This window comes from Canis aureus, chromosome 16 (assembly GCF_053574225.1).
Source record: "Canis aureus isolate CA01 chromosome 16, VMU_Caureus_v.1.0, whole genome shotgun sequence".
Taxonomy (NCBI): domain Eukaryota; kingdom Metazoa; phylum Chordata; class Mammalia; order Carnivora; family Canidae; genus Canis; species Canis aureus.
The window spans coordinates 14,378,845-14,667,202 of NC_135626.1; the positions used below are offsets into that span (position 1 = coordinate 14,378,845).

The window sequence follows — 288,358 nt, forward strand, 5'->3', positions numbered from 1 at the left end:
GTGAGAGGTCCGGGGCGGCTTCACTGCCAACTAGCACAGAATAAGTTTCCTGACCCCGGGTCAGCTCTCCCCGCAACCCTTCCCTGGGCGGGTGCGGGCACGGCTCTGGTTGCTACGCCAGTGGGTGGGCGGAGGGGCGGAGCAGATCGCGGCCTGTCGGCCCGGGCTCTGTCCGCGGTGCTGATCCGCCCGCCGCGCCCTTGCTCGCCAAGTAGCTGGCGGGTTCCGCGGGTTTCCCTTCCAGCTCCCAGGCAAAGCCAGCTCCCCGAGCTGGGCTGCCCGCCGGGGTCCTCAGGCCTGGCTCCCTGGGCTTCTGGGGTTCCCCTTCCCCCGACTGCGCGCCGCCGGCCTCCCCTCCCCCCGCCCCGCCCACGGCCCCTCCCCGCCAGTCCCAGGTCCCTCCCCTCCCCCCTTATCTCTCCCGCCCCCCCCCCACCGCTCCCCCTACGGCTCGTTCGCCAGTTCCGGTCACGTTGCTGGGTGTTTACGCCTGGAGCCCGCCCCGGACCCCCCTCGGCGCCCCGGAGCCCCCCGGAGCCCCGGCCCGACGCTCCGCATCCTCGCAGCAGCTGATGGCGCCGCAGCCGGAGCGGGTGCTGCGGAACCCCGGGCGCAGCTAGCGCGGGGAAGAAGAGCGCCTTCCCCCACCCAGCCTGGCCCGGACCCAGGGCCCCGCTGGCCCGTCGCTCCCTCAGGTCCCGAAGGTGAGGAGGCCGGTGGGCGTGGGGGTGAGCAGCCGGGTGGCCCTGGGCGGGGAGCAGCGAGGCCCGAGCTCCCGCTCCCCGGGGAGGGAGGCGGACAGGACCCGCGGGCTGCTGGCAGAAGTTGTCCTCCGCCGCCCGGACTTAGATCCTTACCGGCCCTGGCGAAGAGTCCAGAGCGGCCTGAGGTCGAGCCACCGCCACCTCCGGCCACCTCCCATCACACACATCTTTCTGCCTTCTTTCCCTGGCCTCCCTCCCTGGTACCCCTCTTCCCCATCGTCCTTAGTCTCCATCTCCCCATCGGCTTTCTCTGGGAGTCATATTGGAGGCATAATCAAGCAGTACACCAGACTGAAGGGAATGGGTGCTCCAGTTTCTTCATACATCCCACTCCCGTGTCTCTGGATCCTCAGCTTTGCTGAGGTTGGCTGTCCTGAGATCTTCAATGGAGAGGAGAAGCCATAGCCTAGGGGTAACAGGGGGAGAGGGGTTATGGAGTGGGGAGGATCACAAGACCCTTCTAGAAGGTGGCTCCACCACTGGCCAGGTGAGCCCACCTTGCAGAGTCCCGAACATTTGTCAAAAGCTGACTTCTTGTTCCCAAGACAAGTCTCCAGGAGAGCCAAGGACTTGGGTGTGGGGGCGGGGGGTGGTGGTGGTGGGGGGCATTACTTTCTAGTATACGCACTTACTTGCTCTGGTGATTCCCAGTAACACTCAACTCATTCTCCCAATTTCACCAAGATTCATTGTACATCTGTTCCATAAAAAGACAAGATCTTCCCCTCAGGTAGCTTATAGCTTAGAGCAGAAGCCAGGTCTCACAAACACACACACACACACACACACACAGGTTGGGGGAGATTGAAGTGTGATACATAGCATAACGACACCTGGGAAACACAGAGATGAAAGAAAGTCATCCCAACTTGGTGAGGGTCAGGGAAAGCTTGGTAATAAAGGTAGCCTTTCAGAAGTGCTTTGAAGGATGGGTCAGGTTTCAGGAAGCAGAGATAGGGTATTGGGATGTCCATCCATGTTTATGAGGAGAGTTTGTTGTGAGAGCAGTGTAAAGGAGAATCCCAAAGAGGAGGACATCAGACTGCAAATGTGGACCATGCTTAGATTTGAAGGCCTTAATGCAGGTGGGCACCCAGTGTGGAGCTCTTAGTTGCCAGCCACTATAGTTGTGGATATTAGGGAAGGTACTTAACCTGTTTGAGCCTCTGTTTCCTCATATACAGAGTGGACATACTAATAGAACCTTCAGTGTAGGGTTGTTATAAAGATAAATGAGTTAATATGTATAAAATGCTAAGAAGTGCCAGCCATTCATTGTTGTTATATAAGTAGTATTATCTGTGCATTGATGATTATCCTAAATATTATTGCCTGTGCCTCCATATCTGAGAAAGATATCTTTTTTTTTTTTTTTTTTTTTTGTTTTAGATTTAGATGGTTTTGAGAAAGATATCTTGAGTTCTACCTCTAACCCCAGGCCTAGAGTCAGGTAGTAAAGAGGAATAATGACTAAATATAAATAAATAAATAACGTAACATAACATAATTCACTTATTCATGTATTACCATTGCCTGTCCTATCTATACCTGCCCTGGCTATAAAAATGATAAAAAATGAGTTTAACCTTCTCCCTGAAACAAGAAGGCGTATTTAAAATTTTTTAACAAAATGTGGATATTGAATGTTCAGAACAGTGCAAGGATATTTGTTGACTCAATAAATACTTCCAGTCCCAAAGAGAAAAGAAACACTAAGAATGAAATTGAAACTGGGACAAGAGAAGCAGTCAGGGAGTGAGGGGTGGTGGAAAATGCAAACTCCACACAAGCGGAAAGCTCTGCTTCCTCTCCCAGCCACTTTGTCTGCCTGAGGGTGAGATGGGGCAGCAGAGGCCAGGAGACACTAGGCAGAGTAAGGGAAGGGGAGTGGTTGGCCACCCAAGGAAAGACTGAGCTATAAAAGTGGTTTTCAGACTTTTGATTAGCAGAAGCCTTCTCTCCAATGAATTTGTATGTACAAGCCCATCAAAATAAAGAGAGGTAAAAATAGCAAAGCCCCTGTCTTGTGCCTCCAACCATTTTTGGCAACTTCTGAGACCCCTCTGCAGAATTTTGGGCTCTATAAAGCAAGATTTGCAAACCACTAATTAGGATGATCCCAAAGACCCCTCTGAGCCTGAGTGCTATGTGAGTCTTCATTTTCTGTGGTTTTTCCAACCCAAAGAACCATAATAAGGGGAAAGGGGAAAGAACTACAACTTCCCATTTGCCATATCTGTCGGAATCAGATAGCTGGAAAGAAAAGTGGGTACTCAGACGCTCCAAAAAGATAGGCAAGAGGTGAGGCCGTTTCCAGAGACCAGGAGCCCAAGCCTTAGAGTGCCAGAATTTTATGTTTCAGACAGATAAGAGGTATGTCAGAAGTACTGGAATTAACTCTATAAATTTGAACCTTGTGTTACAGGTCCTTTTTAAATTTTTTTATTTTTTTAAAGATTTTATTTATTTATTCATGAGAGACACACACACAGAGGCAGAGACACAGGCAGAAGGAGAAGCAGGCTCCCCACAGGGAGCCTGATGTGGGACTCCATCCCGGACCCGGGGATCATGACCTGAGCCAAAGGCAGACACTCAACCACTGAGCCACCCAGGTGCCCTCCTTTTTTTATTTTTAAATAAACAATTTTTTAATGAGCATTTTTCATCAAACTAGAAAATTAAAACAAAGTAAAACTAGGAGCACCAGGAGAAGATGGGCAGCAGAAATGATACAAACTCTGAGGTGGTCAGGACAGTACACAAAGGCAAGGGACCCTTCTCACTGTTTTTTTTTGTTTTGTTTTGTTTTGTTTTTTAAGATTGTATTTATTCATTCATGAGAAACACACACAGAGAGAGAGAGGAAGGCAGAGACACAGGCAGAGGGAGAAGCAGGCCCCATGCAGGGAGCCTGATGTGGGACTCCGGGGTCTCCAGGATCACACCCTGGGCCGAAGGTGGCGCTAAACCACTGAGTCACCTGGACTGCCCGGACCCTTCTCACTGTAACCTGTGAAGCTGGGCATCTATGAGCTGGATGTGGGCAGAAGACAAAGGTGATAACCCTACCTTTCAACTGCTCCCACGGATCTGGACCAAATCCTTGTGAGAAGGCACAAGCTTCTTCTCAAGCCAGAGAGTTGTAGGACTGCGTTGTTATGCGAACATCTATGGCATTTCTAGGACATTTTCCTGGCTTGGGCCTTCTGAAGTGTGTGTGACAGCCACACGTGAGAGCACTGTGTTGTAGTTCCCCGTCCCAATCCATCTCCCATCCTCCCCCAAACAAACAACACAATCATGTGTAAGAAAAAATATCTGCCAGGACCGTTTGTGACCCAAATTTCTGCCCTGAGAAGAGCAGCCTGCCTAGTTGGAAGCAAATCCTCAAGTCCTTCTGGGAAGGCTCAGAAACAGCTGGTTGGCTCAGCCTCTCACCGTGGCCAAGGTCCAGTCTCCAGGGCTGTGTGGAAAGAGCTTTTTCTCTTCAGAACACTTGCATTTCAGAGGCTGGGAACAGACATTTTCTCTCTTCATCATAAGCAGAGGCCCACATGCTTTCGCCCTCTAGGTGCACACAGAACAGACACATAGACACAAACAAAGCAGGACACCCCCCACACACACATGCATGTATACGTAGATGCACTCCTCGAGAACACACACAGTCTCAGGTACATGTGCAGACACACAGGCACACACATCCCAATACAGTTACACAATAGCACAGACATAGCTCATCTATTTCTCCTAAGTTATGCACCAGGATATTTGACTTCCCACTTGAGATCCATGTTTCCTTGTTTATGGAAATGTTTTCCTTGAGTATGGCGAATCTAACAACGTTTCCTTGAGTATGGTGAATCTAACATGTCTCAGGCTTGATCTTACCTTCTCTGTAAATCTGCTCCTCCTTCATCTGCCCCAGCTCCACGAACTCACTTGTGCACTCCACTGAGTAGTTACTGAGTATATCCTATTTGTCAGATGCTGTGCTAGGCACTAGGGAACGGGAGGAAACAAAACAGAGTCCTTCATCTTGTGTTGCCATGCTCTGGCAGAGGAAATAAACAAGAAGCAAAATAGGGACGCCTGGGTGGCTCAGTGGTTGAGCATCTGCCTTTGGCTCAGGGTGTGATCCCGGGATCCCAGGATCGAGTCCCACATTGGGCTCCCTGCGTGGAGCCTGCTTCTCCCTCTGCCTGTGTTTCTGTGTCTCTCATGAATAAATAAATAAAATATTTTAAAAAAAGCAAGAAGCAAAATATAATATATTCATGCAATGCAGATTAAGGGAATAGAGGATGAGAGAGGGTTCTATATTAAATCAGGTAATCAGAGAAGGGCCCTGAGGAAGTGACATTTGAACAGAATCCTGAATGAAGGGGAAGAATGGGCCATGAGGGTATCTGGGTAAAGGGTGTTCCTGGAAGAGGGGATGGCAAATACCAAGTCCCTGAGGTAAGAATGTGTTTGGCATATTCAGGAAATAGTAAGGAGGCCAGAGTGGCTGGGAGGGAGTCAGCAGTGGGAGAACAGTAGTAGATGAAGGCAAACAGAGCCAGAGGCAATTTTAAAGAGTCTGGTAAGAATTTTGGATTCAGTATTAAGTGTAATGGGAAGCTGTTTTGAGTGGGGGGCAGGGAGACATGATCAGACTTGTTAAAGGAGCCCCAGTTGCTGTATGGCAGACAAGGAGCAGGTTACTGCAGGGCATACCAGAGGGCTGGTGGTAGCTGGGACAAGGGTGACAGCAATGGAAATAGTGAGAACTGATTGGATAGAGCATACACATTTTCAAAGGTAGAGACAACTGGATTTGCAGATGGATTGGCTGTGGCATATGAAGAAACAGAGGAATCAAAGATAACTCTTAAGTTCTTGGCCTGAGCAACTGAGTGAATAGGCAAAAACTGGTGCCACTTATCAAGATGGTGAACAGTGGGCAAGAGCAGGTTTATAGGATGGATCGCAAGAGCTCAGCATTGGGACTTGTAAATTTGAGAGACCCATTAGACATCCAAACAGAGGTGTTACATAGTCAGTCTAGCATGCAGGAGTCAGCATATAAATAGTATTTACAGCCATAGGATTGGACAAGATCACTTAGGGAGTGATTATAGATTAGAGAAGAGGTCCACTGTGAAAGAGGTCTAATGTGAAAGATGAAGAAATGTAGAAAGAGCCAACAAATGTGCCTACATATTTGAGTTGCCCAGACAGGAAAACTGGGAGACATCCTGAACATTCACCCTCCCCGTCATCATGACTTAATCCACTCGCACATGCTAACAATTCTACCCCAAAATACACCTGGAATTTCTGTCTGTCTTCACCTCCATCATTGATCCAGGCCTCTATCATCGCACCAAGATCACTGCTCCACTCTCCCAGCTCACCTCCCACATCCACTCTGCCCCCTCTAATCTGCCCTCCCCACACCACACCAGCCAGAGTGATCTTTTAGAAATGCAAATCCTATCTTGTCCCTCCTCTGCTTAAAATTCTTAAATAATTTACCAATTCATTTAGTATTAATCCAAAATTCTTAGCATAGTTTACAAGACTCTATGGAATTCTTCTCTTGTTAACCTCACTTCCTGCAACCCCCCTCCCCCCACCTCAATAACTGACACTTCAATCCTCACCAGCAGTGACAATGTTTCAGTTCCCCCAAAACACCATGTGAAGCACTTAGCACAAGGCTTGGCACACAGTAGGCGCCGAATAAATGTAAGCTAGTACTAGTACACTACCCCAGAGTATTATTCCCTATTTAGCATGCTCTTCCCTTTATTATTCTAATTCCTACTCCTCCTTCAAGTCTGTGTTAGTTTTCTATTGCTGCATAACAAATTTCCACAAACTACGTGGCTTAAAAGAACATAAACTTGTTATCTCATAGTTTCTGAGGATGTGGAGTCTGCCACATTCTAGCTAGGTCTTCTGCTAAGGCCCTCAAATGGCTGAAATTAAGGCTGGCTGCATTCTCATCTGAAGGGTCAACTAGAGAAAAGACCCACTTCCAAGATCCCTTAGAGAGTTCATAGAATTGACTTCTGTAAAACAGCAGTCCTCATTGCTTGCGAGCTGTCTGCCAAGAACCATCCTTAGCTACCTGCAGCCTCTCTCAGGTCTCATGGCCTCCTCCCATGAGCCTCTCCTGGGCTCCTCACAGCATGGTGGTTTACTCCTTCAAGGCCAGAAGCATCATTTCTCTCAGGCTTCAGATCTTTTCCTTCAGTACGGGCCCTATGAACCAGCTGCCCAGGATAATCTCCCTTTCGATTAACTCAGAGTCAATTGACTGGAGACCTTTATTATGTTGCAAAATCCCTTCACTTTTGTCATATGTTCTAATCACGGAAGAGAAATCCATCATATTCAGAGTCCCATCCACACTCAAAGAAAGGGGAGAGTGGGGCAGCCCAGGTGGCTCAGTGGTTTAGCACCGCCTTCAGCCCAGGGCCTGATCCTGGAAATCTGGGATCGAGTCCCACATTGGGCTCCCTGCATGGAGCCTGCTTCTCCCTCTGCCTGTGTCTCTTCCTCTCTCTGTGTCTCTGTGTGTCTCTCATGAATAAATAAATAAATAAAATAAGAAGAAAGAAAGAAAGAAAGAAAGAAAGAAAGAAAGAAAGAAAGAAGAAAGAAAAGAGAGAAAGGAAAGAAGGAAGGAAGGAAGGAAGGAAGGAAGGAAGGAAGGAAGGAAGGAAGGAAGGAAGAAGGAAGGAAGGAAGGAAGGAAAGAAAGAGAAAGAAAGAAAGAAGAAAGAAAGAAGAAAGAAAGAAAGAAAGAAAGAAAGAAAGAAAGAAAGAAAGAAAGAAAGAAAGAAAGAGAAGAGAGTGTATCTATACCAGGAGCTAGAAATCTTGGGGGCCATCTTCGAATTCTGCCTGCCACAGAGTTCTGGCTTAAAATCAGCTCCTTTTGGACACATGGGTGGCTCAGCAGTTGAGCATCTACCTTCGGCTCAGGGCATGATCACAGAGTCTCAGGATCAAGTCCCACATGGGGCTCCCCACAGGGAGCCTGCTTCTCCCTCTGCCTGTGTCTCTGCCCCTCTCTCTCTGTGTCTCATGAATAAATAAATAAAATCTTTTTTAAAAGATCACTTCCTTCAAGAGACCTTCTCTGACCCCAAATCTAAAACAGGTCCCACATTATAGTTTTCCACATCACCCTGTATGTTTCTTTCATCGTGCTTTTCACAGATTATAATTGTATACTTATGTGTATTATTATTTGTTTGATGCATTTATTTATTTGTTTGATTCTCTTCATCCTGCAAGCTCCACAAGAGCAGGAATTTTGTTTTGCTCATCACTGTGCCTCCCACACCCCCACAGTTGGCAATATATAGATCGTTGAATGTATGAATGAATAAATGAACAAATCAAGCTAAGGATTAACCTACTTGCACACTAGGCAGACAAGAGAAGAAGTGCTCTGCACTTTTTAATTTCATTTAATTCTCACAATTATCCTTAGACTGTCACTATTAGCCCCATTTTACAGAGAAGGGAAAAAAGTTGAGAGAGGTCAACTTCCTTATCCAAAGTCACACAGCAGGTAACTGAAAGACTCAGGATTCAAACCCAGTTCTCATTATGAATATTGGGAACCTACTTTGGATTCAGAAGATGCAGTTAGAGAATTGGGTCTACCACCACTTACTGACCACATGACCTAGCACAAGTCACTTCAGCTCTGAGTCTCAGTTTCTTTACTTGTGAAATGAGGGTGGTAATATCTACTGAAAAGTAGTTAGTGGGCAGCCCCGGTGGCTCAGCGGTTTAGCGCCGTCTTCAGCCCAGGGTGTGATCCTGGAGACCCAGGATCGAGTCCCGCATCGGGCTCCCGGCATGGAGCCTGCTTCTCCCTCTGCCTGTGTCTCTGCCTCTCTCTCTCCGTGTGTCTCTCATGAATAAATAAATAAAATCTTAGAAAAAAAAGAAAGAAAAGTAGTTAGCAAAAGTAAGATAATATGTATAAATTTCTTAAACATAGCAGATGGTCAGTAAATGTAGCCAACGGTTCCCACAGGCCAAAGGGCCACCCCCTGCTGAAATGAAAGACCTCTTTGGTTGAGTTAGGGAGTATAGGAAATGCACCCCAAGAAGGCAACCTATGAATCTCAGGTGCATATGCTTAATGTGATCCTACATATAGGTTTTCAGGTGCACATGCTTGATGTGATCCTACATATAAAAATCTGGATTTGCAGAGATTTACATCGAAGTCAACCTGGAGGGGAACATTTGCCAAAAAGAGCTGTCCGTCACCTGGCCTCTCTCTCCACTGCCCAGGGAATTCCTTGGGCAGATAGAAACAGTTCCTTCAAAAGCTTAGGGAGAGAGGTGCCTGGGTGGCTCAATCAGTTGGCGTCAGACTCTTGGTTTCGGCTCAGGTCATGGTCTCAGTGTCATGGGATTCAAGCCCTATGTTGGGCTTGTACTCAGCGGGGAGTTGGCTTGAAGATTTTCTCTCTCCCTGCTCCGCCCCCGCTTATGTGTGTGCATGAGCATGCACTCTTTCTCAAATAAATTTAAAAATTTTTTTTAAAATAAAAACAAAAAAACCTCAGGGAGTCCATGGCAAAAAAGGCATGAACTCTACCTCCTATTTCTGCCCTCTGCTTATGCTTCTCCAGGACAGTGATCATCACAGTAGGGACTTCCTGGGAAAGGGATCGGATCAAGGGGCGGGGGGTGAGGTGGTGGGGGGACTGCAAAGCCATTCAGGGGTACAGAGGCACCTGGGTGGTTCAGTTGGTTAAGTGTATGCCTTCAGCTCAGGTCATGATCCCAGAGTCCTGGAATGGAGCCCTGCATCACATCGGGCTCCCTGCTCAGCAGAGAGTCTGCCTCTCCCTCTCTCTCTCCCTCTCCTCCCTCTGTATGCTACGTCCCCCTGCTTGTGCTCCCCCTCTGTGTGTCAAATAAATGGGTAAAAATATTTTTTAAAAAAAGACTCAGGGGTACAGAGCTGCCCTCCCTTCACAGTGTCTTATGTGTCCACCATGGATTCACTGCATGGGTCTCCCTATCACCCTTTCCCACTCCTATTTTTTCCAACTTTTTTTTTTAAGATTTTATTTTTTTTTTTAAGATTTTATTTATTTATTCATAGAGACACAGAGAGAGAGAGAGAGGCAGAGACACAGGCAGAGGGAGAAGCAGGCTCCATGCAGGGAGCCTGATGTGGGACTTGATCCTGGGTCTCCAGGATCACATCCCGGGCTGCAGACGGCGCTAAACCGCTGCGCCACGGGGGTTACCCTAAGATTTTATTTTTAAGTAACCTCCGCACGCAACATGGCTTGAACTCGTAACCCCAAGATCAAGAATTGCATGCTCTATGAGCTGAGCCAGCCAGGCATGCCACCCCACTCCCCTTTTATTTTTATTTTTTAAAAGATTTTATTTATTCATGAGAGACAGAGAGAGAGAGAGAGAGAGAAAGAGAGAGAGAGAGAGAGAGAGAGAGAGAGAGGCAGACACACAAGCAGAGAGAGAAGCAGGCCCCATGCAGGGAGCCCGATGTGGGTCTCAATCCCGGGACTCAATCCTAGGACTCTGAGATCACGCCCTGAGCGGAAAGCAGATGCTCAGCCACTGAACCACCCAGGCGCTCCCCCACACTCCCCTTTTAAAAAGGGACTCTGCTACCTGCCTTCAGCCCATAGAGTTGGTGTTGGTAAAATACTCATCAGATCTTCCTCCTCTGTGACCTAGAGCCCAGAGTCCTGGGTTAAGGTTAAGTCAGAGAAATAGAGTTGAACTGGGGGAGGGTGTGCTCTAACTATCATCCTGATCTATCAGCTGGTGGGCACCCTTGGACTGGGATGCTGGTAGGATGCTGGCAAGATGCTCCACAACATCTTCATGTTAGCCATGAGGAAACCAAGAGCCCAGAGAGGGAGAAAGCTGGCCCAAAGCTGGTTAAGGAGCAGGCTACCACCTGCCTCTATTTTTCTTCACTGACTTTGCTGCTCCATTTGCGTTCCTCTCTGAGAAGCAGAAAGGCTAAAGTTACATGCAGGCAAGGGAGTACAACCATTTCCCTCCAGGCCTCTGGTTCTTCATCTGTTAAATGGGAATAATTATACTTCCCTGACAACACACTCGTGACCCTTAAGGGGAAATGAGTGCAGTGCGAATAGGAGCCCAGATTGCGGGGGAACTCTGAGGGCAGATGGGCCCACGAGATGTGGATTTACCTTATCATCTTCCCCCCAGGTGAGGCCCAGGCCTCGGTTGCCATGGATACCATGTCCCTGGAGCATCAGATCCAGAGTGTGCAACGCCACATCAGCTTCCTGAAAAAGGAGCAGATGGCCCTGCTGCGAGACCTGCACCTGGAAATCCTGAGGCTGCAGAAACGCTGTTCAGGTGAGGCCTGGAGGATGGGAGGTGGGAGAGGGGGACAGGAGGAGGGGTGGGCAGGGGGAGGCAGATCATGGAAGACCTCCACAAATATCAAGACAGCTAACAAGTTTGTCCTGCCCTCCCGGGTAGTGGGGAGCCATTGAAAGTTTCTGAATAGCATCATGCTATATTATGAAACTCGGCAGCTGTATGAAAGATGAATTAGAGGGGAAGGGAGGCAAGGAGACTAGTGATGGGCTGATGAAACGGTCCAGTGAGAGATGATAGGGGTAGAAAGGGGAAGACCAATGGGAGACAGGATGAAAGGGAGGACTTGGCAACTGATTGGATTTGTGAACAAGACAGAAAGAGGCACCAAGAATGAAGCCAAATCCCAGGCCTGACCTCTGCTCTTGGACCTCAGGCTTCAGCCGCCTGGCCGTCTCAGAGGCTGGGCTCTGGCCCAAGTGCTCACCCAGGCTGAGTCTCCAAGTGCAGCCTTTAGATTCAATGACTCATAGAATGTGTCAGTTGGAAGAGCTCAAAGTCTTCATTATACAAGGTAAACTAAGACCCGGAGAGAGAGAGAGAGAGAGAACCACTCAGTACCCTAGTGACAGAGCCAAGATTAGCACCCAGGGCTCCAGACTCTCAGCTGTGCATGCCTCTGCAGCTTTCTGCACATTCTCTCCCAAGATGCTCAGACTTCTACCTACCTTCCAGCCTCTGCTCATGGGAGGCTCCCCATTCTTCAGAAGGAAACTGAGTGACCTGCCTGGCTTCTCACTCTGTGGCATGAGAAGCTGGTCCTCCTGACTCTCAGCCACCACACCCTCCTCTGGCTCCATATATAGATTCAGCTTCTACATTCCTAGGCCAGGCTCCCTGCCATCTCCCTGAAGCCCGGATGGCAGTAGAGGCCAGCCCAGGGGGTAGGGACAGCCCATACCGACTCACCTCTGCCTGATGCCATTTTTTCATTCTAATGACAACATTAAAGGAAAATCAGAATGAGTGTGCCCTAAACCCTACAGCTCTTGCCCTAATTTCTTTTTGCTTTGCCCTAATTCTGAAGACCTGGGTCCTTCCACTCAGGACATAGGCCAGGATCCCAAGAAGGTGTAATAGGCAGCAACAGCCCCCACCACCTTGCCCAGCTGGGTATGGAACTGCAGTCTCTTGGTTATTGATTAAGGAGATAAAAATAACTCTAGGCTGGCCTGGAGCATCCACTCTTGGGGCTGAAATAACTGAATAAAGCCCTTATTCCAAGAGATGGAGGAGTGAAGAGGGGAAAGGAACAAAGAAGATTTTTTTCAAGGAGATTAAACAGACTCAGAGGGGCGCCTGCTTCACTCAGGCCATAGAGCACAGAACTCTGAATCTCAGGGTCATGAGTTCCAGCCCCTTGTTGGGCATGGAGCCTACTTTAAAAAGTAAAATAAATTTTAAAAAATGTAGGGATGCCTGGGTGGCTCAGTAGGTTAAGCGACTGCCTCGGGATCTCAGGGTCCTGGGATCAAGCCTCACATCGGTGTCCCTGCTCCTCCCTCTTCCTCCACCCCTCCCCTGGCTTGTGCTCTCTCTCTCTCTGTCTCTCTCGCTCACTCACTCACACACTCTCTCTCAAATAAATAAAATATTTTAATAAATAAATATATATAATATATATTTAAATATATATATATATATGTACCTGGGTGGCTCAATTGGTTGAGTTGAGCATCCAACTCTCTCTTTTTTTTTTTTAAGATTTTATTTATTTATTCATGAGAAACATAGAGAGAGAGGCAGAGACACAGAAGCAGGCTCCATGCAGGGAACCTGATGTGGGACTTGATCCCAAGACCCCAGGATCACGCCCTGGGCCAAAGGCAGATGCTCAACCACTGAGCCACCCCGGCGACTCAGCATCCAACTCTTGATTTTGGCTCAGATCATGATCTCCGGGTCTTGAGATTGAGCCCCATGTGGGCTCTCCCTTGGCCCCTCCTCCCTGCTTGAGCTCTCTCTCCCTCTCTCAAATAAATAAAATATTTAAATATATATATGTGTGTGTGTGTGTGTGTGTGTGTAAAATAAACAGGGACTCAGAAGCTGGGAAGGGGATGGGAGAGAGGATGAACTAGTGTAGGAATCAAGTGGGCAGGGCTTCAGAAAGAGCCTGCCAAAAAGGGGTGCCACTCAGACTGAAGGGGTTTAAGAGATGGGAGTGTTCTGGGTGGTAGGGCAGCCTGGATGATGACAAGAACTGCCCATGTATTCAGCACTGACTTAGTCCTGGTTTGGACCCTCCGTTTATTTTCTCTAATTTAATCCTAGCAACAGCCCCTTAAGAGGCAGGTGTGATTTTTGTTCCCATTTCACAGAGGAGAATACTGAGGCTCAGAGAGTTATTGTTACTGACCCAAGGTCACACAGGGTATCTGACCTCACTGCATGGTCTTCTAAAGGTAGGGATTCTTGCCAGAAGATGGGCAGGGAGATTTGATGGATGGGGGAGTGGAGTTCAACTAGGAGTCTATCTCCCCTCCCCCAACTTCCCTGGTTAAAGGTGAAACCAGCCCACTGGGAATTAGTGGCAGAGCCAAATCCTTTGGGGTACTCCGGGGCCTTGCAGGAGGGGCCAAGTTGGCTCCAGGTAGCCCTGGAGAGTAGAGGCATCAGGGTCCTCCCTGGGACTCCAGGAAGGAGGTTCAGACTCAGGTCACAACAAAAGGCCCAGGTACCCTGGCTCTTGGTCTCCTAACAACAGTTGGCCTCCCAAGGGAAGAGCCAGCGAGGAGAGGCAGACAGAGGGGCCGCAAGGCTAGACTCTGTAGGTGTTGTCGGGCATTGATCCCAGAGATTTGCTACCTTATCCCACTCCCAGGTTCACATGTCCTCCCTTTAGGCACCAGATTGCATCCCTGCAGGTACACACACTTGCTCCTGAGGAGGTGCCCTCTGCTGCCAGCGGCTGCCGGGCTCCCTCCCAGTCCTTTCCCAGCTCTCAAGCGGTGGTGGAGTTGGGGGAGCTGGGGTGAGGCTGAAAAGATGATTAGACTCAGCTGGCTGAGGGAATGGGGCATTCTGGGCTGTAAGGAATGGGTACTGGGAAGACAGGCAGGCGCAGGGGTGGTGGCTGGGCTGCGGCTCCCAGGAGGAAACCTCTAGCACCCGCACCCTCAGCGAGCGGACCCCGCCCCTCAGCGCCAGCCAAGCATCCTGTGGGCCTTCCGCCACCAGGGGGCGTTGTCCCCCGTGAGGCCCCTCTCCCTGCCTCGTGGAATATAGCAGGAAACAGGGCTTGGAAAGGAGCAGGGCTGATGCTCAGAAAATAACACAGGCACAGCAGCGCTGGCTGTGAAAATAGTGAAATGCACGTACCCTACTGGTAAATATCCACTTCCCTCCAGTGTCCCCAAGCAGCCGTCTCACATTCACCAACTAAAACCCTGAAGGGGCTGTGGGACCCACACCACAGGGGTCCCTCCAGAATGGCTCTGGCTGGTTGTCATGTTAGACATTTGTACATCACCGCGGGGAAGGAGCAAATACCCCCCGAGCCCCCAAAGCAAGCCGGGCTCCTCAGTCCCACAAGGGTTGAACTAACTTCCACATGAACGCATGGTGCTTGCACTGGAAAAATCTCTGGGCTTACAATCAGGCCAGTCAGGCTTAGGCGGTGCCTTGCACCTCTCTTCATCTCTTCCCCTCACTGGACTGCAGTAAAATAGGTATGGAAGGTGGTTTAGATGGTTTCTAAGGATGCTATTATTGCCACTTGTTCCGTGATTCCCTGATCTCCCTCCCTCTCTTTCTCTCTCTGTCTCTGTCTCTTTGTTTCTCTCTCTCACACACACACACACATACAACTGCCTTTTATTTTCTCCCTCTAGAACTGACTCGTGACCTGGAGATGAGAGAGGCCCAGTCTCATCAGCAAGGTAAGAGAAGGATGACTGGTGGGGAGATGCCATAGGGGCCCAACAGGTCACCTTTTTCCCACCACTTAGTAGGACCCAAGCCTTCTCTGCCCCCAGGCCAGACTTGGGGGATAGCCACTCCTCAGCTTTTTGAGCAGAGTGCAGGATGTCAGCTCCATTTGCCTATTCATCTGGGTGGCTTTATGCAATGAACAACCGGCACTGGCACCACCATACCCTGTATCCATGTCTCTGTCCAAGTAGGAAAATGAAAGCTGGAGGATTTGGTATACAGGAAGTCCACCTGGTCTATGACTCATTTCCCAAATCTTTCCTTTAAAAAAAAATTTATTTATTTATTTATTTATTTATTCATGAGGGACACAGAGAGAGAAGCAGAGACATAGGCAGAGGGAGAAGCAGGCTCCCTGCAGGAAGCCAGATGTGGGACTCAGATCCCACAACTCCGGGATCACGCCCTGAGCTAAATGCAGACGCTCAAGCTCAACCACAGAGCCACGCGGGTGTCCCTCTCCCTAATCTTTCCCATCCTTGCTCAACTGATTTCCATGATCAGTCCACACCTTCCAAGATGCCGAATGTTGAGATCAACACCATGGCAATATGGAGTGCATGACTTCAAGGAAACTTATCTAGGTGAGGAGAAAAAAGAAACACATGCACATCAGCAAATCCTTCATCTGACAAAAGCATAACTTCTTGCCATTGTAGCAATTCCACTAAAATATTTATTTACTGATTATTACTTCACCCATAACATGGAGAGGGGGAGATGGTTGTTCAGTGGGCATAGAGTTTCAGTTTTGCAAAACAGAAAAGTTCTAAAGACCTGTTACACAACAATGTGACTTTACTTAGAACTACTAAACTGTACACTTGAAAACACTTAAGATGGTAAACTTTGTTATTTGTTTTTTGGTACAATTAAACAATTTTTTTAAAGGAGGGGTTCCATTGTTAAGATCTTAATCACCAAAATTAGGTGATCTTTGAGAACTGGGACTGGGTGTTATCCATTGTCTCAAGGTGCAAGACATGGAAAAGGACTCAGTAAAATGCTTAATTTCAAATGAATCACCATGTAGTCTTCCTTAGCCAGGAGGGATTTAGCAGAGAGTGGACTCCCTGCCATATTGACGTGCAGATTGTAGATCAAGAGCTACATACATGATCAAAACTTAGGCATGGACAAAGCTGGGAGTTTAAGGTAAAATGTTGAGATTGCTTTGAATATTTGCATATTCGTGTGTAAAGATCAAAGCATTTATAGATTTGAATGAATTCTGCCCACTGCCTAAAGTGGGCAACCTCTTTATGCCTCAGTGCTGGGAGGAAGGGGGGTTACATCCCAAATACCAGATCTGTAACAAGAGCAACCTTCAACCCACCTACTATCCTTCCTTTGAAAGAGTTTCTGGGGTCATCTGACATTAAGGTATAGCCCAATGGGGGATCCCTGGGTGGCTCAGCAGTTTAGCTCCTGCCTTCAGCCCAGGGCATGATCCTGGAGTTCCAGGATCGAGTCCCACATCCGGCTCCCTGCATGGAGCCTGCTTCTCCCTCTGCCTGTGTCTCTGACTCTCTCTCTCTCTCTCTCTGTCTCTCATGAATAAATAAGTAAAATCTTAAAAAAAAAAAAAGATATAGCCCAACGTCCTGGTTTTTATCTTCTCAGTGGGTTTGAGAGCTCCATTTCTTTGTCCCCCTGACACTGATTTCCATGTCCTTGCCTAAGTCACCTTTTGCCTACCTTTTGTCACCTTTCAGCTATCTGTCTCTACAGTCACTTACTTATGTGAATCCCAGGATTTGTTCCCTGCTGAAATGGAGCTCATGATCCAAGAGGCAGGGATCCTCAACACTGTGGGTACATTAGAATCATCTGGGAACTTTGAAGAAGCGCCAGTTCCCAGGTCCAATCCCAGAGATCCTGATTCATCTGGTCTTTGTTAGGGCGCAGGAAACTATATTCTAAAGCTCTCTGGGTGGTCAGTATGTACCCAGTGTTGAAACTCAACTGCAGCAGGCAAAGGCAAACAATAAATAACATACATAAATTACGAGAGGTAACAACTGCTCTAGGAAAGAAACTGCAAGGTGCTGACCTACTTGATTCCCCTTTCCTGCCCACCTTCCCTAGTGGTAGGTCTGCCAGCCCCGCCCTCTTGCATGTCTCTCCTACCCACAGGCTTTTGCACAAACTGTTCCTCTGTGCAAAGCACCCTTGCCTCCCTCTTCACTGCTTAACTCCAACTCATTCTTCCAACTGCTGCTAGCCTAAGTGGCTCCTCTGCCGAGAAGACTGATTAGGTCACAGTATCCTGTTAGTCATTAGTCATGGCGTTGGCACATGTCACAGATGCAACCTCACATGCATTTGTGATTCCGGACGCTGCCTCTCCCGCTTACGCTTGCTGTAAGCTTCACGAGGAATGTTTCGTTATCCACGACGTCCCCCAATGCCTAACACAGTGCATACAGTAAGGGTCCCACAAACAATTGTGGGTGGGATGAACGGGCAGGGAGGGTTTTTACGTTCAGGCTGAAACCTGAAGAATTAGAGAGGCCAGATCGGCGCAGGGGCCCCGCGGACGAGAGAGGAAGGGCGGCGTAGCCGACGGGTCGGGAGCGAGGGAGAGCGAGGGAGAACGGATAACCAGGGGGCTGCGGGGCTCGGTAACGTGGACCGGCGAGCGGTGCGGCGTCGGCCAGGCGGGGGCCGTCACCTGTCTTCTCTCCTCCCCCCTCCAGAGGCGGCGAACCGGGAGCTAGAGAGCAAGTGCCGCGCGCTCGAGTCGCAGCTGGCCGCGCGGACGGCCGCCAACGCCGAGCTGCGGCGGGAGGTGGCGCAGCGCGAGGCGCTGGTGTCGGCGCTTCGCTGCAGCCTGCGCGCGGAGGAGCGCCGCTTCCTGGAGGAGCTGCGGCGCCGCAGCCACCGCGCCACCGTGCTGGGCACCGAGCTGCAGAAGCACACCGAGGCGGCCGCCTACCTCTCCTGCCAGCTGCACGCGGCGCGCCAGAGACTGCAGGCGCCGCGCCCGGGCCCCGCCGCCGCCGCCGCGGCCCCCGAGCCCCGGCCCCGCCGCCGCGCACAGCGGGCCCGCCGCCCGCCCGCCGCCGAGGCCGCCGCCAAGGGCCCGGGCCGGGACTGGGCCGCCTGGGACCGCGCGGCCCGCGCCCTGGACGACGCCGATCCCATGCCCGACCCCGCGCTCTTCCTCCACGCCCGGAGGCCCCCGCGGCCCAGCGGCCGCAGCCCGCGCCAGCCACCGCCCCGGGAGCCCCCCGACCAGGCCGGCCCGCCCAGCCCGCCCAGCGCTCCCGGGGAGCCGGAGTAGGCGCGCGGCCGCGGGGGGGGGGGGGGGGGGGGCGGGGGGCGCGAAGGCCGGCCCGGCGTCCCGCCAGGAGCGCTGCTGGGGGGCCCGAGCGGAGGCGGCCGCAGCCCCCCCAGCCCTCCCGCGCGCCCCAGCCGGGCCGCGTCGCCTCCCCCGAGGGAGCTCTGCCGCGGGGCCCGGAGAGAGCGCGGTACGGAGGAGAGGAGAGGAGAGGAGAGGAGGACTCGCGCGGTACCGACGCTCCTCTCGTCCCCGCCCCGCTGCAGGGTCGCGCCCTGTCCCGGGAAAGCTGACAATCGTGGGACGCGAGGGGGAAGGCTGGGCGGGCCTACGAGAGGAACGCAGCGGCACTCAGCACCCCTGGGCCTTCCAGCTCCCCTCCCGCCCCGCCCCGCCCCGCACGGCCGCCCTTCCTGCCGAGCCTTCCTGTAAGGAGAGGCTCGGGCTGGGGGGCTAGCGGCTAGCGGCTGGACCCCTTTTCTTCTGAAGCCGCTTCTCCGACCCCTACCCAGCTGATAGGTCCTTACCGGTGAGCACCCAACACTTTAAAGGCATTTCCTGCCAGAGCCCCTGGTAGGGAAAGTATGAAGCTTGAACTTCTGGAAGGTAGCACCCACGGACCCTTGCAGAGGAGGACAGAATGGGTTTTCTGGCAGAACCTGCTCTAAAGCTGTCTCCAGTTTAGTTCTTCCCCAGGATGCCCACCCAAGTATTCAGACTGAGTGAGAGCTGTGCTAGGGAAGCAAGGGGGCACCCTGGAATCAGCCACTCTGTCAGGCTGGTGGAAGGGCAGAACCTGCCTACCTCTCCTGGAGGTAGCTGGGAACCTGAAGGCTGCCTTGGGAGCTTTCCTAGTCCTGTTTAATGGTGCTAATTTCGCCCAGCTGCATCCAGAGGTGGGAAGAAGGGCCAGGTTCCTGGAAGTGGCAGTGGTTGGTCCAGGTTCGAGTTTGCTGGGGGCCGGCAGGGGTGTGTGTGGGGGTGTGTGTGTGCAGGGGGCAAGGGTAGGGCACAAGTTAGTTTCCCGGCTGGTCCCTCCCGGGGTGCCCCCAATCCTACCAGAACTGACAGTGGCTGGTGCTCCAGGTCCTCAACCCTCCTGTTGAGGATGGAGTGTGGTAAAATGGAAAGTGGGATACCCCACCTCCTAACTACCTTCTCCCCAGCTCCCCCCTCCTGACCAAAAGCAGGAAGTGCAGTTCTAGTCCAGCACACAGCCCCCCAGGCCCTAGACCCAGCCCAGCCCCAAGAAAGCAAGCCCTAGAGCCCTTCCCCCATGCCATGGCTCCTCTGTTGGTCCTGCATTGAGTCCTAAGTGCCTGTGAGGTCTTAAAGGGGCTGCTGAGGGAGTGTGGGGGGCAGGGAGAGGCCTTTACCTCACTCACAAATAACGCATCATGGCAGGTCCTGCCCTTGGCTGAGGCCAAGCATTCCGTGTGTCACCCAGGGTCTGGGAGGTGAGCAGAGTCAATCTCTAGGGATGGTGAACGCTTCTCCCATCATGCTCCCTGTAATGAACAGGAGGAACCCGCAACCATGTTCTCTTTCACTCTATGTGTTAGAGAGAGTGGGATCAACCAGAGGCAAAACCAGTGAGCACACTCCCAGCTCCCGCAAATATGCTGTCCTCCCCCAGCTGACTGCACCCAGGACTGCTGAGACCACTGAGCAATAAGCAGGCCTCATCCGGGTGTCCAACCACTGGGATGCCAGAGCCCAAGGTGTGGATACCCTTGGCACAGACCATGCTCTCTCCCTCTCAGAGTTGGGCCACAGTGGTGGCCTGGGGTCATTGCTCTGCCTGCCCTGGCCTCTTACCCTCCTCTCCTTGCCCCATTTTTGTGCCTCTGCCCTCCGTGTCTCCCCTCAAGGGTGTGTGACTCACTGTCCCCCCGTCCTGTTGCCTCCCTTTCAGAGGTGTCTATATGAGGATGCCCTTCTCCTCTCTTGACTGCACTCTCTTGAAGGGGCCCAAAGGACTGTGGGAAGGAGGGAAAGGGTGTCTTTCTGGAGCAGCCCACCCGGACCCTGAGCTTCCACAACCACACTTTTGGGGCATACAGGGTGACTTTGTTTTGTTGATTCTTGTACAAAGATGGTAAAATACTTTATCCACCCACCCACCTACTAAAAGCCATAGCTATGCCCGCCTGGCCTCCTCCCAGCTCTATAGCAATAGCCCTTACTCCCCCTTCCTTCTTGGGGACCCAGAGTGTCTAGCTGGGGCCCTCTACCACACCCCACCCCAGGGAGCCTCCAGGGGCCTGCTGGCCTCTCCCTAAGTGACCCCATCAGCACCGCTGAACTCCTATCCCTCTTCTAAGTGACCAGATATAATGACCCTTAATTATTTGTAGGGTGCTTGGAGATCCCCCAGATGAAAGGTTCTGAGAGTGCTGGGGTGGCTGACTTGCCGACTCTCACCTGAGGTGTTGAGGGTCTGGGAAAGGAAATAAGCCAACCTTCCTCCTCCATTCAACAAGCTGGAGGAGGGGCTGAAGCAGATGGAGGTTTTCCAATTTTAACAAATTCTTCTTCCCTGTTCTTTTCCTGGAAATAATGGACTGAAGACTTCCCTCTATCCATCTGCCCCGGGGGGTTTGGAACAAAACCCTCAGTGCAGTAGAATGAGATTGGGAGTCAGCAGCCTGCCCTTGGCCTCAGGAGTCCCAAATTCCTCAGCCTCCAGCTCTCTTGGAGCCTGGAGGACCCACCCTGCCAAAGGAAAGAACCACTCCCATAAGCCCCTGGAATGTCTGGGTGACTAGAAGAGAAAAGATTGTGTCTCTTCCCCTCTCCTCCACTCTTCTCTGCAGCACAAATCCCCATTGGAGGAGGGGCATGTTGACAAGAACACTCTGCCTTTGGTAGGGCTCCAGCCACACCCCAAGTGTGGATAGATCCAGGAAGGAGAGCTACAGGTGGGGACTGTTCTGGAAGTCAGCCAGGGACCAGTGGGCAATGCAGCATGAGACTCTGTGCCCCTGCCCCCCAAATCCCACCCACAGTGGCCTGCAGTTTGAGGGAGCACTCCAGGGCTGAAATGGGGTAGCTCTTCCCCAAACCAGCAGTAGAATAGAGGTCTCCTAATGGGGAGGAAGGAGACCAGGAAGGTATGGAACAGCATCTCTTTAGTGCAGGGAGCTGGGGGCCCCTAAGCACCCTCTCCTTGAGGTGCCAGCCTTGAACGGGGGACATACAGGGCTTCCAAACCACCTGGCAGGAGCCCCATGGGTGGGGCAGAGGGATCCTGCTCCAAATTCTCTGTTGGCTGCGCTTTTTAATCCAATGCTTTTCAGAGTGTATACACTCACCCACAGAAATAGAGCCCTATGCTTTAGGGATGACTGTCATATGCCTTATTCTTAATAAAATATCTTAAAAACATAAGCCAGACCTCTTCTCTGTGGGCACTCTGCCCTACTCCACCTTTGTTCTTGCAGGTGTGGGAAAGAATGCGGATGGAGGACATGGAGAGTAGTTTGGGAGTCAGCTGGTGGATTGTTGAGACTGGGAGCTGAGACTCTGGAGGCTTCTCTGGATATTCCTCACAAGGCACATCTGAGGTGTCCCAATGCTCAGGCTGGCCCTGACTCTTTCCCTGTACCACCCCAATCCAAATGAACAAATGAGACCTTAGCTCTGAGGCTCCTGGCTACAGCTGAGAGAGATAGACTGGGAGGTCTCCAGGCCTGGAATTGCCCACAGTTCAGGCTGGAAAGGAATCCTGGGGTTCTGGCATCTTTGGCCATGCTGGTTCCCCTTCCTTGACATCCAAGCCCATCTGATCCAGCTACAAGAAGCCCAGCCTCCCAGAAATTAGCCCTATTCTTACATTCCATTAATGAGGGTTACCCTGAGACTGCAATTAAGGTGCTTGGCACACCCAGCACCCACAAGAATTTAAACCTGTACATTTTCAGTGTAGGTCTATGTTGTGGACCACTCTGGAAAAAAAAAGCAGCAGCCCTGTCTTCTAAGGATTTGGGGGACATAATGGTTTGCCTGAAACCCTTCTGATATAGGATCCATTGTTTCCTTTTGGGGAACTGCCCTTCTTTTTTTTTTTTTTTTTTAAGATTGTATGTATTTATTCAAGAGAGATATAGAAAGGAGAGAGAAGCAGAGACACAGGCAGAGGGAGAAGCAGGCTCCATGCAGGGAACCTAATGCGGGACTCGATCCCAGGACTCCAGGATCACGCCTGGGCTGAAGGTGGCACTAAACCACTGAGCCACCCAGGGGTCCTGGGAACTGCCCTTCTATTTCAGTTGAGGGGTGGGGGTGCTGCCTCTACTCATGTGACCCAGGTAAAGTAAGTCACCCTGATTGGGCTGGAAGTAGGCACATGATTCAGTCTGAGCCAATGAGAGTCAGTCTCAGGACTTTTGCTGGAGCCATTCATTGAACATACCAAGTTAGATGCCAGGGATACAACGGTGAATAAAACAACTATTGAGAAATACAAACTCTCGGGTGGCTAAAATAGCAGAATGTCAGTCTGGAGGTCTGGCAGGCTGTTTGCCACCACAAGAGATACTGAATATGAAGCTATCACACCAGAAGCAAAAGCAGAGGAGATGGAGACAATTCCTGGTAATTAAGCTGCTGGATCCAGCTATCCTGCATCACATATACCCCTGCCCCTTTCAGGTATGTGGACTAATACACCACCCTCTTTTAAGTGGTCTACATTTTTTGTTTTTTTGTTTGTTTGTTTTGTTATTTTTTTTTACATTTTTTGTTTTTAAGTGGTCTGCATTAATTTGTGCATTAAAAAACGATTTTATTTATTTATATATTCATGAGAGACACACACAGAGAGGCAGAGACATAGTCAAAGGGAGAAGCAGGCTCCCTGCAGAGAGCCATCCCAGGACCCCAGGATCAGGAACTGAGCCAAAGGCAGACGCTCAACTTGAGCCCCCCAGGTGCCCCAATTTGTGCATTTTTTAACTTTATTTTTTTGAACGAATTTTAGACTTAGAGAAAAGTTGCAAAAGTAATAGAGAGTCCCTGTATATCCTTTACCCAGCTTCCCCTAATATAAACATCTTACTTTATCGTAGTACAATTAAAACCAAGAAATTGACCTTCGTGGATGACTATTCACCAAGCCATAGACCTTATTTGAATTATCAGTGTTTCCACTCATGCCCTGTTTCTGTTCCAGGTGTTCTAACCAGGATCCCATTGCATTTAGTTATCTTTCCTTAGTCTCCTCAGTCTGTGACATACTTTTTAAAGCCATTTTGAGTTGAATTTTCCTGGCTTGCTAATCCCAAGAGTCATAATGATGTCCAAGAACAATCAATCAGTGGGGGGAAAACAAGTGGACCCCAAACAATAAATTGCATTGAATAAAGTATTTGCAGATCTTTAGGGAGGGGATAACCCCTTCCAGTCAAGACTAAAAAGGAGTTTAACAAAACAGTGATATCTGAGCTTGACCGTAGACCTGGGATGGCTTCCACACCTGGCCTGTGACACTCCTCCCAGGGAAGTCGGCATCAAGAAAAGATAAGTGACTTAACTTGAGGTAAGTAAGGAAGTTGTAGTGAAGGAGTCAGGGATGGATGGAGCTGGAGTTGAAGTCACATGTATTGACTCCAGGTAAAACAGGCAGGCAGGCCTGGGCTGCCCCATCCAGCTCCTTGCTCCAGCCTCTGAGGATCAGATTTGAGCCCAGGATGGGCTAGGACCAAACTGGTAGCAATTCCCATTCTAAGAAGTATGGCCCAGGCTTCTGTTTGCCCATCACCTTTTATCTCCTGGGTCAGCAGGGAGAGGGAAGGCCCAGCTCTAGATAAACATCTGCTCAGGACTCTGGAGTCCTGTGTTCAATTCAAGAAACAAGAGAGAGGGATGCCTGGGTGGCTCAACCGTTGAGCGTCTGCCTTTGGCTCAGGGCGTGATCCCTGGGTCTGGGATAGAGTCCCTCATTGGGCTCCTGATGAGGAGCCTGCTTCTCCCTCTGCCTATGTCTCTGCCTCTCTCTCTGTCTCTCATGAATAAGTAAATAAAATCTTAAAAAAAAAGAAAGAAAGAAAGAAAGAAAGAAAGAAAGAAAGAAAGAAAGAAAGAAAGAAAAAGAAAGAAAGAAGAGAAAAGGGGAGGAGAGAGGAGGAATTGGCTTTAGGATCCCTCACAAACCTCTAGGGTGCTTGGCTAAACCCAGCCCAGAGATAGTATAGGTGGAGGTGTGCAACATCAGCACCAGATAACTCTGAGATCACGTATGCAACCCCCTCAGCTTACAGATGGGGAGACCGAAGCCTGGGGCATCTCTGTGACTGTCAGCTCTTCCCTCCTGATAGTTCTGCTCACATAGGTTTGGGGTTGAAGGAGATAGAGCAGCCCCTCTTTTATGGGTCCCTGGAGTCAAGCCAGTGAGGTAGGGGACTCCCTCCTACAATCTAGGAGTCTGGGTTCCTGCTCACCCCTCCAACCCCTTGGGAACTCTGAAAAGGAGGGGGGAATATGAATGTCCAGCTGAGTGGGTGTATTCATCATAACACTAATTAGGGAGGTGGGAGGCTTTAAGCAGCTAATTATGTAGGCTAGGTCTCAGCCTTGAAAAACCTCCCTTCATACTTAGTTAACATCTTTACCCAGGAGCCCTAAAGATGGGGAAACTGAAATGCTAAGGAGTGTCACCCAGGCAGCCCCAAGGATGGGAACTATATAACAGGAGCCTGCTAGGGAAAGGGGAAGGGATTCATGGAAGCTAAGTTGCAGGTTTTAAGGCTGCTGGGACTGGTTAATCACTAGACCCATGGACAGATTGGTCACTAGTACCCATGCTGGCCAGTGGGCACTCAGCTCCTGACCATGAAGAAGATAGGAAAGCAAGGCCAGGGTATAGTACAGGCTGGTACCTCTCGAAGGCTCAGCATGGGTCTCAACCAAGCATTGTGGAAATGATCTGCAGCTCTGGATACAGTTCATAAAAGCATGCAGTTCATAAAAGGATATCTGCAAAGAAAGCCCACATATTATAAATAATGATGGGGATCAAAGGTGAAACCCTGAGTTGCTCACAACACTCCCTCCTCAGCATCCTGTGGAGCCCTCAAAAGGACTGCTTGGTAGTCTCGACATCTGACTCATCCATTCAACCAGCAAATGTGCATTAAGCACCTTCTATGCTTCAGACTCTGCGAAGACACTGGGGATGCCCAGATAAATAAGGTACAGTTCTTGTTTCTAAGAAGTCTCCCAGTCTAGCAACCGGATGCCTTACCTGAGAACCAGATGTGCCAGCATGGCCAAGACAGTCTCAGTTTATGCCTGCTATCCCAACGCCATTGTTAATGGAGTCCACTTTCACTCTCAAAAGTGTCCTGGTTTGGAGAATAAGTTATACAGTCACCTTAACCATGGCATAATGTACAGGCACTGGTGGAAATAGTTGTGGAAAGTGGTAGGAGTAGTTGCTGTTGAGACCATGATGAAGAGAAACTGGTGGAGGCAACTTGAAACCCAAAAACCGTCTGCTTAACTTAATATGTTATTGGAGGTCATGGGACACCTGGGTGCCTCAGTGGTTGAGCGTCCCACATTGGGTTCCCCGAGGGGAGCCTGCTTCTCCCTCTGCCTATGTCTCTGCCTCTCTCTCTGTATCTCTCATAAATAAATAAATAAAATCTCTAAAAATATATATATTATCGGAGGTCAGACCACCAGACTACAGAGAAAGTGGCCAGAGGATGATACTTTCTCTGTGGACCTGTTTTGCTATCACCAGGCTTGCTGCTCCCAGTGTTAAAACTGAGCTAATGTTTCTGGTTATGAGTAACTTTACCAGCATGGAGGGGGCTTCTACCTTCAGCTACAATGGACTGGGTACAATTCTCCACATTCCTTGAGTTTCATAGATATAAAGTATCCCGCAGTTGGGAGGCTGGTTAAAAGAATTATGGTACCACCACACAGTGAAATTTTGTTTTAAAGATTTTATTTATTCATGAGAGACACACAGAGAGAGGCAGAGACACAGGCAGAGAGAGAAGCAGGCCCCCTGCAGGGAGCCCGATGTGGGACTCGATCCCAGGACCCTGGGATCACACTCTGAGCCAAAGGCAGACGCTCAACTGCTGAGCCACCCAGGTGTCCCCACACAGTGGAATTTAATCCAGCCATGAAACAGAACGAGGAAGCTCTTCATGTATTGATATGGAACAACCTCCAGAATGTACTGTTAAGTAAGACAATCAGGGTAGGTAGGGGCGCCTGGGTGGCTCAGTCAAGTTAAGCATCTGTCTTCTCCCTCTTCCTCTGCCTGTCACTCCCCCTGCTTGTGCTCTCTCTCAAAAAAATAAATGAAATCTTTTTTTAAAAATGAGGGTGGAGAATAGCAGGTACAGTGTGTTAACATTTGTGTAATGAAAGGGGGAAAATATATATACACACTCTTATATGCAGCCTATAAAAGAGCTAGTAATCTTGGTGGTCTAGGGAGGGAACCTAGGTGGTTGGGGGCAGGTGACAGATTTCACCATTTTCACCCTTTTGTACTTATTTGAAGTTTGAACCATGTGAACGTGTTACCTATTTAAAATTCTAAGTAGGGGCAGCCCGGGTTGCTCAGCGGTTTAGCGCCGCCTTCAGTCCAGGGCCTGATCCTGGAGACCTGGGATCTAGTCCCCAGTCGGGCTCCCTGCATGGAGCCTGCTTCTCCCTCTGCCTGTGTCTCTGCCTCTCTCTCTGTCTCTCTCTGTGTCTCTCATGATTGAATAAATAAAAATCTTAAAAAAAATAAAATTCTAAGTAAAATTGGGATCCCTGGGTGGCTCAGCAGTTTAGCACCTGCCTTCCACCCAGGATGTGATCTTGGAGTCCCAAGATTGGGTCCCGTATCCAGCTCCCTGCATGGAGGCTACTTCTCCCTCCACCTGTGTCTCTGCCTCTCTCTCTCTCAGCTCAGTTCAGAGCTGCCTCTTTCCAGAAGCCTTCCCGGACTCTCTCCCCTGCACACTTAAAACAGCCATCTTTAAAGGTTTTTATTCTGTAGCCTTGGACATGAAGTTGTTGTGTGCATTTCATTTCATCCACCGGATTGAAACTTACCCTGGCAGGGCCTGGGTCTGATCATCTCTGATCTTCCTGGAGTACTGAGCTTTTTGCAAGCTGTGCTAGAAAGACTGAGTGAATCACCCAGCATTTCACAATATCTAAATACTTTGATGACCACTATCTCTTCACAACAGGTAGGTGAGAGGTTAGACAGATGGGTGTCTTTATTTGACAGATGAAGCTCCAGAAATTTAGTGGAGTGAAAGTCAAGTGACTTGCTCAAGGTTATAAAGAGAGACAAGGTGGAGGTTGCAGGATGCAGATTGCCAATCTTTTTTTTAAATTTTATTTATTTTATTTTTATTTTATTTATTTATTTATGATAGTCACACAGAGAGAGAGAGAGAGAGAGAGAGAGAGAGAGAGGCAGAGACACAGGTTGAGGGAGAAGCAGGCTCCATGCACTGGGAGCCCGACATGGGATTCGATCCCGGGTCTCCAGGATCACGCCCTGGGCCAAAGGTAGGCGCTAAACCCCTGCGCCACCCAGGGATCCCCCAGATTGCCAATCTAATCATCAGGTTTATGCACCTTCCTGACTGCCCGCCTTCCTCGTATACCCAGTAGTCAGGTCTTGCTTTTATTTCCAGGCTTCTTGTGCAATGTTCCAAACTCATCTGCCTCTAGTCTAGTTCAGCATCCCCTTATCCTCCCCTACAGCAGTCAGAGCATTTCTCAGCTCCCTTCCTCCCGCTTGAGTGCTTAAAGATTTTCACTAGTTCCTCTTTCCAGGACCTGTCCTCCAGGACAAAGTCTGCTTTTCTCTGCAATTTTTATGAGGCCTTAGGGCCCGCCCCAGCCCACCTCTGCAGCTTCAGCTTCCCAATTCCCATCAGATCCTGGCAAATGTCAGGAATATGCCTTAAATGATTCCCAGGCCTGTGCACGAAAGACCCTCTGTAGGGACACCTGGGTGGCTCAGCACTTGAGCGTCTGCCTTCAGCTGGGGTCATGATCATTGGCCGCATCCTGGAATCAAGTCCTGCATCAGGCTCCTGGGAGGGAGCCTGCTTCTCCCTCTGTCTATGTGTCTGCTTCTCTCTCTGTGTCTCTCATGAATTCGTAAATAAAATCTTAAAAAAAAAAAAAAAGACCCTCTCTACTCTCTCCACCTGGAGAATGTCAGCTCACTGGCAAGACCTGGTAAAATGTCACCTGGGCAGCGTTCTCTGACCTCACTTCTCAGTCCCCACCAAAACCCAAACTCCTAAAATAATGAATGACTGTGAAGTGTCCAGGCTGTGGATTTAGCCTGACTCAGCTCTACTTCTTGCGCTCTGTGCAACCTTGGTCTCAGCTTCCTTCGCAGAAAAATGGGGATAACGTGCCAGCCTGGAAATAAGGACCCATCTGGTGGAGGTTGTTGAGGCCGCTGGTAGGGGGGAGCACGTTGTAGCTCGGGGCAAAGTTTGGTGGCTCCATTTCTGTCACTGAATCCTTTAGCTGCCCTGCACCCCTTCCTCGAAAAGCTAGATGCACCCCAGCTCCACCCTCTCAAGCCTGGTGAGGAGGGCGCTGTTGGGTCACACTGACACCGCAGATTAGAGACCGCGCGGTCGCTTGGCAGATTTGCAATAGGAAGCAGAGGGCCATTGGGGGAGGGGACGGTGAGCAATGGCAGTCCTAGAAGAGTCTCCACCCAAGGTCAGGGCGCCCGCGGGACAGGACGTCTCCCGGCAGCCCCGCCCCTCGAGGGGGCCAGAAGCCTCTCCGTACCCAGAGTCACAGCGCGTTCCCTTTAAGGCGTTCGGGAAAGTCCCCGCCTTGGTGGACGGCCAACGAGCGCGGTGCGTTTTGTCCCTCGCAGGCTCCCGTGGGCCGGGCCGGGCGTGTGGGCGGGGCAGGGGAAGCGGCGGCGGGGTCAAAGGTTACAGCGCGCACCACGTGGGCCGGTGACTCCGTCCTTCCCGCAGCGGCCGCGGCGCGCAGGGCACTTGGGTTAGTGGCGCGGCGGGCGGCGCGGACAGCCGAGCCGGACGCCCGCTCCCGCCGCCATGGTCATCAAAACGGATGAGTTGCCGGCGGCCGCCCCTGCCGACGGCGCCCGGGAGCCCAGTTCGCAGGCCGGTGGCAAGGGGCGGCCGGGCGCGGCCGGTGAGCAGGGCCGGGGCCAGTGGTCAGCCGGGCGGGGAGACTGGACCGGGCCGAGCGGGCGGGTGGGTTCGGGGTTTGCGGGGACCGCCGCCTTCCCTCCGCGCCGGTCCAGGTTGCATCACACCGGGCCGCCCCCGCCCTGAAGGTCACCTTCACTGTCGCCCCCCGCTGCGGCCTGGGGTTCGCACGTGAGGTCCCGGGGAGGACAGCGGCAGGGGGTGCACGTGTGCGCACACGCGGTTTCGGGGTGCGCCGCCGCCGCAGACTGCTGGAATCCGTGGCCCCACCCCCTCCGCGCGCGGGCAGGGGGGACCCTCTGCGCTGTGGGCACTGACACTTGCTCGGGTCTGGCACCCTTCGCGTCAGGACCTCAGGCATTGCCGGTGTACAGGGCTGCAGCCCTGCGAGTGAGGCTCAACCTGGGACTTGCGAGGCATAGTCCGTGGGAACAGTGCGAGCTGGGGGGGCGGGGGGGGCTTGTATTGTGAGGGGGCTTCTCTGGGTCGTTCCCAGAGGCAGTGCTTTAACCCGAGGTGTTCAGGTTCTCATCTCCTCCTTGTTAGGTATTGGCCTGATCTGCAGACCCGGGGTCTGCCTGCGTGTGGGGGCAAAGCCAAACTCCTTGGCAGAAGTAGGTGTTTGTGCCAGAACTTGATCATTAACCCGCCTTATTGCGAAAAGTGGATCAGCCCAGGGTTGCTGTTTTTGAGGCAAAGGTCACCAGTGTGGAGTGGAGCTCCCAGCTCTCCCCCATGGGGGCTTTGTGGGAGTGGCTGCAGCTTTTCTCTGGTGGGGCCTGCTTCATCGGTTTCTCCTGGGCTGCCTGTGCTCCTTCCATCATGTCTTAGGTTCCGGCCTCGAGGCTGGAAGCCCTTTCCCAGCACCTCAGTTGTCATCTCCAGATTATCCTCAGGGCCCCAGGCCTGGGCTGTGGTCCCTCTCTGCCCTGGTTGGTGGTGGGAATGCTGAACTACCTCTGTCTTCCACTGTTCCCCCTTGCTCCTCTCAGGAAGGACTTGTCTTCATCTCTCTTGCCAGCTTTAGTGAGTCAGAATGGGAACAGTGTTTAGGAGGCTCTCTGACCCTGTCACAGCAGAGTTACCTTGTGTTGGGGTTGGGTACTGGGGCAGCTTTGCTGATTGCCTGGATAAGGCCAAGGTTTGGGCAGAACAACAGATGCTGATGACTCCCAACCTGCCAGGCTTTACCCTGATGTGTTTCTGAATCAGTGGGGCGGGCTAGATAAGAGGAGGTCCGCGCTGGCTGATTTCCCTTCTAGCAAAGAGACCTGAAGAGATAAAGTGACTTGCCCAAGGTCACACAGTGCTTTAGCTGCAGGGGCATTTGGATTTCTAGCTTGTGGCTAGCATGCCAAGGCTTCCCCTACCTGTCCCAGAGGAAGGTGGGAGAGGCGTGTTGGTCAGGATTTATATTGAGAACATGGGGACTGAGGAGGGGAGGGTCTGTTGGAGTGTTTCACCGCGGGCTTGGGTAAAGCCCTGCCTCCGCTGTGTGCTGAGAGGTTCTTTCCGTGGCACCCTGGGTCAGGGGAAGGGCACAGTTGTTCATTTTTAGGAAACTGGGAGCATGCTAGCGGGTGGGACATTGGCTCCTTATGTCCCTGGAGTGCTAGTATAGACAGCTAGGCTTTATTATAGCCAGCCTGAAGCTATTCAGAGGAGGGTGGCCTTAATGGAGACCCCTGAATAGGCTCCTGATCCTTAGGAGCTCTGGAAGGCTCTCTACTCTTTGAGGAGGTAATCAAGGCCTTTTAGGGTGGGGGGCAAGGGTCAGTTACCTTCTTGGGAATAAAGCTGCTTTCAGGGGTTAAGAGAACGGGCAGGTTTTTCAAGTCCACAGTGGTGTGTCAAGTTCCTTCTGCCTAGGGGAGGGCTCCTTGGAGTTGAGGCCCAGAGCAGGAAAGGGGGCTGGCAGGTTGGGGAGGAGCTCGAGGGCTTAGGGGAGCTCCCTCACAGAATCCTAAAGGTCTTAATATGAGGAGGTCTGAGTATACCAGCCTGAGGAACACTGGACTATCTCCAGACCTTGCAGACCTGCCTCTGGCCTGGGGGGACAGGAAGGAGACAGATGCCTATATCTGTAGGGTCTCCCATAGGCTCTCATAGGCTGCCCGCCTCTACCCCTTTCCCTTGAAGCCCTGCGTTCCTGGGAGGAGTGATGTGTCTTTTGGGACCTTACTTCCTGCTGGAGCCTCACCTGCTGAGGCCTTGATTGGGGCGGGGCCTGGCCCTGGCACAGTCTACTGAATGAGGCCATGCCAGGCTGGGGAAGACACAGAGGCCACTTGGGATATCCTAAGTTTCTTTTCTGACTCCTCCTTTCTGCTGCCCGTGGGTTCTCTGTGCTCCCAGGCCAGGGCGGATACACTTTATCTGCTCATTCTGATCCAGCCAGTGAAGACTGGAGGTGTGTGTATGAGTGTGCAGTTTGGGCAACCCCTCCCCAGTCCTGCAGAGGACTACTTTTTTCCCCTTCACTAAAGCCCAGATCCTTAGGAGTGCCCCCTGGTGTAGAGGGTTGGGAGGCTGCTATAATTGGAGATAGATCTGCCTCCTGGCCTGAGGCCTGGAGGAGGAAGAGGTACTGTGTACCTGGTGGGTCCTGCAGCCTGGGGCAGTGGCACTCAGAGGCATGGGTTTGGACACCTGACAGACCTGGGTTTTTTTCTTGACCTGGCTTGGCCGCCTGTTGCCTCTGGATCTGGGGCCTCAGTTTCCCAGAGGAAAGTGAGATGGGCCAGTTGAGCAGACTGAGGGACGTGCCGTGGGGTGGGCCTAGAGCGGGCACAGGCTTTCTGAGAACCGGAATGGAGGTGGTGGGTGCTGCTGCTCTGCCCACCCCACCCCCTTTTCCAGGGGGTAAGGCCGTGTGGATTAAAGGGCAGAATAAGAGAAGTGCTACCTGGGTCTAGCCCTTACCTTCCCGTCACGTGTGTAGACTGGAACCCTGGGGGGGCTGTGGAGAGGCCGAGGGCCGCCTGGAGCAGGACTGGACTGGAGGGGAGGGGTCTTGGAGTGCGCTGCTCCCCGCCCCCACTCTGGTTTGTATGGATGCCGGAGCAGAGCTGGCTGAGCCCTGGCAACAAGTCAGAGGCCCTGGGAAGGCACCCTGGCGAGGCCGGGCATGTTCCTTCTCCACAGCCCAATGGCCTTCGGCCTCTTGCTGCCAGCTCTGTTTTCCCCGGGGGAGAGACTGGGTTTTCTCTTGGCAGCGCAGGGCCTGCTGGGAAGGGAAGACGGCCTGCCAGCTTCGTGGTGGAGCTGGAGGCCTGGGGCGGTTGTCCTCTGGGAGACTGAGGGCCCATCCCCCCTCCCACCAGAACCAGTGACTGTCAGGAGGAGGGGAGCCGCCAGGTCACCTGCAGGGGGCAGCACGAGCCGGAGGCCTCAGCCAGCCGCTTAACCCAGGAGGCAGGCAGGGTGCTCAGTGTCTGCAACTGGCCGCCTGGGGTGGCCAACTCATGGCTTGGGCCCGGGTCTGTGCCAGCTGTTGCTGGCAGCTGGCTGAAGCAGTCCTGCCCACCCCCACTGGGGTTGGGGCTGAGGAGAGGACTCCCTTACTGGGCCTTGTCCCTGCCAGCCAGTCCCCAGAGGCCTTGATCCTGAGAGGCCCAAGTACCCCAAATGCTGGGTTCTCCTGCCTCTCCAATGGCTTTGGCAGCAGTGACCCCCCTTTTGGTGGGCACAGGAAGGTGAGCCTGAGCGCTGGTAGCAGCTCCCCCAGAGGTCCTGGAGCCACTGGGGCCTCCTGGCCCACAGCTGTCCTTCTGGCCGACCTTGAGCAGGATGCAAGGCAGGGGGTGTGTGCCCTTCCCAGGGCTGCCCCAGCAGGCCTGGCCCCACTGAAACCCGAAGCCAGCTCCAGCCCTGGGCTGACCAGCTGCCTGGGGGCAAGGGTAGTGGCAGAGGCCGGAACAGGGGACTCAGGTGGCGCCGAGCCTGAGCCGGAGAGCTGGCTGCCTCACTGCCATGGCGGTCCCGAGACTCCAGAGTCCAGGAGAGCTCAGCCTCCAACTGCACCAGGTGGGCCGTGGGGGCAGGGAGCCAGGTGGCCAGCATCTTGTGGGGTGATCACTTGGCTTTAATCCAGTGGAAGGGAGACTTCAGGGTTCCTTAGAGGAAGGAGGAGGGGTAGAGCCACCATTCTGGGAGAGTGGAGGCCCCTGGGAACCAGGCACATTCCTTTGAAATCTGATAGGGGAGTGGGTACCCCCTGGGGCATAACCTGGTGCCTAGGTACCTTCTGGGCAGGCTCCCCAGCCTGGGGAGAAGGGGTGGGAGCGGTGGCTACCCTTACCTTGTCTTCCCTGCCCTCCTTCCCATCCTTCCTCACCCAGGCTCAGGGAGCACAGGCTGTCCTTCTGAGTCCAGGTTTCTGACTTCTCACCTTTGGGATTTTAGACCGCAAAGCTGCTACCTCAAAGCGGATGTGTGGGGGAGCTTCTTGCATACCCCCTCATCCCAGGGGCCTTCCAACAGCAAAGCCTTTCTCAAGGACCCAGTTAGGGGAAGTGCCTCCTCATATCTGCCATTCCTCTTGCTGCCTTCTGGAAGCTAACCAAGCACCACCCCTCTCCCCACCCTCCTGCCTGCTTTGTCATAAAGTCAGCCAAGTTTTCCCTTTGAGGTGGCTGCTTACTTTAGGGGCTTGGAGTCGGACTGCTGGGGCTGTGGGCTCACTAGAGAGAGGTCCCTGTGTGTCCTTATGGTTCTCAGGAGTTTCACCTCAGGTTTGGAGAAGTGTGCTGGGACAAAGATGGGGGTAATAACAGTCCTTGAAGACCCACAGTGGCCAAGATTGGGGGCAGTGTGTTGGCATGGTGGTATGGGCTCTTGATGGGGAATTTTGGGTCCACTCTTGACCTTGGACACGGTTTTGAATTTTTCTGGGTGTCACACATCCTTATTTGAGGAGGAGAGAGGGGAACTAACTATTTGAGCTCCTGACGGTCCTATTTATCACTAAGCTGAAGGGACATAGGGGAGAGGGAATGGCTTCTCTGCGCACCACCCCACCTCACATGCTCTTCTCTGCTGGGCTTATCTCCTTTCCTGAGGCCCCTGGCTCCACATTTCTGGTGGGTCTGGGTAAGGCCCACATAGGTCTGGGGAAAATGCATCTCACTCCTAACAGTAGGGAACAGGAGGTGGGGTGTGGAGCAGAGCTGGGTGAGCTGACCTGTCTGGAGCTCACAGACAAGCAAGAAGCCAGTTTGGCTGCCAGACAGACCCTGGGTAGAAAGGCCCGTGGGCCAAATGGATATCCAGGCAGGCCTGTGTTTTGCTGGAGTGGCTGTGAGGAGGTCCTTGCTCTCCAGGGCAGTGAGGGGGGCTCTCCTTTGTTTCCCGTTAGTGCCTGGGTAGCAAGGGAAAGTTTTGTCACCTGCTTTCTTCTCTTTCCCCAAAGCATCTAAAATGGGTCCTGTGTACAAATATTAGACTTAACTCCACATGTGCAGTAATTAATTCATTAATTCAGTGCCTTTCTGTTGAGTGCAGGACAGATAGAAGGAAGAAGATGGCTGGCTGCCCCAGCCCCCCAGAATGACGTAGAACAGTGCCCTGGGAGGTGGTCGCCATATTCCTGGGGGCAGTGAGGAGGCAATAATTCTGTTGGCAGGGGTCATTTGCGGAGGCTTTATTTATTATTTTTTTAAATTTTTATTTATTCATTCATGAGAGAGAGAGAGGCAGAGACACAGGCAGAGGGAGAAGCAGGCTCCATGCAGGGAGCCCGACGTGGGACTCAATCCCAGGTCTCCAGGATCACACCCTGGGCTGAAGGCAGCGCTAAACTGCTAAGCCACCCAGGCTGCCCTGGGGAGGCTTTAGAGTAGGAGGTTTAGGGGCACCTGGGTGGCTCAGTTAAGCATCCATTTCAGCTCAGGTCATGATCTCAGGGTCATGAGGTAGAGCCCCAAGTTGGGCTCCAAGCACTGAGATTCTCTCTTCCTCTCCCTCTCCCCCTCCCTTCCCTGCACCCGAAAGAGAGAAAAAGAGAGAGAAAGGGATTTGTGTCACTTGGGCCTTGACGGGTGAGTAGGAGTTTGCCTGCTATAGTGTATTGAAGGCAGCAAAAACTGCAAAAGCACAGAGGTGGAAGGGAAGATGTGGAGCCTGTCGTCAGCCTTCCTAGTAGTCTGGTGTATTTGAGACGTGGACAAGGAAACCTGGCAGGAGCTGAGATGTACTTCAGGCTGCTGCCTGAGAGAGTAGACCTATGAAGCTTGGATCTGTGAGCAGTGGGTTGTAAGTGATGCTCTTGAAGTAGGGAGAATGGCCTCCCCTTGGCCGTGGCTGCAGGGGCTGGGTCACTGGGTGGGGGGAGGGCATTTACACAGCAGAGGCCAGCTTGTGGAGGAAGGTGCATTCCATGTCAGGAAGATGAAACTTGGGTGATGCTTGAGGGATGGCCACATGGTGAAAAGTTTGAGCAAGGCCTGGATTTGCCAGGCAAGCTGCATGGCAGGAGGGCGCTTGTAGTCCTGGGAGATGAGGAGAGGCTGGGGCTGCCGGGACACCGCAGCCTGGGCTGCTGGAGGGGGCAGACCTGGAGAGCCAGGAACAAGGGAAGGGTGAAGAAAGGGAGCAGTGGCGGGTGCTCCTCAGAAGTCACACACCCTGAGGCCAGAGAAGGTGGTTAGGTTTGGCCCTTAGGGTGTCATTGGTGACTCGGGGGAGGGATTTGGGTGGTGTGCTCAGATGGAAGCCAGACTAGAAGACTGAGGAGCAGATGAGAGGGGAAGCCCGGGATATGGAGGGAGAAGGCAGTGGTCTGCCGGTGGCCAGGGTGGAGAGAGGTTGTGTGTCCAGTGTGAATGGGACTGTGAGGTCTACGGCAGGCCCGAATCTCGGGAGGAAACACAGATGCCATTCTCGGGCATGTGTCCACACAGGCTGGGGAGGCAGATGGCCCCACTTGCCTCAGCTGCTTTCTTGTTACCTGCAGAGCTGCCACCAGTCATGCTACTGAACGGGGACTGTGCAGAGAGCCTCAAGAAGGAGGAGAGGGCTGCCGACGTGCCCCGGGAAAACGGTCTGGATGAGGCCGAGCCAGGAGAGGAGACAACCGGACAGGAAGTCATTGTCATCCAGGACACAGGCTTTTCTGTGAAGATCCTGGCACCTGGAATTGAGCCCTTCTCCTTACAGGTGAGATGGAGGAGGGGTGCTGGGGACCAGAGCCTGAGCCCATTAGGGAGGACAAGGCTGGAAGGCCACGCTCGGCCATCACTTGTCCTAGCCTCATACTGTAGGGAAGGCAGTATGTCCTCACAGAGGTGGTTGGGGCCTTTCCCTGGTAGGTATCCCCCCAGGAGATGGTACAGGAGATCCACCAGGTCCTCATGGACCGTGAAGACACCTGTCACCGCACCTGCTTCTCATTGCACCTGGATGGCAACATGCTGGACCATTTCTCAGAGCTGCGCAGTGTCGAGGGGCTGCAGGAGGGCTCAGTGCTACGCGTGGTAGAAGGTTTGTCCGGAAGTTGGGCAGCCTGCCAAGGGAGAGCACGCAGAGGTGGGGCCACATGGCACTCCACCCATCCTGACTGGTATCTCCGTGTCACAGATGAGTGTGTGGAGGCTCAGAGTAGTACAGAACTTGTGAAGGCAGGATTGGAGCTCAGGCCTGCCCATGAATACCCTCCAACATTACAGGTTAAATATCAGAGTGGTGATTTTTTTTTTTTTTTTAAGATTTTATTTATTGAGAGTGACAGAGCGCGAGCGAATGTGTGAAGGGGGCAAGAGACAGAGGGAGAGGGAGGAGCAGACTCCCCACTGAGCAGGGAGCCTGATGTGGGGCTCAATCTCAGGACCCCAGGATCATGACCTGAACTGAAGGGAGATGCTTCACCAACTGAGCTACACAGGTACCTGAGTCATGATTAAAAATATGTATATATACCAACTGGGGTGCCTGGGTGTCTTAGTCGGTTAAGTATCTGACTCGATTTGAGCTCAGGTCATGATCTCAAGGTCGTGAGATTGAGCCCTGCGTCAGACTCCTCTGGATGGGGAGCCTGCTTAAGATTCTCTCTCCTTCCCTTCCGCCCTACTCGCATTCTCTCTCTAAAACAAAAACAAAAAACGGTACCAACTAAGGGCTTGAAATTAGCCCAATTTTATAGAGAGAAAAGTTAACTCTCATAAGGAAGCTAAAGTTTCACAGCTCTCAAATAGAGAAGTCAGGCTCAGTGTGGAGCAGTGGGCTGGTGTGGGAGACTGGTTTGGTTATGAAATGAAAGCTCCTGTGAATTTGGGTCCCCAGGGGAGAAAGAGCCCAGTGGTTCCAGGCAGTATGAGCTTGTTAAGAGCAAATATGGAAGGTGTGTAACCCAGGTGTGCCCAAACTTAATGATGAAATCTCTCTTCTCCCCCCAAAGAGCCCTCATTAAAACTGAATGAAGCATGTGTTGGGGGGCAGTGTTGTAGATAGGGGTACATCCTTGGGCCATCCCTGAGCGAAGGCTGCCCCAGGAGAACAGGACTGAGGTTATAGTGTGGGGACTTTGTGGCTCTGCAGGCCTGCCCGCCTGGGATACTTATGAATGAGAGTGGGAGCTTTTGTGGGCGCCCAGAGGCATTTTTTGTGCCCTTTGGCAGGAGGGTCTTTGCAAACAAGGATACTTGCCTAACAGAAGGTGGGGTGTGTGTGTTGAATCCAGAACTCTGGCTTCTGTGCTCAGGATGGAATTTGTAAGTGGAGGCCTGAAATGTGAAAATCGGGTTCACCATGGTAGCACCATGGCACACTTGTCCATGCTAGATAGGTTGTTGCAGCAGGGAGTGGGCCCTGCTAACACTCTGCCCCTCACCCTCCCGACAGAACCATACACAGTACGTGAGGCCCGCATCCACGTGCGCCACGTCCGAGACCTGCTCAAGAGCCTGGACCCATCTGATGCCTTCAACGGGGTTGATTGCAACTCTTTGTCCTTCTTGAGCGTCTTCACTGACGGCGACTTGGGAGGTGCGGGAGGCATTGGGACTGGAGCTTGGGCAGAGGGACCAGGGGCCAGGGAAGGGGCCAGGGACAAGGCCTTCCCACCATGAGGGGGCAGGGCTGGAGTCATCCACACTGGCATTGGTTTGCCCCGGGGTGGCCCTGTGCTGACCACCGGCCTCGGGTCCCTCAGACAGCGGGAAGCGGAAGAAGGGCTTGGAGATGGACCCCATTGACTGCACACCACCTGAGTACATCCTCCCTGGGAGCCGGGAGCGGCCGTTGTGTCCCCTGCAGCCCCAGAACCGTGACTGGAAGGTAGTACTCCGGAGCAGAGCCAGGGGGCAGGTCTCTGGCGGGGCAGGGGGCTCCCCCACCTAGAGGCCCGGCCCCCACTCACACTTGGCTATTCCTGCAGCCCCTGCAGTGCCTGAAAGTGCTCACCATGAGCGGCTGGAACCCACCCCCCGGGAACCGTAAGATGCATGGGGATCTCATGTACCTGTTTGTGATCACAGCTGAGGACCGGCAAGTCAGCATCACGGCATCCACGCGGGGCTTTTATCTGAACCAGTAAGTCCCTGTGTGAGCCCATTTCAGGTCTTTAGGCCGCTACTTGGGTGCCCTGTGCCGTGACCACCCTCTCCCCTCAGGTCCACAGCGTATCACTTCAATCCCAAGCCTGCCAGCCCTCGCTTCCTTAGCCATTCCCTGGTGGAGCTGCTCAACCAGATCAGCCCAACCTTCAAAAAAAACTTTGCTGTGCTACAGAAGAAAAGGTAGAGCCTTTGCAACATCTCCACCCCTTGTCTCACGTCCCACAAGAGGGTGGGTGAACGTGCCAGCCTGAACTTCTTCACGTCTGCCCTAAGAAGCCATGCCTTCAGCCCCCAGCACCCCAGAGCCTCCCTTTAGGGCAGTCCTAGAAGACGTGCCCATTTGCTTCTGCTCGCCTCTCCAGGGTCTCGGTGGGAAGACATGAGAGCTGGTTGGTGCTTTAGGGCAGGGGCCCAGGGCAGGGCTCTGAGCTTGGCAGTTTCTCCATCTCCCCCTCTCGCTGCCACAGGGTCCAGCGCCACCCATTCGAGAGGATTGCCACCCCGTTCCAGGTGTACAGCTGGACAGCCCCCCAGGCGGAGCATGCCATGGACTGTGTGCGTGCGGAGGATGCCTACACCTCGAGGCTGGGCTATGAGGAGCACATTCCTGGACAGGTGCCTGCAGCCTGGCCCTGCCCTCCCTGGCACCTCTCTCGCCCTCCCTTGCTGGGTGCCGGGCTGGGATCTGTGCGCCTCCCTGGAAGCTTATCTATTTATCTGTCTTGTTTACTTGGGAGCTTTGGAGGCTGTCCATAGGGAGGTAGAGGGAGGGATGGCCCAGAGCAGGTCTTGGGGCCATGGGCCAAGCTGGCATGCCCCTCCCTGGTCCCTTTGCAGACCCGGGACTGGAACGAGGAGCTGCAGACGACGAGGGAACTGCCCCGCAAGAACCTGCCTGAGAGGCTGCTTCGAGAAAGAGCTATATTCAAGGTGCCTATGGCTCTTTATGCCTGACTGGTAGCCCCAGGCATGCTTGCCTCCTGCCAACATTGCTGGCCACAGTACCCTGCGGGGCATCGGCACCTCTGGGCACACTATCTCAGCTCTGTTTTGTGACTCCTCTGAGACTTGGAGTCCTGGGGCTAGGTGGAGGGTGGGGGGACCTCCTCCATTGTGGACTGTGTGACAGGTTTCTTCCGGCTTCCCACCTACCACTGTCTGCCATTGGGACCTTGCCTGGGCACATGTGACGTTATTTAGAGAGATGAGGGGAAAAAAACGCTTTCAAAAAGCTGTTTTTAATCTCCTTAGTCCTACTGCATAGAGATGATAATGGTAAAAATAAGATCTCACTGTTTTGAGTACTGATTTTGCCAGGGGCTGTCAGGTGTTTTATAGGCATTATCTCCTGTAATCTTTTGGACACCTTGTAAAGGTCTATACTTTTATGGTCACTGTTTTATAGACAGGGCAAACAGGTCTGAGAAGTGACCTGGCCAAGTCCACCTGGCACATTACAGGTGGATCCAAGACCCGCTCTGGTCCTTCCCCGCCTTGTTCATCACTGAGTTCTGCTGTCTATCTGACCATAAGTTACATTTTTTCAAAACGTGGGTTTCTTGCCTTTTTCCAAGTGTGAGGAAGCTGAGGTCCGCCCCCTGTGGCCCGTGCTGTGTGTGGTTGAGCATGGCTGGGTGGGCCGAAAACTGGGGCTCTGGGGGACGGGGCCTCCCTCACTCTCCCCACCTTGGCTCCTCCCAGGTGCACAGCGACTTCACAGCTGCAGCCACACGGGGCGCCATGGCAGTCATCGATGGCAATGTGATGGCCATCAACCCCAGCGAGGAGACCAAGATGCAGATGTTCATCTGGAACAACATCTTCTTCAGCCTGGGCTTTGATGTTCGTGATCACTACAAGGACTTTGGTGGGGACGTGGCGGCATACGTGGCACCCACCAACGACCTGAATGGCGTGCGCACGTACAATGCGGTGGATGTGGAGGGGCTGTACACGCTGGGCACAGTGGTGGTGGATTACCGTGGCTACCGTGTCACGGCCCAGTCCATTATCCCGGGCATCCTGGAGCGGGACCAGGAGCAGAGTGTCATCTACGGCTCTATCGATTTTGGCAAGACAGTGATGTCACACCCTCGTTACCTGGAGCTGCTAGAACGCACCAGCCGGCCCCTCAAGATCCTGAGGCACCGGGTGCTCAATGACCGTGATGAGGAGGTGGAGCTCTGCTCCTCTGTGGAGTGCAAGGGCATCATCGGCAATGACGGGCGCCACTACATTCTCGACCTGCTGCGCACCTTCCCCCCTGATCTCAACTTCCTTCCAGTGCCTGGCGAGGGGCTGCCCGAGGAGTGCACCCGGGCTGGCTTCCCCCGCGCCCACCGGCACAAGCTCTGCTGTCTGCGCCAGGAGCTGGTGGATGCCTTTGTGGAGCACAGGTGAGGGTGAGGCTCTGGGGGGTGCCCAGCCAACAGGCGGCTCTGGGGCCTGATCCTCCATGGGGGAGGTTCTGGAAAGCAAGGAAGAATTGGTTTTGGCCACCGTTGTTACGGCCCCAGTCCACCAACCCCCACTGCAACATCAGGCTCTGCAGCGTGGTGGTCTGGAAGCTTTATGTGGGTGGAGAACTAGCAAGCAGCTAGACCAGTGGCCCTCAACGGAGGTGGGGTTATTCCTCCAAGGGGCATATGGAAATCTGCCAAAGTTTTGTTTTATTTTGTTTTGTTAAAAGGTATTTTATTCATTGGACAGAGACAGAGCAAGTGAGAGCATGGTGGCAGGGAGGGGCAGAGGGAGAAGGAGACTCCTTGCCAAGCAAGGAGCCTGACATGGGGCTCGATCCCAGGACCTTGAATCATGACCCGAACCAAAGGCAGACACCCAGTAACTGAGCCACCCAGGTGTCCTTGCTAAAGCGTTTTTCAGTGTTCCAGTGCCAGGGAGTGTTCCAGTGCTGGCATTTAGTGCATAGGAGTCAACCCCCTCGAATGTCCCACACCACAAACCAGTCTCCAGAGTGCTAGCAAGGTTCCTGTGGCTCTTGAGAGGCTGGCCTGGACGGAGCCCTGGCCTCTTCCCCACTAACACTGTAGGGGTCCTCTTGGTTGGAAAGAGCTCAGTTTTTGTGGTGACCTGCCACTGCCTGATGGAGTTGCTGGGGTGGGACTGTCCCCATGCTGGCACAGGCCAGGAGTCTGGGGCCTGTCTCTGGTCCCTGCTGCTGGCAGGAAGCCTCCAGGCCAGTAAGGCTTCCCAGACACTTCTTTCCTGTCTGCTGCATTTTAGGTACCTCCTCTTCATGAAGCTGGCTGCCCTACAGCTCATGCAGCAGAAGGCCAGCAGGATAGACAACCCCACCTCACTGGAAAATGGTGACTCCCCTTCTTCGGCATCTAAGCCTGAAGACTCTCCGGGACCCGAGGCAGGAAGTGAGGAGGAAGGTGGCAGTGCTAGTGGCCTGGCCAAGGTGAAGGAGCTAGCAGAGACCATCGCCTCTGACGACGGGACAGGTGGGGCTGCTGTGGATGTGGGGAGGGCGGAGCTCCAGTGCTGTCCCTGTAGCTGATGGCTTGACCTAGCCTGAGGGAGGCCGGCAGGTGTCCCCAAATGGAGCTGGGGAGGCTCAGGGTAGCGCAGCCCCACCCCCCTGATGGGGGAGGGGAGCTGCGTCCCAGCCGACCTTGTCTCCACAGCAGACCCTCGGAGCAGGGAGGTGATACGCAACGCATGCAAGGCAGTTGGCTCCATCAGCAGCACAGCCTTTGACGTTCGCTTCAACCCTGACATCTTCTCACCAGGCAAGTTTTGGGTTGGGGTGGACAGAAGACTGTGGGGGTCACCTTGGGGCCCTAGGTGCTGGCTGGTGCCCGCGTTGGTCTCACCCTGCCTCCTCTCCTCCTGCCTGGCTCAGGCCTCTGCTGTCCCTCCCACAGGGGTTCGCTTCCCAGAATCCTGCCAGGAGGAAGTTCGGGACCAGAAGCAGCTGCTAAAAGACGCAGCTGCCTTCCTGCTCTCCTGCCAGATCCCCGGCTTGGTGAGGGAGGTGCCACAGGGGTGGGGGGCTGCACAGGGTATGCTGTTAGAGGCCCTGGTCCCTCGTCTGATTCTGGAAGCTTGTGGAACCTTCCCAGGAGTAACTTGCTTAGACCTGCTGATCTGTGAGGCAGGCAGGGCAGAGTGCTTGCCACCATGGTGTAGATGGGGCTGCTGACCCAGACAGGCCAGGGAAGGCACCAGGCACAGAATCTGCTCTGCCCTGCCTTCCACACAGGCTGGCCGCTTTGGATCTGGTCCTCTGAGCCCCTGTGTGATGGGACAGCTGATGGCGGGGGAAGGGGGACAGGGAGGCATCTGGAAAAAAGGTGGGGAAAGTCCTGTCTCCTTCTCACAAGCTCTACATATAGACTCCTTGGAAGGTGGGGTGCTTGCTTCCCAGGCAGGTAGCCTTGTGATTGGGTGGCACACTTGTCTTGGATCTTTGAGCCAAGTATTCTGTGCCAGCTGCCCTGGCTTCCTGCCTGCCTGACCTCTCCAAGGCTTGGCACAAACCTCCAAGGCTTGGGCAAGCCGTGGCCCCCAAGTGGTCACCTCTGCTCTATCCTGCATAGTAGGGGGTAGCGTGTGCTACCTATCGGGCTCTGTCACTGGGGCTCTCTCATGCCTGCTTCCCTGTTGGGTGGGCCTGGCAGTCACAGGGTGACTGTAGTCCTTTTTCCTGTTGCTGGAGCAGAAGGGCTGGGGGACAGGTTCTCATGTCCTGCCTGTTGCTTTGTCTTATTCCTTCTTCCCAACTGGGAGCTGGGGTCTCAGTCCTTCTTTCCTCGGGGCCTCAAGATAGTATGAGCTTCCCGCGGGGAAGACCGGGTGGGAGGAGGCGGAGGGCCCAGGCTGGGGGGTGCCTGACCTGCTGCAGCCCACAGGTGAAGGACTGCATAGACCATGCGGTGCTGCCCATGGATGGGGCCACACTGGCTGAGGTGATGCGCCAGCGTGGCATCAACATGCGCTACCTGGGCAAGGTGCTGGACATGGTTCTCCGGAGCCCAGCCCGAGACCAGCTGGACCACATCTATGTGAGTGATGCTTAGGGGGCAGGGTATGAGATGGGGGCTGGATGAAGGCTTGGGGCCTGGCCAAGACTCCCTTCTCTGAACCCTTGCAGAAAATTGGCATTGGAGAGCTCATCACCCGCTCTGCCAAGCACATCTTCAAGACCTACTTACAGGTACTGCCGTTCCCACCATGGCGGTGACTGGGAGGGTGGGGTGGGGGGGTTGGGGAAGAGCCCCGGCTGGAGCCCGAGGGCCCTTGTGACGTGAGTCCAAACCTCCCTCACAGGGAGTGGAGCTCTCGGGCCTCTCGGCTGCCATCAGCCACTTTCTGAACTGCTTCTTGAGCTCCTACCCCAACCCCGTGGCCCACCTGCCCGCTGACGAGCTGATCTCCAAGAAGAGGAACAGGAGGAGGAGAAACCGGCCCCCAGGGGCAGCAGATAACACAGCCTGGGCCGTCATGACCCCCCAGGAGCTCTGGAAGAACATCTGCCAGGAGGCCAAGAACTATTTTGATTTCATCCTCGAGTGGTGCGTGAGCAGCCCGGCCGGGCCGAGGCAGTGCAGAGGCACCGGGCTTGCAGCACAAGGGCCCCTGGGGGACACAACCTGTGGGTGCAGGGTGCAGGCTAGGACAGGAGGGAGGTGAGGGAGTGAGATGGAGGCTCTCAGTGCGGGTCCTGGCTGGTGGGCACCCGGGCTTGGTACTCAGATGGGGAGGCAGCTGGGCTGCCCAGGCCCACATGCCGCTTCTCCCCCAGTGAGACTGTGGACCAGGCTGTGGAGACCTATGGCCTGCAGAAGATCACGCTACTGCGGGAAATCTCCCTGAAAACCGGAATCCAGGTGGGGATGACTCGGGGTCCCTCCTGTGCCCTTGCTCCTGCAGGGTTCGCAGCCACTGGTGTTGGGTGGGAGGGTGGCCATTTCTTGACACGCGGTGGTAGTTCGGGAGGCACTGGCCATTTGAGCCGGGGTTGAGGCCACCTATGGATGTTGGGCTGTGTCCCCCAGATCCTGCTAAAGGAGTACAGCTTCGACAGCCGCCACAAACCTGCATTCACTGAGGAGGATGTGCTCAATATTTTCCCCGTGGTCAAGCATGTCAACCCAAAGGCCTCGGACGCCTTCCACTTCTTCCAGAGTGGGCAGGCCAAAGTACAGCAGGGTGCGTGACCAGGTGTGGCTGGGGGGAGGGGTGTCCCCTGGCCCAGCCCTGACCTTGCCACCCTTGGGGGTGCCCTGCAGGCTTCCTGAAGGAGGGCTGTGAGCTCATCAATGAGGCCCTGAACCTGTTTAACAACGTGTACGGAGCCATGCACGTGGAGATCTGCGCCTGCTTGCGCCTCCTTGCTCGTCTCCACTACATTATGGGTGACTACGCCGAGGTGGGCCTTGAGCACCCTCCGGGCTGTGTCAGCAGAGGCCTTGGCGCCTGGCCTGGCACTGGGGGATGGCAAGTGAGGGAGCTGGGGCTGTGTTCTCACCCCATGCCGTAGGAAGCGGGAGTCCAGGCCTGGGGAGCTGAACCCCATCTGTGGGGCCGAGGGTGCTGCTCTCCTTGGGGCCCCCTGGGAGGTACAGCCAGAGACCAGGGAGACCCTGGGGAGCTGCTCATTCTGCCTGGCTTTTCTTCCCCTGCTCTGCAACTCTGTAGTTATATTCTTGGGAGAGCTGCCCTGCTGTGGACACAGTCGGAGTGATGGCAGGGCCTCCCTCGCAGGCACATTGGGAAGGATAGATTCTCAGAGTCGGAGCTGCATGAAGCTGTTGGCAGCATCTCTAAGTGCTCCTTGGCCTTCTGGTGTTCACCTGCCTCCCTGGCCTGGGCCTTTGCCCGTGCTTCACGGGGCAAGTGCAGCCTGTCTCTGCTCCTCAACCCTAGACTCTTATTTGCGTGTGCCCTTTTTAGATCTGTATATATCTTTGCACAGATTTTGTTAGGGGTAAAAGGCTCAAGACAAGCTATTTAAAAAGGCTCGGAGTAGGGCATGGCCTTCCGTGCTCACCGTAAGTGAGTTTTGAACACTCCTTTGCTGATGAGGCTGAGTTGCTCGGGGGCCAGGTGGACTCGATGTGGGGAGGCACCCACCCGGGATGACGCTTCCCCACCTCTCCCAGGCCCTGAGTAACCAACAGAAAGCAGTGCTGATGAGTGAGCGAGTGATGGGCATCGAGCACCCCAACACCATCCAGGAATATGTAAGTAGCCGTGGGGGGACTGGGCCTTGGGGCCTGGGCCGGGGCCGGGGCCCGGGCCTGAAGTGGCTCCCCCCGCCCCCCGCAGATGCACCTGGCCCTGTACTGCTTCGCCAGCAGCCAGCTGTCCACCGCACTGAGCCTGCTGTACCGCGCCCGCTACCTCACCCTCCTCGTGTTTGGGGAAGACCACCCCGAGATGGCCCTGCTGGACGTGAGTGCTGGGCAGGGGTGGCGGGGCAGCCTCATCCCGGGGAAGCGGGACTGACCCGGGGCCCTCCCGCTGCCCCCAGAACAACATTGGGCTGGTGCTGCATGGAGTGATGGAGTACGACCTGTCCCTGCGCTTCCTGGAGAATGCGCTGGCTGTCAGCACCAAGTACCATGGGCCCAGATCCCTCAAGGTGGCCCTCAGGTGAGGCCATGCCGGGCTAGGAGCAGGGGGTGCCCAGGGCCACAGCGACAAGGGCCTGGGAAGCACGGGGATTGAGGGTGGATGTGGGATCCAGCCTTCTGTCTTCCACCTGAGTCCTGAGGAATTTTCTCTCAACTTCTATCTTTTTCCAAGTCTTGGGTGGCTTGTTCCCCTTGGGTGGGTTCCAGAGCGGGATCTAGACCGTCTGTGCACACCCCCTCCCCCTCCCAGCCCCAGCCCATGCCTGTCCCTTCTGGGCCCCGCCCGCCTCCTTGCAGCCACCACCTTGTGGCCCGCGTGTATGAGAGCAAAGCCGAGTTCCGCTCAGCCCTGCAGCACGAGAAGGAAGGCTATACTGTCTACAAGACCCAGGTGGGCCTCGGCAGGGGCGGAGGCGGTGGCGCTGGGCCCGTGGGCCGTGGCCTCGCTGATCCTTCCTGCCTGTGCCGCCTCCCCCGTAGCTGGGCGAGGACCACGAGAAGACCAAGGAGAGCTCCGAGTACCTCAAGTGCCTGACCCAGCAGGCCGTGGCCCTGCAGCGCACCATGAACGAGATCTACCGCAACGGCTCCAGCGCCAACATCCCGCCCCTCAAGGTAGGTCCCCTCTCGCGTGGGCGCCGGCACCCCAGCCTCCCGGGAGGCCTGCTGGCTCATCTGCCCTGCCACTTCTCAGTTCACAGCTCCCAGCATGGCCAGTGTCCTGGAACAGCTCAACGTCATCAACGGCATCCTCTTCATTCCTCTCAGGTGAGGCCCACATGGAAATGGCCCTTAGTTTTTTGCTTTTTAAAATAAATAATTCACTGTCGTGGCTCAGAATTGAGCCAGTGGTAAGAAGTTCCCTGTGACTCCTACAGGAAATGCTCTGAATAGTTGAGCAAACACATGTCTGTAATCTTTTTAGATTTTTTATTTTTTTATTTTTTTATTCATTCATGAAAGAGAGAAAGAGAAAGAGGCAGGCAGAGACACAGGCAGAGAGAGAAGCAGGCCCCATGCCGGGAGCCCAACGTGGGACTTGATCGCAGGTCCCCAGGATCATGCCCCAGCCAAAGGCGCCAAACTGTTGAGCCAAACCTGGGATCCCCTGTAATCTTTTTTTTTTTCCCCTTTTATTAATTTGCACAAAATCGTAGCAGACCACGGACGTAGCTGTGTTTTTTCCCACACTCATTGAACCTCAGCCATCTTCCCCTATCAGTACATGAAGAGCAGTTTTACTTTTGCCCTGGTGTCCTGCTGCCTCAGTGGGGGCTGTGCCCCATGGCGGGACCCCGAGGGTTCTAGCATGGCTCTTGCAGACAGTGCCGCCTTCACTGGCTCTTTGGCCCTGCCTCCCTCCCAGCCATGGAAGGCGTGGGCTCTGTCCCCTGGGGCCCAGGGTGCTGCCGGGATCCCTGCTGTGTGTCATCTGCTGGAGGAGCGACCACGCGGTGCTATGGGTTGGAGCTGGAAGTGGAGGCTGAGTGGGAGCCGGGCCTCAACTGGAGGCTGTCGAGTGTGCAGAGCTCTTCCAGCTTCAGTGCTTGGGAGCCTCTTGGCTCCGGGGAGGGAAGCGCTGGTTCCACATGTATCTCTCACCAGACAAAGAACAGAGCCTGATTTTGCCCCAGGATTAAATTTAACTGAGGCCAGTAAGGCACCGGAGGGCCCGGGCTGACTCTGACACCTGCCCCTCACCCCTGTCCTTTCGCTCAGCCAAAAAGACCTGGAGAATCTGAAAGCCGAGGTGGCACGGCGGCACCAGCTCCAGGAGGCCAGCAGCAGGGAGAAGGCTGAGGAGCCCATGGCCACCGAGCCCGAGCCAGCAGGGGCCCCGGAGGACGTGGCCTCCCAGCCCCAAGCTGCCAAGGACCCTTCCTCCCCCAGCTCACAGGGGTAGAGGGAGAGGCTCACGGACAGTCAGCCAGCTGCCCCGTTACCCAGTGACCCAGACTCCAGGAGAAGGGGGGCCTGCCCTACAGAGCGGGAGAGGAAGCCAGTCCCTCTTCTTCCATGTTTCCAACCCCAGCCCTACCCTCAGCGCCCTCCTGGGACCCTGGCCTGCCTGCCCCTCAACCCCCCAAAGATGTTTTTGCACTGGTTCAATGAATATACGATGCAGAGGCCTAATTGAAGATACATGAATGGAGTGCGTGGGCGTGAGTCCCCAGCTGGGGGGCAGGTGTCCCCCTGGCCTCCCCATCTTCAAGCAGGTGTGTGCGAGTGTGTCCATGCCTGTGAGCGTCTCGATCCGTCCTTCCTGACTTGTACATAGCCCCACCTTGGTTCTGAGTGGATGACATGAAGAGATTTCTCAGGTCATTTGTATGTTTGACGTTATGGCTGCTGCTTTTGCTGCCACTGCCCCAGGGCCTGACTTGGCTTAAAGTCCAGGTTTGAAGCCAAAAAGAAGGGGAACTTTCCTGTGTCCTGGGATGGGGAGTCACAGCTTTGTGGCAGGGCTGGAGGGTGGGGGTGCACTTTAGCTTCGTGGCGAGGTGACGGGGCTGGGGGCAGGGTAGGCAGTGCTGGCTCCCCAGACAGACACCCCGGGCCCCAGCAGGAGGCAGTTACTCCCCACTCCCTGCACGTCAGCTGGGGAGAGCCCTAGGGGCCCTGCTCTGAATGTATTCCCCCTTAAACTCGAGCTGCCTGACGCACAGTGGGGCTGGGGTAGATGGGAGGGACAAGGGCAGCCAGGCCTGAATCAGGGATCCTGCAGGGCACGGACTAGACACAGGAGTGATGGTTGCTTGTTCATGGAGCCCAGCTCCCTACCTGGTCCTCATGGGGGCTGCCAGGGGAGGGGACCCGCGGCCGGTGGTGGCTCCCATGAGCCCCAGCTACTCCCTCCCGCCCGCCCGCGCTGCTTCTCTGTGCCTGCTGTTGGAGCCCCGATGGGTCGGTGGGTCAGGGAGCTCGCCACCCCAGTGAGCTGGGGAGCTGTCCCTGGGCCGGGGCCTCTGCCTGGGGCTTTGCGGGGAGCTGCTGATGGGTATAGTCTGTCCAGATACCTTGTTTCAAAGGCAGTGGGTGTGAGCTAGCAAGCGGAGCCTCCCCACCGCTGATCAAGAACTTTTTCTTGTTTTTAAACCATCACGTCTTCATTTCACATTGGAATAAAGTGAGTTTTTGAAACCTGCTGCCCCAGCCTCTCCTGTGCTCTGTACCAGTCTCCTCCATCTGGGGGGAGGGCTGTTGCCACACCTGGTACTAGTAGAAGAGTTTAAAACACACGAATGTGTACAAATTAGGTCAGATGGAAGACTCTCCTTAAAATATTGAAGGGGGTGGAGTCACAGGCGCCCAGCTAGAGTTTACCTGACTTCCAGTCACTAGACCTATGAGAATGGCTCCTTCGTAGAGCTTTGTGTGGTACAGGTTAGAGTGAAGGCGGATGGGAATGAGGGGTGGGGTAGGGTAGGGGCCCAGGGCCTGGACCTGCTGGCCCTGATAGGTGCCTGAACACCTGATTTTGAGCATCTGTGCTTGTCCCTTTGAGTCAGAACTGGGCAGCAACCCCTGGAAGACTAGGAGTGCTGAAATGGAGGGGTGTCAAGTTTGCTGTCCTAGGGTAAATTTTGGGTGAACTAGGGTCTCTGGAGACTCAGTGAGATGGAGGGAAGGGTAACCCCAGAGGGGGCTTGAGGGGCAGGGCCTGTGAGGTGGGAAAGGTTCTGAGGGGAGCTGTCTGAGAAGGGAAGTCCCATAACTGGCAGCTGCTACTTGGCCATCCTTGAGCAGGTAAGGCCTCAGCAACATACTTGAATACCTTTCTGGGTACTTGGGGAGAGTTTTTTTTTTTTGTCTTTAACAAATTCTCTGGAGAGAAAAAATATTCCAACTTGTTACTTTTCCTGAGCCAACTGGAAAGACATCCTTGACCTTGAAGTTGTTTTGTTTTTAAAGATTTATTTCTCCATGAGACACACAGAGAGGCAGAGACACAGGCAGAGGGAGAAGCAGGCTCCCTGTGGGATGGGACTCCATCCCAGGACTCCAGGATCACGCCCTGAGCTGCAGGCAGACGCTCAACAGCTGAGCCTCGAAGTTTTCTAAGCCATGCCGGTAGAATCCCCGTTGCTGCCTGATGCATGCACCCTGCCCCCACCACCACTTTCCTTGGCAGTTTCAAGGTTGTGTTCTGAACATGCCTTCCTATGGTCTTTGTCCTCTGAACACCAGCAATGTGCTTCACAGCACTTGCAGAAGGGGGGCATTATCTGGTAAGGCTGAGAAATGCTCAGGTTTAATTACCATTGTATCCACCAGTCACCTAGAAGGCCCGTTTTCATGGTTGATCCGTTAAGGATATTGGTGCTGTCAGATACCTTCCAACAAGCCAAATGATAAGGGACTGTTGTTTAAAGGGAACAAAAGGTTCTAAGTGTGAAATCCACTCTTTTCCTCTTAGTTGACAAAATGCCATTTTTAAAATAAGGTGACTAGTGGTATCCAGGAAGGGTTGGTGTGGGAGCCAGCATGTTAGGTTATGGTCTGTGTTGATGGGCACCTGTTGAAGACTAACATTAAGTCTAAATTGTGTGAGCCACACCCACCCGTTTCATGTACCCCATGCTAGTCTTTCCAAAACTTTTCTGTTTGGATTTAACATGCATGTTACTTTTATAAATACCTTTTTAAAAAGCTAGCATAGCCAAATTAGCTCTGAAGATTGTATCATCAAGGAAAAAAAGATTTTATGTCTCCACTCATGCCCTGCAAACTGCCTTTGTGAAATGGGTATTGAGAGCGCTCTAGTTAGACTGCACCCAGGAACCTGTATACCCTGAGGCAGAGAACAAGGTTATCACATTCCTCCTGCCAGGGTCTAAACTATCAAATCAAGCAAGGCATGTGTAATCAGGACGCCTACAGAGGACAGGTGGCCCTCAAATGTAAACTGAGAAAAACCCCATTAGGCAAATCCATTGATTAAAAAAAAAAAAGAGAGAGATGCAGACTAGGCAGGACCGAATTATCCTGAGAACAGTCATTTCACAAAGAATGATTTAGGAGCTTTCCAAAAGTTCAAGTGTAGGCAGCATAATCCTTGCTGACCCATTCCCAGGCTCCGCCCCATTCCTAATGGCCTTCTCACAGAGTTCCCAGTGTGGTGCAATGTGATAGAGGGCCTCCGGGATGGGACGAGGGTCATTCCTGCATGGCTAAAGGTTAAACTGAAAGAGGTCAGAAGGTCCTCCTTACACTTAGCTAACAAGATGCCTAACAGGCAGAACCAGGTAAGGGAAAGAGCCTGCGCATCTGGGTTGAGTCCCAGCTCCCCTTCTAGATTAGTATTAATACCCTTGGCCTAAGACCTTGCCTCAAGTGCACCTGTTTTCTTGTCCATAAAAATGTACTAATGTCCACCAATAGGGAACGTATTTGTGAGTGTGTTGGCACCTAACAAGCATTCAAAATGATAGGTCTTTTCCCTTCCCTATTCCCTCCACCTCCACTTCTATTTATTTTTAAATATACATATATATATATATATTTCTTATTAAGTAAACTACACCTAACGTGGGGCTCAAATGTATAACCCTAAGATTGAGTGGCTCGCTCCTCTGAGCCAATCGCCCTTCCACTTTTATTAAAAGAGGGCTGGTGACCAAATGGGAGTGATGACCATACAGAACACTCTCAAAGGAACAAATTCTATGTATCAAAGTGATAGTGATAAAGAGGGCTGAGATCTGAGCTCAAACCGCAGCTCTGGGGCCCAGGGACCAATGACTTTTGTCCAAATGTCTTCTTCAATGAAGTTAGCTGAATTAATTAGATCAGTGGTTTTCAAGCTTGAGCTGGCATCAGAGTCATCTGGATAGCTTGTTAAAATGGATTTTTCATATAGATGCTTCAGATGCAGTAGGTCTGAGCTGGAGCTCAAGAGCTTGCACTTCTGAGTTCCCGAATGTTGCTGCCACTGGCCAGCTGGGGAACACATGAGAATCATCTTCCTAGGAGATTCTGAGCAGTCAAAAATTATCTCTGCATGCATGTCGTTTCACCAAAGCCTGAACAGGGAGAGCTGCCACATTTAGAATGCAGTACCATTTCCCAAGTCTTCCATCTTCCTAGCCCTCATCCTGTCACAGACACATCCAATGAACCAAAGAAGCTTCAAAGTGATATACCAGTGAGTTTTGAATAGCTGACTGCATTTCGTGATCCTAATACTAAAGCTACAACTCTCTACCTCTAGGGAAAGTGGGTCAGGTTCATCATCTGCATCTCAAGCTAGGGGAAAAGTGCCCTGCAGGGATATGGAAAAGCTGCAACACTCAAGAAAACTGGAATTTCAAGCAAATTACTTTGGTGCTCTTGATCTCCATTTGGGGTGGGGCGTGGGGAAGAGGCTACCCCAATAGGAGGCAGGAAAACCACCAGGCTTTAAGTAAAGAGCCACCACATCATCAATCTTGTCCTTTATACATGAAAGGGTCTGGAGACTTCATGGGTGCCCTGGACACGAGTGCTAGCTGACCAGTAGCAGAGATGGAAAGGATGAAGGTAGGACATAGCCAGCATGTGTAAAGCAGAGGGAAAACCATGGGACTTCTGGGGCAAGAGTGAAGACAACTTTGGTACATTTCAAGCAAAATTTAAAACAGTATTAAGAATCTTTAAGAATCCAAGACCACTGGATAGAAAGGCTCATTCATTAATAGAACAAAAGGGGCATGATCCTTATCTGTGGACCCTGACCACCACAAAGGCGCCAAGTTTTTGTTGGTGTGTGTGTGTGTGTGTGTGTGTGTGTGTGTGTGTGTGTGTGTGGCGTAGGGGTTTACAATAGGTCATTCCTGGCATCAGCTCTCCAGGGCCTGAGCTCCTGGACTGAAGAGTCACTGTCCGGAAGGGCTGCAGGAGGGGAGGGCGGTGCCTTAGAGAAGTCGAGGCTCATTAAGCCCACCCACCATGGCAAGCGCCCCTGCAGCCCTGATTCCTAGCTCTTGACCTCCTTAATAAGGCGAAGGAAGCAGACAGCAAACACAGTACCAGCATCGCCCTCAAGAAAAGACTTCTATCAAAGCCCTGCTACCAACTTGCATCTCACTGTATGACTGGTGTTGAACATATTCCATCTCCAATTTGGACTCAATTATAAGGCTTTAAATCTCTGCACAAAGACACCAAAAAAAAAAAAAAAATCACATCTAGTTTTATAGGCATTTAATAGTTTACCAATTGGTACAATAGGATTTTTTAATATGCAGAAAACATGAATAAATTTTGTTTTACACAGTCTGAGAGCAACAAATCTTACTGTAAAACACAAGAGCAATATTATATACATTCCTTTACTGATTTTTTAAAATTGTGTCAATATCTTCAGTTAACTCTTACAATCTGGGAACTGTTTTCTCCAATCACCACCACCTCTGCAACATTCATATGAAATCAATGCTTGCCTTCATGTCAGTGTCAGGATCAACTTCTAACCCGAAGATTTTGTGTTTGTTTCTATCATCTTCAGAGTGAGCTCTAGGGATGCCTGAAGGATAGGCAGGACAAGAAAGCAGCTACTTACATGATAGAGTGGAAAGATAAAAAGGCCAGTTCAGTCCAGTTGTGACTTGTAAATCCAGCTTGCCCTCCCCCCAACCTACTGGAAAAAAAAAAAAAAAACAAAACCCCAAAACCTTTTTCACCGATTTTGTACATGTCGCTTCTCTACCAGGAGATTCTTCTTTGCATCATCTAGATTAATTAACACATTGGACTTATATACAGCTGGACAGAAAGAGTAACCATTTCAAGTGCCTTTTCCTTCAACAATTTTAACTTCAGTTGCTTAAGGATTATCAAGCCACCACTGTCAACAAAACAAAATATCCTTTAAATAGTTTTTCTTTAAATAATTTTAAAAGAAAACTATTTAATGAGTGATTTTAACTGGAAGTTCACACAGAAACAGAAAGAGGCAAACAGGAGAGCAGGGCACTGACAGTAAGGAGACTGGGCTTAGTGATCTAGAGCCGAAGCTTCCAAAGACTACAGCGAGCGCTCCACAGCCTGGACGACTTGCTAACACTAGTGATTTTAGAGCAGTGCTCTGGGCACACCATTGGTCACACCACACATAGACAAAACAGGACGGTCTTAGTCTCCTAAAGTGCAAGATGCCATGTCAAAAAAGCAACTATTCTCCAAGCAATGTCTAAACCACAGTCTCTGTGGCTTGCACTTTCAAGAGTGCAGCTAGGACTTCTTGGGCACATTATTTAGGGTGGCACTGGAATGTCTGTTTTCACACACACACAAAGTCAAATAATCATCTGAAGATGCAATTCTACCAGCTTTTTATTTCTTAATGGCCAATTTGAGAAAGTGACAAAGCAGCAGTGAACCTCTAAACCAATTCGTAACTTCCTCTACTTACAATCCAAACCAGTAACCTCATCATTGTACTTATCCCAGGCAAGGCACAGGGTTAGACAGCAGACAGAGAAAACGGAGGCAACAGGAAGAAAGGGCATCAACAGGGCAGTGTCAAACAACAGTGCAGGAAACCGCACACCTCTGACTCCAGATCGTGGATGGATCGCTCTCCCCCACCCCCCTTCATTATTCAAACAGGGCTCGTTACATTTGGATCCAGTTGAGGACCATCCCTGAGATTCAGTGTTTGCTGCTTCTTAAATGGAGGCTGTCTGGTAGCTCAACTAAGCAGCAGGCTGTGGCAATCTCCCAAGTAAGGATAACTTTGTTTACAGAGTAATATTGTTTCTCCTCCTTTGTCAACGAAAGTCACTGTATGCTGCAGGGGGGAAACCCAGCGGACAGCAGCTTTGTTTCCTCCTAAATCGGTACCATTTTTTTTCCTTTATTGTTCGTAGCTATGAGTGATTTCTAGATGTTGTGGCTTACCCTTAAACAATTCGTGTTGCTACATGCTAAAAATGAATTAAAATACAAGACATTTATACATGTACAAACAAATGTTAAGATGCACCATTTCTATGTATTTATATTTCTTAAAATAGGACAGGAAGTAGCAGCAAACGAGAACAAAGATATCTTCCATAGCTTTTGTAGAAAAATCCAGTCAGAACAGCTAAAGGGAAACAAAAAAAAGAGACTTCTCAATGTGAGCAGGGTTGTGAGGCAATATTGTCCCAAAAGTTATTCTACTGTATTTAGGGAATTAGCTTAAGTTGTAATTTTTGTCTTCAAAAATAGCCTTTAGTTCTCAAAACACTTTTCCTTCCAGAGACATCTCTCAGGAATTATTAAAAACAAAGCAAACGAACAAAAAGACACAAGTTAGACGTAAAGCTGCTTCTAGTAAACATAAGGCCTAGTCTCTGTGTATCTATAGGACACTAACTCTAACCCTTTGTCTTTTTCAGGAACCAAATTTCCATTAAATGCTAAAAGGGACATTTAAAAAAAATCACGTTACGCAAATGAATACAATGCAATTCAGAGAGTACATTTCTTTTGTTAAACTTTGTTATTTCTTTGTTCTGTTAACTTTTCAAATGACCTCAAAAAAAAGCTGTTGGTTAGCTAAGCAATGAAATTATGTATTTAATGATCTGCAATGAATTATTGTTTCCAAAGTCATAGATAAAAACTCTCTGAAACCTATTTGTAGTAACTTTGGATCACAATATACAATATATCAGGATGTGTAAAATGCTGAACATACGAACTGTGGAGGGGGAAGTGATCTTCCTTTTAGCTGGGAAAAATTCCCACAGAGTCAGACCTAGTTTTCAGAAGCATGAGGATCAAAATGGGCTTGTTCTAAAGTATGGTATTCCACAGCAAAATTTATTCTACTTGTATGTTTTAGCACTTCTGCAAAAACCCAGGACCCAAAGACATGGAGGTTGTATGTGTGTGATATACATATACAGACTTATCCACTTATAGATAGGCCCATATAAACATTTATATATAAACAAAAGGTGAAAACACAGTACATTTTTATGCATGCTCCATTAAACCCTGTCTTTTTTTTTAACGTGTAAGTTAAATACAGTTCAAATCAATATCAGATTCATGTTGAAAAGCAAACTGTTGTTATTTCTCCCACTTCTTTAAAATGGGCAAACATAACCTTTTCAGTATTTGTCATTATGTAATGCACATTGCACATCCCTAAAAAACATCAAAACAAATAGTGATTTGTACCATGACACACTCAATGGGAAGATTAAATTCTACTTGGAAATCACATCACTATACAGTCTAATAGTATGGAGAATACAACTAGAAGTGTGTCTAGTGTGAAAAATAGAAGCTTAGAGTATTACAGTGTTTTGTTAACCTGTTTACAAAGCATTAAGACCCAAATGAAATAAATGATTTGCTATTAGCTGCTGAGATTTTTCTTATTTGAGATTTAGTCATTTTCTTACATAAATATACCACTAGCCTCTGCATGAAAGGCTGCCAAAACAAATGTATCCTATTGATTTGGCAAATGTGTCATGACAAAAATTCCAATGTGTAATTCCCATTAATTATATAGATGGTTCAGAAGATTTTGAATTGTAGCCTTATCATCTAACATCCTTAAAGATTTATTAAGCACACTTAAGTGATGTTACATAGATACACATTTCAGAAAAAGCCCTAATAATCACCACTTTTCCCCAAATGAGGCCATCAAGTCAGGCACCAACAGCAGAAAGAAAAACAGGAATTAATAATCCAACATAAAATGACACTGTCAACTATTCAGTTTAGTGCCCTAGTTCAATTTATTCAACTTCTGCCTTCTTAGGCCTGGTGTGACCAATGCCAGCCCAGGTTTTTAAACCCTATGGTACTTCTAGACAACGTATGTAAATTTACAGTATACAATTTGGATTCACCATGCATGAATACTTTGTGTGTAACATTTAATAAGCTCAATCTACATCCAGAATAATTTACATGAAAGGACAATATTTATTTAAACAGAGCTCAATGGGGTAACCATGGTATCATCAGAGTGCATCCAGAGGAAAATGGGAGGAGGGGCCAAATGAGACTCAATCAACGGCACTCCCACACCTTTACTGTTTGATCTACACTGCCAGTAACCACATATGGTGCCGTCTTATGGAAATCTGAAAGAAAAAGAAAAGGCTTATTTTAAATTCATATAAAATTTTTAATAAGCCACAAAATAAGCAAGTCCAGGTATCAGGAATACTCATTTTTTTTCTGTACACACCCACCCCTAGGTTAGGGAAGCTGACATGTAATGATTAAATCCTGTATTAACACTTCAATAAAAATACCTACCCCTATTAACCCCCATCCCAACTAAAGCTGAATAAACACATCTAACAACAACAACAACAACAACAACAAAGGTAGCCTCAGCCTCAATGTATCTACTTACTTAACTTACTATGTTCCAGGCTTAGTACTAAAGCTTTAATAATCATGTTTAATTCTTGTAACAAATCCTACGAGGTAGGCATTAGCCCTATTCTACCCAGGCTTTACTTTCATCATTAGATCCATCATACTCTAGGTGTGTTATATTTTACTGTATTCAGTATCTTAAATTCTAGATTCAGGTCCAGATAATACGGAGGATATTTATTAAACATAACTACAATTCTGTGAGTTCTCAGTACATAATAGTATATACCTGCCACAGGAAAAAAGTCTGAGTAAGATTTAGTTTGAGAAACTTACAAACTAGTAGGGGAGGAAAATCACCCATCACAGTGGTTAGTAAGCATCCTCTTCACAATCCTAGTTTCCAAAACCAATGTTGTGCAATGGAGAAAGTAAATTTTTTATTATAAGGCTGATGATGGAGAGATATAGTTAAGGAAAGGAGAATTTAAAACAAAAGATAGGAATCCACAAAGTTTTAAAACTATCTTCTCTAGTCTGTCCTGAAAGCAAACAGTCATTTCTTACCTGGAAAATTCCACACAATTACATAAAACTGTTTATGCCTGGCACTCCAAAATCTAATTGCTTAGAAACCTCATTACTCATACATACCCAAGGAGGTAACAAAGTGTTCATGCGCATTGAGGGTCTTCATGCATCGCTTGTTCTTGTAATCCCACACACGTAGGGTCTTGTCATCAGCACAACTCAAAATAAACTTCCCCCCAGAATGGAACAGAACTCCACGTACCCAGTTATCATGACCCACCTTAAAAACAGAAAGGCATTTGACTTAAAAAGGAATAAAGTGTTTAAACAGCATCTAGGTAAATAGTCTTTACTCAAAGCGCTCTAAAAAAAAGGTCAATGCCAAAAATTAACCCCACACTCCAAAAGAAGTATAAGCAATTTTTCTAGATGAAAGGAAACTGGAAACTACTAAGACATGACCAGTAAATATCATGAGTGATGCTTGACTGCCTCCTGAGGAGTGGATAAAATAAAGTTATAAAAGACACTATTGGGATAATTGGAGAAACTGTGAATATGTAATATTTATGTCAAATTTCTTTTTTTAAAATCAACTTTTTAAAGTAATCTCTATGCCCAAAGTGGAGCTTGAACTTGTGGTCCTGAGATCAAGAGTCATAGGCTCTACTGAGTTAGCCAGGCACTCCAATGTTAAGTTTCTTGACATGAAACTTATAATCATTTTATTGTGGTTATACAGAATACCTTTATTCTTAGGAGACACGTGATAAAATTATTTTAGGCCAATTGTCATGGTATCTACAAGCAATGGTCAAACTGTTCAGCAAAATGTACACACATACACAGAAAGGAAAATGTTAGCAACTGGTGACTCTAGGTATTTACTGAATATCCATCCATCCAATTTATCTATTTATATCCCCTGTCCCAGCAGTTCCAGTTCTTGCTATTTACCCTAAGAAATAATGAAGAATGGCTCAGAGAATTAACAAAGATGCTCATCAAAGCACTGTATGTAATCAGTATAAAAGATCTAACACCACGAGCAAGTGTCATATATCTCCTAAATTAAAGGTTTGCTACAAAGCAGTATGTACAATATTATGGTTCTCATCATTTACATATATAAAAATCCCCCACCATATTCATATCACATAGAAATTAAAGAAAATAGCTTAGAATTGCACAGTCTACCTGGGTAGCCATTTAGTCACAAGTTGCTTTTTAAATATAAACCAATATTAATACTATCAGCAAATCAGTCATTCAGTGTCATTAGCCACGTTTCAGGAGCTTAATAGCTGCATGTGGCGAGTAGCCACAACTCTGGATAATATATATAGAACATCATCACGGGAAGTTCTACTAGACAGCCCTAGACTAGAAAAATATACTTGGTAGGTATTATTAAGTATGAGAGAGTGATGTAAGGGTGATTTTTTTTCTTTTAGCTTTCCTGTATATTTCTAATTTTTCTACAGTGTACATAACCAAGAAAGGGGAGTTAATTTTAAAAAGTGGGGGTGGGGGACACGCCTGAGTGGCTCAGTCGGTTAAGTGCCTGCCTTCAGTTGAGGTCATGATCCCAGGGTCCTGGATCAGCCCCATGTCGGGCTCCCTACTCAGCACAGAGTCTGCTTCTCCCTCCTGCCCACCCACTGACTCGTGTGTGTGCTCTTTCTCAAATAAATAAAAAAATTTTTAAAAAAATCTTGTCCTCTTATATAGTGACTTATAAAAGTCACCAATCACTAGAGGTAGAAGCCTCAACAAAAGTTAAATCACATTTCCAAGGCTACACCAAAATAAAGCAGTAAAAAGTACTCTCTCTTTAGCTGGAAAAAATAGGCGCCAGAAATCTCCAGGGAAATTAAGATAACCTGTGTTATTACAGGAGAGAAGAGCACATGCTTTCTTGCTTTCTTCTTTTTAAAAAAGATTTTATTTTCAGGGCACTTGAGCAGCTCAGGTCATGATCCCAGGGTCCTGAGATCCAGCCCCACATCTGGCTCCCTGCTCAGGGGGGTAGTCTGCTTCTCCCTCTGACCCTCCCCACCAACTGGTGCACACTCTCTCTCTGAAATAAGGAAGTAAAATCTTAAAAAAAAAAAAAGATTTTATTTTTAAGCAATTTCTATACCCAATGTGGGGCCCAAACTTTACAACCCCAAGATCAACAGCACCCATGCTCCACTGACTGAGCCAGCCAGGTACCCCATACATACTTTCTGATTTTAAATGTAGATCATCTTTTTAAATAGGGATATAGTATATCTGAAGTCAGCTCAGAATACTCCTAGAGAAGAGTTTAATTTTCTAATCAGTTTTTTTTTTTTCTAAGTAGGCTCCATGCCCCGTATGGAGCCCAACGCAGATCCTAAACTCACAACCCTGAAATCAAGATGTCACAAGCTTAACTGAATCAGCCACTCAAGCACCCCTCTAATCAATTCTTTTTTTTTTTTTTTTTAAAGATTTATTTATTTATTTATTCAGAGAGAGCGAAAGAGAGGCAGAGACACAGGCAGAGAGAGAAGCAGGCTCCATGCAGGGAGCCCGACGTGGGACTCAATCCCGGGTCTCCAGGATCACACCCCGGGCCGCAGGCGGCGCTAAACCGCTGCGCCACCAGGGCTGCCCTCAATTCTTGATGATACTTCCTAAGTGCCTACTATATCCTACAGAGAGACAATCACTTCAAGGTATGGTTAGCACCTAAAGAATCTCTAAAACAAACATAGATGCCAAATTACAAAAACGGCTACTGAATTAATGCCCACAGATTCTCCTCGAACTTCCTTAGGCAAACAAGAATGTCCACAATGCTGTTGTATCATTTATATATCTTAATACCAAATTCTAGATGTTCCTAAAATGAAATACGCATTTCCAAGTCACAAAGCTAGGTAGGTAACAACATGAACATTAGAATGGTAAAATAAACCAAATAAATTGGACCATGTGAACAACAGATAATAGTTAAAAGGATTCATATTAAAATTAAATACAGTAAAATACAAAAACAGTTTAAAAAATGAATGAGTCTAGGGGTGTCTGGTGGCTCAGCTGGTTAAGTGACTGCTTTTGGCTCAGGTCATGATCTTGGGCTCCTGGGATGGAGCCCCATGTCAGGCTCTCTGATCAGTGGGGAGTTTGCTTCTCCTTCTCATCCTGTCCCTCCCTCCACCAAGGCTCTTTCTCTCTTTTAAAAAAAATCTTAGGGAAAAAAAAAAAAAAGGAGTCTATAATAACACTGCTTCTCTCCCACAGGAGTAATTTAAGTTTTAAAGATATAGTGAGCGAAGATCTCCCTCCTAGAATTAACTGGCTTTGTAGATCCTTTATATAAACATGACACTCTACAGAAATAATTTTCCTATCACTTTAATAATGGAATTACAAAATTTTAAGAAAAAATGTCTTTAGGGATCCCTGGGTGGCGCAGCGGTTTGGTGCCTGCCTTTGGCCCAGGGCGCGATCCTGGAGACCTGGGATCGAATCCCACATCAGGCTCCCGGTGCATGGAGCCTGCTTCTCCCTCTGCCTATGTCTCTGCCTCTCTCTCTCTCTCTCTCTCTGTGACTATCATAAATAAATAAATAAAAAAAAAATGTCTTTATAAAGAAGTTCTTTTAAAGCCTACAAATAGGGTACACCTGGGTGGCTCAGTTGGTTAAGCATCCGCCTTTGACTCAGGTCATGATCTCAGGGTTCTGGGATCAAATCCCAAGTCAGGCTCCCTGCTTAGTGGAGAGTCAGCTTCTCTCTCTCCCTCTATCCCTACTCATGTCTAGTGCACTCTCTCTCTCTCTCAAATACATAAATAAAAATCTTAAAAAGTAAAAAATAAAAAATAAAGCCTGCAATGATTCAGCTTATTTAGTAAGATATCATAAGGCATCTAACCCAACAAGTCATAAACATAGTTAAGATACAAAAGAGATTACGCAAACTTACGAGGGTCATAAGGCACATGCCAGTACTGACGTCCCACATCTTAATAGTCTTGTCTCTGGATCCAGACAGTAAGAATGGCCCAGGCTTGCCACTTTTTTTAGTCTACAGAAAACATACAAAAATTAAGTTTCCCATGTAAGAAGTTAAGTGAAGACTTTAAAGGACTTCTACCGATGATCTATATTCCCAATTTTTATAAAAATACAACTTTGGGAGACAAATAATATATATATATTTACTACACACAACCTGATATTCTGAAATATATATATATTGTAAAATGACCATCAAAATCAGGTTAATTAATATACCCATCACCTCATATAAATATTCCCACCCCCCTTTTAGGTGGTGAAAATACGTTTTTTTTTTTTTTTTCTTAAGCTGGTGAGAATACTTAAGATCTACACTCTTAGAAAAATTCAAGTATATGACACAGTATTTTTAACTACAGTCACCATGCTGTACAATTAGATCTCTTGAACTTATTCTTTGTATTTTTCTCTATCAAAATATATAGATCTTTTGACATATGTAAGCTGTTACACAGGAAGGTCCCAGATAATATAAAAATAGAACAGCTCCAGTAAGATTAGGATTCAGTTTCTGTAATACTAATGGCTGACAAGTTTGATGTTCAAGGCTTCTGTAATCAAGAAAAAAGTTTACAACTATTTATTTCCATCTATATAAAATCCACACAGAATCAAATTTATGACATGGCAAGTAACCACCACTAGAGGGCAGTACACAGAATTTGAAAATGCAACCAGCCAGCCAAAATATAGTTATTACGGAAGCCTCATTTTAGAAAAATAATTTTTGAGGGTGAGAAGGACAGAGACGGGGGGGGGGGGGGCACGTGGATTTTCCTCCTTCATTTATTAAAATTTTAAAATATCTACTACAATAGAGGGAGGGAAACAAGCCATAAGTGACTCTTAATGTTAGAGAACAAACAGGGTTGAAGGAGGGAGGTGGGTGGGGGGTGGGCTACATGGGTTATGGGTATTAAGGAGGGCACTTGTGAGCACTAGGTATTGTACATAAGTAATGAATCGTTGAATTCTACTCTAGAAACCAATATTGCACTGTATCTTAACCAAAACCAGAAAAAACAAAATCCCCGTTAGGACGGTCTCTATAAAGAAAAAATGTGGTCAATTTTGGCTCATACAATTTATTCAAAGAAGTAATATTCTGTAATTTATTTTTAAGTTACTAACCATAAAGACTGAAATCATGAAAAGTACAAACTAAGGACCGTGAAGAAATAAAAAAAGAAAAACCTCCAGACTAGAAAACCCAAAAAAAGACTCCACCAAAAAGTTGCTAGAACTGATAAGCAAACCAAGTCAAGTCAGAGGATACAAAATCAATTTACAGAAATCCACTGCATTCAATAATGAAGCAACAGAAAGAGAAATTAAGAAAAACAATTCCCTTTATAAAGGGACCAAAAATAGTAAGGAATAAATCTAAAATCTAACCAAAGAGGTGAAAGACCTGTACTCTGAAAACTATAAAACACTGATGGAAAAAACTGAAGACAACACAAAGAAATGGAAAGGCATTCCATGTTTATAGACTGGAAGAACAAATATTGGTAAAATGTCTATACTACCCAAAGCAATCTACACATTTAATGCAATCTCTATCAAAATACCAACAGCATTTTTCACAGAACTAGAAAAAACAATCCTAAAATGTGTATGGAACCACAGAAGACTCCAAATAACCAAAGGAATCTTGAAAAACACAAGCAAAGATGGAAGCATCCCAATTCCAGACTTCAAGTTATATTACAAAGCTGTAGTAATCAAAACAGTATGGTACTAGCACAAAATAGACATAAAGATCGATGGAACTGAATGGAAAATCTAGAAATAAACACAATTATATGGTCAATGAATCTTTGACAAAGCAGGAAAAAATATCCAACGGGCAAGAGTCTCTTCCACAAATAGTATTAGGAAAACTGGACAGAAATGTGAAAGAATGAAACTGGACCACTTTCTTACACCATACACAAAAATGAATTCAAAATGGATTAAAGACCTAAGTGTGAGACCTGAAACCATAAAAGTCATAGAAGAGAGAATTGGCAGTAGTTTCTCTGTCATTGGCTATATTAGCTTTCTTCTACATTGGTCCTCTGAGGCAAGGAAAACAAAAGCAAAAATAAACCACTGAGACTACATCAAAGTAAAAAGCTCCTGCATAGCAAAGGAAACAATCAATGAAACGAAAAAGGCAGCCTACTGAACTTAATGGGAGAAAGTATTTGCAAATGACATATCTGATAAAGAGTTAGTATCCAAAATCTATAAAGAACTTATACAGGGCAGCCCCGGGGAGCTCAGTGGTTTAGCGCCACCTTCAGCCCAGGGCCTGATCCTGGAGACCTGAGACAGAGTCCCACATTGGGCTCCCTGCATGGAACCTGCTTCTCTCTCTCTCTCTCTCTCTCCCCCCCCCCCCCCCCCGTCTCTCATTAGTAAATAAATAAAATCCTTAAAAAAAATTTATATATATATATAAAAAAAAGGGCAGAAGACATGAACAGACAACTATCCAAAGAAGACATCAGATGGCCAACAGACACATGAAAAGATCCTCAACATCACTCATCATCAGGAAAATACAAATCAAAACTACAATGTGATACCACTTCACACCTGACAGAATGGCTAAAATCAGTAACAAGAAACAGGTGTTGGGGGATCCCTGGGTGGCGCAGTGGTTTGGCGCCTGCCTTTGGCCCAGGGCGCGATCCTAGAGACCCGGGATCGAATCCCATGTTGGGCTCCCAGTGCATGGAGCCTCCTCCCTCTGCCTGTGTCTCTGCCTCTCTCTCTGTGTGTGACTATCATAAATAAATAAAGAAAAAAAATATAAAAAAAAAAATAAGAAACAGGTGTTGGTGAGGATGTGGAGAAAGGGGTGGGTGAGAATGCAAACTAATGTAGCCATTGTGGAAAACAGTATGGTGGTTCCCCAGAAAGTTAAAAAAAGAACTACTCCATGATCCAGTAACTGGTCTACTGGGTATTTACCCAAAGAATTAAAAAAAAAACAAAAACAAAAACAAAAACAAAAAAACCCACAAAAAATACCCACACTAATTCTAAGGGATACATGTACCCTTATTTATAGCGGCATTATTTACAAAAGCCAAGATATGGAAGCAATCCAAGTATCCATCAACTGATGAATGGCTAAAGATCTCTCTCTCTCTCTCTCTCTCTCTCTCTCTCACACACACACAGGAATATTATTAATCCCTAAAAAATATAAAGAGAATGAAATCTTGCTGTTTGCAACAACACGGATAGAGCTAGAGAGTATAATAAGTCAGAACAGCATAGTGAAATAAGTCAAAGGCAAATACTGTACATTTCACTTGCATATGGAGTTTAAGAGAAATAAGCAAGCAAAGGGAAAAAAAAAAAAAAAGGAAAGGGACAAACCAAGAAACAGACTCTTAGCTTTAGAGAACAAACTGATGGTTACCAGAAAGAAGAAGGGTTGGGAGGATTGGTGAAATAGGTGATGGGCATTCAGGAGTGAACTTGTGATGAGCACCAGGCAATTAAGATAAAAACTTAAACAAATAAAACTCCAGATTCAGCTAGTGCTTCTAGTGTTCAAGAGTATTAAGAGGACTCCATATGAAATAGCTTTTGTTAAAAACAAATATTTAAGTAATGAACTGCATTCCACCATTAATTTACAAATAAAAGAATTACACTCATTAAAGGCTATTCTTCTAAAAGATAACTTTAACCTCTCCCATGAGTTTTACTTTGCATTGGTATACTAACAATGGAATTTCTGATAAATTTAATGACCATTTTTACTCTTCAAGAGAATTATCCCCAGCACAAATCAAGAGTCAGCGGACAACAATAATAACCATTGGTTAAAAAATATAAATACTTTTGCAAGTTTTGAAAGAGTAAAGAGTTTCTAGATTCAGAATTTTGGGATGCAGATTTGTCAATGCATTAATTGCCCTGAAACCAAGAATCAGAAAAGTTATCTAAGTTCTTATATCAACAATAAAATCATGAAATAACATATAAAATCACATACCTCAGATCCTGTTGCTTCAGAGATGGAAGAATATGAGCTTTCAGGAGCCCAGGAAATACATTCTACCACATGCTCATGTTCTCGAAGCTCAGCCTTGCATTCCTTTGTTGCTACGACCCATACACGCACAGTCTGATCATTGGAACAGCTGGCTATCAGAGTGCCATCCTGATTTGGCCGCACCATACGTACCCATTCTCTGTGTCCTGTGAATGTCTTCACACAGTAGCTGTCAAAATAAGTAATAAATTTACATCATGAATGGCAATCGTTGGGACATTTCCCAGAAGCAATATAAAACTAGCTATGCATTGGAATGAAGAGGTTGGCAACAAGTTAGAGTAATCATATACAAGTCAACAGAATAAATGTACATTCTTGGTTAATAAAAGATGGGGAAAGGCTGGAAAATCAAACATCAATTGAAATATACTGATAGGAGTATCATTAAGGAGCTAACCAATCAACACATCCGAGAAGGTAAAATATAGAGAGAAAATCTTTCAAAACTAAACACACACACACACTAACAAAAATATTTATAGCTTTGTTGGGAAAAAGGTACACTCTACTAATTTGGGTAAAACCAGTAGTAGGTTAAGGTTTTATATTAAAAATTGGGTCATTCTAACCACAATCAAATTCAGCCTAATAAGGGAATATCTGCATATATATTATTTACTTTTTATTTCAACCCAGAGAAATCACCTTAAAAGAAGACCACAAAGAAATTAGCCATTGAATAGAAAATGGCTCTCAAGAACATGGAAGTTTCTTTTTTAATTTCCCTGTTCCTTTTTGGGAAACATTTAGAGATTAAATCCTTGTTTTAAAGTATATGACACAACCGGCACCATGACCATTCTGGGTTAAAGTCTAAATAACTGGTTCACAATACATTTTGGTTGTTTGTTTAATATCTCTTTAGCTGACACCTTTTCAACTAAACCTACTCACCCAGTTTGCACTTCCCACATTTTTATAGTTTTATCCCTTGAGGCAGACACTATATGATCTCCATTGGGCATGATGGCTACTGAAGAAACATTGTGGTCATGGCCTAAAACACACAACACAGCAACGTATTAAGTGATATATCACCAAGAGCAACTAAACCTCAGTTTACCAAGAGATTTCACCATCGGATTTCAAATACTGCAGCAACTTTACACACACTGGGTTTTATATAAATTTGATAAGAAACTTGGATTTACACACAAAAAAGTTAAAGAATTAGCAACTTAATAAAATAATCCATAATGAAGTAAGTAGCTGGCTCAATTTATGATTAAATTTCAACCTATACAACTGTTTTAACATCACAAGGCATATCATCAGCATTTGAATATACTAATAATATGCTGAATGTTTATGTATGAATACTAGAAACATAATTTCCATGGTTGATATCCTAAGATATAGGTTGGAAATAAGATTTACAAAGCTAAACAGAAGAATAAGAAAAATGAAGATGTGGTTCCATATTTAAAATAGTGGTTGAAAATTTCATTTTTGTTGTTGATATCCCTGGGGGTAAAAAAAAAAATGCATTAGTCTATATGCATTATTCACGTTTCTAATTAGGTATTCTTTATGGAAAAAGCCCTAAAGAATCCTCATATATATTATTTTAAGGAATATACAAAGGTTGGAAAGAACATTTTTTTTTTAAGTTTTGAGTATAGTTGTCACACGGTGTTACATTAGTTTCAGGTATACAACACAGTGATTCCACAAGTATATACATTACACGCTGTGCTGCCATCTGCCACCATACGCCATTAGAACATCATTAGCTATATTCTTTATGCTGTGCCTTTTATTCCCTTGACCTACTCATTCCATATCTGAAACCCTATTATCTCCCACTCCCCTTCTTATTAAAGTCAAAGCAACAAGATACAGGCTACTCAAAGAAACACAAACACTAGATTTTATGAAAGGATTCAATTCTTTTATGAAAGAATTCCTTTAACTGGCAAGATTCCCATTTAATTTGAGGGGAAAACACTCTTCAAATTATACTTTCTATGTAATCACATAGCTTATATCACTACATTATCTATTTTAAAAAACCTCTTATTACCAACACAGCATGTGTTCCTTATGTATCTTATTCCTTATCCAAACATTCAAATTATATCATGTTTAAAGAAAACAAAAATCCTTAGTGAACACCTTTTATGTGCTAGGTACTAAACCAAGATGATTCATGTATACAATTCCATTTTATCCTTACAACAATTCTATGATAAGTATTATTATTACTTCTATCTTGCAGGTGAGTTGTTGAAATTTCCCAAAGCTACAAGTAAACAAGTAAGAATTTAAACCCAGATATTTGATTCCAAAGCCCATGTCCTTTCCACAAAGCCAAACCGCCTGAGAACAGTCTATGACAAGACCCAGGAAAACCACCTAACATTGAGATACGTGGAACATCCTAACATGAGCAAGAAATGCTAGGTTCCAGCTTTCATTATACCTATTCTCTCTGGACTTCAGTTTCCCAAGTGAGAAAAATGAAAAACAAAACAATCCCCAATAACTTCATTTTCTTTCTTTCTTGAAGACAGACGTCCCCGCAGTTTTTCTTATCCAAAAATATTCCCGAAAATGAATTAAGTATTTTATATAAACCAGTACTAGGAGATAAAACCTCATAATTGAAACAACTCTCAACTACTGTGGGCTTATCTTATCCATGAGCTATCTACATCATACATTCTTCCACTGATACAATTAAGAAATGCATATAGGGAAACTGTATACTATTAAAAAACAATATTCTTTTCTCTGGAATGTCATGTTACAAATCACTATCAAAATACTATCCTCTATACCTTACCGTGCATGGTTCTGATGCATTCAAAGCCCTGAAAATCCCATAGTTTAATGGTCATATCGGCAGAACAGGAAGCCAGAAGCTTGCCACTGTGGTCAAATGAAATATCCTGTACAGAATCTGTATGCCCCTTAAGAGTTCGCTCAAAATCTCCAGTCTCATAATCCCACACCTGTCAAGATTTCAGAAAGTTAGTTCACATCAACCCATCCCTTCTTTCTCATTTCATGTTAGTACTCAGGAGACCAGCATGAGCAAATGACAAAGAGTAACTGTCTTAGAAATAGAACGCATCTTCAAATATAAACTGGTCTTTTTTTACAGAGAAAACTGAAGTTATAATTTTTAAAACAGACTTCTAGTACCACATTATCTACCATAAACGTAATTGTGCCAGTGAGTAGGTATATAAAGCCAAAAGACAAAGTCCCTTCCCAGGCTTACAGGAGACCAACAGACGTGTAAACAAGTAAATTTAAGGACAAAAATTTTGGGGGTGGTTATGACAGGCATCTCTATGTAAAATATTAGAGGACAATAAAGAGCACTCAATTATAATAGACAAGCAGTGCTCAGATGTCTAAGAGGCAAAGATAGACTTCACAAGATATTATTGTCCAGGAGTAGATTAACAAAAGCAAAGATCATTTTGATGCAAAAATGGGAAGTCACTGACACATGAGAATTCTTTCAAGATAATAGATGTAATAGGGCAGCCCCCATGGCTCAGCGGTTTAGCGCCGCCTTCGACCCAGGGTGTGATCCTGGAGACCCAGGATCGAGTCCCACCGTCGGGCTCCCTGCATGCAGCCTGTTTCTCCCTCTGCCTGTGTCTCTGCTTCTCTCTCTGTGTGTCTCATGAATAAATAAATATTTTTTTTAAAAAGATAATAGACATAATAAACTTTCAAGAATAAACATTAGGGGTGCCTGAGTGGCTCAGTCAGTTAAGAATCTGATTCTTGATTTCTGCTCCAGTTGTGATACTGGGGTTGTGGGATCGAGCCCTACATTGGGCTCCATGCTCAGCACAGAGTTTGCTTGTCTCTCTCCCTCTGCTCCTCCCCTTGATCATGATCTCTCTCATTCTCTCTTTCAAATAAGTAAATAAATAGGTAAATAAAATCTTTATTTAAAAAGAAAGAATAGGGGGACGCCTGGGTGGCTCAGCGGTTGAGCATCTGCCTTTGGCCCAGGGAGTGATCCTGGAGTCCCAGGATCAAGGTCCACATCGGGCTCCCTGCATGGAGCCTGCTTCTCTCTCTGCCTATGTCTCTCTGTGTGTCTCTCATGAATAAATAAATAAAATCTTAAAAAAAAAAAGAATAAATATTAGAAACAAAACTTTCTCTCTGGTAGTCAAATGCTAGTCTGAAGTTCAATCTTTCCTGATACCAATTATAAGCTCTAAAATCAAAAGACTGGTTCCATTCTTCCTACGATAGGTTCAAATTCATCTGTAGTAGGATATATATCAACCAATTTAAAGAAACTTAAAAATGCATTTTAAAAACTTGGAAACAGGGCAGCCCCGGTGGCTTAGCAGTTTGGTGCTGTCTTCAGCCCAGGGCCTGATCCTGGAGACCCGGGATCGAATTCCGTGTTGGGCTCCCTGCATGGAGCCTGCTTCTCCCTCTACCTGTGTCTGCCCCTCTCTCTCATGAGTGAATAAATAAAATCTTTTAAAAATAAATAAATAAAATGAAAAAAAAAAACAAAACTTGGAAACAATCTAAATATCCAACATTAAGAAAATGTTTAAGTAGATATAATGAGATTTGCAAATATAAGGAACATGTGACACATATAATACAATAATGTAATATTACGTAAAAAAGAACACAAAATTACATGTGATCACAACTATATAAAAACTCACCTAAGAAAAATAAACCATGTTCTATTTTTTTTTTTAAAGATTTTATTTATTTATTCATGACAGACAGAGAGAGAGAGAGAGAGAGGCAGAGACACAGGCAGAAGAAGAAGGCTCCATGCAGGGAGCCCGACGTGGGACCTGATCCCGGGTCTCCAGGATCACACCCCAAGCCCAAGGCGGCGCTAAACCGCTGAGCCACCGGGGCTGCCCTAAACCATCTTCTAAAAAACATTTCCTTTACAGAAAATGTACATACCCAACTCAATATAAAGATTTTTTACCATATAGTCAAGTACTTAATAGAAGTGATCTTTTTTTAAAGATTTTATTTATTCCAAAAACAAAAAAAAAACAAAACAACAAAAAAGGTGGGGGGGATCCCTGGGTGGCTCAGTGGTTTAGTGCCTGCCTTCGGCCTAGGGCATGATCCTGGAGTCCCGGGATCGAGTCCCATGTCGGGATCCCTGCCTGGAACCTGCTTCTCCCTCTGCCTGTGTCTCTGCTTCTCTTTCTCCCTCTGTCTCTCTTATGAATAAATAAATTAAAAACATATATTTCAAAAAAATGTTTATTTATTCATGAGACACACACAGAGAGAGGCAGAAACACAGACAAGAGGGATAAGCAGACTCCCTGTGGGGACCCCAATTGCAGGACTCGATTCCAGAACCCCAGGATCACAATCTGAGCTGAAGGGAGAAGTCCAACCACTGAGCCGCTCAGGTGCCCCCACAGAAGTGATTTCTAATTTCGCATCTATTTTATTAGATTTATCCTGAAATACTGTTTTTTTTTTGTTTTTTTTTTTTACTGAGGTTTTTTGATACGACCAAGTTGCATTTTATTTTTATTTTTTTTCCAAGTTGCGTTTTAAAATTTCAATTTTCAAATTATTCATTGCTACTTTATAGAAATACAATGACCCTTTGTTTATTAACCCTATAACCCTTATATTTAAGAGATTCTGTTACATTCAGCCATAGTTCTGGCAGCTTTTTTATAGATTCTCTGAGTTTTCTACATAGATGATCATGTTGTCTCCAAGAAGAGACAGTTTAATTTCTTTCTTTCCAATCTGACATATCTTTTATTTCTTTTTCTGCCTTACTGCACTGACAAGGTACTTTTTTTTTTTTTTTTTTAAGGTACTCTTTTACAAACATTAGTTTAAGTGATTGAGATTGAACATCCTGGCCTTGGTTCCTGATCTCAGGGGGAAAGCATTGTTTTCCACCATTAATTATTATGCTCAGATATTTTTAACCTTCTATCAGCTTAATGACGCTCCCTTCCTAGCTTACTTAGAGCCCTGATCTTGAATGAACGCTGGAATTTTGTCAGATACTTTTTCTGAACCTATTATGTTTTTTTATTGATGTGCTGTATCACGCTGATTGATTTTCCAGTCTTGGAAACCAGGAACCATTCCTGCACTCTGGGATAAACCCTACTTTAATTAACCTTTTTATAAATTGCTGCATTTAATTTGCTTATAATTTGTTAAGGATTTTGCGTATGTGTTCATGAATGGTATAATACTGGACAATGGGGTTTTTTTTTTTTTTGAGAATTTTTTTTTTTAAAGATTTTATTTATTTATTCACGAGAGACACAGACAGAGAGAGGCAGAGACACAGGCAGAGGGAGAAGCAGGCTCCATGCAGGAAGCCGGATGCGGGACTCTATCCTGGGACTCCAGGATTATGCCCTGGGCTGAAGGCAGGCACTAAACTGCTGAGCCACCCAGGGCTCCCCCTCATTTAGTATCTAATGACACCAAGGTTGTAGATGAATATCTTACATAATAAAAATAAATAAGGTGTGATCTTGCAATTCAGTTTCAGTTAACTTTCCATGCATTCGTCAAATAACACTGTAACATTTTCTCTAAAATAAGTATACCCAGAAAATGGTCTCTTCATAAATGATAAGCAAACAAGGTATTTTAGTGTTAGTCTGTAAACATCAAGAATAAATAAAAATTAATTTTTTTCTTTTACTTCCACATGATTATATAAAAATAATAAACTATAATGTATAGCAAGGGCAATAAAAAAAAAATCCACTATCCTACCAAAGACATGGTTTTTCCATTTTAAGTATAATGTTTTTAAGTATAATGACTCTGTGTACTTCACTATCCCATTTCTCCTCTGCTTCTCACCATAAGTATTTTTCCATGCCATTAGAATTTGCAAACATGTGTTGTTGGGTTTTATTTTTAAGTAATCTCTACACCCAATGTGGGGCTTGAACTCAAAAGTACAGACTTTTTAAGCTCTTCATACATTCTGCTGAATTTTTCTCTCATAAGATTATATTTAATGTAATGAAAATGCCTGCTTTATAAATTCTGATCACCACTGGGAATTCTCATCTAAAAAGTAAAATATACTGATGACAGATTTGAGATACAATATTAATATATTTTCTACTATTAGTAGCAAAGCCAAAACTTGTGTTACTGGTTAGTCATTTTTCTCTCTTATATGAATGGTCTGTTCATATCCCACAGTTCAATTTTCTATTGAGATGATTACTGTTTTTCACATTTGTTTTGAACTTTTTATTTATTTGAGAGACAGAGTGAGGAAGAAGCTGACTCCTTGCTGAGCAGAGAGCCGGACATAGGTCTCAATCCCAGGACCCTGAGATCATGACCTGAGCCAATGCAGACACTTAACTGACTAAACCGCCCAAGTGCCCCTGTTTTGAACTCTTTATAAAAAGTTGGCAGCTCTTCATCTGCTCTGTTAGTTGAATGCATTTTTCAGTTTTGATTGTTGTTCATTTTTAAAAATATTTAAGAATAGTTCTACATGGCAATCAGAAATAACATTTCAGGGCAGCCCGGGTGGTTCAGCGGTTTTGCATCGTCTTCAGCCCAGGGCATGATCCTGGAGACCTGGGATCGAGTCCCATGTCAGGCTCCCCGCATGGAGCTTGCTTTGCCCTCTGCCTGTGTGTGTGTGTCTCTCTCTCTGTCTCTCATGAATAAATAAATAAAATCTTAGAAAAGAAAAGAAAAGAAAAGAAAAGAAAAGAAAAGAAAAGAAAAGAAAAGAAAAGAAAAGAAAAGAAAAGAAAAGAAAAGAAAAGAAAAGAAAAGAAAGAAATAACATTTCAGGGCAGCCCTGGTGGCCCAGTGGTTTAGCGCCACCTTCAGCTCTGGGCATGATCCTGGAGACCTGGGATGGAGTCCTGTGTCAGGCTCCCTGCAGGGAGCCTGCTTCTCCCTCTGCCTGTGTCTCTGCCTCTGTCTGTGTCTTTCATGAATAAATAAATAAAATCTTAAAAAAAAAAAAAATTTCAAGGGGTGCCTGGCTGGCTCAGTCGGTGGAATGTACAATTCTTGATCTCCAGATTGTGGGTTCAAGCCCCACGCTGGGTGTGGACATCATGTAAAAACAAAATCTTTAAAAAAAAAAAAAAAAAAAGAAGGAAGAAGAAGAAGAAAAAGAACATTTAAAAAATTTAAATGATGCAATTAAAAATACCATTATGAACCATTCCAATTATCTATCCTACATTTTCCCTAAATTATTAAAGTTTAAAGACTGATGATATAAATGAATTACTCTAAAAGGAATAAATGTTTTATTTACCAAATACACAAGGGAAATAATGTAATAAAAATTTTTGTTATTGTTAATTATAACATTAGCTATATTCTACTAGGCCCTTACCAACTACCTATATCTGTCAGGCACTATATATGTACACATTACTTAATTTTAAGCAAAACAATCTTAATAACATAAAAATTTTTCATCTTTCTTCCCAAAAAAATGAGAAAATTGAGCCTTAAATATATCATGTACTTTGTCCAAGATAGTCACAAAATTACACAAAAAATTCTATGCTCTATGTTGGGTTTTTTTGGAAAGTAGATCCTAGGTTTTACCACAACTGAGAAGCAAAAGTATGGAAGAAGAGTAGAAAAACGATTTTTTTTCCGTTCCACAAAATATTCATAGAAGTAATTTATTGAGAAAAGAAAGCTTTATGCATAAGAATGAATAGAACATTATTTATGATAGTAGATGACTGGAAATGACATAAAAAAGGAAAATTCATGGTACTGAAAAACAGCTGGCACCAAGTACTCCTTTAATATCTGGTCAGTACTATTTTAAGCAGTTTCTACATATTAACTTATTTAATCCTACCAAAAGCCCTATGAGATAAGTATTAATTATCTTCATTTTATAGACAAGGAAAGAGAAGCATAAAAAGTTGTAATTTGCCCATGATCACATTAATTTTGAGTGATGGGGTCAGGACTTGAACCAAGAATATTAACTATCCAACTATATTGCCTTCACATATAAACAAAACAACTAGCTTAAAATCATTAAAAATGATTCATCAGAAACAAAGAAACTGGGCAGCCCTAGTGGCTCAGTGGTTTAGCACCGCCTTCAGCCCAGGGCATGATCCTGGAGACCTGGGATCGAGTCCCACGTCGGGCTCCCTGCATGGAGACTGCTTCTCCCTCTGCCTGTGTCTCTGCCTCTGTGTGTGTGTGTGTGTGTGTGTGTGTGTGTGTCTCAGGAATAAATAAATAGAATCTTTTAAAAAAAAAAGAAAAGAAACAAAGAAACCTATTTCTAAAATAAATTTAACAAAAAAAAATACAAAACTAAATACAATGCTTTTCATTAATGAAAAAGCCACGTGCACATTAAGAGTAAATGGAAGTAGAACTATTAAGTAGTTGCTGAGCTATGTGGCATAATTGTTATACACACAAATTTAAAAACTTCCAATTTGAACATTCTGGTTTTCTTTTTAAGTAGGCTGCACACCCTACATGGAGCTTGAACTCATGATCCTGAGATCAAGAGTTGCATACTCTACTGCCTGAGCCAGCCAGGGGCCCCAATCTGTAATATTTTAAAGTTCACTCAGTCGGATACATTTTAAGATGGGACATTTACAGTTTTGCTTATTCTTATACCACTGCTGCAAAATCAGTAATTAAGACTAGGTTTTGGGGCAGCCTGGGTGGCTCAGCAGTTTAGCGCCGCCTTCAGCCCAGGGCCTGATCTTGGAGACCCGGGATCGAGTCCAACATCGGGCTTCCTGCATGGAGCCTACTTCTCCCTCTGCCTGTGTCTCTGCCTCTTTCTGTGCCTCTCATGAATAAATAAATAAAATCTTAAAAAAAAAAAAAAAAAAAAGGACTGGGTTTTTAACCTAGTCACCCTTATGCCTCATGACAGCAGTAAAGTTTTACAGTACACAAGACTATCATGAAATCAATAATTTAAATATATGTCTACATATATTTGAAAAACAGCAATGATTAATCTATTTGGCATGTAATCATTTCAGACTCTATAGTACACATAAGATTTTAAGATTCTCTTCCAATTTCTCTGCAGCCCATCCCATGGGATGGAAGGAAGCTGCTGATTTAGAAACTAAAGAAACCATATAAGGAAAACAGAACAGAATGTTTAATTTGAAAAACAAATTAAGTAGAGTTGCATTTAAGTCATTCCAGTATTTTTTACATTGGACTGCTGCTAGATGATGATACATATGGTCTTAGCAACTTACATTTTCTTAGTAATACCTCTATAAATGAAACTTTTTAAAATCTAGAGCTTAATCTGAAATAAGAGAGAAACCTATCTAAACCTTTTAACGATTTTATTTATCTTTCTGCAGTTAGTTTATATATAACCGTTACTGTATCATGTCTGGATCAAAGGGAATTATAAAAGCAACTTTTTTTCTGGATTAAAAGATAAAACATCAAAATGTGTAAATTTATTGTAAAAAAATACAAAAATGAGAGAAATAGATAGCTTATAAAGTGAAAACCTCCTACATTCCCACATTCCTGGGGAGAACTACTGTTTGGAATCAAAGCTAGTATTTAAAATACATCAAGGAGAATCCAATTTCAGTTAAGTCCCCTACAAAATTCTTTTGCAGAATACATGCACCCCCTAAAGTACTAGTATTGTAATCTCGTATTTTCATCTATTATCTCTGCTTAAAAGCAAGGCACACTTTTATCTTCATTCCCCAAGAACAAAAATTATTCAAGTACTAGGTGACCCATGGTCTAACACTAAATTAGTGACACCCAATTTTCTCAAATTTATCAGTAAAAATCAGAGATTTTTTTAAGGATTTTTAAATTTCTTTTACCTAATTAACTCTAATGCTTTTAACAGTTTTGTACAGTACTGTACATCTTTAATTTTGAAAAAAAAATTACCTTAATTGTAGCATCCTCTGAAGCAGAGACCATAACACTGAACACAGGATGGAAAATTACTCGAGTGACTGGACTCCTGTGACCACTCAATGCATATTTTTCTGGTGGACGGGGAATCCACTCTTTTGGGTCTCGTTTCTGACCAAGGGGTCCACCTGACGTAAATTCTTCTTTTGCTTCATTTAGTTTTGATTCTAATTCCATAACCTTGAGAAGAAACACAAAGTTATATACAGATAAATTCCAATAAAAAGAATATATTTGATATGTTTAAAAACTGCCTTTAGTTTGCATCTGTGTATGTAGGATACTTGAAAAAATTTCAGTAATTTACAAAGCATTCAACAAATTTAACTAAAAATGATCTATATGATAATATCATCAAAATTTTGTTAGTATAACAAAAATGGAATGAAAAAGATTCACTATGATTGTGTCAGCTACTTAACTAAAAAAAATTTCAATATATATCAATTAGAGGAAGAGCAGTGCAATAAAGCTAACATTTATTGAGCATCTGCGTGCTAGGTTAACTTTTCTAAGAGCTTTTTATGGATTAACTTACATTATAACAATGTTATTTATTCTAACTTTGGCTACTAAAAGTATAAATTAAAAAAAAAAAAAGTATAAATTTAGGGCCAGAGTAATATTTGTTGCCTTCATTTCACAGATAAAAATAAAAGCGCAGAGATGAAAATGACTTCTCTAAGAGCACACTTTAGTGCCCTTTCCCCAGCATCATATTGGCTACATGCTTTCTTCCCATCTAAATGCACAAATGAGTTTTTTCAGTATCAATTCTTTGTGAAGTCAGGGTTCTGTAGATTCACTGGAGCCAGTATCTGGGTTGCATTTGTTAGCATGTATTAGCAATGACCTGTCTAGGTCAAAGATTTTTTTTAATGCATTAAAAATTATTTTTATTGGCCATGCAGAATAACTGATGTTAATATTTTCAGAAAGTTTATGTAAAAATCACTCTAAATACAAGTTACTTTATTTATTTAATTTTTTTACAAGTTACTTTAAAGAAAGAAGACGGAGATACCTTCTTTTGTAATCTAATAACAGATGTCCATTTTTTTTCCAAAAGACCAGCATATTTCTTATCTAATTCTTCATTCTAGAGAAAAAAAAAAAAAAGAGAGAACCTTTTGACAAATGGCTCAAAGTCATTCAGACCTTTCACCTAAAGCCCAAATGTTACTAAATATATGATTATAGAAAAAAAAGGGAAGGGGAGTAAAAACCCAGGGCCAAAGTAAACCACATAACAAATGATGAGATTTGTGAATAACTGATAGGACTGTTAACAAATGACACATGAGTAAAATCCACTTATTAACTATACTATGAAAAACTGTAAAAAGGCAAACATACCATATCTAATTCAGCTTCCTTTTTAAAAACTGAATATGCCTCTTCATAGCCATTTGAACGAAGATAATCTGCTATAGCTCGATTTCTGAAAAAAAAAAAAAATTCAAATGACTTCTAACAAAATCTGATTTTTAAAAAAAATTTTATTTATTCATTTATTTTAAAGAGAAAGAGTGTGTGCGCATGCAAGTGGGTGGAGAGGCAGAAGGAGAGGAACAAGCAGACTAGGCTTGATCCTAGGACCTCGAGATCAAAATCAAGAGTTGGAAAGTCAACCAAATGAGCCACCCAGGGGCTCCACAAAATCTGATTTCTATATTAAATATTTAAAATCTCATAAATCTTAAGACATTCTTTTAAAAGTATTCCCTTCCAAATCACACAGGTATTTCACAAAAAAAGAAACCCTCCCCCAAGGCCTCTAAAACATCTAGTTCTGTCATAGTATATCCAAAGTATTAAAACATTATTCTTGAGATTTTATGTATTGTTTACCTTACAAGATGCAGGCACTCTACAAATCAAGATATGGCTTACAGAACAGCTATCGATTTGACAGTAATCATCAATTTTGTTCATATTTACATTCTGCCTTACTTTACTATTTATGCTAGCAGATGCTCACAGACTAGCAACTGAAATTTACATTTGCACAGAAAATTGTTGTGATAAATTATAATTAATAAGTATTTAATATCAGAGATAACTTTAAACCATTAGAGTGGAAAAGGACACAAGCTATAACTTAGTATAGTATCACAGAATGAGACATTTATTTAGAATTAAAAGAACCTGAAGGTTAGAAAAGCTGAATTAGCAGGTGCCTCTTCATGCTCTCATAATCTTTCAAAGAGAAAATCAGCTACCTCCCTCCTAAAGCAACCTATTCCAATGTCTCTCAACTTTCTTGAGCCTTAAGTACCACTGTGACAGAAATAGTAGTTTGGGATTTCCTTTAAAACATTTTAATTTAAATAACTAGAAAGCTAACATATATCCAAGGTTAAACAAAATTTAAATCTGTTTTAAGTATACAATATCTTTTCTACCACTGACCCCCAATATTCCATTCCTGAGGTACTTAATCAGTGTTTTGTATATTCAGAGACAATCTACCTACACATTCTTGCATAGTCTAGAGATAATCAGTATTTGTTTCTTAAACAAACTGCAGCACACTACAAATGTCTTACACACAATGTCACATAAACTCAATTTTAGCCATCATTCTTTACCAGCAGACATAAACCTGCCTTAAAAAAAATATTGTATTCCATTACATACACTTTTACTACCACAAACAATACTGCTATGACTACTCTTTCAAAGCCACTGCCCACCCAATGCTTTATAAACACTCTAGTAATATTGTAGAATTGGTGGAATCAAGTTTAATTCAATAGCAGGTTAAAAGTAAAACAAGCAGTGGAGGAAGATAATAGGGAATTACATCAAACATTTTATATTCCAGGTAATTATTAGTATACCAGATTAAAGCATTAACTAGTGGAAGACAGGGTTCAAGCACATCACATTCATGAACACGGGGCTGAGGAAAGATAAATTCTTACTATTATTCTGAATCTGTGTCTGTGTCCTGCTCATATCATACAGCCTATACCTTCTGGCCTGTTCTCACTAGTGGATAACTTGATTCATAAGTACCTTCTTTACATGAAACTGAAATCTACTTCATCTTAATTTCCACCAAGTAGTTTACCTGGGCCTTCCAAAACAATACAAAATAGGAAGGCAATGGATCTTTCAAAATATTCCATCAAATACTATGTTGTCAGAGCCTATGTTACAAGCCTTCAATAAAAGTATATTTCCCTTGGTTAGAATACCCCAAATAATAAAGGAAACAAAGAAGTTAAAAGACATATCTATTTCTTAGCTTTATTTTCTTCTTTAAAAATGTCAAGGGTAAACAAATCATATATAGTACTTGTAAATATTTAATGTTCCTAACCTAGCTCCAGTCTTACCCTCAGGTCAAGCCCTAATGCCTGAAACTTTGCCTGAAGATGCTGCACACAGCTCACAATACTGAAGCTCATATAATAGATAATACATATATACACGTAATACATGCACAAATTATAACAATTATGATCTTAATGGACTTATTTTTTATAAAGATAGATAAATGGTGGTACTTTTCCAGATAAGAACAGTTAAAGGAAAAAATGCAAAATGACTATTCCTCTTAATTAAAAAAAAAAGTCCCAACATTTTCAGATTATCATTGCTAAGCCCTCAGTATAATCTTCTCATACCATGTTCTTTGCCCATAAATTCACATCACCATGTATGCATTATAAAGGAAATGGCTTTTAATCAAGTAACTCGTTCATTTAGTTCACCATTTCTTGAAAATCTTGCCTTGTCAGTAATCTATGATATCACAGTTATTAATATTCAAACACAATATTCTTTAAAGATTTTATGTGAGACACACACACACAGCGAGCGAGTGTGTGCACACCAGTTGGGGGGGACAGAGGAAGAGGGAGAAGCAGACTCCCCGTAGATCAGGGAGCTGGATGCCAGGCTCCATTCCAGAACCCTGAGATCACAATCTGAGCTCAAGGTAGATGCTTAGCCGAATGAGTCATCCAGGTGGCCCTCAGACACAATATTCTATGATGTAGATGTACCAAATTTTATTTAAGCAATTATCTACTGTTGGATTTTAAGGTTGTTTATAATTTTTCACCATTATACACAATGCTGCAAATAAACATTCATATAAAGCCTTTTACATGTCTTTACATTAGAGTCAAAAGATGCTACAGATTGGATATGTGTGTGTCATCCCCCCACCCTCCTCAATTCTTTTTTTTTTTTAAACAATGCTTGTTATTACTATTTTTTTAAATTTTTATTTATTTATGATAGTCACACAGAGAGAGAGAGAGGGAGGCAGAGACACAGGCAGAGGAAGAAGCAAGCCCCATGCACCAGGAGCCTGACGTGGGATTCAATCCCGGGTCTCCAGGATCGTGCCCTGGGCCAAAGGTAGGCGCCAAACCGCTGTGCCACCCAGGGATCCCCCCCCTCCTCAATTCTTATGTTCAAACCTAATATGGTATCTGGAGATGGGGCTTTTGGAGGTACTTAGGTCATTAGGGCAGAGTCCTCCTGAATGCGATTAGTGCCCTTATAAAAAGTGACTATGGAACCAGGAAGCAAATCTGCTAGTGCCTTGAAACTGGACTTCTCAGAAATAAATCTCTGTTATTTATAAGCCACCCAAGTTTGTTTGTTTGTTTATTTTTTAATATTTTATTTATTCATGAGAGACAGAGAAAGAAAGAAAGAAAGAAAGAAAGAAAGAAAGAAAGAAAGAAAGAAAGAAAGAAAGAAGAGGAGAGGAGAGGAGAGGAGAGGAGAGGAAAGAAAGAAAAGAAAAGAAAGAAAAGAAAAAAGAAAAGAAAAGAAAAAAAGAAAAGAAAAGAGAAAAGAAAAGAAAAGAAAGAAAAGAAAGAAAAGAAAGAAAAGAAAAGAAAAGAAAAGAAAAGAAAAGAAAAGAAAAGAAAAGAAAAGAAAAGAAAAGAAAAGAAAAAAAAGAAAGGGAGAGAGGCAGAGACACAGGTAGAGGGAGAAGCAGGCTCCATGCAGGGAACCCGACACAGGACTCGATCCCAGGACTCCAGGATCACGCCCTGGGCCGAAGGCAGACGCTCAATTGCTGAGCCACCTAAGTTTATAATATTTTTTAAGAGTAGCCTGAATAAAGACAAAAAGTTATATACATTTTTAGGACATTTTGATAGCTACTAAAAATTTGTTCCCCAGGGTTGTACCGATTTATATTCGTATCAATAGTTGTGAATGTCATCTCTTTACCATTTTTACTTTTCAAACATTTGGGTTAGCATTTACTGACTTAAAAAAACCCAAGTTTTTATCCTTTGATTCTGCTTATGTAACTTTTATAAAAAGTGGACTAGAGGGCAGCCCCGGTGGCTTAGCGGTTTAGCGCCACCTTCAGCCTGGGGCATGATCCTGGAGACCCCGGACTGAGTCCCACTTTAGGCTCCCTGCATGGAGCGTGCTTTTCCCTCTGCCTGTGTCTCTGCCTCTCTCTCCGTCTGTGTTTCTCATGAATAAATAATTTTTTAAAAATGGACTGACTAGGTATTAAATTTTTAAAACTTCTGCAATATTTCTAAGTTCTATGTAGCTTAACCCAACATCTGCATTTTGTTTTTTTAAAGACTTTAGTTTTTTGAGAGAGACAATGAGCATACAGTGAGCAGGGAGAGGGGTAGAGGAAGAGAGACCCAAAGCAGACTTCTGACAAGTGTGGAACCCAACAGAGGGCTCAATCTCATGACCTAGAGATCATGACCTGAGCCAAAATAAAGGGTTGGACACTCAACAGACTGAGCCACCCAGGGGCCCCTCAATATCTGCATTTTTTTTTTCAAATTTTTATTTATTTATGATAGTCACAGAGAGAGAGAGAGGAGGCAGAGACACAGGCAGAGGGAGAAGCAGGCTCCATGCACCGGGAACCCGACATGGGATTCGATCCCGGGTATCTGGGATCGCGCCCTGGGCCAAAGGCAGGCGCCAAACCGCTGGGCCACCCAGGGATCCCCAATATCTGCATTTTAAAGATGTTGTGCTGTGTGGTGTGGCAAATGCAATTAATTAAAAAGATGGAGGTGATTCCAAATGTGTGTAAAGCAGCACCCCATTATAGTTGTATGTCACATTTATATTTTTCATAAAATGTTATAATTTAAAAAACATTCACTGTCTCTTTTGATCCTAAAACAATCCAGTTAAAGTAGGTAGAAAAGTATATTACCCCTATATTACATATTGGCACACTGATTTATCAAGGCCACAAAACTAGGAAGTAGTGAAATAATCTAGGATAATAATTCCAAAAAACATTTACTGAGTAGATGGGGAACATATTGGCTAGGCAGGTAGAGAGAGCTCTGCACCTCCCTCCTTAATTAGAGTGGTTCTATTTTTCTCTATTTCTATATATATTTTTTAGTAAGTGCTTAAAAATGCACTTTTAATGGGGTGCACCTGGGTGGCACTGTCAGTTAAGCATTCCAACTCTTGGTTTCAGCTCAGGTCATGATCTACGGTAGTGAGATCGAGGCCCACATCAGACCCTCTCTGCTCATTGTGGAGTCTGCTTACGACTCTCTCTCCCTCTCCTGCTGAATCCCCACCTCCAGCGCACATAAACTCTAAAATATATAAATAAATATTTTTTAAAAAAAGCATTTATACTGCTTTTTTGTTTTTTCTTAAAGATTTTTATTTACTTACTTGACAGAGAGTGAGCAAGCACAAGCAAAGGAAGCAGCAGGCAGAAGGAGAGAGAGAAGCAGGCTTCTCTCTGATGTGGGGCTCAATCCCAGGACCCTGGGATCACAATCTGAGCTGAAGGCGGACAGACATTTAACTGACTGAACCATCCAGGCACTCCAACCACTCCAACTTATACTGCTCTTTAAAAAGCCCTACACCCATACCCTTGAAGCCAAAAATGACTCACACTTTTAACCACTAGACTTTTGTTTTGGTAATTGACTAGACGTGAGAGATGGGAAAACACAGTTAATTCACAAGTTTCTAGTGAATTGTAGTATCATTCACATGGAAAGAAAACACAGGGAAAAAAGAGAAAGAAGAAAAAGAGATAAGAATATAATAAGTTCAGTTTTAAACCTTCTGACTTGAAGTAGCTATATTTAAAGATACTTAAGAGGTAATGAGATATACAGATCATGGCTTGAGATAGGCTTTAAAAAGGGGATTTGGTAAAATAGCAAACAGGGAGCAGTGATTCAAACCACATAAGTGGTGAAAGACAATTCAGAAGAAGGTATATAATAGGGGCAAAAAAAAAAAAAAAAAAAAAGGAGACCAGAATATAACTGATGGAACCTTGACAAATACTAACACTTAAGAACAAAGAGTCTGGATGGCTCAGTCAGTTAAGCATCTGACTCCTAGTTTTTGGCTCAGGTCATGATCTCAGGGTCCTGAGATCAAACCCTACACCAGTCTCCTCCCTTGGTAGGGAGTCTGCTGGAGATTCTCTCTCTTTTTCTGTCTCCCTCTACCACTCCCCGAACTAATGCACATGTGCTCTCTAAAATCAATAAACCTTTTTTTTTTTGTAAAAAAAAAAAAAAAAAAAAAAAAAGACAATTAGAGATGTCAGCAAAGCAATGGAGAAGGAAGCTTCAAAGAAATGGTGATGGGGGCAGCCTCGGTGGCACAGCGGTTTAGTGCCGCCTGCAGCCCAGGGCATGATCTTGGGAGTCCCGGGATCGAGTCCCACGTCAGGCTCTCTGCATGGAGTCTGCTTCTCCCTCTGCCTGTGTCTCTGCCTCCCTCTCTCTGCATCTCTATGAATAAATAAAATCTTAAAAAAAAAAAAAAAAAAACACTGATGGACAGCAGTGACAAACACATGAGAGAGGTCAAAGTAAGTCTAAAAGGTGCCCAAGGAACCTGACACTAAGAGGTCCCTGTCTACTTCAGCAAGCATAGTTTCAGAACCTCAAGTGGCCTCAGTACTTCCATTCCACAATAAGGTTTCAAATAAGCAATATAAAACACTGGAGTTGGGGAGCAGCAGTAAGTTTTGAGAATATCAGGGATAGACTCTCTTTTTATTTAATGAGGGTAAATGCTTGGTTAATATGATATATGAGAGTAGGTTTGGAAAGAGATATCACAAGGCATTAATATAATAATATACAACAACCAAAGGGCAAAATACATATACAGAAATATAGCAAACAACTTAGAACTTAAGTTTAAATAAGTCTCATGCCATTAGAGATAGTTGAACCTAGTGAATGCAGAACTTCTACCAGGGAAGGTGTATCACTATCACTTAAAATAAGGGTAAGGTAAGAGAATCTCTTGGATCTAACAGCCTAACGACACTTCTAGAGTTTGCTAATTCCAGTTGTTAATCTAGAGTTGATTTTCATCAGTTTTATTAAGAATGGAAGACTTTTTAAAAGTTTTTATTTATTTACTAATGAGAGACCCAGAGTGAGAGGCAGAGACATAGGAAGAGGGAGGAGAAGCAGGCTCCGTGCAGGGAGCCCGATGTGGGACTCTATCCCAGGACTCCCAGATCACACCCTGGGCCGAAGGCAGATGCTAAACCACGGAGCCACACAGGGATCCCTAACAATTTTGGTCCTAATGACCATATCTTGTTAATATTTTTTTTAAAAAACACTTTTTTATTTGAGAGAGAGAGAGAGAAAGAGAGAGACAGAGACAGAGAGAGAGGCAGAGAACCAGGCAGAGGGAGAAGCAGGCTCCATGCAGGGAGCCAGATGTTGGACTCGATCCAGGGACTCCAGGATCATACTCTAGGCCAAAGGCAGGCGCTAAACCACTGAGCCACCCAGGGATCCCTAACAATTTTGGTCCTGATGACCATATCTTGTTTATCTTTTTTTTTTTTTTTTAAAGATTTTATTTATTAGAGAGAGTGAGCAGGAGAGAGAGGGAAGATAATTTGAAGCAGACTCTCAGCTGAGTGCACAGCCCAACATGGAGCTCAATCCCATGACCACAAGATAACCTGATTCAAAACTAAGAGAGTCAAAAACAAAACAAAACAAAACAAAAAAAAAACTAAGAGAGTCAGGGACGCCTGAGTGGCTCAGGAGTTGAGCGTCTGACTTTTGCTCAGGGCATGATCCTGGGGTCCTGGGATCAGGTCCCATATTAGGCTCCCTGCATGGAGAGCCTACTTCTTCCTCTGTGTCTCTGCTTCTCTCTCTCATGAATAAATTAAAAATAAAATCTTAAAAAAAAAAAAAAGAGTCGGAGCCTGACTGAGCTACCTAGGTGCCCCTAGTTTATCTTTAAAGATGCTTACACTTACTTCATTCTTGTTAACAAATGCTGAAATACAGTTTTTGAAACAATCAGCAATTTTGAAATTTTTGATTCAAATTCACAAATGAATTGTGTTTTGGTTTACTGGTTTATTGTTTTGAAGGGTCTATCATGAATAACAGGAAAAAATACCAGTACTCTTTCATTCTAGAGTGGCATTATTTATTATTTGGAATGATCAGAATATGATGCATTCTACTGAATGAAATATTTCAATTAAAAATCAATTTTCGGGATGCCTGGGTGGCTCAGTGGTTGAGTGTCTGCCTTTGGCTCAGGGCGTGATCCTGGGGTCATGGGATTGAGGCCTGCATTGGGCTCCCCGCAGGGAGCCTGTTTCTGTCTCTGCCTCTCTCTGTGTGACTCTCATGAATAAATAAATCTAAAATAAATAAAAATAAAAATAAATTTTCAAAAAATAAAAAGACTGGGGGTGCCTGGGTGTTAAGTGTTTGACTCCAGATTTTGACTTTGGTCATGATCTCAGAGTGGTGGCACTGAGTCCCATGTGAGGAGTCCCTCTCTCTCCTCTGCTTGCACTGTTTCAGATAAATAAATACAATCTTAAAAACTATTCAAAAAATAAAATATAACACAAACAGAACATTTAAACCCCCCTTTGAAAACTCAGAAGGCCCCTTTTAATATTTTACTTCAAGGCAATACTTAGAAACTTTAGTGATCATTGTATGGGAAAAGTGATATTATAGGCAACATGGTCATAGGCTCTATGATTATCAACTTTTTAAAGTTTAAAAAGCAGCAGAATGTCAAGCATAAACTGGAGAAAAGCAATATATTAAGAAGTTTATATTTAAAAACACAGTTGAGGGCAGCCCGGGTAGCTGAGTGATTTGGTGCCGCCTTCGGCCCAGGGCATGATCAGGGCATACTGGTAATGAATCCCACGTCAGGCTCCCTGCATGGGGCCCACTTCTCCCTCTGCCTGTGTCTCTGCCTCTCTCTATCTCTCATGAATGGATAAATAAAATCTTAACCCCCCACAGTTGACCCTCTATACAACATGATGTCTTGAACCGTGTGAGTCTACTTAATATTGTGTGACTTTTTTTTTTCAGTACATACAGTATAGTCTGGTAAAGAGATTTACTCTTCCGTACGATTCGCATCCCCCTCCTTTTTCTGACAGAAAGATACTACACAAGCAGGGCAGAGGGTGAGAGGGAATCCCAAGCCGTTCCTCACTCAGGACAGAGCCTGACTCAAGGCTTGATTTCACAACACTGAGATCATGACCTGAGCTGAAATCAAGAGCCAGACACCCAACTGACTGAGCCACTCAAGCACCGCCCTTATAATTTTCTTAATAACTCTTTCCTCTCTCTAGCTTACTTTATTTTAAGAATATAGTATTTAGGGATCCCTGGGTGGCGCAGCGGTTTGGCGCCTGCCTTTGGCCCAGGGCACGATCCTGGAGACCCAGGATCGAATCCCACATCAGGCTCCCAGTGCATGGAGCCTGCTTCTCCCTCTGCCTGTGTCTCTGCCTCTCTCTCTGTGTGTCTATCATGAATAAATAAATAAAATCTTAAAAAAAAAAAAAAAAGAATATAGTATTTAATATACACAACATACAAAATATGTGTTAGTCAACGGTTGATGTTATCAGTAAGGCTGCTGTTCAACAGTATGCTATAGTAGTTAGGTTTTAGGAGGAGTCAAAAGTTATACATTGATTTTCAACTAAGCAAAGGGTCAGAACCCCAACACCCATATTGTTCAAGGGTCAACTATATTTACTTTAAGGTCGATGAAAAAATATGTATGTTTATGTATATAAAAACCTGAAATTGAGAGTATGTGAATTACAGTTACATTCTTATTTCAGCCCCAGCATCTAATTCATTATTTTGCTTTTGTTGCCTGGGATGAAGAAAATTCTACTTCACACAGGTAAGTGGTATATGCAGTAACTAGATTTAAACAACTCAACTGAGATCTCTGAGTATTCTTCAATTAAACTGAGCCAAAATATTTTAAAATGGGAAATACCTATTTGAAAACTGAACCACTAACAAGATCTAAACATTGCTCTTGTTTCTATTAGATCCTAAAGACAGACAAAACGTGTTCAAAACTTTAAACCTTAAAACTACCAGTAATAGGATATTGCCATGATGCAAACTATTGTGCCTACAACTTGTCTTTACAACTATTTCCAACATGATGACAATGTGTACCTATGCTAGAGCCTTGTGTGGCATCTAACTCAACTCCATGAACATGTGTAGCTGTAGTGTATTCCAAGGTACAATTTTACATATACAGGTAAGTACAGATCTTTATTATTATTATTATTTTTTTAAGATCAGGGCAGAACAACTTTCTAATCAATGCTAAATATATATAATATTCAAACATATGCACAGGAGAAACCTGAACACCTCAATAGCAGAGGTTAGTTTTTCAAAGCAAAATACAGCTTTAAGATACATTATAGTCATGAAAAGACATGGAGAAACCTTAAATGCATATTGCCAAGTCAAAGAAGTCATTCTGAAAAGGCTAAATACCATATGAGTTCAAATTTCTGGAGATGGCAAAACTATGGAGACAGTAAAAAGATCAGGATCTTTTCTCCAAGGGATGGACAAATAGATGGAGCCCTAGGGAATTTTAGGGCAGTGAAGCTATATATAAGTACAGCAAAATTAAGAGGTTAAAGAAAATTAACTTTAATGTGTTGATCAGAATTAGCTAACAAAGATAAACAATAAATTATCCAAAAAGTGTTTCAGATCACTTTATGAAGATTGTCAGTTCACCGGAAGAGGATCTGGAAAGTTGAAAGGCAACATGCTTCAGGGCAAAGGATATAATGGTATGACAGAAAGGTGTTCTAAGACAGCACACTTAATTTCACTATCCCAACTTACTCTTTCCCACAAATAAAACTATCCTCAAAGATGACTAAGAAGAAAGGATGTAACTTAGAGTCCATGAACGTTTTCTTAAGAGAAGAGGAAAAGTGTGCATGGCTGACTCAGTACAGCATGCAACTCCTGATCTCAAGGTTGTAGATTCGAGCCCTACACTGAGCTTGACGATTATTTAAAAATCTTTTTTAAAAAAGGGAAAAGAAAAAGAAAAAAAAAAGGAAAAGAGAAGGGGGAAAACTAACAAAGCAAATAAAATACAGGAATGCATTCTTTAGAGAGGAAGAATAACCCCAGAAAGACGTGGAAAATCATATAACTTTATACTCTCAAACAAAATCTATGGTAACATAAAACTAAATATATAAAAAGAAAAGGAATCCAAAGATATGATATGATATAGCCAAATAGAATAAAAGAAAATTTCCCTAAAATAAAGAACACTCAAAATCTAGCTTGGTGAATATAAACACAGGAGAAAAAAGCCACTATGGATAAGCAGGCAGAAAAGTAAGGAGAAATACCAGGCTAAACTAAAACTTCTCCATTGCAAATCCTTTTCTTTTCTTTTTTTTTTTAAGGATTTTATTTACTTATTCATGAGATACGAGGGTGGGGAGTGGGGGGAGGCAGAGACACAGGCAGAGGGAGAAGCAGGCTCCATGCAGGGAGCCTGCCGTGGGACTCCATCCCGGGACTCCAAGATAACGCCCTGAGCCAAAGGCAGACGCTCAACCGTTGACCTATATGCCTATTCCAAAAATACTGTACTTAACTACCTTTACAGCAATGTTTAGATATCTGGTACAATTAGTTCCTTTCTCAATGATATTTTAAAAATTTATATGTAACTATTTTTCTTCTTTTTTCTCTTCCAGAAGAATTTCAGAATCAAGCTAGTCAAATTCATGAAAAAATCTGTTTGGATTTTAATTGGTATTGTGTATTTAACTTTATTAATATTTGGGAACTCTGACATCTTTCCATTATTCGCTTTTTTTTCCCCACTAGAAACAGGGCAAAGAAATCTTTTTTTTTTTTTTTTTTTTTAAGAAATCTTTTCTACAACGTTACTCAGTAACAAAAACTATTTTTGTATGCCATCTTATTTCTGGACACCAATTAAATCCAGTAATTCTAATTGTTGATTCTCTGATTTTTTTTTTTAAGATTTTTATTTATTTATTCATAGAGACAGAGAGAGAGAGAAAGAGAAAGAGAGAGAGGCAGAGGGAGAAGCAGGCTCCATGCAGGGAGCCCGACGTGGGACTCGATCCCGGGCCTCCAGGATCATACCCCAGGCTGCAGGCGGCACTAAACCGCTGCGCCACAGGGGCTGCCCATGATTTTTATTTTTTTAAGATTTTATTTATTTGAGAGACTGAGAGCATAAGCAGGGGGGTTGGGAGGGGAGAGGGAGAAATAAGACTCCTTGCTGATCAGGGAGCCCGTGATGCAGAGTCCTCCAGTCCTCCATCCCAGGACCCTGAGATCATGACTTGAGCTAAAGGCTGACAACCAACTGAGTCACCCAGGGACACCTCTCTCTTTGATTTTCTATATAGATGCTAGCACTTACAAGTAAGTTTGTTTTCTTCCTTTCCAATAGTTCTATCTAGTTCTTTTTGTTGCCTTATTGCATTGGTTAGATTGTCAAGTCCAAGTTTTTTTTTTTTTTTTTTTTTAAAGATTTTATTTTATTTATTCATAGAGACAGAGAGAAAGGCAGAGACACAGGCAGAGGAAGAAGCAGGCACCACACAGAAAGCCTGACGTGGGACTCGATCCCAGGTCTCCAGGATCACGCCCCGGGCTGCAGGCAGCACTAAACTGCTGTGCCACCGGGGCTGCCTGTCAAGTCCAAGTTTAATGGTATCAGAAGCATGGTTACTCTGGCCTTGTTCTTGACTTTCTTGGAAATGTACCTTAATATCTCCAGTATTTTCTGTAAATTTCAGGTAGAGAGACTCAATCTCAAGTTAAGAAAATATCCTTCCTCCTTTTCTAAGAAAAAACAAATTTTTAAAAAGATCTTAAGTAATCTTTACACCCAATGTGGGGCCCGAACTTACAACCCAGAGTTCGAGTCGCATGCTCTACTGAACCAGCCAGGCATCACTTTAAGAAATTTTTAACAATCCTGGGGCATCTGGGTAGCTCAGTCAGTTGAGCATCTGACTCTTGATTCTCACCTCAGGTCTTATCTTGGGGCTCCACACCCAATGTGGAGCCTACATAAAAGAAAAAGAAATTAACAAAAGTGGGTATTAAAAATATTTCTTTATCTTTTGCTGAGAATATGATTTTTCTCCTACTATTAATGTAGTAATTACATTAATAGGTTTTTTTTCATTAATAGTTTTCTTAAGGTTGCAACCTCTTATGTTCTTGGCATATATCATACTTGGCCATAATTAACTTTTTTCATATGTATAACATACTCATTTGTTACATTATTTTATATTTTTTATCTGAATTGATATAAAAATTAGCTTGTAATGTTCTTTATTATTATCCTCTTACCTAGTGTTAATGGCGCTATCCTAGCCTCATAAAATAAGCTCTTAAGTATTCCACCTTTTTCTATGGTGTGGAAGACCATCTGGAAAGTTACTGGTCCTTAAAGAATTAGGGTATTTACTTATTAGAAAGTAAATACCTTAGGCTTAGAAACTGCCTGGACTTGATGTCTCTAGCTATCTTTACAATTTCCTCTAAAGTTAATAATCTATTCAAGTTTTCAACTTCTTCCTGAAGCAATTTTACTGATGATTTTCTTAGAAAATCACCCTGGTAATTCAGATTTTCAAATTTAATAGAACATTTTCATAATTTTGAAAATCACCTCTGAGTTCATTTTATGTTGCATTTCTCACTACTATATTGTTCATTTGTGCCTTTTCTCCTTATTCATCAGTTTTATTTTATGGTTTTCTTAAAAGCTAATTTTTAGGGGTTTCTGGCTGGCTCAGCAGGTGAACGTCTGTCTTAGGCTCAGGTCATGATCCTGGGGTCCTGGGATCAAGTCCTGCATTGGGCTCCCTGCAGGGAGCCTGCTTCTCCTTCTGTGTCTCTACCTCTGTCTCGCTCATGAATAAATAAAATCTTAAAAAAGAAAGAAAAGCTAGTTTTTAATTTTGCTAATCAAGTTTATCAAGTTATATTTTCTATGTTACTAATTTATGCTTTTTAAAAAATATATTAATTCTTTGCCTCTGCTTTCCTTTGGGCTTATTTTGTTGTTCTTATTTTTTTTTTTAAGCTTACTGATTTGTGAGAGAGCGCACACACGCACACGCATGCAAGTATGGTCGCACACAAGTTGGGGAAGTGGCAGAGGGAGAAGGAGAAAGAGAAAGAGAATTTCCAGCAGACTCCCCACTGACTGTGGAGTTCGATCTCACAGCCTTGAGATCGTGATCTGAACTGAAATCAAGAGTTGGTCGCTTAACCTATTGAGCCACTCAGGCACCCCTGTTGTTCTTGAATTTAATGTGTAGGTCACTTCTGACCTTTGGTTGTTTTGTTTTGTTTTAAGATTTTACTTATTTATTCATGAGAGGCACAGAGAGAGAGGCAGAGACACAGGCAGAGGGAGAAACAGGCTCCACGCAGGGAGCCTGACGTGGGACTCGATCCGGGTCTCCCAGATCATGCCCTGGGCTGAAGGCAGTGCTAAACCGCTGAGCGACCCGGGCTGCCCAATGTTTTGGGGTTTTAAAGAACGATTGTATTTATTTGAGAAAGAGCAAGTGAGAGAAAGAGAGAGAGAGAATGAACAGGAGGAAGAGCAGACTCAGAGGGAGAAGCAGACTCCTTACTGAGCAGAGAGCCCTACTTGGGGCTTGAGCCCAGGGGCCCTGAGATTGTGACCAGAACTGAAGGCAGATGCCCAACTGATTGAGCTACCCAGGTGCCCCTCTGACCTTTGGTTTTTTAAGACTCAGACAATCCAATTTTCTGTATGTTATATTGGTTTTTATTTTTATTTATTTATTTATTCATTCATTCATTCATTTATTTATTTATGATAGTCAGAGAGAGAGAGAGAGAGAGAGAGAGGCGAGACACAGGCAGAGGGAGAAGCAGGCTCCATGCAGGGAGCCCGATGCGGGACTCGATCCCAGGACTCCAGGATCAGGCCCTGGGCTGAAGGCAGGTGCTCAATCACTGAGCCACCCAGGGATCCCCTATGTTGGTTTTTATAAATAACCTCATTATTATTGATTTCATTTCCTAAGTTTCATTTTGTTCTCTTAACTCCAAAATATATAGAAAATTTTTAAAAAGATTTTAGTTATCTGAGAAGGGGGGAGAGAGAGAGAGAGAGCAAAGGGGGTGAGGAGCAAAGGGAGAAGGAGAAGGAGAAGCTGACTCCCCACTGGGCAGTGAGCCTGATGCAGGGCTCAATCCCAGGACCCTGAGATCACAACCTGACCACCTGAGCCAAAGGCAGATGCTTAACCAACTGAGCCACCCCAGAAGTATATTTTTAAATGCTCAACCGCTGAACCACCCAGGCGTCCCAAGAATTGTGTATTTATGGAAGCAAGAAAAAAATTAATCTCTAACATGTGAAGACTCATGGAGGTCCCTTTAGGAATCCATCTTGAAAAAGAAACATAATGAAAAAAATCTACCCAACTGACAAGGGTAATCAAAGTAAGAACAGAAAAATGTTTCAAACTCAATCAAATTGTATACATTAAGTATATACAGTTCTTTGTATGTCAATTACATTACAATATACCTGTTAAACCAAAAAGGGAATACAAGAATGGGAAAGTTGTGGAAAAAAGAATTCGGGGTGAGCAACAAATTAAACAAAGTGTAAATATTATCAATGAGGACAACCTAAAAAAAAAAGAAAACTTTCTTCATTTTTCATGGAAGATCAATGGGTAAAATTTCATACAGAAATAGAGGTGTGGGGCACCTGGGTCACTCAGTTGTTGAGCATCTCTTTGGCTCAGGTCACAATCCTGGAGTCCTGGGATAGAGTCCCGCATTGGGCTCCCTGCAGGGAAGCCTGCTTGTCCCTCTGCCTATGTCTCTGCCTCTCTCTGTGTCTCTTATGAATAAATAAATAAAATCTTTAAAAAAAGAAATAGAGGGATCCCTGGGTGGTGCAGCGGTTTGGCGCCTGCCTTTGGCCCAGGGCACGATCCTGGAGACCCGGGATCGAATCCCACATCGGGCTCCCGGTGCATGGAGCCTGCTTCTCCCTCTGCCTGTGTCTCTGCCTCTCTCTCTCTGTGTGACTATCATGAATAAATAAATAAAATCTTTAAAAAAAATAAAATAAAATAAAAAAATAAAAAAAGAAATAGAGGTATAAGCTTATTTTGCTAAAAGTAACTTTGAGATGGGGCACCTGGGTGGCTCAATGGGTTAAGCATTCAACTCTTGATTTCAGCTCAGGTCACTGAGATAGAAAGAGCCCTGCATCTGGCTCCATATTCAGTGGAGTCTACTTTTCTCCTTCTCCCTTTCCCTCTCCCTCTGCACCCGCCCCCACAGACATTCTCTCTCAAATAAAAAAATATATTCTTTTAACAAACAAAAAGTAACTATAAGATGAACAGATAATGCCATTTCCAAATTCACATAAAGACTGACAAAAATTATTAAAAACAGGTTGTAAAATACAGTTCTATTTTACAAATCTTAAGGAAAAAAGATGTGCAAGACATTTTTGTAAATATGTGAAAAGGGATCCCTGGGTGGCTCAGCGGTTTGGCACCTGCCTTTGGCCCAGGGCGCAATCCTGGAGTCCCGGGATCGAGTCCCACGTCGGGCTCCCGGCTTGGAGCCTGCTTCTCCCTCCTCCTGTGTCTCTGCCTCTCTCTCTCTCTATGTCTATCATGAATAAATAAATAAATTAATTAATTAAAAAAAAGTAAATATGTGAAAAATATCTGAAAAGATTATACTATCGAGGCAATGGTGGCTACCACTGGAAAATGGGACTGAGAAACTGAGGAGGGGGTAATGTTTACATTTTGACATATAAATTTTGGTAATAGAATTGTGTTTAATGAATAGTGAACTTAAAATTGGGAAACTCATTCTGCCTCTGTTACTAGTCATGAAACTGGTAATTTTAATTTCTCCTATCCTCAATTTATCTGTAAAATAAAGATATTTGTCATATCCACATAAATGATTTTGTTATTATTCAATATTTATATGCCTCAGAGTAGTAAAACAAAGAAGGCAGGCAATATACATTTGCTGAGCTGAATCACACTTAGCAGTACTGCTCAAATTACCAGTTTCCAGTATGTCAATATTTATTTCATTTCTACAACCAAAATACCTCAAAGCTTTTTACAAGCTAACTGGTATCCAACCTATTAGAAACGCTAAACTGAAGCAAAGGCAAACTGAAGTGTCAAAATGTATCCTACTCATAAAAGGTAAACATTTGTTTCTTCCTTTCAGTAAATATATACTCATATTATTTTTAAAAATGGGAGAAAAAGTAAAAGCCATCATTTTATCTCCTTACTAAAAACTCTTAAGATTTTTCTATTCCTCAAATTTACATTTAGATGTAAGACCAATTTTCTTTCTTTAATAAGCACTCTTTAAGTCTATTCTTACCTAAAATTCCCTACAAATTTAGCTACCTGAAATTAGGTTCTCTCCTCAATTGATTGTTATTAAAACTAAAAGCTCTATTTTGGGCCATAAAATTTAAATATTAATCTTAGTTATGAGGGTAATAAGGATGACTTGCAGTCAGTGCACATAAGGCATCCAGAAGAAAAAGATATGGACTTAGAAACAAGAATAATTAAAAACCAGATATACCTTCAATAACAAAAAAGTTATTAATTACAATATTATTTATAGTTACAGAATAGTGGAAACTACCTAATTTTTCAAATATGGGAGAATGGTTGAAGAAACATGGTATGTACACAGTACACAGTTGTTAAAAAAGGGGGGGGGGGAATCTCTATGAACTGATATGGAGTGAGTTCCAGGAGATTTTTCTAATGGAAAAAAAGCCAAGTGCAAAAGAGCACATATGGTATGCTACCTTTTACTTAAGAAAGGAGAAAAACAAGGGCAGCCCTGGTGGCCCAGTGGTTTAGCACCGCCTTCAGCCCAGGGTGTGATCCTGGAGACCCGGGGTCAAGTCCCACATCAGGCTCCCTGCATGGAGCCTGTTTCTCCCTCTGTCTGTGTCTCTGCTTGTGTGTGTGTGTGTGTGTGTGTGTGTGTGTGTGTCATGAATAAATAAAATCTTAAAAAAAAAAAAGGCGAAACAAAACATACATGTATTTCTCTCACCTTATTTTTTTTCTTTTAGAAAGGGAGGGAAAGGGGAGAGGGGAGAGGCAGAGGAAGAATCTTAAACAGGTTCCATGCCTAGTGCAAGCCCAGCAATGTAGGTCTCTATCTCACAACCCTGAGATCAGAATCTGAGAGCCAAAATCAAGAGTTGGACGCTTAGCCAATGGAGCCACCAGGCACCTCTCTCTCTTAATCTTTATTAAATAATGAACGAAGTTGATTCTTATAGGAGGCAAGGAGGGAGTAACTTAATAGAAGGGATTCAGAAGAGAATACTTCTGAGTATAAACTTTTGTATAGATAATGCTCTACATATCCAAAATACTAAATAAGGATGGGAAAGCAGAGGAAATGCAAAACACACAAAACTGAACAAATGAACCCAAGTATATCTCGAATAATATAACCATAGGAAGAGAGAGAAAAATAAAACTAATCCAAATAACTTACAAACAAAGTATTTGATTATATATTTTCAGTCTAAGGCAGAGTGGATGGGAGGAGAACTACATACAAATTCTAAACTCTCTCTGGGAAAGTTTGTTTTTTCAAGTGGTAAGAGTGTAACAATTCTGAAACTATTTTGAAAGTATTCTAGGATTGAGCAAATGAGTCAATGTGTTGAAATTGCTGAGGGTCAGGTCTTACTACAGAAGAAAGATATAAATATTGTAGGGAGGAAAACAAAAAAGAACCTTATGGGACTACACTGGACTTAGAAGTATGGGGATAGCCTAATGATTTCTAAAATAAGTACGGGTATTGATAGGTATGTTATCAGTGGGTCTCAATTGGGAGAGATTTTGCTTCCCCACCTCAAAGGAGAGTTGGCAATGTCTGGAGACATTTTTTATTGTGGCACCTAGGGCGTAGAGGCCCAGGTTGTTGCTAAACAATGGACAGTGTACAGGACAGATCCGACAGCAAAGAATTATTCAGCCCAAAATGTCAATAATGCCAAGACTAAGAAACCTTTAGTACATATGGTACCACAGTGTCTGTACATGTTTATACATATTTCTTGGTTCATACATGTTTATACATATTTCTTGGTTCTGTCTACTTAAAGAGCCCAGAAGCAGATACCCCAGTAGCAGTAAGTACACTTAGTACCCATATCTTGATGTCAAATACCCTTTTCCACTAAAAAGAACCAGGGCTTACTGGATCAATGACTGATTCTAGGATTAAGGCAGGATGAGCACACAAGCTTGGAAGACAAAGAAAGGAGAAGAGAAGAGAAGAGAAGAGAAGAGAAGAGAAGAGAAGAGAAGAGAAGAGAAGAGAGAAGAAAAGAGAAGAAAAGAAAGAAAAGAAAAAAGAAAAGAAAAGAAAGAAGAAAGAAAGAAAGAAAGAAAGAAAGAAAGAAAGAAAGAAAGAAAGAAAAGAAAGAAAGAAAAGAAAGAAAAGAAAGAGGGAGGGAGGGAGAAAGAAAGAGAGAGAGAGAGAGAAAGAAAGAAAGAAAGAAAGAAAGAAAGAAAAGAAAAGAAAAGAAAAGAAAAGAAAAGAAAAGAAAAGAAAAGAAAAGAAAGAAAGAAAGAAAGAAAGAAATCACAAATAAGGGAATAAGAGCCAACTGAAGAAAATCCTATGGGACAGTCTGGGATAGTCAAATAACAAAACTATAAGAAAGGTAACGAATGATAAAAACTACTGAAAATATGACAACTTAGGAGTCTGTACCAATAATGAAAAAAACAAATAAAAAGAAAAAATTTAAAGTCCCTTGATTACAGCAAAGTCTGAGTGATGATTAGTAAATGTGGAATGGGTGGTTGTATGGGAAAATCATCACTTTGCAACCACTATTGTAAAGAATGATTGAGGCAAGAATTATCAATGGATATTAAATCTAGAAGGAGAATACTGATGGAAATAATGTTTTGCATGGGGGTGCCTGGGTGGCTCAGTCGATTAAGCTGCTGACTCTTGATTTCGGCTTAGGCCATGATCTCAGGGTTATGAGATCAAGCTCCACATCAGGCTCTGTGGTCAGCAGGGAGGTCTGCTTGTGATTCTCTACTTCTACCCACATTCTCTACCCCACTCACTTGCTCTAAAATCTATCTTTAAAAAAATGTCTTGCATGGTATTAAAAGGTCTCCCCACTTATATTTGTTGAAAAAATAAAAGTAACTATACAGTGGAGAAACTAGGCATCTTATCTTGACTGAGGGATCAAAATGAGCATCACCACTGAAGGGCAGATAGACATAATGTATCTCCAGACATGATATCCTGAGAAGAATACAAATTACTTATATAGTATTCTGGCCAAGAATATATACTCTGAATCTAATCATGAAGAAACATTAGACAGATACAAAATGGTGAATGTGCTATTAAAAACAACCAACCAACCATTCCTCAAAAATATTGTCCTAGGGGGGATCCCTGGGTGGCGCAGTGGTTTAGCGCCTGCCTTTGGCCCAGGGTGCGATCCTGGAGACCCGGGATCGAGTCCCACATCGGGGTCCCAGTGCATGGAGCCTGCTTCTCCCTCTGCCTGTGTCTCTGCCTCTCTCTCTGTGTGTGACTATCATAAATAAATACATTTTTTAAAAAATTTAAAAAAAATTTTTCCTAGGGACACCTAAGTGGCACAGTTCGTTGAGCATCTGACTCATGATTTTGGCTCAGGTCATGATCTCAGGATCCTGAGACTGAGCCCCATATCGGGCTCTCCATGGAATCTTCTGGAGAATCTTTTACCTTTCTCTGCCTCTCCCACTTGTGTTCTAAAATAATAACTAAAGTTAAATATATATATATTATTGTCCTAAACAACACATAATGGCTGAAGAACTGTTCCAGATTAAGCAAGACTAAAGAGAAATATGGGTGCCTGCGTGGCTTAGTTGTTTAAGTGTCTGACTCATGTCATGATTGTGGGATCAAGCTCCGCATGGGGCTCCATGCTCAGTGGGGAGTCTGCTGCAGATTCTATCTCTATCTCCCTCTCCCTCTGCCCCTTCCTCAGCACACTCTCAAATAAATAAATCTTAAAAAAAAAGAAAAAAAAGACTAAAGAGGAATGACAACTAAATATATTACCTAACCCTGTATTGGACAGTGTACTAGAAAGGACAGAAAAACAAAACAAAACAACCAAACTGTGCAATAAAGGGCATTGGGTTAATTGGCAAAATTGGAATATGGAAGTAGAATAAATAAAAGTATTGCGTCAATGTGAAATTTACTGAAATTGCTAGCTGTCCTGTGGTTTTACAGAAGAATATCCTTATTTTTAGGAACTGCACATCAAAGCATTTGGGGTAAAGATCTTTGGTGTATGCAACTTATCCTCAAACGGTTCAGGAAAAAACACTGCATGTACACATACATAGATACACACACACACACACACACGCATAGTACTGAGTACAAATGATAAAGCAAATGGTATAAAATAGGTGAAATCGATAAAAATGTACATTAAATATTTTTGTACCATTCTTAAAACTAAAACTTACCCATAAATTTGAAATTATTTCCAAATAGTTTTGTAAAAAGCCACAGAAAAATTTTTAAAAATCTAGAACATGAAGCTAAATTATTCCTCTATATTCTTCACCTATAAAAACAGAATGCTATAAAATATGGAATACTATAAGATATTATAAAATATCAGTGGTCAAATCATTTTATGCCTCTCTCATTAATGCATTTGTATTAACTATTATGTTATCCACCTCATGAAGTTCAAATCTTCTAATAGCCCCTAAATGGTAAAAGATAAAAAATACAATAAGGCAAAGGAAAGGAATACGCAATAACAAAAAAGTTTTCATTTTTCTAATACACACATTCTAGACAAAAAAGTTTAGAGGAGCTCTGAATGATTTATCTTCCTACTGAACATAATATTTTTTATACAAGCTTAGAATAAAACTTATCCCAGCTAACTTACTTCTTTGTTCTGCTTTAAACTTCTTTACAACAAAGTCACAAGGGTAATAAATAACACTATTTCAAAGTAAGACCCAGTTTTAAAATCAGACTAAACTGCCCAAACCAGTATCTGTACACTTACAATTAAGAGTTTTAATTTAAGAATAGATCTCCCGAAGTTCTATTTTAATTTACTACTTTGTCTTTTATGAGAGTTTTTTTTTTTTTAATACAAAACAGAGAAACTCACAGTTCATCTCGTTGTCTCTGCGACAGCACCATTTTGGCTGTAATATCAAGCTTCTTTGATATAGTGGTATGTCCCTCCTTTGGGAAATCCAAAAGCTTTGCAATCCCTGGATTTATAACTAAATATGCCACTAAGTGGCGTCCACACAGGGGAAGATGATTCTTTTACAAGTGAATCCAACCAGTAATCAGGAGATAGTCAACAAATAGGGTTCATTCCACCTAAGGAGAGAGAAAGAAAGAGAGAAGGTAATTTCCTTTACTTAAAATTTAAATTATTTCTAAATTACCATTTGCAATATACACTTTCAAAGATGAAATCCCTTAATGCTAATATGAATATTAGATATTTTCTGTTATAATCAATACCATAATATCAGTATGTATTTTAAACTACCATTAATAGTTTAGGGATCCAAAACAGCACTATTTTCAAATTTACCCATTCTCAACCATGTCACCTGCCAGGTAATACTGATATTAATTTTATTAAATTTCAAATATTAACATATAACTTCTCTAAATCATAACTCTCCCTCAAAGGCAAAAATTTGGGGCACCTGGCTAGCTCAGTCAGTGGTGCGTGCAACTCTTGATTTCAGGATTGTGGGTTTAAGGTCAATGGTGGGTGTAGAGATTACTTAAAAATAAAATCTTTTAAAAAACTGCAACTGAAGTAATCTTCAAGAGTGAATATAAGTCACTAATAATCTTAGAAGGGTTGATATTATTTATAATATAAATAAGCTATTCAGCAATCACATGCCATCTTAACCAAAGCATTTGATCAAGAAACAATTTCATATTATTTCAATTTATTTTGTGTTCTTTAGAAGCACCTGTTTTCTTTCTTTCTTTCTTTCTTTCTTTTTTTTTTTTTTTAAGATTTTATGTATTTATTCATGAGAGACAAAGAGAGAGAGGCAGAGACATAGGCAGAGGGGGAAGCAGGCTCCCTGATGCGGGACTCAATCCCTGGACCCCGGAATCACACCCTGAGCTGAAGATGGATGCTCAACCGCTGAGCCACCCAGGTGTCCCAAGAAGCACCTGTTTTCAAAATAAAAAACTGAATGGACTACCCAGAATTTGTGTGCTCACACAGTAATCCAAATCTCTAAGTCAGTTCTTGGATAATTATAACCCAGTATTTCAGAGCCCTTTCTTTATATTTGTAACACTGTAAAATCAATTTCTATATAACATCTAAGAAATATTGTGATCAGTTCAAAGTAAATGTAGGTAAAAGTTAAGAAAAATCAAGAATTATTTATTAGAGAATTATTCTTCAAATCTCCTATTTTACAAAAATAAGTTTAGTTTGTCTTACCACACTGTACAAAAATAGACAGCATTTCCACTGTATTTAGAAAATATATTTGAGATAGTCTTATTTCAAATGCAGACTACTGGTACATATAAAATTCTTTTGGCAGGCACACTTGAAAGGAACAGGAAATTGTCCTCTAAATAAAATTAACATTTAATGATGGGCCTGTGGGACCACCTATCAAGAGATACATCACGGACAGAAGAGACAAAGACCACTTGCATACCTTTTTCATGCTTATGACAGTCACACTATTCTATCCACAAGGGTTATTAGAGTGGTGAATAAACCAGTCAAGGAGTAAAAATGAGAACAACCCTGGTTTTAAATTTGAGCCCTGAGTCAAAAAGTGAGTGCTCAGATGTTTCCAATGGTAGCTACTGATTTTGATTAGTATCTTTCTGTTTAACAATTCTAGCAAATATAATCAGGGATTAATTTTATGATCTTTAATGATTCTTCCAACCTAGAGACTAGCTGGCTCAAAATGACGCCTGAAAACCACATCCCTTTTTAAATCCAGAAAAATAGGACTAAATGCCAGTAATAAATAGTGGAATAAAAACCAAACACAGGGACGCCTGGGTGGCTCAGTGGTTGAATGTCTGCCTTCAGCTCAGATGGTGGTCTCAGGGTCCCTGGATCGGGTCCCACATCAGGCTCTCTGCAGGGAGCATGCTTCTCCCTCTGCCTATGTCTCTGCCTCTCTCAGTGTGTCTTTCATGAATAAATGAATCAACGAACGAATGAATGAATGAATAAATCTTAAAAAGGGGGGGGAACCAAACAAAATGGACAACCCAGAAAACCATCTCTCTCTGGTATTTTACAACTTTTAATTATTTTAAGCCTCACTTTTCTAAGTCTCTCTCTCTTTTTTTTTTTTTTTAAGATTTTATTTATTTATTCATGAGAGACAGAGATACAGGCCGAGGGGCAGGGAGGCAAGTGTGGGACTCGATCTCCAGGATCACATCCTGAGCTAAAGGCAAATGCTCAACTGCACAGCTACCCATGAATCCCTCTGAGTCTTTTTTTTTTTTTAAAGATTTATTTATTTGAGAGAAAGAGCGCATGTGAATGCAGGGGGTGGGGAAGAAGAAAAGGGAGAATGTCTCAAGCAGACTCCAAGCTGAGTGCAGAGCCCAATATGGGACCCAATCTCACCACCCCAAGATCACAATCTGAGCCACAACAAACCCCTAACTTTTTTTTGTTTTAACCATCAATAAAGCCAATGCATCTAGGGACTCCTACACTGATAGAGGTCACATTAGGATAAAGATTATCTGATGGTGGTGACTATCTGAACTGTCTATAAGTTTCTATTATCTGAAACAATGGTAATCCACAGAGTCCAATTTAATTATGGAGAGACTATCTCTAGCCAAAAACTAAATCAATGTACAAGAATAACAGCAGTACTAGAATACTAGATGATCTAATAATAATAAAGTCAAGACATAAAGACATAAAGTACTGGATGCGTAGCTGCATATTGCACAATTAATTAATTCATCAAGCATTTACAAAACACTATGTACCAGGCCACCAGGATTAATAAAGGAAAATACTCGCTCTTTATACTCGAGAAGTTTACAGTCTACTGGAACAGTCAGTTAAAACTGTGCAGAGAGAGGCGCCTGGGTGGCTCAGTTAGCTAAGCATCAGATCATGACTTGATTTCAGTGTAGGTCATGATCTTAGGGTTGTAGGATCGAGCCCCACACTGGTCTCTGAGCTCAGTGCAGTCTGCTTGAGATTCTCTCTCTCTCTCTTCCCCTCCCCCTGCTCTCTCTCTTGCTCTCAAATAAATAAAATCTTGGGGGGGGGGGAAACCAGTGCAAAAGCAGGACAAGTATTACCACAGAGGGGGTGATGACTCAGGATGAAGCTGAGGAGGTAAGCAGGCTATAGAGATCATAAAACAAGCTCAGGTCTTTACATTTATCTTAGGAGGAATGGGCAGCCATTAGAAAACATTTTTTCAGAAAAATTACTCTTACATAGTGAAGAAAGGACCAGAAAGACTGACAGGAAGACACTAGACAGGAGGCTTATAGTAATGAAGGTGACAGATGACGGGGAATCACACTACTATAGCAGCAATTAATGAAGAGAATTAGATGGATTTAAATTATTTACCAGGTAAGTCTTACAGGATTGGTGACTAGATGTAGGCAGGAAGGTAAGAAAGGTCATGCAAGGAGTCAAGGATAACTTCAAGAGATTTCCGGTTTATTATTTTTATTTTTTTTAATATTTAATTTATTTATTCATGACAGAGAGAGAGAGGCAGAGACACAGGCAGAGAGAGAAGCAGGCTCCATGCAAGAAGCCCGACACGGGACTTGATCCCGGTACGCGAGGACCACGCCCTGGGCCGAAGGCAGGCACTAAACCGCTGAGCCATCCAGGGATCCCCAGATTTCTGGTTTAGAACTATGTTGAATAGGAAACTCCTATGTGTGAGGAGAGGAGGGAAGTATAATTCATTCCATTTTAGGTATGTTGATTCCAAGTTTCCTGTTAAGATTTTTAGTAGGAAACAGCACAAATAAATCAGCTCTGAAGAGAATGAACCTACAAAAAAAAAATTATTTTGCACTTATCAGTTTAGAGATAGTGTAATTGAAGTCATGACAATGGAAGACCCATGGAGAATACATAGACCTAGATGAGCAGAGGGCCTAGGTTATTAGAACCAGGCAGTACACCACACCATTAGAAAAAAAAAAAAAAGCCTACAACTGAGGCTAACAGTAAGCCACTTAAGAGGTAAAAGTAAAAACAAAGTAAAAAAAAAAAAAAAAAAAAAAAAAAGGTAAAAGTAAAAAAACAGGGGAGACTACGTGACAGAAGCCAAGGGAGTATTTCAAAAAGAAGCGGCAATCGATAGTATCCACAATCACCCAATTACTAAGCAGCATAAGGTCTGAAATGGGTCTACTTCATTCAGTATAGAGCTTACTGATAACCTTGATGAGACTGGTTTTAGTAACAAGAAAAGGATATGGCTTAACATATAGAAACCATATTTAGATGGGCTGATAAGTGCAGGGAGAAGTAAAGATGGTACCGTAAATATATATCTTACATATATATCTTACGAACAGTTAGAAATGTTGAAAAGGAGTTCTTCCCAACCAAATGAGATGTTTAAATGCTATTGGTGGAGGAATAAAAAGATACAGGAGAAATGAAGAGAAGAATAAAAAATTTTAGTATCACCATTTTCTTCCCCTAATCAACCAAAGGCAAATAGACAACAAGGCATGATGTATCCCTTGACAGAGTAAAACTGCACCACCTATAAAATATTCTTGCCACAAAATCAAATCTGAATCTGTTTAAGTTTCTGGCTCCAACCATCCATTTGCAAGAAGCACAAAGGGCAGAGGAATATGTTAAAGACACCAAAGGGATATAACCAGCAATATCCAGACTGGGAAAAGCCTTATAAAATAAATGATCCAGCTTCTTCAAATAAACTCCAAGGAAAGGAAGAAAAAGCCAGAAAGGGAAACCTATAGGTCGAAAGAAAACAAGTTACATATCAACCAAATGAAATTTACAGACTTTATTTAGATATGGATTTTTTTTAATTGCTTGAAAAATAAACAACTGCAAAATAAATCAATGAACAAATATTTGGGGAAAATGAACACTGGATGAAAGTCTGATGATATTTTTTTTTTAAGATTTTATTTATTCATTCATGAGAGACACACAGAGACAGAGAGAGAGAGAGAGAGAGAGAGAGAGAGAGGCAGAGGAGAGACAGACAGAGGAAAAAGCAGGCTCCATGCAGGGATCCCAGGTCTCCAGGACCAGGCCCTGGGCTGAAGGCAGCGCTAAACCCCGTTGAGCCACCCGGGCCGCCCAAGTCTGATGATATTAAAGAATAACTGACTTTTTCAAGAATCATAATGGTATTATGGTTATTTTTATTATTTATTTATTTATTTAGAGAGAGAACATGCACACACATGTGCCTACAGAATGTGGGGGGACAGAGGAAGAAGAATCCTAAGCAGGCTCCAGGCTCAGCCCAATGTGGGGTTCTATCTCATGACCCTGAAATCACAATCTGAGTCAAAAATCAAGAGTCAAACACTTAACCAACTGAGCCCTCAGGTGCCCCAACACTGCAGTTATTTTTAAGATTTTTAGAAATACACAATAAAAAAATTTATCAGTAAAAATGGTAATCTGGGATATGTACCAAAAAATTTGCACAGTAGGCACCTAGCTTGCTCACTCAGTGGACCAGTACAGCTCTTGATCTTAGGGTTGTGAGTTCAAGTCCCACATTGGGTGTGAAGTTTACTTAAAAATAAAATCTTGGGGATCCCTGGGTGGCTCAGCGGTTTGGCGCCTGCCTTTGGCCCGGGGCACGATCCTGGGGTCCCGGGATCGAGTCCCGCGTCGGACTCCCGGCATGGAGCCTGCTTCTCCCTTTGCCTGTGTCTCTCTGCCTCTATGTGTCTATCATGAATAAATAAATTAAAAAAAAATCTTAAAAAAAATAAAATCTTGGGGCTAAGAATCTAAGAATATAATGTACAATATTTCTCAGATTTACATTTTAGCTTAATATTTTAACATAGAACTGCAAAATATCACATGACCACAGAAATGAATGGTTCTCAGAGCAAAAGATAGTTCAGAATATTTTGCAACGAACAATCTATTATTTATAACCAACAATACAAATAAACCAGGAAATATTTCACACCACCTAGTGAAGGAATCCTTAATCTTTTGGGGGGAGGGGGCGGCCACTGTATTCCTTTGAGAATGTAAGGAAAATCAAGATCTCTTTCCTCAAAGAAGCACTTACAAACAGAGTGTTACATGCACTTTTAGGCAGTTTACAAATTCTTCTGAAGTCAACATAATGAATGAGAAGACTTAACATTTTTGAGATGTATTTTGACAGCACTTCAATAATCCCTTCTAAGCTACTTATATATATTACAAATATATTTCAAAGAGTCTCATTTATTCATTTGCATGTCAATATTCAGACGTTCTTAGAGATCACTTCTGTGTTGCTCAAGCAATAGAAACAGAAGCTTCAATATGTTTCTTGAATACAGAATTCTTAACCTTTCTATAATCAGGATAATATAAATAAATTTTTTTTTAAAGATTTTATTTATTTATTCATGAGAGACAGAGGGAGAGAGAGAGAGACAGAGACTCAATCCCGGGACTCTAGGATCATGCCCTGAGCTGAAAACAACTGCTTAACCGATGAGCCACCCAGATGTCCCAACATTTCTATATTCTAATATTATATTTGCTTTATCTGCTATATAAATGCAGCTCTCTTAAACAAAGTTTATTGCTGGAGAAAGTACCTCACCACAGAAAGAGAAAGGGGAAAAGTGAAAAAGAAAATAGCTTTTAAAAATCTTACAAAACTGGATGAGTGAATTATGAACTTAAATTCTTTGCATTTAAAAAAAAAAAAAAAATTCTTTGCATTTTCAGTTTCCATGTGTTAATATAGGTTTCACACTTACCAAAACAACCTTTATAACATATTTAATTAATAATTTATCTTGTAAAAAAATAAAATAATTTATCTTGTGGGGATCCCTGGGTGGCGCAGCGGTTTAGCGCCTGCCTTTGGCCCAGGGCACAATCCTGGAGACCCGGGATCGAATCCCACGTCGGGCTCCTGGTGCATGGAGCCTGCTTCTCCCTCAGCCTGCGTCTCTGCCTCTCTCTCTCTCTCTCTCTCTCTCTCTCTGTGACTATCATAAATAAATAAAAATTTTTTAAAAAATAATAATTTATCTTGTACATCAGTCCCTGCCAACCATCAGTTTATGAAATAGGAAATATACAGAAAATAAAGGATGTGTGTAAGGGAAAAACATAAGCTGATTATACGTTAACAGCAAAATTAACATAAAAATGGAAATAATCAGGGCAGCCTGGATGGCTCAGCGGTTTAGCACTGCCTTCAGTCCAGGGAGTGACCCTGGAGACCGGAGACTGAGTCCCATGTCGGGCTCCCTGCATGGAGCCTGCTTCTCCCTCTGGGCCCCCCTTTCTCTCTCACTCTCTGTCTCTCATGAATAAATAAACAAAATCTTAAAAATAAATAAATAAAGAGGGTCAGCAGATTACCTACCTTGCTTGACCAGCACATATTACAACTCATAATCCTAATCCAAACAATATATTCTAGATACAGCAATGAGGCAAGGCAGAAACTACTGCCAATAAAGATTTACTGAGTACCTCTGCACGCTAGTTAATTTTTACAAGTTAAATAAAATCTATTGTTTCCCAATTAACTGCATGCTTCATGGTATTTTGCAAATCATTAGGTTTTTTAGCACAGTTATAAAAAACAGAATTTTTCTCAAAACCACTAATGAGATATATTTTATTAACATGCAGGACTATTCACATCACAGATATACCCCTCCCAGTGTTTCCAACTATTTTTACCATTTTTATCCTATTATCCTTAGATTTTATACACAATAATTCAATAAAGAAAAATAAAGCTAGCCTTTTTTTAAAAATTTTATTTATGTATTTATTTATTTGAAAGAGAGCAAGAGCATAAGCAGGGGGAGCTGGAGAGGGAGAAGCAGATTCCTCACTGACCAGGGAGCCTAATGACATGGAGCTTGTTCCAAGGACCCTGGGATCATGACCTGAGCCAAAAGCAGACATCCAACCGACTGAACCACACAGATGTCGGTAATCTTTTTCTTATCACAAGGTGGTAAAAAGATAAAAAATACTTGTTTATAATTTAATGAATTAAGATTTCAGTTTGACCTAGACAACTAAAAGCTACTTTCTTAATTATGCTAGCCTTACATGATGTTTCAAAAGCATCAGACCAAGGGGTGCCTGTGTGGCTCAGTTGGTTAAGCCTCTGACTTTGATTTTGACTCAGCTTATGATCTCAGGATTTTTAGATGGAGCCCTTAGTACTGGATGTGGAGTATGGAGCCTGCTTATGATTCTGCCCTTCCTGGCCTTCCTGCTCACTCTCTCTTAAAACAAAACAAAACAAAACAAAACACAGATAACCAGCATCAAACAAAAAAAGAGACATAAAACTGCCTATTCATGTTACATGTCATAATGGTACTACTTATTAATCTGTTTTTAGATACTCAATATATAGTCAAGTTATAAGCTCTTCTCAACTATGAAATGGACTTAAATGTGAATTATAGTGAGGAGTAATCAGGATAATATAAATAAATTCCATAAGTAATACCATACATGTTATCTCTGCCCTGTTTTGAACTTTATTTATTTTTTGAACTTTACATATATTTTCAAAACCTACTTTAATAAACTGGAAACATGCCTTCTTATCAAGTTTCTTGTTAACTTAATTTTTGACACTTTTTTTCATAAAAAATAATGAAGAGTGGGAATCCCTAGGTGGCTGGGCGGTTTGGCGCATGCCTTCGGCCCAGGGTGTGATCCTGGAGTGCCAGAATCGAGTCCCACATCAGGCTCCCTGCATGGAGCCTGCTTCTCCCTCTGCCTGTATCTCTGCCTCTCTCTCCCTCGCTCTCTGGCTCTCATGAATAAATAAATAAAATCTTAAAAAAAAAATAATGAAGAACATGTATGATCTGGTTAGTGTCACATGACTGATATTCTGGAAATCTTAAGAAATGAAAACTGAAGCAATCATCTCCCAAAACATGATCTTTCTCCCCAGAAAGGAAATATTTTTTTCACTTATGCCATCTTCTTTTCCCCTTGCTCTCTCTGAATTGTTTGCACCATTCAAATCATTCTGATCTATGTATAACTGTGTATTAGAACATACATATGTGGGGTGCCTGGGTGGCTCAGATTAAAGGTCTGCCTTCAGCTCAGGTCATGATCTCAGTGTCCAGGGATGGAGCCCCTGCATTAGGCCCCTGCTCAGCATGGAATCTGCTTCTCCTTCTCCCTCTCCCCCTTCCCTCATGCTCATGCCTCTCCTCGCTCAAATAAATAAAATCTTAAAAAAAAATTTAAAAAAGGACATACATATGTGTTTTGATTTGGAACATCTCTCATTTAAATAATTAGTGGTGGGTATTCTGGGTGTTCCTGCAAATTCTTTATCACTTTATCAAGATGATGCTCCTAAACATGACATCAGATCTAATCCCCAGGTTATAGGTTTCTCTAAGCTCTCAATATTTGACTCTGAATATTATGCTATAAAAATATTTATTTCTTTAAGATTTTATTTATTCATGAGAGACACACACAGAGAGAGAGAGAGAGAGAGAGAGAGAGAGGCAGAGACACAGGCAGAGGGAGAAGCAGGCTCCATGCAGGGAGCCTGATGTGGGACTGGATCCTGGGATTCCAGGATCACACCCTGGGCTGAAGGCAGGCACTAAACCGCTGAGCCACCCAGGGATCCCTGTATAAAAATATTTAAAACTGCTATGTGCAATGCAGTCAAATAATGAAATAAATAATAAACTTACCTATACTAAGTCAATGCACTGAATATTCTGAAAAAATACCCCAGTATATATAGTTTAAATCTATGAGATTAGATAAAACAAAGTACCTCCTAAGAGTAATTTCATTTCCTTAATTCAATCTTTGATTTCCTCACTTGTCCATAAGTTTCTAGAGTTCTGAAATAATTTTCTAATAAAAATAAAGATTGCAAAATTAGCCAAACTATTAATTGTCCTTTGCAGTATCTTGTGCTCTGTGTGAACAATAAAGTATAAGAAAAGTTTTCTCCCATGCTCACAATTTAAAAATGTTAGATCATTGCAAGTTTTTAATCAAATACCTAGGCTTTAAAGTATGCTTGTTCTTACTCTGCTCCATCTCAGAGGCCCATGATTCATTGGGACCTGCTGTTGGCAGGCAGTAACAAAAACAAAAAAGGCCAGATTGATCCATCATTGAGAGACAGACTAAGCTCAGGCACAGTTTGCTGAAAAAGTAGAATTCTTCCAACAGCCACACCATTTCCTCACTTCTATTAGTTATAGCCAACAACCACATCTCATTTTACAAGATTTAAGTCACTGATCAAATAAATATCTGGGTACATATAAAAATAGTTTGCACTTTTCAATTAGCTTTGGGCCAAAGATTAAGAAGATATCACTTTTTCACAGAGAACTATTCCCACCAATCAAGTCTAGTAACTCTAATATCAAAGGCAAAAAGGCCAAGTGTTGTAAATAGACACTCCATAGCTAGGTTTTTTTTTTTTTTTTTTTTTTTTTTTATTTATTTATGATAGTCACAGAGAGAGAGAGAGAGAGGCAGAGACACAGGCAGAGGGAGAAGCAGGCTCCATGCACCGGGAGCCCGACGTGGGATTCGATCCCGGGTCTCCAGGATCGCGCCCTGGGCCAAAGGCAGGCGCCAAACCGCTGCGCCACCCAGGGATCCCTTTTTTTTTTTTTTTTTTTCCCATAGCTAGGTTATAAATCTGAAGAAATAGAAAGTTTTTGGGCTTTGAAATCAAAAAGACATAGATTTAAGTAACACAGTATAAATCATATCCAGATGTCCATATTTTCTTTTAGAATCCACCTTTTTTGCCTTTGTGTTTTGCCTGTCACTAGAAGACTGGAATCATGTATGAGATGGTTTGTACTATACCTCCTGTGATGGTTAATTTTGTGTGTCAACTTGGCCAGGCCACAGTAGCCAGATATTTTGTCAAATGCTTGTTTAGATCTTGCTATGAAGGCATATTTTAGATGAGGTTAAAATTTAAATTAGTTGACAATGAATAAAGCAGATTACCCCCTACCCCCAATGTAGATGGGTTCATCCAAGCAACTGAAGGTTTTAAGTGAAAAGACATACACAACTCCCAAGGAAGAATTTTGACAGCAGACTGTCTTTGGACTCTAGCTGCAACTCAACTCTTCCCTGGATCTCTACAGGCAGGCTACCCTGTAAATTTTGGACTTGCCAACCTTCACAATCATGTGAATCAATTCCTTGAAATCTAACCCACCCACTCAAGTGAGAGAGAGAAAGAGAGACTATTACTTTTTTCTTTTAAATACATACGTACATTATATTCTGTTTCTCTGGAAAACCCTAATATACCCCATATCTTCAGTTTAGTCATAATAATATAGCAACCTTTTTTATTATAGGCTTAGCTGTCAATAAACTCTACTGGAATAAATACTCTTCACCCCTCATAGTACTTAAACTCTACTCTCTGGATACCCTCCAGGTAAATCAATACCGTCAAGGGTTTTCAAATGTAAAAAGGTTGTTTCCCACCTACAAAAACAAGAAAGAAAAAAAAAAAAAAAAAACAAGAAAGACACCCAGAACAAGGGCTACTGACATGCAAAACATAATTAAGAACTCATCCTACCCACTCTGTTTTTCATCACTCTCTCCACTAAGTTTTTGATACTCACTACCATTACAATTTATAAGCATCATCTCATTACTGCTGGTATTTCCTCTCTTTCCATTTTTTTTCTCGTTGTTTTTTCATTCTTGGCCTGTCTACCTCACCATCTCTTGGCTCTCCCTTTAATTAATCAGGATGAGAAAAAAAAAAAAAATTAATCAGGATGAGGATGCATGCATACTGATTTATGCATGCATCCTCACAATCCCATGGCACACCCATCAAACATGTTAGATATAACCTTCATCCCAGCAGGGTTTACTTGTTGATGGGTGCTCAAATACTATTTCTTCATTGATTAAAAAATGAGGGGCACCTGAGTGGCTCAGTGGCATCTGCCTTTGGCTCAGGGCTTGATCCTAGGATCCTGGGATCCAGTCCAATCCTAATACTCCCTGCAGGGAACCTGCTTCTCCCTCTGCCCATGTCTCTGCCTCTCTCTGTACGTATCTCATGAATAAATAAAATCTTTAAAAAAAAAAAGTTTCCTCCTCTTCTTTGACTTAAGGCATGAAGCTATTTTGAACACCTGAAGGTTCCAAAGAAACTGAATTTCTGCCTTTAGATTTTACTGTATATCACTTTCTAGTGCTTTTTATCTCATATGAGATAAATTAGAGTATTCTCTGTGATATGACTGTGTATGCCTATCAACAGTGAAAAGGAATGTGAAAAAAGACAAACATTTCTTGTTTTAATATGATTTTAGAGATTGTGGGTCATTTTTTTCTTTACTTCGGTGCCAAAACATACTTAAATGAAAACAAAAGAAAAAAATCTACTTTTATTATTATTTTACAGGCATACAGCCTGACCAAATGGTTCTCAAATATAAACTATTCCTCCTAAAAATGTTGTTTCCTGTAAGTTGTGTTTTACTTTATCAAATCCATTATTTCCAGACTCTCTGGGATACCATGATGCCAAATAAATATCTTATAAAAATGAAGAATACTAAATTATACTACTTGCTAACTTTCAACTTGTATTCTATTATACTATTTACATCAAAAGAAAATGAATTCAACAAATTGATGCCACTGACCTCTACAAGTCTAAATCAATTTAGACAATGAGTCTTTAGGTTGAAAAACATCTATAGAAAACAGAATAAATGCCACATGTGTATTTTGTTTAACTGGATTTATTAAAATAGTTTAAAAAGGAAGTAACCAGGAGTGTATATTAGAACCACTTGAAGAACTTCCTGAAGATCATCATAATAAAGGGCCTTATCCTCAGAGATTCTGAAGAGTCATCAAATTTTTTAAAAGTCTCTAAGTGAGGGGATCCCTGGGTGGCACAGAGGTTTAGCGCCTGCCTTTGGCCCAGGGCACGATCCTGGAGACCCGGGATTGAATCCCACGTCGGGCTCCCGGTGCATGGAGCCTGCTTCTCCCTCTGCCTGTGTCTCTGCCTCTCTCTCTCTCTCTGTGGGACTATCATAAAAATAAAAAATAAAAAGTCTCTAAGTGATTGTGACGCACATCCTCAATAGAGAACCATATCCTCAACAGCATAAACTATAACCAGTCCTAAAAGGTTACAAGCAAAATTATAAAGATTTCCTCATGAAATCATCAGTGTCAGAAAATGGTATCTGGGCTTCACGGGCAAAAATCAAATTACAAGGCCAAGGTACTCAGATTTCAATGATAATTCCAACTGCCACTCAGAATCAAAAAAATATTTACAAGACTCCTCAGATATACTTTGAAGAAATATATTAACAGGAAAAAAAGGCCAATCTAACATTTTGAAATAAAGTATTTTTCATTACAGTTGAGCTTCTATTGAAGTTTTTTTTAAAGATTTTATTCATTTGAGGGGATCCCTGGGTGGCGCAGCGGTTTAGCGCCTGCCTTTGGCCCAAGGCGCGATCCTGGAGACCCGGGATCGAATCCCACATCGGGCTCCTGGTGCATGGAGCCTGCTTCTCCCTCTGCCTGTGTCTCTGCCTCTCTCTCTCTCTCTGTGTGACTATCATAAAATAAAAATAAAATACGATATGATATAAAAATATCATAAATTTTTTTTAAAAATTAAAAAAATAGTAAAAAGAATGAACATTTAAAAAAAAAGATTTTATTCATTTGAGAGAGAATGTGTGTGCACATGCACATACATGCAAGAAGGGGGAGGGGTAGATGAGAGGGAGAGAGAATCCCAAGCTGATTCAGTGCTAAGCACGGGGCCGGAAGGACATGGGGTCGATCTCACAACCCTGAGATCATGATGTGAGCTGAAACCAAGAGTCAAAACCAGGAGTTGGAGACTTAACTGGCTGAGCCACTCAGGCCCCTATTAAAGATTCTCAAAAAATACTTCACGAAGGAGTATTCAGTGGGGAGTCTGCTTCTCCCTGTGCCCTTGCCCTGCTCATGTACTTTCTTTTTTTTTTTTTTTTTTAAGATTCTATTTATTCAGGACAGAGAGAGAGAGGCAGAGACACAGGCAGAGGGAGAAAGCAGGCTCCAAGGAGGGAGCCCGACGTGGGACTCGATCCTGGGTCTCCAGGATCATGCCCCAGGCCGAAGGCAGCGCCAAGCCGCTGGGCCACCAGGGCTGCCCATGTTCATACACTCTTTCATGCACTCTCAAACAAATAAAATCTTAAAAAATATATGCATTTCAGGAAGAAAAAACAGCTGGCTTGTTCATTATATAACTAGTCTTCCTGGTATGATCTAATAGACATATTTGTTTGCATATACGTTAACTTTGTTACCTTTTATTTTGATTTTGTCTTTCCCCCTATTTATCTAAACCAAGGGTAACCAAACTTTCAGTAAAGAGCCAGAAAATAAGTATTTTAAGTTCCGTCAACCTCACCATATCTGTAGCAGAAAACAACCAATATGTAAAACCATTTGCAGTGACATAAATAGAGCTAGAGATGCCATTTTTCTGACTTATTTCGCTTAGCATAATAACTCTCTAGCTAAGCAAAATTAAGTCAAAGACAAAAACCATGATTTCACTCACATGCGGAATTTAAGAAGCAAAACAAACGAGCAAAGGGAAAAAAAAGAGAGAGACAGGCAAACCGAGAAGGAAGGGGATTCTTAACTATAGAGAACTGATGGTGACCAGAAGGAAAGTGGCTGGGGGGTGGGGGGTGGGGGGGTTAAATAGGTGATGGAGATAAAAGAGCACGCACTTGTGATGAGCCCAGGATGATGTATATAAGTGCTGAATTACTATCTTGTACACCTGAAACTAATATTACACTGTACGTTAACAAACTGGAATTTATATAAAAACCTGGGGATCCCTGGGTGGCGCAGTGGTTTGGCACCTGCCTTTGGCCCAGGGCGCGATCCTGGAGACCCGGGATCGAATCCCACGTCGGGTTCCCAGTGCATGGAGCCTGCTTCTCCCTCTGCCTATGTCTCTGCCCCTCTCTCTCTCTCTCTCTCTCTCTCTCTCTCTGTGACTATCATAAATAAATAAAAATTAAAAAAAAAAAAAACTTTAAAAAGATGAGAGGCACCTGGGTGGCTCAGTCAGCTAAGCATCTGACATTGTTTGTTTAATTTTATTTATTTATTCATGAGAGACACAGAGAGAGAGGCAGAGACACAGGCAGAGGGAGAAGCAGGCTCCATGCAGGGAGCCCAATGTGGAACTTGATCCCGGGACCCCAGGATCACACTTTGAGCCGAAGGCAGATGCTCAACCGATGAGCCACCGAGGTGTCCCAGCATCCGACTCTTAATTTCAGCTCAGGTCATGATCTCAGGGTTGTTGAGATCTAGCCCCACACATCAGGCCCCAAGCTCAGCATGGAGCCTGCTTGGGATTCTCTTTCCCTCTCCCACTGCCTCAAGCCCCTGCTTGTGCTCCCTCTTTCTCTCTCTCCAAAAAAATAAAAACAATGTAAATGAACAGGTGTGTTTCTATTCCAATAAAACTTTACAGACACTGAGCTTTGAATTTCATGTTTTGTCTTTTTTATTATTATTATTTTTTACAAGTTGGTAATTTATAAAATTAAATTTTTTACAAAATAAAACTTTAGGGATGCCTGGGTGGTTCAGTGGTTGAGTGTCTGCCTTTGGCTCAGGGCGTGATCCCGGAGTACCAGGATTGAGTCCCACATCACATTGCCTGGGTCTCTGCCCCTTCTCGCCGGTGTCTCCCATGAATAAATAAATAAAATCTCTAAATTTTTTTTTTAAATAAAGCTTTACAAAATATTTTTCTTTTGCTTTATTCAACCACTAAAAATCATGCTCGGCTCACAGGCTGTACACAAACAAGTAGCAGGTAGTATCTGGCTTGCTAGCTATAAGTCTGCAAACCCCCTTAACCAAACAAATGAAGGTAACTGATACAGGCTAGTTTACTAATAGTATCTATTTCACACAATTGTCAGGCAGATTAAATGAGTTGGTTACATATAAAGTACTTACAATAGTGCCTAGCATACAGTAAATGCATCTTTACCTTAATTTCTATCACACTGCAATGTTTTGTCTAAATCTGATTGTTAGAAAAAGGGAAAATCCTTCATTGTTGAGGTAGAAAAGTATTCAATAATGATTCACTAGTGGGACGCCTGGGTGGCTCAGGGGTTGAGTGTCTGCCGAAGGCTCAGGGCTCAGAGCATGATCCGGGGGTCCCGGGGTCTAGTCCTGCATCTGGCTCCCTGCCAGGAGCCTGCTTCTCCTCTGCCTGTGTCTCTGCCTCTCTCTGTGTTTCTCATGAATAAATAAATAAAACCTAAAACAAAAATCACAGTAATTAATACACAATTGATATTTAGTAAATGTTTCTAAATGACTTCTACAGGCATCATTTTAAAACGGAGATAAAAATCTACTATGTTCTCAGAACTAAAGATGCACTATTACTTTACTCTCATGTTTCTTTTTTAAAATTCCAAACATTTCCAATTCTGAAATGTAGGCAAAAATCAAAGTCCAGCTCCCTGGGGCTGGTTTCTTTTTTAAAAGATTTTACTTATTTATTGAGAGAGACAGAAAGAGAGGCAGAGACACAGGCACAGGGAGAAGCAGCTCTCCGCAGGGAGCCTGATGTGGGACTGAATCTCAGGACCCTGGGATCACGAACTGGGCCAAAGGCAGATGCTCAATCACTGAGCCACCCAGGTGCCCCCTGGTTTTGATACAATTTCTTTTTTAAAGGTTCAACACTGATTATACAAAAACTTTAAAAACTAAAGACCTTTTTACATTCTAACATGCATATTACTTTTCCAGTTTCTGCTTTTAAATGTTACATTTTTAGGTGACAAACATAGCTACAAGAGTCCTGTAAGCTTGATTTTTTAAGTTAAAACTAAGTTGCACACAAAAATCCACTGCTGGGATCCCTGGGTGGCGCAGCGGTTTGGCGCCTGCCTTTGGCCCAGGGCGCGATCCTGGAGACCCGGGATCGAATCCCACATCAGGCTCCCGGTGCATGGAGCCTGCTTCTCCCTCTGCCTATGTCTCTGCCCCTCTCTCTCTCTCTCTCTCTCTCTCTCTGTGACTATCATAAATAAATAAAAATTAAAAAAAAAAATCCACTGCTGTAACACAAGAAAAAAGTTTCCTAATACTTTCCAATCATACAAATAACAGAAGATACTCTGTCCAATGAACCTTTTTCAGCATAAGGTTTGATGAATACTAATGTAGACACCCCAAATGAATTGCTACAATGCAGAAATCACAACAATTCTTAAGGGAGCAATGTTCTAAAATGGGTATTTCATGGTGATTATTTCGGAGATAATACATAGGAAATATCAAAGCAAGGGAGAGATAAAAGTAGAAGATGACAGAGGTCTCGACTGGGATAGAGCAATGTGAAGGATTTAAAAAAAGAGCTTTTATTGTCAGACTTCATATAAGCAAAAGTGAAACTTTTGGGGGGGACAAATCCACTACTTGCTCTTGACGATGACCTTCTCTAGTCATAAAGGCAGATCCCCCGTTTACATCTAAAAACAAATGCCCAGGTATTATTATAAAACAACTGGGAAACCTACAGTGTCTCTCAAATGAACTGATTTCTAGCTTACTCCATAGGAGTGTTTGCCTCCACTGAAACAAACAACTGAGAACTGTATTTTCGATGTCAATTCAATTTGTTTACCAAAGAACTACCAGGTACCCAGTATTAAATCCCAACAATACAGATGTGTGTCCTATGTAGCTCAGCACGTAGGAAAGCTACCTGTGACATAAAAAGCAATGTGGGGCAGCCCAGGGAGCCTGCCACCTTTAGCCTAGAGCATGATCCTGGAGACCCACGTCGGACTCCCTGCATGGAGACTGCTTCTCCCTCTGCCTGTGTCTCTGCCCCTCTCTCTCTCTCTATCTCATGAATAAATAAAATATTTTTTAAAAAATTTAAAAATAAATAAATAAAAATAAAAAGCAATGTGAAGAAATTGTCCCTATCCATAAGAAACTTCTATGCGTTAAATGTAATTGCAAGATGTGAGGTATACATGTCCTTTCATTCGTTCATTCATTACGCTCTATGCTAGCAGGTTTTAAGATTAAAGATGAATAAAATGCAATCCATCTCAAAATAAATGTACAATCTAGTTAAAAGTAAGGTGGGAAAGAGGGGACAGGAAAGAAGGTGATAACGAGAACATAACATGAGCTGAAGACTAAGTCAACTTTATAAACTAAAAAGACTAAAAAAACCGGAAGTGATTAGAAAAATTTTGAGGCAGGTTTTGGAAGAAGGAAAAATAATATGTTGAATAAAACAGGACAAAATATCCAAATGCAAAATTATTTTAAGCAGTTGGAGAATATAGTATTGCTAAAAAGTCAAGGCTATAGACGGCAAACTGAGAAATACAAAAGGCAGTCATTAGAAAATAGGTTTTGACTCTGAATTCAAAAGATTCAGTAGTGGAGAGACCAGGGTGGCTCAGTGATTGAATGTCTGTTTTTAGCTCAGGTTACGATCCCAGGGTCCTGGGATCGAATTCCCCATCAGGCTCCCTGCAGGAAGCCTGCTTCTTCTTCTGCCTGTTTCTGCCTCTCACAGTGTCTCTTATGAATAAGCAAATAAAATCTTAAAAAAAAAAAAAAAAAAGATTCAGTAGTGAAGGTAATAAGACCTAGAACTGTAGTTCTAGTACAGCTGAAGAAAAAAATCTTATTTTTTAAGAAGCAGAGCCATATATTAGTATGTTTTTTGAAGGCAGAGACCATATCTATTACAGACATAAATAAAAAACCAATACTTCTTTACATTTAATCTATGCTAAAAACTGTTAGGAGTCCTGATCCATAGGAATGGTGTTCTGCTGAGGCAAGTTCTAGCCGCATACTGGCCCCCTTTTTAAGTCTATTTCTTTAAAAAAAAAAAAAAAAAGATTTTATTTATTTATTCATGAGCGATACAGAGAGAGAGGCAGAAACATAGGCAGAGGGAGAAGCAGGTCCTCGAGGAGAACCTGATGTGTGACTGGATCCCAGGGCCCTGAGTTCATGCCCTGAGCCAAAGGCAGATGCTCAACCACTGAGCAACCCAGGCATCCCTTTAAAGTCTATTTCTTTATGATTTTACCATTTGGAAATTTTTCCACTCTGGAAAAATACTGCTCTGTGTACGTTCCAACAAGACAGTTGTGTAGCAAATTTAATTTTTTTTCTAAGAGGAATCTTAAGCTACAAGCACTGGTATAAATTCTATCTAGGTAAAACTAGGTTTTCACAAAAATATTTAAATCCTACATATAAAAGGTCTGTATTTCATGTACAGAACATCTGCACTTTAGGTACCTGCCGAAGAATTCAATCTCAATATATATATCAAAAGCTGGGAAACTATATCCACTGATAAGACAACCAAGGACAATCTACATACTTTTTCACACTGCCTCTCCCATGATGTGGTCGACCTTTCCACATTAAGTGTTAATTAAATACCAGGCATCCATCTACCTTAGAGATATTGATGAGATTAAAGAAAATAGCACATAATCCCCATTACGAAGACCCTTATGAAAAATTCTGATACTGGTTAATTATCTTTCTGAATTAACTACTTTACTTTTATTGTGGGAACACTGTGAAAATAACAGGTTTTTTCATTGTGTTAGTTCATAGAAAGCTAAGAGTTAAAATTATGCTCTGCCTGTAACAAGAACATTGTGATAGACCTTTTTGGCCTAGATTCTGATTACATGTTATCCTTACCCTTTGTTCTTGTTTCTTCTCTCTTTTCACTTTTAATCTATGGTATTTTGTAGTGTGTGCATCTTTATAAACTGCCTTAAGTAAAGGGATACAAATCAAATACAAAGACTAATAAATAGGGAGGTCAAGGGGCACCTGGGTGGCTCAGTGGCTGAGTGTCTGCCTTTGGTTCAGGTTGTGATCCAGGGGCCCTGGGATGGAGTCCCCCATCAGGCAGGAGTCACTGCCTCTCCCTCTCCTCCCAGTTTGTGCTATCTCTCGCTATCTCTGTCTCTCTCTCAGATAAATAGATAAAATATTTAAAATAAGAAAACAGTGCGGAAAGGTAGGACAGTTGAGATTAAGCCAGTTTTCAATGCCTCTGCTTAAAACCTTTCTAGAACAAGGGTATGTAAAACAGCTAAAAGAAAAAAAAAGTGACTATCTTGCATCACACAGAACTTCATTAACTACAAACTATCTTAATATCTTTTTGATCTTCAACTGTACTATGCAGCAGTCCTCAGCTACTTACACAAAAATTTAGAGATCACAAACACATGTCTACAGAGAACAATGCAAGTAATATAAATTAGCAAAGTCGGCAAGGTTGTAATCTTTCCATATAAGACTCATTTTGTTTGCATATTAATCGTATTACAATATTCTTCACTTTCAGAGAAATATACTGTTCTACTTTTGTTGACTACTGCAGTGGTCCAACTATACTTTTGTCCACTTTCTATAGAAGCATCAACAAAGAAGTGTTTCTTCACTATAACAAATAGTGCAAGGGCAATAATAAACAGTAATGAAGTGGTAGGAACTTGTTTCATTGGTGAGCTTATGCCCATCTACAGAAGGGCAGCTGCAACTCAGCTTGGGCTAACTGCTGCCATGGGAAAATGTGGACCTACAGTTCCAAGAGTTCCTAATTTTTCAGGATAATCCAAAAAATAGAGACTTTATGCAAAATAGCTCATTTTTAAATGGTGATTCAAAAGAATTGTTTTAATGATACAAAGAGAAATGCATTTATAGATTTAGTTTCACCTAAAGGCTGCCTAACTGTAAACTAGCTCAGTACTGAATTAATATGGGTTTCTGAACAGTTGAAAAGACTAAAGAAAAACAGGAATTAAGAATTTATAGTCTAGGGGGATCCCTGGGTGGCTCAGCGGTTTGGCGCCTGCCTTTGGCCCAGGGCGCGATCCTGGAGTCCCAGGATCGAGTCCCACATCGGGCTCCCGGCATGGAGCCTGCTTCTCCCTCCTCCTTTGTCTCTGCCTCTCTCTCTCTCTATGTCTATCATAAATAAATAAATAAATCTTAAAAAAAAAAAAAAAGAATTTATAGTCTAAAAACAAAACAAAGTCAAAACCAAAACAACCTCAAAATCAATGCCAACAAAACAATCCGTTCTATTATTCAAAGTATAAAAATTACTAATAACAAATATTTATTTAACCTTAGGATAAATTCTGGAATGCAAAAACAAAAGACAATTTTATGTCGTCTACACACAACTTCATGTTTACTGAAGTACTGTGTCTGTTATGAAAACTTAGAAACAACCTAAATGTCTATTTTTGTGGTATAAAAAAAATCATAGTATAATCATATGTAATACACTATACAACAAAATACACTAGATCAACATATATTAGTAATACACATTTTGTTAGGTTAAAAAAACACAACTTTTTACACTGTAATATTCATATAAGTTTTAAGTTGTTTGTTTGTTTGTTTTAAAGATTCCATTAATCTATTTGAGAGAGAAAGAGCAAGCACACAAATGAGATGGAGGGGCAGAGGGTGAGGGACAAGCAGACTCCCCACTAAACTTGGAGCCTGACTCGGGGGGCTCAGTCCCAGGACCCCAAGATCATGACCCCAGCTGAAGTCAGATGAGCCACTCGGGCATCCTCAAAACATTATTTTTTGGTCTTGTTTTTAAAAAGATTTTATTTACTTATTTGAGAGAGAGCATGGGGGTGGGGGAAGGGTAGAGACAAAGAGAAAGGGATGGGGAGAGGGATGAAACAGGTTACCTGCTAAGCAGGGAGCCTGATGAGGAGCTGGATCCCAGAATCAGGACCTGGGCCAAAGGCAGATGCAGGCAGATGCTTAACAGACAGAGCTACTCAGGCATTGCCCTTTTAAGCATTATTAGACATAGTTTATGGATACATATACGTACAGTTTACGGTTATATAAAAACAGAACAAAAGGATATATACAAACTTTAAGAGGAACTTTGCCACTGGGAAGAGTGAGGGAGGGGAAAGGGATTAGAAAGAGGTATAAAAGGACATCAACTATAGTAATGCTTTATTTCCTCAACTAAATCAAGTACAACAAAATGTTAACATGTCAATTTTGAGAGTTTATGTGGATTTTTTTATATTAGTGCAAGTACTTTCCCTTGCATGTTTGATATATTCCATAATTAAAATAAATTAATTAAATTATAAATATGTAAAATAAAAACAAAAAACACTTCTGGGTATAAGTCCCATCATAGGGCCTCTGACAAGTTGATTATGTAAATGATATAAAAGCACTGAAGGACTAAATCCTACACTTTTGAGGTCCTACTGTGTACAATCTTGGAGTCAAATAGTGAAGGTTCAAATATCAACCTGGTCACTTACAAATTATGTGACCTAGAGCAAATTTTCAAATTTCCTAAGCCTACTTGCCCATTTATAAAAGGAGCTTTACTACCCACCTCAAACAGCTGTGGTGAAAGAATGAGATAATCAGTGTTAAGGGCTTGTCTACCATCTTAATTCCCTCAACAGAGCTCAGGAATAATGAAGACAGAGACAGTAATTTCACTTTGAAATGGCAATATGGCACAGTATTGCACTTTTACATACATAAGCAAAGTAAAAGAGACATTGTTCTCCTAGTGTCGAAGGACAAGAAAAATCAGTGAAACGTGTACTGTCCTATTACCATTATCAACTCATCATCTTCATCATCACCATAATAACAATGATCAACATTTACTGAATGTATAGTGAGTGCTAGATACTGTTTTAGGCTCTTTAAATGCATTAATTCCTTCGATACATCACATAACGTGATGTAAGCTAAAACAAGAGCAAAAGTAATAGATACCATAGGATTATAAACTGAGAGGAAAAGAAAATTTCTTTCAGGTGAAAAAAAAAATGGGAAAGATGCCTGGAAAGGGAAGATCTGGGATGCAAATTCAGAAGACTGACAGGTCAGGGTATGCAAAGAGGAAGGGAATGGTAGAGTGAAAACACCTTAAGGAATAGTATTTTCATAAAACTGAATTACAGGATATATGGTAGGCAGTAAGAAAAAGGATGAAAAGATGTGCCAGGACACGAAAAGTCCTTGAATGCCTAATTAGGATTCAGCTGGTATCTATTAAATAGCATGTTTTCAGCAACATGCCCTTTGCATTTTCATGTATGGCTCACTAAAGACAGTAAAAAGCTAATTCTTTGCAAAGTGACTTCAGAACTGTGGTTCAGGAAAATTAGCTGCTTCATGTAACATCCCACATAATTCCTCCTCTTATTCTCTCATGTGGCTAACAACACCCAGTTTCTCAATTTTACTGGGACACCCAAGCTACAAATCTGAGATGTCTTCTAATACTTCTCTCTCTCCATCACACTACTTATTCACAATTCTACCTTCCCTCATCAGTAACCTTCATCGTCACGATCTTATTTCAAGCACTAATCATTCTTTCTTGAAAATGCCTCCTAAGTGACCTTCAAACTCCAATCTATATCCCTCACTACCACCCACATTTACTATCTAAAATACACATTTGATCATAATGCTCATCTTTGCTTGGAAATGTTTGTTGACTTCCAAATCACCTATCATACATATAGAATATAATTTACAAAGTCTATCAATCAGCCTCATATTCATACATACCCAACAAATCCCCTCTTCCAAACTACTTTCCAGTATACACGTAATAATTTTTCACGCTTTTGCACCTGTGTATGTTGCTGTTCCCTCTACCTAAAATAACCTTCCATGTTCACTCCAGTTATTCATTCAACATATCATCTTTCTCAACTATCTTTAGTGGGGGAGATTTGATAGGCCCTGCAACAGCCTAAGTGACAGATATCATATACAATGTACACCACTATAACCCAGGATCCAGATTTTAAATACTACATGGGGGGCGCGGGGACTACATAAGGATACTGAATTTCCTACCCATTTGATTATTTCACAAGAATCAAGAGAAAATTCAAAAGTTCTCATTTCAATCAAGTTTTACCCCTTTTATAAAGCCACCTGAATGGTTAAAAAAAAAAAAAAAAGCCATTCTTAAAATCTGACAAATCCTTACACTTGAAACTAATATAACACTGTAGGTTAACTATCCTGAAATTAATAAAAATAACAAAATAGTCCCCCAATCTAACAAATCTAGAAATAGGGAAGGAAGCATGGAGCTAAGATTTACCCAAGAAATTAATAAGTTATTAAATATTCTGGCTATCAAGGTTTACTACTGTATTTTCATAAACAATGAAAAAAATGGATATAACAGAATTAACAAATTTTAATGTTATTAATGATTGAATAGTCACTTCAAAATTTTTAAATATTACACCATGGTGCTATTATCTTTAAATCATAAATCTCATCATAAAGTTACAACATAAAAAACACACAATAAAGTTATTATTCAAGCTTTGTCTTTTTCGAATTGACCTAAAAAGAATTTTCTGCCTAACAATATATAACACTTACTTTATGTTAATCATTGCTTTATGTGTTTTACAAGTGTTCATTTACTCCTCACAACTACTTATGAGAATGTAAATAACCAGCCTTTATATAGTTGCACGAGTGTATACGCACACACACACGTGTAAAATACAGATAACATAAGTATATCAGCAGCAGAGTGGAAAGTTGAACTCAGCATCTGGGCTCCACAGATGGTGCTCTTAATCAATGAACTATGCTACTTCCCTGCCCATATTTCAAGTCTCATTTCTAGTCAAGTCCCACTTTGCTCACATGCCAGTAACACTGAGCATCATATAATGTAAGTCTTCCCCCTCCCCTATTTTGTGATCTTTAGGATTTTACTTCTGCTGCCCCCAGTCTGGAGCACCTTCTCATACCTCAGCATGATTCCTACAACAGAGTGTACTGACTACATCCCAATGACAGAAATCAGTTAATGCCTTATAAGATTAACGAGCAATAAAAAAACAAATTTTTTTCTATTATTAATTATACCGGTAGACATATGAAACACAAAAACACCAAATGTTTTAGGACTCAAGTCTTCAGTACACCTAATGGTTATCCAGTTAAAATACACACGAACAACAATAACCAAAAAACTTCCCCAACCTTGGTCCTCCTTCAACTCTTAAGTCTATGATGGAGCCTGGAAATTTACATTTTTAACAGATAAAAATCTACATGTGATGAAGATGGTCCATTAACACCCAGCTTTACAGGCCAGATCAACGTCTCTATACTAATTCACCGCCCAGCAACACTCAAACTTGGAACTTTTCTCACCAAACAAGATATAGTCATAAGACTGGGAACAAATCACTTTCTCTGCCTGGAAACCCAAACAACATAACAAGATTTCTTCAAATATGTTCAACAGCTTTGTGAAGACTTCCTTGAAAACTCCAGGCCCTCATCACAGCAAGTACATTTGATTATAGCACTATTATGCTACCTTTGCATATTAAGTATGTGTTTAGGTACTTTATGATCTTCAAGGGCAGGGACAATCACGTTTGTATCCTCAGTACTTGGGATTCAATATAGCTAAATAAATGTTTGCTGGACAAAAAAAATTGATGAAAATTAATTTTTTTAAAGAATTATTTATTTTTAGAGAGCAAGAGTAAGGTTGCACGCGTGTGCATGAGAGGGAGAGGGAGAATCCCAAGCAGACCCCCATGGAGCTTGGAGTCACAGATAGGACTGCATCCCTTGACTCAAGCTAAAATCAAGAGTTAGATGCTTAACCAACTGAGCCACCAAGACATCCCTAAAAAAATCTGATGAAAATTTAGAAGAGAAAGATATATAATGGTGTGAATATTTTTTTATTTTTTTTATTTTTAATTTTTATTTTTTTTTAAGCAGGTTTCACTACCAGTGCAGAGCCCAATGCAGGGCTTGAACTCACAACCCTGAGATCAAGAGTTGGACGGTCAACTAACTGAGCTACCCAGGTGACCCAGGATTTTTTTTTTTTTTTAAAGAGAAACCCAATGCAAATCTCTATAGTGTTACAATGGAAGGGCAAAAACAAAACAAAACAAAACAAACTGTAGCAATTGTAACTCTCAAAAATAATCCTATTCTCAAATTATAATTCTCCTTAGTGTAAAATAAATATCTTTCAGAACATGGATCTACCAGTTCTGTTTTGAAAATAAGAGTCTAGGGATCCCTGGGTGGCGCAGCGGTTTGGCGCCTGCCTTTGGCCCAGGGCGTGATCCTGGAGACCCGGGATCGAATCCCACATCGGGCTCCCGGCATGGAGCCTCCTTCTCCCTCTGCTGTGTCTCTGCCCCTCTCTCTCTCTCTCTGTGTGACTATCATAAATAAATAAAAATTTATTAAAAAAAAAAAAAAAGAAGAGTCTAATTAGAATGTTTTGCTTTCTGCTGTACTATTTAAAACTTATTATCTGGTATATTCAAATACTAGCAAAAAAATCAATGACTAAGATACTCTATTTGTTTTGCTTCTCAGATCACACCAGTCTCCCTCTAAACAAGCCCTAAAATGGGGAAATGGGGAACTCTTCTCTGAAATCTCAACTTTACTCTCAGAATAATTTCTGGAGGGATATATAATTCACTTAAAAATGTTTTTTCCAAAGCTTTCTTTGATCTTTAGCTTCCAAGCTATAGTTACTTTTCAGGAACCCAGGCAAAATTTAGGGTTACTTGAAATAATATTTAATATTTAAAATTCTAGGGACGCCTGGGTGGCTCAGCAGTTAAGCATCTGCCTTTGGCTCAGGGCATGATCCCAGAGTCTCAGGATCAAGTCCCACATCAGGCTTCCTGCATGGAGCCTGCTTCTCCCTCTGCCTACATCTCTGCCTCTCTCTCTCTCTGTCTCATGAATAGATAATCTAAAAAAAATAAAATTCTAAGCAAAAATTTTCTGATAGTCAAAAATATAAACTGTTTTACTCAATGGGGAGAGGAGATGAATCTGTTTTACAAAAGAATTTCAATGAACATATGTAAACACTGCCTCCCCCCGCCCCAACATGGAACTTGACTACCTTCCAAAGAATAAAGTAGGAGAAAGAAAAAAAAACAATAATTTAGGGTAGAGAAAACTGGCACATAATACATTAACTAAATGTGAAGAATTAACACCACCCGCAATGTTTTGTGCATATCATGTAGCCCTAGACATAATACGATGAGAAGTGCACTTCACCTCTTTCCTCCAAAAACCCCAGTCTGATGAAAAATACCACACAAACTCAGTTTGGGAGAGGTTTTACTGGAAACCTGACGAGTACTATACTTACTTGTCAAGTAAGTCTCAAACTAATGAAAAACCAGGAACCGCTGAGATACTGTCACAGACCAGAAGAGACTAAAGAGACATAACCAAATGCAATGTGGTGCCCTAGGTTGAATCCAGAACAGAAGGAGGACATTAACGGAAAAACCAGGTTAAGTCTGGAGTTTTGCTAATAGTAAATACTAAGACTGACAAATGTACCCCAAGATGTAAGATGATAACAATGGAGAAAACTGGGTTCAGGGTACATGAACTCTCTATCTTTACAGCTTGTCTGTAAATCTAAAATTATTCCAAAATAAAAACTTTATTAATAATATTTAAAAGAGGACAGCCCCGGTGGTGCAGCGGTTTAGCGCTGCCTGCAGCTCAGGGCGTGATCCTGGAGACCCTGGATCAGGTCCTGAGTCGGGCTCTGCATGGAGCCTGCTTCTCCCTCTGCCTGTGTCTCTGCCTCTCATTCTCTCTCTGTGTCTCTATGAATAAATAAATAAAAAATCTTAAAGTAATAATAATATTTAAAAGTACAAACAAAAATGTTCTGTTAAAGATGTAAACTATACTTCTCAGTTTAAGTAAAATGCTTTGCAACTTACTTTTACGTTAAAAAAATAAATTATTCCATTTGGCATGGATTTATACAGATCACTCTGCCTATTACAGAACTCTGAGGGGCGCCTGGGTGGCTCAGTCAGTTAAAGGTCAGACCCTTGATTTTGGTCATGATCTCAAGGTAGTGAAATCAAACCCACATTGGGTTCCAAACACAGTGTGGAGTCAGTTTCAGATTCTCTCTCTCCCTCTTCCTCTGCGCACGCGCACACATGCTCTCTAAATAAATAAATACATAAATAAAATTAAAAAAAAAAAAGACTTTGAAGCCATTACTGGCTTCAGATACACATAATGGATACCAAACAGATACACATAATGGATACCAAAGAGAAAAAAAAATCCCTAATCCTAACTCTTAAGAAATACACTTTTAAGAGGTGCCTGTTGGGCTCAATTGGTTAAGTGCCTGACTCTTGGTTTCTGTTCAGGTCAGGATCTCCGGATTCGTGAGATAGGGCATCACTGGAATCACACTCTGGAATCACACTCTGGAATCCTTAGTCAGCTTAGGATTCTCTCTTCTTCTCCCTAGCCCTCCACCCCTCTCCTCAATCACAAGTGCCCCCCCAAACAAAATAAATTTTTTAGAAAAGAAATATACTTAAAATTATAAAAACTGCCATAATTAAAGGGTACCTGGATGGCTCAGATGGTTAAGCCTCTGACTTCGGCTCAGGTCATGATCTCAGAGTCCTGGGATCAACCCTGGGCTTCGGGCTCCACATTTACTTGGTGGGAAGTCTGCTTTTCCTTCTGCCCCTCCCCCTATTCATGTGCGCCCTCTCTCTCTCTCAAATAAATAAAATCTTTTTTTAAAAAAGGAACTACTATGTTAACATTAATGACTACTTATTCGAAAAACTATTTAAATTCTTTCTTTAAAAAAAGTAACAATAAAAAAATCATTTATTGAAGGATTTAGAAGCCATTCAACAGTAGCCACTATTCTGTGAGTTAGACACTGTCAACATTATCCATTTATATAGATGAGGAAACTGAAGGTTTTTATTTTTTTTTAAACTGAAGCTTCTGCTCAAAACAAATAGCTGACAAATTGTGGAGTTAACTACTAGAATATTCATATATGGTTTTAGTCAACAGCTTAATTTATTTTCTGTGATAATGCTGAATGCATAAATTTCCCCAACCTTAAAAATTAAAATTTACCAAAAAACCGCCAAATAATCAATAAAACTGACTCATCTTCACCTTCCCTTCTTTTGCAATCAGCATATTTTATTCTTAAAGTTATTTTTGCATTTAAATAATCTCTACACCCAATGTGAGGCTCAAACTCATGACCCTGAGATCAAGAGTCACACGCTCTTCTGACTGAGCCAGCCAGGCATCCTGTAGTCAGTATATTTTTGATAAAATAAAAACAAACACGGAAAGATGAGTAAAATGTGCCTTATCCATACAGAGAACTTATATTACAAAATATAGCTTTCTATCTTTGCCATAGACTAAAAGCTGGACTAATCAATATGCAAAATCTTAATAAACACAAAATTAAAAAATTAAAGTCCTGGGCAGCCCCGGTGGCGCAGCGGTTTTAGCGCCGCCTGCAGCCCAGGACATGATCCTGGAGACCAGGGATCGAGTCTCACGTCAGGCTCCATGCAAGGAGCTTCTCCCTCTGCCTGTGTCTCTGCCTCTCTCTCTCTGTGTCTCTATGAGTAAATAAAATAAAAAATCTTTAAAAAAAATTTAAAGTCCTTGAAAATTTCCCAGATTCTTTTTTTTTTATTTTTTTTATTTTTTATTTATGATAGTCACAGAGAGACAGAGGCAGAGACACAGGCAGAGGGAGAAGCAGGCTCCAAGCACTGGGAGCCCGATGTGGGATTCGATCCTGGGTCTCCAGGATCGCGCCCTGGGCCAAAGGCAGGCGCCAAACCGCTGCGCCACCCAGGGATCCCAATTTCCCAGATTCTTAATTTCACTGTTATCAAGAGTCTCTCAGAAAATGTTAACAGCCTTAGTTAACTGTCAATAGTTCTGGTCAACACATAGGAGCTCAAAGAACAGATTATCAAAATGCAAAAAAACAAATAATTATAAAATGCACACATAAAATGCATCCAGGTGAGTTAATCCACTTCTTACAGATGGCAATTTTGTGGCCCTGATACAAGTATTCAGGAGTGTGACCCTGTTCCCTAGAACACAAAATCCCTATAAAGGAAGTATAAACACTTCTCCCTCCTTCACCTCAATTCCTGAAAGATCACTGGAAGTCAGCTATTACAAAGAACTATATAGCATAGCACATTTTCTTTCACATAACCCTGCACTCAATCTATTGCAACAAGTATTTACTTACTTATTAATACTATTTGTATATATTTACTTAAATATGACTTAAATATTTAATATTAATTTATTAACACTTATTAATACTACCTGCATGTATACAACAAGTATTTATTTACTCATTACTACTACTGTAAAGCAGAATTAGGTACTTTCTCGGAGTCCCTACTCAAATGCCTAAGCTGTTATACAAGCAAAATAGTTAACAATACAAGACTGTATGTTAAATGCCAATTTAAATGATGCAGGCAATAAATGTCATGGATTTTCACCATTTTAGAAAAGAAAAATTCACAAACTCAAGGATAGTCATCAAAAGGGTCCATTTTGTTGAAAGACTAAGGAATCATACAAGGCAATACCCAAGTGGTTCAATGCCTTACTTACTTCATTCTAGCTGCTAACCCAACATGTGACCTTAGGGAAAGACATTCTCTAAATTTTAGTTCTCTCACCCGCAAAAATACCAATCTGCCTCAAAAGTAGCAGAACAAATGAAAATGAGTACCATGTTCAATACACTTATAAGTTCCAGGGACATGTATATGACAATGTTAAATGACAATGACTTTAGAGGATATTATTCCAGAAGTATCCTTAATAAATGCACAGAACAATCCTACCTAGGGATGTTTCAACCAAAAGCCATCATCTTTTAAGAAAAAACAATAAATCAAAATAATAAGCACTTATGATTCCTGTATCCACTGAGTATAAAGCATTCCACAAATATCAATGAAATCTAACTGCCATTGCAAGGTTAAAAAATACACACATAGCTTACATACATAAACCAAGGTTCTATTTAAGTACCTGAAAGTGTCATGCCAAACTAGCAACAAAGCTAAAACAAAAAGCTTTAGCTGCAATTCATTATTAGTCTCATACTATAGCATCTTTTTTCATGAAGTACGGATTTCTCAAATCACTTGGCCTTCAGCAACTAATTCACTCGGCAGCTAAACATCTTCAGGAGAACAGGTTTTCCTTTATCTTTTTTTTTTCCTTTATCTTTTCAGAACTCACTGCATACCATCAGTTTTATTTTAAGTAGAGCAACATTTTAAGTAAAAAAAAATTACAGTCCTATTGTAGAAGACTTAAGAAAACTGGCAAAGAATTTCCACTTTACATTTAACTATTTCTCTCCAACATCCATGAAAACAAGTACCTGTCAGTAAAGTATTTTCAAAACAGACACTTAGAAGCAAATTAAAAAAAAAAAAAAAAATCTCTTTTAGGACCACAGCAGACATGGCCAGCTCAATTTAAAACCAACTGAACCTTAAGTCCCTTTGGCAAAAGAGTACATGACTCACTACTGTAGAACTCAATGGAAAAAAATGAAAATTCATTCTGATTGCCCTAAGATTTTGCTTTGAGTTTGTTTTTTAAAGATACCTCCACACTAACGTTGTCAACTTAACATAGTTTCTATGGCTTGTTTATTAAGATGACAAGTTATGAATAAGATGAGCCACATGTAAACAAAAAGGTCCTATTTTTTCTTGAGCACCTACAATATGAGCCGCCAGGGGTACGCGCAATTTATGTTGGTATAAATTTTATTTAATACATAGAAGGGAAATATTTACATTGGAAAATAAAATAGAGACAATGAAACATGGATGTTCTAGCTAGAAAAGTTATGATACTGATTTTTTCCCTTCCAGAAACATTTCCAAATTTCTAATATAGTAAAGTTATTTTAACTGGAAAAATAGATACCAAATAATTCTACTACAAAATGAAATCTATCCTAATCTCATTAAAAGTTTTAAAAATACAGGATTATGAAGAATTTTTTATAAACTGATCTCTAAATGAAGCAAAAGATACTGTCACGTGTATCAGAAACATCCACAGATATATATTTGGAACTAAAGCTCTCTTAAGTCAAAGTATTTTAAGCTCCTGATGAATGAATAATCCACCAAAAAATCACCACTCTTAGTGCACTTTTATACCTTAAAATACTAGGATGGGAATACATCACATAATATACTGAATTACCATTCCTACCTTATTCATTCTTTACCATATGAACCCTTCTACCTTCTAACATTAAATACAGCAAAAGTGTGAAAACAGCATATGTTGATAAATAGTCTTAGGTCTCATCAAAATCACATTTACCGCATGAATCTGACATTCTTTTGAAGATGTCTATTCACATGAATACTTGATGCAAGACACTAAAGTGACCTACCCTCTCTTACTATAGTACCTTACAAAAGGTCCCTTTCAAGGGACAACACAAGAAAGCCTTTATAAATAGCCTTTAACACAAATTATCTTTTTATACTCATCTTTGATGTTATTTTAAAAAAATCAGATTCAATGTCTCAATGCAAACTAAAGAAAAAGAAAACATCTATAATATTCTTATTTAGGTTTTTGCCATATTTTCTATTTCTTCCAAATATTTCTGGCATTCATTAACTTACACTTACTTGACTAAAACAATAAAAAAAATTAACACTGGTTGTATATATGTGTGTGTGTATATGTACATATATAAATACAGAAAGACAATAAGTGTCTGCTCTAGAGCAGGGACACTGCTTTTTACCCCCAATCATTCAATACCCACCTTGCAAAAATGGTGGAAACTAAAAACATCAGCTTTTAAGATTTACTACAGAGAAATGCCTTTGTTGTAGCACCAATTAGTATCAAATAACGTACAAAACATAAGCAAAAGAAAAATGCTACAAAAGGGCAATCTAGCATTTCACAGCTCCTGCTCTCTTACTCCACCCAGTCTCCTCAGCTCAATGGCTGTTCACAGCATCCACAAATATTAGCCCATTTTTAAAAGGGGAGGAGGTAGGTACCAAAATAGGGTTATCTCTATCAAAATCTATATATATATAGAAGTATTTCGAGAAAAATTGGGTTCCTTTCTTTATTTATTAAAAAATATCAGCTTCAAATTTGTTTTAAGAGATCCTCCCCTTCTGAACAATCCAAACAATGATCATTTATAATAGAACATGAAAGCATAAATCACCCTAAATACAGATTACACTTCTGCTTTAATAAAAACTGCAATTTGCAATTGCCAGTTATTTTGTAAAGCTGTGTCTTGAAAGATACCCATGAGATATTAAAAACTGCCCTTAGACCCAAATCAGAATTCTTTTAAGTAAAAGCTTTTTATATATTCAACATTATATCATTGCCGACATACCCAGGCAGGAAATTTTCCTGATTAAGAGACTGAACCCTGCAGCAATCAAGCCCTGCTGCAGAGGGGAAAAAAAAAAAGAAAAAAAGAAAAAAAAAACAGAAACAAAAAAAAATTTTTTAAGCAAATACTACTGTGGCAAAAGAGGAGGTATGACATTACTGGTATGAAAGGCCCAAGCTGTCTCCTCCGCCCTAGACTCCAAATGAAATTCACACAAAACAATCACCTCCCAACATAAATAGAATTATCAAAAATGGCATAAATTTTTTATTTAGCCTTTAAAACGTTAAGAATCTCGAGGATTATATGTTAGAGGTCGGGATAACAGTAATATCTTTATTCTCTCCCGATTGCCTCTTAAGGAAAGGGGGAGGGGGGGACCTTGGCATGACATCGCCCATTGAGAATGAAACCACAAATCTGGTTCTTCTATTCAAAAGCACAAATTCTTAGCCAAAGGATTGATGTAATTTGAACCCAAACCCCAACCCCAGAAGAAAATTTCCTGCCTTCCTCCCAGGGAGTTTCTTGCTAAGTCACTGAAGAAAGGCAGAAAAACAAATAAAGCCAAGGGACCTTGCTCTCTCTTATCTAAAATACTGAAAACCTACTTCTCTACTCTTACGTTGAGAGAGAGAGAGTTAAAATTTCCCCACCACCTCAAAGACATTTTCTATTTTCTCACCTGGGAAACTAAAGAAGGCACTGCGTTTCCTAAAGGAGTGGGGAGATTAGATGAAGGGGAATGGCTGAGGGCCTCGAAGCTGTGTTACAACGTCAAAAGGCAACTCCCGTCTCAGGAGCCAGTGGTAGAAAAGAAAAACCTGCCTGATTCGGTGGGTGGATGCTGCGGATGGCTCAGGGGGTCGGGCCGCTCCTCTCTGGCGGGTGCAGAGGCTGGACCACCGCGCCGAGGGAGCAGGGAAGGGCTGGGCCGTCCGCCTCAGGTCAACCCCATCCTAAGGACAGGTGGGGGACGGAACGCCCGAAGGCCTTTGGGCGCCGAGGCCGCGCGGGGCCGAGCCCGGTCCCCAGCCGCCAACCACGGGTGGGGTGGGGACTGCGGAGCTCGCCTGCCGCGGCCAGGGAGAGGAGGGCCAAACCCTTTCCCCAAGATCAGAGAGCGACCTGCTCTCTCCACGCCCTTCCTACCCAAGAATACTTTTCTTGCTAAGTCACTGGAGGAGGAGGGCGATCTCTTCCCGGGGAGGACCGCGGGTGGAGTCGCGGCGGCTCCGGCACCCCCCGAACGCGGGCCGGGGAGGAGGGGAGCGAGGGCAGCGCCCTCCCTGGCCTGTCCCCCCTCCTCCCGTGTCTCTCACTCAACGGCCGTCGCGGCCGCCATTTTGAGAGCGAGAAGAGAAGAAGAAGGAGGAGGCGGCGGCAGGGGGAGGGGAGAATGAGAGGGAGGGGACCCGCGCAGCAACCTCGTCAGGCCGCCCGGCCCGGCCCGCAGCCGCCAGAGCGCAGTGGAGGAGACAGCGGGGAGGGCGCAGACCCTCGCTGCTTACCGGAGCGCTGCACCGCCGCCTCCGCAGGGCCTCTTCCGTCCTTCACTCCCATCCACCGGCGGGGGAGGGGGAGAGGGAGAGGGAAGGGAGGAAGGAGGGAGGGAGGGAAGGAGGGAGGGGGAGGATGGCGCGCTGGGCCCGGTCCCGGGGAGGGGGAGGGGAGGGGAGCGGGCGGGCTCCTCAGCCGTTCCGGGGCTCGAGCCCAAGCCTGGCGCTCGCGGTTTCTCTCGCTCGCGCCCGAGCGCTCCTCCTCCTCTTTCTCGCTCCTTGGGCCCCGGGATCGCTGCTCGTTCGCTCGCTCACTCGCTATCTCAGCCGCCGGACTCCGCCGCCGCCCCGCCGCTCCAGCTCCGTCTGTCACAGGAGCTGCCCCAACGCCCTGACGTCACCGCGCCGCCGCCGCCGCCGCCCCAGACCCGCCGGGATGAGAGAGGGGAGGGGGGCCGGGAGTGGAGAGGGCTGAGGCGCATGCGCCGGCCTGGGCCCGGCCCCGAGCCGCGCTCCCTTCCGCCTAGCGGGCTGGCGGGCGATGCGGCTTGGCGGTACCGAGTGGCGGGCGAGCGAGTTTGCGCAGGAGGTGCTCCTTCTCGCGTTCTGCTTGCCTCTGTAACCTTGGGTTCCCTTTTCCTAGACCCTCGTCTGATTGTTCAGGCACCTCGTGAACCCCGGCTGTTCACCTCCCCTCCCTGCGCTTGCCTAGAAACCTCGCTCTCCGGGCTTCACCCGGCCAACAGCGGGGACCCGTTGGTACCCGTTTAGTCCGGGCCCCGATGGGCTTCAGAAGTAAGTGGAGCCCAGGCTAAGCTGTGGCCTCTCCTACCTCTGGCCTTCCGGTTTACTTCCCAGCCAGGTTGGGTTGGAGAGATGGGCTATTGAGGTTTAAAAGGCTGATGGAATGCCTAATTATCTCATTTTTTATTATAGATTTTTAATTGGGAGGATTCACTTTTAGATGTGATTCAGCTATTCTTTTCCTTAGTCACACACGTTTGAGATACTTTCCAAGTTTGGAAACTGACACCCAAAGAAAGACCTGGAACTTTATCCTCACAGGGTGCTCACTCCTGCGTGTGTGTGTGTGTGTGTGTGTGTGTGCGCGCGCGCGCGTGCTTGCTAAATTATGAGTTTAGATACTGATGATAAGATTTGCAGTCTATGTATTTGACTTCACAAGGAGATGTTTGATTTAAAATAGGCCAGATTTATATTGCTCTGTACGGTAACTAAAATTTAAAATAGGCCAGAGTTGGAGTTCTGAATCTTTCAAAATGGAATATTCTCTTAATAAGAGGTATCTAGTGTGATTATATAATTATTAATTTATATTGTCCAAGGAGGGACCCCTGAGTGGCTCAGCGGTTGAGCCCCTGCCTTCCGCCCAGGGCGTGATCCTGGAGACCGGGGACCCAGTCCCACGGCGGGCTCCCTGCATGGAGCCTGCTTCTCCCTCTGCTTGTGTCTCTGCCTCTCTCTCTCTCTCTCTCTGTCTGTCTCTCATGAATAAATAAATAAAAATCATATATATATAACATATATATGTGTGTGTGTATATAACATATATGTAAATGTATATATATTTAGTCCAAAGAAACTCTTTTCCTAACACAGGTTTAGGCTTACGTTCACTGATTTTATTAGTTCCCCTTATGGAAGTAAATGCATACACTGTCTTTGAGAAGCTGCTGGGTTAGTGAAAGAGGTAACTTGGATATGAGTCCTTGATCAGTCATTTACCAGAAGTGTGACCTTGGCTAAATTACTCTCTGGGGGACTCCTGAGTGGCTCATGGGACAGGGTGGCTCAGCAGTTGAGCCTCTGCCTTCCGCCCAGGATGTGATCCTGGAATACCAGGATCGAGTCCCACATTGGGCTTCTTGCAGGGAGCCTGCTTCTCCCTCTGCCTGTATCTCTGCCTCTCTCTCTCTCTCTATCTGTGTGTGTGTGTCTCTTATTAATAAATAAATAAAATCTTTTAAATAAGTAAATAAAAAACTCTCTGGCCTGGGTGTCTACATAAAACAGACCTGATAAATAGCTAACTTGTAATTAGGCTTCTGGGAGAAATGGTGTGATGCTGCATGTGTGAAATATAGTGCCTTAGTGAGGAATTATAGGTAACTCACGTAACCATTTATGTTGCTTGATAACAAAGCAAGTTTCCTTTTCTAAAGAAGGGTTGTCTCTACCCTGGAAGTGTTCAGGAAGAGCATGAGTGAGGGTTGGTTGTCTGGAGGGTTTGGGGTTTTCTTCATGAAGGGAGGGAAGGAAATCAAAGGGTCTCTGGGTCTTTTTCAGCTTTGGAATTCTCAAGATAGACAAGGACAAGAGGACGCACAGAGAGGTTTGGTCTGTGCTATGTCTGGTAACAGTAAACATGAAATAACCTCTCGTTCTAAGAATCCACCTTTCACTCATTTTTACCTTTTAAAATATTTATTATTGTGTGATATTACACTACTTTGTACTTAATTAGTTGAGTAAATCAGTTATCTTTATTTTTATTTATTTTTTAAAGATTTTATTAATGAGAGACACAGAAAGAGGCAAAGATATAGGTAGAGGGAGAAGTAGGCTCCTCACAGGGAGCCAGATGCGAGACTCAATCCCTGGACCCTGAGATTACAACCTGAGCCAAAGGCAGACGCTTAACCACTGAGCCACCCAGGCATGCCAAATCAGTTATTTTTAAAATGAACATTCCAAAAACCAACAAAATTGCTCAGAAAGAAATCAGAATCACACTGATAAACACTGATTTAATATAAATTGGTAGTACTGACTGCTGTAAAACTCAAGGTTTATATAGACTCATGTATTTAGAATCTTTAAAATCTGTTTTTAGGGGCACCTGGGTAGTTCAGTCAGTTAAGTGTTTGCCTTCCGCTCAGGGCATGATCTCAGAGTCCTGGGATCAAGCCCCAGGTTGGGCTCCCTGCTCACCAGGGAGTCTGCTTGTCCCTCTCCTTCTGCCCCTCCCCTCCACTAATGTTCTCTCTCTCTCTCAAGTAAATAAATAAAATCATTTTTAAAAATCTATTTTTATGTAATTACACACTAAGTTAGATCAGATTTTATTTCTGTAGCACTCCTTTAAAATACAAACTCCCTTGAGAGGAATGTATAAAAACTTTCCTTGGATTATAATTTTTCCAAACAGAAATAAAACTGTGTTATGTGTTTAACTTGATGTAGAGTGATGTGTTATGGTTCTGTGCACTTTCTTTTCAGTTGCTAAAACGATAGATCCATCTTAATAAACACTTGTCTTTTGAGAATGGAGAATCAGGACATCGATGCCATCCATCATAATTCATAAGGACTTACATAGAATCTACTACATCTATCCAGGAAACATTTAATAATAAATATTTTGGATGATGTTTCTTGAGAAAAGATTAAGTATAAACATCCATTTTACTTACCACAATTTAACAATCTCCCCATTCATTTGAATTGCAGATCTTTATTTTTCCAGCAGACATTTTCAAAATGGAAACATTTGTTTCAATTGCTGCAGTGAAATTAGTTTTAAACAATTCTGCAAATAAGCTGACTGGAAGAAACACTCCAAAAATTCTATTGGGGAGAGGACAAAATGTCTTCTAAAATCTATTTGCAATGAGCACAAATATTTTTTTTCTTAATTATTACTTTTTAATTTTATTTTAATTCCAATATAGTCAACATACAGGATTATATTAGTTTCAGGTGTAACAGTGAGCACAAATATTAAAACTTTATTTTGAGAAACTATGCTCTGTTTATAGGCAAAGACACATTGTTATATGTTCATATTTGATAGGAAGCAAATAGCAAATGATGAGAAGATATCTTTCAGGTATACAATTTCTGTAAATCAGTCCCATCAAAGAACCATGACCCACTGGCAAGAGACTCACTGTAGGAGATTTTAGCTAATTAATTTGTGTATCTTCATTTCTCCAAAGCATGGACATGTCATTGAGGGCAAGTCCAACTAAACCAGTCATTCTTCATCTCAGCATCATGACATCCTCATGTGTCATGAATATTGGGAGGCCATAGAAACAAAGACTATTAAAAGAGGTGAAGCTCTCAACCAGGACATAGAAAAAAATGTTAGAAGCAGCACTTTGTAATCTGAAACCTTTTAAAATATATATAGGAAAACAATTTGTAAAATGCTAACATAAAGAAAATACAAAAGGGCATATCAGGGGATCCCTGGGTGGCTCAGAGGTTTGGCGCCTGCCTTTGGCCCAGGGCGTGATCCTGGAGTCCTGGGACTGAGTCCCACATCAGGCTCCTTCCATGGAGCCTGCTTCTCCCTCTGCCTGTGTCTCTGCCTCTCTCTCTCTCTCTCTCTCTCTCTCTCTCTGTGTGTCTCTCATGAATAAATAAATAAAATCTTAAAAAAAGGGGGCATATTAAATTCATTCTAGAGGTCACCATGATAGACTATGAGAAAAGTAAAACAAGCTTTCTTTCCTTTTAGGTCTGTTTGTGCACCTAGTAGAGTAAAAGCTTCTCACTGAGAGGACTCAAAGAAGGCTTTATAAAGGAATTGATTTAAAGCAGACCTTAAAAAATGACTAGAATTTCAATTCATTCAACAAACATTTATTGAGTACCTTCTGTGTACCAGACACAATGAACAAAACAGTATCCCTGAGGTCATGGAGTTTGTATTCTGTTAGAAGACGTAGAAAAAAAGTGACAAGCTATGATGGTAATAAACAGTTTTGAGATGAAAAAAATACGAAGGATTACATGAGTGAAGATGGTAAGAGAAAACATTTCTGAGGAATGAATGACATTTAAGCTAAGAGTGGAGTAGCCAAAGGATTCCAGATTAAGGAACAAGTACAAAGGCCCCGAGACAGGAAAATCCTTGCTGTGTCCAGGAAATGGAAAAAAAAAAATCCTGGCAGAATGAAATGAGATTGAGGAAGAAGGCTTTTTGACTACACTGGTCCAGGGGACACTATTTGCATTTTATTCTCTTAATAGCCCAGCAAAGGAAAGAAGTAGGAGACAAGATCAGAAAGACAAGCAAGAATCAGATAGTGCAGGGCCTTGAGAACATAGGAGAGAATTTAGATTTCATTTTTTAATTATTATTTATTTATTTTTCTTTCTTTTTAGAGAGCACGCAAGAACATGAGTGGGGAGGGAGAGAGAAAAAAAATTTTTTTAAGATTTTATTCATTTATTCGAGAGACACAGAGAGAGACAGAGACACAGGCAGAAGGAGAAGCAGGCTCCATGCAGGGTACCTGACGTGGGACTCGATCCCGGGTCTCCAGGATCACGCTCTGGGCCAAAGGCGTCACTAAACCACTGAGGCACCCAGGCTGCCCAAGAGAGAAAATCTTAAGCAGGTTCCACACAGCACAGAGCCCAAGGGACTTGATCACGACCCTGAGATTATAACCTGAGCCAAAAACAAGAGTCTGGATTTCATTTTTGTAGCTGTGGATAAAGTTAAAGACAAAAACAAACACATTTTGACCCTGCCTTTTGACTTTAGGGACTTAAAAAAATAATTACGTTCTTGGGGTACCTGGGAGGCACAGTTGGTTTAACATCAGATTCTTAGTTTCTGCTCAGGTCATGATCTCAGGGTCTTGAGAGATTGAGCCCTGCATGGGGCTCTGAGCTCAGCAAAGAGTCTGCTTAAAAAAGAAAAGACTCTCTCTTACCGTCTCCCTCTGCACCGCCACCCCGTTTCAGATAAATAAATCTTTTTTAAAAACTTTGTCAAAAAAAAAAAAACAACTTTGTCATTAGGACTCCTAGGTGGAAAAAAAAAAAAAAACAAAAAAAAGGACTCCTAGGTGGCTCAGTGGTTGAACGTCTGCCTTTTGCTCTGGTCATGATCCTGGGGTCCTGGGATTGAGTCCTGCATCAGGCTCCCTGCAGGGGACCTGCTTCTCCCTCTGCCTGTCTCTACCTCTCTGTGTGTCTCTCATGAATAAATAAATAAAATCTTTTTTTAAATTATGTTCTTATTTTACCTTTCTAATATGTAAAGTTTCAAATGTATACAAAAGTAGACAAAATGATATAATGAACCCTCATATGTCCACCGTGTTTGACAATTATAAACTCGTAACTAACCTTATTGCATATATACTCCCATTCATTTCCCTCTCCATATTATTATTACTTTTATTAAGTAAGCTCTATGCCCAGTGTGGGGCCTGAGCTCATGATCCTGAGATCAAGTGTTGCACACTCTACCAAGTTGCACACTCTACCATCTGAGCCATCCAGGTGCCCCACTATACCATTTTGAAGCACATTCTAGATATCACATTATTTCACTCATTAATAGTTCAGTACTTCTAACAGAAAAAAAAAGGTTTTTAAAATACAACCATGATACCATTATTACACTTAAAAGAATAACAATAATTCCCCAAGGATGTTCTGACCCTGTTCTTTTTTTTTTTTTTTTTTGACCCTGTTCTTTGATCTTTGCCTCACCAAAGGCAAAGATGATCAAAAGTTATAGAGAAATTGGACAGCAATACAGTTAAGCAGTCTTGGGCAAAAGAACTAACCTAGATTATTTGAGGTCTGCCCACAACTTTTCAGGCATAAATTTAAAAATTAATATAAACAATTGGTCTTTTATGCGATTAAAATTAATATTACTAGTAGAAATGATTTGCACAGCATGTAAGTGGCAATGGCTAAAGGGGCACACAGTAGGGGCATCTGGGTGACTCGGTTGAATGGTAGTCTCTTCATTTTGGCTCAGGTCATGATCTCAGGGTCATGATCTTAGGGTCCTGATATTGAGCTCTGAGTCAGGCTCTGTACTCTGTGGGGAGTCTGCTGGAGATTCTCTCTTTGCCCCTCCCCTGCTCATGCTAGTGCACGAATCCTCTCTCTCTTTTTCGCAAATAAATAGTATTTTTTTACCTATAAAATTTTTCCTAGGAAAATTGCTATGATCAAAATCATGACCACAAAAGGATACTCACAGTAATAGAAAATTTTAAAAAGAAAAAAGCATTTTAAAAGGAGTTACAAGAACCCTGATAAGTCAAATTTCATTTGTAAAAATATTAGAGGAAAGAACTGATGCCAATGAAAATAATTTCATTAAAATAAAAATGAAAATAGAAAAACTAGAAAATGGTTTAACTGCTAATTAGAGAATTGATCAAATAATTAAACTAGTTAAATAGAGATTGTTCTGATAAATACATTTTCCCTAAAAATTCACTGAAGTTGATATAATTCTTATTAAAGAACTTGAATTTGCAAATTCTTAGGTATCGTGTCCTTAAAGTCAATATACAATGCTCAAAACTTCTTGGATCTAGGCAGCACTGTCCAACAGACATATAATACAAACTATACGTGTAATCTTAAACTTTGTGGTAGTCACATTTTCAAAAGTGAAAAGACGTGAAATTAGTTGTATCTTTTTACATACTCTTTGAAATCTGGTGTTTATTTTACATCTATAACATATCTCAATCCACACTAGCCACAGTTCAAGTTCTAGTAAAATGTGAACTTTCACATAATATACCATGTGGCTGGTGGCTACCATACTGGACAGTACTGATCTGGAGGAAAGGAATCTAGGTGGAAAGAATGGCTTGAACAAAGATATGGAGTTATAGGTGTGGAAGGCAAGTTCTGGGAAAAAGAAACGGTTCCTATGTATGTGAGAGAGGGCTGGAAAGTAGATAGAGAGTTGGAGAGGGAAGAAGGGAAAAATATACGGGCTGTAAGAGTGGAAAGATAATTTGGACTGGAAGGTTTTGAATATGTTGATAGCTAGATGGTCCTGTTGGCTATGGGGCTGCTTATACTGTCTTTGTGTAAGGCCATAAACCAACAGCTTTCATCTTCTAAAAAGAACTTTCCTGACTCTCTTAAAGAGTACACTTTTTCACTCTCAGTTACTATTTCTACTGTCTCTCCTTCCCCTATTGACTATATAGAGAAAGGAAGGACTGAATTTTGGGTCTCCAAATGATGGTCCAGAAAAACCACTAATGCTAAGTTATATCAAGACATACCCTAAATCATGGTTTTTGTACTTTATTTTTCTCCAAAGCTTATTTTTTCAAACAAAATGTTATACAGAATGTCCGTATATAAAAAAATAAACAAAAAATAGAGCTTCCCTATCTGAAGTAGGGTTCTGGGGACACAAACTGACACCCCCTCCATCATACTACACCAACAGAAGGAAGTTTATATCATCTTGCTGTACATTTTTTAAAAAAGATTTTATTTATTTATTCATGAGAGACACAGGGAGGGAGGCAGAGACAAGGCAGGAGAAGCAGGCTCCCTGCAGGGAGCCGGATGTGGGACTTCGGGAGACTCTGGGACCATGCCCTGAACCAAAGGCAGACACCCAACCTGCTGAGCTACCCAGGTGTCCCTCATCTTGCTGTGCATTTTTTTTTAATTTTTTTTAAATTTATGATAGTTACACACACACACAGAGAGAGAGAGAGGCAGAGACATAGGGAGAAGCAGGCTCCATGCACCAGGAGCCTGACGTGGGACTCGATTCCAGGACTCCAGGATCGCGCCCTGGGCCAAAGGCAGGCGCCAAACCGCTGCGCCACCCAGGGATCCTTACTGTGCATTTTTAACAGCATTCACAACTCATACTACATTCATTTCTTCATTAAAAAAATTAATATACAGGTGTGGAAAAAAATAATATACTAACTCAATCCTTCTTTTAAAGATAAATAGATATGCCTGCATATCCAGAATTTATCTCTTCCTGGACTCCAGTACACAGTACTTAGATAAACAAAGCAATATTCTTTTTCTTACAATCACTTTTGACACATCTATATTTATAAGCATGTAAAATTTTGGGGCATCTGGCTGGCTCAGTCAGTGCAGCATGCCATTCTTGATCTTGGGGTTGTAAATTTGAGCCCCGTATTGGGTACAGAAATTACTTAAAAATAAAATCTTAAAATGAATACAAAATAAAAGCATGTGGGCACCCCCGGTGGTGCAGTGGTTTAGCGCCGCCTGCAGCCCGGGGTCTGATCCTGGAGACCTAGGATCGAGTCCCGCATCAGGCTCCCCGCATGGAGCCCACTTCTCCCTCTGCCTGTGTCTCTGCCTCTCAGTCTCTCTCTCTCTCTCTGAATAAATAAATTAAAAAAAATACTTAAAAAAAATAAAAGTAAAAAAAAATTTTGTTCCAAACTTTTTTTTTACTTTTATTTTTTTAAGTATTTTTTTTAATTGGAGTTTGTTTCACCTTTTTTTTTTTTTTTTTTTTTTTTGTATTAGTGTTTCTCACAGGGCACTATTGCCATTTTGGATGGGACAGTTCTTTATTATTTTCATGTTTTTAATTAAACTTTTTATTTTGAAATAATTATAGTTGGACACACAGTTGTAAAAAATAATAGAGATCCCTTATATCCTACCTCAGTGGTAACATCTTGCAAAACTATAGTACAATACCACAAGCAGGATATTGACATTGATACAATAAAGATACAGGACATTTCCATCTGCAGAAGAATCCCTCCTATTGCCCTTTTATAGCCACACCTAGTTCCCTCCCACTCTATCCCCCTCATAATCCCTGACAATCACTCATCTGTTCTTTATTTCTAGAATTTTATCAAGAATGTTTTATAAATGGAATTAAATAGTATGTAAGCCCATTTTTTTGAGATTGGCTTTTGTTTCACTCAGCATAATTCTCTGGAGCTTGATCTAGACTGCTGTGCATATTCCTAGTTCATTCCTTTTTATTGCTAAGTGTTACTCCAAGGTATGGATGTAACACAGTTTAACAACTCACCTGTGAATGAGCATCTGGGGTTTCCAGTTTGGTGCTTTTATGAGTTAAGCAGCTGAAATTGTGTAAATGATTTTGTGTGAACATTTTCATTCTCTTAATTTTCATGAAGTTTTTATTTCTCTGGGATAAATGTCCAGGACTACAATTGCTGGGTCACATGATAGTTGCATGTTTAATTAAAAAAAAAAATACACAAAAAACCCATTCCACACTATTTTCCAGAGTGGTTCTACTATTTTACGTTCTTACTAGTAATATATGAGTAATCCAGTTTCTCTAAATCCTTGCCAGCATTTGATGTTGTCACTAGTTTTTATTTTGGCCATTTTTTAATGAATTTATAGTGATATCTCAATGTGATTTTAATTTGCAATTACCTGATGTCTAATGATGCTGACCACCTTTTCTGGTGCTTATTTGCCATCTGTATACCCTCTCAGTAAATTGGTTCTTCATGCCTTTGGCCCACTTTCTATTGGTTTGTTTTTTACCATTAAATTTAAAACTTCTTTATATATTCTACATACTAGTCCTTTGTTGGATATGTGGTATGCAAACACTTTCTCAAAATTTGTTGCTTGTCTTTTCATGCTCTTAACAGAGTCTTTCACAGAGAAAAAGATTTTAATTTTGATGAGGTACAGTTTATCAACTTTCCCTTTTATAAACTGTGTTATTTGGTGTTAAGCTTAAGACTTCGCCTAGACCTTGATTGCAAAGATTTTCTCCTTTGTTGTTTCTTTTTCTGAAATTACTAGAGTTTTATATTTTAGTCTGTAATCCATTTCAAGTTTATTTTTATACAAGGTGTGAGCATTAGGGTGATGCACTATTCTTCTTTTTTGACTATGGATGTCCAGTTGCTCCAGGCCCATTTATTGAAATGGGATGGTTTAGCGCCTGCCTTTGGCCCAGGGCGCGATCCTGGAGACCCGGGATCGAATCCCACGTCGGGCTCCCAGTGCATGGAGCCTGCTTCTCCCTCTGCCTATGTCTCTGCCTCTCTCTCTCTCTGTGTGTGACTATCATAAATAAATAAAAATTAAAAAAAAAAAAGACTATCTTGCCTCAATTGAATTATTCTTATCCCTTCATCAAAAATCAGTTAGGCCGGGATCCCTGGGTGGCGTAGCGGTTTAGCGCCTGCCTTTGGCCCAGGGCGCGATCCTGGAGTCCTGGCATCAGGTCCCACGTCGGGCTCCCGGTGCACGGAGCCTGCTTCTCCCTCTGCCTATGTCTCTGCCTCTCTCTCTCTCTCTCTCTGTGACTATCATTAAAAAAAAAAAAAAAAAAAATCAGTTAGGCCTAGGGGATCCCTGGGTGGCTCAGTGGTTTAGCGCCTGCCTTTGGCCCAGGGCGCGATCCTGGAGTCCTGGACTCGAGTCGCATGTCGGGCTCCCGGCATGGAGCCTGCTTCTCCCTCCTCCTGTGTCTCTGCCTCTCTCTGTATGTCTATCATAAATAAATCTTAACAACAACAAAAAAAAGGCCTATTTGTGTGGGCTTTCTTTCTTTCTTTCTTTCTTTCTTTCTTTTTGTGGGTCTATTTCTTGATTCTTTATTCTGTCGCATTGAGCTACATGTCTACCTCTTCACCAGTCCATCAGTACTACATAGTCTTGATTAATACAACTATGTGATAAAAATTAACATTGAAACAAATGATTCCTCCTACTTTATTCTACTTTTTCAAGATTGCTTTAGCTCCTCTAGTTCCTTTGTCTTTCCATATAAATTGTAGAAAAATCTTATCTGTATCTACAAAAAGATTGATGGGATTTTAATAGTAGTTGCATTAAACCTGTATATGAATTTGGAGAAATTGACATCTTTACTATGTTGAGTCTTCCAGTTCGTGAACACTGTATGTCTATCCTTTTCTTTATGTTCTTTTTCCATCAGCAGTTTTCAGTTTTCAGTATATAAGTCCTATACGCATTTTGTCAAATTTACACCTAGGTAATTCACATCTTTTGAGTGATTATAAATGCACTATATTTTTAATTTTGGTGACTACTGTTCATTGCTAGTGTACGTAAATCCAACTGATTTCTGTATGCTTATCTTTTATCTTTAAACTTTGCTAAAGTCACTGATTAGTTTGGATACTTCTTTGGAGATGCCTTAGGATTTTCTATGCAGACAGTTATGTTATATGAAAGAGGGACATTTTTATTTCTTCCTTTACGATTTTATGCCTTCTACTTCATTTTCGTGCCTATTGCACTTACAGAACTATGTTGATTAAGAGTAATAAGACTAGACATCCTTGACTTGTTCCCAGCCTTTGGAGGAAAGCATTCAGGCTTTCTGCAGATGTTCTTTGTCAAACTGAGGAAGTTCTCCTCTATTCCTATTTTCGTGATTTTTTGTCATGAAAGACTATTAGATTTTTTCCAGATGATTTTTCTACAGCATTTGTTATGATCATGTGATTTTTTTCTTCTTTAACCTGTTAATATAGTAGATTACATTAATTTCATATATTGAGATAGCCTTGCATCCCTGGTAAAAATCCCACCTGGTCGTGATGTATAATTTTTTTATATGTTCCTGAAATCTATTTGCTATTTTTTTAAAATTACAACAAAGTGAGAAGACGCAATTTACAAATATCAGGAATGAAAAAGGGCATATAATTATAGACTCTGCAGACATCAAAGAGATGATAAGGGAATATTATGAAAGACTCTACACACAGAAATTTGACATCTTAGATGAAATGGACCAGTTCCTCTAAAAGCAGAAACTATTCCTTTTTTTTTTTTTAAGCAGAAACTATTCCAATTCACACAATGTGAAATAAACAATTCAAATAACCCTATCAGGGATATTGCACTTATAATTTACTAAGTTCCAATCCAAAATGGTCTTTGATCTATTTTGAGTTGATTTTTACAGTGTAAGCTAAAGGTGCAATTTAATTCTTTTACACATGGAAATCCAGTTTTCCCAGCACCTTTTGTTGAAAAGACTGTCCTTTCCACATTGCAGGATCTTAGCACCCACACTGAAGAGCAACTGATCATACATGCAAAGGTTTATTTATGGGTTCTTTCTTCTGTTTCATTGATCCATGTGTCTGTCCTTATGCTAGTTACACAGGGTTTTTGTTTGTTTGTTTGTTTGTTTTTTAGTTTCACAGGGTTTTGATTACTATGGCTTTGTAGTAAATTTTGACATTATGAAATGCGAGTCCTCTAACTTTGCTCTTCTTTTTTGGCTACTTGGGGTTCCTTAAGATGCCACATGAATTTTAGGATGAATTTTTCTATTTCTATAAAGAAGCATATAAAAGACAGTCAACATAACTAATCATGAGAGAAAAGTAAATCAAAACCACAATGAAATAACATCTCTTTTATTAGCATGGCTACTATCAAAAAGAGAGTAAATAATAAGTGTTGCAAGAATGTGGAGAAACTGGAAACTGGAACCCTACGTCCTGTTGGTGAGGGGTCATAAAATGTGCAAACACTGTGGAAAATAGTGTGGTAGTTCCTTAAAAAATTAAAAATAGGCCTTCTATATGATCCAGGCATTCTACTTTTGGGTATCCAAAATAACTGAAAGCAGGGCCTTGAAGAGAGATATGTGCTATGTTCATAGCAGCCTACTCACAATAGCCAACAGGTAGAAGCAACCCAAATGTCCATGGATGTATGGATGAATAAAGAAAATGTAATATATACATACAAGGGCATATTATTCAGGCTTAAAAAAGGAAGGAAATCCTGTCACATACTACAACATGGATGAACCTTAAGAACTTTGTGCTAAGTAAAGTAAACCAATCACAAGAATAAAAATACTGTACAATTCCACTTACATGTGCTATCTAAAGTAGTCACATTTGTAAAAACAGAAAGTAGAAATGTAGTTACCAGGGACTGAGGAGAAGGAAAAAAGAAGAATAATTCTTTAATGGGTGTATCAGTTTTGCAAGATGAAAAAGTTCTGAAGATCTGGAAATCTATATTGCAGCAACATGAATATACTCAACACTTCTGAACTGTGTACTTGAAAATGGTTATGTTATGTGTTTTTTACCACAATAAAAATATTAGCATATCAAAAATTTTAAGTACATTAAAATAATAACACTATGACCAAGAAATATTTATTCTAGGAACTATAGAATTGTTTGATATTTGAAAAAGTATTAATATAATTCATAATACTGTTTTAATTAAGGGAAAAACTATATGATCACCCTGATGTATGACCAAAAAAGGCTTTAAAAAATTCAACAAACTAGCCAGGTAAAATCTCCTACTTGAATTAAGAATAGCATTAAGAATTAAGAATAGTATTAAGAATTAAGAATAGTATTAATAATTAAAAATAGCAGGGTACTGGGTGCCCAGGTGGCTTAGTTAGTTAAGTGTCTGCCTTTGGCTCAGGTCATGATCCCATGAGTCCCACATTGGGCTCCCTGCTCAGTGAGGAGTCTGCTTTTCCCTCTATCCCTCCCCCCTGCTCATTCTCTCTCTCTCTCATGCTCACTCTCTCTCAAATAAATACATTTAAATTTTTTTGTTTTAAAGATTTTATTTATTTATTTGAGAGAAAGAGAGAGTACATGTACATGAGCAGGGGAAGGAGCAGAGGGAGAGGGAGCCATAAGTGGGACTTGATCCTAAGACCCTGGGATCATGACCTGAGCTGAAAGCAAATGGTGCTTAACTGACAGAGCCACCCAAGCACCCCTCAAAAAAATATTTAAAAAAGAATAACAGCGTACTTTCTTAGCATGATAAAGAATGTCAGAAACCAACAGCCAATATTAATTTCAAAATATTAAAGACATTACCACAGAAATCAGGAACAAGGTAAGAGTATCACCTTTTACGTGTAGTTAAATTGTTCTTAAAATTCTAAACTAATGCAATAGGAAAAAGAAATAAAATGTATAAAAACCCAGGAAAAGGCGACAATGCTTAGAAGAATAAATGCCCACTAAAATATTAAGGCAACAAAAAAACATAAAGTAAATATGTTCCATTATTCTATTAATTCTATTTCTCAGAGGTAACTAACCATCTTCAATAGACCCTTTTCTATGTATATTTCTGAGTGTAGATACATGAATTTTAAAGATTTTGTTTATTTATTTGAGAGAGAGAGCACAAGTGTAAGCAGGAACAGAGGGAGAGAGAGAAAGAATCTCAAGCAGAATCTGCACTGAGTGTGCAGCTGAAGTGGGCTTGATTTCACAACCCTGAGATCTTGACCTGAGCTGAAACCAAGAGCCAGATATGTTACTGAGACACCCATGAGCCCTTATATATGGATTTTAAAAAATAAAATTGAGATCATACTATATTATTCTGCAACATATTTTCTAAACTTAGCAAAATAGCATGGACAGAATTCCAAGCAAAATAGCATGGACAGAGTTCCAGGTTGCTACTAGCAATCTACCTTATTCTTGTCAATGGCTGCTCAGTATTTCATAGTATAAATGTAGTATAATTTAACTAACTGTATCCTACTGATTAATTTTAATTGTTTTACTATTTTTAATAAATTTTTTAAAGATCTTATTTATTTATTCATGATAGACATAGAGAGAGAGAGAGAGAGAAAGAGAGAGAGAGAGAGGCAGAGGGAGGAACAGGCTCCATGTCGGGAGCCCAACGTGGGCCTCGATCCCGAGACTCCAGGATTGCACCCTGGGCCAAAGGCAGGCGCTAAACCAGTAAGCCATCCAGGGATCCCTTGTTTTACTATTTTAAAAAATGCTTCAATGAATACCTTTATACATACATCTTTGTTCACTTGTGAAAGATGGTCTTTAAGAATTGAAATTACTGGGCAGCCCGGGTAGCTCAGAGGTTTAGTGCCACCTTCAGCCCAGGGCCTGACCCTAGAGCCCCAAGATCGAGTCCCACGTTGGGCTCCCTGCATGGAGCCTGCTTCTCCCTCTGCCTGTGTCTCTGCCTCTCTCTTTCTCTTTCTCTCTCTCTGTGTGTCTCTCATGAATAAATAAAATCTTAAAAAAAGAATAGAAATTACTAGGTCAAAAGATATGCAATTTAAGATTTTTCACAGATACTCTCAAATTATCCTTCAAAAATACCAACTTAAAAAGTTGAAAGAATCCATCTATGCATATTCTTAACAACAAAGATATATTATGATATCTTGCAACTTTTGACCATCTGGTTGATAAAAGAAAAAAAGTCATAGATATGAAGGCGATCTGGCTGAGACATCTGTCACCCCATGGATTGCCAGGGTCAATTCAGTTGATAATGGCTGGCTAGGTGGAAGTTCCCTCCTCCCCCATGGTTCCATGTGTATCTCTCCCAAAGTTGTGGACTTGGTTGAAGAAGACGACCTTCCCCAATAAAGGAGAACCATTCGTCAGTCTAGGGTATGGGAGTAGCTACACTCCTCTGCTAGAATCTCCAAATAAGCTTGTAAGGTCCATTTGTAGGAGAATGTAGAATAGTCAAGCTTCCAAGACTCCAGACATATCCAAATGATGTGCTGCATGTAGCAGTGTGCCTTTGTTTAAAAAAAAAAAAAGTCATGATCTATAGATTGTATGATCACTTACCTGAGGAATAAAACAACAAAATTAAACTATGTCAAGCTTGGGTGGTTTGTTTTTTTTTTTAAGTTTTATTTATTTAAGTAATCACTACACCTAACGTGGGGCTGGAACTCACAACCCCTGAGATCAAGAGTTGCATGCTCTTCCAACTGAGCCAATCAGGTACCCCTTAAGTAAGTAAAGTTTAGACTGGAGAGCTGGGTGTGTGTGAAGGAAAATACTCTATACCGAACTATGTATATATTGTATTCTGGAAAGCAATTTTTCATTTTGAATCAAAAACAGTAAAAAAATATGCAATACTTCTGATTGAGCAATCAAAATTGAAGATTTCTTTCCAAGGGAAATAAGGAAATATGCAAAGATTTAGCTACCATAATTTTTACTGAAGCATGGATTATAGCTATGAAAAAATGAAAACAACCTAAATGTCCAAGAAGGGACTATTTAAATAAATGATGATTCATTCATACAGTTGCACACAATACATCCATTAGTATATTGTAGATTAAAATTTGTTGACAATTTCATATTTTTATATCATGCTGCTCAATGAAAAATATCACAAAACAGCATATCAATATGATACCAATATAAATATATATAGGTACCTCTAAATTATCCATCAAATTAATTTTGGTCAAATTTAGTCTTCTAAAGGTAAATTATTTTTGAAGTCCAAGTCAAAACATCAATTCAAATGTAAGCTTAGCACCTGACATCCCAGCTAAGTTACCAGGAGTGGATGCAAATATAAAACTCAAGATAATCCTGACATAAAAATAAATGCCTGTTCTGGGAACTTACAATGAGACTCCTTAATGAAATTAAGAGCTATTTGAATAACTTCTCTCTGTCGTTTTACAAAGATCACAAGCTTTGCCAGGGTATCTCAGGATTGTTTTAAGTGTCCCTGGGGACTCTGGGAACCCTGGGAACTGCATATTGCACCTGTCATTTAGATGCTTATCCACTGGTTGGAAGAATCCAAACAAGATGCTTTCAGCCAAACATTGCAGTGTCCCCAGCAAAAAGGAGGGCCAGTGTTTGCTCTGTGACAATTCACTGTTTTCCCAAACCATGAATCAGCCCCATTGTCCCACTTGCTTCTTTGCATCATTCATTTTGTTCATCAAAGTTAATGACAAAGTCAGGAACATGGCAAAAAACAAAAACAAAAACAAAAACAAAAACCCAACCCTGAGATTCTGGGCAAGGAGAACATGAGGCCACAGTATTTAACTCTGCTGTAAAGAAAGAGGATTTCACAGAGGCTGCTTTGGAAAAATGGCTGGAAATATGTCAGAAAGCTAATTTCACAGAGGGCATCTAATTTACAAAATAATACTTGGTAATTGATCATCATTTTTTATCCCGAAGTAAAGGGGTCTCCAAATGTAAATGTATACACATTTTCTGGGCACAATACCATGTCTGACTTTTATTTTCTTCCTCTACTATTGACCTCCCTCCCGCCTTACTTTTTCTCTTGCTCCTCCTCCCTGCTCCTTCCCGGTTGGAAACAAATGATAGTTCAACCTGGATAATACTCTCTTGTCTCATTGTACAAGCTGATGTTCACTCGGCCCAAACCTTTCGAGCAATTTATTTTAGAATAAAAGGCGAAGGAAATTTTGTCTTCTACTTACAGCACCTATTGCCCAAAAGTCAGCTTTACTTTTTTTTTTTAAGATTTTATTTATTTATTTATGAGAGACACACAGAGACCGAGAGATAGAGCGGCAGAGACACAGGCAGAGGGAGAAGCAGGCTCCATGTAGGGACTCGATCCCGAGTCTCCAGGATCATGGGCGGGGCCGAAGGCGGCACTAAACCGCTGAGCCACCCGGGCGACTTTACTTTTAAATCCCTATAAAACAGTTCAAGGTCATGTCTTTCTACTCCATGATAACTCAATTTACTTCTATTGTATTAGTTAGGAGTCTTTGATTATAAGTAGCTTAAGAAAAAAGGGGCAAAGTTTAAAGGATGGAGAGGCGATTTCACACACTAAAGGACAGGTGTGCAGTGAGACCACTGAAATGTTCGAAACCAGAAACAGTAAAGCAATTGAGTTCCTACGTCTTCCTCCCTACTTCATTCTTTTTTTCTGTGTTTATTTTTCTCTCTGCATATCTGCTTTTATTTCTCTTCTGATTCACTTGATAAGCAGAATATAGCTGCTGTGTATCTCCCAGTTCAAAGGTTAAATGCCAGCCAACTGCAGACTGATGATCTGTTTTTCAGTTTAATCCTAAATTCCCCAAAGAAACAATCTAATCACCACCCTGGGTGATGTGTCCACCTCTGGTACAAACAGCCATGCATGGCCAAGGAGGCAGAATCAGGTGGTAGCAAAATGGCTCCTAAGAGCCCATGCCAATGATGTGATGGATGAATATGCTTCCCAAAGAAAGAGGGATGTCTTAATGGGCTGAAGAAATGACCAAAACCATAAGCCAAATCAGTTTATTGCGTTGATATTTGGACTATTTGGTAACTGATTTTTTTTCTTGCTGAAGCTCAGTAATATTCTAAAGAAAAGATTTTTTTTTTTTTAGACTTTTATTTATTTATTCATGAGAGACCCAGAGAAGCAGAGATGTAGGCAGAGGGAGATTCAGGCTCTATGCAGGCAGCCTGATGTGGGACTCGATCCCAGGACTGTGGGATCATGCCCTGAGCCAAAGGCAGGTGCTCAACCACTGAGCCACCCAGGTGTTCCTAAAGAAAAGATTTCTAATTGTATTTTTATTGAATAAAGTTTGCATCCCTATGGCCAGTCAATATAGTAGGGATATGTGAGATATGTGACCTCTTCTTATGGGTAATCCAAACAACCATCCTTAAACCAAATCTCTTAGTCTTTCCAGTTTTCAAGGACCAATAAACTCAAAATTAAGCAGTAACTATTGACTTTTGCTGCTAGTGCTCCTGAGTGCTGGGCAGATCTATGGGAATACCTTAGATCTTGGAAAAGGCAGTTCAGTGTTTATTGATTGCCAGTAATGTATTGAACATAGCACCAAAAGCTTTGTCATCTTGACCAAACACTCATCTCCTCTGGGTCTCTTTACTGTAAATAGGAGGAACAATATTGTTATTGCTACCTCATAGGGTTGACTATGGATCAAAATGAGATTATATAACCAGAAGTACTTCATGAACTACAAAGAATAGTACAAGTGTATCACCGTATATCCACAAGCCTCACCAGATTTTGGTACAAATGAGTAAAAGAACTTTTGTATATAATATAATATGGAAGTTAAGAATAGGTTGATTTTGGGATGCCTGGCTGGCTCAGCGGTTGAGCACCTTCGGTTCTGGGCGTGGTTCCAGAGTCCCAGGGTCGAGTCCCACATCAGGCTCCCTGCCAGGAGCCTCCTTCTCCCTCTGCCTATGTCTCTTCCTCTCTCTGTGTGTCTCTCATGAATGAATAAAGAAAATCTTAAAAAAAAGAATAGGTTGATTTTATTAAATAGTGCTGGAACAATTGGATATCAATATGCAAAAAAAAAAGGATCTTGATACATATCTTGTGCCATATACGAAAATGAACTTGAAATAAATCATAGACAAGGGCGCCTGCTGGGAGGCTCAGTTGTTTAAACATCTGCTTTCAGCTCAGGTCATGTTCTCAGGGTTCTGGGATCCAGTTCCACATCTGGCTCCCTCTCAACAGAGAGTCTGCTTCTCTCTCTGCCCCTCCCCTTGTTCATGCTTTCTCTCTCTCTCTTTCTCTCTCTCTCTTTCTCTCCTTCAAATAAACAAAATATTTTTTAAAAATCCAAACTATATGTAAAAAAAAAAGAAAGAAATAATAGACCTAAATGTAAACCTAAAACTATAGGCCTTCTGGAATAAAAGAGAGGACAAATATTTGTGACTTAAGGTTAGGCAAAATTTTGTAAATGAGAAACAAAAAGTGGGTGAAGCAACTAACTCTTGGTTTTGGCTCAGGTCATGATCTCAGGGTCCTGGGATGGCCCCACATCAGGCTCTGTACTTAACACAAACACATGAACCATAAAATTTAAAAAATGATAAATTAGACTTAAATGAAAACTTCTGCTCTTGAAGAGACAGTTATGAAAACGAAAAGATACAGAATGGGAGAAAATACTTGCAAAACACATATTGATAAAAGATGTGTATCCAGAATATATAAAGAACTCCAGTATTCAATAATATGAAAACAACCCAACTCAAAAATGGACAGGGCAGCCTGGGTGGCTCAGCAGTTTAGCGTGGCCTTCAGCCTAGGGCGTGGTCCTGGGGGCCCAGGATCGAGTCCCACGTCGGGCTCCCTGCATGGAGCCTGTTTCTCCCTCTGCCTGTGTCTCTGCCTCTCTCTCTCTCTCTCTGTGTCTCTCATTAATAAATAAATAAAATCTTTTTAAAAAATGGACAAAAGATTTGAATAGACATTTCACCAAATGAGATTACCATATAGAAAAAATTTCAACATCATTATCCTTTAGGGATATGAAAAATGAAAACTATAATGTAATGCACTCACATACCTATTAGAATGGCTAAAATAAAAATAAATAAATTGACAATACCAAATGTTATAGAGGATACTGAATAACTGAAACTCTCATACATGCTGGTGGGAATGCAAAACTGGTAGTTTCTTGCAAAATGGGTCATTTAAAGTAGTTAAGCGTTCATTACCATATAACCCGCAAATTCTACTCTGAGGTATTTATTCGGAGATATCAAAGCACATTTGCTCACAGAGAGCTGTATGCAAATGTCTATAGCAGCACTATTCATAATTGCCAAAACCAGAAAACAAATCAAATGTCCATGTACTGGTGAATAAATAAATACATGTCATATATCCACATAATGGAATACTACTCACCTATTAAAAGGAGCAAATTATTGATACACTGACATAGATGAATCTCCAATAAACTGTGCTGAATGAAAGAAGCCAGGCTCCAATGATTCCAATTGTATGACATTCTGGAAAAGTCAAAAGTATAGGGATAGGAATCAGATCAGCAGTTGCCAGATGTATGAATTTGGGATGAACTACAAAGGAGTCTTTTTAGGATAATGGAACTATTCTCTATGTTGATTGTGGTGGTAGTTATACAATCCATGTGTTGGGAAAAAAACATCATAAAACTGTACACTTAAAAATTGAATTTTACTGGGACGCCTGGGTGGCTCAGCGGTTGAGCATTGGCCTTCAGCTCAGGGCATGATCCTGGGGTCCTGGGATCAAGTCCGACATCGGGCTCCCTGTATGGAGCCTGCTTCTCCCTCTTCCTGTGTCTGCTTCTCTCTCTCTCTCTCTGTGTGTCTCTCATGAATAAATAAAATCTTTTTTTAAAAATGAATTTTATTGAGTGTAAATTATTCCTTAATAAACCTGACTTAAAAAAAGATTTTATTAATTTATTTGAGATAGAGAGAGCTGGGGTGGGGGCAGAGGGAGAGGGAGAAACAGACTGCCCACTCAGCAGAGAGCCTGATTTGGGGCTGGATCCCAAGACCCTGGCTCCCTAAACCTGAGTTTTATTTATTATTTAAACTGCTAAGCCACCGAACCACTGAGCCACTCAAGCTGCCCCTAAACCTGATTTTTAGAAAAAGAAAACAGTATGGCAGTTTCTCAGAAAGTTAAACATAGGGCACCTGGGTGGCTCAATCAGTTAATTGTCTGACTCTTGGTTTCAGCTCTAGTCATAATCTTGGGCTCATGGGATCGAGCCCTGCATGGGGCTCTGAGCTCAGTGGGGAGTCTGTTTCTCTCCCTCTGCCCCTCTCCCTGTTCATGTGCTCTCTCTCTCTGTCTGTCTCTCAGATAAAAAGGAATAAATCTTTTTTTTTGTTAAGCATAAAATTAGCATAAGATCTACTAGTTCCACCTGTAGGTATTTGCCCAAAAGAAGTGAAAGCAGGGATTCAGACAGATACAGCAGCATTACTCACATAGCCAAAAGGTAGAACAACCCAAATGTCCATCAAAAGATGCGGGAATTAACAAAATGTGGTACATACAATAGCATATCATTCAACCATAAAAAGGAAGGAAATTCTGACACAGGCTACAACATGGGTGAATCTTGAAAACAGGCCAAGTGAAGGAAGCTACACACAAAAGGAAAAATATTGTAGGATTCCACTTATACGAGATCTCTAGAATAGGCAAATTGATAGAGACAGGAAGTAGAATAGTGGTCACCAGTGGCCAAGGGAGAGAGGAATGGGGAGTTATTGTTTAATGGGTACATGGTTTCTGTTTGGAGTAATGAAAAAGTCCTGGAAATGGACAGTGGTAATGGTTACACAACACTGTGAATGTACTTAATGCCATTGAATTGTCCACCTCAGAATCATTTAAATGGTAAATTTTATGTTATTTTTTACCACAACTTTTTTTTTTTTTGAGAGAGAGAGTGCATGTGTGCACACAAGTGATGAAGGGCAGAGGGAGAGAGAGAGAATTTTTTTTTTTTAATTTATGATAGTTACACACACACAGAGAGAGAGGCAGAGACACAGGCAGAGGGAGAAGCAGGCTCCATGCACCGGGAGCCCGACGTGGGATTCGATCCCGGGTCTCCAGGATTGCACCCTGGGCCAAAGGCAGGCGCCAAACCGCTGCGCCACCCAGGGATCCCCAAGAGAGAGAGAATCTTAAGCAGGCTCCATGCCCAGTGTGGAGCCCAACACACAGCTCCATCCCATGACCCTGAGATCATGACCTGAGCTGAAATCAAGAGTTGGATGCTTAACCTACTGAACCACCCAAAAGAAGGCCACCCCTCTTTTACCCCAACTACTAAAAAAGAATGCAGGTGGAGCTGGGTTTGAATTCTGACTTTGCCATGTACCAGCTATGATTCCTTGGATAAGTTATGTAGATCCACTTGGATATGGTACAGTAGCCAGGTTGTGCTACAGTTAAAGCAGCAAAACACCAAAATCTTGGTAGCATAGCAAAGATTAATTTCTCATCCACAGTGTCATCATTGCATTGATATGCAATATGGCGAGGTGAGGGGAACATGGGAGGATCTACTCTAAAATACTCTCAAAGTACCAGGTTGATGGAGCTCTACCACCCTGTATATTAACCCCATCTGGATACCACCCTTTGGGGCACCATGCAAGGAAGGAAAAGAGCTGGAGAGTCATGCACAGCTTAGTCTGCCAGCACTTCTGGCCCCACCCAAGCACAATGGGCTGGGACATGTGAGAGAGCAGATAGAAACTTTTATGAGCAGTACCGTCTCTGCCACACCTCTTGGTGCTTCAGTCTCTCCACTTCTAAAATAAGAACTAGAATTTTAAAAACTGAGGTATAACTGGCATATAACATTACATTAGTTTCAGATGTACAATGACATAATGATTCAATACTTGTATAACCACAGGAAACTTTCAAGTTCAAGTTGTCATGAGAATAAAATGATACGATGTATGTTAAGCACTTAGTACAGGTAGTGGCCATTCATTAAGATGTTATGTTTACTAAACATAAAAATAGAACTACCTGGGCACCTGGGTGGCTCAGTCTGTTAAGTGAGATCTCTAGAATGGGCAAACTCTTGATCTCAGCTCAAGTCTTGATCTCAGGGGGGTGAATTCAGGCTCCACATTGGGGTCCACGCTGGGCATGGAGCCTACTTTAAAAAAGAAGAAAAAAATATACTACCATAGAATCCAGTAATCCTCCTTCTGGGTATATAACTAAAGGAAATGAAAACAGGTTATCAAAAATATATCTGCACACCTATGTTCATTGCAGAATTATTCTTAATAGCCAAGATTTGCAAACAACTTGAGTGTCCATCTATAGATGAATGGATAAAGAAGATATATACATACCCTATATATACAATGACATACTATTGAGCCATGAGAAAAAAGGAAATCCTGCTAGTTACAACATGTAGAGAGCTTAGAGACATTATGCCCAGTGAGATAAGACAGACAAAGACAAATACTGCTTTACCTGTGAAAGGTAACCGACAAAAACCCTCAAAACAAAACAACCCAGAATGGAATGGTGGTTACCAAACACTGGGGAATAGTGGAAAGGAGAGATGTTGTTTAAGGGTACATACTTGCAACTAGTAGATAAGTAAATCCCAGAGATCTAATATACAATTAAATACACAAAACTGTATATCAATGCTAAATTTGCTTCAAGCCTCGATCTTAATGTCCCCACCACCAGAAGAAATGATAATTACACATAATAGAGGTGTTAGCTGATAATGGCAATCATTGCAATATAAATGTATGGAATCAGTATGTCGTGTACCTTAAACCGACACAGTGTTATATCTCAATTATATCTCAATTTAAAAAATGTTATGTTCTGTCCAGCTCCATAATTTTGTCCTGAAGATCAAGAACAAGGTGTGGAATTACTGGATCTACTTTAGGTGTCTGCCGTTGGCCTTCAACCATTTGCTTCTGTCTCACCAGGGTTGTGCTTTAGTCAGAGCTCTATGGGTTTTAAGAAAAAGAAACCTGCTAGAAATAGATAGCTCAAGTAACATGAAGGTTAGTGTAAAGATAAAGAAATTGGAGAAAAGCTAAAATGAACTAGGAGCCTCATGGAGGGCTGGAGCTCATCATCCTGGAACGACCCCCTTAATCCCTCTGTCATGGTTTATCCCTTTGCTTTTTTCTAGCTCCCTCCCAGCTATCTTCCTCTGGATCTTATTTCTCCCTGACTCCCGTTTGTACATGCTCCCAAACTTGCGACCCTATCCTTGATTCTTCAAGGTGTTTCCATTCATTTGGTTACTTTGGACTGACGACTTCCCTCTGTTTTATTTCCTGAGAGAGGACTAGGTTAGGTCAAACTCATCTTTTCCAACTTAACCACAGAAACCACAAATAGCTAACCTGATGTTGGATTGGCTCCCTTTAGAGAAGGCAATTGTCTCTTGACAAATCAACTTTCGTCCTTCCCATTCTCTGGTTCTGTCAGGTGCCTTGCTGATCAAAGGCTGCCAATGAGAGGGGATTATCTGTAAATAGGAGGTGAATGGAACAGGCATCCAAAACTAAGCTTAGTAAAAAGTGAATATTATTAGGGTGCCCAAGAAGCTCAGTCAGTTGGGCATCTGACACTTCATTTCGACTGGGAGTCATGAGATGGAACCTGGTGTTGGGCTCTGCACTCAGTGGGGAGTTTACTTAAGATTCTTTCCCTCTGTTGACCATTCTCCAACCCCGCTCATACTCGCTGGCTCTCTCTTTCTCTCTCAGATAAATAAATAAATCTTTTTTTTTTAAATGAATATTATCTGGGATGCCTGGGTGGCTCAGTTGGTAGGGCATCTATCTACCTTTGGCTCGGGTCATAGTCCTAGGGTCCTGGGATCGAGCCCCACACTCTCCCTGCTAAGTGGGAAGCCTGCTTCTCCCTCTGCCTCTATCTACCACTCCTCCTACTTGTTCTCTCTCTCTCTCTCTCTCTCTCTGTCAAATGAATGGATAAAATCTTTTTTTTAAGTATTATCATAAAAATCTATCATGCTAATTTGATACGCAAAACAATGGTATTCCGTTTTAATTTACATTTTGTATTAGGGAAATTGAACATTCCCCCTTCTACATATTTGTAATCATTTTTTTGGTGTTGTTTATTTGTTGATGTTCTTGGTGAATTTTTCTACTGCTGTTTCTACCTTGTTTTAAATTTTTTAAAAAATGTTTTAAATTTTTATTTAAAAGGTTTTATTTATATACTTGATATAGAGAGAATTCGCACACGCATACACAAGCACAGGGAGCCGCAGAGGGAGAGGGAGAAGCAGGCTCCCAGCTGAGCAGAGACATCCATGTGGGACTTAATCCCAGGACCCTGGGATAGTGACCTGAGCTGAAGGCAGATGCTTAACTGGCTGAGTTACCCAGATGCCCCTGAATTTTTTTTTAAAGATTTATTTATCTTAGAGAGAGAGAAAGAGAGCGTGTGTGGGGTGGGCAGGGGAAAGGTCAGAGAGAGAAGGAGAGAAACAGTCTCAAGCAGACTCCCTGCTGAGTGCAGAGATTGCTGGGGCAGGGTTCTATTTGCTGACCCTGAGATCACTACCTGAGCTGAAATCAAGAGTTGGATGCTTAACTGACTAAGCACCCAGGCACCCCTCTACCTTTTCCTTGTTGATTAGTAAAAGGCTATTAACCATTTGTCTATTGCATATATTTGTCATTTGTATATTAATCTTGTATGAATGTGTTGGGAGTTGGCATAAAGAAGGTTTTATGTTTGGGGTTTTGGTTTCTGTTTTTTTGTAAAGAACTGTTATCTTTTCTTTCATGTTCTCTATCCTTAGGGTCTTATTTAGAAAGTCTTTCTGGAGTGCCTAGATGGTGCACTCATTTGAACATCTGACTCTTGGTTTCAGCTCAGATCATGATCTCAGGGTCAGAAGATCAAGCCCCAAGACGGGGTCTACACTTGGCTTGGATTCTGCTTAAAATTCTTTCTCCCTCTCCCTCTGCTCCTCCCCCCACCCCACTCTCTCTCTCCCTCTTTCTCTAAAATAAATAAATAAATCTTAAAAAAATTGAAAGTCTTCCTGCTCCCCAAGACTATAATAATACTCATTTATTTTCTTTCTGGAACATTTATGATTTCATTTTGTACATTACTTTGCATGGGGCAGAAATAATAATAGCTAAGATTTATGAGGCACATTTTGTGTGATAGATACCATGTTTTCTTTTTTATTATTATTTTTTTTTTTTGGAGAGAGAATATGTGCAAGGAGGGTGGGGGGATAGAAGGAAAGGGTGAGAGAGAGAGAATCTCAAGCAGACTCCCTGCTGAGTGCAGAGCCCAACATGGGACTCAACCCCAGGACCCTGAGATCAAGACCTCACCTGAAATTAAGTCAGATGCTCAACTGACTGAGCCACCCAGGTGCTCCTCATTTTATTTTATTTTATTTTATTTTATTTCATTTCATTTTATTTTATTTTATTTTATTTTATTTTATTTTATTTTATTTTTATTATTTATTCATGAGAGACACAGAGAGAGCCAGACATAGGCAAAGGGAGAAGTAGGCTCCCTGCTGGGAGCCCAATGCGGGACTCGATCCCAGGACCCCAGGATCACAACCTGAGCCAAAGCCAGATACTCAACTGCTGAGCCACCCATGCGACCCATGTTTTATTTTATTTTTTAAAATATATTTTATTTATTTATTTGAGAGAGAGAGAGAGAGCATTAGCAAGGGAGAGGGGGAGAGGGGGAAGCAGGCTCCCCACTGATCAGAGAGCTTGATGCAGGGTTCGATTCCAGGACCCTGAGATCACCACCTGAGCTGAAGGCAGACACTTAACAGACTGAACCACCCAGGTGGCCCTACTTTATTTTTATTTTTTTAGAAAAAGAGTATCTTTTAACACCCACTACCTTTTTATATCCTCACATTCATATAGTTACTTTAATTATCTTTTTTTTAAATATAGGAGAAAAGAAGCTTAGGGAGGTTAAGTATCTTGTCTGCAATTACACAGCTATCCAGTGGCAAAACTGGCATTCATACCTAAATCTATCTATTCACAGAGGTCTCAATTATTTCTGTATGTATTTTCTAACTTACCCCCAAATCATTAGTCAATTTTTCAAATATATTTGTTGTAAAATTCAGCAGTTCCCTCACTGATAGGAATGCCACTCTTACCATCAAATAGTTTTTGCTAAGTTCTTGGGTCCATTTTTTCCTATATTTTTTGTTCTATTGATTCTTCCGTCTATCCCTGCTCCAGTAATATACTGTTCTAGCGACTGCTGTATTATTTATACATTCTACCATCTGATAGGCCAGGTCATCACTAGATGCTCTTCTTTTTCTTTTTTTTTTTTTCTTTTTTTAAGATTTTATTTATGTATTCATGAGAGACTCAGAGAGAGGCAGAGTCACAGGCAGAGGGAGAAGCAGGCTCCATGCAGGGAGCCTGACGTAGGGCTTGATTCAGGGTCTCCAGGATCACACCCTGAGCTGAAGGCGGCGCTAAACCGCTGAGCCACCCGGGCTGCCTGATGCTCTTCTTTTTCAGTTTTTTTTTTTTTTTTAACTTTTCTTCACTGTTCATTCTTTCAGAAAAACTTTAGAATTATATGGCTGAGTCCCCATGAAATACCACTGAGATATTTGCTGAAAATATTGGTGGCTAGGGATGCCTTGCATACTGAGAGTAGAGTTCATCAGTTTCCTCAGTTCATAGTGAGCATGAACTATGTAAGGCCTTTTGCTTATTTTAACCCTCCCTTATTCTCAGTTTACATTCCGTTTCCCCTCCAACACAAAACACCCACAGTTATGTGTCTGAAATGCACCCTTGGATGTGTATGTGTTCTTGTAAAATACATACTGCTGTTTTGTGCAGATGTTTTAAACTTACATAATAGTAATAGTCTAAGGATCTTTTTATTTCTTTGCTCAATACTGATTTTATGACCTGTTAGTGCTGCTGCATGTACAGCTAGCTCATAGTTCCACTGCTGAGGAGCACAGGATGCACCCAAGTATTTCACAAGTGACAGATACCTTGGATGTCCCCAACTCCTCATTTTCACAATAGAGTTGCAGTGAATATCCTGTGCATGGTTTCTTATGGACCTGATAACTCTCTGGAGTACATATCCTGGACTGGAGCTGCTGGTTGGTGGGTCTACATCCTTGACGTCCTCATTTCTGCCAGATTGCCTTCCAGAACATCTGTACCAGTTTGCACTCTGATAATGACACAAGAGGATTTTCATTCTCTGATTCTCCCCATCTCTTACTGTTTTCTAACTCTCTAGTTTTAGCCCTGAAAGGTATAAAATGACATCTCATTTTAATTGCATTTTATTGATTACCAGGGAGTTTGAATGTCTTTTCTTATTCTTATGAATCATTTACATTTGCCCATCTATGAGTTACCTATTTACAGCCTTTGCCCATTTTTCTAGTGGGTTTTCTGTTCTTTATTCTGTGTTCTTTCATCTGTCACATATAGGTATTCAATTCCCTGGAGTAGTAGGTGATAGGAATCATACTTTATTTTTCTCCAAATAGTGAGATGGTTTTCCTGACAACGTCTACTGAATAATTCATCCTTTCCATATTGACTCATCTTTATCTTATATCAAATTCCTATAGATGTATGGGCCTATTTCTTTTTTCTAAATTTATTTTTTATTTATTTATGATAGAGAGAGAGAGAGAGAGGCAGAGACACAGGCAGAGGAGAGGGAGAAGCAGGCTCCATGCCGGGAGCCCCACGCGGGACTCGATCCCGGGACTTCAGGATCACGCCCTGGGCCAAAGGCAGGCGCCAAACCGCTGAGCCACCCAGGGATCCCCTGTATGGGCCCATTTCTGAGCTCTCGACTCTGTTCCTTTGATTGACCTTTCTATTCCTGTAGCATCACCATTCTGGTTTTATGACTATGGCTTCATATTATACCATAAAATCTAAAAAAAATAAAAATAAACAATCAATCAAATCAAATCAAATCTGATTGAGCCAGTCCCCTCTTGTTGCTCTTTGTTTCCAAAATTAATTTAAGTATTCTAGCAAGAGTAAGTTTGTTCATTTGCTTAAAAAAATTTGATGGCATTTTGGTGTGGTTAGAATTGCATTTAGTTTATAGATAAAATTTGGAAGTGACTTTTCAAAGTAGTAAAAGTCCATAAAATTTAAAGTAAAATAAAAGTATAAGGTTTATAATAAAGTTCATCTGCCCTTCACTCTATTCCTCCATGACCCTGAGTTCTGCTCTCCAGAGACATAGTAAAAGAAAGAACTAAGGAAGCAAAAGCAAGAGCTAAGAAGTGGTGGCTTCTGCCAATAGTAAGATTACCAGATGACAAGCCTCACCCATGCAGACTTTCCAATTACCTTTTCTGCATCTCACTCTAGTAATCTCACTAACCTGTACTCCTACCTGGAAAGGTTTTTAATACTTCCAACTACTGAAGCTTTCTATAGCCATTCTTCTAAGTGAATGTGTTCTGTCTTCCTTCCTGTAGCTTATTTCTCTGGAGGACTTATTAGAAAAGAGACAGCTGAAACCGAAGTTAGTTATTATTAATCCATCCTCTTTCCATCTTCCATCATGTGGTTGACATCATTTATATGTTTTTCCTGCTATTGTCCCCTTGGACCTGTGGGCTTATCACATTTGTAGTCTCTTACTGTGACTTTAATGGAATAACACGAAGGACCCAAACACATATTTAGATTCAGTAGACATGATTAACCAAACAGTCATTGCTAAGGTTTTTTTCCTATTTTAAAAATTGTGGTAAAATATACATAACATTTACCATTTTAACTATTTTTAACTGTATAATTCAGTGGCAGTAAAGTACATTTACAATGTTGTACCACCATCACCACTATTCATTTCCAGAACTTTTTCATCATTCCAAACAGAAACTTTGTACTCATTAAACAATTCCCCAACCCTTCTTCTACCTCGACCTCCAGCTCCGTATAATCTCTATTCTACTCTCTGTTTCCATGTATTTGCCTATTCTATGCATTTAATATAAGTAGAATCAGGGCAGCCTGGGTGGCTCAGCGGTTTAGCACTGCCTTCAACCCAGGGCCTGATCCTGGAGTCCCAGGATCGAGTCCCACGTCGGGCTCCCTGCATGGAGCCCGCTTCTCCCTCTGCCTGTGTCTCTGCCCCCCCACCGCCCCCATGTCTCTCATGAGTAAATAAAGACAATATAAAAAAAATAATAAGTGGAATCATAAAATATTTGTCTTTTGTGTCTGGCTTCTTTCTTTCTTTCTTTCTTTCTTTCTTTCTTTCTTTCTTTCTTTCTTTCTTTCTTTTTTAAAGATTGTATTTATTTATTCATGAGAGAGAAGGCAGAGACATAGGCATAGGGAGAAGCAGACTCCTTGCAGGGAGCCTAATGTGGGACTCAATCTCAGAACTCAGAGATCATGCCCTGAGCCGAAGGCAGATGCTCAACTGCTGAGCCACCCAGGCATCCCTATCTGGCTTATTTCACTTTGAATAATGTTTTCAAGATTCATCCATGTTGTAGCATGTGTCAAAATTTTACTCTTTTTCAAGGCTAAATAATATCTCATTCTATGCATACAACACATTTTGTTTATCCATTCATCTGTTACTACTGAGTTCTATATGTTGATCTTTTATCTGGCCTTATTGCTAAATTCTACTTATCTCTAAGAACTAGCTAAATCTGTTTGGGGTTTACCTGTGGATAGTTATCCCCCCTATAAATGATAATTTTGTCTCTTCCCTTCTGTATTAGTTTCCTATTGCTGCTATAACAAATTATCACAAATTTAATGGTTTAAAAATGCAAATTTATTACCTTATTATAACTGGTCAGAAATCCAAAATTTATCTCACTGGGCTAAAATCAAAGTGCTGGCTGGACTACATTCTTTTTTAGAGTCTTTAAGGGAGAATCAATTTTCTTGCCTTTTCCACTTTCTAAAGGCTAGCAAAATTCCTTGGCTGGTGGCCCTTTCATCTCCAAAATCAACAAGTCTTTCTCATGTAGCATCACTTTGACCCTACTTTTCTTTGAGTTATAAGTACTCTTATAATTACATTGACCCACCCAGATAGTCTAAAATAATTTCATCTCAAAATCCTTAAAGTAATCACATCTACATGAAAGGTAACATTCAAAAATTCTGAGGATTAGGGCATGGACATCTTTGGGGGCCATTATTCTGTCAATCACATCTTCAAATCCTTAAACTTTTAATTTTTTTTTAAAGAGAGAAAGAGAGTGGGGGAGAGGCAGAGGGAGAAGGAAAGAATCTTAAGGAGGCTCCATGCCCAACCTGGAGCCTGCTGGGAGGCTCAATCTCATAACCCTGAAATCATAACCAGAGCCAAAATCAAGAGCTGGATGCCCAACCAACTGAACCACTTTGATGTCCCCTATACTTCTAATTTTTGAATTTGCCCTGTTTTGTTGGTGATGACATAAATGTTGAACAACAATAGCATTGATTGGTAGGTATCCTTGTTTTACTCCTAATCTTAAAGGGAATGTTATCTAAAGTTTCTCTTTAAAATAAATAAATAAATAAATAAATAAATAAATAAAATAAAAAAATAAAGTTTCTCTTTTAAGTATTGTTTGTACATAATAGATATTCGATGGATAATCAAATTTATGGAAGTTCCATTCTAAGTTCTCCAAGAATTCTTAAATAGAATAAGATAAATAGGTACCTATTGATAAATAGGTATTGACGTTTGTCAAATTATTTTCTGCATTTATTTAAATAGAACCATGTTTTATTTTCTTTAGTTTGTTAATGAATTACCTTGCCAGGTTTTCTGATGTCAAATCACCTTTACTTACATTCCTATTTGATCATGATGTTTTATTACTTTTATATATAATTGGATTTGGTTAGTTAATACTTTAAGAGTTTCACCTCAGACTGATGCGCATTAATGAGCACTGAGTATTATACACAACTGATGAATCACTGAACATTACCTCTGAAACTAGTAATACACTATATGTTAATTAATTTAATTTAAATTTTATTTTTATTTTTAAAAATTTATTTATTTATCCAGAGAGAGAGGCAGAGACACAGGCAGAGGGAGAAGCAGGCTCCCTTCAGGAAGCCCGACGTGGGACTCGATCCCGGGTCGCCAGGATCACACCCCGGGCTGCAGGCGGCGCTAAACCACTGCGCCACCGGGGCTGCCCTAATTAATTTAATTTAAATTTTAAAAAAGAATTCCATCTATATGTTCATAAGTGACACAGATTTTAGAGACTTTTTGTTGTTTGTTTTTGCTTTATTGTCATCATCTGGGTTAGGAACCTAACATGGGTGCCTGGCTGGCTCAGTCGGTGGAACATATGACTCTTGATCTCAGGGTCACGAATGTGAGCCCCACACTGGGCATAAAGCTTACTTTAAAAATGTATACACAGGGCAGCCCCGGTGGCCCAGCGGTTTAGCGAGGCCCTCGGCCAGGGGTGTGATCCTGGGGACTTGGGTTCGAGTCCCATGTTGGGCTCCCTGCGTGGGGCCTGCTTCTCCCTCTGCCTGTGTCTCTGCCTCTCTCTCTCTCTCTCTCTCTCTCTCTCTGTCTCTCATAAATAAATAAAATCTTAAAAAAGGTATACAGTTTTGATGTGTGTGTGAAAATATTACCACTATCAAGCCTATCAAAATTGTAAGCTGGACGGGATCCCTGGGTGGCGCAGCGGTTTGGCGCCTGCCTTTGGCCCGGGGCACGATCCTGGAGAACCTGGATCGAGTCCCACGTCGGGCTCCCTGCATGGAGCCTGCTTCTCCCTCTGCCTATGTCTCTCCCTCTCTCTCTGTGTGTGTGACTATCATGAATAAATAAAATCTTTAAAAAAATAAAAAATAAAAAAATAAATAAAAAATTGTAAGCTGGAAAGAAAATCAAAATATCTACTATTCTTTGATTCAGAATTTTCATTTCTAAGAATTTTTCCTCTGAAAATTCCTCTATTTGCTGCTACAAGAAGAAAGCGATAGTCTGGACAGCAAAACCGAGAGGTAGCCATTAAAGGTAAGGTAGGAAGAGAGACTCTATGAAGGAACTATATCACTTATAAAATCGCTTCCATGTCAATTATCTCTTGCTGCATTGTAAGCCACCGCTTATTGACTTCTTCACAATTCTGTGGGTCAGTAGTTTGGACTGGTGATGTCTGGGTGGTTCTTCTGCTGGTCTTGTCTGGAATCATTCATCTGTCTTTAATCATCTGGGATCTTAAATGGGGCTGGATGGTCTAAGGTGGCCTCATTCACATATCTGGCACTTGCCCAGTTGTATATATACAGGCAGGCTGCTGGCTGGGCATCCTTAGTTCTCCTGCATATGGCCTCTCTATTGAGCTAGTCCAGGTTTGTTCACATCTCAGTCTCAGAGTTACTGAGCCAAAAAGGGGGCCAGCCCTTTTGTGCAAGCACCTTTCAAGCCTCTGCTTGCATCACATTTGTTAAAGTCCCACTGGTCCACTGATTCAAGAAGTGAAGGAATAATCCCCGCCCCAAGATGGGAAGTGCAGTCACATTGCAAAGGGACTTGGGTGTAGGATGGGAAAAATCGCAGCCATCTTTGTAAACACATGACCACTCCTACAACCTATTCAATACATTTTTATTTAGGAAATGTCATGTGGCATGTGCTAGACCTTAGGTTTAGTGAGAAAACAGAACATTTTCTGTCTTCAAGAAGATCTAATTTAATGAAGAACACACAGATAACTAAGCTAACAGCAGAATGCAGTGCAATTAGAGCCACAACAACATTTAGAGGATACTATGTAAGCAGGTGGGAAGGCATATGATTCACACTGGGTGAGGAACATAGGAAAAGCTGCCTGGTGGAAGTGGCTGCTGAAGAGTCTTGAGATCCTCTCTATTTTGCTTTCTCAATGGGTAGAAAGAGAGAGGGAGGAAGAAGGAAATGCTGAGAATGAAGTCAAAGATCTAGCAACTTTAATCAGCCTTCAATCTCCAATCAGCTTCCTTCACACATTAAATATGAAATCACAAAATTGAGATGGATGCCTAAAGTCAAGCAGAACAAAAGAAATATGCCAAGACCATTTTTCCAGAGGCTCCTTCCTCAATCTCTCAAAATCTCATCAGATTATACTCTTCATCAAAGATCCTTTGTCGAAGTTACTTTCCTAGATGGAGATGGTGGACACCCTGCCTACTTGTTTAGGGTCTGTAGCACAGTCTATTTCACTCATTCTCAGCAATGTCACCTGTCACATGTTTCTGGAAGAAGACTATGATCAGCATCACAAGCCATCAGAAGAATGGTGTTGAAAATGTAAGCATGATACAAAGCATGGTTGGTGCTCAGTGAACAATTCAAAATTGCAAAAAATATTTAGAAGAAAGGACACATACCTAATTGTTTATCTCTGGTTTAGTCACTGGAATTTAATGGGAGAAGGAACTTTCATTTCCTATATTTACTTCTATATTGTTTGAATGTTTTACAATCAGCAGATAGTACTGAAAAACTGAAGAAAAAAAAAAAACCAAAGATCTGAAACATTTCCATCTGATACTAATACTATTACCAATAATGAAAACTCTCAGTGAATACTTAGTATGTGCTAAGCATTTTATAAGTATTTAGCATATAGCTAACTCTGTGAGTTAGACACAATCATTTTTCTTGTTTTATAGATTAGGAAACTGAGACTCAGCCAGGTTATATAACTTGCCCAACATGACACAGAGCAAGAGTTTGACTCTGGGCTGTTTGGCTTGAGAGGTTTATTTATAATCACTATGTTATATCCAAATACTACCATCAGCAGTGGAAAGGGACACATATTCCTGGAAACCTAAGAGTAAGACCCAAAGCAGCAAGTACAATTTCATAAAAGTTTTATATTCTATCCCCAAACTTTGTAAGATATTCTCTGTCTTCTAGTGCATGTACATTTGCTTGAAAATGAAATCATGAAAATTATTTTCTGTTGAGCCAAATGAATGCTCCAGAAAGATGCTCATGTGTATGCTGGGGCTTTAGGTATTCTGGTCACGCCACTATGCATGACAACTGTTTCTCAAACAAAATCAGTTCTTCACATTCTAGCATTCTCTGGTAGATTAACTAGGCTTCAATGTCTTCTTAAGATCCTAGGAGAGACCAAATATCAGTTAACTTCAGTTTCTACCCTGGTTCCAATTCAGAAGATAAATTTTTCCTATTAAGTAAAGCATCCCAAATGACCTATCTGGTGACAGCGGACAGATCGGCAGGCCTGTTGGCCAAGGATGTGACATTCCTGAGGCTGGCCCCAGCTGTCTCTGACATGGTCATCTCCTCCATACAGTTCACAGCCCACTTCCTAGGAATTCATACACAGTGACCGTTCAGTGACATAGCTCAAGCCAATACATAGTTGTTCAAAGATTACTAAGTCCAAAAGTTCTTCCACAAAAGAAATTGGAAATAGTGGTGATGGTTGCACAACATTGTGGACATAAGTAAGCCACTGCACTTAGAAATAGTTAAAATGGCAATTTTTTGAAACGATTTTATTTATTCATGAGAGACACAGAAGGAGAGAGGCAGAGACATAGGCAGAGGGAGAAGCAGGCTCCCTGCAGGGAGCCCGATGTGGGACTTGATCCTGAAACTCCGGGATCATGCCCTGAGCTGAAGGCAGACGCTCAACCACTGAGCCACCCAGGCATCCTATAAAATGACAAATGTTATCTTCTATATTTTAACATAACAGTAAAACAGTAAAAACAAAACAAAACAAAACAGAAAACAAAAACAAAACAAAACAAAACAAATTTATTCACAGATAAACAATATTGGGTCCTGACCTCAAGGATATTCTGGAGTTGGAGATGGTAACTTTGTTCCTGATGTATGAAACTATTAGCCACAAGGATAGCAAGTCTAATCCCATAGCCCCTCACTGAAACCCCTTCTATGTTTTCCCATTACTCCTGGGAAAAAGATAAAAACCTTAACAGGTTAATTAGGTCTTATGCAGTCATCTTTCTAAATTCATCTTGTGCCACTTCCCTCCTAGCTTTTCTGTCCCAGCCACTCTGACTTTCCTTCTCTTCGTTCCAATATGCCAAGCTCCTTTCCACCTCAGGGCCTTTGCATGGGATTTTCTCTTTGCTTGAAAAACTTTTGTATCTCACTCTCTTCTTGGCTAACTCAACTCAAGCATTGCTTCCTCAGAGAAGCCCTCCAGTAAGGGTCAGATTCCATGTTACATATGCTCAAAACTGCATATTGTCCCAATATTGTTGTGTATCACAGAAAAACTCCAAATAACAATGGCTTAAACAAAACCAAAGCTCATTTCTCTCTTGCATTCCCAAGCGAATCTTGGGCCCTTCTATTCTGTTGTTCCACTACACATGGCTTTCACTCCCAGGCCATCTGTTGGTCCAAGAGCGTAGCTGGGGTTCCAGCCATTATGTCCACATTCTCACAAGCAGGAAAAAGAAAGAGGAGAAAAGGCAAGCCTCCAACCTTCAAAGACATTTCCAGGGAGTCATATGCACCTCTTCTGCTTACATTCCATTGATTGGAATTTACCACATGACCACATCTAGTTGCAAGGAAGCTGGTAAATGTAACTATATGTCCACCTGGAAATAAAGCATTCTATTACTCATAAAGAAGAGGAGAGAAGATAGAAAAAAAAAAAACATGAAGAGGAGAGTGAATATTGAGGGACTACTAGGATCTCTGCCACAGGAGCCCTTATCTTGTTTATAATCATGTACTCATTTAAAGTGATTATTCAACTAAAGTCTTCTCCCTCACTAGATTATAAACTCCATGAGAGATGGCCCTTGTCTGGTTTTGTTTATCATTGTCTCCTGTGCCAAGCATGGTGCTTGATGCAAATTAGGCATTGCATAAAAATTTGTGGACCAAATGTGGAAAGGAGGCTATCTTAGTCAGCTCATGCTGCTATAACAAAATACCATAGGTTGAGAACATTAACAGACATTTAATTCTCACAGTTCTGGAGGCTGGGAAGTCCAAGATCAAGGTGCCAGCAGATTTAACATCTGGTAAGAGCTTACTTCTTGGTTCACAGGCACCATCTTTACACTATAACCTCACATTGTGGAAGGGGTGAGGGATCTTTCTGGAATCTTTTGTAAGGGCGCTAATCTCATTCATGAGGGCTAATGACTCTCATGACCTAATCACTTCCCACAGCCCCACCCCTTAATACTGCATCATTTTAGGGGTTAGAATTCAACCTATGGCTTTTGGAGGGACACAAACATTCAGACCATAGCAGGGGCCTTGGTGCCATTTGGGTGGACCTAAAAGCTATAGTATTTCCTGACAAGAGTTAACAACAACAAATGACATTTATTGAGTACCTACTATGTTCTAGACATTGTCACCTAATCCTTAGAACTGCTCTAGAAGGGAGGTTTCAGTGTTATCCATTTGTTTAGAGAGAGGAAGCTGCGGGTTAAAGAGGCTAAAAGTCTTGTTCAAGGTCACATTGCTGGGAAGATGCAGAGTGAGGACTTGAACCAGGCTCTGGCACTGAAATTGGTGCTGTTATCTATCACTCAAGCCTGTTTCAGGACTAGGCTGCAAAGCGGTAAATTCTACCTCCCCCACTCCTCCTGACTACCAGTCCCAGGCTAGCCCAGCATCCCCCAGTGTAGTGTTGGCCCCTCAGACCACCTCAGTCTAATTCAACCCATAGTCCTTATAATTATAATTAAACCACTTCTAGAAAAATGAAGAGAAAAGAGGAGGAAATAAAGTCAGTGCTCACACTCATTAGGATGGCTATTTTTTTTTTTTTAGGATGGCTATTTTTAAAACAAAACAGAGCAACCCCCTCCAAACAGAAACAAGTGTTGGCAAGGGTGTGGAAAAATTGAGACCTTTGTGCATTGCTGGTGAGAATGTAAAGGGATGCAATGAAAAACAATATGGCAATTCCTCAAAAATTAAGCATAGAATTACCATATGATCCAGCAATTCCACTTCTGAGTAAATACTCGAAGTGAAAGTAGGACTGAAACAGATACCATCCATGCTTATAGCAGCATTATTCACAATAGCCACAAAGTGAAAGTCACCCAAGTATCCATTGAAAGATGAAACAAAATATGGTATATACATAAAATGGGATATTATGCGGTCTTGAAAGCGAAGGAAATTCTGACACATGATGCAACATGGATGAACCCTGGAAAAATTATGCCAAGTGAAATATGCCAGATACAAGAGGACAAATGCAGTAGAATTTTACTTATGTGAGGTTCCGAGGGTAATTAAATTCATAGAAACAGAAAGTAGAATGCTGTCGATCAGGGGTTAAGGGAAGGGAGGAAAGGAGAGTTACTCTTTAGTGGATTCAGAGTTTCAGTTTGAGAAGATTGAAAAAGTTCTGGAGATGGAAGGTGGCAATGGTTGCATAACAATGTGGATGTACTTAATGACACAGAACTGTACCCTTAAAAATAACTAAAATCGTAAATTTTATGTTATTTATATTTTGTGACACACACATACAAAAAATAATTAGTGTTTTTCAGTGGGACTCCTAGGCTGGGCTTCTAGGGGTCAAGAAAGTAGAGAAGCAGGAAAAGGAGATTGGCTCAGGCATCTCATCATGTCTTCCTTAGGCTGTCTGCCTCCAATAAAGTTGGGTGGAGAGAAGGACCTGGATCATCTAGGGAGGATGTTGTGAATTTGTCTTAGTCTCTCGATTCTTTTTTTTCTTTTTCTTTTTAAGATTTTTTAAAAAATGTATTTGACAGAGAGAGAGAGAGAAAGAGAACAAGCAGGGGAAGTAACAGGCAAAGGTAGAGGGAGAAGCAGACTCTCTGCTGAGCAGAGAGCCAGCCAGACATGGGGCTCAATCCCAGGACCCTGAGATCATGACCTGAGCAAAAGGGAGAAGCTTACCCTGAGTCACCCAGGTACCCCTGGTCTCTGGATTCTTTAGGCAGGGTGAGAGCAAACAGTAGATAGACACTGTCTGTCTCCATGTGCCTCTCCCACCTCAGGCTGCAGCTGGCACCCTGCTGGGTCCCAGTGGCACCTGCAGGGCCAGGGTAAGTAACTGACAGAACTATACCCTAGGCTCTTTCCCTCCTCAACACTCCTCACACTGACCTCTGGCCTTAGGATTCCTCCCAAGGGTGACTATCCTGCTGCTACATAAGCCCCAGCAACTCAATTTTCTTGTAGAAGAGTCCTCTGCAACGTGGCTGCCTGAGCAAGATGAGACTGAAAACGCAAGGAATGTGGGGGTGGAAGTCCCTTCCCACCCTTGTAGTCATTCAGCTTGCGTGGGCGGGGTATCCTATCCCATCCTGGTCACCATCCCTGACAAAATGTGGCCCAACCAGAACTAGAGCAGGAAGCAGGGATCCATTTGGCATCATGAGGAGAAGAAAAAGCCAAGGTAGTGCCATCTGTTTTCTGGTAATAAGGGAATTTGAAAAATTCTGTCAACAACTTTATCTTTCAAAATTAGATAAAAGGGGATCCCTTTTCATAAAATTAGATACAGGTGGCTCAGCAGTTTAGTGCCTGCCTTCAGCCCAGGATGTGATCCTGGAGTCCTGGGATCAAGTCCCACATTGGGCTCCCTGCATGGAGCCTGCTTCTCCCTCTGCCTGTGTCTCTGCTTCTCTCTCTGTGTCTCTCATAATAAATAAATGAAATATTTTAAAATAAATAAATAAAAATAAAATTAGATACAGAGAACTAAAAATCTAAAAAGTCAAATAGAAGAAAAAGGCTTAAGGGAAAACAGCAGCCCTTTGTTCTCCCACTCCCACCTCAAGTCTGGCTCCACACATCCAACCACTCTTAACTCCTTATCAGCTGTTTCTTCTGGACTTACGCACCTACCTCTAGTAACAAGCTTATATGGCATTTCTGAAAATTTCATTTGCAGAATGAGCTTCCTGTTAAGGGTTCACCTCTTTCTCTCTCTTCTCAATGTCTTTTCACACAATTTTGGTGAAAGCCATACTTCGTGTCCTCATGACCGTAAGTACCGATGAGGACAGACTCAAGTGCATTTCCCTGGAGTTAATGCTCTCTTTCTGTCACGTGCTCAGCTTTGCTTGAATCTGAGTCATTCCTAGACTCCCCAAGGACTCTGTAATCCCTCTCTCAAGCCAATTGTCCTCACAAACTTGTCAGATGACCCCTTGATTCCACCCATCCCACCTCACTTCCCAAAGGGCCCTCTACCCAACCTTGCGAAGCTCCCTTCCTGATACTTTCCTTTGCTGACCTCATATTCTGAGGAGAATTGTGTTTATCACTATTTTATATTATTTCAAAAGGCCTACTTGGTTATTGTAAAAAAATGTAAAAGGCACAAGAAAGAAAATAAAGGTAATATGTAATTCTTCTACCCAAACATAACAGATAACATTTTGGTATCTATCTTTCCAATCTTTTTATGCATATCAATATACATCAAAGAGAGGAAAATACAATCCAGAAAACAAAGGCCAGGACAGCCACATTTCTGCTCCTGGAAAAGTAGCATGAGTCCCATCTGAGTGGTGACTCTTTTGTGGAAGAAAACAGCTTGTTGGGCCCCATGAGTGGATGAATTTTTTTTTGAGTGGATGAATATTACATGTCAAATCACTCCCCAGCCCTCCACCCAACCCCTGCAGCCCCTTGTTTAAAAAGTCAAGGAGACAGGGACACCTGGGTGGCTCAGCGGTTGAGCATCTGGCTTTGGCTCAGGGCATGATCCTGGGATCCCGGATCGAGTCCCACATCGGCCTTCTTGCAGGAAGCCTGCTTCTTGCTCTGCCTGTGTTTCTGCCTCTCTCTCTTTCTGTGTCTCATGAATAAATAAATAATAAATAAATAAACAAACAAACAAACAAAATCTTTAGAGAAAAAAAAAGTCAAGGAGAGAAAAAAAAAGTCAAGGAAAGAAAACATTCTTGAAAAAAACAGGGCAGAGGGTGCCTGGGTGGCTCAGTGGTTGAGCATCTGCCTTTGGCTCAGGTCATGATTCTGGGATTCCGGGATTGAGTCTCACATCAAGCTCCCTGCGGGAAGCCTGCTTCTCCCTCTGCCTATGTCTCCACCCCTCTATCTCTCATAAACAGATAAACAAAATATTAAAAAACAAAACAAAACAGGGGCAGCCCGGGTGGCTCAGCAGTTTGCCGCCGCCTTTAGCCCAGGGTATGACCCTGGGGTCCTGAAATCGAGTCTCATGTCGGGCTCCCTGCGTGGAGCCTGCTTCTCCCTCTGCCTGTGTCTCTGCCTCTGTGTGTGTGTGTGTGTGTGTGTGTCTCATGAATAATAAATAAAAAATCTTAAAAAAAAAAAAAAAGCAAAACAAAATAGAGTTGAGGTGGTTGGGTGCCTCAGTTGGTTAAGTGTCAGACTCCTGATTTGGGCTCAGGTCGTGATCCTCAGGGTTATGGGGTCGAGCCCCGAGTCAGGCTCCATGCTCAGGACAGAGCCTACTGGAGATTCTTTCTCTCCCTCTGTCCCTCCCCCACTGCTCAAGCTTGCTCTGTCTCAAATAAATAAATCTTAAAAAGAAAAGAAAAGAAAAAACAAACAGCAATAAAATGCTCTGCCAAGACAAAGGGATAAGAATTAAACCATTGAAAAATTTAAAAATTTTAAAGATTTATTTATTTATCTTAGAGAAAGAGAGCATGTGGGGGAGGGGCATCAGGAGAGAATCTTAAAACAGACTCCACGCTGAACACAGACTCTGGTGTGGTTCTCAATCCCAGGACCCTGAGATCATGACCTGAACCAAAACCGAGAGTTAGACGTTCAACTGACTGAGCCACTCAGGCACCTCAAAAAATTAAATTTAAAAATTAGGGACCGAGAGAGAAGGATCTAGTGTCACACTGTCCAATATGATAGGCACCAGCCATATGAAGCTATTTAAGTTTAATACAATTTTATTTATTTTTTATTTATTTTTTTTTTTAAATTTTTATTTATTTATGATAGTCACACACACACAGAGAGAGAGAGAGGCAGAGACACAGGCAGAGGGAGAAGCAGGCTCCATGCACCGGGAGCCCGACGTGGGATTCGATCCCGGGTTTCCAGGATCGTGCCTTGGGCCAAAGGCAGGCGCTAAACCGCTGCGCCACCCAGGGATCCCCGTTTAATACAATTTTAAAATTCAGTTCCTCAGTTGCACCAGCCACATTTCAAGTACTTGATAGATATATGTGGGCTACCACAGTGAACAACACAGACCAGAACATTACGCCATTGCAGAAGATTCTGTTGGATGCACTGGCTCTAACACAGATCAAAAACTTGCAAAGCATGGGCCAAATTTAGGTCATAGTTTCAATGATGATTAAGAAGTAATAGTCTCTAGAACTAGATGCCCAAATTGAGTCCTGCTCTGCCCCTTAATATCCATATGACTTTGGTCAACTTACTATCTCTGCCTCATGTGTGTGTATATTTTTTTTAAATCTCTAAAGTGCAGATAACGATAGTAACTACCTCACACATTGTTATAAAGACCCAATAATTAACACCTATAAAGTGCTTAGGAGAGTACCTGACATATAGTAAGTACTTAATAAATACTCTGATTTGCCTACTAATTACTAACAAATGAAGTTGAGGAATTTGAAATAAAAACTTAGGTTTTTGGCTTTTTAAAAAATCTACAAGGCCTGGCAACCTTGGCTTCCATTATTACAGTTCTACAATTGGCCAGAAAGGAGTTGCAGCTGCCCAGGTAAGATGGAGCATAAACTCTCCAGTTGCCCACGTGTTCTTGCCCACATGTGTTCTTTTTGGACAACTGTTACATCAGCTCCACTCAGAGCAGGCATCTTTTTCTAATTGGCACAAAGGCATGATGTAGGCTAGTGAGAAGGCCTGGGGAAAGTAGCCAACACATGGACATCAAGGAATAAATGCCTTCAGGAGAGAAAATGGCAGATGGCTCTGTAGGGCACTGATATCCAAGGCTCAGTTCTGGGCCAGGACCAGTGTTGTACCTCAAATCTTTAGGAAATCTGCTGCACACAGAGTTTTTGGTGTGCAGTGGTTTTGGTAAAATGAAGGTATCCAGCAAGGAACAAAAATGGTGGTGAAAATTGAGAATTTTGCAGTGTCCAGGAGAACAAGCTTCTTGAATAGTCTTAAGAGCTTTTTTGAAGGTGGGCACCACCGTGTGTGGCATATATGGAGTCATTCTATCTGAATAATGAGGAAAGCATGCCTCTAAGCCTGAGATTATTGGCAATCTCCTGAGGCAGACGTCTGAATTATAGACTCATATCACATTGAGAAAGGGGAGAAGAGAATCATACTATTTGCAACTTCATAGCTGCTTTCTATCTCGTGGTATCTCATGAACATCTTTCCGTGTCATTATTCTTTTACATCAGATTCTCAAAGAGGGAAGAGGTCATATTAAAATCAAACCACACAGGTGTACCAGCCAGGAATCAGGTGAGGAAATAAATTACTTATAATGTTTCAACACGGAATGGATTCAGCACAGAGATGAGGTAATAACCAAACCCCTGAAAAGGCAGAGAAGTATGTTCAAGGCTTGCTTGCATGAATGACTCCCAGAACACTTCCAGGAGAGTCATCCCTTCTGTCACCATCACGAAGACTGAGTTCTAGGACTTACTACTCAAGCTATAAATCAGGTATCAGAGGACGGGGGCTGGGGGCTTTTGCTATCACCCCAACTTGAACACTGGAATGTGAAATTCGCTGCTGCTACCTCCACAATTTCCTCTCAACAACCGTGCACCTGGAGATGGGACTTTGGCATCTCATAGCTTTCCTGAGAAGAAGCAAACAGAGAAAAGCTTCAAGAATATGACACAGTCCCACCTCACTTCAACTTTTCAAATCTCACAGAAATGGGTCTAAGTGTCAGGACCTAATACACACCCAAAATCCTAGCTGCATGCAATCTGGGAAGTGTAGCTTTGTATTTTCAGCCTCTGTAGCACAGAAAGGACCACTGGAGTAGATGCCGAGAATCCAAATCCTGCACAGAAATTCTAGTACATCATCTCTAGGAACTCATTGTTGTCTCTGTTATGGGCAGAGGTATTTTTGTTCCACCTCTTATCCATATTCCCTTCTTCTAATAATGGTCTCTTAATTTTCCTTTGGAGACCCACCACTCCCACTTGCAATCTATGTGGTTGGTTGAAGCTTATCCCAGACCCCAGTCCCAGGGAAGGGCACAGGTTGTAGACCAGGACAACTAGCATACTCCATCTCCTGTTTTTGCTTACTATGTAATCACTCAGAGGACATGTAAAGAAATGTGATATCATCTTTCTGGAGATATCAAGAAGAGAAAGGACAGCCATTTATATCAGACTGTTGAGAAATTTACCAACCTAGAAGCTGGGGACAGAGTATTGATTTGTTGTTATTTTCTGCTCTAAGATTTGGCAATTGTCTGGCCTGGATGATGCAGACAAACAAATCATTCAAAATATCTTCAGAATTTCAAACTATTTACAACAAAAACAATCCACGTTTCAAATATTCTTCCCTTTAACTAAATTAAGCATTAGACCACAGTCTCAATAGTTTATTTGGAAAATGTGGTCACCATAACACCTTCAAACTTGGCCTAAACTTTCTCCCTAACACACACACACACACACACACACACACACACACATGTCCTAGCTCTACCTCTCATTTTCTCTTATTCACTTGTTCCTAGGTGAGATATCTATTCCTTAACACCAATATCCACAGATACTAGGTCACTCATCTTTCCAGGAATTGAGTACAAGAACACCCAGTTAAAAGAAAGATGAAAGAGGGGCAGAGAATAATTATCTGCTGAAGGAGTTCCTGGTGATTCTGTGTATCCAGAGACATAGAACTGCTTTCCATCGTGCTCAGTCCTCTTTGGCTGAGAATCTGGGCAGTTAGTAATGGAAATAGCTGTGAATGAGACCAGAGATCTGGCTCTAAACCGGGACAACCAAGTGACCCTGGGTAATCTCTCTGGGCCTCAGTTTCTCCTTTGTAAAATAGGTTAGATCCATTTATTTTCTAGTTTTGACGGCTCACAGTCATATACTGGGTCGGTGTGGATTTCAGAGTAAAATGACACAAGGCATTAAACAGTTTGCTTTAGAAATACTTTATTTGTGAAGAAGTCAAATGGAGTTATATTAAAGCAAAAGCTCTGAGCTAGGAGTCAGGGAGCCTGGACTCTGTACTTGCTGAAACATAAACTAAGTATCCTTGGGCAGGTCACCTGGCTTCTCTGTGCTGTAAAGGGAGAAGCTTGGAGATGATGTCTGATGGTCTTTCGAGCTCTGAGGTCCTATATGAGCTCATGATCCAAAGTCACCAAGACGGTGTCAGCCCTAATATTTTGCTGAAGAAGTAAAGCAGAAGGGAAAGTGAATGCCTTTGGGCTGCGTCTGGGAAGTTTGATCCCCTCCTGTATTTGCAGGAGGCTTCCCTCCTACTTGTTCCACCCTCACTCCCAGTGTCCAGGTTTTAGGGCAGGAGCTGGCACAACTGAGGCCCAAAGCCAGTTGCATGAGATGGATCTTGAGTTTTGCTGAGTCCTCCCATGTCTGGAGTCCAAGGGTTGAAGACTAAACTTTCCTAGTGGCTTATCAGAGCCCCTTACTGGCCCAGCCCAGGTGACTACTTGGCAGTGGACTTTGTTTATTTCCCCTCCTCCCCAAAAAGTGCCACTTTGGCCGGTACACTTGTCCATGCCAGGCCCCATGCTGGAGGGTGCTTGTGACCTTCAAGTCTGGTTGCAGTGAAGGTCAGGAAAGGGCAAACATCCTTGGAGATTATCCAGGCTGAGCCACTTCAGAGAGGTGTCACAAGGGAGCAAGGCCCACTTTTGGAAAGAATTCATACTAAAGGGTGCCCGGGTGGCTCAGCGGTGGGTGCCCGGGTGGCTCAGCGGTTTAGCACCTGCCTTTGGCCCAGGGCGTGATCCTGGGGACCTGGGATCGAGTCCCACATCGGGCTCCCTGCATGGAGCCTGCTTCTCACCTCTGCTTCTCTCTCTCTCTCTCTCTCTCTCTCTCTGTGTCTCGTGAATAAATGAATAAAATCTTAAAAAAAAAAAAAAAAGAATTCATACTAAGGATGGCTGGTGGGAACAGAAAAGGGGCTCTTGTGTGGGAGGAGGCAGAGGCAACAAAAGGTAGGGGTCAGGAGTTACTTCAAAAGAAGAGCAGGGGGACGCCTGGGTGGCTCAGCGGTTGGGCGGCTGCCTCCGGCTCAGGGCCTGATCCCCAACCAGGGATCGAGTCCTGCAGTCGGGGCTCCCTGTGGGGAGTCTGCTTTTCCCTCCGCCTGTGTCTCTGCCTCTCTCATAAATAAATAAAATCTTAAAAAAAAAAAAAAAGAGCAGGGCTGGGGTGCCTGGGCAGTGCAATTGATTATGTGTCTGACTATTGGTTTCAGCTCAGGTCATGATCTCAGGGTCGTGGGACAGGGCCCCTGCATTGGGGCTCCCCACTCAGGAGGAGCATCTGCTGGAGATTCTCTCTCTCTCTCCTCTGCCCCTCCTCCCTCACCACTCCCTAAAGCAATTAAATAAATCTTAAAAAAAAAAAAAAAAAAAACCGGGCTTGAGCTGTGTAAAGTGAAAAGAAGCATAGAGTCTAAGAAATCTATTTCAGTGCAGGTAGAACTTTATGTAAGTAACAGATTAGAATGTGTAAAATAATATATTCCAAGTAATCTAATCACATATGCTTCCCTTCAGCATTTCCCCCCCTAATGTAAAAAGTAATGTAAGGTAAAAAATATGGCAAAGAGTAAATAAGAAAAGACCCCACCACCTACTGATGACCACTACTAATATGTTGGCATGTTTCCTTCTGGTCCTTACATTCATGCATATGTAACTATAATTTTTAAAAAGATAATACTATATATGTTGTTTTTCTAATCTGTTCTTTTCACTGAGCATTGTACTATGAATATTTTTCTTCTCAGTCAATATTCATCCTTAATTTAAAATTTTTTAAAGATTTTATTTATTCATTTATGATAGACATAGAAAGAAAGAGAGAGAGGGGCAGAGACAAAGGCAGAAGGAGAAGCAGTCTCCATGCCGGGAACCTGACGTGGGACTCGATCCCGGGGCTCTAGGATCACGCCCCGGGCCAAAGGCAGGCGCTGAACTGCTGAGCCACCCAGGGATCCTCTTTAAATTAATTTTTAATGATGACGTGTTGTTTGATCATATGGATATGCTATTTTTGTGCAACAATCCTTTATTACTAGATATTTAAATAATGTCTATTTTTAACTATTATGACAATGCTTATTTGAACATCTTAGCACATACATCCTTCCTCCAGATAAATTCCCAAAAGTGGAGGGGCTAGGTCAAAGTGTGGTGTATATATCGACATATTGACAAATTGCCCTGCAGAAGGACTGTACAAATTTACTCTTTACTATCAGTATCTGATGCTTGATCACCCCTGAGTTAACAGCTTTGGCACTTTTTGTATTAAGACCATGTACTAAGGGGCATCTGGGTGGCTCCATTGGTTAAGTGTCTGCCTTTGGTTTGGCTAATGAATGGTCTCAGGGTCCTGGAACCGAGCCCTATGTTGAGCTCTTTGCTTGGTGGGGAGCCTACTTCTGCCTCTCCCTCTGCATGCAATCTCTCCCTCTCAAATATATAAACAGCTTTTAAAAAATAAAAATAAAGTCACACAGCAGGATTGTACATCTCTTCTTTAACATTAAAATTATACAAGCTTTATCCTTTGACTCAGTATTTCCACTTCTGGGAAAATATTTAAAGAAAGTAACTAAATCATACACATATAAAAAGTGTATGCTGATAGATAGATAGACAATAGTTTTGGAGTTTGGGGGCTATCTGAGTAAACCAATTGCTTTGGACTATCATTGCTGTTCCTGTGCATTGAAAAGGGCATCCGTGTGTCAGAGCCTTCTCCCTGTCTTTGCTCAAAGGAAGGAGGGGCAGGCGATTACTCATGGTTCCTTGGACAATGCTGCTGTTGTTCAAAAGGTGGACCCCTTGCTTATATCACTCTCTCTACCCTCAGCCTCCAGAACCTCCCGTACCTTCCTCAAAGACATGAGGCCTCGGTTCATACACAATTGTCTGCCCCACCCTGTCTGTCAAAGGTCACTGGTGACATATACCTAAGTATTTTTGCAGCACTATTTATGAGGCAGGATAATAATCTGAGACAATAACTGGTGTTTTCTTTCTGTTATCTCCAATTCTTTTTAACCCAAGACCATCATTCTTCCTTTTAGGTTGCAAGGCTTGAAGCCACTTAAAGAATTTGCTAGTATAGAGCCCCAGAAGAAATTCAATAAAATTTCATCCTTTAAACTCACCAGCCATGTGCTTAAGTGTGAGACCGAGAGATGTAGGAAGAGACCTGTCAAAACATGTCCAAACCCCACCTCCACCCCAGAGAAGACAAGACCTTATTAGAGAAGAAGACAGGTAGAAGGTTCGAAGTGGAAGCAGAACAGCAGGAGCTGGGCACCCCACCCCATCTGAAGTTCAGGAAATCCACTTTCATTGGGGATTGAAAAGACCTTCATTCCTGGGCAAGGATTTGGCAGGCAACAAGCCTTCTGGGCAAATCTCCCAGCATTACGTCACAGATTCTATGGAATAAAAATGATAGCTTGGCCTGACTAGGCTTGAAACCAGGAATAGATGCTCTCAGATTCTGCTCCCCATGGGCAGGAGTGGGGCAGGGTTTGCTGGATGGGTTAGGAGGATGCCACGTGGACAAGTGAGGATGTCAGTAGATTGTCAGCACCAAGGAGGGATCCTTCCCACTCCCCCCGCCCACATTACCACCACTGTGGCCTTTCTGCCCCCAGGACAGGGGTGGCTTGCCTGCCTCATTGAAATAGGAGGCCACCACAGGACAAAGCAGATGAAGATCAAGAAGAGATTGTTCCCCCTCCCTCCTGCCCCTATTTGCTTCTTGGTGACATTTCCAAAAGTCTCTCAGCAACAGAGAGGTAAAGAGCTGGGAAGAGCAGAAAGATTCTGAGTACAACTGAGTTTACCTGGAAGTGACCTAATTAGGCTTTTGTGTTTCTAGAGACTTGAGGTTTAAGAAGGAAATTTAGTTCAGTTATAAGAAACTAAAGTTATACTTTTCCTCACCTGATTTCCTGTAGCTGTAGTTTGAACCTCCCTTTACAGTAATGAAGAATTAGAAAAACTAGAACATTAAGAAGAGGGGAACAGGAGCTCCTGGGTGGCTCAGTCAGTTAAGCATCTGCCTTCAGCTCAGGTCATGATCTCTGAGTCCTGGGATCGAGTCCCCACTTCAGGCTCCTCACTTAGCAAGGGCTCTGCTTCTCCCTCTTCTTGCATCTGGCTCATGCTCTCTCTCACTATTTCTCTACCAAATAAATAAATAAAATATTTTTTTAAAAATAAAGATTTTATTTATTTATTCATGAGAGACAGAAAGAGAGAGAGGCAGAGACATAGGCAGAGGGAGAAGCAGGCTCCCTGTGGGGAGCCCGATGAAAGACTTGATTCCCAGACCCCCCAAGATTTTATTTATTTATTTATTTAAGAGAGAGAGAGAGAGAGAGAGAGAGAATGAGCAGGGGACAGGCAAAGGGAGAAGCAGACTCTCCTCCAAGCAGGGAGCCTGATGTTGGGGCTCCATCCCATGACCCTGGGATCATGACCTGAGCTGAAAGCAGACGCTTAGCTGATTGAGCCACTGACCTGCCCTTTCTTTTCTTCTTCTTTTTTTTTTTTTTTTTAAGATTTTATTTATTTATCTGAGGCAGGGGGAGAGGATGAGCAGAGGGGAGAGGGGAAGCAGATTACCCACTGAGTGGGCAGCCCAATGCCCAGTTCATCTCCAGGACCCAGAGGTCACGACCTGAGCCAAAGTCAGACACTCAACTGACTGAGCCACCCAGATTTCTCAGTACATTTTTCTTTATAATGAAACTTATATATATTTAAGTATGTATGCATATGTATTAGTTGAAGTATGGCTTGATCCATGGCCTAGAGCTTGGTCATGAGCTGTCTCCTTCTTCTTGCCTGGTAAGTCAATGTTAGGCGATGTCATGGACTGAATGAGCCAAGAAATGACACGTTATGATGAATGGGAACCTCTGTTCATGGGAAATACAGGAAAGCCCATATAGTTGAAGTCAGTGATTCTCAAAGTATGATCATCAGATCAGCAGAGTCAGCACTGTTTATTAGAAATGCAACCTCTCTGGCCACACCCCAGACCTAGTGAATCACTACTCTGGGAGTAGGCCTACCAAGGTACATTTTAACAAGCCCTCCAGGGGATGCTGATGCCTGCTAAAGTTTGAGAACCACTGTCTTTTGTTAAGCTTTATTTTATTTTATGATTGGGCTTTTAAAATATTTTTTGAGTAGTTTTAGCTTTACAAACAAATTGCAAAGATAGTACAGAGTTCCATATACACCCCTCTACCGGTTTCCCTTATTATCGACATCTTATATTAATATGATCTATTTGGAGAAACACTTTTCTAATGAATAATCACTTAAGAGCTCACTTTAGATTAGTCACTGGGGTAAGTATCAGTCCTGAGGCTGGAGGTGCTTATCATCACCATCACCACTATTCACATTTTTTATATGTATATTTTTTTATTGGAGTTCAATTTGCCAACATATAGTATAACACCCAGTGCTCATCCCATCAAGTGCCCCCCTCAGTGCCTGTCACCCAGTCACCCCATCCCCCTACCCACCTCCCCTTCCACTACTCCTTGTTCATTTCCTAGAGTTAGGAGTCTCTCATGTTTTGTCTCCCTCTCTGATTTTTCCCGCTTATTTTCTCTCCTTTCGCCTATAATCCCTTTCACTATTTTTTATATTCCCTCGTATGAATGAAACCATATAATGATTGTCCTTCTGACTGATTTACTCCACTCAGCATGACACATAGATCAATGGAACAGAAGAGAGAGCCCAGAAATGGCCCCTCAGCTCTATGGTCAACTAATATTTGACAAAGCAGGAAAGAATATCCACTGGAAAAAGGACAGTCTCTTCAATAAATGGTGCTGGGAAAATTGGACAGCCATGTGCAGAAGAATGAAATTAGACTATTCTCTTACATCATACACAAAAATAAACTCAAAATGGTTAAAAGATCTAAATGTGAGACAAGGATCCATCAAAATCCTAGAGGAGAACACAGGCAACACTTTTTGAACTTGGCCACAGCAACTTCTTGCAAGATACATCCAGGAAGGCAAGGGAAACAAAAGCAAAAATGAACTATTGGGACTTCATCAAGATAAAAAACTTCTGCACAGCAAAAGAAACAGTCAACAAAACTAAAAGACAACCTACAGAATGGGAGAAGATATTTGCAAATGACATATCAAATAAAGAGCTATTATCCACTATTCATGTTTGAATAAGACTTTAAGATGGGTCATTTCATTGAATTCTCAATAGAAGCCTTTCTTTTTTTTTTCCTTTTTAACTGGCATTCTGCCTCAGTTCACATTTTTTTTTTTTTTAAAGATCTATTTATGATGGACATAGAGAGAGGCAGAGAAGCAGGTTCCATGGCAGGAGCCTGATGCGGGACTCGGTCCGGGGACTCCAGGATCGCACCCTGGGCCAGGGGCAGGCGCGCCGAACCACCCAGGGATCCCCTCAGGAGGGGCCTTTGAAATGGGCCAAGAAAGTTATCCTCACTTGACAGATTAAAAAAGCCTGAAGATCAAAAAGATTAAATGGGGATGCCTGGGTGGCTCAGCGATTGATCCCAGAGTTCCAGGATTGAGTCCCACGACAGGATCCGCACAAGGAGCTTCTGCCTGGGTCTCTGCCTGGGTCTCTGCCTGTGTCTCTGCCTCTCTCATGAATAAATAAATAAATCTTAAAAAAAAAAAAAAAAAAAAAAAAGATTAAATGACGCGCCCCCCAGGGCAGCCTGGGTGGCTCAACGGTTTAGCGCCGCCTTCAGCCTTCAGCCCACGGTGTGATCCTGGAGACCCGGGATCGAGTCCCACGTCGGGCTCCCTGCCTGGAGCCTGCTTCTCCCTCTCCTTCTGCCAATGGCTCTGCCTCTCTCTCTCTCTCTCTCTCTTTGTTTCTATGAATTAATAAATAAATAAATCTTAAAAAAATACTTTATTTATTTATTCATGATATACAGAGAGAGAGAGAGAGAGAGAGGCAGAGACACAGGCAGAGGGAGAAGCAGGCTCCACGCAGGGAGCCCGACGTGGGACTCGATCCCGGGTCTCCAGGATCACGCCGTGGGCTGAAGGCGGCGCTAAACCGCTGACCCACCCAGGGATCCCAAATAAAATATTTTTTAAGAAATGATGTGCCCCTGATCGCACAACTAATAATAGTTAATATTTATTGAGCTTTTCCAGTGGACTAAGTTTTAGTGATAATGTATGAATAATATAATCAACAGCTTAATATGTATTATCCCATTTAAACCGCATATAAGAGGCACCTGGTTGGCTCAGTGGTTGACCGTCTGCCTTTGGCTCAGGTCGTGATCTCAGGTGCTGGGATCGAGTCCCGATTCCGGCTCCCTGCAGAGAGTCTGCTTCTCTCTCTGCTTGTGTCTCTGCTTTTCTCACTGTGTCTCTCATGAATAAATAAATAAAATCTTTTAAAAACCCACAAATTTTCTAAGGTAAGTTCTATCTTCATTTAATAGACAAGGAAATTGAGGTGCAAAAAAACTAAGTACCTTACTTTTGAATACACAGCTTGAATAAAGGAGCTGTGATTCAAACCTAGGAAGTCTGACTCTGGGGCATGTCTTCATAACCAATAAGTTATAGAGTTAAGTAGGAAAGCTTTGAAATGTATCAGCTTGTCTAGGCTGAATTACATTTCCCAGAATTCCCTTGTTCAGTATGTTTCCAATTAGCATGGGCCACAAGAGAGAGTCTTGCTGGAGATCCAGAGGACAGAAGTAAAGCAGCAGCCATTTTATAGCTAACACATGTTGCCAGTTATCTGCTGTCTTATGTCATTAGCATGGACAGTGGGAAGGGATATAACAGCTTTGCCTTCCTCTCAATCTCCCTTCAGCCTCTCTGACTCCTGAGCCGGGTGTGGGTGATTAGCTCTGCACAAAGTGCCCTGACTTGGGCAGTACCTCACCCCACTAACATTAGAGGCAACAAAAACTGATGGGGGCTTCTTTCAGTTTTCATGGGCCTCAGCTCATGCTTGTGAGTTCCAACTTATCCTTCCTCATGTCCACTTAATATTCGTGGTCCATTCCCAAATACTTGCCCTGTAGATTTCAAGCTCCAGAATCAGCAGTAAAAGACAACAGCCTTCCAGAAACTGTTTAACCAGCTAACAATTATATAAGGTCAAATCTCTGTAATAAATATATACAGGTTGTCTTTGCTCTGCATGGTAATGCAGGACTATAAAAATGACAGTGCAAGTTGAAACCATTCAAACCAATCTGAATAGTCACCGAGAAGAAGTATGATCATTCTGTGATCTTTAAATATTTTGGTCAAACATCAAAAACTCTCTACTATTATAAGTGTATAGGGAAATGAAAACAGAAAAGTTAATATTTATTTAGTACACTGTTATTTATTCTTTAAATTTTTATTTATCTATGATAGTCACACAGAGAGGGATAGAGAGAGAGAGGCAGAGACACAGGCAGAGGGAGAAACAGGTGTGGGACTCGATCCCAGGACCCCGGGATCATTACCTGAGGCAAAGGCAGATACTCAACCACTGAGCCACCCAGGCATCCTTGTTTTATTTCTTTGTAAAAAAAACTTATCAACAATGCCTGCCTTCTTCTTTTCCTCATCATATAACTTACAGAGCAAGCATCTTTTCTACAGCTTGGTGAACGCCATATTCCTTTCTAAGTTTGAGTCTACTTTTTTAGTATTTTATCCTTTGAGCTTTCAATGTCACGAAATACCTCTTAGAGTTCCTTTAACATTAAGCATTTTTACCACCATAATTTCCTCTAGGGCACTTTCATGTTTTTGCATAACTACCTGCCTTAGAATCAGGATGCAAATGTCACAGCAGTGCCCTTATCTGTACTAGTAGTCGCACCAGTTTGGTTTAATATTAATCAATTCATGCTGATTTCTGAAATGGCAGAACCAGCTATATAGCAGTGAAAGATTTTTTTTTTCAGTCTCCTTGAAATGATCATTTTCTTCCAATGTGGCTATTAACTTCAATGCTCTGGCCCAAATTATTATTTTTTATTTTTTAAAAAATAATTTATTTATTTATTCATGAGAGACACAGAGACAGAGAGAAAGGCAGAGACACAGGCAGAGGGAGAAGCAGGCTCCACACAGAGAGCCCGACATGGAACTCGATCCCGGGTCTCCAGGATCATGGCCTGGGCTGAAGACGGCACTAAACCTCTGAGCCACCTGGGCTGCCCTGGCCCAAATTATTCTTAAAGATTTTTAAAATCTTATTTATTCATGAGAGACACAGAGAGAGAGGCAGAGACATAGGTAGAGGGAGAAGTAGGCTCCCTGTTGGGAGCCTGATGTGGGCTCGATCCCAGACCCTGTGATCACGGCCTGAGCTGAAGGCAGACGCTCAACCACTGAGCCACCCAGGCATCCCTCTGCCCCAAACTCTAGTCAAACTGCTTAAAAAAACAAAAATTATCATGTTCTTCAGTTGGAAGTGCAAGTAAATGCTCCATTTTATCCACAAGTGGCTTTCTGTTTCTTGTGTGATTTATATGAAAACCTGTTAGAGTGACCTTCACTTCTTTCTTTCTTTCTTTCTTTCTTTCTTTCTTTCTTTCTTTCTTTTTCATCAAACCTTTTTCAGTATGATTCATAAGACAGCTTCATATGGGTCTGGGTCTTTTCCTATCTTTGTTGTCACTGTCTTCAAATCTTCTAATCACATCCAGTTTCACTTCTAACATTTTTCATTTTTCTTTTCTTTGCTTCACTTTTATTTTTGTTGGCCAATTCTCTCTTGCTTTTCCATTTTTGTAAAATCTCATGTGGGTTTATCACTTGGAGACAAGGAGGAAACACCAATACACACTCTGCTGTCTGTGAGGGAATTGAATAACAGATATACAAGGACCAATCACCAACAGATTTTGAAAGAAGTGACATGATTCATCACTGATTATGATGTGCACTTTATTCACATGGTGATTTGTGGACTAAATTGCTAACAATGAAGGTTTGCACTTTATATCATTAATTACAGGTAATATACTGTGGTTACTAAAATTGGAACTATGTTGTTGGGGCACTGGTATCATTCAATTAAACCATGGTAACTGAGATTTATGCATGTTAGAAGTGTGCAGAGGGAGGATCAGCTGTGTGTGTGTGTGAAGTCTCAGCAGCAATTTCATAAAATAACCGTTCCTCCTTCAGTCTCAGTAAAATCCCAAGTCAGGGTAGGGATTATCTAGAAGACTTGTGGGCATAGCTTTTTTTTAAGGGATTGAAATTCCAATAATAATAAGGTCAATAATAGACCCACAAAAAATTTTAAATAATTATATTGCATTGATAGGACCACTGCCAGTTGGGACTGAGACTGCATGAAAAGAGGCCTATACACACCTCCTACCACCCTGGATCTACTAGCAGTAAGAAAGGTGACAAAACTAACCAGTTGAAAACACAACCTACCTTTCACAGATGAAGAATGACTTAGATGGCAGCATTGAGACTTCAGTAGAACCAGGAGTCATGCAGGATTATTCTGAGACCTTGAGTGCTAATCAAGGAGCTACCAGCTTGTGCCCAGCTGAATTTCAGAATTGCTGTGGAACATTGACTCCTGTGTGCCTCCTATTTTCCCCCTTTTTGAATGGGAGGGTCTAGAGCACTTATCCTATGGCACTGTATGTTGAATGTATGGAAGACCTATCGCTTTACTTCAATCAAGGGTACTGTACTTGAGAAACCAGACCCAAGGAGCTTTATCTGCACCCAGATCTAATTTAAATGATGATATTCTGAACTTGGAATTGATGCTGAAACAGGTGGAGACTTTGGGGGAATCATAGAAGAGTAAATGTATTTTGCATGTATGAGAAATGTAAATAATACAAAAATTATTATTTTCTCTCTGCCAGGAGATGGCAGTGATTCTCAGATATATCCACTCTTGGACTACTTCTGCTTTGAAATGGTGGAGCCTAATTTCCCATGCCTTGAGTGACTTAGTGACTTGCTTCTAATTAATATATATAAAGGAAGTGATGGTATGTGACTTTTGAGAGTAGAGCATGAAAGACTACACAGACATTTCCTTGCTTTCTCTCTTGGATTATTCACTCTGGGACAAGCCAGCTGCCATGTTGTGAGGACACTCAAACAGTCCTGTGGATAGGTCTATATGGCAAGGAACTGACCTCTTGCCAACAGCCCTGTGAGTGAAATATCATAGAAGTGGATCCTTCAGTCCCAGTCAATTCTTTTTATTTATTTATTTATTTATTTATTTATTTATTTATTTATTTATTTTTTATTTTTAAATATTATTTATTTATTTATGATAGTCACACAGAGAGAGAGAGGCAGAGACACAGGCAGAGGGAGAAGCAGGCTCCATGCACTGGGAGCCCGACGTGGGACTCGATCCCGGGTCTCCAGGATCGCACCCTGGGCCAAAGGCAGGCACCAAACCGCTGCGCCACCCAGGGATCCCCAATTCTTTTTATTTTAAGATTTTATTTACTTATTCATGAGAGACACAGTGAGAGGGGCAGAGACATAGGCAGAGGGAGAAGCAGGCTCCCCGCAGAGAGCCTGATTTGGGACTCGATCCCAGGACCCCAGGATCATGACCTGAGCCAAAAGCAGATGCTCAACCACTGAGCCACCCAGGTACCCCCCCCCCCAGTCAAGTCTTTAGATGATTGTAGCCTTCACTGATACCTTGACTGAAACCTCATGAGAAGTCATGAGCCAGACCACCCTGCTAAGGTGTTTTTTGTTTTTTGTTTTTTTTTTTAAGATTTTTCTTTATTTATTTGAGAGAGAGAGTGAGCAAGAGAGACAGAGAGAGAGAGAGAAATGGGGGAAGGGAGGGGAGAATCAGACTCCTTTCCTGAGCAGAGAGCCTGACATGGGGCTTGATCCCAGGACTGTGGGATCATGACCTGCGATGAAAGCAGAGATGCTTAACCAACTGAACCATCCAGGCGCCTCCACCCTGCTGAGCTTCTGCCAAATGTTTGTTGTGGTCTAAGCCATTAAGTTTTGGGGTAATTTGTAATGCAGTAATAGATAATAATTAGTAATTATAATTGGCTAAATACTCCAATTAAAAGAAAGATTCTCATACTAGATATTTTTTACAAGTTTTATTTATTTATTTTTAAATGATCTCTACACCCAGTGTGGAGCTTTGAACTCACCACCCTGAGATCAAGAGTCACTCTTCTGACTGAGCCAGCCAGGTATCCTTCAACCTAGATTACTTACTTTTATTTTAAAAATTTATTCAAAAATAAATAAATAAATAAATAAATTTATTCATTTGCTTGAGACAGAGAGAAAGTGAGAGAAAGAGTGAGGGAAAGAATCTTTCAAGCAGACTCCCTGTTGAGTGGAGCTCAACACAGGGCTCGACCCCATGACCCATGAGATTACAACCTGAGCCGAAACCAAGAGTTGGACACCTAAGTGACTGAGCTGCCCCTCAAACTAGATTTTTTAAAACCATATGCTTCTTAAAATAAGCACACCTTAAATATAAGGATACAAGAGGGATGGAAGTAAAAGAATGTAATAAATTTAAACTCAACAATAACAAAACAATCCAAATGAAAAACAAGAAAAGGATTGAACAACAGTTGTCCAAATAAACTATACAAATGGCAAAAAAAAAGCAAACAAAATATATGCAAACATTATAATCATTAAGGAAATGCAAATCAAAACCACATGAAACAGCACCTTACTTCCATTAGAATTGCTATTATTAAAAAACCTAAAACACAGAAAATAAGTGTTGGCAAGGATATGGAGAAATTGGAACTCTTGTGCACTGTTGGTAGGAATATAAAATAGTGGAAAGAAGTATGGTAGTTTCTCAAAAATTCAAGAATAGAATTACCATGTGATCCAGCAATTCTACTGGATTTAAAAGAATTAAAAGAATTAAAAGCAGGGTCTCAAAGGGATATTTGTACACCCATGTTCATAGCAGCATTATTCACAACAGATGAATGGATAAGCAAAATGTCTGTACACGCACACACATAATGGAATATTACTGAGCTTTAAAAGGGAGAAAATTCTGATATATTCTACAATATGAATGAACCTGGAGGACATTATGTTAAGTGACATAAATCAGTCAAAAAAATACAAATATTGTATATTCGTCTTTTTTTTTTTTTTTTTTTTTTTTATAATTCGTCTTATATGAGGTACCTAGAAGAGTCAAATTTATAGAGATAGAATAGTGGTTGTCAGGGGCTGAGGGATGGAAGAAGGGGCATTAATGGGTAAAGAGTTTTAGTTTACAAGATAAAAAGAGTTCTGGAGATTGGTTGCACAATAATATGAATATACTTAACGTCATTGAGTTGTAAACCTAAAAATGGTTAAGGTGATTCTTCCAGGGATGGTGTGTATAGGTATTTGAATGGTCTAGTGTTTGACATACTGCTGTAGTCTGTCCTACAATATAGCCTCTAACAATACTAGGCTGCCCTGAACACCTGGTAATAGAATCATTTACCTTTATACCGACAGTTGGGAAAGCACCAAAAGCCACTGTGGTGTGTGCCCAGGCCGACTTAAAGGATCTGTGATACCTACAGTTCTTAAGAGGTTGTCTAAAATGAAAAACACATCAGTAGAGCCTATGATGATTCTATGTGTGCTAAGTGTGCTTGTGACAGGATCAAGTGTGCTTTCTTTATTGAGGAGCAGAAAGTCATTTTGAAAGTATTGAAGGCATAAGTACGGAGTCAGAAAGTTAAATTTAAAAATGAAGCTTTTAGGGGTGCCTGGATGGCTCAGTCGATTGAGTGACTAACTCTTGATCTCATCTCAAGTCTTGATGTCAGGATTGGGAGTTATAGCACAGCATTGGGCCACACAGTGGGCATGGAGCCTACTTAAAAAAAAAAAAAAAAAAAAAAGCTCTTTTGAGTAAGAAAAAAATCAAAAGTCTTGTTCTGTTAAAAGATTAAGATAAAATATTGATGAAAGAAATTGAAGATGACATAAACAAATGGGAAGATGTTCATCCTCGTGAATTGGAAGAACCAATATGATTAAAACATCTGTACTACCCAAAACAATCTACAGACTTAATGCAATCCCTATTAAAATACCAACATTTTTCACAAAACTAGAACAAATAATAATCCTAAAATTTGTATGGAACCACAGAAGATCCCCAAAAGCCAAAGTAATCTTGAAAAAGAACAAAGCTGGAGGTTTCACAATTCCAGATTTCAAGTTATACTACAAAGCTGTAGTAATCAAAACAGTATGGTACTGGCACAAAATAGACACAAAAATCAATGGAACAGAAGAGTCCAGAAATAACCCCACACATTTGTGGCCAATTCACAACAAAGGAGGCAAGAATATATAATGGGACAAAGGCAGTCTCTTCAACAAATGGTGTTGGGAAAACTGGACAGCTACATGCAAAAGAATTAAACTGGACTACCGTCTTGCATCATATACTAAAATAAACTAAAAATGGATTAAAGGCTTAAATGTGAGACCTGAAACCATAAAATTCTGAGAAGAAAACATAGGCAGTAATTTTTTTGATATCAGACATAGAAACATTTTTTCAGATAGTCTCCTAAGGTAAGGGAAACAAAAGCAAAATTAAACTATTGCAACTACACTAAGATAAAAAGCTTTTGTACAGGAAAGGAAATCAACAAAACAAAAAGGCAACTTACTGATTGGGAGAAGATATTTGCAAATGATATGTCCAATAAAGAGTTAATATCCAAAACACATCAAGAATTTATACAAATCAAAGCCAAAAAACAATCCAATTTTTTATTTGTTTGTTTATTTTAACAATCCAATTTTTATTTTATTTTTTTATCTTTTTTAATATTTTTAATTTTTTTTATTCATGAGAGACACACAGAGAGACAGAGAAAGATAGACACAGGCAGAGAGAGAAGCAGGCTCCATACAGGGAACACTATGTGGGACTGGATCCTGGGACTTCAGGATCACGCCCTGGGCTGAAGGCAGGCACTAAACTGCTGAGGCACCCAGGGATCGCCACAATCCAATTTTTCAAATAAGCAGAAGACATGGGAATCCTTGGGTGGCTTGGTGGTTTAGTGCTTGCCTTTGGCCCAGGGTGTGATCCTGGAGTCCTGGGATCAAGTCCCACATCAGGCTCCTTGTATGGAACCTGCTTCTCCCTCTGCCTGTGTCTCTGCCTCTCTCTCTCTCCTCTGTGTCTTTCATGAATAAATAAATAAAATCTTAAAAAAATAAGCAGAGACATGAACAGACATTTATCCAAAGAAGACATATAGGTAGCCAACAGACACATGAAAAGATGCTCAGCATCACTGATCATCAGGAAACTGCAAATCAAAATCACAATGAAGGGCCCCTGGCTGGCTCAGGCCGAAGAGCACACGACTCTGATCTCGGTCTCATGAGTTCAAGTGTAGAGACTATTTAAACAAATCAAAAAAACAAAACAAAACAAAACAAAAACAAAAACAAAAAACTTAAGGGCAGCCCGAGTGGCTCAGCGGTTTAGGGCCTGCCTTCGGCCTGTGGCGTGATCCTGGAGATCCGGAATCGAGTCCCACGTCGGGCTCCCTGAATGGAGCCTGTTTTCTCCCTCTGCCTGTGTCTCTGCCTCTCTCTCTCTCTCTGTGTCTTTCATGAATGGATGAATAAAATCTTTTTAAAAAAACTTAAAAAAAACTATAATAAGGTATATCACCTCACACCTGTCAGAATGACCAAAACACAAAACACAAGAAATAATAAGTGCTGGCTAGGATGTAGAGAAAAATGAACCCTTTTGCACTATTGGTAGCAATGCAAATTGGTATAGCCACTGGAAAACATTAGAGAGTTTCTCAAAATATTAAAAATAGGATCCCTGGGTGGCGCAGCGTTTTGGCGCCTGCCTTTGGCCCAGGGCGCGATCCTGGAGACCCGGGATCGAATCCCACGTTGGGCTCCCGGTGCATGGAGCCTGCTTCTCCCTCTGCCTGTGTCTCTGCCTCTCTCTCTCTCTCTCTCTCTATCATAAATAAATAAAAATAAAATAAAATAAAAATAGAATTACTGGGACACCTGGTGGCTCAGTGGTTGAGCGTTTGCCTTCTGCTCAGGGCGTGATCCCAGGGTCCAAGATCGAGTCCTGCATTGGGCTCCCCACGTGGAGCCTGCTTCTGCCTCTGCCTGTGTCTCTGCCACTCTCTCTCTCTCTCTCTCCTTCTCTCCCTCCCTCTGTGTCTCTCATGAATAAATAAATAATCTCTAAAATCTTTAAATATCTTTAAAAAAATAGAATTACTATCTGATCTAGTAATTCCACTATCAGGTATTTACCCAAAGAAAATGAAAATACTAATTCAAAAAGATATACACATCTCTATGTTTATTGCACTATTATGTACAATAGGCAAGATATGGAAGCAAACCAAGTATCCATTGGTAGATGAACAGATAAAGAGGATGTGTGTAAATACACACAACAGAATATTACTAAGGCGTAAAGAAGAGTGAAATCAAGTCATTTGCAACATATATGGACCTAGGTGATATAATGCTAAGTGAAATAAATCAGAGAAAGAGAAATACCATATGAGTATACTCATATGTGGAATTTTTAAAAAGGATTTATTTATTCATGAGAGACACACAGAGAGAGAGAGAGAGAGGCAGAGACACAGGCAGAGGGAGAAGCAGGCTCCATGCAGGGAGCCCGATGTGGGACTGGATCCCAGATCCCAGGATCACAACTTGGGCGGAAGGCAGGTGCCCAACCACTGAGCCACCCAGGCGTCCCTCATATGTGGAATTTAAGAAACCAAACAAATAAATAAACAAAGAAAAAAGAGACCAAAAAAAAATCGACTCTTAAATACAAAGGACTAACTAATACAAAAAAATCGACTCTTAAATACAAAAGACTAACTGCCAAAGGGGAGCTAGGTGGGGGGATGGGGGAAATAGATAAAAGCGATTAAGAGTGTGCTTACCTTTTGAACACTGAGAAATGTATAGGGTTGTTGAACCATCATATTGTACGCCTGAAACGAACATAACACTCTATGTTAATTATATTCGAATTAAAAATATATGTAAATAGGGACGCCTGGGTGGCTTAGTGGTTGAGCGTCTGCGTGGAGCCTGCTTCTCCCTCTACCTGTGTGTCTCAGCCTCTCTCTCTGTCTCTCATGAATAAATAAATAAAATCTTTAAAAATCTATATGCAAATAAAAAATAAAGGTAAACAATGGTTAAGATGGTAAATTTTGTGTTACACGTATTTGACCATAATTTAAAAATTTTAAAAAGACAATTTTTTTTTTTTTTAAGATTCCATTCAGGGCTTGAGTTCAAGCCCTGCATTGGGCCCCCCACTGGGCGCAGAGCCTATTTAAAAAATTAATAACAGGTCAGCCCGGGTGGCGCAGGGGTTTGGCGCCGCCTGCAGCCTGGGGTGTGATCCTGGAGACCCGGAATCAAGTCCCACGTCGGGCTCCCTGCATGGAGCTTGCTTCTCCCTCTGCCTGTGTCTCTGCCTCTCTCTGTGTGTCTATGAATAAATAAATAAAATCTTTTAAAAAATTAATAACAGAATGATTAACAAGGAAATCTCTGTATGCATAAAAGTTTTTTAATACACTTCTAAATAAAGCAGCCTGGGTGGCTCAGCAATTTAGAGCCACCTTCAGCCCAAGGCCTGATCCTGGAGACTTGGGATCGAGTCCCATGTCCTGCTCCCTGCATGGAGCCTGCTTCTCCCTCTGCCTGTGTCTCTGCCTCTCTGTTTCTCTCATGAATAAATAAAATCTTTAAAAAAAATACACTTCTAAATAATCTATAGGAGAGGAACTCTCAGTGGAAATGAGAAATAGTTTCAACTAAATGCTGATATAAATACAACATACCCATACCTTTGGCTAAGAACGTAATTCTGGGGTCCCAGATTGAGTCCCACATCGGGCTCCCTGCATGGAGTCTGCTTCTCCCTCTGCCTATGTCTCTGCCTCTCTCTCTGTGTCTCTCGTGAATAAATAAATAAAAGCTTTAAAAAAAAAAGAACTTAATGAAGTAGAAGGCAAACATACAACAGAGAATATTAATAAAGACAAATGATTGTATTTTGAAAGGACTAATGGCTAAACCCCTGGCACAACTGATCAAGAACGAGAAGAGAAAATGTTTAAATAGCCATTATTGGGGGGCACCTGGGTAGCTCAGTCAGTTAAGCGACTGACTCTTGATTTTGGCTCAGGTCATGATCTCAGGGTCCTGGCATCCAGCCCCACATTGGGCTTTGCATTCAGCATGGAGTCTGCTTGGGATTCTTTCTCTCCCTCAGCTTGTTCACCTGTTCATACTCCCTCTCTCAAATAAATAAGTTTTTCAAAAAAAAATAAAATAACCATTATTGGGAATAAAAAGCTCACATATAATTATAGAATCTACAAATATTTTTTTTTTAATTTTTATTTATTTATGATAGTCACAGAGAGAGAAAGAGAGAGAGGCAGAGACATAGGCAGAGGGAGAAGCAGGCTCCATGCACCGGGAGCCTGATGTGGGATTCGATCCCGGGTCTCCAGGATCGCGCCCTGGGCCAAAGGCAGGCGCCAAACCGCTGCGCCACCCAGGGATCCCTACAAATATTTTTAAATGATATTTTGGACAACTTTATTCTAGTAGTTTCTGCATTTTTTTGAAATGGGCAAATATGAGAAAAAATAAAACATACAAAATGGACATAAGAGATAATGGAATATCTGCATCATTCTACACTTATGATTGAAATCAGAAATCAAATCAATACTTAAAAATATTCCAAGTCACTCCAGGCCCAGATGGTTCTATTATTTGAATTCTACTAAAATATTTAAGGAAGAAATTATGCTAATTTTACACTAATATCATCTTCTGGGCCTTAGTTTCCTTGTTTGTAAAAGGCAGATGTTGAAGCAGCCAACTTCAGAAGTCTCTTCCAGTGTCAGCCCTTAATAACTCTCCTGTTGCCCCTTCTTGGCAGGCCCCGGTCCAAGGGAAGTTGAGGACATTTGGCTTTGAAGGGGAAAGATTTCAGAATTCTGAAGTTTAGAACCCACTAATCACCTGGGATGAATGGGAGTCAACTGGGCTCTGTTCTCCACACTCTGTAATTTGCTATTAATGTTGCCATTGAACTGATATGGGTTCTCCTCCGATGGTCCCATAATCCCCCCATGCCCTTTACTCCCAGGGGAGCCTATTTTAATTATCTTGCTAGAAATCGTACTAAATATTTTACATCCTTTTTCCTTACATCCTTCTTCCTAAGTATAGGTTAACAAGCATGCGTAATTGAGTTTTCTCTTCAGAATAGAGGGTCATAGAGATGAGTATTCAATAGAGATGAATATTGAATAGAGATGTTATTGCAATCTCAGAGAAGCAATCAAGGAAATTAAAGTACATATAGTTACTTACTTCTATACTAACTAAATCTTTCCAATTTTCTATGATTTTTGAATTCTTGTCTCCTTAAAAAATATCTCCCTACATTTCAGGCTGTGTGCAGTCTCTTTAGGTATTACAAATATGTTCTCTTAGCAGCTCCAAATCCCTTTTTCTAATGTACTGCTTCTATTTTTCTGTGATTTAAGAAAAGAGATTATCAGATATATTAGGATTGTGTGCAAACTAGGAGCAAATAAACCCTAATGAAGGTAAAATGGAAAAGTTTTACTGAGATATTAACCTATAGACAGACTCTTCCTCTTCACTCAAGGACATAGTAGGACTTTTAGAAAAAAAATGTATGTATGTATGTATGTATGTATGTATCTATTTAAGAGAGAGCGAGCCTGAACCAGGAAGTAGTAGAGGGAGAGAGAGAAACAGACTCTGCGCTCAGAGCAGAACCCAACACAGGGCTCAACCCCACAAACCTGAGATCATGACCCCAGCTGAAATAAAGAGCTGAATGCTCAACTGATTGAACCACTCAAGCTCCCAGATACTAGGTTTTGTTCTACTAGTCTCAGGGATAGTTTGTGGCTTCTATTGAAGAAATAGGGATTGAGAAGAGATGAATTTCTTCTGACAATGGTTTCTTATGGCCTGGGGCCGTTGAACTTGGATGGGAAAAAATTATATCTTTATTTTAACCAATATGTATCTGAAACATAGTATTTCCTTCAATTACATATGTAGGCAACAGACCACTGTTGTACTAACAACATGAAGGCCGCTGTTGTACTCTTGCATTTGGCATCAGCAGACATAATGATTTTCATATCGTATTATGGTTGCTGCAATATATTGAAATATTGTTTACGTTTATCACTACTTTAAAAGTATGAAGTTATTGTACTCTTCACTAGATGTTGGTATTTAATATGCTTTTTAAAAAATCCATATGTTATTATACCAGAGGTCTGTATTTAAAATATTTTGAGGGCACCTGGGTGGCTCAGTTGGTTAAGTATCCAAACCTTGATTTTGACTCAGGTCATGATCGTAGGGTCATGCGATGGAGCTCCATGTCGGGCTCTGTGCCGCTGTGCTTGCTCTCTCTCTCAACATAAATAACACTAAAAAATAATAAACTATTTTAATAATTCTACATTAATATTTCTCCAAGGCTGGGGGCATTTGGGTGGCTCAGTCGGTCAAGTATCTGCCTTTGACTTGGGTCATGATCCAAGGGTTCTGGGATCAAGCCCCACATAGGGCTCCCTGCTTGGTGAGGAGTCTGTTTCTCCCTTTCCCTCTGCCTGCTGCTCTCAGGGCTCCTGCTCTCTCTCTCTTTCACGCTCTCTGTCTCAAATCAATCAATCAATCAATAAATAAATAAATAAATAAATAAAATCTTAAAAAATATTTCCCCGAGGCTGATAGAAGGAAAGAAAGAACGAAAGAAAAGAAAGAAAGAAAGAAAGAAAGAAAGAAAGAAAGAAAGAAAGAAAGAAAGAAAGAAAGAGCAAAGGGCTGTGAGTCTGTGATTCCTCTGGGAGGATGTGGCAGCTCACTGCATCCAGAGACAGAGTCAGGTGTCACCAAATTGGGAATGGAAACAGTTGACCTGTGGGGACCACTGCTTGATGAGGCCCCCAGTGAAAAGCTCTCCCCAAACAGTATATAACTCATGGGAATGAGGAACGTCTCCCCCCACGCCACCTTTCTTTCTTATACCTGAGTTTGAGGGCTAGAGTGTAGCGACAGAAAGGCATAGCTTCAATTATGGGAATTCTGTCCATTGTAGACATAAACAGCATGGAAAATGTTAAATACCTGATCGTGAGATCTGACCCTGATTTGATATATATATATATATATATATATTGCAATGTTGTATGAAAAAAAAACTTCCCTTTTGTATTACAGTCATGTGGTCTCATATATGACCATTAGATAAATTTTTTTTAAAAGTCTAATTGGATTGCTCAGGGGCCTTTGATGGAATTCTTGAATAGTGGCTATGTTTCAGATTGGGGCTAAAGTCTGACAGTCTGCATGTGGGTCACAGTTGTGAGAGGTCATGTGTAGTCCTGGCCTCTCCATTTGCAGCCTCCCAGTTCAGGGCACCAAACTGGGAGCCCAGACATCTTTGCACAGAGTCAGTCTCCACTGCCTCCATCAGACTCTCCAATGCCAGCCTCACAGATGCAGCTCGGCTCTCTGCCTCACCTTCTCCCATTTCTCCATGTCATACATAAACTCTCAACTCATGAACTGAAAGAAGGACCAAGACAGGGGCACCTGGGTGGCTCAGTGGTTGAGCATCTGCCTTCGGCTCAGGTCGTGATCCCAGGGTCCTGAGATCAAGCCCCTATCAGGCTCCTTATGGGGAGCTTGCTTCTTCCTCTGCCTATGTCTCTGCCTGTCTCTCTCCATGTCTCTCATGAATAAATAAATAAAATCTTAAAAAAAAAAAAAAAGGACCAAGCCAAAAGCTTTTTCCTCCTTGTTTCTACCTTGTCCACAAATTCCCTCCTGCAAAGAGAAGACCCCTTGGATAGTGAGCAGGAGAACTAGCTCTGCCCCTCTCCAACTCTTACAGAGAGCTTGTTTCCCCACCCCTGTTTCCCCTCCTCAGGCCTCTCTTGCCCTTTCAGAGAGAGGGGGTAGGGCCCGAGGGAGAGGTAGGAGTAGTGCCCAACCTTTCTTTTCTTTTCTTTTTTTTTTTTTCTCCAACCTTTCTATTATTCTCTGCACCCTGACCTTTCCTCTCTACAGCTGGGACTAATGTAGGAAGAAGAGTCTCAGGCCTTGGCTTGCCAGATTATGCAATGGACCAGCTGATAGGTGAGGCAGGTTCTTTCCACCCCCAGATAGCATCAGACCCATCAGCAATTTCAAAAGCCACATCTTCTAAGAATTGAGTGTCTTAGCCTTGGATGGAGCTGGAGGCAGGTCTAAGTGGCTGTATGTCCTTCTTTCACCTCCATGCCTCAGCAAGCAACAGCAAGGCAAGATAATGGAAAGACAGGAGGCCTGGGTTCTACTCTAATATCTGCCATTAAATCATTCTTGGCTCATTCAGGTCTCCTCCCCATCCTAGCCTTAGTTTGTCCATCTTCAAGATAAATGGGTTAAGGGCACCTGGCTGGCTCAGTAAGAGGAGCATGTGACTCTTGTTCTCAGGGTTGTGAGTTCAAGCCCCACGTGGAGTGTAGAGATTACTTAAATAAATTTTATTTTATTTTTTTTTAAGATTTTATTTATTTATTAATGAGATGCAGAGAGAGAAAGAGAGAGAGGCAGAGACATAGGCAGAGGGAGAAGCAGGCTCCATCCAGGGAGCCCGATGTGGGACTTGATCCCAGGATCATGCCCTGGGCCAAAGGCAGGCACTAAACCGCTGAGCTACCCAGGGATCACTTAAATAAATTTTTTTAAAAAGGGGGGGTTAAACTGGATGAAATTTAAGTTCCTTTCTACCTCTTAATCATCCTTGCACATTATCAACAGCCCAAAAGACAATATTCTCCATTTCTTAGGGAAACCATAGGCTCTTTGGGAATGAGGGCCCACCCCATGTCACACAGTCAGACAGGGGGTTATGGTAGATTGGAACTCACCTATTCAGAATCCTAATCTATTCAACTGCATCAGTCAAGGCAAAACCTCACCTCAGGAGCACTGTCCCACTTCCAAAGGTTGAGTCATCTTTAAATTAGGAAATATGGCAGGGGGAGAGCCTTCAAGACAGGAGAGCCTCAGGCCTGCTGCTGAGCTCAGAGGGAGTGAGGAAGGGAGCTACAGAAGCGTTATCACCAGAGATGCAAAAGAAAGCCTGATGACCCAGCCAGATATTAGCCTGGTGAATGGAAAGAGTGGGTGCTAGGGACACATTAAGATAAAAAAAGCAAGTGCTAAGATGGCTTGTTTGTTCAGAAAACAATGCCCCTAGCACAGGATCCTTGTCATAGAAAACTGCCATGTTAGCTAACCATGCAATCAGTTTGGCTGGGAACGAGGCCATTACTTAGTGACAGGTACAGTCATCGATACACAGACCAGGAAGGGGCAGAATAGGTGCTTGCTCTAGTCTCTGAAGGGTGAGTGGGGCTGGATTTTTATAAGCTTCTGTTGGCCTCTTCAGGCTTGACATCTTACTTCCTGGTCCATGATGCCTGTTGGAGAAGAGATGGAACGGGTGCAAAAGATAAATGACTTTGAGAGACCACAGTAGTGGCCAGGGGATTTCAATTGTTCTATTTTTTCTATTTTGAAATATTTGATATAGCCAAAAGAATTTGTTATGTAGGGACACCTGGGTGGCTCAGCAGTTGAGCGCCTGCCTTTGGCTCAGGGCATGATCCTGGGGGTCCCAGGATCGAGTCCCGCATTGGGCTCCCTACATGGAGCCCACTTCTCTCTCTGCCTGTGTCTCTGCCTCTATTTATTCATGAGAGACACGAAGAGAGAGGCAGAGACACAGGCAGAGAGAGAAGTGGGCTCCCTATGGGGAGCCCAATGCAGGACTCCATCTGGGGACCCCCAGGATCATGCCCCAAGCCAGCGCAGATACTCAACTGCTGAGCCACCAGGCGTCCCAATAAAATCTTTAAAAAATTTTTTTATGTATATGCGTAATAATAAAACAATGCCTGTGAGCCCACCACCCATTTAAGAACTAGAACACTGCCCATGCTCAAATGTCTCATCCCCTTCCTGACCCAAGGGGACCACTATTCTGAATTTGTCCCACAATATTTTGCTTTTCTCTTGACTTTTTCACACATAAATCTCCAAGCAGTATAATGTTCAGTTTTATGTGTATTTATTTATTTATATTTATTATTTATTTATTTATTTATTTATTTATTATTTTTTAAAAGATTTCACTTATTTATTCATGAGAGACACACACAGAGAGAGAGGCAGAGACACAGGCAGAGGGAGAAGCAGGCTCCATGCGGGGAGCCCAATGCAGGACTTGATTCCAGGACCATAGGATCATGCCTTGAGCCAAAGGCAGACACTCAACCACTGAGCCACCCAGGTGCCACCAGTTTTACACTTAAATTAACAAGAATGTATGTATTCTATGAATCACATTTTTCACTCTTATTGTTTCTAAAGTTCTTCTATGTTGATGTGTAAATAGTTCATTCATTTGTACTATATATAGTATTCCATTGTGTGAATACACTACAACTAATTTATCCACTTTTTTATCCAAGAGCATTTGGATTCTTTCCAGTTTTTTGCTGTTTTCAACAATGCTGCTAAGAACATCCTGGACATTTGTGTTTCCTGAAACCCAAGTGTAAGTTTCTCTGGGGTACATATCCTGGAGTGGAATTATTGAGTCAAATCATTTTTCAGAGTGGCTGGACCAATTTACGATCCACTTATGAGAGTTCTTGCTGCACTACATCCTTGCCAAGACTTGGTGGTGTTCTCCCATTTTCTAGCAGCATCTCTAACCTTAGTTATCTCTGCTGATGACCTGGGGTAGCTCCCACCTGGCCCAGCAGCCATCTCCATGGGAATCAGCTGGGGTGCTTATTAAAAACGCAGATTCTCAGAACCTTCTTCAGACAGGATCAGACTCTCTGAGATGCAGTTTAGGAACCTGCTTATTCCACACATTCCTCAGATGATCCATGTGCACATCGAGTTTGAGAGCTGCTGCTCTAAGCACTGCTGTTAGGGAGGTTGGGCCAAGGGCATCAACAGGCAGGTTCAAATACTCTCCAACAACTCCTCCATGAGGGCCAAGTTGGATCTTATTCTTCCAGGACCCTTCCCCTGCCTCCACTGTCCCTCAGGGCAGCAGGGATAAGGAGATCACTTTAACTGAAACATCTGTGTGTGTGTGTGTGTGTGCAAGACATGCATCACAGCATCATTTACAGTAAAGAGAAACTGTAGGGCAGCCCGGGTGGCTCAACGGTTTAGCGCCGCTTTCAGCCCAGGGTGTGATCCTGGAGACCCAGGATCGGGTCCCACGTTGGGCTCCCTGCATGGAGCCTGCTTCTCCCTCTGCCTGTGTCTCTGCCTCTCTCTCTCTCTCTGTGTCTCTCATGAATAAATAAATAAAATCTTTATTTAAAAAAATTAATATAAAAAACTAAGCAAATGAAAATATGGATACTGGTAATTTCAGGGAAACCAAAAAATTATAGAAGAAAGAAAATAGAGTACTGTGAGTCAGCACAATGCTTTATGATTGATAAACTATGAAACTATAGCATATGCATATTATTTTAAAGCATGGAGAAAAACAAGGGGAAAAAACAAGAGAATTTTAAGTGTTTGCCTTTTGGGAATGAGACAGGGGATTGGGTAAATACTGTTGTATTTTGCCATAAGCCTTGTAGCACTATTTTTTTTAAAACTAGGTATACTCATTATTCTCATAATAAAAGCTGGAACATTCATACACTGATGATTGAATGTAAAATGATGCAGCCATTAACTTTAAAAAATTAAACAGAGAGTTACCACATGACCCAGCATTTCCATTTCTAGGAATATGCTCACGAGAATTGAAAACAGGTGTTCAAACAAAAACTTGTACAGGATAGGGATGCCTGGGTGGCTCAGCGGTTGAGCGTCTGCCTTTGGCTCAAGGCATGATCCGGAAGTCCTGGGATTGAGTCCTGCGTGGAGCTTCCTGCACGGAGCCTGCTTCTCCCTCTGCCTGTGTCTCTGCCTCTCTCTGTGTGTCTCTCATGAATAAACAAAATCTTAACAAACAAACAAACTTGTACAAGATTAGTTCAACATTATTTGCAATAACCAAAAGAAAAAAAGATAAACGTCCATGAACTAATGAATGGATATGTAAAATGTGGCATATCCATATGGAATATGATTTAACGATAAAAAAGGAATAAAGTACTGATGCATATACTACCACATGGATGAACCTTGAAAACATTACCCTAAGTGAAAGAAGTCAGTCACAAAAGGTCACATATTATATAATTCCATTTACCTGAAATGTTCAGAATAGGTAAATCTATAGAAACAGAAATTAGATTAGTGGTTGCCTGGGGCTGGAAGCAGGGAGAGATGAGGAGGGATTGCTTAAAGGGAATGGAGTTTCTTTTGGGATGAAATGTTTTGCTGGTCGTTGCACGACATTGTGAACATATGAAAAACCACCAAATTGTACTCTTTAAAATGATCAAATGGTGAATTTTATCCTATGTAAATTTTGTCTCAATAAGAATACATTCAGTTGTAGCAGAACACCCAATCTCAAGCTGCCTTAAACAATAAAACAGGTGTGTTTGAGTCGAAAGTATTTATTTTATAAGAACCACTACCCAATGTGCATGTTTTCCCTCCATTTGTCCCAGGGATAAAATCCACTTGGCCCAGAACCCCTGGCACGCAGGACCCGCGGGGGTCCTGGGGTAGGACAGGACATCATGATCTAAATGAGCACCGGAGAGCCAGACACCCGAGGTCAGAGTTCCGGTTCCTTCACTTACTTGCTGCCAGATCTGGAGCAGAAATCTTTTCTTTTCTAAGATTGATTGATTGATTGATTGATTGACTGATTCGTGAGAGATACAGAGAGAGAGGCAGAGACACAGGCTTCCCTGCAGGAAGCCGGATGCGGGACTAGATCCCGGGACCCCGCGGTCACGACCTGAGCTGAAGGCAGACGCCCAACGGCTGTGTCACCCAGGGATCCCCCCTTGAGCAGGATTTTTAATCTAAGTTTTCGTTTCCTCATCGCTGAAATGGGGCAAACAACAGTCCCTATCTCATCCGGTGCTAAAAATTAGAAGAGATAATCATGTTTTAAAGCCGCAGGCGCAGTGCCTGGTCCGGAGCAAACACTCCACTCCGCTGTCTGCGGGCAGAGTTCTGCTCCCAGAACGAGCAGCTGCCTGAAGCAGAACGGAGCAGCGCAGCAGGAGCGGATTTCAGGCAAAGGCCAGACTAGCTGGTAGGCACCGAGCGCCTCCTCCGTGGCTGCGGGCGCACTCGCTCGCCTCGAGCTGCCGCGACCGCCCCGCAGCGACCCGCCCCCTCCTGCTCCCGCCGCCTGCGCGGGGCCGACGCTCGGGGCGCGGGGCCCACCGGCCGCTCTCGCCCAGCGCAGCGCAGCGCGGCCCGCGGGGAAGGCCTGCGCCGCCCCGGGGAAGGCGGGAGGCGGCGGACTCGAGGGCCGTGGCGCGCGGGGGCCCCAGAGAGCTGAGACCCGGTGGGCGGCAGGGCGCGGGGCCGGTGGAGGCCGGGGCCTGGACGAACCACGAGTGCTGCGGGCGTCGGAAACCCCGGGACGGCGCCGCCGCGAAGTGGGCCCCGCCCGCGCCCTGCCCGCGCCCTGCCCGCGCCCTGCCCCTTCGCTTCGAGGGCGCGCCGTGGGCTTGGCGCTAACCCTCTGTTGACAGGGCTCTGTCGGCTCCCTGGTCTCCTCCGTTAGTCTGAGATTGTTTGCGAAGTTGCTTTTTCTTCATTTGAAACAGCGGACAGGGATCCCTGGGTGGCGCAGCGGTTTGGCGCCTGCCTTTGGCCCGGGGCGCGATCCTGGAGACCCGGGATCGAATCCCACGTCAGGCTCCCAGTGCATGGAGCCTGCTTCTCCCTCTGCCTGTGTCTCTGCCTCTCTCTCTCTCTCTCTCTCTCTCTGTGACTATCATAAATAAATAAAAAAAAAATTAAAAAAAAAAAAAAGGAAACAGCGGACAGAGGATCCAAACCGTGCCCCTCCCTTAGGCTCCAGTAGACCTCTGGGGTCCTTGAAGGCAGAACTGGTTTTCCACACTGTGTCCCCGCAGGCTGGCACGTGATAGGCCTTCAGCGGATGATAGTTGGATCCGTAAGATGGTTGTGTGATAGAACTGCCGTTCTTGAGACACATATCTCTCCCCTGGGGCTCTAGAAACAGAAGTGGAGGGCTGCGGTGGGATCCCTGGAACAGAAGTGCTAACAGCTACTTGTGTAACCCCCCCACCCGTGCTAACCCCCACCTGTGTAAATTGGTGGACAATGTGAAAGCACACTCATTGCTCTTTTCTTTTCTGAGCCTCACACTCTCCTTGAAAAGTAGGAATGGCTAATGGAGTTATTCTCATTTTACAGATGAGGAAACCAAGATCCAGAGGAGTAGCCCAGCTATACGTTATGCAAATTCCAGTCTTGCCTGCTTTCTGGGATCAGGCTTCCTGGAGTTCCTGCACCAGGCTTGTAGCAATGGATACCCATGGGGGTGGCATTTCTCCTGTTTTCCTGTGCCCACTGAAGTACTCAGGCTGTAGGGAGGGTGGCAGGCTGGTGACTATGGCCAGTAGTGGGTGGTGTGGTAGTAAGGGTATGGAAATAGGGAAAATGTTGCCATTTAGTGCCAGGTTTGATTCAATGCAGGTGTACCTACCAAACCTTTACTGGGCCATGTACTTGGGGACAAACGAGAGCAATGACAAATGAGAAATAGGCCTTGTACTCAAGGAGCCAAGACTCAGTAGGATAATAGCCACATATACATGACATTCATGAAGTTTAGCTAAAAACAGTGGTTCTCCACCAGAGGTTCAAGGAATACCTGTGGAGAATTTTCAGTATCCACATGCCAAATATTGCTGTCAGAGCCCCACCTCAGGCCTACAGAGGCAGAATTTCTCAAAATGGGATCAAAGCATGTGGGTTTTTCCCTGAATTCTGATGTACACTTTGTTGAAACCTATTGCTGTAATGCAAGATTGTTGATTGGGGACCAATAAGAGAAGAATACAAATAACTACAGAGGGAAAATTGGGATGGGTACCTTAATAAAGAGACATGCTTTTGGGATGCCTGGTGGCTCAGTGGTTGTGAGTCGGCCTTTGGCTCAGGTCATGATCCCAGGGTCCTGGGATGGAGCCTCACATCAGGCTCCCTGCTCAATAGGGATCCTGCTTCTCCCTCTCCCTCTACAGCTGCCCCTGCTTGTGCTCTCTCTCTCTCTCTCAAATAAATAAATAAACAAACAAATAAATAAAATCTTAAAAAAAAAAAAAAAGAAAAACCCTTTCACAAAGATGGTGCCGAAGATGAAGAAGGAAGCCTCTGCCCCTCTCAAAGCCGAAGCCAAAGCAAAGGCTTTGAAAGATAAGAAAGCAGTGCTGAAAGGCGTGCACAGTCACACACACACAAAAAAAGAAGATCCGCATGTCACCTACATTCCTACCACCCACGACCCTGCGCCTTGGAAGGCAGCCCAAATATCCTCGAAAGAGCGCCCCCAGTAGAAACAAGCTTGATCACTATGCCATCATCAAGTTCCCCCGACTACTGAGTCAGCCATGAAGAAAATAGAAGACAACAACACACTTGTGTTCATTGTGGATGTCAAGGCCAATAAGCACCAGATCAAACAGGCTGTGAAGAAGCTCTATGACATTGATGTGGCCAAGGTCAACACCTTGATCAGATTAGGATCATCTAAACTGAGCCCAGCCAGCTATAAATCTAAATATAAATTTTTTTCACCATAAAAAATAAATAAAGAAAGAATAATTAATGCTAGGGTGCCTGGCTGGCTCAGTTGGAGGAACATGTGACTCTTGATCTCGGGGTTGAGTATTTAAGCCCCATATTGGGTACAGAGATTACTTGAAAATAAAATCTTTTTTAAAAATAAAAAAAAATTAAAAATAACAAAGAAGAATCAACACCAATCCTTCTCAAACTCTTCCAAAGCATCAAAGAATGGACGCTTAGCAGTTGAGTGTCTGCCTTCGGCTTGGGGTGATCCCAGGATCCGTGATTGAGTCCCACATCGGGCTCCTTGCGTGGGGCCTGCTTCTCCCTCTGCCTGTGTCTCTGCCTCTCTCTCTCTCTCTCTCTTTTTCTCTCTCTCTGTGTCTCTCATGAATAAATAAATAAAGTCTTTAAAAAAAAAAAGCATCAAAGAAGAGGAAGCACTTCCAAACTCATTCTATGAGGCCAGCAATAACTTGACAGCAAAACCAGACAAAGATACTACGAAAAAAGGAAACTACAGATCAATGTCTCATGAATACTGATGCAAAACCAACTGATCCTTAACAAAATACTAGCAAGCTGAATTCAATAGCATATAAAAAGGATTATACACCATTACTAAGTGGTTCTATTCTTGGAATGTAAGAATGGTTTACCATATGAACATCAACCAATTAATACACCACATCAAAAGAATAAAGAGAAAAAAAACATCATTTCAACTGATACAAGAAAAGCACTTAGTAAAGTTTGGCACCTTTTTTTTTTTAAGATTTTATTTATTTGAGAAAGAGTGTGTGAGAGAGAGAGAATGCAAGCCAAGGGAAGAAGCAGAGGGAGAGGGAGAAGCAGATTCCCCACTGAGCAGGGAGCCTGATGTGGAGTTCTATCCCAGGGCCCTGAGATCATGACCTAACCCAAAGGCAGACACTTAACCAACCAAGCCACCCAGGTGCCCCTTGGCACTCTTTTTTGACAAAAACACTCAACAAACTAGAAATAGAAGGCAACTATCTCAACATAAGAAAGGCTGTATATGAAAAGCCCACAGCTAATGTCATACTCCATGGTAAAAGACCAAATGCTTACCTTTATGATGAACAAGACAAAAATGTCTGCTTTTGCCACTTCTGTTCAACATAGTCTGGAAGTTCTAGCCAGAACAATTAAGCAAGATTAAGAAATAAAAGATGTCCAAATTGGAAAGAAAGAAGTAAAATGGACTATATTGACCATTAACATGATCTTATATGTAGAAACCCTAAAGATCCACCAAAAGATTCTTAGAATGAATTTTAAAAATTGGCAAATATTCAGGATGCAAAATCAACACACAAAAATCAGTTGTATTTTATATATTAACAATGAACAAAAGAAAAGAAAACAATTGCATTTACAATAGCAACAAAAAGAATAAAATACTTAATAATAAATGCAACCAAGTAGCTGCATTCTTAGGTGGCTCCAACAGTGATTTATTTTCTTACAATTCTGGAGGCTAAAAATCCAAGACCAAGGTGCTGGGAGATTTTGTTTTCTCTGGGGCCTCTCTTCTTGGCTCACAGATGGCTGCCTTTTTGCTGTTTCCTCATATGGTTCTTCTGTCTGCATTGTCTGTGACCTAATCTCTTCTCCTTATAAGGACACCAGTCATATTGGACTAGAATTCACACTAACAGCTTGACTTTGCATGGGCCTTTTAGAATTCATTCAGTTTGATATACAGTGAACTCTTTCAATTTGAAGACTTACATCATTCTCAGCTTTAGGAAATTTTCTTCCATTATTCTGTTTTTTCTTCCATTATTCTTTTATTTTCTGTGTTCTTACCTTCTGGAACTCCTACTGAACAGAGTCGGAGCTTCTGGATATATCTTCTAAGTCTCTTTTATCTCATCCAACATTGCTTCCCCTCCAAGCTGTTGTTTCTTACATGAGTTTCAAGCTGTGGAGTTTTTTTAAAGATTTTATTTTATTTATTTGAGAGAGAGAGAGAGAGAGAATATGAGCGGGGAGGGGCACAGGAAGAGGGAGAAGCAGGCTCCCACTGAGCAGGGAGCCCGATATAGGCCTCTGTCCCAGGACTCTGGGATCATGACCTGAGGTAAGGCAAATGCTTAACTGACTGAGCCACCCAGGCGCCCCAAAGCTGTGTTTTGTTTTGTTTTGTTTTTGACAAACCTGATTTTGTCTCCTTTTAATTTTTATTATTTTATTTATTTATTTTTTTTTTAAATTTTTATTTATTTATGATAGTCACAGAGAGAGAGAGAGAGGCGCAGAGACACTGGCAGAGGGAGAAGCAGGCTCCATGCACCGGGAGCCCGACGTGGGATTCGATCCCGGGTCTCCAGGATCGCGCCCTGGGCCAAAGGCAGGCGCCAAACCGCTGCGCCACCCAGGGATCCCAATTTTTATTATTTTAGATCTACTTTTAAGTTTTACAAATATATCTTATTGTAAAATACTTAAGTGACGCAGAAAAAAATTAAAACTCTCATGCTCCACCTGTAATATTTTCGTTTAGTTTCTGCAACTTAACTACTACTATGAGTTTAGTTTTTCCTTTTAGATCTTCTCCTATGGTTACTTTCATATTTTCATACTGAAATATGTTTTGTTTTTGCTTTCTATAAATGGTATCAGAATAAACTTACTGTTTCACAATTTCCTTTGTCCTTATTTTATGTGTTGGAGATTTTTCATGTCAGTGGATATCGATTTATTTATTTATAATAGTTACACAGCATTCCATAATAATGTAACCAATGAACATCCCTACTTCAACCTCACTGTAAATATGTATTTCTTTGGGACATAACTTTAAAAAATGGAATTGCGGGTTAGAAGAATATATACACATTTATTTGCTTTTTCAGTATACTCTTAGTACAAAATTCAAAAGGTACAAAATCAATCCTATTGAAAAGCAAGTCTCCTCCTATTCCTATCTCCCAGTCATTAGTTCTTTACTCCAGAAAAAATTACTGGCATCAGTTTCTTCCTTTCACAGATATTCTTGGATTGCACATTTTGGATTTTAATATGTACATTGCCTGGGACACCTGGGTGGCTCAGCGGTTGGGCACCTCCCTTAGGCTCAGCTTGTGATCCCGGGATCTGGGATTGAGTCCCACATCAGGCTCCCTGACAGGGAGCCTGCTTCTCCCTCTGCCTATGTCTCTGCCTCTCTCTCTCAGTCTGTGTCTCCCATGAATAAATAAGTAAATACTTTAAAAAATAATATGTACATTGCCAAATGAACTTTGAAAAGGCAATTTATACCAGCTATGATAAATTGCAATTGATCATAGGTTCTTTGCTGTTCCTTCTATCCAGAGGTGAATTCTATTTCCCACGCCTTACATTTAGGTTGGCCTAGGTTATTGTTATTGTTGCTTACTTTCTTACTCTCTTGGAATGTTGCTGCCATCTGTCTATACTACTGGAGGGTGAGAAACTGTGAAGAGGAGGCAACACTCCCCGCTTGAGTTTCCTAGAACAGGTTTTGGCAGACTTTATGTAAAGGGCTGCATGGTAAATATTTTCAGCTTTATGAACCATGTGGCCTCTCTTGCAAGTACTCAATTCTGCTGCTGTATTGTGAAAATAGCCATAAATAATATGTAAATAAAGAGGTGTGGCCAGATTGGCCCAGGGGCAGTAGTTTGCTGACCCTGACCCTAGACCAACCAGCTTGCCAGACACCAGGCATGTGAATAAGGTCATTCTAGAGCATCCAAGCCCCAGCTTAACCCCTGGCAAACTGCAGAGATCAGTGGACCAGAATAACTACCCAGCTGATATACATAACTGTGAATAATAATTAATGATGCTGTTTTAAGCCACTAAGTTTTAGGATGGCTTGTTACACAGCAAAAGCTAACTAACACACTAACCTTTACCATAATTGAAAATTATCAATATATTTAATTTTTATTAATTTGTATTAAAAATGGTATAGTTATTTAACTATGCCTTTCTATGATTACTTGTGTGTTTAGCATTTTTTCATATATATTCATTGGTTTACTATATATGCTCTTTTTTTTTTAATTTTTATTTATTAATGATAGTCACAGAGAGAGAAAGAGAGGCAGAGACATAGGCAGAGGGAGAAGCAGGCCCCATGCACCGGGAGCCCGATGTGGGATTCGATCCCAGGTCTCCAGGATCGCGCCCTGGGCCAAAGGCAGGCGCCAAACCACTGCGCCACCCAGGGATCCCACTATATACGCTCTTTTGTGAATTTCTTTTTCATATCTATTGTTCATTTTAACATTGGGTTAATATCTTGGATATTAACTTTTTGTTATATGTATTGTAAATATTTTCTCCCTGTTTGTTGTCAATTATTTGTGATATCTTTTATCACACTGAATTTTAAAATTTTTATATAATCAAATCTAGTGATCATTTCCTTTATGGTTTTTGAGTTTTGTGTCTTTAGGAGACAATCTCCATTTTTTTAATTAAAAAAATCTTCTACATTCTTCTAACACTTTTATAGTTGATTTTGTTTTTATAATTGTTTTGTCTATTATCCATATGGGTTTTATTTAATGTGTGGCATAATTTTTTTCCAACTGGAAAAATTAGCTATTCTTGCACATTTTGTTTTCCAGATATATTTCAAAATCATCTGCAGTTCCCTATAAAAATATCTTGGCATTTCAGTTGCTCTTCTTATTTGTGTCCTGTTTTTTTCCAGAGTATCCTCAAATTTTCTGGTTTGTCAATGGCACTATTTTGGGGTTTTCAGTCCTATTTGGAATTTATTGTTTTTTAAATTAATATATTCTGTTTTATGGGACTTGGAACAGGAAGGAGAGTAGTCAGATGTACATTTAGATCCATTTCTTCCACTAGCTATGAATTTTTGAAATTTACTTTTCAAGTCTTGAAAGAATTCAGCATTATTATTATTAAAGATTTTATTTTTTTATTTGAGACAGAGAGCACGAACAGAGAGAGCACAAGCAGGGGGAGGCAGAAGGGCAGATGGAGAGGGAGAAGCAGACACCCTACTGAGCAGGGAGCCTGATGTGGGACTTGATCCCAGGACTCTGGCATCATGACCTGGGCCAAAGGCAGACGCTTAACCAACTAAGCCACCCAGGCACCCCTATTATTATTTTTTAAAGATTTATTTATTTAAAGAGAGAGAGTACACATGGTGGGGAGGGACAGAGAAAGGAGAGAGAAACTTTAGGAGACTTCCATGCTGAGCACTAAGCACAGAACCCCATGTGGGTCTCAATCTCAGGACTGTAAGACTTAATTAAGGTGGCCATTAGATCTTTGATATATTAACTTGGTCCCTAAGAAGGAGTTCCTTACATTTACATAAGGAGATTATGGCCTTCTGGGATAGAAGGAATTGATAACCATGGCTCTCTAAAACATGAAGTTAGAGAGACCTGTGGACATTGTCTGGTTGGTGCTGGCCAAAGGAAAGTGGCAGGGTAGTAACAAGTTCTTTGAAACAATTAACTTCAGTAAAGTGAGAGTTCAGGATAATGCCCTCAAGGGTTCATTTCAGCCCAGGAGATGCAACTATGTAACATTTCAGAATCAGCAGCATTATCAATGTGCAGAATCCGTTTCCTACATCAAAAAGGCAGCAAAAAGCAAGGGATGTAGTAGGCTAATTGAACTCCTATACTGTCTTTGATGGGCTACTGAAGTTGGACAGACTTCTCTTATAAGATTAAATTCTTGGGGATTGGAGGGTAAGCCTTCAGAGGCAGATGTTGAATGTTATTAATCTATTTTGTGGAGACTAGACAATATTCATTTACTGTAACACAAATTTTAAAAAATGAGATGCATTTATAATTGTACCATAATTTTAGGAGCAGGCAAATCTATGTCCACCTATAGGGAAATTAGTTTTAAAAATTCCCTACAATGGAATGCTATGCACTTATCACAGAGGATGATACAGAAATATATTAATTGATGTAGGACAACCTCCAAGATTTCTTTTTTTTTTTTTAAAGATTTTATTTATTTATTTATGAGAGACAGAGAGTGAGAGAGAGGCAGAGACACAGGCAGAGGGAGAAGCAGGCTCCATGCAGGGAGCCGGATGCGGGACTCCATCCCAGGACTCCAGGATCACGTCCTGATCCAAAGGCAGACACTCAACCGCTGAGCCACCCAGGCGTCCCAATCTCCAAGATTTCCAAGAAAAAAAACCATATAATGCTATTTCTTTTTTTTTAAAGGTTTATTTATTCATGACAGACATAGAGAGAGAGAGAGAGAGAGAGAGAGGCAGAGACACAGGAGGAGGGAGAAGCAGGCTCCATGGCGGGAGCTCGACATGGGACTCGATCCTGGGACTCCAGGATCGCGCCCTGGGCCAAAGGCAGGCACCAAACCGCTGAGCCACCCAGGGATCCCTATAAAGCTATTTCTATAAAAAAACGTTTAGGGGTGCCTGGGTGGCTCAGTTGGTTAAGCATCCACCTTCGGCTCAGGTTGTGATCCTGGGATCCTGGGATCAAAACCCATGTGGGACTCTCTGCTCAGTGGGGAGTCTGCTTCTCCCTCTCCCTTTGCCTGCTACTCCCCCTGCTTGTGCTCTGTCAAATTAGTAAAATCTTTTTTTTTTTTTAAAGATTTTATTTATTCATAGAGACAGAGGGAGAGAGGGGCAGAGACACAGGCAGAGGGAGAAGCAGGCTCCATACAAGAAGCCTGACGTGGGACTCGATCCCTTGTCTCCAGGATCACACCCGGCTGCAGGCGGTGCTAAACTGCTGCGCCACCAGGGCTGCCCAAATTAGTAAAATCTTAAAAAAAAAAAAAAAAAGTTTGGTTATATATCCTTACACACACACATTATTTTTTTTCATATAGAGATCTGGAAGTAAGGTTATCAAATTTTGGTAATTGGCTCTAGGTAGTGAGATTGTAGACAATTTTTGCTTTCTTTCTTGTAGTTTCTTGTTTAAAATTTTTACAAATTTTCTATAATGAACATGTTTCATCATTATAAAATCATTTTTAAAAATGGAAACCGACCAAAGAAATGATAAGGAATAATGATAGTAATAATAATGATAGCTTACTATGTGCCAGAAACTATGTTGTTATATATGTATCATCTGAGTTCTCACAACAACCTTTTGAGATTACTATCCTGTTTCCCAGGCTTGAATAGTTTAAGTAAATTGTCCAACATCACAGGTTTAGTATGTATTTGGGGGCATGATTAAAGCCTAAAATTAAAAAAAAAAAAAAAAAGCCTAAAATTCCCTGGCTGTAGAGCTAAGATCTGTCTGGTTTGACATAGGGGAATTAGATCTCTGTTTAGAGCTGATAAGAGAAATTCACCAGCATCTAAAATATAATCTACTTACAACCTTATAGTCATACCTCCAATGTCATTTTCTCTTTTACCTTTCTGGCAAGCACTAAATACTGTAAAAAGTCACTACCAATTAAAGACAAAAAACTTTCTGTTCATTGGTAGATCCAGTGAACCATGGCTTGCAGTACTGTGGTGTGTCCTGGCATAGTCCCCTCATCTTGAATCTGGGCTGACCCTTTGGCTTCCTTTAACAAATAGAATTAAGTGAATAATGAAAGGACCAGTTCTGGACCTAAACCTTAAGAAGGCCTAGTAGCTTACATTTTGCCCTTTGGGGAGCCATGAGTGAACATATAAGAAGTCTGGCTTCTCTGCTGGAGAAATGATATGGAAAGGTTACAGGGAGCTGGAGAGAATTTGAGACTACAGGGAGAGAAGGGGTCCAGCCACTCCAGCTGAACCAGCCACCAGCTGATGCTACCAACAGCAAGAACAGAACAAGAATGGTTAGGCTAATTTCAAACCAAATTGCAGAACAGTGAGCAAATAAAACAGCTGTTGTTTTAAGCTATACATTTTAGGGTGGCTTATTACACAATAGATAATGAGAACACCTCTTCGCCTTTCCTTGGGTGACTACTGGTACACTTTGTTCTTCATACAGCTTAAGTCTCCATTTATTACCCTCTATTTCTCAGTTTTATAGCAATATTTTGCCAGAAGCTTTTACATTACTAGGACCCAGGCAAGCTTTAATGGAAAGAATTACTAGGTGAGGGTCCAGAGGCTGACTTTATTCCTAGTCTTAGCCGTATGCCTTTTCAAAGTGATTTACCTTTCAGTATCAATTGTGAAATGAGACTAATGCCCACTACATTTACCAGAGAGTAAAAATTAGTATAACTTATTTGAAAAGAAAACCAAAACGCATTTAACAGATCTTCCAGGGATCCCTGGGTGGCACAGCGGTTTGGCGCCTGCCTTTGGCCCAGGGCGCGATCCTGGAGACCCGGGATCGAATCCCACATCGGGCTCCCGGTGCATGGAGCCTGCTTCTCCCTCGGCCTATGTCTCTTCCTCTCTCTCTCTCTCTCTGTGACTATCATAAATAAATAAAAATTGAAAAAAAAATTAAAAAAAAAAAAACAAAACAACAGATCTTCCAGCTCAAGAGACTGGTGAGGAAACACAAAGAACAAGATCCCGGGTGTAAGCTTTTTTTGTTTTTTTTTAAGATTTTATTTATTTATTCATGAGAGGCAGAAAGAAGCAGGCCCCATGCAGGGAGCACAACGTGGGACTCAATCCTAGGTCTCCAGGATCACACCCTGAGCCAAAGGCGGCGCTAAACCTCTGAGCCACCCGGGCCGTCCTCAGTCCTTCCCTCTGTAAATGAGACTACTCCTTCTCACATCACAGTTTATTTGCGATGATTAAAAGAGACAATACAAGAAACAAGGGACCTGTTGCACAATAAGGGGCTAACTGCCCGCCATCAATTCCTAAAGCTCCCCGCCTCCGCCATCCTCATATTCCCGCCGAACCCCAGAGTGTGATTTAGTAAGTCTGAAGTGGGGCCCAGAAAGCTACATTTTCATTTTTAAAACTCTTACATTAAAAAAACAAGTCCCCAGATTATAACACACGTGCTCTCACGTTAGGATTTGGCTTGTTGCCACGCCCCTTCCTTGTGTCAGGAGCTAACTCCAGGTTTCGCGATGGTTTTTCTTTCTCCAGACTCTGCTACAGGTCGCGCGAGAGTGGTTCGTCCAATCACGAGCCTGGGTGGTTGCCCAACATGGCGGCGCGCTAGGAGCGTAACATCTGCGTTTCTAGGCCCTTCGTTCTGCTGGTGGTTTAACTCTGGAACTATAGGGGCCTACTCCAGACCAGCACCTGGAAGAAACTTTGACTTTGGATGTGAGTTATTTAATGTCTCTCGGGCGGGCTGAGAGGTCATTTAACCGATGTATGGGCCACGTTCCTTATTCTCGAGTTCTGGGCTGGTGAGGTGCTGACTTGAGGCCTAGGGAAACAGACCACATGGGTGAGTGAATGGGTTAGATGAGTGGGTCTGTGTGTGTGCGCGCACGCAGTGGAGAAGGGTAAGAGCGGTGCGGTAGATGGGAGGAGATGGCACCTAGGATGGAGACTAGGGTTGAAGTAGGAAAGACCCCAGGGGCTGAGGAGTTTTAGAGATACGAAACTGAGGCAGAAGACTGAGTGGGTAAGATGAGCGTGTGGGAGGAGGTGGAGAAATGGCAGTGGTGGAACTAGAGGGAAAAGTCGGCCTTATGAAGGAATGCGAGGAGAGAAAACGGAGATTGGGGTTGAACTGGGAGAGATCTATGCAAAAGAAGTAAGTTAGAAGCGGAAATTAGAATTCGAAGCGGAATTTAGACTCTTGTGTTAAGATAAGTGGTAGTTGATAAGGGTCAGGAGAAAACAAGGAAACAATAGCATGGATGGCAAAGATCGAAGAAAGTCGAAGTCAAGAGTGTACTGCTTTTGCTTTCTGGACGGACTCGGGGAACCCAGAAGAAAAAGCTCCAGCCCTAACTAGGGCTGATCCTTTTTGAGTGTCAAGCTGAGGACAAATTACAAAGAATGATGTGCTGTGTTTCAGTGGCTTGGGATGGTGAAGAGTTTCATCATGTTTTCAGTCAAGTACTTAACAAATACTTGCTCTCCCAGGCCCTAATTTAGGCGCTGGGATATCACAGTGAACAAGATAGAATATTTTCCCTCATGAAGCTTACTGGCAGGGCAGATTTTTAAAAGTAAGTAAATGATGTATATGGAATGTCAGATGAGTAAGTTCTGTGTAGAGGACATAAACTCTTAAGGGAGAGGAGTGTGTTCACTTTTAATTGTTCACTCACTGCATTAAGAAAAGGAATTAGCCATGCCTGGTAGCGCATGCTGCTCTAGATCTTGAGGTCATGAGTTCAAGCCCCCCCTTGGTCATAGAGCTTACTTTAAAAAAACTTTTATTTTATTTTTTTAATTTTTATTTATTTATGATAGTCACAGAGGGAGAGAGAGAGAGGCAGAGACACAGGCAGAGGGAGAAGCAGGCTCCATGCACCGGGAGCCTGACATGGGATTTGATCCCGGGTCTCCAGGATCGCGCCCTGGGCCAAAGGCAGGCGCCATACCGCTGCGCCACCCAGGGATCCCAAAAAAACTTTTTTTTTAAAGGCAGTGAGAAGGTGAGGTTTTATCAAAGGTCTGAACAAGGTGAGGGTACTTTGTATGTATCTATATGAGGGAAAAGCAGTCCATACAAAGTATAAAATCCTCGAGGCAAGAGTGTGCCAGATTTGATTTAAAAAAAAGGGGGGGGGGGGAACCAATGTGGCTAGATAAGAATGAGCCAGGAAGAGAAAAGTAGATTAGGCCAGAGAGATGGAGTGAGTGTTAATGCCAGGTAAGAGTTGACACTCAGTTAAATTCTAAGGAATAGGATAGATTTAGCTAAGATCCCATTACCTGCATTCAGAGGTTGGTTAGCAAAAAAAAGTGGCTTTACTGACTGTCTTTATCTGTTCTGACCGGAAAGGTTGATTAATGTAGGATATAAATTGAATCTGCCATATCTATAATTTGTTCCACATATGTTCAAAGTATCATGTGTGTACACTGATGTCATCTATGCAGTCTTTAGAATATTAATGTGCTGCAGAGCCCCTAACATACCAAGTGTCTGTAGAAATTACTGTTAGAATACTTTATTTTGTTATTGTTTTCCAGAATCACAAGAAAGGAAAACATTTTCCTTTTCAACTTCTGTCTCTTTTTAAAAGATTTTTAAAAGTAATCTCTACACACATTGTGGGACTGGAACTTAACCCCAGGATCAAGAGTTGCATGCTCCACTGACTGGGCCAGCCAGGCACCCCTTTTTCAAATTTTTCATGGGGGCTGATTCTTTTTTTTTTTTTTTTAAATATTTTATTTATTTATTCATGAGAGACATGGAGACAGAGAGAGAGGCAGAGACACAGGCAGAGGGAGAAGCAGGCTCCATGCAGGGAGCCTGATGTGGGACTCGATCTGGGGTCCCCAGGATCACACCCTGGGCTGCAGGCGGCACTAAACCGCTGTGCCACCGGGGCTGCCCATGGTGGCTGATTCTTGTTCTTTTATGCTGCCCTCTTTCTTGGTTGTCTGTAAGGATATGTTAATGTTAGGAAATTACAACTTGTATATAGTGAGTTTCTGAGTTAGGGGCAAAAGGTGGTAAGTTAGTATGCTGAAAAACTTCCAGGTGACTATTAATTCCCCTAAATTCTGAATTATTCATTCACTCAACAAATATTTATTGTATGCCAGTTGCTAGAGTATACAGTGAAGAATAAGATGGATATGGTTGCTGCCTGGGAGGTGGGGTGGTGGACAGGACAGACAAATGTAAACAAAAGAGCTTGGAGGGAAAGCATAGAATCCTTTGAAAGCATACAGAGTGGGCATCTGATTGGACATGTGATGTCAGAGAAAGCCTACCTGAGAAAATGATGCTTAGAGTGTGATTTGAAGGACTAACAGGCCTTCACAAGGAGAATGGATGGTGGGAGGGTGAAGGGAACCTTTTAGGCAATAAGAGTAACAGATGGTGGGACAGATTATTATGCAGCAGAGAAAATGAAAACAAAAGTATGTCTGGAGCATAGTGGCAACAAATGAGGTTGGAGGGATATGCAAGGCCTAGATTACGTATGCCTTGTTGATAATTTTGGACTTTATCAGCCTAATAGTTTTAGGAAGCCACTGAAGGAATTTATCAAGGACCCCAGTTTTTGCATGGGGAGAGAGAGGGAAGGCTTGTCTGTTAGGTGAAAAGTGGATGGCCGAGGCAAGAATGGTTATAGAGAGATCAGTTACAGGCTATTATGGTAATCCAAGAGAAATAATGATCTGGGGTAGAGTTGTGGAGTTGTGACAGAAATGGGTAGGGTCAAGAAATAATCAGAAGGTAGAGAATATTCAGGACATGGTGTGTTTGGAATGGAGAAAATGGGGTGGAGAAGGTGCTAATGATTTCTGGCCTGAGCACCACAAGAAAGGTATGGTGTTATTTGGTGAAATAGGGATGATAAAAAAGGACCAGTTTGGAGTGGGTAGAGATGACTTAGTTTTGGACATTGTGCATGAAGTAGTTTTGAGCCATTCAAGTGGCAAGTTCAGTAAACAGTTGGATATATGATTTGGAAAGGTCCAGGATGAAGACAATTCTTCTTTGAAAATGGTTGTTAAATTTTCAATGTAGAAGATGATAATTTGCAAGTGACATATCCAGTAAGGGGTCAATATCCGAAATATATAAAGAATATAAATACTCAGCACCAAAACCCCCAAATAATCCAATTAGAAAATGGGTAGGGAACCTGAGAAGACATACAGATGGCCAACAAACACATGAAAAGGTGCTCAACGTCACTGACCATCAGAGAAATTAAAATGAAAGCCACAAGGAGATAACAAGTGTGTTGGCAGGGATGTGGAAGAAAAGAAATGCTCCTGCACTGTTGGGAATGCATTTTGGTGCAGCCACTGTGGAAAACACTACAGAGCTTCCTCAAAAAATTTAAAATAGAATTACCATTTTGGGTGCCTGGATAGCTTAGTTGGTCAAGTCCCCAATTCTTGATCTCAGCTCAGGTCTTGATCTTAGGGTTGTGAGTTCAAGCCCCACACTGAAAAAAGAATTACCATCTGCTACAGTAATTCCATCACTAGGTATTTACCTAAAGAAAATGAAAACACTAATTCAGAAAGATATATGCATTCCTATGTTTAAGGCAGCATTGTATACAATAGCTAAGATAAGGAAGCCACCCAAATGTCTTATCAATAGAAGAATTGATGAACAAGATATAGAGAAAGACAAATACCATATGATTTCACTCATGGATTTTTTTTTTTTTTTTTAAGATTTATTTATTTATGAGAGAGAGAGAGGCAGAGACACAGGAGGAGGGAGAAGCAGGCTCCAAGCCGGGAGCCCGATGCGGGACTTGATCCTGGGACCCCAAGATTGTGCCCTGGGCCAAAGGCAGGAGCTAAACCGCCGAGCCACCCAGGGATCCCTCACTCATGGAATTTAAGAAACAAGACAGATAAAGATAGGAGAAGGAAAGGAAAAATAAAATAAGATAAAAACAGAGAGGTAGGCAAGTAAGAGACTCAACTATAGGGAACAAACAAGGTTGCTAATGGGGAAATGGGTTGGGGGGATGGGGTAATTGGGTGATAGGCATTAAGGAGGGCACTGGATATAATGAGCACTGGGTGTTATATGCGACTGATGAATCACTAAATTCTACCCCTGAAACTAATAGTACATTGTATGTTAACTATTGAATTTTTTTATAAATATCTTGTTTTAAAGATTTTATTTATTTATTTATGAGAGACATGGAGAGAGAGAGAGAGAGAGGCAGAGACACAGGCAGAGGGAGAAGCAGGCTCCATGTAGGGACCCTGATGTGGGATTCGATCCCGGACTCCAGGATCACGCCCTGGGCCAAAGGCAGGCACCAAACCGCTGAGCCACCCAGGGATCCCCTATATTGAATATTTTTAAAAAGGGGTGTCTGTGTGTGTGTGTGTGTGTGTGTGTGTAATGGAATATTACTCAGCTATCAAAAAGTATGAAATCTTGCCATTTGCAACAACATGGTGGACCTAGAGGGTATAATGCAAAGTGAAATAAGTAAGCAAAGAAAGACATATACCATATGATTTTACTCATGTGGAATTTAAAAAACAAAACAAACAGAAAGGGAGACAAGCAAAAAAAAAAAAAAACCCAGACTCTTAAATGTGGACAACAAACTGGTGGTTGCTAGAGGGGCAGTGGGTGGGTGGGGATGGGTGAAATAAAGGGGATTAAGAATACACTTACCTTGATGAGCACTGAGGAATATATAGAATTGTTGAACTGTTATATCATACACCTGAAATTAATATAACACTGTATATTAATTATACTTGAATTAAAAAATTTAAAACCTTTTTCTTTTTTAAAAAGATTTATTTATTTATTTATTCAGAGAGAGAGAGAGAGGCAGAGACACAGGCAGAGGGAGAAGCAGGCTCCATGCAGGAAGACTCGATCCCGGGTCTCCAGGATCACACCCTGGGTTGCAGACGGCGCTAAACCGCTGCGCCACTGGGGCTGCCCAAAACCTTTTTCATTGTAGAAAGCTGTCAGAAAAACTTTCTGACATAGAGTGTTAGCAGATCTATTACTATGTCAATAAAGCCTACAAAGGAAGGGTGCTCATTGCTAGGAGACTTTATAATAGGGGATGTGACTTAATTAAGGGGATTAGGGAAGGAAAAACTTTCCTAAAGAAGAGATGCTTGAACTGTAAGGATGAGTAGGAATTCATGAGATGAAGAGGAGGAAAGAAATCATAGACAAAGGGAATAAACTAAAGACTGGTTTGTCAGTGTGGAGAGACAGAAGAGCAACAGGAGGTGTGACTCAAAGTGATGGTGAAAAAATAGGTAAGGACACATCATGCCTGGGCCTTTGTATGATCAAGTGATGATTTTTTTTTTTTTTTAAGATTTTATTTATTTATTCATGAGAGACAGAGAGAGAAGCAGAGACATAGAGGGAGAAGCAGGCCCCTTGCAGGAAGCCCGATGTGAGACTCGATCCCGGATCCCAGGATCATGCCCTGAGCCAAAGGCAGATGCTTACCCACGAGCCACCCAGGCATCCCTGATTTTTGTTTTTAATCTTAACTATAGTTTTGAGCAAGTGGGCATAGACATAATGAGATTTGTATTTAGGAGATAATCATTGCAAGGTGGGAAAAGGAAATTGAGAGAGTAAGAGTGAATTCAGGGTGACCAATAAAAAGGCTATTGTAGCAATCCAGGCTATTCTAGCAATCCAGATATTGGTGGAGATAGGGAAAAATAAGTGGATTTGAGAGGTATTTAGCAGGTAAAATCCACATGATTGTTGATTTGTTGGGATATGAAAGGTATAGAACTATCAGGTGGTGCCTAGGATTCTGGCTTACATAACACTGTTTAGATGAATGTGCCTTATTTAAAAAAAAACAGCAGAAAATAGAGAATGATATAAGAAAGAAAATACAAACCACCACTCAGCGATATGCATTAAGATGTTTTTTTAAATTACAAACTGCATAACTTACTAAACCACTACAATCAATGGCTTTTCTTCCAGTTTTATGTCTTGCCATAAACGTGTTTACTTTTTTTCCTTTTTGTAATCTGGAAGACCAGATTGTTTTCATTTGGTTTTAGCTACCTAGGGATGACAAGACTGAAATTTATAAAATAAAAGATATAGATAGATAGATTTTGTTTATTTATTCATGAGAGAGACAGAGAGAGAGGCAGAGACACAGGCAGAGGGAGAAGCAGGCTCCATGCAGGAAGCGTGATGTGGGACTCGATCCCGGGACCCTGGGATCACACCCTGGGCTGAAGGCAGGCGCTCAACCACTGAGTCACCCAGACATCCCTAGAAGGTATATTTTGAAACATTAGTGACTTTATGGTGTGCTACCAAATACTCAGTCTGTATAAGACCCCTGTAGAAACTAACCTCTATTAGTTCTTGGCTGTAGATTTTACTGCCTTTTGACCCTTTGATGCTTTCAAAAAGAATAGTTTCTGGGGCACGTGGGTGACTCAGTGGTTGCGTGCTGCCTTTGGCTCAGGTTGTGATCCCAGGGTCCTGGGATCGAGTGCCACATCAGGCTCCCTGCAGGGATCCTGCTTCTCCCACTGCCTCTCTCTGTGTGTCTCATGAATAAATAATAATAATAAAAAAAGAACAGTATCCCATTTTCATGGTTTTTTAAAAAAAGTCATGTATGTTTTTCAAACTGTGATAAAATATACATAACATAAAATTTACCATTTTAAGCATTTTTAAGTGTGCTGTTCAGTGGCATTAAGTACATTCACGCTGTTGTGTAACATCCCTACTGTCCATTTCCAGAAGTTTTTCACTATCCTAAACAGAAACCCATTAAATAATAACTCAACATTCCTATCTCCTCTGAAAACCCTGGTAATCTCTATTCTGCTCTCTGTATGAATTCACCTATTCTTGGTACCTCATAGGAGTGGGATAATACGATATTTGTCCTTTTGAATGTGGTTTATTTCCCTTAGCATAATATTTTTAAGATTTATCCATAATTGCAGGGTATATTAGAATTTTATTCTTTCTTATGGTTGAAGGACATTGCTTTTTTTTTTTTTTTTTTTTTTCTGAAGGACATTCCATTGTGTGTACCACATTTTGCTTATCCATTTATGGGCACTTGCAGTTGTTTTCTAGTTTTTGGTTGTTGTGAATAATGCTGTAAACATTGATGTGCAAATACCTGTTTGAATCCCTGCTTTCAGTTCTCTTGGGCATATACCTAGGAATGGAATTGCTAGATCATATGGTAATTCTATGTTTAACTTTTTTTTTTTTAATTTTTATTTATTTATGATAGTCACACAGAGAGAGAGAGAGGCAGAGAGAGAGAGAGAGAGAGAGAGAGAGGCAGAGAGGCAGAGACATAGGCAGAGGGAGAAGCAGGCTCCATGCACCGGGAGCCCGATGTAGGATTCGATCCCCGGTCTCCAGGATCGCGCCCTGGGCCAAAGGCAGGCGCTAAACCGCTGCGCCACCCAGGGTTCCCCTATGTTTAACTTTTAAAGAACTGCCAAACTTTCCGTAGCCATTGTATACATTCCTACCTGCAATGCATGATGGCTCCGATTTCCTAATATCCTCACCAATACTTATCTTTTGATTATAGCCATCCTACTGGGTATGAAGTGATACCGTGGTTTTGATTTCCATTTCCCTAATGACTTAGGGTGATGTTAAACATCTTGTGCTTATTTGTTGTGTACATTTAAAAAATATAACTTCTGCTTTCTCAGTTGAGTGGCAAAAAATGTTGGCTCTAACTATTGACTTGGCAACCACAGCTTTTTACCATTAATGTATTTTTTGACTAAATATGCTTTTTTCCTTTTTTTCTTTTTAAAGATGGCTCTGAGTAAATCAATGCATGCAAGAAATAGATACAAGGACAAACCTCCTGACTTTGCATATCTGGCATCCAAATATCCAGATTTTAAGCAGCATGTTCAGATAAATCTGAGTGGAAGAGTGAGGTAGGTAATAGATAAAGAATTCTTAATACTGTATTATTCTCATAGGAGAATCTGAATGGACACAGGGTAGTGGAAAGCATACTGGACTGATAGTATACCTGAATGCTAATCGTAGACGTTTCCTGAAATTTCTCATCAGATCTTGGACAAATCACTTAAACCATCTGGGTTTCATCTTTTTTCTTTTTTTTTTTTTTTTTTTTCAGATGGGGGAAGGGGAGAGAGAATCTTAAGCAGGTTTCTTGCCTAGTGCGGAGCCCTACACAGGGCTTCATCTCACAACTCTGAGATTATGACCTGAGCCAAAATCAAGACTCGGATGCTTAACTGACAGAGCCACCCAGGCACTCCTGTTTCATCTTTTTAAGCTATAAATTAAGAGGATTGAACCAAATGCTTTTAAGTTTCTTTCTGGCTTTAAGAAAACTTGATGTCCAAATTTTTGCTTAACCAATAAAAATCCCAGAGTAAGTGCAGAAACATTGGGATTGGGCTCTAAAACATGGTGCTGATGAGGATCTAGAGTCCTTTTTATCTATCATCTATCTATCTATCTATCTTTAAGTTTAAATTAGAGTCCTTATTTTAAGCATGTTTTTACTTTGATGTAGGTAGGAAAATAATAACCAGACATCAAAACTGAGTTCAAAGATACTATTACTTAGGATGTCAATAAATTTAAACTTAAGTTTAATTAAGGGGCGACTGTGTGGCTCAGTTGGATAAGTGATTCTTGATTTTGGCTCAAGTCACGATCTTGGTGTTGTAATATTGAGCCCCGTATAGGGCTCCATGCTCAGCAAGGAGTCAGCTTGTCCCTCTTCATGTGCTCTTCTCCCTGCTCATGCGCTTGCTCTCACTCTCTCATAAACTTTTTTTTAAAAAAAAGTTAAATTTAGTTAAAAAGTTGATTTTTAAAAATTAAAATAATGTGAGTGCTTTGGGAAATGGCAAATATGACATTGGTATGAGAATAACTGATTTATGTGTTACACCTTTAAGAAGGACATCTTTAACTACATTCTTAAACTCTGTGGGGAGTTATAGGCTGGACATTCCAAGCCTTCCTGAGGAAAGATGTGGTGATTCAACTATGAGGAGGAGGAGGAGCAGGATTGTGGAGAAAAGGGCAGGTAAGGAATAATAGTATCATAGGGCTTGAAGCATTTTATTTTTTTAAATATTTTATTTACTTATTCATGAGAGACACAAAGAGAGAGAGAGAGAGAGAGGCAGAGACACAGGCAGAGGGAGAAGCAGGCTCCATGCAGGGAGCCCGATGTGGGACTCGATCCTGGGTCTTCAGGATCATGCCCTGGGCCAAAGGCAGGCGCTAAACTGCTGAGCCACCTAGGCATCCCAAGGGCTTGAAGCATTTTGATGACCTCTTCCTACTAGCAGTCTCCTTATAGCTTTAGAAATAGAGGTCCTAAGGCAGGATTTAACTTCAGGGGCAAGATGGCCTAGAAATCATATAAAAGTTTTAAAATAAGTATATTTATACTCATTTTTCTGGGAGATAATCCTTAGTTTTCATCAGATTCTGAGTCTGTCTCCCTTCCTCTCCCAGTACACAAAGGTTAAGATGTAATGCCCTAGAACTATGGTTTCCAAGCTTTTTTGTCTAGTCAGTTAAAAGTTGAGGAAAGTTCCATATGTGAATGCTTGTACAACTGACTGTGTTACTGTATTAAAGACATTAGAAAACATAATTGAAAGTAGAAATTAAACATATATTTAAATAAGAGATCTAATATTTTCTTTGCATACTCTAAGGAATTATTTTCAGCACCTTACTTTGGAGAAAACCTTAGAAGGATTGAGTTAGTATTTCTCTTTGTTTAGGTCATCCCTACCATTGTTCTTAAATCTTTGTTCTATAGTTACATGTGTACAGTTTTTTTTTAAAGATTTTATTTATTTATTCATGAGAGATACAGAGAGGGAGAGACATAGGCAGAGGGAGAAACAGGCTCCATGCAGGGAGCCCGATGTGGGACTCGATCCCGGGTCTCTAGGATCACTCCCTGGGCTGAAGGCAGCGCTAAGACGCTGAGCCACCCGGACTGCCCCATTCCTCCTCCTACTTGCTCGCTCGCTCTCTGTCTCAAATAAATGAAATCTTATAAATAAATAAAATACCCATCCATGGCAAAAATGGGAGTTGAATGACATACAGAAAATGGTGGTAAAACTGCAGCCTGCAAAGTTCTAAATATCTTACTTAAATAATGTGTGTTTGAGGATATTTATCCTCCAGCTGTTTATAACAAGAAAAATTGGAAATAATCTAAATATCTAGTATGTAGGTACTTACAGTGCAGTTCCATGGAATATCTTCGGACCTCTAGAATGAGTGTACTTGTAGATTATAAAACATAATTTTGTTTCAAGCTAAAACCGAAGTGTCTGCTGATTGCTCTGCATAGAAAGGAACCAGAAGGTTATGAGTTGTGACGGTCAAACACATTGATGTTGCTTTTGTAATAAGTAAAAGTAAGATTTTTTTTTTTATGATTTTATTTATTGGGTGCCTGGGTGGCTTATTTGGCTAAGCATCTGCCTTCGGCTCAGGTCATGATCCCAGGATCCTGGGTTCCAGTCCTACATCGGGCTCCCTGCTCAGTGGGGAGTCTGTTTGCTCTGCCTTTCCCCCGCTCATGATCTCTTTCTCTCTCTCAAATAAATAAATAAAATCTCTTTAAAACAGAAAAAAAGGGACACCTGGGTGGCTCAGCCATTAAGTGTCTGCCTTCAGCTCAGGGCATGATCTCAGGTCTGGGGATCGAGTTCTGCATCAGGCTCCCTGTGAGGAGCCTGCTTCTCCCTCTGGGTTTCTGTCTCCCTCTCTGTGTCTCTCATAAATAAGTAAAATCTTTTAAAAAATGAAAGAAAGAAAGAACGAAATATTGTTTGAGAGCACAAGCACATGTGCATGACTGAAGGGGAGGGACATGCTGAGCAGGGAGCCTGGCATGGGGCTCCATCCCAGGGTGGGATCCTGACCTGAGCCAAAGACAGACATCTAACCAACCGAGCCACCCAGGTGCCTCAAAGATTTTATTTATGAGAGAGAACGCGGGAGAGCAAGAGCAGGAGGAGGTGCAGAGGGACAAGCAGACTCCCCATTGAGCATGGAGCCTGATGCTGGGGTCCGTCCAAGACCCTGGGATCATGACCTGAGCGGAAGTCAGATGCTTAACCAACTGAGCCACCCAGTCGCTCCTAGGCAAAAGTAATTTTAAATTTTTTGCAGGAGGGATCCCTGGGTGGCGCAGCGGTTTAGAGCCTGCCTTTGGCCCAGGGCGCAATCCTGGAGACCCGGGATCAAATCCCACGTCGGGCTCCCGGTGCATGGAGCCTGCTTCTCCCTCTGCCTGTGTCTCTGCCTCTCTCTCTCTCTCTCTCACTGTGTGCCTATCATAAATAAATAAAATAAAATAAATTTAAAAAAAATAAATTTTTGCAGGATAAAACAAACTTGTTTATGAAGAGATAGGAAGAGGATGAGGCAAGCTTGAGGAGAGCCTTCTCTTCTTTTTTCTTTTTTTTAAAATAATTTTTTTAAATATTTTATTTATTTGAGAGAGAGTGAGTGAGAGCGAGCACAAGTGGGGAAAGAGGGAGAGGCAGATTCTCTGCTAAGCAGGGAGCCCGATGTGGGGCTTGATCCAGGCCCCTGGGATCATGACCTTAGCTGAAGGCAGACACTTAACTGACTGAGCCCCCCAGGCCATAGAGCCTCCTCTTATTTCTTTAAGGATGGAAGCAATAGGGCAGCAGCCATGGTGGCGCACCAGTTTGGCGCCGCCTGCAGCCTGAGGTGTGATCCTGGAGACCCGGGATCAAGTCCCACATCGGCTCCCTGCATGGAGCCTGCTTCTCCCTCTCCCTGTGTCTCTGCCTCTGTGTGTGTCTATGAATAAACAAATAAAATCTTTAAAAAAAAGAAAAAGGATGGAAGCAATATAAGATTATTATTATTATTTTTTTGCAATATAAGATTATTAATAGTTAGCAGGGAAGCATATTTAGAAGGAATCTAGCTGCTCCTAGGTATTATGTCCCTTCCAGTTTATTTAGTTAAGAGTTGTTGATGATTGCATTGATAGAATGTTTATTTTTATAATGGCTTTTTTTAAAAAGACTTTATTTATTTATGAGAGACACAGAGAGAGAGAGGCACAGACAGAGGGAGAAGCAGGCTCCATGCAGGGAGCCTGATATGGGCTGAAGGCAGTGCTAAACCACTGAACCAACTGGGCTGCCCTATAATGGCTTTTTATTTAATTCCATGAGATGTATGAAAAAGAATGCCAAAATATAAACCAGCTAATGATGGAAAAGGAATATCAGATAAAATGGTAGACCTGAGATGGATCAAAGTGTCATTTATTTGCTCAATTCTTAAGCAAGGAATGGTGTGGACAGAGGAGACTCATTTCTGAGTCAGTCATCCTAGGACCAGTCAGTCTTGAGGGTGCCACATAGTGGCTCTAGAGGTTTTAGATTATTTTCTTAACTTTACTGAGACTGAATTTTCTCGTCTGAAAAAGAGGGATAAAAGGACATACTTTGGATATTTGTCATAAAGGTTAGGGATAATGCATATAAAGTGACATAGACACTTAGCAAATAAATAGGTACTCTGACTATTGTGTCTGGTGTATTAGATAAAGTGACTAGGATTGCCTGTGTGATCTCCCTCCCTGTTTTTTTTCTCTGCAGCCATCACTGCTTTGTTGTAATCATACCATGGCAACTAGGTTTTAATTTGTACTTTTTTCACAGTAACCAGCCCCATGGAGATACTTGCAATTTATTTGAGCCCTGTCAGTTGAGTTTGGATAGAGTATGACACTTAATGGATTTATTTTTAAACCAAAGACCCAGCATTGAAGAGTTTTGTCATACATTAAGATTGTACATTTTTAACTCATCAGTGAAGATCTAATTAATAAAAACCAGTGTCAGAAAGTTAGGTTGGGCCACTTTAGCCTTTATTTTTGTTACATGAGGTTCAGTCTCTGTGTTAGAATGGTTGTTATTTTAACCCTAGGTTACAGAATGTATCCTTCCAAACTCCATCTATAATATGATGATAAGTATTCATCAGGAGCAGAGCAGGAGTCATTCTGGGGAAATTGGACATGATCCTGTTGACAATAGGCTATTTTGTGAAGCTTGTTGTGTTAAACAACAAAGATTTGATGGAATAAATTGCTAATTTCCACGTGAGAGCTAATTTTAGTTCCCGTGATCTCAGAAATGAGAATGAAAAAAGATCTTGCCTGTGTTCAGGATTTTTTAATGTCCCAGAGTGCTACTGTGACCTAGATATTTAACTAGTAGAGCTGGATGACTAGACTTTGTCCTACAAAAGGATTTCCAACCCTCAGATTAGTGTCTGTGTTTTCTTCAAAGTAAGATAATGAATACCTGCTTTGTTAACAAAGTCTAAGAATCAGCTCTTCATAGATTATTTTCAGTTTTTTTAATTAGATTAGCCTCTGCTTGATGTCTCCTACATTTTGGTGATTAGAATGTAGTTCCTTATTGGGGTGCCTGGGTGGTTCAGTAGGGTAAGCATCTGACTCTTGATCTCAGCTCAGGGCATGATTTCAGGGTCATGAATTCAAGCCCCTTATTGGGCTCCACACTGGACATGGAACCTACTTAGTTTAAAAAAAAGGATATAGTTTCTTATTAATAAATTGTATGCTGTAGTCCGTCAATGTTAATGTATACGTATTTTTTAATAACAAGAATTGTTTATATAAACAACTCTGTTTGAAGGTCCTAAGAAAACATTAATTAAAGTGCTGTTTCTCTTGCTCCAGATGTTTCACAAAGCTATGTAATTAATGCTTAAGCTGCAGTACTGTCTTGTGGTGATTGTCGTCACTGTAGGAAATATCTTGGTTTGGTTTCCAACAGAATCATCCTTCTTTCATGGAAAAGTATCCTGAAACCATGGGCCTGTTATCCTTTTTTGGAAAGGGGGTTCCTGTTTTTTGAAATTATACAGACATCATTAAACCCTTAATGGGAAAATTATAGAAATATATCCTTCCTAACTACATTTATGATAGTAATGTTGCATACGTAAAAGAAAAAAAGGCACCGTTCTTCCACCTTCAGAAGATCAAATTGCTTTGTATTCCTAAGTCTTTTTCCTTATGCATATATAGTATATTTTGTGATTGTAATTTTGATATGGATAAATAATAGGACTTTTTTAATCCCCTTGACATTTTAAGCATTTTCCATATAGTTATAAACCTCTGTTATGAAGGTTGATATTATATAGCAGGTATTCAGATAAAAATATGAGGAGAATGGAGGTGTCTGCCCTGCTCACCCATTCGCCCATTTGCATATCCAGAAGTGGCTCTTACCCTTCAATACTTTTTTAATGCATTTACACACATGGGATTGTTTTTGTCTGGTTTTGGATTTTTGGTGGTTTGTGTGTGTGTGTGTGTGTGTAAGAATGTGATCAAAATGTACACATATGCTTTTATTCAAAGACTTTTTTACTTTTTAAGATTTTACATATTTGGGGCACCTGGGTGGCTCAACGGTTGAGCATCTGCCTTCGGATTAGGTTGTGATCTCAGAGTTCTGGATCGAGTTCTGCATCGGGCTCCCTGTGGGGAGCCTGCTTCTCTTTGCCTGTGTATCTTCCTCTCTCTTGTCTCATGAATAGATAAATAAAAGTCTTAAAAAAAAAAAAAGATTTTACTTATTTATTTGACAGAGAGAGAAAGAGAGAGAGAGAACCAGAGAGCACAAGTGGGGAGAACAACAGGGGGGGCAATGGAGAGGGAGAAACAGTCCCGATGCAGGACTCAATCCTAGGACCCTGAGATCATGACTTGAGCCCAAGAGACACTTAACTGATTGAGCCACCCAGGTGCCCCCAGGATCTTTGTTTCTGTATGATACTGTGATCTAATTGCTTATTTGACCCTTGGGATATTTAAGTTAAAAAAAAAATTAAGGGGGAATGCCAGGGTGGTTCAGTCATTTAAGTGTCTGACTCTTGATTTTTGCTCAGGTTGTAAGATTGAGCCCTGTGTCAGGGTCTGCACTAGACATGAAACCTGCTTAAGATTCTCTCTCTGTGGGCAGCCCCAGTGGCACAGCGGTTTAGCACCGCCTGCAGCCCGGGGTGTGATCCTGGAGACCCGGGATCGAGTCCCATATCGGGCTCCCTGCATGGAGCCTGCTTCTCCCTCTGCCTGTGTCTCTGCCTCTCTCTCTGTGTGTGTCTCTATGAATAAATAAATAAAATCTTAAAAAAAAAAAAAAGAAAAGATTCTCTCTCTCTCTCCCCCTCCCTCTGGCCACCTCTCTCCTCTTTCTGTCCCTCTCTAAACAAAAATCAGTTGTGGAGAAGTATGAGTTGGTGGAAAACACAACAAAAGACCATGGGTCTGCTTTGGGTTTTGTTCAATTATTATTCATAATTTGCACTATTACTATTATTACTATGTTCTAATCAGATCTGGCATGTGGATCCCATACTCTCCCCTCATCTTAGGAACCTTAGTTAAGTTTCCCTTCTAATTATTTAATCTCTATCAACTGGCTTTTTCTCTTTGACTTTTAGAAATTTGAGAGATAATTCACATATTATAAAATCATTTTATTTTAAAGATTTACCTATTTATTTGAGAGAGAGAAAGTGCGCACACATAGTGGGGAGGGGTAGAGGAAGAGAGAAACCTCTCTGTACTTGGCGCAGAGCCTGACATGGGGCTTGGTTTCACAACCACGACACAAGCTGGAACCAAGAGTCGGATGCTCGACCAACTGTGCCACCCAGGTGCTCCTAAAATCATTATTTTAAAATGTACATTTCAGTTCTTAATATGTCACAGGATTGTGCAAACATCACCACTAATTCCACAACATTTTTTGTCACCTCCAAAAGAAAACTATTCAGCAGTCACTTCCAACTCCTTCCCTTCTCTTTGTAGCCTTTGGCAACCACTAATCTGCTTACTTTCTCTACATATTTGCATGTTTTGGACATTTCGTATAAGTGGAATCATAATATGTGATCTTTGTGACTTTCCATTGACTGTTGTTTTTTGTTTTTTGTTTTTTTTTTAAGATTTTATTATTCATGAGAGACACAGAGGGACTCCAGGGTCTCCAGGATCAGGCCCTGGGCTGAAGGTGGCGCTAAACAGCTGTACCACCTGGGCTGCCCTCCATTGACTTTTAAATTCTTCAGTTAAAAAATTACTAATAAAATCTCTCCATCAACCCTACCATTTCCACTGCCCCATCTCACTTCCTCTCTTGCACCACTCAGCTTCTTGAAGAATGTTTTTGCCATCTTCATTTTTCCCACACCATACTTAATCTTCAGCTCATTGCAGGGTGGTTTCTAATTGAAAAGGTCTCCAGTGGTCTTGTGTCACTAAATGCAGTTTTGGTTTTTATTTTACTTTTGAGAAGCAGGTTACTTTACAATGACACTGTTCTTCATGGATACCCTCTTCCCTTGGCTTCCTTGGCACTACACTTTTCTTCTACCCTTTGTGTCTCCTTGCATTGCTTCCTTGTAGTGATTGTATATACTACCATTAAAGGAGTCTTCAAGGCTTAGTGCAGAGCTCTCTTTTCTTCTAATATTGTATTTTCCCCCTAAACTTTCTCATCACTCCAGGGCCTCATTTGTCCGTTTGCAAATAACTCATACCTTTGTTTCCCTAGATGAATTTTCTGGCCTCTATACCTAGAGATTGCTGCTTCCTTAGTATCTCTGCTTGAATGTCTCCAATTCAGCTCAGATTTGTGATATTTACCCTAGAAAATGATTCTCTTGTCAGAGTACCCAATTTTAGTGAATGTCATTAGTGGTCTATCCTGTTGAATAAGCCAGATCTCTAGGGAACTTCTATGAATACATACTTTCTCACTTCACATACAAGTCCATTACCACATCTTGTAAATTTTCCTTCCTGAATATCTCTTAATTCTTTTTACTTTCTGCTATCTTTGCCACTGCCACCTTTCTCCAGCTTCTTAACTCATGTTAATGCAATGTTCCTTTCCTCCAATTCTTTGTTAATTTTTATTCTTCTCTCAGTTACTAGCACGGTTACCTTTTCTGACTTTTCTAAGGTAGTTCCCACTAATTATGTAGGTTTCACAGCACCTTGTACCTATCTTACAGCATTCATCACAGTGACAATTTTACACGTATTTGAGTGATTCTACCAGACTGTCATTGTCAGGAAGGGAGAGAGCATGTCTGTATTTGCATATGCAATATCTCTAGCATTTTACACAATGTCTAGCACATAGTTGATACGTGATAAATGTTGAATGAATAAAGGAATAAATGCCCATTGTCACAACTCCATATAACTCAGTTGAACAAAGTAGTGCTCAAAGAGAGTGAAACATTTTTTTAAAGATTTTGTTTTTTAAGTAATCTCTATACCTAGTGTGGGGCTCACACTTAGAACCCTGAGATCAAGAGTCACATACCCTACCAGCTAAGCCAGCCAGGCAACTCAGGAGTGAAACATTTTTATACTTCATCTTTAACAGTATAGGGGAGCCAAGTACCCCACCTTCTTAAAATAATTCCACTTTACAGTACAGCCTGTCAGCCTGAGTTGTTTATTGCCCACATAGGTTTTTTTTTATACACTTTTTTTTTAAGATTTATTTATTCATGATAGTCACAGAGAGAGAGAGAGGCAGAGACACAGGCAGAGGGAGAAGCAGGCTCCATGCAGGGAGCCCAACGTGGGATTCGATCCTGGGTCTCCAGGATCGCGCCCTAGGCCAAAGGCAGGCGCTAAACTGCTGCGCCACCCAGGGATCCCTGTCTTTAACTTTTTAAAAAAGGTTTATTTATTTGAAAGGGAGAGAGGGAGAGAAAGAGCATGGTCAGTGGGGCGGGGGAGAAGTGGTGGGAGAGGGACTCCCCACTGAGTCTGGAGCCAGAGGCAGGGCTTATCCCCCGACTTGGAGATGGAGTCAGAAATGGGACTGGATTGCATGACCCTGAGATCATGACCTAAGCTAAAACCAAGAGTTTGGATACATGACTGACTGAGCCATCCAGGTGCTCCAATTATTTTTTCCTCTATTTTTTTTTTTGAGGTTTTTATTTATTTATGAGAAAGAGAGAGAGGCAGAGACATAGGCAGAGGAAGAAGCAGGCTCCCCATGGGAAGCCTGATGCGGGACTCCATCCCAGGACCCCAGGATCACGACCTGAGCCAAAGGCAGCTGCTCAACCGCTGAGCCACCCAGGCATCCCTATTTTTTCTCTATTTTTTTTTAAATTTTTTATTTATTTATGATAGTCACACACAGAGAGAGAGAGAGAGAGAGAGAGAGGCAGAGACATAGGCAGAGGGAGAAGCGCCAAACCGCTACGCCACCCAGGGATCCCTTTTTCTCTATTTTTAACACCATGTTCATTTCATTTATTTTGATAGGGTTCATATATTATAAAATTCACCTTTTTAAATTGTGTAATTAGTTTTTATTATGTGGACAGTATTTTGCCATTATCACCACTATCTCATTCTTGAATTCCATTTCATTTTGCATGTGTTCTTGTTTTCTTTATCCTGTTTTGTCCTTCTTGATGTATCACTGAAGCATATGATGTCAGTTTGTCCCATGATTAGTGGTGTTAACTTTGATTACTTGTTTAAGGTGGTATTTGTCGAATTTCTTCATTATAGAGTTACTATTTTCTTCTTTGTAATTGATAATTTGTGGGGAAGTACTTTGAGACCATGTAAGTATTCTGTTTCTCATTGAACATTCATCTGCTGTTTTTAGCATCCACTGATGATTCTTAATTCAAATGGTTATTAGTATTGCCAAATGTAATTTTCTAGCTCCTTGGGACATCTGAGTGGCTCAGTGGTTGAGGGTCTGCCTTTGGCTCAGGGGGTGATCCTGGGGTCCTGGGATCCAGCCCTATGTTGGGCTCCCTGCGGGGAGCCTGCTTCTCCCTCTGCCTCTCTTTCTCTCTCTCTCTCTCTGGATCTCATGAATAAACAAATAATAAAATCTTTAAAAAATAATTTTCTAGCTCCTTCATTTCTTCTACATTTGATAGTTATTCTACTGTAAATAAGAGTTGTCCTTTCTTCCTCATTTGTTTATGTAAGTATGGACTCATGTATTTTTTTTATTTTATTCTATGGGCTATAATCCCTTGTTAGCATTCTTCATTCAAATTGTGCTACATTTGGTCAGTGGGAGCCAGTTAACTGGCTCATGTCCCTTTGATTTTCCTCATCTTTGAGCATATCCTGTTTTCTTTTCTTTTTTTTTTTTTAATTTTTATTTATTTATGATAGTCACAGAGAGAGAGAGAGAGAGAGGCAGAGACATAGGCCGAGGGAGAAGCAGGCTCCATGCACCGGGAGCCCGATGTGGGATTCGATCCCTGGTCTCCAGGATCGCGCCCTGGGCCAAAGGCAGGCGCCAAACCACTGCGCCACCCAGGAATCCACATATCCTGTTTTCTGATACAATGTAGTGTTCCAGGCTCATTTTATACTTTCTCCTACTTCAAACCTGGAATAGCAATTCAGCTAAAGAACTCTGATTCCTTTTAGTGGGAGTGGTATTTGGAAACCCAAGATCTGGAACTCTGGGTATGCTTAGGACTTCTAGGGTCTTTTTTTTTTTTTAAGATTTTATTTATTCATGAGAGACACACACAGAGAGAGGGGCAGAGACACAGGCAGAGGGAGACTCAGGCTCCACGCAGGGAGCCTGACGTGGGACTCAATCCTGGGACTCCAGAATCACGCCCTGGACTGAAGTGGTACTAAACCGCTGAGCCACCCAGACTGGCTGCCTTCTCTTTTCTCTTCTCTTCTCTTCCTTCTCCTTCCCCTTCCCCCTCCCCTCCCCTCTCCTCTTCTTTTTCTTTTTTCTTTCGTTTTTTTCTTTTCTTTTCTCTTTTCTCTTATTTCTTCTTTCTTTCTTTCTTTCTTTCTTTCTTTCTTTCTTTCTTTCTTTCTTTCAGGGCTTCTAGGTTCTGATTATATCTCTTGAGATTCCACTATAGCCATCTTCTTTCTGTTTTGCTATAGATATTATTAAACTTTCTTTTCTTTTTTTTTTAAGATTTTATTTATTCATGAGAGACAGAGAGAGGCAGAGACACAGGTAGAGGGAGAAGCAGGTTCCATGGAGGGAGCCTCATGTGGGACTCGATCCCGGGTCTCCAGGATCACGCCCTGGGCCGAAGGCAGCGCTAAACTGCTGAGCCACCTGGGCTGCCCTAAACTTTCATTTCTAAAAATTGAAATATAATTACAATTACATATATAACCTGATGAGTCAATATTTGTATATATTAAAAATGATCACAAAGTCTAATATCTCTCATCATATAGTTACAAAATTTTTTTCTTGTGATAAGAATTTTTAAGTTTCTCTTAGCAACTTTGAAATTTGCAGTGTAGTATTACTTGCTATAGCCACCATGCTGTACGTTACTTCTCCATAACTTAATTATTGTATAATTGGAAATGTATACCTTTTGACCCCCTTCACCACTTCACACACCTCCTGCCTCTGGCAACCATGCTGTCTATGAGTTTTTTGGTTTGTTTGTTTTTGTTTTTTAAGTAAACTCTACCCCCAATGTGGGACTTGGACTCAGAACCCCAGGATCAAGAGTTGCATTCTCTACTGGTTGAACCAGCCAGGTGCCCCATGAGATGTTTTTTGTTTTTTTTAGATTCTGCATTCATTCATTCATTCATTCATTCATTCATTCATTTAAAATATTTTATTTATTTATTCATGAGAGACAGAGAGAGAGAGAGAGAGAGAGAGAGAGGCAGAGACACAGGGAGAAGCAGGCTCCATGCAAGAAGCCTGATGTGGGACTCGATCCCCAGTCTCCAGGATCACAACCTGGCTGCAGGTGGCGCCAAACCGCTGTGCCACTGGGGCTGCCCCCCCCCCTTTTTTTTTAAGACTACTTTTTTTTTTTTAATTTTTATTTATTTATGATAGTCACAGAGAGAGAGAGAGAGAGGCAGAGACATAGGCAGAGGGAGAAGCAGGCTCCATGCACCGGGAGCCCGACGTGGGATTCGATCCCGGGTCTCCAGGATCGCACCCTGGGCCAAAGGCAGGTGCCAAACCGCTGCGCCACCCAGAGATCCCCAGATTCTGCATTTAAATGAGATCATACAGCATTTGCCCTTCTCAGATCTATTGTACTTAGCATAATGCCTTCAGGGTCCACCAGTGGTGGTGCAAATAATAAGATTCCATTCATATTTATGGCTGAATAGTATTCCTCTGTGTTTGTGTGTGTGTGGTTTCACTTTTTCTTTTTAACTTTTTTTTTTTTTAAGATTTTATTTATTCATGAGAGAGACAACAGAGGGACAGAGGCATAGGTAGAGGGAGAAGCAGGCCTCCTGCAGGGAGCCATTTACAGGACTCGATCCCAGGATCCCAGGTTCATGCCCTGAACCAAAGACAGATGCTCAACCCCTGAGCCACCTAGGCATCCCAACCCTGAAGCATTCTTACATAGCATAAGAAACCTTATTCATAGTGTAGTTTATGTATAGATAACAAACATCTAAATTCTGAAATCTAATCCTGTTCATCATCACTCTTCACAAATTCTTTTACTATTCAAGTTGTGTTTTTCTAAACAGCTTCTTTTTTTTTTTTCTAAACAGTTTTTTTAAAAGAGTACATCATGTCTCTCAGGGTTGTCAGGTCAAGCCCTTGTTGACTCGAAGCTGGGAGTGAAGCTTGTTTAATATTCTCTTTCTCCTCTGCCCCATCCTCTTTAAAAAAAAAAAAAAAAAAGATCATGTCATCTATACCCATTGATTGTATATTCCTTAATACGTTTTCAATAGTGTTATATGCTTAATATCCTAAAGCAGAAGGATAAAGAATTTGTTAGGTATTAGACTGGAGGATAATGGTAATCTTTACTGTTTAGTTATTCTATGTCTTCAGTAATTGTATTAATTGTTCCATGTCTCTCTAATTTGCTCTACAAATATTTAAGTGAATATCATTGTACTAATTCATAGTATGCATCATAAATCCTTAAATTTTTATCTGGAAGAACCCTTGGATTTTTATGTACAATCCCTTAGTTTTATAGATGGAGAAACTGAGACCTAAGAATTGAAGTGACCTTCAGTTCGTGGCTAGTTGCTTGCAGATTCAAGATTTCTGAACTCCCATACTCTAGAATATTTTTGCTGTGGGTGACTGTGGAGTTTTGGTCCATGGTATCTACCTGAAGTTTCCATGGTATCGAGGTGGATAAATTACTCTCTTCTGTCTGTCTGAGCATTGAGTTTTTCAAAATGATGGGTCAGTTGATGGCTAAAATGGGAACATACAACTTTAGGCCAGAATTTCAAAGTTTCAAAGCTCCTTTTTTTAATTTGGCCCCAATTACTGGCTTTTTGCTCTTACATTGCCCCATTTATAAATAAGATCTTTGGTTTTGTTTTAAGGTTTTCACTTATCACCATTTTAACATTAAAGCAATTATATTGGCACAAGTTTCTTAAAAAGTTAAACATAGATATCATATATGGATCATAAACAAAGACTTGATGTGAATATTTAAAGCACTTTGTTCATGGGAGCCAAAAAGTAGAAACAACCCAAATGTCTCTTAAGTGGTAAATGGACAGGACAAACCATTAATGCAGTTATTCCTACAATGGAGTATTACTTGGCCACATAAAGGAATGGAGTACTGATACATGCCACACTGTTGGTGAATCTCCTAAATGTTGTGGTAAGTGCAAGAATCTAGACATGAAGACCACATATTTTATGATTTCATTTAGATGAAATGTCCACAAGAAGTAAATCTGTGGAGACAGAAAGTACATGAGTGGTTGCCTAGAACTGAGAGTAGAAATAAGGAATGGCTTGCAAACGGGCATGAGATGTCTTTTTTGGGGTGATGGAAGTGTTCTAAAATTGGATCATGGTGATAGTTGCTCAACTCTTAATATAATAAGAACTGTTGAATTGTATACTTTTTAAAAAATTATTTTATTTATTTATTAGAGACAGAGAGGGAAGCAGAGACATAGGCAGAGGGAGAAGCAAACTTCATGCAGGGAGCCCCATGCGGGACTGGATCCTGTATCCCAGGATCATGCCCTGAGCTGAAGGCAGATACTCAACTGCTAAGCCACCCAGGGGTTCCTGAATTGTATACTTAACGAGTGTTATGTAAATTATACCTCAGTAAAGCTGCTAAAAATAGTTTTTTAAACTAAAAATAGTTTAAAATTATTATATTTATTATATTTAAGTATCTTATCCTGTTTTCATTATTAAGCATTTTATACTGCTTTCTTTCCATCTTTAAATATGATTTTCAAAAAGTGCTAATGTCTAGGCGCCTGGGTGGCTCAGTCAGTTAAGCATCTACTTTCAGTTCAGGTCATGATCCTGGAGTTCTGGGATGGAGCCCCACATTGGGCTCCTTGCTCAGTCAGGAGTTTGTTTTTCCCCTTTCCCTCTGCCCCTTCCCCTACCTGTGCTCTCTCTTTCTCTCTCCCTCTCTCTGTCAAATAAAATCTTAATATATATGTGTGTGTTGTGTGTGTATATGTATGTGTGTATACACAATTTTTTTTAAAGTGTTAATGTCCAATGATGTTAATGATAAGAGTTGGGGATCCCTGGGTGGTGCAGCGGTTTAGCGCCTGCCTTCGGCCCAGGGTGTGATCCTGGAGACCCGGGATCGAATCCCACGTCGGGCCCCCAGTGCATGGAGCCTGCTTCTCCCTCTGCCTATGTCTCTGCCTCTCTCTCTGTGTGTGTGACTATCATAAATAAATAAAAAAAAAAGAAATTAAAAAAAAATGATAAGAGTAAAAACAGCCAGCATTTGTATGATACTTACTGGGCATTATGCTAATTTTTCTCAGATTATCTCACAGCAACAATATAATATAGGTATTATTATCCCCATTTTACAGCTGGGGAAACAGTCTCATGGAGGTTAAATAACTTGTCCAAAGTCATAACTAAGGAGACCATCAAACAGGAATTGGAACAGAGGCACTCATGTCCTCCATGTTCCTTGTGTGAAAATGCAGTGTTTTTGGTGGCAGTTTATACTGCTTTTCATATTCTATGACTCTGTTGAACACCCACGTGTTTGTCACTGCACTGAATGCTCTACATAGCTATTTATCTGTGGTCTCCAAGAAAATTCAAATGGGGATTCGGTGTTGTCTGGCCCCCATAGAGCTTGTGTAGCATATTGAATCTTACTAATATTTTATTTCTTTTTCTCCGCCCCTCAGTCTGAATTTTAAAGACCCGGAAGCAGTCAGAGCTCTGACTTGTACTCTTCTAAAGGAAGATTTTGGACTTTCTATTGATATTCCATTGGAAAGACTGATTCCTACAGTTCCCTTGAGACTCAACTACATTCATTGGGTAGAAGATCTCATTGGTCATCAGGGCTCTGACAAAAGTACTCTCCGAAGAGGAATTGACATAGGTATATATGATTTTCAATTTTTCTTTTTCTTTTTTTTTTCAATTCTTCTTTAGCTAAACATAAATTTCATAAATTTTACAAGGTCAATTTCTTTGTAAGCTTCTCTTCTGGATATTTGTGTGTAAAAGACGCTGGCTACAGACACTACTGTTCTTGTTTGCTATACTTGGGCTTTTCTGCCATTTATTTCTCCCAAGAACGGATTTTCAGCACCAAACGGAGCAGGGGTATAACAGTGCAGAATTCAAGTGAGACTTTTGTTTTCTTAGCTTTTCAGATTACCGTATTGATGTCTGCATCTTTTGGACGTTATTTTTACTCTGGATTATTTGGTGTTAGTACAGCAGTCCCCATATTGGGATATTTTATGATGGCCGTTTAATAAAAGATCATGTGAGCTGATACTTTCAGGAATCTCTTGGATGATTATTAATAAAGGGCATTTAATCCAGAATTAAAGAGAGGAAAAAAGTCATTAAGATATTCTTTTGGTTGTAAACTGTTGCAGTAGAAAACACTGTTTAGTTTATTCATTTGGGAAATTAGAGGAAATACATAAGGAAATGAAGCCAGGGTATGTTTAGCATAGCCACTGTTTTAAGGTGATAGGGTTAAGAACATTTTTAATCCTTTGGCCGGTACTAATCCTTTGTGGGGAAAAAGAAAGCTATATGGCTCTATTTCTAATCATGGTAGAGAAAGATACTTTCTAGATAATTGTAAATGTTTAATTTTGACATTTGCATGCATTTTTAGCAAACATTTTTAGTCATCCTCATACATGACCTTTTCAGGTCGTTTATTGGCTCCCCCTTTATGCATGCTCCTCCATGGCTTCCTCCTGTTTTCCTCTCCTTTCTAGTCATTCTTCTCCCCTGTTACTTTCCTATACCTGGCCATAAGATGTTGAGAATCCTTAAAGTTCACTCAGTCTTTAGCCCTTTTCTTATTCAGAATTCTAACTCTAGGCAATTTCATCCACCTCTGTGACTGTTTTCCACCTCCATGCAAACAATTCACAAATTCATATATTCTGCCAACTCAGATCTTGAGCTATAGTCCCATATGTCCAAAATATGGATATCTCAAGAATGTTGTGGACTTGCCATGTCCTAGACCAGACTCCTATTCTTTTCTTTCTGATCTTGGTCCTCTTTCTTCATTCTTTATTTCAGCAAATCCACACATTCCACCCGCCATCCTTGATAGTCCTTGATATATCTCCCCTTTCTCACCAAGAATGTCTATCATCATTTCTTTTTTTTTGTTGTTGTTTTTTAAGATTTTATTTGTTTATTCATGAGAGACACAGAGAGAGGCAGAGACACAGGCAGAGGGAGAAGCAGGGAGTCAGGCTCCATGCAGGGAGTCTGACGTGGGACTCGATCCCAGGTCTCCAGGATCACACCCTGGGCTGAAGGCAGCGCTAAACCACTGAGCCACCTGGGCTGCCCCCAGAATTACTTTTTTACTCTTCTCACCCACTCTGTTGCCTCCACATTTTCATTTTTCAGGAAGTATGTATAAATCCATACCTGCTCACATGTCACATGTTACCACTTTAATGACCTTTGTATTGCTCTGATAAATAACCAATACTCTCTGCCTTAGTCTGTTAGCATGTCCATTGTCTGTTCCCTTCCCTCTTCTTTGGGCCTTTCTAAGCCTCATCCAATGTGTTTCTCTTCCTTGTTTTCTATACTTGTAGTCTTTAGTTCTTCTTCTTCTTTTTTTTTAAAGATTTTATTTACTTATTCATGAGAGACATAGAGAGATAGAGAGACAGAGAGAGGCAGAGACATAGAGGGAGAAGCAAGCTCCATGTAAGAAGCCCAATATGGGACTCTATCCGAGGACTCCGGAATCATGAGGCGAAAGCAGACGCTCAGCCGCTGAGCCAGCCAGGCATCCTGTCTTTAGTTCTTCTAAGTAAGGCACCATGACTTTAGCTTTTATTTATATTGTTCCCTCTGTCTGTAACTTCCCCACTATTACCTTGTTAATCTCATTTATTGTATAGTTGTCAACTCAAGCCTTATTTTCTCAAGAAAGCCGTCTCTGACCTTCCAGCAAGAGGCAAGTTCCTTGATTATGAACTTTAGAAAACCATGTTTCTTCTTTCATGGTATTCGATTTATTTTTAACCACGCATTCACTTGTCTGATTAATGTCTTTCTCAACCACTAGATTACAGAGTGCAGAGCCTGTTACTTTTTTGCTTACCATAACATCCCAAGGCCCACCAAAATTTTTGGTACATAGTAGGTATCCAGTAAATAATTTGTTGAATGTTCCTGGATAAATACCATCATTATTTCAACATTCAAAATTCTGGACACCCCACAGGAGCTAAGTACTATTGAAAAATGAGGGGTTTAATAAAAGCTCTGCCCTTTTATGTTCATGGCAGAAGATTGGCTGATGGGTTATAGAAAGCTTAAGAAGCGTAGAGCCTACTTGGTACTAGTTTATTTTAATTATGCCCCAAACCATCTAAAATAACACTTGGGGGATATAAGAGGTTAATGGATGTTAGCTCTTCATAAGGAGCACTCTTGCTGAAATCACATTCATTCTAATTAGGGTTTTATATAAATTCTTCCCCTAGACTCCATCAGTTTGCTCTAATTCTATGATTATACACTTTCCACTTTTATTTATCATTACAAGAATTATTGTCCATTTTTAAATGTCACTCAGCTTTCTGAGGGGATTAGGATGTTACAATTCAAGTCTTTTTGGTCTTAAGAATGAAGAAATTTGATTTTTTTGGCAGAGGACAAATCCTTTACTTATTCTTTTTTTTAAAGATTTTATTTATTTATTCATGAGAGACACACAGAGAGAGAGGCAGAGACACAGGCAGAGGGAGAAGCAGGCTCCATGTAGGGAGCCTGATGTGGGACTCGATCCCGGGTCTCCAGGATCACACTCTGGGCTAAAGGCAGCGCTAAACCGCCACCCGGGTTCCCCTACCTACATATTTATTACTTTGGAGGTGCCTGATCTTTGGGCAATTGAAAGAAAGTGTTTTTTTTTTTTTTTTTTGGTCTTTGCTTTTAAATGAATTGAAGTATGAAGAGGTGGTTATCTGGGCCTGGTATTTGGTCCAGACATTTTTTCGTAGAGCTTCTTAAATGTTCTTACTCTGAATGACTCTGGTTTACCAGAATGGTTAGCAGGTACTAAATAATTGTGGCCTCTGAGAGAAGCTTGAGTTCCCTTTACCCCTTCTGTCACTATCTCATACATCCCCAGGGAGGTGTTTGACCAGTTGCCTCAGGGCCAGGATGCTATTGGGTAAACATGATAGGAAGAATAGCTATCTAGGGGACTGTCAAAGGGCTGTTAGTTATTGTCCTATCTTTTACTTAATTAATACTTAAAGAAAAAGCAGTACAATGACCCTAGCTTTCCTCTGGGTGAGGGATATCTTTAGCCCCCATCTCTTCCTGCCAAATCCTTAGAAGACTAGATTGGCACCAAGATGTGGTCAGGGGAAAGCAAGGCTGGTAGGTGCTGACTTCCATAGACCTTCAGGAGGTCAGCGCCTGCCTTTGGCCGAGGGCACGATCCTGGAGACCCGGGATCGAATCCCACGTCAGGCTCCCGGTGCATGGAGCCTGCTTCTCCCTCTGCCTGTGTCTCTGCCTCTCTCTCTCTCTGTGTGTGACTATCATAAATAAATAAAATTAAAAAAAAGAAATTTAGACCTTCAGGAGAATCACTGGCTCCTCTTCTCTTGAATGTGTGCTTTTGGATCTTTCTGGCCAAGATTAGTGAGTGGTTATAAAGCAGTATTTGTGGTTAGTATATAGTCTAGTCCATGGTTGAGGGATCTACATAGAAGTTTAGACCAAACCCTAGTTGTCAAAGAGTGATCTTTGCCTGAAACATTTGCCTTGAAATGTCTTCCTTGAAACTATGGTGGGGCAAGCCAATGATTGATGTTTTGGATCAGGATCAGATGTTTTTCTCTGTCATCGCATCTAAGAAATGAATTATCTTTTTGGTTGTTTTTTGTGTGTTTTGTTTTGTTAGTTTTTTAAAAACTACTGATTTCCTTCAAGTAACAACTTACAGATATGTGGGGAGTTGGTCATTTAAATAATCATAAAAATTTTATATCCTATGTATTTTTTATTTTTTTTTTTTGCTTTTGGGATATGGGATGTACACTGATCTATTCCAAGCTTTGATTTCATTTCATAAAATTGAGTGTTTTGTGAGATTTAAAATGAAAAATTTTATGAAGTAAATTAACTTGTTTTGACAGTTTTTAGTTTATCAGTCTTGTAGTCCTTGATCCCCACTCAGATATGCACACTTCATTTTACATACAACATACAAAAGAAGAGAGCAGCAGAATTTCTGTCCTCTAAGAAATTTGAATCCAGTTTTGAGGTAAAACTGACTTCTCTGAAATGACTAGAGAGCCCAGCAGCTATTGTATGTAATCAGGTATCAGCTTAGGATTTATTTTATTTTTTTTTTTTTTTAAAGATTTTATTTATTTATTCATGAGAATGCAAAGAGAGGAGAGAGAGAGGCAGAGACGCAGGCAGAGGGAGAAGCAGGCTCCATGCACCGGGAGCCCGATGTGGGACTTGATCCGGGGTCTCCAGGATCGCGCCCTGGGCCAAAGGCAGGCGCCAAACCGCTGCGCCACCCAGGGATCCCCAGCTTAGGATTTAAACTGTTAAGGTTATAAGACGAATTCTAAGAAAGGAAGAATGGTGTCTTGGCTTGTTATTCTCACTTCTCTCTCCTCTGTGTGCAATGTGTTTTGAATTTTTGTTTTACTAGGTACTGGTGCATCGTGCATCTATCCTTTACTTGGAACAACCTTAAATGGCTGGTATTTCCTTGCAACAGAAGTAGATGACATGTGCTTCAACTATGCGAAGAAAAATGTGGAACAGAATAATTTATCTGATCTTATAAAAGGTTAGCTCTACAGAATAAATGTCCTTTCAAGCACTGTTTATTAACCTTTCTTTATAATTTAACACATCTCATTTTTTGCTTTAATATACAGACTTTGGTAATTTAAAAAAATATGGGACATTGTGGAAGGAAAAATAAAATAAGATAAAAATGAGGAGGCAAAACATAAGAGACTCTTAACTATAGAGAACAAACAGGGTTGCTGGTGGGGAGGTGGGCAGGGAGATGGGCTAAATGGGTGATGGGGGTTAAGGAGGGCACTGGATGTGATGAGCACTGCGTGTTATATGTAAGTGATGAATCACTAAATTATACTCCTGAAACTAATACGCTATATATTAACTAACTTGAATTTAAATAAAATCTTGGAAATAAGTAGAACAGAAAAAAAAAATGGTACATTGTAATGAGGTTTGCAGCTTTGTTATCAGAGTTAACTCTAAAGGAAATACGGTAAATACTGTTAATCCTTATAATTTTTGGATTCTGTATTTGTGAATTTGCCTTTTGGGGTTTAACCTCAAAATCAGTACTTGAGGTACTTTTATGGTCATTCACAGACATGCGTAGAGTGGCAAAAAAATTGAGTTATCCAACATGCAGGTTCCCAGCTGAAATTGAACAAGGTGATGCCCTGTCTTGTTTCAGCTCTGTCCTGTAGACAGTGTCATTTTCATAGTCCATTTAATGTCACGTTCTTTGCACTTTTGTGCATTTTCTTGGTGATTTTGCTATTTAAAATGGCCCCTAAACATAGTGGTTAAGTGCTATCTAGTAGGTGTTCCTTAAGTATAAGAAGACTATGATGAATGTTACAGAGCAAATACATGAGTTAGAAAAGCTTCATTCAGGGATCCCTGGGTGGCGCAGCGGTTTGGCACCTGCCTTTGGCCCAGGGCGTGATCCTGGAGACCCGGGATCGAATCCCACGTCGGGCTCCCGGTGCATGGAGCCTGCTTCTCCCTCTGCCTGTGTCTGCCTCTCTCTCTCTCTCTCTCTCTCTCTGTGTGACTATCATAAATAAAAAAAAAAAAAGAAAAGCTTCATTCAGATGAGTTTTGTGCTATGGGCCGCCATTTTAGTGTTAATGAATCAACAATGTATATTAAATAAAGTGTCTTTAAACAGAAACACATATATAATTATAATATTGTTCAGTTGTTGAGAATGTTTGATCAGAGGCTCACAGTTACCTAACCCTATATTTCTCTTAGGAGCCATTGGTTCCAATTCAGTGTTCATTCATGGTGGCTTTATAGAACATAACTACTATGAATGAATTATGGAAAATAATTGTATATAAAATAACCTAGTCACCAGGATTTTAAAAGTAAAACCCTGCTATATACCATCTTTTTTATTTCAGTACATGAAATTGTGCCACAGATAGTCAAGCCCCATTAGTAACCAGTTACTTTTAATTAATTTTGTCCTTATGGTATATTTGAAGAGTAGTTCATTTTTTCTTTTTTTCATTAAAGAGAATTTAGGTCTTTTTATGAAACTAGGCTTTTCTCACTGGTGTTAAGCATATCATTATGTGTTTTTCAGTTGTCCATTTCTGTGTTATAAATTACTCCAAAATCTAGCAACTTTTTAAAAAATTTTAAATTAATTTGCTAACATATAGTATAACATCCAGTGTTCATCTCATCAAGTGCTCTCCTTAGTGCCTGTCAAAATCTAGTAACTTTAAACAATAAATATTTATCTCATAATTTGTGTGGGCAGGAAATTTGGGCATGGCCTAGTTGGGTGGTTCTGGTTCAGGCTGATGAATCTGCAGTTATCTGAAGGATTGACTGGGGATAGAGGTTTGCTTCCAAGATGATTCACATAACATGGCTGTTGGTGGGAAATTTGATTCATTCACGTGGATCTCTCCTCTAGGCCACTTGAGCCACTTTACAGTGTGTTAGCTGGCTTCTCTTAGTTCAGTTAATTCAAGAAATAGGACAAGGAAGAAGCCATTGTTCTTTGATGACCTAGCCTCAGAAGTGACATCCTTTCACTTCATATTCATTCTGTTCAATAAAAATGAGTCACTGAGTACAGCCTATATTCAAGGAGAGGGAAATTAAACTCTTATCTATTGAAGGAACTAGTGTCATAGAATCTGTGGTCATATTTGAAAACTATCAGAACATTAAGAGTAGTTAACAGTTCCTGTTTTTTTCTCCTAGTGGTAAAAGTACCACAGAAGACACTCTTGATGGATGCCCTTAAAGAAGAATCTGAGATAATCTATGATTTTTGCATGTGCAACCCTCCCTTTTTTGCCAATCAGTTGGAAGCCAAGGTAAAGCATCTTTTGGTTTAAGATTAACTATTTATCTAAGTTGCTGATGTTTGCAAAGATAGGGGCAAGGAACAACTTTTATTTTGGAAACTGAATTAGGATGCTTCTGGTATCAAGCACCTGAGGACTCAATTCAGATTGATTTAATAAAAGAAGTTTTATTGGCTTACCATATATGAGAAATCCAGTAGCAGTATATTTTATGTATCTATGAAGACATATACCCCATGCTGTAAGTGTAAACTGGATTTTCCAAAGTGAACACTCCTGTGGAACTAGCATCCAGATGAAGAAATAGAATATTACTAGCATCAGAACTAAATTTCTTTTTATACCGGGTTTATTGAGATATAATTCACATGCCATATAATTCACCCACGTAATGGGTAGAATTTAATTATTGTTAGTATATTCACAGATTTGTGTAACTATCACCACAGTCCGTTTTCAGAACATATTCATCACTCCCCTACCCATCCCATCCCCATTGGCAGTTACTCTCAGTTCTCACAGTTCTTATAGTCCCAAGTCACCAAAAGTCTAATTTCTGTCTTGATGGGTTTGCGTGTTTTGGACATTTCCTGTGAGTGGAATCATACAATATGTGCTGTTTTGTGACTGGCTTCTTTCACTAAACATAGTATATTTTCAAGGTTCATCCATATTACAGTATATATCAGTACTTAATTTCTTTTTATTGCCAAAGAATATTCCATTATATGGAAATACCACATCTTACTTTTCCATTCATTCATTGATGGACATTTGGGTTGTCTCTACTTTTTGGCTGTTAGAAAAAATGCTGATGTGAGCATCCGTGTGTGAGGATTCCAATTTCCAGTTTCTCCACATGCTTGTCAGTGCTGGTTATTATATGTCTTCTTGATTATAGCCATCCTAGTGGGTGTGAAGTGGTATCTCGTCTTGGTTTTGATGTTTATTTCCCTGATGGCTAATTATGTTGAATGGCTTTTCATGTGCTTCTTGGCAGTTTGTCTACTTCTTTTGAGAAATGACTATTGAGATCCTTTACCCATTTAAAAATTGGATTATTTTTCTTTTTATTATTATTGTAAGAATTTTTTATATATTCTAGACACAAGTCCCTTATTAGATTTAATATTTGCAAACATTTTCTCCTGTGGATTGTCCTTGCACCTTTTTTTCCTTAAGATATTATTTATTTGAGAGAGTGAGAGCACAAGTAGGGGAAGGGGGTGAGGGAGAAAAGAGAGAAGCAGGCTCCCTGCTGAGCAGGGAGCCTGACACAGGGCTCTATCCTAGGACCCTGGGATTACAACCTGAGCTGAAAGCAGCTGCTTAACCCACTGAAGCACCCAGGCACCTCATCTTTTCACGTTCTTTGTGTTCTTTGCAGCCTACAAACTTAATTTCAAGGAGTCCAATTTCTCTAAGCAACTATTGCCCAATCCAATCTTGAAGATTTACTCCTATGTTTTCTTCCAAGGGTTTTTAATTTTAGCTTTTATATTTAGATATTTGATGTATTTAATATTTTTAATATGATTTGGGGTAGAAGGGGATTAAATATTTAAACTTAAAAAGTGAAACCATAGGAGTGCTAGAAGAAAATAAATATTTATATAATCTTTGGATACAATATTTTCTATATGATACCAAGACAAAACATAAAGAAAAGTGACAGGCTACATAAAAAAAGGTAAAGTTTTTTATGTTAAATCACAAAGGTGGAAGATGGGGCACCTGGGTGGCTCAGTTACATAAGCGTCTGGGATAGAGCCATACATTGGTCTCCCTGCTCAGCAGGTAGTCTGCTTCTCCCTCTCCCTCTTCCTCTGCCTCTGCTTGTGTGTTCTCTTTTCTTGCTCACTCTGTCTCTTAAATAAATAAAATCTTAAAAAAGAAAGAAAGAGGGATCCCTGGGTGGTGCAGTGGTTTGGCGCCTGCCTTTGGCCCAGGGCGCGATCCTGGAGACCTGGGATCAAATCCCACGTCGGGCTCCCAGTGCGTGGAGCCTGCTTCTCCCTCTGCCTATGTCTCTGCCTCTCTCTCTCTCTCTTTCTCCCTGTGTGACTATCATGAATAAATAAAAATTAAAAAAAAAAGAAAGAAAAAGAAAGGAAAGGAAAGAAAGAAAAGAAAAGAAGAAAAGAAAAGAAAAGAAAGTAAAAAAGATCCTGGGAAAGAATATTAGGATAAATGCAGTTGCTTAAAATGTAATATTGCAACAGCTGTATGATTTTTAAATCCTAGATCTAGCATGATATTTGGAAGCTAAATTACACCTGAGCATTCTCATTTAAAATTAGATTATGGTTAAAGAATTAGTCTTACAGCATAAAAAATTTTCACCAGATATCATTGTTGTTGTTGTCATGCAGGGAGTAAACTCTCGAAATCCTCGGCGACCTCCACCTAGTTCTGTAAATACAGGAGGTATTACAGAAATCATGGCAGAAGGAGGTGAATTAGAGTTTGTTAAAAGGATCATCCATGACAGTTTACAACTTAAAAAAAGATTAAGGTAAGTTAGTTATAACAACGTGTGACTGTTTTCTCCCTGTGTAATTCTAAAAGAGACCATGTCACTTAGAGGAAATGTCATCGCAGTAGTCCGAAGAATAAACAGATAAAAATGGAAAAGGTTGCAGATTCCACAGGTTGCAGAGACCCTGTTTTGAGGATGCTCTTATGCTTTTAATTGATTTGTGTTTCTTGTACAACATGAATAGAAAGGAGGAAAATACCGTATGATTACATTGCTCCCTTTGGTATGGTACTGTGGTGGAACAAAACTGATTCAAATATGGCTTTTGATTAGAAAGCAGATGGGTTCAGATCTGTCCCATTAGCCAGAATAAATTTGTTGCCTAGTCCTTGAAGCAGTTTATGTTCTTGGAATCAGTCTCCCAAACAATGACAGATGTGAGGACATTGAGCTGTCAAGAACTTAATGAAGGGAAACTGAGATCACTAACCAGTTCCAGAGGAGAGTCAAGGCTATTCCTTTTTAAAAGCTAATTATTTTGGACAACACACCTGTCATTAAGCAGCATAAGGTACTGGAAAAATGTTATTTGTCTCGCTTGACTTCTCACCCTGCCAAATGGTGTTGAAATGATGGATAATGTGGGAGTTCAAAAGTAAAAGGGCTTTTAACCCTAGGATTTAGCTTTGGGACATAGAGAAGATTTTTTTTGAATTGTCATAAAATATACATAATATGAAATTTATAGTTTTAGGGGCACCTAGGTGGCTCAGCAGTTGAGTGTCTGCCTTCGGCTCAGGTTGTGATCTGGGGGTCCTGGGATCGAGTCCCATATTGGGCTCCCTGCAGAGAGCCTACTTCTCCCTCTGCCTGTGTCTCCGCCTCTCTCTGTGTCTCTTGTGAATAAATGGAATCTTCAAAAAAAGTTTTTTGTAACATGAAACTATATGTTTTAAAGTGTATAGTTCAGTAGTGTTAAGTACATTTATATTGTTATACAGCTAGTCTCCAGAATTGTTTTCTTGTAAAACTAAAACTCTCTACATGTTAAACAGCAATCCCTCATTCCTCCCTTTAGCCTAGTGTCTGGCAAATAACAGTCTTTTTTGTCTCTATGAATTGGACTATTCTAGGGACTTACAGTATTTGTCCTTTTGGGACTAGAATAGTGTCCTCAGTGTTCATCCATATTATAGCATGTGTCATAATATCTTTCCTTTTTAAGGCTGAATAATGTTAATATTTCATTGTATATATCACATTTTGTATATTCGTTTATCTGTTGATGGACATTTGGGTTCCTTTTGGCTATTGTGAATTAATGTTGCTGTGACCATGGGTGTGCAAATACCTTGTAAGACTTCCATTTCTTTTGTGTATAAATCCAATGAAATTACCAGATAAAGTAGACTTTTTCTTTTTCTTTTGGATTTATATGTGTTTAAGCTGCCTATTTTACTTAAAGGCCAATTCCAAAGCAGTGAATATCCTAATTTGTTAAATGTAAGTTTATACATTTGTGCAAAGCAACTAGATAATTGCGTGGTCCGCCTCAGAAGCTTTACACATCGTTGAAGCCAAAGGTTAAGTCATTTCTGCTTTAAATTGATTTCTTGGGGATCCCTGGGTGGCGCAGCGGTTTGGCGCCTGCCTTTGGCCCAGGGCGCGATCCTGGAGACCCGGGATCGAATCCCACGTCGGGCTCCCGGTGCATGGAGCCTGCTTCTCCCTCTGCCTGTGTCTCTGTGCCTCTCTCTCTCTCTGTGACTATCATAAATAAATAAAAATTAAAAAAAAAAAATTGATTTCTTGAAATACATATTAGGGTATGAAGAGGAAAGTGACTTACTGAGCATTGAGAAGAGTTTGAATAAGTAAAGTAAGCTTAAAGGAGATAGCAAAGCACTGAAATTGTGAAGAGGTACCAGGGCCATGTGGCTACTTTAGAATCTACTGTTGGCTTTTTTTTTTTTTTTTTAAGATTTTATCTATTTATTCATGAGAAACACCTAGAGAAGCAGAGGGAGAAGCAGGCTCCGTGCAAGGAGCCCGATGTGGGACTTGATCGAAGGTAGGCGCTAAACCGCTGAGCCACCCAGGGATCCCGTACTGTTGGCTTTTGAGGGAACTGGAGCCAACCAGGAAAATGGGGAAGGTTGTTTTCAGGTTTTTTTTTTTTTTTTCAATTGGTAAATTAGTAAATTTTTTCAATCAGTAAATTTCTGTTATTTCTGAAATCTCATTTGAACTACAAAAGTATGTTTTATTTTTTTAGGGAAGGGGTATAGGACAGAGGGAGAGGGGGAGAGAATCTTTTTAAAAAATATTTTATTTATTTGACAGAGGGAGAGAATGAGCACAAGCAGGGGGAATGGCAGGCAGAAGGAGAAGCAGGCTCCCTGCTTCGACTTGGGACTCGATCCTAGGGCTCTGGGATCATGACCTGAGCCAAAGGCAGATGCTTAACCAATAGCGCTCCCCCAGGCACCCCAGAGAGAGAGATTCTTTTTTTTTTTTTTTTTTTTTGCGAGAGACATTCTTAAGCAGGCTCCATTACCAGCGAGAATCCTTGATGCGGAGCTTGATACCATAATTCTGAGATTATGACCTGAGCCAAAATCAAGAGTCAGATGCTTAACTGACTAAGCCACCCAGGCACACCCCGAACTACAAAAATATATTTTGAAGGAACACCATTCTAGGGGAGAGAAATTGATCGATATGTTCCAGGTCTGCCTATATCTGGCTCAGTGGCAGCCTCCAAATTGAATGAAAGGTATGTGTTTGCTAGGAAGAATAAATTGCTAGAGCCCATCATATCCCTGGAGAGTTGACCATTTTAACCTCGGTATTATAGATGGAAAGCGTTGTCCATGATACATTTAAAAATAGGGTTCAGCAGTCTTGTCTGCTCTAGTAGGACTCAGGCAGATTGAGAGGGATACTCAAAAGGGGAAAAGAAATGAATTAATTTTTATTAAAAAGATAATAAAGCAGTATTTCTCATATTATTTACAACTTCACGTTGTTCTATGTTGACTTTCATTTGTACAAAGTACCAGTTCATGTTCTCCTGCATATTTTTATAGTTGACATTGTTAATATCACTATGCAACTCCTCAAATTTTATTTTATTTTTTTTTAAGATTTTATTTATTTATTCATGAGAGACAGAGAGAGAGAGAGAGACAGAAACGTAGGCAGAGGGAGAAGCAGGCTCCATTCAGGGAGCCTGATGTGGGACTCGATCCCAGGATCGCGGGATCATGCCTTGAGCCAAAGGCAGATGCTGAAACTGCTGAGCCACCCAGGCGTTATGCAACTCTTCAAATTTTAGGTGCTGTGAAAACTGTATACAAATGTGCCTTTGGAGGTAATGGTTTGGTTCTAGACCACAGCAATGATGTGAATATTGCAGTATGAAACAAATCAAATGAATTGGGACACCTGGGCAACTCATTGGTTGTCTGCCTTTGGCTCAGGTCGTGATCTCTGGGTCCTGGAATCGAGCTCAATATCAGGCTCCCTGCTCAGTGAGGAGTCTGCTTCTCCTGCTCCTTCCTCTCCCCCTGCTCATGTGCTCTCTGTCTGTCTGTCTCTCTCTGTCTCTATCCTTCTGTCTCAAATGAATAAATAAAATCTTTAAAAACAAGAAAAACAGATCAGATTGTTTGGTTTCCCAGTGCATATGGTATATGCACGAACAGATAGCATTATATCTTTTTTAAAAAATGTACAAGGCGGCCCGGGTGGCTCAGCGGTTTAGCACCGCCTTCAACCTGGGACCTGATCCTGGAGACCCGGGATCGAGTCCCACGTCAGGCTCTCTGCATGGAGCCTGCTTCTCCCTCTGCCTGTGTCTCTGCCTCTCTTTCTCTTTCTGTGTCTCTCATTAATAAATAAATAATCTTTTTAAAAAATGTACATACCTTAATTTAAAAATACTTTATTATGAGGTGCCTGGGTGGCTCAGTGGTTGAGTGTGTCTGCCTTTGGCTCAGATAGTGCTCCCGGGGTCCTGAGATCGAGTTCCTCATCGGGCTCCCCAGAGCAAGTCTGCTTCTCCCTCTGCCTATGTCTCTGCCTCTCTCTCTCTGTGTCTCATGAATAAATAAATAAATCTTTAAGAAAGGTAAATAAAAATACTTTGTTGCGGGCAGCCCCGGTGGCGCAGCAGTTTGGCGGTGGCGCAGCGGTTTGGCGCCGCCTGCAGCCTGGGGTGTGATCCTGGAGACCCGGGATCGAGTCCCACATCGGGCTCCCTGCGTGGAGCCTGCTTCTCCCTCTGCCTGTGTCTCTACCTCTCTCTCTCTTCTCTCTCTCTCTCTCTCTGTGTCTATGAATAAATAAATAAAATCTTTTTTTTTTTTTTTTTTTTTTTTTTTTTTAATTTTTTATTTATTTATGATAGTCACAGAGAGAGAGAGAGGCAGAGACACAGGCAGAGGGAGAAGCAGGCTCCATGCACCGGGAGCCCGATGTGGGATTCGATCCCAGGTCTCCAGGATCGCGCCCTGGGCCAAAGGCAGGCGCTAAACCGCTGCGCCACCCAGGGATCCCTAAATAAAATCTTTTAAAAAAATACTTTGTTGCTACAAAAATGCTGTCATCTGAGCTTTCAATGAGTTATAAGCTCTCTGCTGGTGGTGGGATCTTGTCTTAGTGATGATGGCTGCTCACTGGTGGTGACTGAAGGTTGGAGTGGCTGTGGCAGTTTCTTTTTTTTTTTTTTATTTGCATTTATTCTATGCAGAATTTACTCCCGGGCCATAAGTTTTTGTTTCTTCAGTTTCTTCTGGGATATCTTCTTCTTCTGTGCAACCTCCTCTTCTAGTTTAGGAACAATCTGCTCTTCTTCAGTAAGAATCATCACATCTCCCAATGTGGCAGGGAGAGCTCATGTATGGGTTAATCCAGCCATGAGCCTTGTAGGTTCTATGTTGCATCTTGGGGGCTTTGTTCACCTGGATATGCTCAATGACCAGAGAATCTACATCTAAACCCTTAAGTTCAGCATCACTCTCTGCATTTTTAAGCATGTGGAGTAAAAATTCAGCACTCTTCCCGGGCCACCAACCCTGTGTACAGCCCCTGTTTGGCCTGCACACACCTACCAACTCCACCATTGTAGCGACGGAATGGCACACACTGCTTCTACAAAGTGACATCTTTCAGATACTTGGTGGCTTTTCGGATATGCATACCCTTGATGGCCTGGGCAGTTTCACGCATGTTCTTAAAGTGAATACGAAGATTTGAACCTCTTGACTTGCATGATTTTGTAGGTTTTCTGGGCCCAGTGAGTAAGGAACCATTTCCGGAGGTTACCTCAGGCCACTCGGAAGAGCTGTGGCAGTTTCCTTAAATAAGACAACAGTGAAGATTGCTGCATCAATTTGTCCTAAATCCTTTGTTGTTATTTCAACAGTCTTCATTGCATCTTCACCAGGAACAGACTGTAGGTCAAGAAACCATTTTCTGGGATCCCTGGGTGGCGCAGCGGTTTGGCGCCTGCCTTTGGCCCAGGGCGCGATCCTGGAGACCCGGGATCGAATCCCACATCGGGCTCCTGGTGCATGGAGCCTGCTTCTCCCTCTGCCTATGTCTCTGCCTCTCTCTCTTTCTCTCTCTGTGAATATCATAAATAAATAAAAATTAAAAAAAAAAAAAAAGAAACCATTTTCTTTGCTCATCCACAAGAAGCATCTCCTCATCCTTTCAAGTTTAATCATGAGATTGCAGCAATTGAGTCACGTCTTGAAGTTCTAAATCTGGTTTTCTTGCTATTTCCATCACATCTATGGTTACTTCCTCCACTAAAGTCTTAAATCCCCAAAAGACATTCATGCAGGATTCCAAACTTTAGTTAATGTTCTTTTGACCTCTTCCCATGAATCCCAAATGTTCTTAGTGGCATCTAGAATGGTGAATCCTTTCCAAATCCATGAGAGGAATCATTATCTATGGCAGCTAGCGCCTTATGAAAGGTATTTCTTAAATATAAGGTTTGAAAATCAAAATTACTCCTTGATCCACGAACTGTAGAGTGGATGTTGTGTTAGCAGGCATGGAAACATTTATCTCATTGTGTGTATCCATCAGGGCTATTGCGTGATGAAGTGTATTGTCATTGAGCAGCAATATTTTGAAAGGAATCTTTTTTTTTTTTTTTTTTTTTTGAGCAGTAGGCCTCAATAGTGGGCTTAAAATATTCAATAAACTATTTTGCAAACATTGTGCTGTCATCCAGGCTTTGTTCCATTTATAGAGCTCAAACAATAAATTTAGCATAATTTTTAAGGTCCCTAGGATTTTCTGAATGTTCGGTGAGCGTTAGCTTCAACTTAAATCATCGGCTGTGTTGGTCCCTAATGAGAATCCACCTGTCCTTTGAAGCTCTCTAGCTATGAAAACCCTAGATAACACATTGTTTCAATATAAAACTATTTCATCTACGTGGAAAATCTGTTGTTTTAAGTTACCTTCATTAATGATCTTAGCTAGATAGGTTAACTTGCTTCAACTTCTGCATCAGCACTTGCTGCTTCCCCTTGCATTTTTATGTTATGAAGATGCCTTCTTTTTGTAAAACCTCATGGATGAACCTCTACTAGCTTCTAGTTTTTCTTCTGCAGCTTCCTTACCTTCCTTGACCTTTATAGTATTGAAGAGAAATAGGGCCCAACTCTGGAGTAGCTTTTGGCTTAAGAGAATATTATGTCTGGGGGCAGCCCCGGTGGTGCAGTGGTTTAGCGCAGTCTGAAGCCCAGGGCATGATCCTGGAGAACCTGGATCGAGTCCCACATCAGGCTCTCTGTATGATGCCTGCTTCTCCCTCTGCCTGTGTCTCTGCCTCTCTCTCTGTCTCTATGAATAAATAAATAGAATCTTAAAAAAAAAAAAGAGAGAATATTATGTCTGGTGTAATCTTCTCTCTGGACCACTAAAAGTTTCTCTGTATCAGCAGTAAAACTGTTTTGCTTTCATCATTCATATGTTCACTAGAGTAGCACTTTTAATTTCCTCCAAGAACTTTTTCTTTGCATTTGCAACTTGGCTAACAGTCTCAAGAGCCCTAGCCTTTGGCCTATCATGGCTTTTGACATGCCTTTCTCACTAAGCTTAATCATCTCTTGCTTTGAATGTCAGGTGATGTAGACCCTCTTTTCACTTGATCATGATGTAGACCCTCTTTTCACTTGAACACTTAGAGGCAGTTGTAGAGTTAGTTATTAATTGGCCTAATTTCACTATCGTGGTGTCTCAGGGAATGAGGAGGAAAGGAAGAACAACTGGTTGGTAGAGCAGTCAGAACACATAGCATTCATTGATCAAGTTCACTGTCTTACATGGGTGTGATTTGTGACACTCCAAAGTAATTATAATAGTACTATCACAGATTGTCTTAAATAGTATAATAATGAAAAAGTTTAAAATACTGGGAGAGGGCAGCCCAGGTAGCTCAGCAGTTTAGTGCCACCTTCAGTCCAGGGCATGATCCTGGAGACCTGGGATCGAGTCCCATGTTGGGCTCCCTGCATGAAGCCTGCTTCTCCCTCTGCCTGTGTCTCTGCCCCCCGCCCCCCCCTCTCTCTCTCTCTCTCTCTCTCTCTATATATATATATATATATATATACTCGTGAATAAATAAGCAAAATCTTTAAAATAAAATAAAATACTGGGAGAATTCCCAAAATGTGACATAGAGACACAAAGTGAGCAATTGCTATTAGAAAAATGGTGTCAGTAGAGTTGCTTGACTATTTTATTATGAACTTTGACAAACTTCAATTTGAGAAAGACACCAATTATCTGTGAGGTGCGATAAAAGAAGGCACAATAAAATGAGATGTGCCTCTATTTTGAGGCTCTGAATGAGAGACTAAAAACAGGTATTTTAACCCTACCACCTACTCCTTATCCCGCTAGAATTTTTTTTTTCTTATTCCTGAGAAAGTGTAGGAACTAAGCAAAATCTGTAATATGGGGTCAAATCAGTTAAATTTGTTGGACTGATCTCAGTGATGGCACTCAAGTGGCTCATCTCCCTGTTATAGTTCATACCTCACCTATGTCAGTGCACCTGCATTGTTGTTTTGTATCTTAAAGAATTTGGCAGCTGGGAGGAGGCTCTTAGGAAGTAAAGTTATCCAGTATTCTAGTGTTACAGATTAGAAGCTTGGGATCCAGATCTCCTGATTGTGGTCTAGTACTCTTTCCACTGCCCTCTGTAGTGTCTGCAGCCCCAGCATGCCCCTAGACTTTTAAGTAGACAGCCTTTCTAGAGTTGATGAATATTTACAAGTGCTTGTCATCCTTACCTTCCACGTTTTGTGCCTGTGACTTGAGCTTACTTCATAGCATTTTCTTTTTTAGAAACTCACTCATCAAAGCTTCTAAATCAGACTTGGTCAAATTCCTCTCAGTCTGAATTCCACTCTTGTCACAGGTTATTAGGTCTGTAGCTGATACCCTTTATGGCAGTTATTTTATGATTTTCCAAGAACAAGACCTCTGTATGTGGCAAAGTTTTTTGTTTTTGTTTTTGTTTTTTTTTTTAAGATTTTATTTGTTTATTCATGAGAGACACATGCAGAGAGAGAGGCACAGGCAGAGGGAAGAAGCAGGCTCCATGCAGGGAGCCTGATGTGGGACTTGATCCCAGGTCTCCAGGGTCACGCCCTGGACCAAAGGCAGGCATTAAACCGCTGAGCCACCCAGGGATCCCCCTGTATCTGGCAAAGTTCTAACTTAATACAGATTTTACCATTTTTCCTCTTATTGCTTTTTCTTTTCTAATCCCTACCCCCTATCAGATGGTAGATACTTCTTGGATTTGTATATAATCCACATATTTGGTGATGGGCAATAAATTGAATATAATCTGTGCCTTTTGAATGTTATTCTTTGACTTAAATTTTGTTTTCTTATTGGTAAAATGGGATAATAATATTTAACATCACACCTCATAGGGTGGTCATAGAATTAAATGAAGACATACTCGATATGATGACTATCAAATAGGATCGTCTTAACTATTCTAGGAATTTGGTAGATTTACATGCTGTGGTCCACTGTGTTGAAAGGTATAAGTATTATGTTATTTTAATAAAGAGCTCCCCTCTTAATTAATTTTTAAAAATTTTTAAAGATTTTATTCATGTGAGAGTGAGAGCAAGGAAGGGGGTGGGGGGCAAATGCTGAGGGAGAGGGAGAAGCAGACTCCTCGCTGAGCAGGGAGTCTGACAAGGGGCTTGATCCCAGGATCATAACTTGAGCCAAAGGCTGTCACTTAACCAACTGAGCCACTCAGGCACCCTTCCCCTTCTGTTTTTTTTTTTTTTTTTTTTTTTTTTTTTTTTAAGTAGGTGCAGTATGGTTATGGGATACTTAAGTAATAGTTGCAGGGAATAATTGTAGATTTTATAATTGAGCTTTTTGTCAGTTCTTCAGCTGAAAGACTATTTTATTATGAACTTTGACTTGCCTTTATAAAAGGATAAGCCAATTCATTTTTTTTGTTTGTTTGTTTACGAGGTTAGGATAATACCTCCTACAGTTGTTCAGAGAATGAAGAGAAATTACATATGAATGTACATAGAAACTGAAGTGCTATCTAAATATTGTATATATACTATTGTATAAACTGTTGCATAAACTAAACATTTATATTATTATTTATAATTTTTATCTCTTTTTAAAAATTTTATTTCTTTTTATTTTATTTCCCTCCAGTTGGGGGAGGGACAGAAGGAGAGAGAGAATCTCTCAAGCAGACTCCATGCTGATCGTGGAGTCTGAGGTGGATTTGGTCTCACAACCCTAAGAAATAACCTGAGCCGAAACCAAGAGTTAAGACACTTGGGAAGGGCATCCCCCGTGGTGCAGCGAGCGGTTTAGCACCGCCTGCAGCCCAGGGCGTGATCCTGGAGACCCGGGATTGAGTCCCATGTCGGGCTCCCTGCATGGAGTCTGCTTCTCCCTCTGCCTCTGTCTCTGCTTCTCTCTCTCTGGGTCTCTCATGAATAAATAAATAAAATCTTAAAAAAAAAAAAAGTTAAGACACTCAACTGACTTAGTCACCCAGGCGCCCCTATAATTTTCTCTCTTAAAATAATCACACTTACAGAAAATTAGAAAATGGAAAAAACATTGATATTGATCTCAGCACTTTGATACAACTGTTAGCTCATTTTGGGTGCATTTCCTACCAGTTCCCCCCTTTTTTCGTTCCCACAGTTGTAATCATGAATACCAATTTTGTCTCCTGCTTTTGTTTTTAACTTTTTTTCATTCCTTTGTTTCTTTATTTCTGTGTATATGGATAGTTGTAGTTTTAAATAGCTTGACAACCATCCATAATTAAGTAATCCTTATTATTGGGCTTTATATTTATTCTTTTTTTTACTGTTATAAAGAACATACCACTTCTTATTTGTTACTGAACTGCCACAGATAAGTCTAATGAGACTATTATTGTGGATGGCTCACTATCTTTGACTGCTGGTTTCATCTTTGAATGGGACCCATCATAGGGTTGCAAATCAATGAAAGTGTTTTTTTGGTGTCATGAGAAAGAAATGCACCCCTGCTCCAATGTACTAACTCACTACGCATATACAGTAGGTAGAGATGTCTTGGGGGACAGATAGTATACTAGCTTGTTTTTCAGGTAGGAGAGCACTTTCTCAGTTTAAACCTAGGAGTATTTCTTGGGATGCCTGGGTAGCTCAGCAGTTGAGCATTTGCCTTTGGCTCAGGGTGTGATCCTGGAGCCCCGGGAACAAGTCCCACGTCGGGCTTCCTGCATGGAGCTTGCTTCTCCCTCTGCCTGTGTCTCTGCTTCTCTCTATGTATGTCTCTCATGAATAAATAAATAAAATCTTTAAATAAATAAATAAACCTTAGAGTATTTCTTAATTGTGAGCTCCACAAGAGCCAGATGCTGGTATTTTGATTTTTTTCTTCCTACTAAAGTAGGAAGATGAAGAATAAGCCACCTGAAGGATGAAAAGCTGCTTTATTATTTTTTCTGGTGAATTAGATTATGTGCTTTTCATCACTTTAATTTAGGTATCATAGTTTAATTCCCTTTCAAGTTTGATGTGACAGAGCCTCATTGATTGGTGACTCCTCCAAGGTCTTAGGGAAAAAAGGTTGAATCCAGTGGCTCATGCCATGATGAGCTTGTTGTATCAACTTTTATGGCATATCCACCTTATAGTAGGTAGTTCTTGGTTCTACATTAAGTAATCAAAGAAGAGGGCAGCCCCAGTGGCTCAGTGGTTTAGCGTCACCTGCAGCCTGGGGCGTGATCTTGGAGACCCGGGATCGAGTCCCACATCAGGCTGCCTGCATGGAGCCTGCTTCTCCCTCTGCCTGTGTCTCTGCCTCTCTCTCTGTGTGTGTCTCTATAAATAAATAAATAACATATTTTTTAAAAAGTGATCAAAGAAGAGAATTGTTAAAAGCATGTATTTTTAGTACATTAGACAATTACAAAAAAGAATACCAAGGGGTGCCTGAGTGGCTCAGTCTGGTAAGCATCTAACTTTGGCTAAGGTCATAGTCTCCACGCCCTAGGATTGAGCCCTGCATCTGTCTCCACGCTCAGCAGGAAGACTGCTTCTTTCTTTGCCCATCCCCATGCTTGTGTGTACGTGCTCTCTTTCAAAAAAATAAAATCTTAAAAAAAAAAAAAACTTTAAAATAAGAAGGAATACCAAAAGGTGAAAAGCCTTGGTCCTACCGCCTTAGAGAATCTCATTACCATGTTTTTTACACATGTACAAAATGTGTGAATAATTTAAACCACTTTTTAAGAAAAATATAGAATAAAAGTTTATTTTTAGCCATGTAGATTTGTAATTTATGGTAGTTTAAATGGTAAGTTTTGAGATTTGGTGGACATTAGGGCTGCTCTGTTGCATGCCTAGGGGCGTTTATTCTGGTAATTCGTTACAGGCAGCAAAATGTTAGGTTCTACAACTAGAGAAGTTTTTAGACTATGCTCATTGCCCCTACATGCCAAAGTTCTCCTGTTACCCATTTCCTGTATTACGGTATTACCCCATTCCTTCAATTATGGTTTATTTTATTTAAAAAGATTTTCCTTACTTGATATAGAGAGAACACAAGCAGGGGGAGCAACAGGCAGAGGGAGAGAGAGAAGCAAGCTCCCCATGGAGCAGGGAGCCTGATGCTGGGCTCAATCCCAGAACCCTGGGATCATGCCCTGTGTGGAAGGCGGAGACTTAACCAACTGAACCACCCAGGTGCCCCAGGTTTGGTGTTGTAAAATAACCAATCCGTGCTAAAATGAACCAGGCCCCTTGGAGAAATGGGTGATTTCAGTGCTGGGTAAGCTCAAGTTTAAATAGAGCCTGTAATGTCTTATAATAACAAAAATAAGCAAGTGCTCAAAAATGACATAAAAGGATATAGGAGCCAGCTGAAATCAAATCTGGGATAATATGATTTCATAATAAATAATGCCAATAATGAATTTTAACTCATTAAATAAAATGAGCAAAAATAAGCAGAGGGGATAGAGGAAAAATTCTTTGTTAAAGTGTAATGCCAACTAATACATGTAGAAGGAAAAAAAACTTAGAAAAATCACCATTTTGTCATCATTATTGTAATAATTGATTCACTGAAGGTCAGCAATAGAAAATTTGAAGAGGGGTGGGGTGTTAATAGTTTCAGAATATCTCCCCACAGATGACTTATAATCACAAAGAAATATGGTAACATTATAGTACAGAAATCTGGGGGAATCCCACCTCGAACAGGTGATCACCTCTGATGTGCTGCACCCAGAAGGACACAATAGCTCTCTGTACTCTTTACGTCCAGCATGTATAACTGGAATCTAACTGAGGAAACTTCAGACACACCAACTTGAGAGGTTTTGTAAAGTATTTCTTCAGAAATATAAAGGTCATGAAAAGAAGAAAAAAAGAAAAGGCTGAATGAGGAACTGTTCCAGATTGAGGGAGACTAAAGAGACTTGACACGTAAATGAAATGTAGGATCTTAGATTAGATCATGCATCAGGGGAGAAAATTGCCGTGAAGGACATTATAGGAATAATTGGTGAAATTTGAAATGAACTGTATTCCTGATAATAAATAGTACTGTGTGTTACATTTTCTCAATTTGATAACCATTCTGTGGTTATGAAGGAGAATGTCCTCATTTTAAAAATAGAAATGCCAGGGCAGCCTGGGTGGCTCAGCGGTTTAGCGCCGCCTTCAGTCTAGGGCATGATCCTGGAGACCCAGGATCGAGTCCCACGTCAGGCTCCCTGCATGGAGCCTGTTTCTCCTGTGTCTCTGCCTCTCTTCTCTCTCTCTGTGTTTCTTATGAGTAAATAAATAAAATCTTCAAAAAAAATTACACACACACACATACACACACATATATAAATGCCAAAATATTTAGGGTGAAAGGGGCATGATGGTGTCTGGAGCTAACTCTCAAATGGTTTTAAAAAAGAGCAAGCAAATGGAGGAAAAATGTTCATTGATGAATCTGGATGAAGAGTATATTGGAGGGCAGCCCGGTGGCTCAGCAGTTTAGCGCCACCTTCAGCCCAGGGCGTGATCCTGGAGACCCGGGATCGAGGCCTACATCAGGCTCTCGGCATGGAGCCTGCTTCTCTCTCTGCCTGTGTCTCTGCCTCTCTCTCTCTCTCTCTCTCTGTGTGTGTTTCTCATGAATAAATAAATAAAATCTTTAAATAAAATATATTGGAATCATTTGTACTAATCTTCTGTATTCTTGAAATTATTTCAAAATAATTTTTGTGGGACGTCTGGGTGGCTCAGCGATTGAGTGTCTGCCTTTGGCTCAGGGTGTGATCCTGGAGTCCCGGGATTGAGTCCCACATCGGCCTCCTTGCATGGAGCCTGCTTCTTCCTCTGCCTGTGTCTCTGCTTCTCTCTGTCTTCATAAATAAATAAAAGTCTTTTTTTAAAAAATATTTTTAAAATATTTTATTTATTCATGAGAGACACACAGAGAGAGAGGCAGAGACACAGGCAGAGGGAGAAACAGGCTCCATGCAGGAAGCCTGACGTGGGACTTGATCCTGGGTCTCCAGGATCATATCCTGAGATGAAGGCGGCGCTAAGCCGCTGAGCCACCTGGGCTGCCCAAAATAAATAAAAGTCTTTAAAAAAAATAATTTTTCTTGAAAGCTACTGTCTCAGAGGACTTGCTAAATGCGGTAATGAGTAGAGTGCTACTTTCATCATTAAAATAGTATAATGGGTTCAAAGTCTCCTGGGTAACTAGATCTTCCTTTTGTTCATTTTCTTCTGCTTGCATTTTGATTAGTTGCCACAGGATACCTGTTAAGAGTATCTAGGATTTAATGGGGAGGCATTTTCTGAAGTGAATTCAGAATTTTAATACACCCTGTTACTTCTTTCTGCTTTTCCTTTAAGAAATATATATGTTGCAGAAAAGTTATTGATAAGATTAAATTTGAAAAGATTCACAATACAGTATTCAGCTTACAGCAAGGGTTAAAAGAAATGTAAACTCTCCCAAGCCTCTATTAACTACCAATGACATATTTAACTGTTTCAAGACTTATGGAGAGCCCGCCTGGCTCAGTAGGTTAAGCATCTGCCTTTGGCTCAGGTTACAATCCCAGGACTCTGCTTCCCCTTCCGTTTGGGGTGTGGGGGAGGGGTCCCTGTTCAGCAGGGAGCCTGCTTCTCTCTCTCTCCCCTGCTAGTGCTCTATCTCTTTCTCTCTTAAATGAATGAATGAATGAATGCTTTATATATGTGTGTGTGTGTATATACATATATATATATATATGCTTTCCTTGCTTTCCTTCATCTCCCGAGGAAATGTATAATATCTTTCTTTTGTCTCTGTTCAGGCTATTTCTTAGTTTCTGGTGACTCTGACCTAATCTGCTGATCTTTTTAAGATTTTATTTATTTATTCATAGAGACGCAGCTAGAGAGAGAGAGGCAGAGACGCAGGCAGAGGGAGAAGCAGGCTCCATGCAGGGAGCCCCACATGGGACTCGATCCTGGGTCTCTAGATTCACGCCCTGGGCTGAAGGCGTCACTAAACCGCTAAGCCACCGGGGCTGCCCAGCACTGCTGATCTTAAAGGAAAGGTTGTTACCCTTTTTATGCTGTTACTGTGTGAGCACTATTTGCTCTTAATTTCTTTATTTTTTTTTTCCATCTTGTTCTTAACGTACCAAAGGCTTTTAATTCCTAGTTAGTGATTTCTCTGTTTATATACTGTCTTCTTAAGGGAGCATTTTGCTCTTGTCCCAAACATTTTAAAACCACCAAATGGAATGGACTATACGCTCTAAGTAAAATTACCAAGGTTTGTTTAAAGTAGTTTAAAATTATTTTTTTGTCTTTTCAAAGGGAAAAATGACTGACTAAACAAAAATAGAGACAGTCACCTGTTATTGAATCCACAAACAATGAAGACAGAGTATTGGTTAGTGCATACTGTTTCTATAGCCATATAATAGTATTTCTCATATTTCTATAAACTGATATTTTTATTTATATTATTTAATGTATTAAGTTGCAACCGTATGAAATTGCCAGTGTATTTACAAAGACAGATAAAAAAACATTCTGTGATTGCATTTATATGAACATCTGGAACAGGGCAGAACTATTAAGAGCATGATTGGTGGTCACTAGAGACCAGTAGGGGAGGAAAGACTAGGGAACTTTTTCGCGTGATGTCAAAGTACTATACCTTGATTGTGGTGGGGTTAATGTACACATTTGTCAAAACTCATTAAATTATATACTTAAAATTGGATAATTTTACTGTATATGTTATATCTTAATAAAACTGGTATAAATATTAAAATTCTCCTCTCATGTTTCTTGTGTCTTTGCTATCATTTATACATACATATTCATAAGCATACATAATCAAATACATTGCTGTATATTGTTATTTTTAACAAACTGTTAACCTGTTAGATCAATTAAGAATTTCAAAAGTTTTGATTTTTTTGCATTTTTAACCTTCACTTATTTCTTCTCCCTTGTTCTTCATTATTTATTTATTTTATTTTATTTATTTATTATTTTTTATTTATTTAAGATTTTATTTATTTATTCATGAGAGGACCCCCCCCCCCCCACACACACACACACAGGCAGAGACACAGGCAGAGGGAGAAGCAAGCTCCATGCAGGGAGCTCGTTGTGGTACTCAATCCCGGGACTCCAGGATCACGCCCTGGGCAGAAGGCAGGCACCAAACCATTGAGCCACCCAGGGATCCCGTGTTCTTCATTTTTTAAATATAGATGAGTTTCTGACGTATATCATTTTCCTTCTTTGTAAGGTCTTGTAAATGTTAAGAGAAGTTCTCTAGAAATTCTAGAGAAATTCGCAGCAAATTCCCTCAATATCTCTATGTCTGGGAAGTCTTGTTTCACCTTCACTTTTGAAGGACAGTTTTGCCGGGTACAGAATTCGAGGTTGGTGGATTTTTTTCCCCCCTCTCAACATTTTAAACATTTCACTCTGCTACTCTTGCTTGCTGGTTTCTTAAGAAAAGTTTGATGTAATTCTTTCCTTTGTTCCTCTATAAAGAATATAGCTTTTCCCCTCTGGTCTCTTTCAGTATTTTTTATCTTTGATTTTCTGTATGTTGAAAGTCATATGCCTTAGGTGTAATCTTTTTGGCATTTTGCCTGTTCAGTGATTGCTTAGCTTCCTGAGTCTGTGGTTTGGTGTCTGACATTAATTTGGGGAAATTCTTAGTCATTATTTTTTCTGTGTCTTCTGTCTTCCTTCTGGAATTCCAGTCACACATATTTTACACCTTTTGTAGTTGTCACACAGTTGTTGGATATTGTATTCTGGTTTTTTGTTGTTTTCCAGTGCTTTTTTTCTCTTTGCTTTTCACTTTTGGCAGTTTTTGTTGAGATGTCCTCAGACTCCAAGATTCTTTCGTCAGCTTTGTCCAGTCTACTGATGAGCCCATCAAAGGCATTACAGTGTTTTTGATCTCTAGCATTTCTTTTTGGTTCTTTTTTAGAATTTCTATCTCTGCTTACATTGCCCATCTGTTCTTGTATGCTGTTTACTGTATCCATTAGAGCCCTTAGCATCTTTCTTTGTTTCTTTGTTTTTTTGTTTTTTTTTTTTTTTTTTTAAGATTTTATTTATTCATGAGAGAGAGAGGCAGAGGGAGAAGCAATCTTCTCTTGGAGCAGGGAGCCTGGCTTGGAACTCCATCCAGCTGAGCCACCTAGGTGCCCTGAGCCCTTAGCACCTTGATCATAGAGGTTTTAAATTCCTGGTCTAAGGGGCCCCTGGGTGGCTCAGTGGTTGAACGTCTGCCTTTGGCTCAGGTCGTGATCCCTGGGGTCCTGGGATTGAGTCCTGCATCAGGTTCCCCGCAGGGATCCTACTTCTCCCTCTGCCCATGTCTCTGCCTCTTTCTCTGTGTCTCTCATCAATAATAAAAAAAAATTCCTAGTCTGATAACTCCAGCATTCTTGTCATGTGTGGTTCTGATGCTAGCTCCATCTCTTCATTTTTTTTTAAGATTTTACTTATTTACTCATAATAAATATATCATTTTATGTGCATAAGGTCATTAATAATTGATATCAATAAAGTCCGCAATTATTATTAGTAAGTCTCAAATTCCGGGGCACCTGAGTGGCTCAGTGGTTAGCTATTCGAAATCTTTCATTTCTATATAAATTTTAGGATCAGTTTATCAATTTCTATGAAAAAGCCTACTGGAATTTTATTGATTTTTATAGATCAAATTGGAGAGAATTGATTTGATAGCTTAACAATGTTAAATCTTCCATCCCAACATGGTATAGCTTTTCATTTCTTTAGATCTTAGGATTCTTTTAGTAGTGTTTGATGGTTTTCTTGCACATATTGTTCATTTTATTCCTAAATATTTCATGTATTTTGGTGTTACTGTAAATTAAATTTTTAAATTTTAATTTCTAGTTATGTATTACTACTTTAAGGAAATATAGTTGATTTTATATTGAGCTTTTATCCTGTGACCTTGCTGAATTCATTTATTCTAGTGACTTTTCCCTAGATTTCAAATAATTTTCTACATGGATGGTCATGTCTTCTGTTAAGAAAAACAATTTTCTTTCTTTTTAGTCTGTCTGCATTTTATCACTTGATCGGATTGACTATAATCTCCAGTATGACTTTGATTAGAAGTGGAGAGTGGACATCATTCCCAGTGTTGGGAATGTCATCATACTTTTAACATTTTATATAAGATTTAAATGTTTGAGAAAATATGATTCACTTGTTACTGTTTTGTAGTCTAGTTAATTATGATTATACCCCTTTTCTGAAACACCACTTAATGTCTGCTGCTTGATATTGTCCTACAGGTCACACGTGCTCTGTGTTTTGTTTTGTTTTGTTTTAAGTCTTTTTTCCCTCCTGTGCTTTATTTTGGATAGTTTCTATTGCTGTGTCTTTCTTTTGCAGAGTCTAATATGTTGTTAGTCCCATCCAGTGAAGCTTTCATTTTAGATATCATAATTTTCTTTTTTTTTTTTTAAAGATTTTATTTATTTATTCATAGAGACACACACAGAGAGAGAGAGAGGGGCAGAGGCACAGGCAGAGGGAGAAGCAGGCTCCATGCAGGGAGCCTGACGTGGACTCCATCCAGGGTCCCCAGGATCAAACCCTGGGCTGCAGGCAGTGCTAAACTGCTGTGCCACCAGGGCTGCCCTAGATATCATAATTTTCATGTCTAGAAGTTCCATTTGGTTGGTTTTTATATCTTCCCTCCTCCCCATGTCCATGTTTAGTCATAGAACGTATTTCTAAGAGCTGTTCTAATGTTATCATCTGCAAATTTCATCACCTCTTGTTTCTTGATTTTTTTTGTTTGTTTTTGTTTTTTAAAGACGTATTTATTTTATTTGACAGAGAGAGGGGGAGAGAGTGAGCGAGCCAGAGAGCACAAGCAGGGGGAACAGCAAAGAAGAGAGGGAGATGCTGAGTAGGGAGCCCAATACAGGGCTCCATCCTAGGATGCTGGGATCATGACCTGAGCTTAAAGGCAGATGCTTAACCAACTGAGCCACCCAGGCACCCCTCCTGATTTGTTTTTCATGATATATATTTTTTCTTTTTTATCTTGCTTGCAAGTAATTTTGCTGCTGCTTTTAATATCTGGTCATTTTTTATTAGATGTTAGACATTGAAAATCTTATTTTTGGAGTGCTGCATTTCATCATGTTCCTTTAAAGAATGTTAGATTCTGATGCTTACTTAAGTCACTTGGATCCTTTTGAGTTTTGCTTTTAAGCTTCATTAGGGTAAATATAGAGTAGCCTCTAGACCTATTACAAAGCAGTGTCTTTCTAGGACTCCACTAGATAGATGCCCCTTTTATTAACAAGGTGCTTTCTGCTCTGGCCAGTAGAACTGCAAACTAATCTAGCTGTCTGGACTCCAGGAATCAGTAAGCTTATTACTTTCTGGGAATTCTTTTTTTTTTTTTTTTTTTTTTTTAAGATTTATTTGAGAGGGAATGCAGAGGGGAGAGGGAGAGAGAATCCTCAAGCAGACTCCCCACTGAGCAAGGAGCCCAATGCATGGGTTGGTCCCAGGACCCTGAGATCATGACCCAAGTCGATGCTTAATTGACTGAGCCACCCAGGCACTCCTCTGGGAATTTTAGCTGCATGGAGTTCCATCTCACATGTGCAAATCCTTATTCTGCAAAATATTCCAAGTAACTCTTCTGCAGATGCTCAGAATTCTCTCTCTGTGCATGTCCTTCCTCTCTTGTGTTTTGCTCTTCGAATCTTTACTGCCTGGGCCTTTGAAATGTAATCTCTCACCAGTTCAGGATCATGGGGCTCTGTTTGAGTTTCCTTTCCCTGTATTGCTGCTTGGAAATTTTCTTTAGGCAGCAAGTTCTGTCAGTTACAGGGCTAACTTTGTTTGTTTCTCTCTCTGAGATTATAGGTCTTCACTGCAGTTGTCCAATGTCTAAAAAACAATTATTACACATATTTTGTCAAGTTTTCTAGTTGCTTATGATAGAAAGCATGATAGTTAATCTTTCATAGGCTAAATTCTATTTACCTTTAAAGCAGTTTACTCCATCTTCTCCCCATTCCCTCTTCTAGATATATGTTTACTATAGAAGAGATTGATTTCATGTTTTTTTGAAACACTAATACATATCCTGAAATCATTTGCATATGAGGCCATCTCAAAGTATAGATCCATTCCAGATTTTACAATCTCTGTTAAGATGGTATAGGGGGCTGTTTATACTTTTTTAATTGAAGTTCAATTGAACATAGAACATTATATTTTAAGATTTTATTTGAGAGAAAGGATGCATGTATGCAGGAGTATGAGGATTAGGGTCAGAGGGAGAGGGAGAACTAGACTCTCCACTAGGCAGGGGAGCCCAGTGCTCATGGTCAGGTCAGGGATCATGACCTGAGCTGAAGGCAATTTCTTAACTGACCGAGCTACCCAGGGGCCCTTGTTTTCCTTTGCTAGGTTTGCTCTTTGTCTAAATACGTTATGTACAATTTTTGTTATTGTCACTTGTGACTTAACTCAAAATTGTTTACTATTGCTTTCATTTTGTTCACATGAGAAATGCTTAATTAAAAAAATGTAACCACATAAACAGTGTTTTACTTCTCTGATGTTTTATTCCCCCTAGGTGGTATAGCTGTATGCTGGGGAAAAAATGCAGCCTGGCTCCTCTAAAGGAAGAACTTCGCATACAAGGGGTAAGGCTTTGTCATTACTATTCTGGTATATCTACTTTTAATGATAGAGTATGGAATTTTCCTTTATACTTTAAAACTCTAAATGTATTTTTTTTGTTTTATTTTTGTTTATTTTTTAATTTTGTAAAAGAAGCTTTGTATAAATTATTTTTAAAAGGCCTTCTTTGACAATTATAATAGAGAAAAGATGGGGGGCAACAAATGAATAAATGTTAGAGATATACCAGAAATTAAAAAAACCTGGTTTTACCTACCACTGACCCCACATTTGACTCCTTTTTAATTGCAGAAACTGAAGGCTATATAAGTTAAGGGGCTTATTCTGGGTCGCAGATCTAGTTACCAAAGATCGCCTACAACTAGAATGATATTCAGTCAGCTGTGTTTCCCTTTATGGTGCAGTTCACATGAGTTCAGCCCCTGCTTCTCTTTTGAAAAGCAGGTGGCAAATTAATACTGCCCCCTGCCTCCTCTCCCAGTTTATGGGATTTGGGCATAAGTCAGCATGAGCCAGGTGATTTTTCAGAGAAGGGGGTCAGATGTGTGGTCAGTGGCAGAAACCAAGTTTCTGATTTCTGGTTTCTCTCTGATATTGTACTCATCCTGTTTTCCCTATCACACCTTTTCTTTGTTAAAATTCCAACAGCCACAAAGTAGGCCCCTCCCCCCTCCTCCCCCCAAAATCTGACAGAAGGGAGATTGCCAGGCATTATTGGCTCTCTTTCCATAAAAAAAGGAAAGAAAAAAACCAAAACCATTTTAATCACTTACCAGTGGTTTTTTGAAGAGCTGTGTTAATTGGGGTGTTTTGAATATTTGGACCTTCAAGCCAGAACTCTAAATTCTCTCTATTGTTTTATGAGAGGAGAAAACCCACAACTTTGTTGAGAGGTAATTTATTCATTGATTATTAGATAGCCATGCATAACTGTTTCGGGACAGTAGTGTTTGTTAACTGATAAAAAGAAAAACCAGGACATAATTAACTTGAGGCAGCAACCCAAAGCATATTGATAGAACGACTTTAGTTTGATGAGATGACGTGTTTGTTGGTTTCAGGTTCCTAAAGTCACCTACACTGAATTCTGTCAAGGTCGGACAATGAGATGGGCTTTAGCTTGGAGTTTTTATGATGATGTTACAGTACCAGTAAGTAGAGACTTTGATTTAGTTTCTTCAAATGCCAGCGCATAGTGGGTTTTACTAGGTTAGAAATGAAAAATCTTTACTACTTTGGTTTTCCTGAAGTTTGCCTCAATGCTTAGGTCAGAATGGGAAGTGGTTGTGAAACCAGACACAGTCCTAGAAGGCTGACTGTAGTGGCCTTGGAGCCTTTCTTTGTGGGGTTGTGCAACACAATGATTTTTATTCAGCAAATATAAATGAATTAAAAATTCAGGTAATATAACCTGTAGAAACACCTTGCAGGTATAATTATTCTGTTGGATATTCCTTAAGAACTGAAATTGAAGCCTTTATTTTCCTTTACTATTGATACTTTCATAGAGTAGCTGTCTCCTGGAGTTACTGGTGAATATAGAAAGTGCTATTTTTGGGTTGCAGGCTTTTGATATATAACATTTAAGGATAATTCCAGTGAAAGTTCTCTCTTAGCTTTAAAATTACCACTAGAATATTGGTCAGTTTTGAAGCTGGGTGATAGGTCTTTTTCTTAGTCTCTCCACATTGCATATGCTTAAGCTCGAACATTTTCTGGGATAGGATGTATGTATGTATGTATGTATTTTAAAGATTTTTTTTTAAGATTTTTTTTTTTTTTTTTTTTAGTTTATTCATGAGAGACACACAGAGAAAGAGGCAGAGACACAGGCAGAGGGAGAAGCAGGCTACCCCACAGGGAGCCTGATGTGGGACTCGATCCCAGAACTTTGGGATCATGCCCTGAGTGGAAAGCAAACATTCAACCACTGAGCCCCCCTGAAATAGGATGTTTTAAAAAATAATTTGTTCCACAAACTTCTCTTTGTATTCTGTGCTATTGTATGTAAAGGAAAAATACTTCTGAACTGGTTAGACTGAATAATTTTTCTGGGCTGTACTAAGAGGTGGCAATGGAACAGCATCTGTTTGTTCTCACAGTTCCTTCACAAAAGTGATTGACCTTGTTACCTGGGGCTTCCCATCTTTAGGTTATGCACACAGTGCTCGGAACTGTACTCCCTATTCCCATGGTATTTGTGGAGGCCTAGTATCTGGTCCTTCAGGTACTCCTCATCCCCTGGCCATATAATATGCTTGTTTTGGGAGCTCCTCTCCCAAAGTCTTAGTTGCACTTGGTCTTTCAAGTCATCTTTTTTTTTTTTTTTTTTTTAATTTTTATTTATTATGATAGTCACACACACACACACACAGAGAGAGAGGCAGAGACATAGGCAGAGGGAGAAGCAGGCTCCATGCACCGGGAACCCGATGTGGGATTCGATCCCGGGTCTCCAGGATTGCGCCCTGGGCCAAAGGCCAGCGCCAAACCGCTGCGCCACCCAGGGATCCCTCTTTCAAGTCATCTTAAATGTTGCTGTGTCTATGAGCCTCTTCCCCTTCTCTCATAGGGCAGAGGATTAGAGACATGTGCAGAACTACAAAGGGACAATTTGCAGATGGCTCTAGAATACATGAGCTCAGCTTTAAAACTGAGCCTGTCCTTCTCGTATTCCGCTGGGTGTGCTGCTAGGTGGAAATAAGTCTCCCAGTCAAGTTTGAATGATCTACCCGGTGGAAGCCCATATCCACCTCTGTACAATGCAATGGGGAAACTAGAGGTTAGTGTCTGAAATGTTCACTGTTTAAAAAGATGGTGCTGGTTTTTTGTTTTTTTGCTTTTTATATATATATATATTTATTTATTTATTTACTTATGATAGACCTAGAGAGAGAGAGAGAGAGAGGCAGAGACACAGGAGGAGGGAGAAGCAGGCTCCATGCCAGGAGCCCAACGCGGGACTCGATCCCAGGTCTCCAGGATAGCGCCCTGGGCCAAAGGCAGGCGCCAAACCGCTGAGCCACCCAGGGATCCCTGTTTTTTTCCTTTTTTCTTTTTTTTTTTTTTTTTTTTTACCTCCCCGTAGGATTACCCTTTCTGTCATTTTCTAAAAAATTGGGGCTTTCACCCCAAATTGTTAAAACCATTAGTACTGTCCTGGGTTATCCCTGTGTAGATACTGGGTTATCCCTCTGCAGATGCTAACATTGGCAGGAAAGTGGAACTGTGCCTATTGGCACATGCTTTCTGTTTAACCTGCTTCCCACATTTGTTGGCAGGTGGAAGAGCTTATAATGGGCTCTGGCACTTTCCTTGCCATCTCAGAGCCCAGAGTCAACCTTTGCCCTTTGGATTAGTAGCTGTTTCAGATAAAAATAACAAAGGGCGGTGTGTTAGCAAAATCAGCTTATTTTGAGAAGGAACCTTCTCCCTCCCTGTCATTAGGCCATCCTTGAGCCCTGTTCATAGTTTCAGCCATCAAAGAATGCCTCTTGGAGATTGCTGTAGGTTTCTCCCTTGCCAGAGAGAGTACCTCCCTCCCCACCGATACCCTCAATCCAAAGCTGTTAATAATGCCTTCCCAAGTGTTCCATTATGTGCACTTAAACTGCTACAGGGAAAATGGCAATTTCTGATTTGCAGTAGCCCAGCAACAGTTTCTTAGCACTGGTTCCTTTGATCAGCAGCTGCTTTCCCAAGGGTAGTCCCAGGGCACTAGTGAGGTTTTCAGTAGGCTATCCTCTTGATTCTCCTTCCCTTCACCTGGACCTCTTCCCCACCCCTTGCGTTTTGAAATGCTCACCTGACTTTCTCCCCTCTTGCTGCTGCTGTTAGGGATGGGGAGGTAGAAGCATGCTGCTTGCAATGCAGGGAAGCCAAGGACTAGAGCTAGCTAGGTAGAAATATTGACCTACTTCCCCACCCCACCCCCACTCCAGCTTTTTTAGGGTAAATGTGCAAGTTACTATGGCAACTTCTGTTTTCACTTATCTCAGGCCCACTGACTCTGTTTCTGCTAGTGCTGAATGCTAAAAAAATTTTGATTCAGGTGCCTATACTAAGTCCATTGCTCTTGTCTGGATTTATTTTAGCAACAAAAAGATGAGTCCTAGTGTTGATAGAATTTTTGTACAATCATTCCTGACTGATGATGAATATAAGGAAGCATATTGTGAAGACTGTTCTTTACAGATTTAACAAGCCGCTTAGAATGCCTCTTTGTCCCAGCTTCTCCTCTAATTGCCCAGGGTGTTAGCTTTGCTTTGCTTTCAGAAATTTAACACTTGTTTAAATAAGAAGGAAAAATAGTGTGGTCCCAGTAAGTTGTGCACTCTTGGTACGAGCATTACCCTAGAAGTCTGGTTTTAAAAAAATTATCTCCTGTGTTCAAGACATTCCTTTTAAGTCTGGAGACTTTCTGTCTAGGGAGTAAACTTAGAGGGCCTTTTTTTTTTTTTTTTTTTTTTTTTTTTTTTAAGATTTTATTTATTTATTCATGAGAGACAGAAAGAGTGAGAGAGAGAGGCAGAGACACAGGCAGAGGGAGAAGCAGGCTCCATGCAGGGAGCCTGACGTGGGACTCGATCCCGGGTCTCCAGGATCACACCCCGGGCCGAAGGTGGCACTAAACCTCTGAGCCACCTGGGCTGCCCTTAGAGGGCTTTTGAAAAGCAGATGGAGGGAAGGGGTCAAATTAATCAGGTAACCTTGTTAGCAGAGCTGGGGTCTCCTGGCAGTGATGTGGTTACTACTGCATAGCTTTCACACTGGTTCTAGATAGAGATTCGGTGTAGGGTGCCACAGGGGGATGACAACTGGGGGCAGATAATCAGGTTAGTACTTCAGGCCTTGTTCTCATTTTAACCAGAGATGATCTGCTTGCATTGATATTATATATTGATTTTATTTCTTGAACGGATTCTGCTGTTAAATGGTTTGAAAACCAGTACTATACCAGTCTATAAAACAGATGCAACCAGAGCCAGGCTCTGGCCAGTCCTTCCAGAAGGACTCTCTTCCTAGTTATCTTATGAAGTGTGATCTTCATTGTGATAATACCAAAGAAAGAAGACACCATTTTGTCTTTACAATGGCAAGTTTTATGGGAGGGAAACACACACAAAGCATTGCTACAGAATTATATCTGAGTAAGTGCTGAAATGAATGGTTGGGAGTAAAGGAGTTCCCAGTATGAAAGCAGTTCTGGCTGAGCAAGTCAGAGCTGACTTGATGGAGGAGTGGTCAGTGTCTGACTGGTGCTCAGTAAGTTTTCTTTAAATGTTAAAAAGAATGGTGTAAGATTTGTACTAAGGTGTGTAACATTGTGAACAGGACATTAATAGGCCTAATAGATTTGAAACACTGGAGATGGTCATTCTTGTTACTTGAATGCATCACACACATTGTGTCATTTTATTTAAACCTGGCAACAATCAAGTGAAATAGTAGTATCCTTACTTTCTAGATGAGGAAACAGGGGGCTCTACAAAGTCAGGCTAGTCCTCAACCATGCTTACATAATTATTAATTTGTGTTGACCCATGACTCACCACAGCAGTCTCAAAATTAATGTTACCATCAACAGAATGATATGTGAAAATAACTATTTTGTCATTTTTACATTTCTTAGGTCCTTGAGGGCTGTCTTGTGATGAATTTTAAAGTCATTTGGAATGTTTCTTTGTGGGTTTAGGCTGCTAAATCCATACACAGTTAGGTTCATTTGTTTCATTTCTTAGGGATTTCTTTTTGTGAGCTATTTAATTTTGTAGTTGTGAAAGATACATGGTTTCAAAGTCAAATCTCAAAAGAGGTATAGTCAGTAATCTAGGTTCTCTTGTCTCTTTGAAACATCCTAATCCCTCACTGCTACATGGTTCATTATAATTTATTCTTAGTGTGTATGCACAGGCATTTTAACATAGGATATATACATGTAGGGTTCAAACCACCATGACTAGATGGCTCAGTTGGAAGAGCATGTGACTCTTGATCTTGGGGTCATGAGTTTGAGCCCTATGATGGGTGTGGCGATTACGTAAAAAAAATCTTTTTATGTATTTATTTAGTGGGGAAGGGCAGAGGGAGAGAGAATCTTTTATTTATTCATTCATTCATTCATGAGAGACACAGAGAGAGAGAGGCAGAGACACACAGGGAGAGGGAGAGGCAGGCTCCTTGCAGGGAGCCTAATGCGGAACTCGACCCTGGAACCCCAGGATCATGCCCCAAGCCGAAGGGAGACTTCCAACCACTGAGTCACTCAGGCTGAGCCACCCAGGCATCCTGGAGAGAATCTTAAAGCAGTCTCCGCCCTGCTGGGTGTGGAGCCTGACATGGGGCTCTATCCCACAACCCTGAGGTCATGACCTGAGCTGAAATCAAGAGGTTGGATGTTTAACCAAGTGACCCATCCAGGTGCCCCCCCCACCAAAATCTTTAAAAAATATGAAACAACCCTTCTTAGATAGCGTTCCACATAGACTTTTCTCCCCCTTGCTTTTTTACTTTTTACTATTTTTACATATACCCCGGGATAATTTCAGGACATTTTATTTTATTATTATTATATTGAAGTAATCTCTACATCCAGTGTGGGTCTCAAGCTCACAACCCCTGAGATCAAGAGCCACATGTTCTTTGGGGTGCTTGGCTGGCTCAGTTGGTAGAGCATGTGACTCTTGATCTCATGGTTGTGAGTTTGAGCCCTGCATTGAGTGTAGAGATTACTTAAAAATAAAATCATTTAAAAAAAAAAGAGAACCACAGGATGCCTGGGTGGCTCAGTTGATTAAGCATCTGCCTTCAGCTTAGGTCGTAATCCCGACTGGGGTCCTGGGATTGAGCCCCATATCAGACTCCCTGCTTGGTGTGGAGCTTGCTTCTCCTCTCCCTCTGCTCCTTCCCCCTGCTCACTCTCTCTCCAGCTCTCTCTTTCAAATAAATAAAATCTTTTAAAATAATGATAAAGAGTCATATGTTCTACTGGCTCAGCCAGCCAGGCACCCCGATTTCGGACATTTTAAACAGTAACCTGTCAGATTAAGATAGCAATGGAAATGTCCACTGAACTGCTTGTTAATAAGGAAGTTACACCTTTAGACAACAAAATATTCAATCCACTTCATGGCAGCAGAGCTGATACACGTTCAAATAAGGCATAGCGGGAAAGCTAGTCTGACTGTCCTTCCTAGCACACCTCCTGTCTTTATTCTTGTCAGGGGTCACTGTTGGCCCCTTGGCTCTCTTTCTCCAAATAGTGAGAGCCTGTGCAGAATCACAGCTCCTAGGCATTTGGCTTGTTCCTGGAGGACCGGGGGCAGCAGCCGTTCAGAGTGTGGCAGAATAGCAGGGACTCCACTGCAGTGGCCAAGAGCAAGAGCACTCCTTTGCCCTCAAGACCATTCTGGAGATTGCTCTGTCAAAATAAGGAGGCTATGACTACATGCTTAGCAGATGCCTAGTGAATGGCTCTCTTCTTTTCCTGCAGATACAAGGGAGAACTTACTGATTTCATGTAGTTTGTGGCTTCTCTGGGATTTTTGCCTTAGTTATAATTAACAACAGGCAGCATAGCAGATGCTACGTGGATTTATGTCAAGTATGTACCTCATTTGAAAGGCTCTTGACTGATTGTACCATTGAGATCTAGAAATGAAAGTGAGAGTGAGGATTTAAGAGTTGTATAGACAGTCCTGCTAGGTAAAGTATATTTTAAAATTTTAAGACTGTTTTTGTTTAATTTATGGTTTCAATCTAGTGCATTAAGGATGCAACAAAATAACACTTGAGACCCATCCCCATTGATTGTTATTCAATAAATCCTTGTCATTCAAAAGATACAAAGCCAATATCCCTAAAGGGGTCTGCAGTTCCTCACAAGACTTCTTTCATATTGTGCTTTCAGCTGGAGAATACAATAGTACATCTTTTTTTTTTTTTTTTGTAAGATTTATCTATTTATTTATTCATGATAGACATAGAAAGAGAGAGAGGCAGAGACACAGGCAGAGGGAGAAGCAGGCTCCATGCAGGGAGCCCGATGTAGGACTCGATCCCGGGCCAAAGGCAGGCGCCCTGGGCCAAGGCAGGCGCCAAACCACTGAGCCACCCAGGGATCCCCCAATAGTACATCTTCTAATTCAAAGTCAGTTGTAAGTTCACCTCTGGTTCTTCATATTAAACTGAATTAGCCATTATAAGAAGTGATTTTGTTTTATACTTTAAAATGTTGAATTATGGGCAGCTTAGGTGGCTCAGCGGTTTAGCGCCACCTTCAGCCCAGGGCATGATCTGAAGACCTGGATCGAGTCCCATGTCAGTATGCATGTGTCTCTGCCTCTCTGTCTCTGTGTCTTTCATGAATAAATAAATAAAATAAAAAATAAATAAAAATAAAATGTTGAATTATGTATGATACCTTGCCTGCTTAAAGTACGTTAGACAGTGTAGCACTCTTCATTTAAAATATTTGTGGTAGGGGGATCCCTGGGTGGCGCAGCGGTTTGGCGCCTGCCTTTGGCCCAGGGCGCGATCCTGGAGACCCGGGATCGAATCCCATGTCGGGCTCCCGGTGCATGGAGCCTGCTTCTCCCTCTGCCTGTGTCTCTGCCTCTCTCTCTCTCTGTGACTATCATAAATAAATTTAAAAAAAAAATTAAAATATTTGTGGTAGGGATCCCTGGGTGGCTCAGCAGTTTAGCACCTGCCTTTGGCCCGGGGCTAGATCCTGGAGACCTGGGATCAAGTCCCACGTCGGGCTCCCGGCGTGGAGCCTTCTTCTCCCTCTGCCTGTGTCTCTGCCTCTCTCTGTGTGTCTTTCATGAATGAATAAATAAATAAAATCTTAAAAAAAATAAAATATCTGTGGTAAAATAATAAGTAAAATAGGGCAGTCCAGGTGGCTCAGCGGTTTAGCGCCACCTTCAGCCCAGGGTGTGATCCTGGAGACCTGGGATCGAGTCTCATGTTGGGCTCCCTGCGTGGAGCCTGCCTCTCCCTCTGCCTGTGTCTGTGTCTCTCTCTCTCTCTGTGTCTCTCACGAATAAATAAATAAAATCTTTTAAAAAAAAGTTAAAAATAAAATAAAATATTTGTGGTTTAGGATCATAAGCATATTTGCAAAGTAAGTTCATCTTATTTGGAAGGAAATAGCTTCTATTTACTTGTGTAGTGACACAGTATAAAATTACGTACTACTAGAGACCTGTAGGGTTGAATTTAACTATTTCTCAAGGCCTGCTCCTGTATTTTACTCTAGCCCTGCCTACCAAGAAATTTCAGTACAAACATGTGGGGGGAAAGGAATGATTGCTGTAAGCCAAGATTATGTTAAACTTTAATTATTTAAAAACTTGAATGGGATGCCTGGATGGCTTAGCGGTTGGGCACCTGCCTTCGGCCCATGGCATGATCTTGGAGACCCAGGATCAAGTCCCACATCAGGCTCCCTGCATGGAGCCTGCTTCTCCCTCTGCCTGTGTCAATGCCTCTCTCTGTGTGTGTCTCTCATGAGTAAATAAATTAAAAAAAAAAAACACAAAAAAAAAAACCTTGAAGAATTTCTAGGGGCCCCTGGGTGGCTCAGTTAGTTAAGCATCTGACCCTTGATTTCAGCTCAGGTCATGATCTCAGGGTTGTTGGATTGAGCCCCAGGAGTCTTCTTTTCTCTCTGTCTCCTCCCTTTCACTCTGCCCCGCCCCCTGGTCTTGCACACACATTTTCTCTCTCTTTTGCTCTCTCTCAAATAAATGGATACATCTTTTAAAACATGTTTAAAAACTGAAAATTTCCGATCATGGAGACCCGGATTCGAATCCCACGTCGGGCTCCCGGTGCATGGAGCCTGCTTCTCCCTCGGCCTATGTCTCTGCCTCTCTCTCTCTCTCTGTGTGACTATCATAAATAAATTTAAAAAAAAGGAAAAAACTGAAAATTTCTTGAGTATGAATTATCTGTCTCTTGAGTGCCTACTTTCTATAATAGAGTAAAACTAAAACAGTCCTGGAATTACATATGTGTGTATTAAAGCAATTTACTAAAGGGACGCTGCGTGCCTCAGTCAGTTGAGTGACCAACACCTTTTTTTTTTTTTTTTAAGATTTTATTTATTTATTCATGAGAGAAACACACACAGAGAGAGGCAGAGACAGGCAGAGGGAGAAGTGGGCTGCGGGACTTGATCCTAGGACCTTGGGATCACGACCTGAGCCGAAGGCAATGTTCAACTGCTGAGCCACCGTGCCCCGAATGTCCAACTCTTGATTTTGGCACAAGTCGTGATCTCAGGATCACGGGATAGAGCCCAACTGACTCTGTGCTTAGTGGGGAATCTACTTGAGATTCTCCCTCTCTCTCAAATAAATAAAATCTTTAAAGCAATTCACAAATATTCAGAAGTACCGGATTTATCAGTTGGCCACTATACATGAAAAACTGTGGCCACAATGCCAGGTAAAGGAGCTGTATGTGAGATACAGAAGTTATCATTTTCATCTAGGGGTAACAGGGTAATAAATTGTCTATTTTGTTATTTCCAACTCCTTCAGAACTTGGAAAGTGGATCCATGATAGAGCTCTTATTAGGTTCAGTAAGGATGTATTTCTCTCCTTTAAGTTCTACAAATGATGAGTTCTTTCTTTTGGAGAAAGAGTATTGTAGGCCGTCTGTAGCATGACAAATTAAGAAACAACAGCATCAAAAGCTTAAAAGAAAAAAAAAAAAAGAAACAAAACGTCTTCACTTTGCTCATTGGAATTTGTAAGCACAAAGGATTACCATCTCTATCAGAAGAGATAGCCAGCCACTGTCCTTTTAGCCACATTCTTGGTGATCTTTGGGGTGCTGGGTGGGCTGTCAGGGATGATCCTGTTACAGTGACCTGTCCATGGTAACAGCCTTGGGTATTGGAAAGTAGGATGGGGAATCTGGTTCTTGTCCCCCTCCCCCTCCCGCACACCACCATGTTTCCTCCTCTGAAGTATAATAATCATATTTTAAGTTCCTTAGAGAAAAATGTGAGGCTCTCAGTAGACCGTAGAAATTATCTTTCTTATGCTGACTGAGAAATAAAAATAATTCTGTGTTAATTTCAATATGAGTTTGTCTCATCTTGTCTGAAACATTAATTGAACGAGTTCAGACTCAGAGCTTGAAGTCTGTGATTCCTTTTTCAAGAGCAGGTTCTTACTCATATATGTACCCTTTGTTTTTAGTTCTTTCCTTTCCTTTTTTTTTTTTAAGATTTTATTTATTTTACAGAGAGGGTACAAGCAGGGGGAGAGGAAGAGAGAGGGGAAGAAGCAGACTAACCACTGAACAGGGAGCCCGATCCCAGTACCCAGAGATGATGACCTGAGTCCAAGGCAAACACTTCACCCACTGAGCCACCCAGGCACCCCTGGTCCTTTTCTTCTAAGCTTGTTTTCTAGTCTTAATTTCCTTTTTTTATTTTTAA

At 41.8% G+C, this 288,358-nt stretch overlaps 4 protein-coding genes, 3 long non-coding RNA genes and 1 pseudogene across 16 annotated transcripts in view; 4 read left to right on the forward strand and 4 right to left on the reverse strand.

Moving 5' to 3' along the window:
* Positions 1 to 439: 439 nt before the first annotated feature.
* On the forward strand, positions 440 to 21,791 carry CCDC92B (coiled-coil domain containing 92B). Its single transcript, XM_077851705.1, has 4 exons — positions 440 to 704; positions 11,009 to 11,161; positions 15,019 to 15,066; positions 17,818 to 21,791. Exons 2-4 carry the CDS (start codon positions 11,032 to 11,034, stop codon positions 18,402 to 18,404), a joined length of 765 nt encoding a protein of 254 aa, XP_077707831.1. The 5' UTR covers positions 440 to 704; positions 11,009 to 11,031; the 3' UTR covers positions 18,405 to 21,791.
* Positions 545 to 6,341, reverse strand: LOC144285905 (uncharacterized). 2 transcript variants are annotated; one of them, XR_013354052.1, is made up of 3 exons: positions 6,288 to 6,341; positions 4,659 to 4,769; positions 545 to 1,170 (listed from the first exon to the last, which is right to left on the reverse strand). It is a non-coding gene; the product is annotated as an uncharacterized LOC144285905 (long non-coding RNA). The 2 variants fall into 2 exon arrangements; XR_013354051.1 differs by lacking the exon at positions 6,288 to 6,341 and adding an exon at positions 6,081 to 6,250.
* A 7,629-nt stretch (positions 21,792 to 29,420) lies between the features above and the next one.
* Positions 29,421 to 49,888, forward strand: CLUH (CLUH binding protein of NUMT mRNA). 4 transcript variants are annotated; one of them, XM_077851709.1, is made up of 26 exons: positions 29,421 to 29,570; positions 36,540 to 36,742; positions 36,895 to 37,066; positions 38,423 to 38,566; positions 38,733 to 38,857; positions 38,958 to 39,112; positions 39,193 to 39,318; positions 39,606 to 39,753; positions 39,976 to 40,068; positions 40,840 to 41,534; positions 42,382 to 42,605; positions 42,789 to 42,893; positions 43,029 to 43,129; positions 44,016 to 44,168; positions 44,258 to 44,320; positions 44,434 to 44,678; positions 44,909 to 44,993; positions 45,162 to 45,315; positions 45,396 to 45,535; positions 46,269 to 46,349; positions 46,435 to 46,560; positions 46,640 to 46,761; positions 47,040 to 47,133; positions 47,223 to 47,357; positions 47,437 to 47,510; positions 48,462 to 49,888. In XM_077851709.1, the coding sequence occupies exons 1-26, from the start codon at positions 29,471 to 29,473 to the stop codon at positions 48,643 to 48,645; spliced, it is 4,047 nt and encodes a 1,348-aa protein (XP_077707835.1). In that variant the 5' UTR covers positions 29,421 to 29,470; the 3' UTR covers positions 48,646 to 49,888. The 4 variants fall into 4 exon arrangements, with proteins under 4 accessions (XP_077707835.1, XP_077707836.1, XP_077707834.1 ...); XM_077851710.1 differs by having other exon boundaries at positions 42,792 to 42,893; XM_077851708.1 differs by lacking the exon at positions 29,421 to 29,570 and adding an exon at positions 33,031 to 33,613 and having other exon boundaries at positions 42,792 to 42,893.
* Positions 49,889 to 53,909: 4,021 nt separating this feature from the next.
* Positions 53,910 to 136,698, reverse strand: PAFAH1B1 (platelet activating factor acetylhydrolase 1b regulatory subunit 1). Of its 3 annotated transcripts, none has more exons than XM_077851711.1 (12): positions 136,335 to 136,698; positions 101,247 to 101,467; positions 95,548 to 95,659; positions 78,990 to 79,074; positions 78,658 to 78,732; positions 77,607 to 77,813; positions 69,496 to 69,664; positions 67,605 to 67,707; positions 66,648 to 66,876; positions 62,553 to 62,654; positions 58,716 to 58,872; positions 53,910 to 57,817 (listed from the first exon to the last, which is right to left on the reverse strand). In XM_077851711.1, exons 2-12 carry the CDS (start codon positions 101,251 to 101,253, stop codon positions 57,744 to 57,746), a joined length of 1,320 nt encoding a protein of 439 aa, XP_077707837.1. In that variant the 5' UTR covers positions 101,254 to 101,467; positions 136,335 to 136,698; the 3' UTR covers positions 53,910 to 57,743. The 3 variants fall into 3 exon arrangements, with proteins under 3 accessions (XP_077707837.1, XP_077707838.1, XP_077707839.1); XM_077851712.1 differs by lacking the exon at positions 136,335 to 136,698 and adding an exon at positions 135,509 to 135,633; XM_077851713.1 differs by lacking the exon at positions 95,548 to 95,659 and having other exon boundaries at positions 136,335 to 136,695.
* A 10,938-nt stretch (positions 136,699 to 147,636) lies between these two features.
* LOC144285910 (uncharacterized) lies at positions 147,637 to 161,685 on the reverse strand. The gene is made up of 3 exons (XR_013354055.1): positions 161,582 to 161,685; positions 157,569 to 157,672; positions 147,637 to 152,646 (listed from the first exon to the last, which is right to left on the reverse strand). It is a non-coding gene; the product is annotated as an uncharacterized LOC144285910 (long non-coding RNA).
* Positions 161,686 to 195,867: 34,182 nt separating this feature from the next.
* Positions 195,868 to 196,259, forward strand: LOC144285434 (large ribosomal subunit protein eL34 pseudogene; annotated as a pseudogene).
* A 13,894-nt stretch (positions 196,260 to 210,153) lies between these two features.
* LOC144285909 (uncharacterized) lies at positions 210,154 to 214,291 on the reverse strand. The gene is made up of 3 exons (XR_013354054.1): positions 213,851 to 214,291; positions 213,453 to 213,516; positions 210,154 to 210,779 (listed from the first exon to the last, which is right to left on the reverse strand). It is a non-coding gene; the product is annotated as an uncharacterized LOC144285909 (long non-coding RNA).
* Positions 214,292 to 221,448: 7,157 nt separating this feature from the next.
* The window catches only part of METTL16 (methyltransferase 16, RNA N6-adenosine), a 69,680-nt gene continuing 2,770 nt past the window's right edge, over positions 221,449 to 288,358 (forward strand). Inside the window, exons 1-8 of one of the 4 annotated variants that reach the window (XM_077851740.1) lie at positions 221,449 to 221,604; positions 229,733 to 229,860; positions 246,198 to 246,397; positions 251,204 to 251,344; positions 253,528 to 253,643; positions 256,007 to 256,149; positions 276,832 to 276,901; positions 277,961 to 278,050. In XM_077851740.1, the coding sequence (XP_077707866.1) occupies positions 229,733 to 229,860; positions 246,198 to 246,397; positions 251,204 to 251,344; positions 253,528 to 253,643; positions 256,007 to 256,149; positions 276,832 to 276,901; positions 277,961 to 278,050 (888 nt within the window). In that variant the 5' untranslated portion in view covers positions 221,449 to 221,604. Of the gene's footprint in view, positions 221,605 to 222,136; positions 222,465 to 229,726; positions 229,861 to 230,907; positions 230,994 to 246,197; positions 246,398 to 251,203; positions 251,345 to 253,527; positions 253,644 to 256,006; positions 256,150 to 276,831; positions 276,902 to 277,960; positions 278,051 to 288,358 lie in introns of those variants that run through there. The other 3 variants (XM_077851741.1, XM_077851742.1, XM_077851743.1) reach the window with 3 other exon arrangements.

Excerpts from the sequence above, each read along its gene's own strand:
- CCDC92B (XM_077851705.1), top strand. The coding sequence starts at position 11,032 with ATGGATACCATGTCCCTGGAGCATCAGATCCAGAGTGTGCAACGCCAC. Across the intron at positions 11,162-15,018 it reads GCTGCAGAAACGCTGTTCAG|AACTGACTCGTGACCTGGAG; the intron begins GTGAGGCCTGGA and ends TTCTCCCTCTAG. Across the intron at positions 15,067-17,817 it reads GGCCCAGTCTCATCAGCAAG|AGGCGGCGAACCGGGAGCTA; the intron begins GTAAGAGAAGGA and ends TCCCCCCTCCAG.
- CLUH (XM_077851707.1), top strand. The coding sequence starts at position 33,052 with ATGGCTTGGGCCCGGGTCTGTGCCAGCTGTTGCTGGCAGCTGGCTGAA. Across the intron at positions 37,067-38,422 it reads AGTGCTACGCGTGGTAGAAG|AACCATACACAGTACGTGAG; the intron begins GTTTGTCCGGAA and ends CCCTCCCGACAG. Across the intron at positions 38,858-38,957 it reads CCCAGAACCGTGACTGGAAG|CCCCTGCAGTGCCTGAAAGT; the intron begins GTAGTACTCCGG and ends CTATTCCTGCAG.
- PAFAH1B1 (XM_077851711.1), bottom strand. Across the intron at positions 79,075-95,547 it reads GATTGCGCCCTGGGCCAAAG|AAATCGAGCTATAGCAGATT; the intron begins GCAGGTGCCAAA and ends TTTTTTTTTCAG. Across the intron at positions 69,665-77,606 it reads CAGAGGATGCTACAATTAAG|GTGTGGGATTATGAGACTGG; the intron begins GTAATTTTTTTT and ends AAATCTTGACAG.